The following is a 287014-nucleotide window of genomic DNA, read 5'->3' as shown; positions in this document are numbered from 1 at the left end:
GGCCATTTATGTACCCTGGCCCTTTGCTCTGCAACAATCACACCCCCTTATCCCACCACCTAGAGACTTAAGAAATGCCTAGGGGAAACTGAGGCACCCGTACAGTATTCAGAGGAAACATTAAGAACAGCCCCACTTCTTCACAGCCCACTAGCTCCATTACTGTCAGGGCAGCAGCCATGGCCCTGCAGGGGTTCCCCGCCCCCGCAAAACAAACAGGGCAGGGCAGTGTGCAAAATCTGAGAGTCATAGATTCCAAGGCCAGAAGGGACCATTATGGTCATCTAGTCTGACTGCCTGGATAACACAGACCAGGGAACTGCCCTGAAGTAATTGCTAGAGCAGATCTATGAGAAAAACATCCAGTCTGGATTTAAAATGGTCAGTGATGGAGAATCCACCAGTATCCTTGGTAACTTCTTCCAATGGTAAATTACTCTCACTTAAAAATTTACACCTTATCTCCATTCTGAATGTGTCTAGCTTCAACTTCAAGCCATTGGGTCGTGTTAGACCTTTGTCTGCTAGATTGACAAACCCATTATTAAATATTTGTTCCCCATGTTGGTACTTATAGACTGTGATCAAGCCACCCCTTAACCTTCTCTTTCTTAAATTAAATAGATTGAGCGTCCTCAGTCTCTCACTATGAGGCAGGTTTTCTAACCCTTTAGTCATTCTCGTGGCTCTTCTCTGCACCCTCTCCAGTTTATCAACGATCCTCCTTGAATTGTGGGCACCTGAATGGGGGACAGGATTCCAGCAGCGGTTGCACCAGGGCCAAATACAGAGGTAAAATCACCTCCATGCTCCTGCTTGAGATACCTCTGTTTGCTTGTCCCAGGATCGCAGGAGCCCTTTTGGCCCCAGCATCACACAGGGAGCTCACGTTCAGCTGATGATCCAGCACCACCCCTGGATCCTTGTCAAAGTCCCTGCTCCCAGGACAGAGCCCCCCCCACCCTGTCAGGATGGCCGACAGGCGTTGGTCCTGGATGGGTCCATGTACATTTAGCCGTATTAAAACGGTTGGCACCCAGCTTACCAGGCAGTCACAATCGCTCTGTAGCAGTGACCTGTCCCCGGTGTTAATTATCACGCCCTCCAATCATTGTGCCATGTCCAAACGTAACTAGTGGAATCTGTTTTCTCCCAGGTTTCTGATGTAAAATGTTAATGAGCATATGGCCAAGAAAAGACCCCTGTGGGGCCCACTGGAAACATGCCTGCTCCATGGCCAATCTCAGTTTAGTTACATTTTGAGACCAATGAGCTAGCCAGTTTTTACTGTGTTGTAGCTTTTGGGGCAGCCCCTCTGCGTGGGCAGTGCCCGCAGTGCCTGGGGGTGAACGGAGGGGGCAGGGACCAGTGTGGACGTCTCCACCGCATGGGGCGTTAATCCCTGCTGGCTGCTCGCTGCACCGCACACGCTGCTGGGTGGGGCAGAGCGGCGCGAGCTGCTGCCCCCGATGTACTGAGGTGGAAATAAGGAGTTAGTGAGTGAGCAGACATTCAGTAACTCATGGTTACTGAACTGCGACAGGAACAACGGAAAATAATAATACCAGAAAATGTGGAGACGCCTGAAATCGTTAGGCCAACGGTTCAAGCATGGAGCGAGCACACCGGGGGAGCGGGGCAGCGAGCGTTTCACGGCTAGCTGGACAGGACAATGCGAGCCCTGCCGGAGCTCCCCGCCGCCCCTCCCGTTCACTAGCCCCTAGTACTCCCGGGGCCCTCGCTGCCTGCGGGCAGCTGGTGGCTCCCGTGCTGCATGCATGCACTCCTGGGGCAAGGAGCCGGCTCCGGGGGCACTTGCCAGGCTCCAGCACCTCAGTCCTTTGCCCATGCTGGGCCGGGTCTGCACCATGGGCGCCATTCGCTCCAGAGCCCCCACTGGCCCCCCAGGGGCCGCGTCCGACAGCCTCTGGCACAGCAGCCCCGTCGCCGGTGCCTGCCCGGGCCCTGGGGCGCTGCCAAGCTCTCCTGGCCCCGTGTGGCCCCGGGCCTCGCACGCTGTCAGTGCTTTACCACGCTGCCTTTGCTGTGTGGCTGAAGCCTGATGGATAGCTGCTCCCGCCAGCTGGCACGCAGCGCAGGGCCATGTTCCCCTGGCATGGCACCCTGTGGCGCGTGATGGCTCCAGGCAGCCAGGAACCCTGCCTCACTGCCATTGACTGGGGTGTTGTGACCAGCCCTTCCGCCTCGGGGGCTCGGAGCTTCTCTTGTGTTAATCGGAAGCTTCAGGATTTTATCTGCGTGTGTTCAGGCTAAAGCCCTCCGCCCCCCGCGTGCTACCAACAGCCAGAGCCCCTTTCCCACTGCAAGTTTGCTACTGCCTGAAACCTCCCCACCCTGTGACCCAGAGTTAACCCCTTGGGCGCCCAGCCCTGGAACTGCCTCCCCGCTACACCCAGCTGAGCTCCTGGCAGCTGCAAGGAACGCGTGACTTGTGGGCGCGACGCGGGGCCAGCAGCCAGAGCAAGGGGAAGGGGTACTGAAGCAGGGCTCCCACCTCAGGAGGCAGGGCCAGGCGGAAAGCTGGACCTTGGGGATTAGATCCTGGAGCCTCCCAGCCTGGCAGATCAGAACACGGGCCTTCCCCGCACCAAGCTACACGTGGGTGCATCTGGGGCAGCATCAGGAAAGCTGCTGCCTGTCGGTCCCCTGGGCTGGCAGTAGGGCCCCCGAGGGGTCTGCTCTGGCCCTGCAGGTCGGCCGTCTCCCAGGCACTGACCCAGCAAACAGACAGGAGGGCCCTGGCCAGTGTAGCCTGCTGGTACCGGGGCTAGGGGCTCAAACGTGGTGCAGGCCCGGCCCAGCATGGGCGAAGGACTGAGGTGCTGGAGCCTGGCAAGTGCCCCTGGAGCCGGCTCCTTGCCCCAGAAGTGCATGCACTTCCAGAACAACAGAGACAGGGAGCTGGGGGGCGGCCAAGGGGGCACAGCCATGGAGAAGGAAGCAAATCAGAGCACCCCCCTCCACTGCCTGTGGGGGCATGAGCTCTCGCTCACGTCTGGGGAGCCGCTGTGCCCCCTCAGGGCTCACTTGCGCACTGGCGGACCCCCGGAGGGCAGGCCCGGGGGCCCTCAGCCTGGCGTCAGCACTCTCCGCGGGGAGAGGGAGCTGCAGGGGAAGGCGGCAGCCGTTGGGTTCCCCAGGGCCAAAGGCAGAGGTAGGTGTGAGGCGAGCAGTGGTGTGTCGGCAGGGGGCACTGCCCTCGCCCCGGGGCAGCTGTGGGCAGCAGAGCCAAGGAGCGCCAGCTGCAGACACCAAGGCTGTCCCGCTGAGGCCCACGGGTTCACTAGCCCCCCCAGATGCTGGAAGCCAGCGGATGGTGGCAGGTCCATACCTCCGCGGAGCTCAGGTCCCTGCCCCAGGCACGCGGCAAGCTGGGAACTGGGCGCCTGGCTCGAGCAGCCCTCCTGCACACGCCTCATGCTCCACCCAAACTCCCCAGGGCACATGGCCGTGGCTTCACACAGACCCCAGCGCCCAGCTGCCGGCCTCCATTCAGAGGAGGGCCCAGGTACCGGCAGCTGTCCTTGTTGACTGGCACTTGGTCCCTCCGATCTGGCAGCCCCGTCCCACTACGCTGTGGCAGATGGCGAGATCTGCTGATGCCGAGACATTCCTCGCCATCTGTAAGATTTAATTGACTTCCTGCAGAAGTTTGTTTTTCTTAAATTAAACCAGTTGTGAGGATAAAATTGTTAATTAAAAGGCCTTTTGATTAGATAGACAAATATTTACCAATTACGACTGACCCCAGCCATCCTTTTTTGTCTGCAAACTCAACAATCAGCAGTTATCCCGACAATTACATTTGCTCTGATGAGTTTTCCCTTCATAATCTTTCCCCTGTGAGCAGCTCTGCAGCTCTGGGCGAACCAAGCAGGAGTGGGAGCTTGGTGCTGCTGCGTGGATGGGCAATCAGGCAGCGAGGGGCACACAGCCTCCATGCATCAACACAGCCTGCACGCCGACCCAGCGCTCCCGCCTCAGGTAATGCACTCCAGGCCTTTCGCGCTCCAGGCACTGGGACAACGTTTCACTCACTCAGCATATTTGTGCCATCCTGAGTGTGCCTATGATGAACAGACGTGTGTGTTCAGCATGTGCCCGCCCAGCTGTGCTTGTGAATTGTGTCACTACCGTTCTTGCCAAGGGGATTCGGGGGATTCAGTCAATTTCAGCCCCAGCATCTCACGTTGGGAGGCCGCATTTGTGTCTGGTCTCAGGGCCCAGGATGAGTAAATCTGGCTCACGCTGTTTCCAGCGTGCAACAGAGCCATGGCACCAGGGTGACGTGCAGGCACCACTAACATGGTGGCAATGGCAGGCCCTGACGCCAACCTATTCAGTGTATGGGGTGGCTTTTCCAAGGGCGGGTGCTCAGCACATCCTGGCAGCCAGCCCCCTGCAAGGATTCCCAAGCTGGGCACTTGAAGGCACTAGCTACTGCTGAAGACTTTTGCCCAAAACTCCAACTTGGCCATCAGGATGTATCACCTCCAAGTTCAGGTTACAGGGCTCAAATTGGCTAGTGCAGGGGGATGGGAAGGAACAAATTCCCCACCTCCTCCATGTGCAGCATTGCTCAGTTGGCCACATGCAAATAAATACACTTAGTTTAATGATGCGGGATGCTTCAGTACTGGACAAGGCCTGAGGCAGGATGCTGATTAGGAGCCAAAGGGACTGAGGCTGAAGCCTCATTAAAGTTCCCAGCCACAGGGGTAAATTAAATCAAAACTCAGTGTGTCACCAGGGTCCTTGGCGCATTAGAAGGACGAGGCGACTTCTCATTCAAGGTGCACGGACAGTGTCAACCAGCTAGACAAGTCGGCCCTTCCTGTTAGCCAGTCCGCTGACAAATCCCTTGGCCCTTTGTCAGAGGGCAGCAAAGGCCTTTCCAGTCATTGCCAAACCCTTGCATGGAATCGGTGCCCAGATTGCAAGTGGAGGAGAGTGGCACAGAGAGGAGAAGGGACAGGCCCATGGCAGTACAGCCAGCAGCAGAACCCTGGAGGCCCGCGGCCCAGTCCTTGCTCACTTGGTTCTGGCTGGCTTTGCACGTGACTTTTCCCTTCTCCAGGAGCAGGCAGGCATGTGCAAGAGGATTATGCAGAGAGCTCCCGAACAGGCCCATTTCAACCACTCCTTCCCTACACACCCAAAGAAGCTGCGATCCTCCCCGCGCTGAGGAGCATGCCATTGGATCAGGCCATGTGGACGCAATGGACACGGTAGTGCCATAGTGTAGACACTTCCCATGGTGCCATGGGGGGGGTTTCTGTTGCCATGGGGACTCCACCTCCCCAAGAGGTGGTGGCTAGGTTGATGGAGGAATTCTTCTGGGGGTTGGGCTGGCACAGTGTCCGCACAAAGGGGTGGGAATTTTTCGCACCCAAGTGATGTAGTTAGGTCAATCCAAATTCTAAGTGTAAACCAGGCCCCAGCATTTGAGTCAGATCCTGATTCTTCCAGTAGCTGCTAACATGCTCTGGAGGGGTGTGGTGGCAGGTCAGCCCCTGGGGGCTCCTGTCAAACCACAAACAGCAGGAAATTCCCATTGACTAGAAATGAGAACCCAGTCCTCTTTGGGTAGCCAGCTGTTGACTTATGGTCCCCAGTATAACTAGTGCCCGCAGCTCTCCAAAGCCGGCTGGCTCCCTCTCCCCCAGGGTGGTTTGCATTTGAGTTTTTTTATTTATTTTTGTTGACAATTCTATCCTGTGCTGTCATGTCACATCTGCGGACGGATGTCAGGCGAGGAGACGCCGGGTCTATGGCAGCTTGCTGGGGCGGCTGCAGAAACGCACTCTCCAGGAGCAGCCTGTCGATTTTAATGTGGTAAGAAATTGATGGATGATTCTGAGTGAATGTTCAGTTTAAATTACCCATGTTCGGCTCCAGTCCGTGGCTAATTCATTAGACACACGTTTCTACACAAAAATAAAAAGCTTCTGCATTCATTGTGCACGGAACAGGCTGAAAGAAAAGAGCTGGAAAAGCTGCAAACTCGTCTGACAGCTCTGCTTACACAGACAGGCTCTGAATGGTTCTGACGCCAGCTGGGCTGGGCGGGCCGGTCCCCAGTGCATGGAGATGCAGGCTGGTCTCCATAGCCCTGCGGGGCCTGATCCCACACCAGCAGGTGACCTAGCGCAGCCGTTCCCGCTCTTATTGCAGGGGGCTCTGAGGAAAGCTGTGGCCATTACCTGAGCTCATGGGCCATTCTGGTGCCCATCAGAAAGCAGCCAGTGTCTGGCATCTGGGCCAAGGGGTGGCTGGGGAGAGCTGGCACTTACAACCCTCCAATGCACTGCAAATCTCTGTGGTGTCTGGACCCACTGGCCTGCCCGCTGTGTATGCCCTGTCAGTCCCCTGAGCGATGGGAGCTGAACGCAGCATGGAGCAGGAGCTGGGAGGGGTGTCGGGGAGGGGAGCAGCCACATGCTGCGGAGCGCGGTGGACGTGTGGGCGATGCGGCTCAGAAGGCTGCTGTGATTGTCTCGCCGACACACAGAGCCAGAGCAAGCAGGCCCACGGGTGCTGCTGTGGCATCCGCGCTGATGGGGCTTGCATGGGGCGGGGTGGGGTGGGCTGGTGGCCCTGTGCAGAGCTGGCAGCATGAGGATGTGGCCGGATGATGGAGTGGGGGCAAGGAGAGAGGGGCACGCGATGTGGGGAGGTCCGATCATGGGGTAAGGAGAGCGAAAGGCCAGGTGGCAGCGGTAAGGGGGCTGTTCAGGGCTCTGAGGGGAGCCAGGGCACAGGCCGGGGCCAGGTTGGCTTTCTGGGGCTGAAGAATCCTGTAGCACTGGCAGGCCGGGGTGTGGAGAGGAGCCAGAGGAAAGGGGGTCGTGGGCGAAGGGGACGGCGGTGCGGGAGCCGGGGCCAGGGGCCACAGGAGGGGCCGGGCGCGGGAGTCAGGATGGAGCCCTGTGACCAGTTAATGGCACAGCTGCGGAGCAGCCAGCCGGCCCGCCCGCCAGTCTCCTGGCTCGAACGCTGTTCGACGCCTACTAATAGAGCAGAAGAGATGGAGGCGATTCCAGTAACGCTGGCGCTAAACAAAGAATGCCACACTCGGGGCAAAATGGGGTTTGAAAAGTGATTCCAAGGAGCCAGACTCCCCGGTCTCGCCACACCCCACTCAGGAAGCAAGGAGCCATTTTGTTGACGACAAATCCTCAGGGAGGGCTGGGCCTGCCTTGCCAGCGCCTTTGCCAGCCTCGCTCCAAACGGCTTGCAGCGTGAGTTGAGCCCATGGCCGGATTGCCATGACAACTGCACTCTCTGCTCAGCGCGAGAGCTACGTCTTGACCAAAGAACTGGCGCTCGGAGAGGTACCAGGTGCCCTGAATATCACCCGCCGCTCTGTGTGCACACCGGGCAGGCGGCCAGCAGTGGGCAGGGCTGGGCATGGGGTCCAACAGCCGTGGGCCCAGTGCCCGCTGTCTGCTCCCCAGCGACGGAGCAGCGGGACATTCAGCACTCAGGCTTGGAGCCCTGGTCCCACTCCCAGTGCTAAAGGAGACGAAGCCACAGAAATATCCATCCGGAATGACACGGATCCCCAGCGAGCCGCGTTGCGGCTGGGGCCGCCCTGGGAATCACTCGAGGGGTGTCCACACTACCACGTACGTGGGTATAAGTGATGCTGTCACGGGTGTCGGGGGTGAAGAAGCCACCCCATGCAGACACCGACCTACGGGCCAGCGTGCGCAGCGCTATGTCTGTGGGGGAGCGTCTCCCACCAGCACAGCCGCCGCCCTGCGGAGATGGTTTTATTACGCTGATGGTGAACTCTCTCCTGTCGGCGGCTGAGAGCGTCTTCACCAGACGTGCTGCAGCTGCACTGCGTCTCGCGCTGACTATGGGAGCCAGCAAACTAGCCAAACCTCCCAGCGCCCTCTTCCCGCCTTGACGAACACCCAGGGCTGCCGTGGGCAGCTTGTGTACCAGCCGCAGCAGGGTCTTTCTTTCATGCCTGTGTAAGCGGCGTCTGAATGAGCTCTCCCCTGACATCTACTGATGAGCTGTGGAAGAGGATTTCAGGAGCTGATCTCCTTTGCTTGCCCAAATGGTCACTTTTGGCTGCTGTGGGATCCCCCCGTCTCCTTATTATTGGGGCAGGAGCAATAAAGGGTTGTTATCCTCGTTGTGTGAATTGAGGGCAGCAGACCTGTACCTGGCATAGCCTGATTGAGGGACTCACCCGCAACTAAATGGCACTCACTAGGCAGGGGACATGGGTTCCAAAGCCCAGTGAGTTGAAAGAGGGTGGGGACAGGAACTTGCACCTGGTGGCGTGGGCCCCCTTTAAGGTTTTTAGACACCATTTGACCCTTCTTCTCTCCATGGTGTAATAAAAGAATTAATTTAGACTTAATTGAGAGTCTTGTTACATGCTGCAGAGCTGAAATCACTGATACCTAAGTCCAAGTATTAGACCTGCTTTGGGATGGTGTCTCTATTGCAAGAAACTGCCCAGTGGGTACTAGCAGCGAGGCTCCCCCACGAACAGCTGAAACCACCGAGAGCTGTGTTAAGTGGTGGGCCCTGCACACATCTTGGTGGGCGGCTGGTGGAGAGGTGTGGCGAGTGGCCAGCAGGGTGGCTGGGGGAGAGGGTCAGAGCAGAGCCCCGCAGAGAGGTGTGGCAAGCGGCCGCTGGGGCGTTGAGTGCCTGAGCAGCGGAGCGAGTGAGGCGCCTCCTCACCCTTCCACCCAGAGCGGGAGGGGAACTCTGCAGATTCACCTCCGCACTCTGGGGCTGCACTGACCAAGCACAGCAACTGCGAGTGGGGTGCACAGAAGGGTCGGGCACATTAAAGGGACGTTTGGGTTGCTGGACTTCAGACCCTGAGGGGAAAAGGACACTGCCCAACATACTTGGGGGTGGGTCTTTTGCTCACGGTTTATGTTTATGAGCCCTGTTTGTGGTGTTTCCCCAAATTAATGCCGAGTTACTTCCCTCCTTTTATTAAAAGTATTTTGCTACACCCAGACTCTGTGCTTGCGAGAGGGGAAGTATTGCCTCTCAGAGGTGCCCCGGGGGTGGTGTGTAATTGTCCCAGGTCACTGGGTGGGGGCTTGAGCTGGTTCTGTGTCGCATTGGTGAAAAGGAAGCCCGAGATACTGAACCTGGTGTGAGAAAGTGGAACTGTTCTTAATATTTCCACTGAATAGTGTGGGGGTGCCTCAGTTTCCCCTATGCAGTTCTTAAGTCTCTAGGTGGTGGGGTAAGAGTGTATGATCATTGCAGAGCCCTAGAGGGCAGGGGTGTGCAGGGGTCTGGACACAGAGAATGGCCGACACCCTGTTACCCGGCCCTTGCTGCTGCTGGCTCCACCTGGCAGAAGGGTCACACCTCAATGGCAGGCTCAAGCTCCATGAAAGGTAGGAGGGAAGACCAGGCATTTCAGGACTGATCCTGACTACAAACAGCCTTTGCTTTGTCTCTTGGTTTAAGGGCTTCCCAAAGGCTGTTTCCTGTTGACAGCTTTGGGAATTTTGCACTCTCAGTGCCTTGGGGGGGGGGTTTGTTCCCCAACAGTCACCCACCCTGCTGTGGATTTTTATTCAACCCTCTTAGATGGTCTAATACTCTTAGAGATCCATCAGAAACCTTCCACTCCAGAGGGATATATATTATCTACATTTGATAAGACAACTTAATTTCTCTCCATGTCTGTTACTGGTGATAAAACCGGGAGACTTTTATGACCCGGAGTCCTCTGTAAGATTGTCAGGAACTTATTATACAAGGTATAACTGGATTTCTCTCCGCAGATGGCTCACAGCCATGAGCTGTAACGCAATTCTGCAGCACATTTGGTGGAATAAATGCAAAGAGCTTGTTCCAGTGAGTCAGATAAGAGAGAAGGGAACACGACTCTTGCAGGCTAATTTGGAATCTGATCTGCCTTTTCCTTGCTGTGAAGGACGAGTTGGGAAAGTGCATTTTCACATTTAGGAAGGGGGAGGGGACCAAGGCCTGTCAGTAGTCATGTGGGAAATCTTGCCGGATCCCCAGGAGGGACCATGCTGAGGAACTGGGCATGAGGGCAGGCTAGTGTGGCATTGCCATGGTTTGGCCCCGGCCTCTGAGGCTCTGTTCAACACCGGGCCTCCCTGCAGTTCCCACTTTCAGCTCCAGTGGAAGGCAGAGGAAGATTTGGAGAGCAGCGTGCACAGAGAGGAGAAAGAGACGCCCCTGAGGCTGTGGGACACACGTGAGACGTTAACAGCAAAACCAGCAGGCTGTGCTCCAGTTCTGCACACACCTTATACCTGGGGCCCGTGACACATTCCTCACGCTCTCCCAGTGCCTTTAGCCAAAGAGCAAAGGGCGTCAGACAAAGGGCCAATGGTTCGGGGCCAGCACCTGCCTTAGACCCGCCCAGCACATCTGGTGGGACAGCAGGAAATGCCTTTTCCTGGAGTTCGCAGGGGCCAGTTCCAAACCTCATCCCTCTCCTGTGGGGATGTCACTGGAAGCTGTGGGGCTTAGTGCCTGGCTGCTCTTTGTGGGGCCAGGGCCTAGCAGTGTATTCCCTGGGACCATACGGGGCGGGGGCAGGGGCACCATGGCGTCCCTCCTGGGGTGCTGTGCTCTGTGCCCAGCCAGTGCCGTCAGCGGGAGCTGGGTGTGCCGACTGAGCCCCAAGCTTTGGGAAGCCTGTGACGGACGCGGGAGTCACGAAGGGGGAAGGGCAGGAAGTGAGTGGAGCTGGGAGTGGGGTCACATGCGGACCCCATAATGAGAATTTGGACCCCCTCAGCCTACACATGGCCACTTGTGGGGCTGTGGGCTCCCAAGGGCCAGATCCTACTGTCTGCCCGTTGCAGCTCAAACACGAGGATCAGCACAGGACAGCCTGCTCGGAGTCCTTACACGTAGCATGGACCCGTCAGAGGCCAGTGACGCCAGCCCGTAGCCTGTGCGAAGCCTCCTCGTGCACCGCGGGCAGAGCAAGAGAACGCGCGGCTCCTTTGCCCTGCTCAGGGCTCGGGGCTGCGGCCAGACCTGCCCCGTGGGCACTGGCACCAGCTCAGCGCTGCGGCTCCCAGGTGTTCAACCGCAGCAGGGTTCCCCTGCTCAGCGCAGGCCTAGACGCCACGGGGCTTTGAATGCCGGCGGCCACTAGCACCCCCAGGAAGCCCAGCGTAGACCAGGGTAGGTGGGAGTGTCCGGGTGCCGAGTGCCGAGCCCGCTCCGTCCACCACAGCCCTCCTGCCTCACGTGGCCCGACGGGCCACACTGTCACAGGAGCTGGCAGCGCCGGCATCACCGGAGGAGTCTGTGCCAACACCAGGCATCTCCCGGAGGGCCCCAGGGCTGCTCGAAGGGAGACAGAGGGGGGGACCGTCCATATGGAGAGCCGAAACTGCAGCCAGGGGAGTTCCCTGACCGGACAGGAGCACGGGGAGAAACGCAGCTGCCAGAAGTGACTCACGTTCACGCATTCTGCTTTTCCCAGCTGAATCAGAGCGTGGCCGCGGGCCTTCCCGCACCGGAGATGAGGGATGGCAGGTCACTTTCTGAGCCCATTACGTGCCCTGCTCTCATCCTTTACAGTTATCACCGAGCCCGTCCACAGCTGTGCCCAGATAAAAGGTTGGTGATTTTTTATTTACTTATTTTTGATGTTAGCGTCCTGTGGGCGGCGAGCCACGCGGCACGCTCATTTATCTCCATTTGCTCCCACCCGCTGCCTGCCCCTAATTTCCAGCCAGAGCCACGGCGGTGAAACCTTATCTCGCCGGAGTTCGCGCACAACACTCGTGGCCTTGCCTTGTAGAAGTCCTGACAGGGCTATTTAGTGTCAGAGCAGCTGGCTTCGCAGCCTGGCAATGCAGCCAGCCAGCCTCACCTTCCCCGTCACAAAACCTCTCTTCTCTGCCGGGCATCGCTCCCGCACGGCTGCGCAGAGACCCACACTCAACACCCTTGACTGCACACGCTCCGGGCTGAGGGACTCTTCCCACTGCCATGCCCTGGCTCCCCGGCACTGCGGGGGTGGCCGGGCAGAGCGCGGGAAACACGAACTGTTTGCAAAGGAAACATTTAAAACCAGCCTCAGCCTGTACTGCCACATCTTCACCAGTCTCCCTGGGACTCTCTAAATACTGACCCCAGGGCCCAAACTTCACGACACACACGTGCCCCCCCGCAGAGCCACTCGCCCCCCCCCACGCTCCCTCCACGGAGTCATTCGCCCCCCCCCACAGAGCCACTCGCCCCCACCTCCACAGAGCCACTCGCCTCCCTCCAAGGAGTCATTCGCCCTCTCCACAGAGCCACTTGCCCCCACCTCCACAGAGCCACTCGCCCCCCTCCCACGCTCCCTCCACGGAGTCATTCGCCCCCCCCACAGAGCCACTCACCCCCCCCCACATTCCCTCCACAGAGTCATTCGCCCCCTCCACAGAGCCACTCGCCTCCCTCCCACGCTCCCTCCAAGGAGTCATTCGCCCCCCCCACAGAGCCACTCGCCCCCCCCACGCTCCCTCCACGGAGTCATTCGCCCCCCCCCACAGAGCCACTCACCCCCACCCCCCACATTCCCTCCACAGAGTCATTCGCCCCCTCCACAGAGCCACTCGCCCCCCTCCCACGCTCCCTCCAAGGAGTCATTCGCCCCCCCCAAAGAGCCACTCGCCCCCCCCAAAGCCACTCGCCCCCCCCCACGCTCCCTCCACGGAGTCATTCACCCTCCCCACAGAGCCACTTGCCCCCCTCCATGCCCCCTCCACAGAGCCACTTGCCCCCCTCCACGGCCCCCCCACAGAGCCACTCGCCCCCCCTCGGTCCCTCCCTCGCCCTTGCATTTGCTTGGTGCTTTGGCATTACCCCGTCAGTTGACGGCACCAGGCTGCTGAAAGCAGCCACCTCTCTCAGCGCGCTGAGGGTCTGCATGCCGAGCACTGCGGGATGGCGCGAAGCGGGGGGCGTGGCGCAGGGAGCTCTGTGTTGGAGGATACGGTGGGCAGGTCCCAGGGAAGGTTGGCACCGGAGGGACTGACAGTGCCGTGGCTTTGGGCTCCAAGGTCCACCTGCCCGCGTTGGGCACGCTGGACCAGTGACCCGGCCGGTCCGGCGCGCCGGACAGTTCCCGCGGCTCCCCGGTGTACCTGCAGTCCTGCAGATGGTGTCATCGTACACAGCCCCGTGTTCCTGGTCCAGCCAGGAGCCACCTGCGGGGCGGAAGAGAGTCTCCCTTTGCCTTCCTGAGCAGGAAGTAGGCAACTTCCCCCTGCTCTTTTCAATCCCGAGGGATGCTGGGTGTTCCCCTGGGCCCGCGGCATGGGCAGGGGGCCGGCACGTGTAGCATATGATCACTGGACAAGCGGCTGTTATGTTGTTATGGGCAGGCAGCAGGTGTCCTTCGGGAACAGGCTTAAAATTCTATAAAGAAAAAGATTAAAAAACAAGTGTCTTATCTAGAGCAGCCCCCAGTGCCAGCGAGGAAATTATGAGTCTTATTGTCCAAGGTTAAGGAGTGAGAGCAGAGGCATGAAAAGGCTGGAGATAAGATGGAATGTTTTCTATTCAAATGAATGGACTCCACGCTCTGTAATAAACGCTCAGTGTCAATCTGACAGATTAATTCTGTGCTGAGATCCATTTAGAGCGCGGGCGGGGTGGGGGAGCGGTGGCCAGCTGGAGTGGCGGCATATCTGCCTTGGCCACTTCACAATCAAAGTAAAGCAAGGGCAGAGATCTGAAATGACCCCCTGCCCCCACCCCAAGCCCCAGGAGCATTTGCATGACAGTAGGGCCTGGGGAGGACCCCAGCTGGGCCCCGGGAAGGTTTTGTGCATCTTTGCGACAGGAAGCCGTTTGTTCCTTGCGCAGTTAAACGCCAGCCACACAGTGCCCCATGTAGCAGGGGCCACCGGATCCCTCTCAGTCAGTCACAGCAAGAAACAAGCCCATTTCCAGCAAAGCAAACCTCTCGCTGCAGCTCGCCTCTCAGAGACTCCGTCTGCTGCAGAGACTCCTGCCCTCTGGCTGCATGGGCCGGCCTGCACCGTGCACAGCATTTCCTGCACTGCTGCACCAGCTCATCCCTACCTGGCCTTGCTGGGGCAGGGACCAGGGTCAGGCTCCCGAGTGACAAACAGCCCAGCCGTGGGCCTGTGCAGCCCTGGCATTACCCTGCACCTGCCACGCTGGGCAAGTGTGCATGCTGGGACACCGCCAAGCCCGGCCTCTCCCGCCTCCCAGCACAGAGCAGAGCAGGCACGTCCCTCCAGGGGCACTGAGGTCAGCCCAGGGGGTGCAGCCTAGATGACCTGACCAGCAGCAGCTGCCCCGCTCAAAGCCCAATCCGGACCCTGCTGGAGTCAGTGACAATGAACCCAGAGACTTCAATGGGGTCAGGATCGGGCCCTCAGCCACACCCCAGGCAAATAGCATGGCGCTACCAACAGGGATCGAAGCACCGCTGGCTCATGCACTGTGGCGCCTGCCTGAGGCCTTCGCACCGTGGCAGCGGGTGCAGTGGTAGCTGCTGGGCCCTGCCGTCTAACGGGGGCACTTGGCTTGGGACCCTGCCCCGGGTGGCCTTGCGACACAATGCCATCTCTCCCCAGCCCTCCCCGAGCCTCAGACCCTGCCCCTGGGAGGAGCTGGGTGAAGTGAGGAATGGAAGACGGGGCACAGAGAGGAAGATTGAGGGGCCGTCAGGTCCTGGACTGGCAGCCATGGACGCTGCAGCCGTGCAGCTGAGTGCGAGGTGAGGGGAGCCATTTGCACAGGCAGCTGGGTGACCAGAGCTGGAGATACTGAACCTTTATAAAGAGACAGAGACAAATGACGCTCCACTGAAAATCAGAGCGAGCATGGGGAGGGAAGGGGGCAGGCGGGAGGCACTTCCTGGGGAGCAGCGTGCGCACATGAAGGTCAAATGGGAGCCAGGTCATGCTGCAGCGAGCGAGGGAAGGACCAGGAGCGAGAGAGCGACCTCCGGCTGCTGCAGCGGTGCTGGGGTGTGTGTTAGAGAAATAGACACATGGAACCGGTGGAGTAGCAAGCAGGGGAAGAAAGCGGCAAACAGAAAAGAGGGAAGGGCAAAGAATTGGAGAAGCGAGCAGGTGTGAGGGAGACGGGCGCTGGCCCCAGCCAGAAGGAGACAGTGCAGGAAGCAGCAAAGGGTCCTGGGAAAACCCATCAGCAAATCGAGCACAGCAGGAAGGTACGAGCCCCTCCCTGGGACCTGCCTTTGCCACACACAGAATGTGCCCCTGCCCTGGAGACCCTGAGCCAGGAGCCAGGCTCCTGGAAGACACGCGGTGGTTAACACAGCACGTTGTCCCCTCGCGGTTCTCTCCGTCCCTCGCAGGCTCAGGAGATCCTGCCACCATCTCCCTGTGCCCACGAGAAGCCGCAGCCGCTGGCCTGGCTTATCCCCAATCCTGCACCCATCCTCTGTCCCTCATGTGGCCAGTCTCCCCTCCCCCCAGACAGCGGGGGGCTGGGACAAGGCCACGCGGTACTGGTGTCAGTGCAGAGTTCAACGTGGTGGACCATAAGACAGACAACGTTCATAGGCGACAGCGGGGCTCCCATCCCAGCACTGCAGGCCCCAGCTGTGTACCATGCCAGAGGCTGCCGGAGATCACATGCAGGAGACCACGCAGATGGTGTCCCAGGCTCTGCCCTCGCCCAACGCCATGCTCGGCCACTCAGCCTGTCTGGGCTTTGCCAGAGGAAGAGCCACATTGCTGTGCTGTGCCGCTCCCGGCAGTTGCCATGAAGGGACAGCTGGGAAGGTGGGGGAGGTGAGCCCTGTCCCTGGGAGCCCAGTGCGGGAGGCTAGTTCCCACGGGAGCAGAGCACTCCTCAGCGCAGGGGCCTGGCGCATGCTGGGCACGGATTCCCCGCAGGGCGCTTTCAGGGGTCGGTCAGCGCTGCCAGAGGTGAGTTAACAGCCAGCTCTCACTGGGCCTGCTTCGCCAGCTGAGCACGTTAGCAGTCGCGGCAGCCCAGGGCCTCGGCTCTGCACGGAGCCGTGCGTGCAGTCTGGTGCCCGGAGCTGGGTCACTAATGACGCTGCAGCTGGGGAGAAGCCCGGAGGGCCATGCCACGCCAGCAAGGGTTAACAGCCACCCCGAGCTGGTCTCAGAGAGCCCAAAGTACTCTGCCTTAGAAATGCAAACAACATCTCAACTGCTGAGATAAAACAAGAAAATGAGTCTAAAATGCTTTTTTAAAGGGAAGTCGCAAATATAATCCTCAAAGGGCTTTTCCTTTGGACTTTAAAAAAAAACCCTAATATCTTCATTTCCGTATCTTTTTTAAGCTAATTTGTGGAAAATTAAAATGGTGAGCCCACAAAGGCTGCATTTTAATTGAATCTTGTATCAGCCCTTGGTGAACGGTCTCTCCTGAATTCCTTGATTAGCTCCCTCCATTAAATCATTTTTGCATCATTTAGCCAAGATACCGTCTTCAGTCGGGCGTGGGACTTGGGGACCTGGATAACTCAGCTCTCCGCTGGAGCAGGACTCCAAATGGCTCGTGATGCTCCTGAAAACAGTTTCCTGGATGTCCAGGTTTGCTGCTCTCCTTCCAAACTGTGCGCCTGCTCCCACGGCCGACATCCCCAATGCCCGAGGACTGTCCCATGTCCCCCACCGGCACATGCTCACCAGTGACGCACACTCAGAGCTCTCTTCACGGGACACGGACCAGTGCCTGCCCAATACTCTCGGGAGGATGGGCAGACACACACCAGGCCCTATGGAGCAGTTATTAGCAGTCACAGGGTTACTAACATGGGCCTCATTTCCTCCCCTGCCCCAATGCCACAGGGATGGGCTGGCAGCTGCTGTGGAAGAGTGAACTGTTTTTGTGCCTCCATTGTAGCCCAGAGTCCAACAGAGTCCAGCAGCCCCTGGCTTTCCCTTGAGTCACACGACGGTTCCTTCACCCCACGCTTCAAACTGGACCCTGCTGTAACTGGGCCCCTCGTCCCTCTGTGGCTGCAGGAAAGTCGGGGTCTGTGAGAGAGGCAGAAAGGAGCACATGGGAGAGTGGTAAAGGGGGAGAGCAGGAGGGAAGGAGGGAGAAGAGAATCTAATGCAAGAGAGAGAGCAGCTGGTGCAATCCAATGCGAGAGGGGAGAGTGAGGCAGGGCTGGGTGGGCTGCTCAAGGGGGCACCGTGCACAGAGTTTGGGACCCGAGTCACATACATGATGGTGATGGATAAACATAAACGCCAAAGTGGGACAAATAACTTCCCTCTCGTACAAGAGGAAAACCCTGTAATTGCGTGTGTTAAAATTAAGTAAATATGTTTTGGTGAAGTGAAAAACTATTGACTAAAATGGAGTAGGTAAGGGCAGTAACAGAGTGTCAGAGAAAATAAACAGATTTTAAGCAGATTTTATTTATTTTTATTTATCTCTAATTAAAGACAGTGCACAAAGCATCCCACGGGTGTTTCTGATAGCTGTGTGAAAGCTCCGCAACTGATACCTCAAGGGGTGGGATTGGGAACAGCTTGCTGCATTAGCTCCTGATCGTTTTAAACTTACGTAGAAGTTAAAATATGGCTGGAATTGGTGGTGGTGTATATTTTTTCCTTCCTTTCTACAGGAATTATGTACAGTGCTCCTGTCAGCTAATTTCTAAGTTATTATCTGAAAAAACCCCTGGTAAGTAGCCCCTAGAATCATGGTTAAAATTACCCCTCCCCCAAAATCTGAAATGGTGAAGGGCACAAGAAAGACACAGGGGGTTCTGTGTGGGGGGGGGAACGACACGGGGGGAGGTGGGGGGGTTCTGTGTGGGGAGGGGGAATGGCACGGGGGGGAGGCACGGGGGGTGCTCTGTGGGGAGGGGGAACGGCACGGGGGGAGGCACGGGGGGTTCTGTGTGGGGAGGGGGAACGGCACGGGGGGAGGCACGGGGGGTTCTGTGTGGGGAGGGGGAACGGCACGGGGGGAGGCACGGGGGGGTTCTGTGTGGGGAGGGGGAACGGCACGGGGGGGAGGCACGGGGGGTGCTGCGTGGGGAGGGGGAACGGCACGGGGGAGAAGCACGGGGGGTGCTGTGTGTGGGGGGGAACGACACGGGGGGGAGGCACGGGGGGCTCTGTGTGGGGAGGGGGAACGGCACGGGGGGAGGCACGGGGGGCTCTGTGTGGGGAGGGGGAACGGCACGGGGGGGAGGCACAGGGGGGTTCTGTGTGGGGAGGGGGAATGGCACGGGGGGTGCTGCGTGGGGAGGGGGAACGGCACGGGGGGGAGGCACGGGGGGTGCTGCGTGGGGAGGGGGAACGGCACGGGGGGGAGGCACGGGGGGTGCAGTGTGGGGGGGAACGGCACGGGGGGGAGGCACGGGGGGAGGCACGGGGGGTGCTGTGTGGGGAGGGGGAACGGCACGGGGGGAGGCACGGGGGGGTGCTGTGTGGGGAGGGGGAGTGGCACGGGGGGAGGCACGGGGGGGTTCTGTGTGGGGAGGGGGAATGGCACGGGGGGGAGGCACGGGGGGTGCTGTGTGGGGAGGGGGAACGGCACGGGGGGAGGTGGGGGGGGTGCTGTGTGGGGAGAGGGAACGGCACGGGGGGAGGTGGGGGGGGTGCTGTGTGGGGAGGGGGAACGGCACGGGGGGAGGCACGGGGGGAGGCACGGGGGGGCTCTGTGTGGGGAGGGGGAACGGCACGGGGGGGAGGCACGGGGGGGCTTTGTGTGGGGAGGGGGAACGGCACGGGGGGGAGGCACGGGGGGGCTCTGTGTGGGGAGGGGGAACGGCACGGGGGGGAGGCACGGGGGGTGCTGTGTGGGGAGGGGGAATGGCACGTGGGGAGGCACGGGGGGCTCTGTGTGGGGAGGGGGAACGGCACGGGGGGGAGGCACGGGGGGGCTCTGTGTGGGAAGGGGGAACGGCACGGGGGGGAGGCACGGGGGGTGCTGTGTGTGGGGGGGAACGGCACGGGGGGGAGGCACGGGGGGGTGCTGTGTGGGGAGGGGGAACGGCACGGGGGGAGGCACGGGGGGGTGCTGTGTGGGGAGGGGGAACGGCATGGGGGGGAGGCACGGGGGGCTCTGTGTGGGGAGGGGGAACGGCACGGGGGGGAGGCACGGGGGGGTGCTGTGTGGGGAGGGGGAATGGCACGGGGGGGAGGCACGGGGGGCTCTGTGTGGGGAGGGGGAACGGCACGGGGGGGAGGCACGGGGGGTGCTGTGTGGGGAGGGGGAATGGCACGGGGGGGAGGCACGGGGGGTGCTGTGTGGGGAGGGGGAACGGCACGGGGGGGAGGCACGGGGGGGCTCTGTGTGGGGAGGGGGAACGGCACGGGGGGAAGGCACGGGGGGTGCTGTGTGTGGGGGGGAACGACACGGGGGGAAGGCACGGGGGGTGCTGTGTGGGGAGGGGGAACGGCACGGGGGGGAGGCACGGGGGGTTCTGTGTGGGGAGGGGGAACGGCGCGGGGGGGAGGCACGGGGGGAGGCACAGGGGGCACTGTGTGGGGAGGGGGAACGGCGCGGGGGGGAGGCACGGGGGGAGGCACGGGGGGTGCTGTGTGGGGAGGGGGAACGGCACGGGGGGGAGGCACGGGGGGAGGCACAGGGGGTGCTGTGTGGGGAGGGGGAACGGCACGGGGGGGAGGCACGGGGGGTGCTGTGTGGGGAGGGGGAACGGCACGGGGGGAGGCACGGGGGGGCTCTGTGTGGGGAGGGGGAACGGCACGGGGGGAGGCACGGGGGGTTCTGTGTGGGGAGGGGGAACGGCACGGGGGGGAGGCACGGGGGGGCTCTGTGTGGGGAGGGGGAACGGCGCGGGGGGGAGGCACGGGGGGAGGCACAGGGGGCTCTGTGTGGGGAGGGGGAACGGCGCGGGGGGGAGGCACGGGGGGAGGCACGGGGGGTGCTGTGTGGGGAGGGGGAACGGCACGGGGGGGAGGCACGGGGGGAGGCACAGGGGGTGCTGTGTGGGGAGGGGGAACGGCACGGGGGGGAGGCACGGGGGGTGCTGTGTGGGGAGGGGGAACGGCACGGGGGGGAGGCACGGGGGGTGCTGTGTGGGGAGGGGGAACGGCACGGGGGGGAGGCACGGGGGGTGCTGTGTGGGGAGGGGGAACGGCACGGGGGGGAGGCACGGGGGGGCTCTGTGTGGGGAGGGGGAACGGCACGGGGGGAAGGCACGGGGGGTGCTGTGTGGGGAGGGGGAACGGCACGGGGGGGAGGCACGGGGGGTTCTGTGTGGGGAGGGGGAACGGCACGGGGGGAGGCACGGGGGGGCTCTGTGTGGGGAGGGGGAACGGCACGGGGGGAGGCACGGGGGGGCTCTGTGTGGGGAGGGGGAACGACACGGGGGGGAGGCACGGGGGGGCTCTGTGTGGGGAGGGGGAACGACACGGGGGGGAGGCACGGGGGGAGGCACGGGGGGTGCTGTGTGGGGAGGGGGAACGGCACGGGGGGAGGCACGGGGGGTGCAGTGGGGGGGGAACGGCACGGGGGGGAGGCACGGGGGGAGGCACGGGGGGTGCTGTGTGGGGAGGGGGAACGGCACGGGGGGAGGCACGGGGGGGTGCTGTGTGGGGAGGGGGAGTGGCACGGGGGGAGGCACGGGGGGGCTCTGTGTGGGGAGGGGGAACGGCACGGGGGGAGGCACGGGGGGTTCTGTGTGGGGAGGGGGAACGGCACGGGGGGAGGCACGGGGGGGCTCTGTGTGGGGAGGGGGAACGGCACGGGGGGGAGGCACGGGGGGTTCTGTGTGGGGAGGGGGAACGGCACGGGGGGGAGGCACGGGGGGAGGCACAGGGGGCTCTGTGTGGGGAGGGGGAACGGCGCGGGGGGGAGGCACGGGGGGAGGCACAGGGGGTGCTGTGTGGGGAGGGGGAACGGCACGGGGGGGAGGCACGGGGGGGCTCTGTGTGGGGAGGGGGAACGGCGCGGGGGGGAGGCACGGGGGGAGGCACAGGGGGCTCTGTGTGGGGAGGGGGAACGGTGCGGGGGGGAGGCACGGGGGGAGGCACGGGGGGTGCTGTGTGGGGAGGGGGAACGGCACGGGGGGGAGGCACGGGGGGAGGCACAGGGGGTGCTGTGTGGGGAGGGGGAACGGCACGGGGGGAGGCATGGGGGGGCTCTGTGTGGGGAGGGGGAACGGCACGGGGGGGAGGCACGGGGGGAGGCACAGGGGGTGCTGTGTGGGGAGGGGGAACGGCACGGGGGGGAGGCACGGGGGGGCTCTGTGTGGGGAGGGGGAACGGCGCGGGGGGGAGGCACGGGGGGAGGCACAGGGGGCTCTGTGTGGGGAGGGGGAACGGCACGGGGGGGAGGCACGGGGGGTTCTGTGTGGGGAGGGGGAACGGCACGGGGGGGAGGCACGGGGGGGCTCTGTGTGGGGAGGGGGAACGGCGCGGGGGGGAGGCACGGGGGGAGGCACAGGGGGCTCTGTGTGGGGAGGGGGAACGGCGCGGGGGGGAGGCACGGGGGGAGGCACGGGGGGTGCTGTGTGGGGAGGGGGAACGGCACGGGGGGGAGGCACGGGGGGAGGCACAGGGGGCTCTGTGTGGGGAGGGGGAACGGCGCGGGGGGGAGGCACGGGGGGAGGCACAGGGGGTGCTGTGTGGGGAGGGGGAACGGCACGGGGGGAGGCATGGGGGGGCTCTGTGTGGGGAGGGGGAACGGCGCGGGGGGGAGGCACGGGGGGAGGCACAGGGGGCTCTGTGTGGGGAGGGGGAACGGCGCGGGGGGGAGGCACGGGGGGAGGCACAGGGGGTGCTGTGTGGGGAGGGGGAACGGCACGGGGGGAGGCATGGGGGGGCTCTGTGTGGGGAGGGGGAACGGCGCGGGGGGGAGGCACGGGGGGAGGCACAGGGGGCTCTGTGTGGGGAGGGGGAACGGCGCGGGGGGGAGGCACGGGGGGAGGCACAGGGGGTGCTGTGTGGGGAGGGGGAACGGCACGGGGGGGAGGCACGGGGGGTTCTGTGTGGGGAGGGGGAACGGCGCGGGGGGGAGGCACGGGGGGAGGCACAGGGGGCTCTGTGTGGGGAGGGGGAACGGCGCGGGGGGGAGGCACGGGGGGAGGCACGGGGGGTGCTGTGTGGGGAGGGGGAACGGCACGGGGGGGAGGCACGGGGGGAGGCACAGGGGGTGCTGTGTGGGGAGGGGGAACGGCACGGGGGGGAGGCACGGGGGGTGCTGTGTGGGGAGGGGGAACGGCACGGGGGGAGGCACGGGGGGAGGCACAGGGGGTGCTGTGTGGGGAGGGGGAACGGCACGGGGGGGAGGCACGGGGGGAGGCACAGGGGGTGCTGTGTGGGGAGGGGGAACGGCACGGGGGGGAGGCACGGGGGGGCTCTGTGTGGGGAGGGGGAACGGCGCGGGGGGGAGGCACGGGGGGAGGCACAGGGGGCTCTGTGTGGGGAGGGGGAACGGCGCGGGGGGGAGGCACGGGGGGAGGCACAGGGGGCTCTGTGTGGGGAGGGGGAACGGCACGGGGGGGGAGGTGCCAGGGGATTGTGTCTGGTGACAGGCACAGCATGGGGGCCCACCTGCAGGCTGAGCCCTCTCCCTGCCACATGGCACTCAGGTCACCTTGTCCTCCTGCCAACTTATGGCCCAGAGACACGTGTGCTGCTGCTGTCCCTCTCTCTCCTATGTCCACGCTTAATGGGATTGGCTGGCGTTTCATTTCTTTGCGTCAATTCTCCCAGCTCAGAGGGCAGACTCCAGCGTCCCCCCGTCCAGTGGAGGGGCCACGCTGGCCGCCCGCGTGGAGGCAGAGGGACAATGGGAGATTCGATGTGCCCAGAGGTCAGGGAAAGCCCAGCACCGTCAGGGGAAAGCATCTGCAGCCCTGGCCCCGCAGAGCGCCAGCCATGCATCGCCCCCCGGGGACAGCGAGCAATGACCACGGTGAGACAGGTGCTGGAGCCTGGCACCCATCCGCACCCAGCCTGGGCACCATCTCGCCTGGCAGCCCGCCGAAGCCTTTGCGACTGACGCACCAACGGTTCTGGGACGTTGTCACGGAGTCCCCGGGCGATGCTCTGGAGCTGCTCCCTGCGAAGCCAGGCAGGACTCTGGGGAAGTCTCCTCTCTGTGAGCAGCCTGTCTGCAGGACACACAGCTCACCCAGCTCCCACCTTCCTGGGTCTGACCTCGGAGCCTTCAGCCTCCTCTGCCCCTCCGTGCGCTTCCCACAGCGAGTCCGCCCAGGCGGGGTCCTGGGGAAGCCAGAGGGTCCTGCCCCCCAACTCCGCAGGCAGACGTGACTCTCAGCCAGCCAGTAAAACAGAAGGTTTATTAGACGACAGGAACATGGTCTAACACAGAGCTTGTAGGTGCCGAGAACAGGACCCCTCAGCTGGGTCCATTTTGGGGGGCAGGGAGCCAGACAACCACGTCTGCACTTCACTCCATGTCCCAGCCAGCCCCAAAATGAAACTCCCTCCAGCCCCTCCTCCTCTGGGCTTTGTTCCTTTCCCGGGCCAGGTGGTCACCAGATTCCTTTGTTCTCCAACCCTTTAGCTCTCACCTCACAGGGGGGAAGGGCCCAGGCCATCAGTGGCCAGGAAACAGGGTGTTGGCCATTCTCTGTGTCCAGACTCCTGCACACACCTGCCCTCTACGGCTCTGCAACAATCATATGCCCTTACCCCACGCCCTAGATACTTAAGAACTGCCTAGGGGAAACTGAGGCACCGCCACACTATTCAGAGGAAATATTAAGAACAGTCCCGCTTCGTCACATCTCTCCCCCCTTCGAGACCGAACTGAGCCAGGTCACTTTAGCCAGTGATCTGGGGAAGTTCGAAGCCACCAATGTTCCCATGGATGCCCCAGCATCTCTCCCATTCCTTGGTGGGAGTTACAACAGGCCCTTCCAGTTTCACGCCCTCCCTTAGGTCGGGGGTGGTTGATAGCACTGGTGGTTGATAGCACTCGCAGGCCGCATGTGGGAAGGTTTATGCGGCCCGTGCCCTTTTGCCACCCCAAAACCCCCAGCGGTCAAACTGGGATCGGGTCTTCTCCCAGCGCTCCAGTCTGGAGGGCTGCAATTCAGGCTCTCTTGGTTAAGAGCCCCCATCTTGACCTGAATCACATACTGTTCACTTACAGAACTAGCATGGAGACATCCCTTTCTCAACAACCTTGTCTCCCCAACAAGCTGGCCAAACACAGCCACTTGGTTATAGGACTGTTTAACTTTCTTAACAGCTTTCACTGCATCTGAGACCTTCTCAAAGCTATCCACACTGGATCCTTCAACAGGACAGTCAGTGGATCCATTCACAACAGAAAATTTCTGGCTGTTAGGAACTGAAATTTTCTTGATTAAATCACTTTCACAACCTTCAGTTGCAGTAAACTGCTTGCAAAGACTCCATGAGGATTCCTTTCTTGAGGGGTTTTCTAGGCAACAGTTCACCCTTCACAGAAATTCTGCCCTTACCCTCTTCATCTAGGGCTTGCTCTAGAGGAACACTTGTCCTGAGCAACAACAGACTCTTTCTGGGTCTCCCTCACATCCAGAGTCACCTCTAGCCCATCCGGCGGATTCCTACACAATCCCCTTTCAGGCAAACTTACAGACTTCCTAGATAAAAGGTTAGAAGCATTCTCCTTCCCTTTGCCACAAACAAGTTCAGGAATCTTTTCCTTCTTGCGACAGGTTTCCACACCCTCAGTAGGTAACACAATCACATTACCTTCCTGCTCTCCTTGTGCCCTGGCTAGGATCTCACCCTGATTAGACAGAGTTGCGACACCCTTTCCCAACAACACACTAGCAACTGGCAAAATACAAGCACCAGAATTGTCTGGGCTCTGGGATTTTACATAGACACTAACTGGATGCGACCTAGTTACAGGGCCATTCTCCCGAGCAGACACAAACTTAGGACCCTTCCCTTCCTGGGTTTTAGCTGAATCCAGAACCAACTCTGAGTCAACTACACGACCCTCAACCATCACAGGCTGAAAGGTCCCTTCTGTCTGCTCCACAGACAAATAAGAGCGGACACACTTTCTCCTTTCCCAGACACAGAGCTTGGGACCTCTTTCCCCTTGTCCCAGCACACAAGGCTGGTCACAGACAACTGCTTGGAGACCGGGGTAGCTCCCTCCACGGGCAAGTCAATACCCCTGACAGACACAGACACATTTCCTTCACTGTCCCAATTCTCCACCCAGCTAACAGGTAAGGTCCAGGGACACTCAGCTTCCACTCTCCTCGCCTTCCCGCCCTGCTGACTAGACACAGCCATCAGCTCACAAGGCTGCCTAGGCTCATCCAGACTTTCCTTACCTTGCACCTTGCCACTCCCAACAGATCCCCTGCCCTGCCTGTGTCTCCCCCCACTCAGCTGGGGTCTCACCTCCCTCTGTGCTCAGCGCTGCCCTTGCTTTTCCCAGTGGGGTAGGCAGCGAGCTCGCTGCTTTCCTCACTGCATCAGACCCAGCCTGAGCCCCCTCTCTGGTGTGCAAGGGGGCGGGGAGCATCTCTCTGTCCCACCCAGCCCCAGGGGTCTGGTTACAGGCAGGCAGGTAGCCTGAGCCTAGCAGCTCCTCCCCGCTGCCAGCCAGGTCATCTGCATTCTCACTGACCATTTCCCTCTCCGCCGATTGGTTCCCTGGATTCAAATTCAAACCCTTGGCAGTTACAGGAGCAGGGCCTGGATCCTGTCCCAAAGAGACAGTCACCCCACAACAGGGTCTGGCAGCTGGTGTCCTGGAGAACCCCAACGGCCAGCCAGCCCCACCCCTCCTGGGTCTGCACAGGGATCTGGGCCATAGGCAGGGCGAGGGGCTTCGTCCCTGGGACCCTCACCCAGCTCACAGAGCCCCTCAGCCTCTGAGGCTGCACCATCCAGGGCCTGACAACAGTTCTCTCTGTCCCAGGATCTCGCCACCCCAGGAATGTCTCCCCATTGACCATCACCTTCCGCTCCCACTGGAGGTCCCAGGGGCCTGATCCCAGGAAACTCCACACAGACATATAGGTTGGGGTCAGGAGTGGGAGCCTGTCCACCTCCCCATCCATCTGGCTGACAGAGTCTATGGCCTTGGGACCCAGGAAGGGAGCTAGACACCAGGGCTTTTCCGCAGGGTCCCCCTGGTTCAAATCTCCAGCCTGCTCAAAGGCAGTGAGGTGGGCATCCACATCCCACCCCTCCTTAACCAGGGGCAGCAATTTACTCTCGAGGTTCCCTGTGGAACTGGCCCCCCAGGGTCTATCCCCACACACGCCTGGGAGGTCCCCTAGGCCTCTCCGCTCCCCCACCGCCAGTTCATGCTGCTGCTGCTTCTGCAGCTCTTTCTCGGGCTCTCGCTGTCTCTCACAGTCCTCTTGCTCTCTCGGACTCAGCTCCAATCCCGTCCATCTCCGATCCCCCGACGGGGAACCCGATCGTGAAGACCCTCGTCTGGTCGGGGACAGGAGTCTTGGGGATGCCTGGCTCCCACTCCAGCTGCTCCCAGATCCTGCTATAGCCCCATTTGGGGTCAGGAATCTGTTCCTTAGAGTGGTCATCCTCCTCCAGCTGCACGATTAACTGTGCTTTGGTGAACTTTCCAATGTGTAACCCTCTCTTTCTGCACAGGGTTACAATGTCCTGCTTAAGGAGATGGTGACAGGCCATCACTCCGCTCTTCCCAAGTTGCTGTGGCCTCACAGGCCTGTGTGCTCTCAGCTCCCCACGGTCTCCAGGGAGAACCCCTAGTGTGCCAGCCCTTCTCGAGGTCACCCCCTCTTTGCTAGGGTTGAGCTGCAGACTCCTGCGACCCGGGACCCCTCGCTGCAATCACCTGGGGAACCCTGTTACTGCAAAAGTCCTTCTCTCTGGTCACACACTCCCAGGGGTTAACCGCCCCCTGAAACCGTCTCTCTCTGAATCTTCAGCGCGCCTGGTCCCCGTCAATCCCCCTTCATTTTACTGCTCCCCAGTCACTTACTGCAGGAAGCGCCGTCCCCGGGGTCCAGTACATCACACCGCTACCACCAGTTGTCACGGAGTCCCTGGGCGATGCTCTGGAACTGCTCCCCATGAAGCCAGTCAGGACTCTGGGGCAGTCGCCTTTCTGTGAGCAGCCTGTCTGCAGGACACACAGCTCACCCAGCTTCCACCTTCCTGGGCTCAGAGCATTCAGCATCCTCTGCCCCTCCGTGCGCTTCCCACAGCGAGTCCGCTCAGGCGGGGTCCTGGGGAAGCCAGAGGGTCCTGCACCCCAACTCCGCAGTCAGACGTGACTCTCAGCCAGCCAGTAAAACAGAAGGTTTATTAGATGACAGGAACATGGTCTAACACAGAGCTTATAGGTACAGAGAACAGGACCCCTCAGCCGGGTCCATTTTTGGGGGCAGTGAGCCAGACAACCACGTCTGCACTTCACTCCTCGTCCCCAGCCAGCCCTAAACTGAAACTCCCTCCAGCCCCTCCTCCTCTGGGCTTTGTCCCTTTCCCGGGCCAGGAGGTCACCAGATTCCTTTGTTCTCCAACCCTTTAGCTCTCACCTTGCAGGGGGGAAGGGCCCAGGCCATCAGTGGCCAGGAAACAGGGTGTTGGCCATTCTCTGTGTCCAGACCCCTGCACACACCTGCCCTCTAGGGCTCTGCAATGATCATTCACCCTCATCCCACCCCGTAGATACTTAAGAACTGCCTAGGGGAAACTGAGGCACCTCCACAATATTCAGAGGAAACATTAAGAACAGTCCCGCTTCGTCATAGACGTGCACTGCAGGAAGATGAACCAGTGAGAATTCCTGGCACTTCTCTTTGGGCCCGGATCCTTGGGGACTCACCTGCATGGCTGGGTCTGGCAGTGCTGGAGTCTCCAGGCTGCAGCTGCCAAATGGAAACAGCACAACGGAGCGCTCGGCAGCCAGGCTCCAGCCTGCTCTGTGGTTCAGCCAGTTTCCAGGCCCTGTCCCTCCGGGCCCGTATCCCGCTCCCCCTGCAGATACAGGGCCATCAGCACGACCCGTCACACAGTGCTGCACAGTGCTCGATTGGCTGGGGGCTGGGATCAGCACACAGGATGGTGGGAGCACCCCCAGGCAGGTGGCTGGTGCCAGGCATTTGCACGAGTTACTGGGGATTCAGATACTCGTTTTATGCTAGTTTTGTTTAGAAATAAAAAGGCTTCTTTTGAGAACTCAGAATTTGCCCAAGTTGTCCCAGGCCTTTGGCTTCCTGTGGTTTGAAGGATCCTGGTTTAGACACAACATTTGAAGCATCTGTGCACAGCAAGGGGACCTGCTGAGCCTGCCTGATGCTCCATCTCCCCCTATGGGCAGGCAACCCAGATCACAGCCACCAACTGACCCCTCGGAGCCACCTGGGCCCCTGGCCAGCCACAGGGCCACCACTCACAATAGGTTTTTCTTAAAGCCCAAGCTCCTGGAGTCAGGTGGTTATGGGATACTCCACTTCCATTTAAAAACAAACAAGAAAAAGTCCTCGTGAGTGCAGAGAAAAGCCAAAAAACACAACCCCAATATCATGTCAGGAGGCAAAGGAAGAATACAGTTAAAAATATGACAGGTTTCAGAGTAACAGCCGTGTTAGTCTGTATTCGCAAAAAGAAAAGGAGTACTTGTGGCACCTTAGAGACTAACCAATTTATTTGAGCATGAGCTTTCGTGAGCTACACCTCACTTCATCGGATGCATACCGTGGAAACTGCAGAAGACATTATATACACAGAGACTATGAAAACTCATTGTAAGGAGAGTGATCACTTTAGATAAGCTATTACCAGCAGGAGAGTGGGGTGGGAGGAGGTATTGTTTCATGGTCTCTGTGTATATAAGGTCTTCTGCAGTTTCCACAGTATGCATCCGATGACAGAACGAGGAGTAATGGTCTCAAGTTGCAGTGGGGGAGGTTTAGATTGGATATTAGGAAAAACTTTTTCACTAAGAGGGTGGTGAAACACTGGAATGCGTTACCTAGGGAGGTGGTAGAATCTCCTTCCTTAGAGGTTTTTAAGGTCAGGCTTGACAAAGCCCTGGCTGGGATGATTTAACCGGGAATTGGTCCTGCTTTGAGCAGGGGGTTGGACTAGATGACCTTCTGGGGTCCCTTCCAACCCTGATATTCTATGATTCTATGAAGTGAGCTGTAGCTCACGAAAGCTCATGCTCAAATAAATTGGTTAGTCTCTAAGGTGCCACAAGTACTCCTTTTCTTTTTAGTTAAAAATATAAATCTCATGACTTTGAAGCCACTGTCCTGGCCAGCACTGCGGGGCCCTGTCCTGCTGGAGGATGCTCCCAGTCACAGGCCTGGGGATTTGGTGGGAACCAGCATGGATGCACGCGTACCACAGTGGTGCCTGGACAAGCCCTCTGCAAAAGCCTCCAGACCGTTTCCAGCATGGCCTTTGATGGGGCCTGGCAAGGGGTCCAGCAAGATCAGCCACATTTCTGGCCTGGCACGCGCAACCTCAACCTTACGGGGTGGCCATGGCACCGCCCATGTCCCCAGAGCATCCGGAACATGGCTCACCCATGTGGGGGGTGCTGGCCTCTCTGCAAAGCAGGCTTGCCCCATGCCTCAGCTAAGTGAGCCCCCTCCTGGCTTCCCGGCCCGGTCCAGTCTCGTGGGCTTTGCCAGCGCCCCTGTCAGGCTCTCACGTCCTGCAGATTAAGACAGATTTATTTAAAGTCCTTTTCACCCCATTAGATTTCTCTGGATTAACCTTGATCTTAGTAATAGATGCTATAAATGTAAGTCCCGCTCAGGGGGATTTTAGCCATATGTTCTTGGAAGGCAGTGAGTAGATAAATTCTTAGAGACGGTCTTACTGAGTGATTAGAAAGATTTAACCTCTTCAGGGCTGAGCATCAAAGCTGTCATGTCTCAGGAACCTGCCTGTCCGGCTGCAGGACTCAACTCTGGGGCTGCCTCAGAGACCCGTGCCCAGCTCAGCAGCCGGGGTTAGCACGCCCAGTCTCCCCTCTTCGGTGTGGGGTCGGATGGTCACCAGGGAGCTGGAGCGTCCGGGCTGGCGCAGTCAGTAGTGCTAGGAGACCCAGGGGAGATGGGCCCATGCTGCTGATCAGAGCAATCCGTTAGCCCTTCCCAAGCCCTGTGCCTGGCGCTCAACAGGGCCCTGCCTGACCCAGGGCTGCTGACGCGCTGAAGAGCATGAGCAGCCCCAGCGTGTGTTTGCTGCAAGCGTACTAGGGTGCTCTACGCTCCCCACCCGAGCCCAGGGACTGCAGCTCTGCTCTCAGCCAGGGGACCTGGCCTGCAGTGGGGCTAGACCGGAAGCTTTTCCCACCCCTGGGAGCAGAGGCACTAGCCCAGGGGTGGGCAAACTTTTTGGCCCCAGGGCCACATCTGAGAATACAAATCGTACGGCGGGCCATGAATGCTCACAAAATTGGGGTTGGGGTGGGGGAGGGAGTGAGGGTTCTGGTTGCGGGTGGGGGCTCCGGGCTGGGGCCAGAAATGAGGAGTTCAGGGTGCGGGAGGGGGCTCCGAGCTGGGGAGTCGGGGTTCGGGCTCCGGCTGGGAGTGAGAGCTCTGGAGTGGGGCTGGGGATGAGGAGTTTGGGGTGTAGGAGGGTGCTCTGGGCTGGGAGCGAGGGGTTTGGAGGGCAGGAGGGGGATCAGGGCTGTGGCTAGGGGTTGGGATGTGGAGAGAGGCTCAGTGATGCAGACTCTGGGCGGCACTTACTTCAAGCTGCTCCCGGAAGCAGCGACATGTCCCTTCTCTGGCTCCTACGCGGAGGCGCGGCCAGGCAGCTCCACGTGCTGCCCCATCCTCAGTCACCGCCCCCGCAGCTCCCACTGGCTGTGGTTCCCGGCCAATGGGAGCTGTGGGGGAGGCATTTGCGGCAGGGGCAGTGTGCAGAGCAGAACCCCCTGGTTCTCCCTACACGTAGGAGCTGGAGTGGGGCCATGCCGATGCTTCCGGGAGCTGCATGGAGCGGCCCCCCGACCCTACTCCCCGGCTGGAGTGCCGGAACAGGGCACGCTCCAGATCTCGCTCCTCAGCGGGAGCTTGAGGGCCAGATTAAAATGGCTGGCAGGTTGGATCCAGGCCACGGGCTGTAGTGTGCCCACCTCCGCACGAACCCCACAAGGGTGTCCAGTGTGGGAATGGAGAGAGACGAGCTATGAAACAGGCTCTGCAAGGTCCTACTTACACACAGACCACAGCCCTGCTGATTACACAACCCGCTCCTGGGTCGATCAGCTCAAAGCCAATCACAGCTGTAACTCACAGGGCAGTGAGGACAGGACCCTGGTGTTCTCATCTAACCCTGCTGAGAAGAGGCAGCAAAGAGAGCCGAGTTCTGCTACTCTGCCACTTCCACCAGCCTCTCCGGAGGGAACGTGGTGGGTCCGAATTTTCCTACTGTAATTGCAGCTAAATCACCAGCAACCTCAACAGCGCAGTCCTGCTCAGTCTGCAGCTCACCGGCCGCCTTTGTCCCAGCTGCTGGTGCTGGGCTCCCTCAACTCACATGCGCTGATCCCCCCGAGTCTGAACAGGGCCCAGCCCTGCCCCTGGCTTGGGGTGCCCAGCATCACCATGGAGTGAGATCCGCTGTCTAGCATGGCAACCTGAGCGCAAGCAGGCCACTGGCCAGCCCTAGCCCCAGGGCTGAGCCCTGAACCCCGTCGTAGCCTGAACACACCACCCACGGTGTAACCTTGCTGGGCTCCTGCTTCCCAGGGCCATGTGCTCACGCAGCGCAGCACACCCACAACTCTGACACATCATGACACACCTCTCCCACACTAACAAACCCTGAGCACGTCCCTGGCTCAATCTCCATGTGTTGGGCGGGGGCCAGGGCCCGTGGGACTCCCTGCCCCGGCAGCCGTGAGACTTCTTTCCCAAAACATGGCGCCTCTGTCCCAGGTCAGCTCGTTCCCTTTGGCCTGGCCAGTCAATGCTGATCTCCTTCCCCTGCCCAAACAGCCTCTCCGGGGCCTCCCCATGTCCATCCTATTACAACCTTTTGCTGTGGCTATCTGTCTTTGTCCTGCTTGGGTAACTTCATTTCCACTCTCCCTGCTTCCCCCCCCCCCCCTTCCCACAGGAGGAGGAAGCAGCTTCTCTCAGCTCCAGCAAACACTTTGTCCCAGGGTGCTTCCGGCTGAATAGCCAGCGTTGGATTTTAACAATCCCGTTCCATTGTCCTGGCCTGGCAGAGACACTGCCCTGCCCCGCCCCTGGGCAGATACACGCAACTAACAACTTCCTAACATCAACCAGGGAGCATTGTGATCAGCTGGTGTGATGAAGCGGGACTGTTCTTAATGTTTCCTCTGAATAGTGTGGGGGTGCCTCAGTTTCCCCTACGCAGTTCTTAATTATCTAGGTGGTGAGATAAGGGTGTATGATCATTGCAGAGCCCTAGAGGGCAGGTGTGTGCAGGGGTCTGGACACAGAGAATGGCTGACACCCTGTTTCCTGGCAACTGATGGCCTGGCTCTTCCCTCCGCAAGGTGAGAGCTAAAGGGTTGGAGAACAAAGGAATCCGGTGACCTCCTGGCCCGGGAAAGGGACAAAGCCCAGAGGAGGAGAGGCTGGAGGAAGTTTCAGTTTGGGGCTGGCTGGGACATGGAGTGAAGTGCAGATGTGATTGTCTGGTTCACTGCCCCCCAAAATGGACCCAGCTGAGGGGTCCGGTTCTCTGCGCCTACAAGCTCTGTTTTAGACCATGTTCCTGTCGTCTAATAAACTTCTGTTTTACTGGCTGGCTGAGAGGCACATCCGACTGCGGAGTTGGGGGGCAGGACCCTCTGGCTTCCCCAGGACCCCGCCTGAGCGGACTCGCTGTGGGAAGCGCACGGAGGGGCAGAGGAGGCTGAATGCTCCGAGGTCAGACCCAGGAAGGTGGAAGCTGGGGGAGCTGTGTGTCCTGAAGACAGGCTGCTCACAGAAAGGAGACTTCCCTAGAGTCCTGCCTGGCTTCATGGGGAGCAGTCCCAGAGCATCGCCCAGGGACTCCGTGACAGCTGGTCTGACCTCCTGGCTCACACAGGCCAGGGCACTGCCCCACAATGATTCCCGGAGCAGAGCTTTTAGCAAAACTTCCAATAATGATTTACAAATTCCAGTGATGGCGAATCCATCCTGACCTTGGTACACTTCCGACGGGTAATTATTGCTCATCATTAAACCCATACACCTTATTTCCAGTCTGAATTTGCCTAGCTTCAACTTCCAGCCACTGGATGGTGTTAGCCCTTTCGCCGCTAGACTGAAGAGCCTGTTACAAAACATTTGCTAACCACGCAAGTTAGAACCCCAGATCACCCGTTACCAGGGAGCAGTTGTTGAGCCAGACGGAAACCAATGCTCCATGGCTCATCTCCGGCAGCTCCCAGCTCCCTTGGCCCTTTCACAGCAAGGAACTAGGTGAATGTTGCACTAGCCAAAGAGGCCCTGGCTGCTGGCAGGCGATGACCCCCTTGGGCAGGGAGCACTGACAGCTTCCACTCCTCTCTGGAGAAGTTGAGACCATGCCACTCGTGACACTGGACAGGGAGCAGAAACCCAGAAGAAGGGACCTGCCCTGCTAAAACCCTTTCTTCCAGCCCTGCAAGGCTGGAGCAGCCCACACCAAACCAAGGGTCCCATCGGGCCAAGCCTGTCCAAGGGGGAGCCTGCAGACAGGTCACCACCCCCACAGCAGGGGCACGCATGTCAAGGCACTCCCCTGTTGGGAAGGCAGGTTCACCTGGGGAGTGCTGCAGCCAGGGGCTCATTGAAAGGTCAGCTGGTGCTTGGCTGGGGCAGGTTGCTCTGGGAAATGTAGTTCCACAGGGAATGGGCAAGGCACTGGTCCCTGAGAGGGCCGGCTGAGTACTGGCAACCTCCCCACGTGGAGACTGGCTGGCTTGGCTGGGGCTCTGCGCTGCAGTTAATCACTGATTTGTTTCCTGTTTCTCTGGTGCTGACTTTCTGCCATCTGTCTTTGTAACAGAGCCCTGACTCTGCACCTGAGAGTGCGACTTTCACAGCAATTTCCTCACAAATCCCTCAGGATCGTAAGTGCCCCAAACTGGATGATTAGTATCAAGCATCTGAGCTCTGCCTAGTATGTCCTGGACTGACTCTTCAGCGCAGAGAGGCCGTCTGGCTCTGACTGCTGCCCTTGATTTATGGCCATGGTTTGCATGAGAGCTCTCTGCTTTGCCCACCGTCAGGAAGAGCAAAGTCTCTCCGATGGGGCTGGGCTGCTGTTATTCTTTCAGCATTTGATGGCTCCGAAAGAGTTAATGCTCTGAGTGATGAAGTCAAAGAAGGGAAACTCACGGAGCTATGGGGAGGGTAGAAAAGAAGGGGAATATCTAGGATAGCTGCAGCGTGCAAAGCCAGCATCCTCCCCCAAACACACATGCACACACAGAAGGGAGCATGTCAAAGCAGGAGTCGGCTCTTTTCCCCATCCCCTCCTGCTGCTTTAGGGACATGAGTAGAAGCTCAGGCCATTGCTAGGGACCAGGTGGCCCTTAGCCCTTGTCCGAGAATCCCCAGCAAGTTCCCCTCCACTCACAGCGAATGTCAGAGAGACAAGGTGGGCCATGGCATTTATTGGAGTAGCAAAGGCTGGGGAGAGAGACGAGCTGCCAGCTAGAGAAAAGTAAGCTAGAAATTTCCTCCCCCCGCAGCAGAACCTGGCCAAGTAACAGCCTCCCCTGCCTTCCCCCCAACCATATCCTGGGACCCACTCTGCGTGCAGCCAATGCAAGAGTCCAATGTGCAGAGCTCAGCTGTCAGGCCAGGCTGGGGAGCGATGGGGGAGTGAGAATCCATTCAGACTACGCTGAACAGTAATGAAAAGAGAAGGCGGCTCGCTGAAGTGATCCGTCCTGGGGAGTCACTGGGTCTGAATGCTCAGGCTCGTTTGTTAACACATGGACACCCGGGAAGCAAACGGGTTTTTTGTGGCCGGTCTGCTGCAGAGATGCTCACAGCTTTGAGTCCATGGTAAGGGCTGGGGCCCCTAGTTTTCCACTCTACTGCTCCTGTTCATCACTGGGTGCTTTTGTGGGGTGCAGGGCTGAGCACAGCATTGCTGCAGCAATGCTTTGACCAGGAACTCAGCTCTGGGAGTCAGCGACATCCAGCCTGTTACAGCTCCCCGCTTTCTCTCCCCAGCCCAGCCTCGTGCCAGGCCAGCATGACGGGGCTCCCGGCAGTTCTCCCATTGTTGATTTCGGGGGAATTCCGTGGCACAGTTCCGCACAGCCGCTAGCCTGTGGGTCTCAGGCCAACTCTGAGCTCAGCTGGGTGCTCTGAGCTTTTCTCCCTCGGCACCTGGTCCCCGCGTAGCTGAGGCAGCTCTGTGCCCACATTCCTAGGTTCATTGCAGCATCATTTTACTGCACTGCTGACCTTGCCATTGCTTTGTCCCTTGCTGATTCAGCCTGCTGCGGCCTTGGTTTATTAGCTGCTCCAGTGAGATTAGTATTTGCATTTCCAATTTTTAATCTGGGGCCTGGTGCTTCAGGCTCAGTGAACTTTGCACAGCTTGGCTTTGCATGGCGGGAGCTCCTGGTATCGTAGGTGCAGGAACTAGGGGTGCGGCTGCACCCCTTGGCTTGAAGTGGTTCTTTCATATCCAGAGTTTACAGTTTGGGTCAATGGCTCTCAGCACCCCCACTGTACAAACTATTCCAGAACCCGTGCCTGGTATGTCCTGTTGCAAAGGGCTCTCACTGAGCAGGAGGGGGGGGATGCCCAGAGCTCAGGAGCGCTGCCTGCTGGGAGGCTGTCCCGGGGGAAGGTGGGCTGGCACTGAGTGGCCAGTCCCTGCAGGGCTAAGGCATCTGTCCAGTCACCCACCCCAGGGCTTGCCAAACCACAGGGACGGCTTTGGCACTTCATGTTACCATGTGCGCTGCAGCAGCTCCTCCAGGCTGCGTCTGGCGTAAGAAGCAGCAGTCTCTGTATACCCACTGCCCAGACCTCAGGAGAGCTCAGGGGCAACACAGCAGAGTGCAGTTAAGGAGGACAAGGCAGTGCTTTTGGGCTACTTTATAGCTTCTCCTGTGCACCTGGGAGAAAACGCAATGGGTTGGTATCATACTAAACTCACCTTTCCTTGCTGCGCCCTCTGGTGCTAGGGCTGCTGGCAGGCTCAGCACACCCTGTATGCAGAAGGGGGTACTTGGAGCTGCAGTTGGCATGGTCCTGAGATGCACACAAGGAAGGAAAATGCAACGCCTCATAAAAAGACTCTTTACAAAGCATCCAGCAGCAGAGACTGAGCCAGCCACTCTGGGCCTGGTGTGCAGAGCCTGGCCATGCAGCCAGTCTGCCTCTGGCCCAACCCCAGGCACTGCACTGACTCTCAGGCTGTGCAGACCAGCTGGAGAAAGGCTGCTAACAAACTCTTGGGTTGCTTCTCCACGGGCCATGTGTGAGTCGTGTTGCTTGTGAGGCACAAGGTGTTCGCATTAAATTGCACTTTTTCCCCAGGAAGTGCGCAAATGACTCCCCTCTGACTCCACCCCCCTTTTGACCAAGCCACACCTCTATCCCATACTGGGTGTCCAGGATAGTGAGAGCTGCCTCAGTTCCCATGGCCTGGCAGCCGGACTGCGCAGCGCCAGGAGCCCTGGGGGAGGGGAGGGAAGCTGCGCGGCCACTCTGGAGATGCTAGTCCAGGAGGATTCAGTGCAAGGGATACAGGGTGCTGGGAGACTCTAGGCGATGGAGACCTCACTGCCCTGCTCACCTGGGTGCCAAGAGTCGATAAAGGGGAGAACAGACTCAGCAGCTGCAGGCAGGGATGGAGATCGTTGTGCCCATTGGGGAGCCTCCCTTCTCAGCAGCCCCACGGCGGCTGGTGGGGCTGTGGATGCCCGGCTGCAAGAACAGTTTGTGTCGCAGCGCTAGATAATCCAGGCAGTTCTATAAACAATGGCACCTCCTGCAAGGCTCCCCCTGCCCTCCCACCAGCAGACACGCAGAGAACGCTCAGCCAGGCCACAGCTCCGGTCTTGGCTGGGGGAACTGCCTTATTTTGCTGCTCTGTCCATTCTTTCTTCCCCCTTTGTCAGTGAACGCAGGTGCTGCTATGTGCCCCCAGTGCTGGACCATGCTGGTTCCTCCCAGGAGCCTGGGCTCCCGGTGCACACAGGATGGTGCAGAGCTCGGGGGGGGGGGGAGGGAGGGTGTCAGAAAAGGGCAACAAGAATGATCAAGGCTGGAAAATCTCTGCTATGGGGGGAGCTGGCAGAGATTGGGACTGGTACCTTCGAGAGGGATGGAACAGAGAGGGCAGGATACCAGACTATCCAGTCCTGGATGGGGCAGAGCAGTGAGAAAGGGGGCATCCATTCTCCCTGTCCCCCAGCATAGACACCAGGGAATGGACACTGACATTGTTTGATTCATCTGTGGAACTCACTGCCGCAGGACATCTCTGTGGCCAAGAACCTAGCTACCTTCAAAGCGGGACTGGACAGTTACATGGATAACAATATAAATCATTAGCATAATTAATCAGTGCTGAAGCCAATCTCTGACTATTAGGGGTTAGGGTGAGACCTTCATGGGGAGCAGATTCTCCCTTGTCGGCAGACTGTGGGGCGCTTGCATCGCGCTCTGACACTTCCGGTGTTGGGCCCTGTCGGAGACGGGAGCCCTGGAAAGCTAGACTCAGGGGCTGATCTCATCTGGTGCTCCCCACGTTCCTATGGCAAACACGGACGCGCACCCGGACAGACCTCTGTAAAGAGGCAAAACCAACTGAAATAGAGACAGTCTCCTCGCTCGGGTCTCCCACCAACCAGGTTGCTGCACCATGCGTGTGTCTCTGCTAAACGGCAGGCGCGGAAGCCAAACCTCGTGCTGTTAACGACGTCTGATGAAAATGCGTTTGGTTGGCAGTGCCCTGCAGTCAGTGGGCGCCTGGACCTGCCAGGCAGCAGCACGGGGACCCTGAGCCAATCACACCAACGTCAGGAAGATCATTTTGTCAGGCAGCAGTGGGAGCAGACGGCTGGGACCTGGCGTGAATAATACCAGGATGGCTGCTAGCAGATTCACCACTCTGGAAGTACAGACATCACTGTGTGGCTCAGAAGGGAGGAAGGGTCCCACTGCCTTTCAGCAGGGAAAGGCAGGGAACATGGAGCTCCCTGGAGCAGGCAAGGCTGGCAGGGTGTGCCAGTGGGGGGGGCGTGCTGTCCCAGCTGGGCTGCACCCATGTGGTGCTGGCGACAGGAGGAAAATGGCTGTGGAGCTCCCCCCACCTTGGTCTCCTGCATGACAATAACCCCGGCGAGGCCTGGCACGGTGTCCTGGACCATTTGCAAAACATCCTGCAAGAGCGGATGTGATTTCACTGGGGCTCTCGCTTGCTTTGCTGGGCTGGGTTCAGGCAGAGGAGGCAAGCCAGGCAGCTCAGTGCCACGGGAGCGGAGCTCTCTGGGACGCCCCCCGCAACCAGACCAGAGAGTCGCCAGCTGAACGAAGAGGACGTGGGCGGGAGGCGAGGGCAGCGCAATGCATGTTTCCACGGTTTCGCCAGTGAGCCTCGTTCGGGTCCTGACTGCCCACGCTGGGACCTGTGCAGCAAACCAGGCCTCGCTCTGTGTGCCTGTGACCCAACGGGATTCCTCGCGTGGTGCCAGCAGCTGGATCGGAGGCCGGGAAAGGCGGCCCCAGTCAGCGCTACGCCACACCCCTGTGGGGGAACCTGCACCAGCAGGGGGTGCTCTTGGCAGGCTGGGCTTCTGCAATGCACTGACAGGACAGTGGGGAACGTGGCGCAGAACCAGGAGCGTCAGGCATGGCAATGGCTCGTTGGTGGCAGGCTCCCATGGTGGCACCACCTCAGTTGATCCCATGTGATGTCTAAAGGTCTCTGCTGAGCTCCCCCTGCCCCATGTGAGACCGAGAGATCCTGCAGCGAAATGTACAGAGACTGTTGCCTGCTGCCATGAGCTGTCACCTCTGATTCTGCTGAATATTTAAAACCGCTCTGAATCCAAAGTGACAAATCCATCATTGACCATCTGCCACTCTTCCTGGTCGCCCGCAGCACTTCCTGGCATTTCCAGCTCGGTCCTGACATGAGCCAGGAGCTCCGCGAGGAAGGAATCAGCATCAGCAGCCTGACAGGGCGCCGCAGCTCGCGGCAGCCCCCAGCCCCCTTAGCATCGCTCTCCTAGAAGGGCCAGCCCCCGTCCACAGAGATCTAGGACGTGTCCGGCCCGGCTTGCCTGGCAATGACTCTCAGTCGCATCTCAGCGGGCTGGGAGGAGCTCTCAGGGCACGGGGTGCAATGCACGGAGACACTCCGCACTGGGTAGCGCAGGGAGAAGGGTGTTCCCAGGACAGCGCTCTCGCCGTGTCCCAGCACAGGTGGGGCTCAGGGCCAAGAGTGAGGCCAGTGGGACGGTCCCGCTGGCCTCCAGCGCAGTCCGAGGATGGGGAGTCAAGCCGGACTCTTTCCTGATAACCTGCCCCAGCCGCACGAAGGGGGCTGCGCCGCTGGAAGAGGGGCGCACGGGAAGGCCCAGCTCCGAGTGCTGAGGGTGAATGGGGAGCAGCGAGGAGAGGAAGGCCAGGTCTGGGCTATCTGCGCCCCTCGTGGATAAGAGACACCACGAGCAGCAACAGGGTCTGGCCCCCAAGGGAGGTGGGGGACGCCTGGGCAGCGCGTGGGGCCCCGGTGCGCCGCAGAGGTTCTCGTTTGTCTGACAGAAAAGTGCAGCCGAGTCGGTGCCGCTCCGATCACAGCTCAACTTCCACGGCGTCTCCAGCCGCCAGGCTGCCCTGAGCATGGGAGCCGCAGCCCCAGCTCTGCTGCCGCACCAGCCCTCTGGGACGTCGCTGTCACTTCGATTCCCTTGCTTCCCAAATGGACTGGAAGGAGTGAGGCCACTCACCCGGGAGGAGACGTCTGCCGCTCGCCCACTGGGCCCCAGCTTCTCTCCACCGTTAACTGGGTGGGACCGGGGCTCCTTCCCAGGGGATCCATCCCCATTCTCTGGGCCCATGGGCCAGCCGCACTCTGCAGACCCACAGACCCCTCTGCTCCCTGGCTGTTTAGGGTGAGAGAGCAGGGAGGCGGCAGCAGACGGGGTGAGAAGGATTCGCCTTGCGCCAGCAAGTCCTGAGAGTAGAATAAAAAAATACAGACCCAGCCCCTCCCGTCTGAAATCACTGTAAGGAGCGGGGCAGGAGCGCTGGCTGGTGGGTGGGTGGGTGGGGCTGCCAGCGACTCCAGCCCCAGCTTCTCCCAGCAGGGGGTGCTGTGGGGGTGGGGCAGGAGTGCTAGCAAGTGGGGTGGGGGGGGAGCGCCCGGCTGGTGGGGAGTCCTGGCCTGGCCCAGCAGGGGGTGCTGTGGGGGTGGGGCAGGAGTGCTGGCTGGCGGGGGGGGGGGAGCGCCCGGCTGGTGGGGAGTCCTGGCCTGTCCCAGCAGGGGGTGCTGTGGGGGTGGGGCAGGAGTGCTAGCGAGTGGGGGGGGGGGAGCGCCCGGCTGGTGGGGAGTCCTGGCCTGTCCCAGCAGGGGGTGCTGTGGGGTGGGGCAGGAGTGCTGGCTGGCGGGGGGGGGGGAGCGCCCGGCTGGTGGGGAGTCCTGGCCTGTCCCAGCAGGGGGTGCTGTGGGGGTGGGGCAGGAGTGCTAGCGAGTGGGGTGGGGGGGGAGCGCCCGGCTGGTGGGGAGTCCTGGCCTGTCCCAGCAGGGGGTGCTGTGGGGGTGGGGCAGGAGTGCTAGCGAGTGGGGTGGGGGGGGAGCGCCCGGCTGGTGGGGAGTCCTGGCCTGTCCCAGCAGGGGGTGCTGTGGGGGTGGGGCAGGAGTGCTAGCGAGTGGGGTGGGGGGGGAGCGCCCGGCTGGTGGGGAGTCCTGGCCTGTCCCAGCAGGGGGTGCTGTGGGGGTGGGGCAGGAGTGCTAGCGAGTGGGGTGGGGGGGGAGCGCCCGGCTGGTGGGGAGTCCTGGCCTGTCCCAGCAGGGGGTGCTGTGGGGGTGGGGCAGGAGTGCTAGCGAGTGGGGTGGGGGGGGAGCGCCCGGCTGGTGGGGAGTCCTGGCCTGTCCCAGCAGGGGGTGCTGTGGGGGTGGGGCAGGAGTGCTAGCAAGTGGGGTGGCGGGGGAGCGCCCGGCTGGTGGGGAGTCCTGGCCTGTCCCAGCAGGGGGTGCTGTGGGGTGGGGCAGGAGTGCTGGCTGGCGGGGGGGGGGGAGCGCCCAGCTGGTGGGGAGTCCTGGCCTGTCCCAGCAGGGGGTGCTGTGGGGGTGGGGCAGGAGTGCTAGCGAGTGGGGTGGGGGGGGAGCGCCCGGCTGGTGGGGAGTCCTGGCCTGTCCCAGCAGGGGGTGCTGTGGGGTGGGGCAGGAGTGCTAGCGAGTGGGGTGGGGGGGGAGCGCCCGGCTGGTGGGGAGTCCTGGCCTGTCCCAGCAGGGGGTGCTGTGGGGGTGGGGCAGGAGTGCTGGCTGGCGGGGGGGGGGAGCGCCCGGCTGGTGGGGAGTCCTGGCCTGTCCCAGCAGGGGGTGCTGTGGGGGTGGGGCAGGAGTGCTAGCGAGTGGGGTGGGGGGGGAGCGCCCGGCTGGTGGGGAGTCCTGGCCTGTCCCAGCAGGGGGTGCTGTGGGGTGGGGCAGGAGTGCTGGCTGGCGGGGGGGGGGGAGCGCCCGGCTGGTGGGGAGTCCTGGCCTGGCCCAGCAGGGGGGCTGTGGGGGTGGGGCAGGAGCGCTAGCGAGTGGGGTGGGGGGGAGCTCCCGGCTGGTGGGGAGTCCTGGCCTGGCCCAGCAGGGGGTGCTGTGGGGTGGGGCAGGAGCGCTGGCTGGCGGGGTTGGGGGGGAGCTCCCGGCTGGTGGGGAGTCCTGGCCTGGCCCAGCAGGGGTGCTGTGGGGTGGGGCAGGAGCGCAGCTGGTGCAGGGATTCCCGGCTGGTGGGGAGTCCTGGAGACTCAAAGAAGCCGGAGGCTGCTGGGAAATCTGCGCTGTGAGGAGCTGCAGAACCGCAGGTGGGGCGCTGAGCGGCTCCTGCACCGCCCCTGGCAGAGCTCTCCCGGGGAAAGGCCCAGCGTCCTGGTGATCAGGCCCAGGGCAAGGAACACCTGGGCTGCCCCACGTGCTCAGTTGCTGTGGGGTGCCTCTGCCTGCAGAGACCATCGCAGCCGTCCTCTTGCTCTCCGAGTCAGCAGCTCGCAGGTGCTACGTGGGAGCTGGCAGAATCCAGGCACCGCAGTCGCTCCTTGCTCTGTGTCCAGACTCGACTCTGGGGGCAGCGGGGCTCTGCCTGGAGATGGCAGGCGGATGGTGCTGCCAGGCTGGCAGAGGCTCTGTCCCTGTGCCCAGTGGGCTGGGGCTTCCCCTTTCGTGGTGGAGCAGGTCAGGAGGGGAGGGAACCTGGAGGGTCTGTTCTGGCAGCACGGTCCCTCTATCGGTTCACACCTGAAGTTCACACTTCACGAGTATCTGGCATGGATCTGCAATTTCCAGTCAGCCTGCCTCTTTAGCTAATTGTGCTGTAATTGCTGAGCTGAGTTCCCTCCTGTTCCACTGAGAATTAGCGTCCTTTCACATGGTTTTTTGGCCAGGAGAGAAATCCCTCATCGGGACTCGCAGCTCAGTCCCCCACCCCGTCTTGACTAACAAACTCCAGGCAGAGGCAGCATTCATGGCAGTCCCTTTGCTACAGACTCCCATAGACACCCTCTTGCCGCGATCCTCTGTGCTTTAAAGCCACTCGTCCCTCCGGAGGAAAGCCAGAGAGAACTGTTTCCTAGCCCCCATGTGTGTGAGGGGGCTGCTGGGGCAGGGAGACCCTGGGAAATACAGCAACCACCCACAAAAAGCCCTTCCAGGAGCAAAGAGGGGGCGGAGAGGGAGATCCGGGCCCAGAGGAGCCATGCCGGAGGATCTGCTAGCAGCATCCGAGCCCTACTGCGGGCACGTGCAGAGCTTGCCAGGCGCCGGGCATCAGCTTCGTCAGCAGAGCGACAGGCCCAGCCGCCCAAAGCCACCACGAAGGCTGGTGAGGTGACACCTCTCGGCCACATGCACCATTGACTGGGGGAGGCCACATTGCCAAAGCAGGTCGTCGTGCAGACAGACCCCATGTGTAGCGAGGTTGGCTGCACATATTCCCTGGCCAGCATGGGACCTGTTCAGCGGAGTCCAAAGGTGACAGGGCATATCAAACCCCGGCAGACGAACTGTCAGACGAGCGACGACCAAACCGTTCCAAATGACTTCAGCCGGCCACTCATCATGCCAAGCACTGGCCTCAGCCCATACGGCCAGACTGGAGACAGGAGCCTGCAACCAGAGCAGACACAGATGCAGCAAGCCCAGCCGGGAATGTGACAGGTCCCCTGCTGTGACTCGGGGAGGGACTCAGGTGCATTTACATCGGTTTCCATTTCACTAGAGAAAAATGTTCCCTGTCCCGGAATGAAGGGGTGAATGGATACTCAGGTTCTGCTGAGCTGGGCAGGCCCAGGCAGGCAAGGGCTGGGCTCAGGTGCTCCTCTCCGGGTGGCTCAGTTGCCTCCTTGCTCCTCCTTTGCTCATCTCCTGATTAAAGAGAAACTTGCACAAATGGAGCCCAGAGCAGGGCACTTGGCTCCTGGTGAGCCTGGGGCACAAGCCTCCCGCCGGGAACATGACGCTGATCTGGAAGAGGCGCTGGCGAGCAGAAAGCGAAATAAATGACAATTCTCATTTTAAATCAAAGGAGAAGATGCTAGAGAAGGGGACAGGGCTGGCTCCCAGACAACTTCCTGTCCCTCCAGCATGCTGACGCTGCAGGAGCAGCATGTCCTCAGCACGATTAAACACTGTCAGTCCAAGTCACTTTCCAGCTCCCGGGCCAGGCCTGAACTCCCACAGGACAGGATGTGAAGGGGCATTGGACACAAGGAGGAATCCAGCTTAAAGGGAACCCTACTCTTTAGAGAGGCTGATGCACGGGCTATGCCCAGAGAGAAGAGCCTGCACTCACCCCTCTCCCTGCCCTCCTGGGTCCGACTGGATAGCGATCCCAGGGGCAAGGGGCAAGCCCCGCCCCCAGCAGCACCATGGTGGTCCCAGTGCATCTATTCCATGCTGCCCTGCACTTCTGACGGGAGCAGGTCTCTGCCCCAGCTCTGAGCATCCCAATTGCCTGGAGAATCCCAGCTGGCAACATGCGTGCCTGTGGCCAGGGGAGGAAAGGGGTCGGGGCCAAACCAGGCTGATGCTAGCCACCTCTAGGCAAACCGACGCGGAGATAAATGGAACAGCATGAGTGGCTCCAAAGCGGGGAGCTGTGTGAGCAAAGGCCCATAGGTAGCCACCTGCCTGTGCACTTGCCAGCCCTGTGTGCACAAGCAGAGTCTGTGGGTGCAGTTCAGATGCCTAGTTCCTGGTTTCCTGTTTCTGACAATGTAGTCGAGCCACTGAAGCAGGGACAAGCGCCACTCCCGCACAGGTGCACACACACGGACGCACACACACGGACGCACACACACTCCCGCACAGAGACACACACACGGACGCACACACACTCCCGCACAGAGACACACACACGGATGCACACACACTCACGCACAGACACACACACACGGACGCACACACACTCCCGCACAGGTGCACACACACGGACGCACACTCACTCAGACAGATACAATGATGCACATACACACAGACACAGAGACACACCACACACACTGAGACACTCACACGTGAACATGGAGACACAGGCACTCTCCCACCCACCGCCTGGCGGGGGTGCCCAGGGCCCAGGCAGTGCTTGGACCAATGCAGAGAAGGGCAGGCAATCACAAACACAACTTCCTCAGAACTTAAGCCAAACAAATTCTAAAAGAGTGAGGCAGGGAAGGGTCCCCTCAGAACCTTTCTTCCTCCTCACTCCACTTCTGTGACTGGCAGGGGGCATGCAATCAGCACTAATCAGTTAGTTAAATAATTGCTGAGCCCCCCTGCAGGGAAATTATGGCTAAAGTGCACCCAGAGCTGCAGTGTAAGACAGACAGCAGGTGATTTAAACACACTGTTTCCAAGAATGAGGCAGGGGGTAGGACGTGGGGAGCGGCAGCTCACAGGAGACAGACAGATAGATGGATGGATGGGGTTAATGTCGAAAGAGAGAGAGAGAGAGATGGGGTTAATGTCGAAAGAGAGAGATAGATAGGGTTAATGTCAAAAGAGATGGATAGATAGATGGATAGACAGATAGAGGGGGTGCATGGGGATGGATAGATGGATAGATAGAGGGGGTGCATGGGGATAGATAGATGGATAGATAGAGAGATAGATAGAGGGGGTGCATGGGGATAGATAGATAGATAGAGGGGGTGCATGGGGATAGATACATGGATAGATAGATAGAGGGGGTGCATGGCAATAGATGGAGGGGAGGCATGGGGATAGATAGATAGCGGGGGTGCATGGCGATAGATGGATGGATAGATAGATAGCGGGGGTGCATGGCAATAGATGGATGGATAGATAGATAGAAGGGGTGCATGGTGATAGATAGACAGGTAGGGAAGTTTTAAACGGTCAAAATCAGAAGGATATGTTTTGACTCCGCTGAAATGAAATGTGTCAATTGACCCAAAATATTTCCCCAGCAATCAGGGAATTTCCCATGAAGCAGAGAAAGCAATCCCTGCCCACCTCCAGACTGGCATGTGTCGGCGTGTGGGTGGGGGTTGCACCCTCACTGCCATGTCTATCGGATTCTTCGGGAGAACGAGTCTGGGAGCGTCACCGCTCAGAGCTGCTGTGTGACACCTTTGGGGTCTAGTGCCACGTGCGGGAGGGCAGGCCAGCTGGAGCTTCTGTGGGGGGCTGGCTGTATCAGCAATTGATCTAGGGCATGGTGTGTAAGGAGTTCCTGGCTCCCGCAGCCCCACCCAGGCCTTCCCAGCAGGATGCTCTGGAAAGCAGCCTTGAAGCCCTGGAAAAATCATGGAGCAGGTCCTCAAAGAATCAATCCTGAAGCACTTGCATGAGAGGAAAGTGATCAGGAACAGCCAGCATGGATTCACCAAGGGAAGGTCATGCCTGACTAATCTAATCGCCTTTTATGATGAGATTACTGGTTCTGTGGATGAAGGGAAAGCAGTGGATGTATTGTTTCTTGACTTTAGCAAAGCTTTTGACACGGTCTCCCACAGTATTCTTGTCAGCAAGTTAAGGAAATATGGGCTGGATGAATGCACTATAAGGTGGGTAGAAAGCTGGCTAGATTGTCGGGCTCAACGGGTAGTGATCAATGGCTCCATGTCTAGTTGGCAGCCGGTATCAAGTGGAGTACCCCAAGGGTCGGTCCTGGGGCCGGTTTTGTTCAATATCTTCATAAATGATCTGGAGGATGGTGTGGATTGCACTCTCAGCAAATTTGCGGATGATACTAAACTGGGAGGAGTGGTAGATACGCTGGAGGGAAGGGATAGGATACAGATGGACCTAGACAAATTGGAGGATTGGGCCAAAAGAAATCTGATGAGGTTCAATAAGGATAAGTGCAGGGTCCTGCACTTAGGACGGAAGAACCCAATGCACAGCTACAGACTAGGGACCGAATGGCTAGGGAGCAGTTCTGCGGAAAAGGACCTAGGGGTGACAGTGGACGAGAAGCTGGATATGAGTCAGCAGTGTGCCCTTGTTGCCAAGAAGGCCAATGGCATTTTGGGATGTATAAGTAGGGGCATAGCGAGCAGATCGAGGGACGTGATCATTCCCCTCTATTCGACATTGGTGAGGCCTCATCTGGAGTACTGTGTCCAGTTTTGGGCCCCACACTTCAAGAAAGATGTGGATAAATTGGAGAGAGTCCAGCGAAGGGCAACAAAAATGATTAGGGGACTGGAACGCATGAGTTATGAGGAGAGGCTGAGGGAGCTGGGATTGTTTAGCCTGCAGAAGAGAAGAATGAGGAGGGATTTGATAGCTGCTTTCAACTACCTGAAAGGGGGTTCCAAAGAGGATGGCTCTAGACTGTTCTCAATGGTAGCAGATGACAGAACGAGGAGTAATGGTCTCAAGTTGCAGTGGGGGAGGTTTAGATTGGATATTAGGAAAAACTTTTTCACTAAGAGGGTGGTGAAACACTGGAATGCGTTACCTAGGGAGGTGGTAGAATCTCCTTCCTTAGAGGTTTTTAAGGTCAGGCTTGACAAAGCCCTAGCTGGGATGATTTAACTGGGAATTGGTCCTGCTTCGAGCAGGGGGTTGGACTAGATGACCTTCTGGGGTCCCTTCCAATCCTGATATTCTATGATTCTATGAAGGAGCACCCCAATTTTCAGAGACGTAGATGGGTGCTGGCTCATTCCTGCACACCCAAGTTCTCCCCAACAGACCGGAGTCCCGATAAATCCCATGTAATCACACTGACAGCTATCACACTGGAAATAAAATAGCTAACGTGACTCTAGGTACATGCATAAATACTTCAGCTTTGTGCTGTTCCCTATTGCGCTGCTCATCCGCAGCTGTAATGCACATTTAATAAGTACTTATTCATTGCACGGCTCACCGTAATACAGGAGTGCAGAGGTTTTGCTGAGTCAGCAGGAACACAGCTTGGGCTGTGATAGAAAGGGAGAGGAGGGAGTTAAAAGGTACTTAATTATCAGGCTTCGAACAGCCATACTTTTTTATCAAACAAATATGGTTTAAATGGCTGTGTCAGTGTTTGGGTTCTTTTGCTGGATGACAGTTAATCCGTAATAAGGCCATTTGCTTTCCTGCTCTGTGCACATGTGCATGTTTGTGAGCAAGTGGGTCTGTGTGTGTGTGAGTGCAGGTGTGAGGGCACTTCTGAGTGTGAATGCGTGACTGAGTGTGAGTGTGTGGACGTCTCTGTGAGTGCGAGTGTGTACCCGTGAGTGCACATGCATGTCTCTGTTTACAAGCGTGCATGCACCGTATGCTAGTCCCTCACCACTCTGCTGTGCTCAGCTGCTGTCTATCCTTTCCATTGCTTTACTACTCCTACCAATTTGCTGCTCGCGTCGTTTGCCCCGATCATCCGGGGATCAGTGCAATGCTGGGCTGGAGAGGCAGGGCTAGAAGAAGGCTGGACAGATGCTGCCAGTGCCCTGCCAATGCAGCACCCTGCCTCTGAGGCTGGGCAGAGTGACAAGAGCATGTCACACCAATGCTCCGTTCTGGCTGCCAGTCCATATGTCGCCCCTGCCCAGGGATGCTGGGCCTTATATTCCCCTCCCCAACTGGGCAAGGGGCTGAGTGGCTCTCACTCTGTGCTCACCTCCCGAGTGCCCAGCAGAGCCCCCATGGCTGCTAGAGCCCGTGAGGGTCACAGCTTTGGGATTTCCTCTTGCCAGTGTCAGGGCATGATGCAGGACCCCTCCTCCCAAAGAGGAAGGGGAACACCTGTGCTTAATTGCAGCTACTCATATTTGGACTGTGGTAGCACCCAGGACCCCAGCTATGGAGCAGGACCCGTCGCGCAGGGTGCTGTACACAAGCACATGTATAATGGTAACACGGGACCTCACCTGTGAAGCAGGACCTATCGCGCTGGGCGCTGTACACTAGCAGGTGTATAATGGTAACAAGGGACCCCAGCTGCGGAGCAGGACCCGTCGCGCTGGGCGCTGTACACTAGCGGGTGTATAACGGTAACAAGGGACCCCAGCTGCGGAGCAGGACCCGTCGCACCGGGCGCTGTACACTAGCGGGTGTATAATGGTAACAAGGGACCCCAGCTGCAGAGCAGGACCCGTCGCGCTGGGCGCTGTACACTAGCGGGTGTATAATGGTAACAAGGGACCCCAGCTGCGGAGCAGGACCCGTCATGCCGGGTGCTGTACATTAGCGGGTGTATAATGGTAACAAGGGACCCCAGCTGCGGGGCAGGACCCGTCGCGCTGGGCGCTGTACACTAGCGGGTGTATAATGGTAACAAGGGACCCCAGCTGCAGAGCAGGACCCGTCGCGCCGGGCGCTGTACATTAGCGGGTGTATAATGGTAACAAGGGACCCCAGCTGCGGAGCAGGACCCGTCGTGCCGTGTGCTGTGCAGACACAGAGTGCAAAGACGGCCCCTGCCCCAAACAGCTCACAATCCAAGAGACAGCAGGTGGGTACAACAGGCAGCGAGGAACATAAGGACACAGTGGGATAACCCTGGCTAGTGAGGGAGTCGCCCCAGCCCCCGATAGCTCCCGTGCAGTGCTGTGCAGGTGTCAGGGCCAATGGGCATTTTAGGGCAAGATCTGATGGACGAGGAGGTGGCTACGCAGAGGTTTGGGGAAGCTGCTCTCACAGTGAGGGCGGCGAGAGTTAAGGTCCTAGCTGGGTAGCAGGAGACCTGGGCTGGGTTCCTGGCTATGCCACATCTCCCCCGTGAACTTGAGTCAGGCACTGGATCTCTTTGGGCCTCATCTCCCCCCAGTAATCCAGGGAAAATGACCCACCCTCCTCTGCCCTGTCTGTTCGAACTGGCCACCCTGGTGCAGGGCCCTTCTCGTACTGTGCAGCGCCTGGCGGGACAGGGCTCTTCTCGGCTGCTGCCATGATACAAACGATAATGATGGATGGTGGCAGCTGTACCTGAGTGAGGGGAGGAGACTTTGCTTTCTCTAGCTGGAGATGGTGCTGAGACTACGGTGAGGGGCTCCTCTGCAATGCTGAGAAGAAGGAGAATACAAGGTGAGGCTTGAGAACAGCACTTTCCGTGGGGGGCCTAGGCCAATCCCGAGTGGGAAGGGCCCTTCAGTGCTGGCTGAGCAGACACAGGCTCATCTCAGGGGGTCACTGCCCTGGCTGCAGTTAACCTGGGGTTTGCACTATGCCAGGACCAATTTGAAAGCAAACAGAGTGAAAGAAAAGCTACCAGCAGGCTATGCCAGGGCCACAGAAAAACACACAGAGATGCTGGCAGCAGAGAAATCATCTCCCCATTAGCTCTAATTAGCATGTGGTTGAAAGACAACAAGAGTTTAAATTAGGAAGACATCACAATGGTCCCAACTGTGTTACTGCTGTGCTCATAGAACACCCTGACAGTTGCAATTTAATACACATCTAGGATCTGTCAAGGAGCGTGTGCGCTTGTGTGCGTGGTGCACGAGCATGTGGTGTGTGCACGTGCACGTTTGTGTGTGTGTGGTGCGTGTGCGAGCCTCATGGTGCCTACGTGTGTGTGGTACGTGTGCGGTGCGTGTGCGAATCGTGGGGAGCAGCAAGGAATCCGCACTGATTCCCTGACCTGGCCCAGGAGATCTGGGCTCTCTAGAAGCCGGGCACTGCCAGCCAGGGCAGGGTCTAGGGAGGCAGGCCTGGAGCAGTGCTGTTAGCGCTGAGCTTTCCTGACAGCCAGACACGTGCTAAAGACCCCTGAGCACTGGGGCAGTGGGGAAGCAGTTGCCTGTTGCCATGGGAGGAACGACAGGACTTGCACGTGGCTCTGGAGCGAGCCAGCCAGCACTGGCCAGGCTCACCTGCAGGTGTCACGGGTCCCCGCCAGGGCTGTGACGAGATGGGACTCGTGGGCTCCGAAATGACCAGGACTCTGCACTTGTCCTTGTTGAACCTCATCAGATTTCTTTTGGCCCAATCCTCCAATTTGTCTAGGTCCCTCTGTATCCTATCCCTACCCTCCAGCGTGTCTACCTCTCCTCCCAGTTTAGTGTCGTCTGCAAACTTGCTGAGGGTGCAGTCCACACCATCCTCCAGATCATTGATGAAGATATTGAACAAAACCGGCCCCAGGACCGACCCCTGGGGCACTCCGCTTGACACCGGCTGCCAGCTAGACATGGAGCCATTGATCACTAGTGGAGCATTTTAATGCTGCCCTACAGCCAGGCCAAACCCTTGACTCAGTTCCACTACAGACTGAGACTGTGTCATGAGTTGGTATAAAAGGGGAAGGCGAGGAGGAGCTCAGCTGGGCTGGGTGGGCACAGTGACCCATCCAGTCGGCTTCTAGCCCCAGGCCTTGGTAGCAGTCTCCTGCAAGAAGCCTCCAAGCACGACCCGTAGCCCCACAAAAGGCCAGATGCAGAAAAGGGAGAGAAAGGGGTAAAGCGAGCCCCCCTACCCCTGCAGCAGCCACAGCCCCCACCTCCCTGCAGGGACAGCAGTAACAAACACCAAACAGCCTCCCAGGGCATTGTGGGATCACTGCACACTGACAGCCCAGCGGGAACTGCTGCATGCAGCTCACGGGCTTAGCCAGGTGACAAGCGCTGACTGAGCTGACCACGTGCCGTCAGCATCGGCATGAAATACTAATTGTGCGAGAAGTGCCATGCTCCAGGGAGACCCCAGAGTGGCCATGGACTCACCAGGGGAGACTCCCCACGTCCCATCAGCCTCACTGGGCACATCGACACTGCTCATGGGATCAAGGCCCCAAGTCAGGGCAGCGGAGCACTGTCTGCACCATGACGTTCAGCATGCCAGCACAGCCACAGACGATGCGGCCGTTCCGTCTCACGGCTCCCTGGCACCGTCCCCAGGCCCCAGCCGTGTCTCCGCTGTGCAGTCCAGAGCCTGGGTCAGCTGGCGCAGGCTCGCAGAGCTCAGGCTGCAGGGCAGAGGCTCGGCCTGGAGCCTTGGCTCGGAGACCATCCCCCCTCATGGGGTCTGTCACAGCCCCGTCTCCAGCCCGAGTCAGCAAACCTGGACCAGCTGTGGCTCTTTTATTGCAGCGTACACATACCCTGAGGCGCAGGGAGAAGTAACTGGCCCTGGAGGGGCCATGGCCAGGCTGAAAATTGGACTCAGATCTCTGGCATTCCAACCAGAGGTTTAGCCAGTACAGCATCCCCTGCCCACGCCCCCCATTCCTGTGCTCCCCCCCCCAGTGCTGCAAGGGAACAGAGGGGCCGCAGGCCCTTTGTGGTCACGGATAAGGGTCTCAGGGAATGTGGTGGGGGCCCCTGCTCAGCCCACACTAACTGCCTGGAGACAGCCCTTGGTAAGAGGAGGATGCTGGTCCCTCTGCAGAGGAACCGACATCCCAGAGGGAGGCTGCAATAAACCTTCAGAGAGCGCTTGTGGAAGGGAGGGGGAGCTCTCACCATCCAGGGCTCTGGGAGCAGGAGAGCCAGGGCTATGGATTAAACAGCTTCACACCTGGTGATGCCAGAGCCACATGCAGGACACAAACCCCTGCTCCAGGGAGGGCTGCACTTGCTGGCTTACGAAGGAAACGTGTGGCAGGGGCTTGTTCTGAGGACATGTCTGAGTGTGTTCAGCTCTTAAGGATTTTATTTACTGTGCTCCCAAGGTCAATGTTGCAGCCCCTCTGCTGGCTGGTGCTGAGCTCTGGACAGGCGCGGGACGTGAGCTGGGAGCACGCACGGTGAGGGGGGCGCTGTGGGGCAGGCAGGGCCTGGTACTGGAGCCCACGCTGGCCAAGGACACAGACTGCCAGGGCAGGTGCAAGACTGTACACAATACCCCCATTGCTGCTGCCCCCTCCCAGACCAGCCTTTATCGTGCCAGGCTGTGCTCTCCACCCCGCTGGCCAGGACCACCCCCACCCGGCCCTCACCCCCTCGGGCACATGTGTAGGGACCAGGCCGAGTGCGCCATTATCCGGCTGGCTGCTCTCCCTGGTCAGGCTATGGGACAACCCTGGCATCATTCGGAGACGTGTACGGTATCCCCATGCTGGGGCTGATGGTCCTACCTGTCTCACTGAAGGGAGTGAGCCCAGCCCCCAGGAGCGGGAGGGAGAGACGCTGACCTAAGGGTTCAAGATAACGTGGCAGCCTGGGGCACAGCACTGGGCCCCCTCCCTTCTCTGTGCCTGAGCCTGAGCCTGGTTCGGGACGGGTCAGCCACCTTCGCCCACCTCCCTGGAGAAGGAGAGTGCTGAGCACACAGTCCTGCTGCTTTAATTATTTATAGGTACCATGGGCAGAACATGTTCGAATGACATTTGCACTGGAGCCTGGCAGCGCAGATCAGCACTGAGCCAAAAGGAACATGTCAGCGGCTTTATGGCTGGTTAAACCTACGTCAATCACAGCGGCGCACTCCCTTCCTCACCCCCACCCCTCGGCACCCTCTCCCTGCCCTGCAGAGAGCCCGCCCGCAGCACCAGAGTGACAGATTGATAGGCAAACCCACCGACATCCAGTCGTAAGTCATCAGGCTGTTTTATGGGTAAATCACAAGTAATAAGCTTTCCCACTAGAATTAGAATGACATCCCGGAAAATTATGTTCTGGTTTAACAGAGGATGACGGAAAAGCAATGGGCTCCCGCAGAGGGGAGTTGCTGTCCTCTCTGCCTGACAAGATCCTGCCACCTGCAGATTCAGCGCCGGAGCAGCAGCTCTGTGCCAGACTGAGGGCAGTGAGGAGGGACACAGCTACCCTGTCTGTCCATCCAGCCAGCAACACCTACCTTTCAACAGCCCCCGATGCCCAGGCTCCATCAGTGCTGTTAGCGACCTACCGTGTACAGAAGCTCCATGTTTATGATTCAGCCACAGGGCGATGCAGCCCAGGGTGCATGGAGTGCTGAGTGCACCTCTGTGAGACGGTGAGACTTGCTCTGCTGGGCAAAGGTACAGAGCAGACACCAGGTCAGGAGGTGCTGCACTGACCTGTGCCCTTGCCAGCTCAGCTGGGGTCCCCAGAGCAAACCAGGGAGCTTCCTGCTTTACTGCCTGCCCTAGTCTTGGGAGCCTCGAGCAGCGGGGTGCCGCGCTCACACACACAGACATTCATTCTGTGGGAGCGTGGCCTCGTTTAGGGGCCCTTTCTGCAAACCTTGGAGCCAAGGGGGTGATGCACATGGGTGAAATTCAAGCCCTGTGTGTCCGTGGGGTTTACATGGAGCACAGGCCTTGTCCTTGCTCCTACACAAGAGAGAATTTCACCCTACATAAGACCTACTCATGTGAGTGCAGTATGCAGAACTGGGCCCTAAACTCACAGGCCAGGCTCCCCACTTGGTGCTGTAAAGATGAGAGAGAGCTCTCATCTGAGCCCGTTAGGGTAACTTACCCTGGTGATGCTGGCACAGAGCGACGCCCCTGGTCGTTATCCTCCTGCCCAGCCTGGGGAGGCCAGTGCCTTATGCTTCAGTACCTTCCCAGGCTCCATAGAAGGACTTCTTCCCTACCCTGCCTGACAGCTTCTTATTCAGCCTGGGCAGCCTGCGGCAGGCGCTGGAGTGAGCCGGTTCTGAGCAGCCTGTGGATCAGAGCAAGGTTCATTGTTGCACCTGCAGGAAACACGTGTTATTCGGTCCATCTTATTCCTCTTTCGTAACCTTACAATTTTGTGATCCATCTTCCTCCCAGCTTCTGCTGACGAAGGCTCAGCAGAACATACCTTCCCCTCCCAGCTCCATCTGGAGGCGGCTCAGGCCTCCGAATGAACAGGCAGGAGATACACGATGTCAGTCCTAGCTTTGATAATTCCTGCCACTTTGAGTAGGAGAATCCAGCATACAGAGCCCATGACTCCTGAAATGTCTCCATCTCTCCTGCACATTTGACAGTGCTCGCTGCTCTGGGATTTAAAGCTAATTGATCCTAGTCTGTCTCTTAGCATCCCGGCTTCTAGAATGTCATTTTCTTCAGAAAATGCTCCTTTGCCGTGACTGAGAATTGTGACCACATATTGATTGGAGGCCAGGAAAAGCACTAGGGCCATGGGGACTAGATTAACTTTTTTTGGAAAATGGTTTCACAGTTATTTAGAGAGTCACTCAGTTAATTTCAGGTCATTTATCCCCATTCCTTTCCCTGTGCTCGAGCCAGGCTCCCCCTCCAGAGCATGGCCTGGGATGGATCTCTCTCTGTACTGCTCTTTCTCCTGGTGGGAGCTCTGCAGCTGATGGGAGTCCAGAAAAAGGGAATAAAGCCCTGTTTACGTGGAATAGCAGTGTCCCCGCCCTGGATCCCACCTGTTACGAGGTATAGCTGCCTGGCCTGGCTGGAAGCGTGTTGCACTCAAATGAGGAGGTTACAACACATTTCTCACCACTCAGAAGAAAGACTTGTGACTAACCTGAAGGGTAAGTGGCCCCCATTGCGTGCACACAGCTTTGACATGCCTTTTGGGGCACTAAGAGCTGCAAGCACAGGTGACAGAATTCACCCCCCAAACCTAGCTGGGACATGTCAATTCTAGCACATGGGCCTGCAGGTCTATTGATGGGAACGGGGCTGGAGGGGCGGCTGGGTGGATGTGGCAGCCCACATCACACCCACCTCCTTGGCCAATGATGCTTTGAGATCCAGTGCCACTATAGCCTTCATGTTGGCGTGAGCACCATGCTCACTGTCTTCACCACACAGGAGGGAGGCTGGGGGCATATTTACCAGGTGAGTCTCCCTGGGCCATGCACTGAGGATGACCTTGTTTCTCAGCACAATGGCACTGCACTTACACTGTGTAAATCCAGTATCAAAAGACTCCATGGCCAACTTCCCTCTAGAAATTCCTTCTTTGTGCTTTACAAGAGCATGCCCAGAACGTTTAGTGCTTTCCATCTCAGGTGGTGGTCACCATAGCCTGCCTGGCCAGTCGCCTCCCATCGTGCTGGGGTCCATGGGACAATGGACCAGGGCGGCACCACGATCTGGCTTGCCGCAGAACAATGATTTCTTTCTGAAATATTTCAAAGCATTTTTTTCTTTGGGGAGAAAGTGTAGAAGTCAAATAGCTCCTGAGGTGGAATATATTCCAAATGTCAACACAATCTGTGCTACAGTACGGCTAAATGTGATAATCTTAACGCCTGGCTTCTTACTGTCAGTGGCACTGAAGTCTGATGGATTGACAAACAGCCAGAACGACATGCAGTCCTAGATGATAAGGGCTCTCCAGGGAAATCATAGCTCTTTAAAGATGTTGGCAGCTACAAGCAACCACCTTTTATATTTAAAAGGATTACAAGCACTGATTGCACTTCCTGGGGTGAGATTGTTGGGGGTTTTCTGGTCACCTTTCTTCACCAAAGTGAAGCCTGTGTAGCTAACCGAGCCTTTCCAACAATTATTTTGAAATAATGATGGTGTGTCATGTTGGCTGCAATGAGTATTTTTAATGCCTAATTTGTGTGCAGTCTGAAGGGATTTCAAGTCAGAGGTGAGTGCCTCCTGACTAGAAATGAAGCTACAATTGGCTGATTCAATGGGGGATAAGTCAGGGTGGATCCTTCTGTTAGGGACGCGTGCTTCCTCTGGCGGAGGTGGGATTAGAACCTCGCCGGTTGCCATGGTTAAAGGGATGTGTTCTACTGAGAAGGGTTTGGTGTCTTCTCCCTGAAATGAACATCTGGATGAAGTGGAGCTCACCAGCATAGGTTTGCTACAGCAGTGAGACAGGGCAAAGGAAAAATACACATCTGTGTAAAGCCAAGTGCAGCTTGAGTAATTAACAATTCCTGTGCCATGAGCCATTAGTTCTGCTTAGTGATGAATGGAAAACGTCAGAAGACAGCAGCTGGATGTGCTAACCAGTATCTGGGAACAACTGGCGAGAACATGGAACATGTTTGCCACGTAGTATGGGCCAGCAGATGAGGCTGAGGGCGGGGAGTCAAGAGCCATGGACCGTCACCAGCTCTGTCCCAGACTTGCTGTCTGGCCTTGCGGGAGTTGCTTCCCCTCTCTTGGCCGCAGGTTGCAGTGCGAGGATGCTGAACTCACTCTCCTCTGTATGCGCCCAGTGATCTCTGCGGGAATGACCCTAGCACTGGATGCTACGTTTACCAGAGGCATGTCGTTACTTACCTGCAACAGATGCATAACCCTGATCATCTTGCACTCTAGTGGCTTTTCCAGTCTCCTGGAAGCTGTAACAGCTCTGCCAGCCCTAAACATTTCCCTCAAAGGCTCGTGGAGGGTCAATAAACTCTTGATTCTAGAAAGCAGCTTCCTGTCAGGAGCTGGGTGAGACTCTTTGGGACAACAGAGTGAGGAAGCTGGAGACACAATTACTTTCTCACTGCAAGAGTTGGGGGCTTTGCTGTGGGAGCCAGGTGCAGAATGGCTGCCTATGCCTCCTCAGTCTCTCTGTAGGGGTGGTGGGTCCCCGCAGGTTAGACAGGCAGCTGTTTGCATTCCTGTCTCTGCAATATCGTCTGCTTTTCAGCTCTGGTTCTTCCAAAAGTTCCTCAACAGCATCAATGAGCTAATTAGCTGCAGGGTGAACAGCAGAATGCTGTTCATTTAACTCCCGCAGAATGAACATAAGAACGGCCAGGCTGGGTCAGACCAAAGGTCCAGAGGGAGTGAACCTAACAGGTAATGATCAAGTGATCTCTCTCCTTCGATCCATCTCCACCCTCCGACAAACAGAGGCTAGGGACACCATTCCTTACCCATCCTGGCTAATAGCCATTAGCGGGCTTAACCTCCATGAACTTATCCAGTTCTCTTTTAAACCCTGTTATAATCCTAGCCTTCACAACCTCCTCAGGCAAGGAGTTCCACAGCTTGACTGTGCACTGAGTGAAGAAGAACTTCCTTTTATTTGTTTTAAACCTGCTACCCATTAATTTCATTTGGTGGCCCCTAGTTCCTATATTATGGGAAAAAGTAAATAACTTTTCCTTATTCACTTTCTCCACACCACTCATGAGTTTATAGACCTCTATCATATCCCCCCTGAGTTTCCTCTTTTCCAAGCTGAAAAGTCCTAGCCTCTTTAATCTCTCCTCATATGAGACCCATTCCAAACCCCTAATAGTTTTAGTTGCCCTTCTCTGAACCTTTTCTAATGCCAGTCTATCTTTTTTGAGATGAGGGGACCACATCTGTACGCAGTGTTCAAGATGTGGGTGCACCATGGATTTATATAAGGGCAATAAGATATTCTCTGTCTTATTCTCTATCCCTTTTTTAATGATTCCTAACAACCCGTTTGCTTTTTTGACTCCTGCTGCACACTGCGTGGAGGTCTTCAGAGAACTATCCACGATGACTCCAAGATCTTTCTCCTGAGTAGTTGTAGCTAAATTAGCCCTCATCATATTGTATGTACAGTTGGGGTTATTTTTTCCAATGTGCATTACTTTACATTTATCCACATTAAATTTCATTTGCTATTTTGTTGCCCAATCACTTAGTTTTGTGAGATCTTTTTTAAATTCTTCACAGTCTGCTTTGGTCTTAACTATCTTGAGCAGTTTAGTATCATCTGCAAACTTTGCCACCTCACTGTTTACCCCTATCTCCAGATCATTTATGAATAGGTTGAATAGGATTGGTCCTAGGACTGACCCTCGGGGAACATCACTAGTTACCCCTCTCCACTCCAAAAATTTACCATTTATTCCTACCCTTTGTTCCCTGTCTTTTAACCAGTTCTCAATCCATGAAAGGATCTCCCCTCTTATCCCATGGCAACTTAATTTACGTAAGAGCCTTTGGTGAAGGACCTTGTCAAAGGCTTTCTGGAAATCTTAAGTACACTACACCCACTGGATCCCCCTTGTCCACATGCTTGTTTATCCCCTGAAAGAACTCTAACAGGTTAGTAAGACATGATCTCCCTTTACAGAAACCGTGTTGACTTTTGCGCAACATTTTGCTGGGAGCTTGGCTTGCCTGTCTGTCTGACTGGCCTGTCGGTCTGTGAATTCCAACTGCAGCCACCATCACAGCCCCCAGGCAGCAGACCAAGAATGAGCAGAAGCATTGTTCAATGAGGACTGTTCTCTAGGCTGCTCTCCAGGATCTACCGCGTAGAGCCCTTTGGCATATTGGGGGTTAAACCCCCCAGGTGCAGAGAGGACACAAGAATGGCGGTGACGAGAAGACTAATGATAGCGACGCACTCCTTGCGCAGTAACATTTCAGCATAGCCTGTGCAGCAGACGAGGTGCGCTCAGCAGATGCAGGTCCACCCCATGGCCACTTTCCATTGCCATTCTGCTGCAGGACTGACTCCCTTTGCCACCAGGCTCGCAGCACGGCAGCGTGTGCAGGTGATGTCCTTGTGGAGCAGCGGCTGGAAGTGGGAAGAGGCTGACTTCCCAGCATTGCACAGCCCAGCCCAGAGCCTGTTTTCCCAGGCAGGAGGCCCATACCAGCCGGTAACAGGAAGCTGTGACTTCTAGTCCTGATGGCACTGCTATTAATGAGTATTCAGCAAGGCGCAGGATGGAGTTTAGTGGCAGTGCCCAGGAGCAAGGTTTCAAGGCCAAGTTAAAATTAATGATTTTGTTTCTCTCTGTGAATTCTGTGGGTATGGCGGTTCCTGGAGTGGTACCAGCTGTCTGGGACCTTCCCTGGAACTCAGCTTCAGAGGTTTCTGCTTCGGAATCCTAGCTCTGTATGGTGCAGACAAATGGACACGGATGCCTTCTACTGCCCGGAGTCAGACTAGTGTGCATAAAGAGAACGGCAGATAGGCCTCCTTGTTAGCCAGTCCCTGGTGGTCCCAAGGTCTGAAATGTGGAAGCTGCACTGAGGAAAAGTCATAAATAAAATCCATTTGGAATGTTATGTCTAAATGTTCTCTGCCTAGACTATCTCACCAGCCCAAGGCTGCAGCCTGCAGTCTCAGCGCTAGCAGCCTAGATGCTAAACTGAACATATGCAAGGCAATAAGATAAGAGCCTGGATGCTGCATGAAACAGCTATTCAGCAGCTGAAGGACGCATGGGGCCTGGACAGTAACTGAAGTGGTTATGGCTGAAAAACTGTAGGGAGCCCAGATATTAGCGGGGGACAGGACAGGTAGCGCCGGGAGACTCAGACGGCGGCGCACAAGCCGCACACGGCTCTTTGATGCGCCTCCCGCAGCTCTTTGCAGCACACCCTGTTAAAGCGCTGTGTGAGTTAATTATTAACCAGTCAGGAAGCTTTTACTGGGTTAACCGCCAATTACAGTTCAGCTAAGTTCTCTCTAAGCTGCGCGGCAGCTTATTAAACACTGCGCAGGCACTCAGGGCTCCGGCGGGGAGAAATGCCCCTTCCCCAGCCCCAGGGCCTCTCCCCCGGCTGCGGCAGGTCCGGGGCTGGGCTGGGTCAGGGCTGGGGGACAGGTGTCCCTCCCCCGACTGGCCCCGGGACAGGTGCCCCGACCCAGCCCGGCCCCAGACCTGCCGCGGTCAGGGGACAGGAGCCCTGGACCTGCTGTGGGAAGAGAGAGCTGAGGGGAGTCCTCTCTCCCCGCTGCAGCCCCAGGGCAGCCTGTACCCCAAACCCCTCATCCCTGGCCCCACGCCAGAGCCCGCACCTGCAGCTGGAGCCCTCACCCCCACTCCAACCCTCTGCCCCAGCCCTGAACCCCCTTCCACACTCCAAACCCCTCAGCCCCACCCCCACCACATGAATTTTGTTATGTGCACCAATACGGAAGTGATCGCATCACAAAATTAATTCCACACATGAGTGGGAAAAATTAGAGGGAACACTGCTGGTCAATCATTCTGCTGTGGGAATTTTATATATAAATAGTAAATGAAACAAGGAATTCACATGCCTGTGGCTCTGTTGATCCCCTGAGGTCTGAGTGTCACTGAGTTAAAGGACTCTTAGGCCTGGAAGCAGCTCCGCTGGAGGCTACAGGGAGAAAGGGGGTGTGGTTTTTCTGAGCAGCTGATTACCAGACCTATCATTTCCTTCCCCATTTGTAAGGCCCGGCTCACACTCTGGTTACCAGAGATGTATTTTTCTCCTGGGGTGTATAGACATCACACTCTTTTTTTCATTTTCCCTTAATGATCCCGGCAGATCGCATCCATCTTTTGTAAATAACTCTCCAGAGGAAGTTTGGACATCTTGCCTTCTGGAATTCAACATGGCACCAACATTATGCACAATGTGTGATTGTTACAGGTGATTCTGCGGCAGCATCTCTGCGTGGATGGCTGGGGCAGGGAGCTGGGTGGTGCTGCCGCAGTGCCCTGACTTTACTGGACATCTGGAACACAAAGACAATGAACGTTGCAGGGCTGGTGTCCCGATGAGTTAGCTGCAAACGCTACAGTTCTCCAGACCTGCAAACCTCCTCTGTGCTTCACCTACACGGAGCAGGCAGGGCTCGATTCACTGCCCAGAGGGTCACCGTGTCTCCTTAGCCCCTGCCTTGGTTGTGGTCAGTGACTGAGCGTCGGAGAAATCTGTACTTAGCTGTCTGGAGCCCACCGCATTAAACAAAGGGAAAAGGGACAGAGCCCCAACTGGGGCAAGTCGGCTGCAGCTCCACGGTAGCCAATGGGGCCGGATCCCCAGCTGGTGTCAATCAGCAGTAGATCTACTGCAGCAGCCAATGCAGCAGCACGTCTACCAATCTTTGACAAAACAGCTTTCAGATAAAGTCGGGATCAGTGGAGCTGCGAGGAGTCACCCCAGCCAAGAAGCGGGGCTGTCCCAGGCTTCCTTCAAGTCAGGTCAATAAACGAGTGTATCAGAGTTACAGGAATGGTGACAACAGCAGCTGGATTTTCAAACAGCCTTCAGATTATGAGCGTGCAGAGGTACTTGCATCTTCAGAGAGACCCACATGTGTGCACACACACACACACAATTCCCCACTCTACACACACCATGCCCTACTCTGTGCACACACACATGCGATGCCCTGCTCTGCACGCACACACAATTCCCTGCTCTACACACACACACACACACACACGATGCCCCACTCTGCAGTCACTCACGGGATTTGCAGAAACTCACATTTTTGGCTATTTTAGGGGGCAGCATGGGCCCAGTCTGACACTGGCCCTGGGTGTTCTCTGTGCACTGGAGACTGACTGGCCCTTCGTGGGGGTGCTGCCCTCTGACATCTATAAAACACTGCAGAGTTTGAGGAGAACTCACACTCCCAGTTTTCAGCAAAGCCAGCTGCCTCGCTAGCCCTGGAGGAGGGGCAGGTTTGGGCCCTCATGAACTGTCTATGAAAACAGTCAAATGAGAAGGAAATGAGGCTTCTCTTGAACCTGAGCTACTGAAGCTGCACGGACCCTCCCCCGCCGGGAGCCTCACTGCTGTTGAATTGTCCAAGCAAGGAGAAATAATAAAAAAGGGGAGAGGAAATCAATGTAGAAAACACTCTTCCAAGCCTGGCCTGTACTGTGGGAGGAGGGCTGGCGTGAGAGTCCAGGGTGCACCTCAGGTGTGGTGTTGGAATCACAGCTCCTCCTTTTGCTAGCAGGGGGTCTGGTTTCTTGTTGGGAATTTGATGTTCTGCTTATTCATCCACAGTGTCAAAAAGCAAAATCTGTGTCTTGGCCTGGGCCTATTTCTGTGCTGGCAGCTTCAGCTGGCTTCTGGGAGTCCTGCATCCAGGATGGGAAGCCTCTTACAGCTAAGCACATGGTTAAACACGGGAGACAGGATGGCATGTAGGAAACATCCATAGCTCTGCGCAAGACTTGTACACGTGCAGCTGGGAGCCTAATGTGCTCCAACGTTTGGTGCGACTGCGCCATTATCGGCGCTGCATGCCCAGTACAGCCTGATTGCTGCACACGCAATCACCATAGCAGCAAGCGCAAATTTGGGATGCGTCCACTGGGGCCATCCCGACCTCCTAAGGTGACCAAGGTGCATGTTCCTGTTCCTGGAACATCCTGGAATCCCTTCTCTGGTTATGTGTCGTACTATCTGCTGTCATTAAAGGTCCTTCAGGAAGTGGATGATCTTGGGAACAAGATGGTGGGGGATGACTGGAGGATAAAAGGGTCACATGAACGGGGTCCTACCAGATCCAATGAGAGATTGTTTCAGAGCAAGGACTCAGGGGATTGAGTCTGCCAGGCACCTGGTATGTTTGAGGCCAAACTGAATTCCTGAGAATGAACCTTGCAGATTGCACCTGGCTCCTGCCAGGCAAGGGGTAACTCCAGAAAAAATCAGGCCAGAATGGAAGGACTCAAACTACAAACCGTTCTGATGGCCCCCTCCCTTAAAGGGTTTCCTGGGGAAGGCAGATTAGCATTGTATATTGCTAATACTGTTGCAAGCATTTCAGGGTATTTTGGAAAATGTTAAAGGTGTAAGTGAGTATGGAATAAAGAATTTCTTTGCAGGTTGCGAGAGGCCAAGGGGGGAAGATGGAAAAAAGCAAAGAACGGGTTAACTTTAGACTTCTGGTAGGCCCGAAGATAAAAAGCTAACTTTAGGCTTAAGGTCATGGCACACATCTAACTCTCGGCTGCCTGCCAAGAAAGAGGGGGGCCCCGGAATCCACCAATTAGCCGTAAGAAAGGAAAATTTAACTAAACAAATCTGCAGAGCCAGCCCCTAACAAGCGAGGCAAGCGAGGCCAGCAAAAAAAAAAACCCCAAGGTCTAAGACTGCAAAGGTTGAAAACACCGATGAGATGGCAAGAGGGGGAGCCGAGCCTTGTGTTCCTGGAGACAGTTTTGAGAAAACTGAAGACACCATGGAAAGCTGGTTTGGACTGGCACAGAGGCACCAGGAGCAGAGGTTCCTGAATGAAGCACTCCCAGGGAGCCCAGGACTTAAAATCCTCCTGAGAGCTGAAGCAACTTCGAGATCACAGCGGATCCTTGGATGACCTGGGCCCAGGACAGAACTCCGTCCACCCTTCCCCATCTTCTGCTTACGTTACACCCAGGCCTGGCCAGCCTCGGGTAAAGCGTGTATGAGTATGAAACGGGTAGTGATCAATGGCTCCATGTCTAGTTGGCAGCCGGTGTCAAATGGAGTGCCCCAGGGGTCGGTCCTGGGGCCGGTTCAGTTCAATATCTTCATAGATGATCCGGAGGATGGTGTGGATTGCACTCTCAGCAAATTTGCGGATGATACTAAACTGGGAGTGGTTGATACGCTGGAGGGCAGGGATAGAATACAGAGGGACCTAGACAAATTGAAGGATTGGGCCAAAAGAAATCTGATGAGGTTCAATAAGGATAAGTGCAGGGTCCTGCACTTATGACAAAAGAACCCAATGCACAGCTACAGACTAGGGACCGAATGGCTAGGCAGCAGTTCTGCGGAAAAGGACCTAGGGGTGACAGTGGACGAGAAGCTGGATATGAGTCGACAGTGTGCCCTTGTTGCCAAGAAGGCCAATGGCATTTTGGGATGTATAAGTAAGGGCATAGCGAGCAGATCGAGGGACGTGATCGTTCCCCTCTATTCGACATTGGTGAGGCCTCATCTGGAGTACTGTGTCCAGTTTTGGGCCCCACACTACAAGAAGGATGTGGATAAATTGGAGAGAGTCCAGCGAAGGGCAACAAAAATGATTAGGGGTCTGGAACACATGACTTATGAGGAGAGGCTGAGGGAACTGGGATTGTTTAGTCTGCAGAAGAGAAGAATGAGGGGGGATTTGATAGCTGCTTTCAACTACCTGAGAGGTGGTTCCAGAGAGGATGGTTCTAGACTATTCTCAGTGGTAGAAGAGGACAGAACGAGGAGTAATGGTCTCAAGTTGCAGTGGGGGAGGTTTAGGTTGGATATTAGGAAAAACTTCTTCACTAGGAGGGTGGTGAAACACTGAAATGGGTTATCTAGGGAGGTGGTAGAATCTCCTTCCTTAGAAGTTTTTAAGGTCAGGCTTGACAAAGCCCTGGCTGGGATGATTTAATTGGGGATTGGTCCTGCTTTGAGCAGGGGGTTGGACTAGAACCTCCTGAGGTCCCTTCCAACCCTGATATTCTATGATTCTATGAAAGTGGGTTAGGGCTTGAGGCACTAATGCTTTCTTCCTTCCTCTGAGTGATGTGGGGAGCACCCATCACTCTCCGCTGTTATTTTATTATTTATAAATAAAGTTTTAAAACTCAGTTACGTGGTGTGTTCCGTCATCTCCTCCCTAAAGATCCTGCAGCCTCAGCCTGATCACCTGACACCTCATGCAGACTGATAACAAAAGTCTGTCACACTGGACTATGTTCAGGAGAAATGGGTCTCTCTCCAGTGCCCTGTGCCTGGGCTGTGGTGGGGCTCTGCTCTGGGCTGGAGTCTGGTCAGACCTACTTGCACTGGAGGGGAAGATACATCTCTCTTGTAGCATCAGAGCGAGCTGTAACCTCCCTGCGGGTCTGGGTATGCTGGCACTGGAGGAATTGGCCAGTCAGGGATGCTGGCCTGTGCTTCACTTCAGGGGGGTCTCAGAAAAAGTACCAAGTTCTCACTGGACTCATGTATCAGTCACTATGGAAGCCAGGGCATATTTCTCTCCTTGCAGCCCCTGACTGAGATCAGGGCCCCCTCATGCTGGGCACTGCACAGACCCTGACCGAGATCAGGGCCCATCATGCTGGGCACTGCAGACACACATGAGAGTGCTTGACACAGAGATTACTACCAAAACAGACAAAGGCAGGAGATTTACACCCCACAGTACAGACAGGTGCTATGGTCCAGTGAGAATCAATGACTGGCAAAGTCACACAGCAATTCATTGGCCAGGAACTGAACCCCACTCTCCTAAGTCTCAGCCCAGTGCCTTAACCACCAGGGCGTCCTGCATGATCTTCCCTCTTTGGATTCCAGTTTCATTAACAGACATGACACTTGTTTGTGCTTGTATTTCCTACTTGTTCCATCTTTGGTTCGGATCAGCTTGAAATGCTTAGCTGCAGCTGTACACAGACAGGGGCTTTTCCCCTACGGTGTCTTTAAAGGGGAGTCATTTTATGGGGAGATTTAATTTCTACCCATGTTATCTGGTGACCTATATAGATGCCACCACAGAATTTAATGCATTATTCTCTTCTCTCTCTGTGCTGTCCAGCTGCTGTGTGTTGATTCAGACTTTTTATGAAAATCTGACTGTTGCATCCCCTCACTGCAGGCAGGTGTTCCCTTTCAAGTAGTTTCCTGGACGTAGTGCGAAAAGGTCATGCTCACCTGCCACCAACTTGCTCCTCACTCCCTAATCTGTGGTGCTAATAAAAGCACTGCTGTTGGATTTATCCCAAACCAAAATGAAAAATCATCTCTTTGCACCATTTTAGTGTAAAAGCACCCGGACAGTTTTGCCCCAGCTAATAAATGAATACAGCAGCATTTCTATGACACCCTGGGGGGGTGTACGTGTGTGTGAGATGGGGTGAAAAACCCCACACTGGAGAACAAGGGGTTAGGAAACAGCTCTGGGCCCAGGTGGCCCCACACCTGCAAAGCCTGCAGAAGATGGAAGTAGGGCTTAAAGGGCCCTGGAAGGGAGCGGTTTGTTGCTCTGACCTGGGCGGGGGTGGGGCAGAGGGCTGCCCATGAGCTCATTGCCTGAGTTCGGACCACGAAGGCCTTAGAAAACCTACAAGGAGAGGCAGGCAACTGTGCAGATCAGAACCTTGATTTGAGAGTCTTTGATTTACTCTGTGGGGAAAAAGGAGACTTGGGTAGGAAGTGGTCCCGGGGAGCAGCGGCTTAGCACCCCATGGTGCAGAGCGTATCTGCTCACCATTGGGCTGGTGGAGAGGGTGGGGGCCTGGGCTTCCCTCCCCCCTCCAAGAAGATGTGATAACAACAGGAGGGCTTCACCTTCGTGGAGAACCCAGCGGGGGAAGACCCTGATTGGTCAAGGGCCCAGGCCCCAAAGTCCCCCTGCGAAAGGGAAGGACTAGAAAGCCGGGGCTGGGGAGTGCTGAAGAACAATACTATACTGTATTTCAGGGGTGGGCAAACTATGGCCTGTGGGCCACATCCGGCTTATAAGACCATTTAATGTGGCCCTCAGCTCCCGCCATGGAGTGGGGTTGGGGGTTTGCCCCGCTCCAGCTGGGGAGCAGGGTTGGGGGCTTGCCCTACTCTGGGTGGCTCCCAGGAAGCAGCCAGCATGACCTCCTCCCGGCTCCTACCTAGTACACAGACCTGTGGCCAGGCAGCTCTGTGCGCTGCCCTGACCGCAGGTGCTGCCCCCAGTCTCCATTGGCCACAGGTCCCGGACAATGGGAGCTGCAGGGGGGGCGCCTGCGGACGGGGCAGTGTGCAGAGCCGCCTGGTTGCACCTTGGAGCCGGAGGGGGGACTTGATTCCGGTAGCTGCTTGCGGTAAGCACCGCCTGAACCCTGCACCCCTGAGGCCCCCCCATGCCACAGCCCTGATTCCCCTCCCGCCCTCTGAATCCCTTGGTCCCAGCCCGGAGCACCCTCCTGCACCCCAAACCCCTCATCCCCAGCCCCACCCCAGAGCCCGCATCACCAGCCAGAGCCCTCACCCCCTTCCCCTTGTCTCAACAGCCTGTCCCATCCCTGATTCCCCTCCCGCCCACCGAACCCCTTGGTCCCAGCCCGGAGCACCCTCCTGCATCCCAAACCCCTCATCCGCAGCCCCACCCCAGACATTTTTAGGTTCTGATCTTACAGAGATCCTCTGCTTGGACCCGTCTGTCTCTGTCAAATCTCACTGGGACTCTGCACAGGTGGATCCCTTCGCAAGGTCAGCGGCCAAGGGTGGAATTTTCACACATTCAGCATTTTAGGGATGTCCCTCCTGCGCCAGTGCAGGGCACACTGTGTTGTCGTCATTTGTTCAAATTAAGACAGAAAACTCAACCGTTTTCTGAGGAACACGGTTATAAAAAACAATGTTTTTTCATGCCAAGTGCCAGCGTGAGGGGGCAGGAACGTGTGGCGGCAGACACAGTGAGGTGCTTCGTTTACACGCTCTCTCATTGCTCAGGCACAGGGGAAGGATTTTGCTCAAACCTTCCAAACTCACCTCTGGATCGAGCCTGAGAAGCTCATCCACTAAGCTCTGATGGTGAAAATGATACATGTGTCTCCACGGCTGCACAGATCCACCCTGCTCCAATTCCTCGGGTGTGATGTAGTAATAGTACCTAGAACTTCTGTAAAAAGAACAGGAGGACTTGTGGCACCTTAGAGACTAACCAATTTATTTGAGCATGAGCTTTCGTGAGCTACAGCTCACGACTGAAGGCATCCGATGAAGTGAGCTGTAGCTCACGAAAGCTCATGTTCAAACAAATTTGTTAGTCTCTAAGGTGCCACAAGTCCTCCTTTTCTGTTTGCGGATACAGACTAACACGGCTGCTACTCTGAAACCTAGAACTTCTGTGGCACTTTTCACCCCCCAAGTGGCTCATGCACATGGCCAGGCTAGCAAAGGAGGCCTAGGGCAGTCCACAGAACAGAGGGGAAACGGTCCACACGCTCCATTGCGGGCATAACTGGCAACTTCAAAACGCAGGTACCCTTGGGTGCACTCACAAAACGAACTGCAGGGGGAAATCAATTTGCACTCAATTGCTGGCTTGCGCCCACAGCCAGCTCAGAAGTACAAATATGCACATTTGTCTCTGAGGCTCAAAAAGTGAAGGAATAAATTACTCCAAGGACAGGCAGGCGGCCTGGTGGAAATGCACTTCATGAAGCAACAGACCATCCATTGTCTCCCGGTGTTACAGTGGCTCCCGTGGAGCAACATGCCTGGCAGATGTGTGCTATCGACTACTCACAACCGACGCTGACTACCCGCTGTCACTCCAGGGCAACAGGGCTTCTTCCTCCCAAAGAGCTGGAGTGAGACAGGCGCTTTTTGTTGTCATCACTCGACCTTTTTCTGGGAGAAGTTTTTTCTGAGGAGCATTTTAATAAAAAGCTGGAAATATCCAGTCAAGCAATGGCCTGTCGCTGGAAATCTGTACAGAGAGCAAACTGATTCTGCAGACTGCTCTCTGCTGGAGCATGGCCTGGGCTTGGTGTGTCCATAGCTTGCATGACAGGATTCTTCTCCTGCTTGCTGGGTGCCCTGCCCCCCTTGGTGAGCTGTTGAAGACCACATTAAAAATACCATGCAAGAAAAGGAAATGAAACAAGATAAACTAAATCAGACTCAGGCTAGACGACAAGGAAATAATTTATTTCCAGGTCCTAAAAAGACCTTGACAAAATAACAAGGATGAGAAAATCAACCTCCTGATTTTGTTTGGATAGAGGGAAAAAAGCAATGTGACGCCATCAAACATCCAAACAGTCTGCCAGCTCCTTCCTGTAGGGGGTGCTCATGGGCACAGTGTGGTGTGGGAGTGAAGCCAGCAATGTTGCCTAGGCACCTCTGCAGCCTGATCCCAGACAGAAGCTGAGCTGGGCTGTTCCAGACCATTGCATTTACAGATGGAATTAAAAATAAAAATGCAGAAGAGGTTGTGTGTGTTGGGGAAGGATTGGCTGGTCCAGGATGCACAATTGGAAGCCAGTTTGGTAATTCAGAGTACATACCCTGTTAGACTGCATCCTCTGCTAGACAATCCCTGGCAATTGCATGAGGCCCTTCCTAGAGCAAAGGCCAGTTCAGCAGGGGATTGGGTAGAGTGGTTCATTGTCTCAAAGGGAAAACACAAAAAAGTTCCTGAGGAAAGAGAGGCCTTTCTCCATCCTCTTACTCCTGGATTGGTGGCATTGTCTGGGAGTGACTGAGCATGCTCAAAGGCAGTGCTTTGGGGGCAGGAAGAACAGCTACCGAGTAAAGCCTTTCTGATTGCCTGGTAAACGAAACAGGCCATTTATCTGGCTGCTTCTCTAACATCAGTAGGGGAAAATCATAGTAAAGGTCTAACAAGACAACATGTGGCATCCACGACATGAGAGACTTGCACAGATACCAAGATAGGGGCTGCTCCCCCAGCCTTTGCAGCCATACTGAGACCCAGAGAGACGAGCAACTCTGCTTGTTCAAAGTTTAAATGCTGAATTCTGGCTGGCTTGGGAGAGTCTCCCAAAAACACCTGAGCTGGGGAGACAGATGCTCAAGAGCATGTGAGCCTTGAGTGGCTGCAGCAGGGGAGGGGGAACCTGTTGTCGCAGGAACAACAGGCAGAGAGTATTATTTTTCTAACATGTCCTTTTAGCCTGTCCCCAAACCACAGCATGGGGCTTCCTCTGCAGCTCAGGGCAATACAAACTGCAGGAAAACAGAACACAGTATAAAATGAACATGCACATACATTTATATCAAACACAGTCTCCAAGGAACTGGCAACTGGGATAGAAAACACTGACTGTGGCTAGGCTATGAGGACAAACCCAATGACTATGACAAACCTTGGGAGGCCTTATCAGTTATGTATCAATTACGACATTGATTTTTCCCACATCAGCCGATAAGAAGCTGCTGTAGCCAGAGCTGCACAAGAAGCTGCTTGTGTGCCCTGCTGAACAGGACTCCGAAACGTTAGCTGGGATTTACTCTGAGAATGTCACCGATCTGAAGACGTCCCTGGGATACTCAGCATGTCCCTCAAATGCCATTTCGTGGACCACGGCATTTGGACAGCCTGTGCTTTCCCACCTCATTGACCCCAGTTCTCACGGTCCAGCACTGCTCTTTGCCAGGCAGTTCCGAATTAACCGTACTATGTTTCCTGGTACTACACTGTGCTGGTACTCGGGGGACCGGTGGCTCACATTCTCTGGTGATTTTTCCTAAAGCCCCCTGCTCTCGCCCTGAAATATAAACAGAATCCTTCTGTCAGCCACTTCTGTGGAAACCTGAAGGGACTTTCACTCTAGGGCAAACTTGCCAAAAAAACAAAACAAAACAAAACAAAAAACAAATGCTGGGTTTAGGGGATTGCATGGCTTGGCTTTGCTGATGATGCGTGGTGTCTGGCACCTCCACAAGGCCTGATCCCAGAGCTGGGGTGGACTTGTCATCAAAGGCTGTGATCAGCTGACCGATATTCAGTGGCTGAGGTGAAATGAGTTGTTGGTGTTGTCAGGCCTGTGCCTGCTGGGGAGCGCATCCACCTCCCACACCCACAAATGCAGCTGGCACTACTTGCCACTCTTGTTGGTTGCAGAATGTGGCTCAAGAACTGAACAGGCCGAAGAGGCTCACTCCCTTCTCAGCCATCCAGGCTACCTCCTTTGGGGATGCTGCAGCAAGCTGGCTGAAGTGCTGTGCCTGTGAGAGTGTACACTGTAACCCATACGAACCCGAGACATCAGGCCCCGGGCTGGCTGAGAACTTCCCACAGAAAGCGCTGTCTTTAAGGATGCTCTGCATTCCCTCTACAACACAGGCTCAGAGAGTTTCCTCCTTCACAATTCAGCTTCACTGCCCACAGTCCAGCTACATAGTCATAATCCTGTATTAGTGACATCACAGTTTGTTACCATAGGGATCATTGGGATGCCAGAACCTCAGAACAATGACTTCATTGTTGATTAAGCAGGAGGGGTGGATGTTGGCATAAACATAAGTATCTGTGATACATGGCAAAAATGGACAGGAAAATTCTAATAAAAACCATGAGGTGAAACTCAAGCCCAGTTCGGAAGCAAAGTATGTTTGACCCTAGTGTAAAAATCCCTCTTTAAAGGACCTGACCTAGGAACTAGCACCCAGGACCTCCAAAACTCAGCAAATGTAAACTGCTCCACTGATTGTAAGCAGCTGGGATTCTGCACAGAAACACCAGCTCGCCACAACTAGAGGAACTGAAATACAAGGAAAGAAGAAAGAGACTCAGAAAAGTCAGTAAATATAAGGGGGAGAAAAACAGAACAAAAGTTAAAAGCTTGTTTCACTCGCCAAGGAAAGCTCTTAAAAAAATCAAAGCACATCAAATGCTCTGAATCAAGTGACAAAAACAATTTACAAAAAGAAAAGGAGTACTTGTGGCACCTTAGAGACTAACCAATTTATATGAGCATGAGCTTTCGTGAGCTACAGCTCACTTCATCGGATGCATACCGTGGAAACTGCAGCAGACTTTATATACACACAGAGAATATGAAACAATACCTCCTCCCACCCCACTGTCCTGCTGGTAATAGCTTATCTAAAGTGATCATCAGGTTGGGCCATTTCCAGCACAAATCCAGGTTTTCTCACCCTCCACCCCCCCCCACAAATTCACCTGCTGGTGATAGCCCATCCAAAGTGACAACTCTTTACACAATGTGCATGATAATCAAGTTGGGCCATTTCCTGCACAAATCCAGGTTCTCTCACCCCCTCACGGCTAACCTGGTGGCTGAACTTTGTGACTTTGTCCTTACCCATAACTATTTCACATTTGGGGACAATGTATACCTTCAGATCAGCGGCACTGCTATGGGTACCCGCATGGCCCCACAGTATGCCAACATTTTTATGGCTGATTTAGAACAACACTTCCTCAGCTCTCGTCCCCTAAAGCCCCTACTCTACTTGCGCTATATTGATGACATCTTCATCATCTGGACCCATGGAAAAGAAGCCCTTGAGGAATTCCACCATGATTTCAACAATTTCCATCCCACCACCAACCTCAGCCTGGTCCAGTCCACACAAGAGATCCACTTCCTGGACACTACAGTGCTAATAAACAATGGTCACATAAACACCACCCTATACCGGAAACCTACTGACCGCTATTCCTACCTGCATGCCTCCAGCTTTCACCCTGACCACACCACACGATCCATCGTCTACAGCCAAGCTCTGCGATACAACCGCATTTGCTCCAACCCCTCAGACAGAGACAAACACCTACAAGATCTCTGTCAAGCTTTCTTACAACTACAATACCCACCTGCGGAAGTAAAGAAACAGATTGATAGAGCCAGAAGAGTTCCCAGAAGTTACCTACTACAGGACAGGCCTAACAAAGAAAATAACAGAACGCCACTAGCCGTCACCTTCAGCCCCCAACTAAAACCCCTCCAACGCATTATTAAGGATCTACAACCTATCCTAAAGGATGACCCAACACTCTCACAAATCTTGGGAGACAGGCCAGTCCTTGCCTACAGACAGCCCCGCAACCTGAAGCAAATACTCACCAACAACCACATACCACACAACAGAACCACTAACCCAGGAACTTATCCTTGCAACAAAGCCCGTTGCCAATTGTGCCCACATATCTATTCAGGGGACACCATCACAGGGCCTAATAACATCAGCCACACTATCAGAGGCTTGTTCACCTGCACATCCACCAATGTGATATATGCCATCATGTGCCAGCAATGCCCCTCTGCCATTTACATTGGTCAAACTGGACAGTCTCTACGTAAAAGAATAAATGGACACAAATCAGATGTCAAGAATTATAACATTCATAAACCAGTCGGAGAACACTTCTATCTCTCTGGTCACGCAATCACAGACATGAAGGTCGCTATCTTAAAACAAAAAAACTTCAAATCCAGACTCCAGCGAGAAACTGCTGAATTGGAATTCATTTGCAAATTGGATACTATTAATTTAGGCTTAAATAGAGACTGGGAGTGGCTAAGTCATTATGCAAGGTAGCCTATTTCCCCTTGTTTTTTCCTACCCCCCCCCCCCCCGATGTTCTGGTTTAACTTGGATTTAAACTTGGAGAGTGGTCAGTTTGGATGAGCTATTACCAGCAGGAGAGTGAGTTTGTGTGTGTATGGGGGTGGGGGGTGTGTGAGAAAATCTGGATTTGTGCTGGAAATGGCCCACCTTGATTATCATGCACATTGTAGGGAGAGTGCTCACTTTGGATGAGCTATTACCAGCAGGATAGTGAGTTTGTGTGTGTGGTTTTTGGGAGGGGGGTGAGGGGGTGAGAGAACCTGGATTTGTGCAGGAAATGGCCCAACTTGATTATCATGCACATTGTGTAAAGAGTTGTCACTTTGGATGGGCTATCACCAGCAGGAGAGTGAATTTGTGTAGGGGGGTGGAGGGTGAGAAAACCTGGATTTGTGCTGGAAATGGCCCAACCTGATGATCACTTTAGATAAGCTATTACCAGCAGGACAGTGGGGTGGGAGGAGGTATTGTTTCATATTCTCTGTGTATATATAAAGTCTGCTGCAGTTTCCACGGTATGCATCCGATGAAGTGAGCTGTAGCTCACGAAAGCTCATGCTCAAATAAATTGGTTAGTCTCTAAGGTGCCACAAGTACTCCTTTTCTTTTTGCGAATACAGACTAACACGGCTGTTACTTTAAAAACAATTTAGACAACAAAAGGCTCCTCTTTCTTCCTTCCTCTCTTTAACTGGGCTCATTGAACAGATCGATTTAAATGATAATTTGTGGAGGAAAACCCTGTCCGAATTTTCTTGCATTAGATTTTCTCTTTCTTAAATTAACATGGAGTGCTTTAATGGACATTGGTATGGAAGTGATTAGGATGGTAACAACAGCTCCTTTGGGCACTTCAGCCTTGTTATGTGTGTGCTACAGAGCCTCTAATAAGAGGCGGCTAACAAAGAGCACATCATAAAGCCATCACTCGCCCTGTCCAAAATGGTCCTTGATGCCTCTCCTTCCATACCAGGGTGGGTAGTGGAGGGACTCTTATCTGGATGACATATTGTCCTTATTGTTTGACCTGAGCTTACTTCCGCAGCAGCCCCCGAAGACATGGGAAGCCTGGAGAATCCCCAAGTTCGGAAATCGTTCTCTCCGTCCCGTTGTGGGTTTTTGGTTAATTGTGGCTAGGATTCTTCGCTCTCCTCCTCACCTTTATGCCCGGCATAGAGAGCTGCCAGCTGCCGGAAGCGTGGCCCCCAGCTGCTCAGATAGGAGAAGTCCTGTTCTGAGCTGGTGGACCAGGTGTTGATGGAGCTCAAGGATGGGATGGGGGAGTCTGAGCCCTCAAAGGCGTAGGTTTGGAATGAGTCATATGGTGGGACAGACAGATCCTCGTCTGCCTGATCCACCTTCCTGCTGATGTAGCCTCTGAACATGGAGAAGTCCAGGTCTGGATTCTGGAACCATTGTGGGAGGGCATGGAGCTCGGAGGGCAGGTTACTAGGCATGCCCCCGTCTCCCGGCCCTCCCCCGCCGTCGCTGCCTTTGAGCTCACTGAAGTCATAGAGGCTGCGTAGGGCTGACATGTCGTAGGCCTCTGTGTCCTGTTCCCCACCCCCCTCATCATTGTACTTGATGACATTGTCCCTCATGTCCTCATCCTCCTCTGAGGTCAGGTGGCTCTTGTGGTGTCGCTTCAGAGTGAGGATTAGGAGAACCAGCACTGGAGAGGGAAAGAGCCGTCAGTGGGGCAGTACGCCAGGGAGACGAGCTAGGGGAAAGGGCAGAGAGTGAGCGTGAATGGCTCCCTCCCTAGCAGTGGAGAGGCTGCCTGCATTCAGGTCTGGTGTGCAGGGCAAGGGGCATGGCGCCCAAATGACCCATTCATGGCAGGAGAACGTGCCCCCAGGGAGGGAAGACCAGAGCTGCAGCCCTCTTGGCTGGTGTGAATTGGCATCACTGGCCAGTTTGCCAACTGAGGGCCAGGCCCATAGTGACGACATTCTGCTGTCGCTGTCCCTGGGTCCCCGGTGGGGGACAGTGCAGGCTGGAGCTAGTGCTGGTCTCTGCGGTGTGTCCCAGAGAACTGGGGCAGCTGCATTCTCCATGCTGCATAGCCACCAGGGCACTCACCCCCCCGGAGGGGAAAGTGCAACAGAGATGGAAGGATGGGTTCTGTGAGAGACAAGGAGAAAAGGGGGAGCAGGGCATGGCAGCAGCAGAATGGCTGGAGGGTGATGCTGGAGTGGATGGCACAGAGTGGGAGCAGCAAGATGCAGATGAGTCCTGGATTATCAGCTATTCATCCCTTCACCTTTAGCGCACTGATGTGCACTTTATTGTTTGTGGGCAATTCAGCAGAAATTTGTTTGCAATGCATTGGAAAATGAAAGCGAAGTAAAGTGCACCCTGTAGAAAGGGTTTTCCAAAGAGAGACTTCCCCAGCAATGCCCGGGGTCCTGCATGTTCCCTGACCATGCTCAGCCGGCAGCGACACCGCAGGGTGGGAAGTGGCTCTGTTGATCATCTCCGTTATTTTAAACATGAGCTCCTCACTTGACACATGCAAACAGGCCTGTGTGTGCAGGCCTCCCTCTGCCTGTGACCCAGTCTGTGCCTGCCCAGACCCAGGAGCCTGCCCAAACAAGGGAGGAGGCACTCTGGGTGGAGGGATCTTTCGGCCCGACGTAACCACTGCCAAACCCAGAACCAGTCTCAGCCAGACCCAGTATCACAGCAGCCGATGACACGCTCAGGCACGGAACCTAACGCTCAGGGAACAATTGATCCATCAGACCAACGGGAGAGGTGGGGGCTCCTATGTATCAGAGTCATGACAGGGACTCGGACAACAATTATATTTCTTGTTTATTTAGATCTTAATGCTGACCCACCCCCACAAGGCTGTCACTAGACAACGTCTTGCTGTGTCCAAGTCTCCTGTCACTGTTATCTTCCCTGGCTTCCTCTGTGTGCTTGGGACCCTGTTTGTCTTCAGTTAGACTATGAGCAACCCAGGGCAGGGCTCAGCTCTGGGCACCACTGCAACAGAAATACTGTCCCTCCTCCACATAAGGAGCTCTCTGAGATGCCAGCACAAGGGGTGTTAAAAACCAGCTAGCACAAGCCTCCAGCTTTTGCCTGTGTATCATGTGATGACGCAGGTGGCTGATCCATCTGCAGGTGGCTTGGGACACTTCCATAAACCAAGTCCTGGAGGGTCTCAGCAGAGGCCAGCCTGGGACTTGGCATGAAATGGGCTCCATGCACGGAGGCTTCTCTGGATGGAGGGGTTCCTGCCTGAACTTAGCTCTGTCGGGCTTCTCCCTGCGGAACGGGTGAATTTACTGCCTCTCCCGCTCTGCAGAAAACCATCAAGGAGTCAGGTGGCAAAGGTGAGAAGCTGCTGTTGGGCTGGTGCCAAATAGCTGCACTCGCTGACGTGCAGGAGAGAGGATGGGAGAAAGAGAAGAGAGAGATGTAGGGGCGGGATGAGAGGAAGCGCAAGGCTGAAGAGAAGCAGGCTGGGACACTCACCGATCAGGATGAGGATGCAAACCAGGAGTGCGATGAGAGCTCCAGGGCTCAGTGCTGCAGACATGACGTAGGCTGTGCTGTTACAGGACTGGATGGCCCCTGTGCTGTCGCAGCTACACACCCGGATGGTCAGAGTCCCCGTGCTGCTCAGGGCAGGAGGCCCACTGTCCACCACCAGAATGGGAAGGAAGTAAACGTCCTGCTCCTGGCGGTTAAAGCCCACTCTCTGCGTGTGCACTGCGGCCGTGTTGTCTGGAGAGAGCAAGAAACCCACGGGCAGGGTTACTGCCAGTGCCCACAGAGCTTCACCAAACTGCCCCGGCCCCTTACTGCCAGCATGAGACAAACATACCACCCCAACTGCCCTCCTCACCAGGCTGCTCCTCCCACGCTTCCTCTGGCTCTGCCACTGGAAAAAGCAGCATGCCCCGCATCCACCAGTGGGCCTGGTGTGCGTTCTCACACATGTATAACAGGTGCCTATGCACCCAGCTGGCATGAAAACTCCCCGCAGGGGCAGGCTTCTTCAGACTGCACTGAAAACATGGCCCAGGAGTCTGGTTTGCCTGAATTCCCACACAAGCCCAATGGCCTGTGGCAGTCTGGCACCATGAGCAGGGGCAGCCCCTAAACCAAGTGCATGGCACAAAAGTGAGACTAATGGGGACAGAGGGAGATGGGAGCCAGCAGCAGCACATGGGTATCAAACACTCGGATAAATAGCAAAAGGAAAGCAGAGGAAGCACAAACATTTTCAGAAAATCTTCTGATCGCTCCAGTGTCCCTGACGAGGTTCTCATGGAGCAAGCTACAAGGCCTCAGACACTGAGAGGGGATCAAAGACAGTCATAGGACCAGAGACGCAGCTCCTGGGCCAACTAGCTCAGCCCCTTCGCCAGGCAGGACTCAGGGAAGGATAGCTGCAGTTTGAAACAATGTTTTCCTTGTCTCCATGTGTCGACATGCACCTGGAGCCATGGGCCAGGGCTATTCAGAGATTCCAAGGCCAGAAGAGGCCATTGTGATCGTCTAGTCTGACCTTCCGCATAACACAGGCCAAAGAAACTTCCCCAGAACAATTTTAGAGCAGACCTAGGTCTTAGTCTGAGGTTCAGAAGTGCTTCGGGGCCCCCTCTGAACTTCCTAAGGGGCAGGAGGAACTCTCTGTAAGCTTCCAGCCTGTCATCTCTTCTGCCACCCCAGCCTCAAGGTGCTTTAACAATATTTAAAAAATACAATCCATACCGAGAAGAAGAGAGAGTGACAACCAACCCCCAGGCGAAGAGCAGCCAGATGCTGTAACACCAGCTGCATACTGGGCATGGACACTGGCCTGGAAACTGGGAGAGTGACTCTGGCCCATAAGCCAAGCTATCTGAAGCAATAGGACTGGGGGAAGGGGATGAGGGACCGCTTGGCTGCCTTTCCCCACTCCTGGACAGTCCTCACCATGGGAAAGCAGCAGAGAGGAAATACCGGAGGAGGACCAGCACTATCAATGGAAGAATGGTAAACAAATCTCAGAAGCGGCTGCTGAATCTACCTGCCCTCTTCACTAAAATGTAAAAGGCCCACTGACAGCAGGGTGGCCTGCTGCACGCGAACTCCCTCCCTATTCCAGCTGATGTATGCTGGCCTGGCCCCTTTCTGTATCAATCAGCTTTTTGATCGGCAAAGACACCTGGTCTAACTGTGGCTGCCATGCCACCTGCCATTATGGAAACTGGCATGTGGACTGGGAGCCGCGTGGGCTGAGACGTCGCTGATGGGGCAGCATGCTGTGCATGTCAGGGACCATGTGCTGGCCATGCAAAGACCAGGAAGTCAGGAGTCCATGGAGCTGTGGGCATGGGAAAGGCCTATAACCAGGATATCAGGACAGGCCTTAGAGAAGTTGTGAAAGAGCAAGAGGAGCACAATGGAAACAAACCAATGGGCAGAGAACATTATGGTGAGGGCAGAACCCACCAGCAGCCAAGGGCCGATTTCCATCCTGATCCAGCGGTGCAATGGGGCCAGAAACGAGAGAATCTGGCCCCGTGGGAACTGCCCCAGCGTAGCGGGAATTCTTGGGTTGCATAGAGCTGGTCTAGTGGCAGTGGGAGTAGTTGGGGAAAATGAGGCATGGCAGGGCTGCCTCAATGCACCAGCTATTCTTGGGATGCTGGAATAGCTCCTTGCTTAGATAGAGGCTGGAGAAGCCAAGGCTGCTCTAACTTACACCAGGGACTATCGGAGCCACAAAGGTGGAGCAAGGTCCTGTGCTGAGCAGTTCGGTCACACCCAAGAACTGGGGTCACGGAATTTACAGTTAGGCTCCTGATGTGTCACAGCCATCACTTAGTCACACACACTTTGTGCAAGGCCCCTGTTTTCCAGCCTCAGGTACATTATGTGGTTTTTATGGACTAAATACACCAATGCTGGAAGCAGTCAGTACAGCTTCCCTTCTGGCACTTCTTGGGATATTCTGCTCCTCTCTCGTCACTTCCCTGTTGAGGGCGGGTGACTTTTGTAGCCTTTTTCCACAACTCACACTCATACTGCTGGTTGTTGTGCAGCCTGGTCGCCCCCGTGGTCGTCTTCCATCCACAATAACTGCAAGAGCCAGCTCACCGATCGCGTCTCATAGCCTAGCCTCACATCCCCCAACTTGTCCTAACGGAAGCAACCTGCGCTAGGCCCCTGACAGCCTCATTTCATTTCCTGTCACAGTGTCCAACTACTCGACCATGTCAACATCTTAATTTTCATTGTGGAGACACACTGATTGCCTTTCCTGGGGGTGCCCAAGTCTCTGTTCAGTACATTACGATGGGCTGAATTACAGGTTTATACACTCTGCCTTTTAACTTTCTTGGTATCTTTTTGCCACAGAGAACTGGGGTCAGCTCCCACCACTCCGCTTTGGTTTTGTTCTGAGTATCATTCAGGAGGACACCATCAGCAGCAACCATTGACCCCAGTATTTAAATACTTTCATGCTTCTAGGCAATCGGCCTGTGCTGTCCTTTATGGTGAGTCCTCCTCCTGCAGTTAGCACGGCCTCAGTCTTACCAGCCTTCACTCTAAGCCCAGCCCACTCACAACTACATTGCCACTGTTCAAAGTTGGCTTGTAGGGTCTCACAATCTTCCGCACACATAGAATCATAGAATATCAGGGTTGGAAGGGACCCCAGAAGGTCATCTAGTCCAACCCCCTGCTCGAAGCAGGACCAATTCCCAGTTAAATCCCAGCACATCTCTGAGTCCTCAGAGAACAGCATGTTCCCAAGCAGCTAGCTCCCTTCCTTATCTTCTCATTGAACACGTCCATGACAGGCACAAACTAAAAGGGGTGTAACGCTGACCCCTGAGCTCCAGTATTTACTGGACATTCTCTGCTGTGGCCCCTGTTCGTTTGGACCAGGCCAGTCCCACCACTGTACATACCTGGGGTAAGACACAAGTAGCCTTCTGGCACACTGGCTCTTGCGAACTCCACCAGGCTAGTTTTGTTGGTACACAATCACATGCCTTTTCCAGGTTCACAAAGACCATACCCAGCTGCTGTCTCTTTTCTCTGAACTTCTCCATGAGTATTTGTAGCACAAATTTGAAATTAGATGTGCTCCTTCCCGACATGAATCCATATGGACTGTTCCAAATTTAAACCATTCCACAGAGTTGCTTTTCAAAAGCCTTCTACCACACCTTCATAGCATGTGACATTAGCTTAAGTGGGGGATAATAAGCACATTGTGTATATCTCCTTTATGTTTAAAAACAGCCAACACAAAGCTTTGATGCCATTCACCTGGCATTTTCCCTTTCTTCAGGGAGATTGCCCCCCTGTTATCAGTTTGCCACAGGTTTCTGTATTACCAGCGGATAACTGCACTGCAGACGTTGTCAGGGGAGCCAGAGGCTTTGGCACCTGGGTAGTCCAGCACTTGGGAAACAGGAAAAAATGCATCTCCTCGTCGCCTTAGGACACAGAACCTGCTTTAAAGAGCTTGCTCACACTCAGAATGCGAAACACAGGGCAACAGATTAGCGAGTTGCCCCATACAGCACATGCTATAATGCTGCCGATATTCTGAACTCAGGCAGGGCCAGCATTCAAAAGGATTCCTTTGAATAGACACCACACAAACAAAAAGAAGAGGAGGACTTGTGGCACCTTAGAGACTAACCAATTTATTTGAGCATGAGCTTTCGTGAGCTACAGCTCACTTCATCGGATGCATACTGTGGAAAATACAGAAGATGGTTTTTATACACACAAACCATGAAAAAAAATGGGTGTTTATCACTGCAAAAGGTTTTCTCTCCCCCCACCCCACTCTCCTGCTGGTAACAGCTTATCTAAAGTGATCACTCTCCTTACTTTAGATAAGCTATTACCAGCAGGACAGTGGGGTGGGAGGAGGTATTGTTTCATATTCTCTGTGTATATATAAAGTCTGCTGCAGTTTCCACGGCATGCATCCGATGAAGGGAGCTGTAGCTCACGAAAGCTTATGCTCAAATAAATTGGTTAGTCTCTAAGGTGCCACAAGTCCTCCTTTTCTTTTTGCGAATACAGACTAACACGGCTGTTACTCTGAAACCTCTCCTTACAATGTGTATGATAATCAAGGTGGGCTGGAGAAAACCTGGATTTGTGCTGGAAATGGCCCACCTTGATTATCATACACATTGTAAGGAGAGTGATCACTTTAGATAAGCTATTACCAGCAGGAGAGTGGGGTGGGGGGAGAGAAAACCTTTTGTAGTGATAAACACCCATTTTTTCATGGTTTGTGTGTATAAAAACCATCTTCTGTAATTTCCACAGTATGCATCCGATGAAGTGAGCTGTAGCTCACGAAAGCTCATGCTCAAATAAATTGGTTAGTCTCTAAGGTGCCACAAGTCCTCCTTTTCTTTTTGCGAATACAGACTAACACGGCTGTTACTCTGAAACCTGTCAAATAAATTGGTTAGTCTCTGAGGTGCCACTAGTACTCCTGTTCTTGTTGCGAATACAGACTAACACGGCTGTTATTCTGAAACCTGATCAGGTGAGGTGAGCTATTACCAGCAGGAGGGGGGGGGGGGGAATCCTTTTGTAGTGATAATCAAGGTGGGCCATTTCCAGCAGTTGACAAGAATGTCTGAGGAACAGGGGTGGGGGGAGAATAAACATGGGGAAATAGTTTTACTTTGTGTAAACCCCCCCCCACACACACACTGTTCCTCAGACGTTCTTGTCAACTGCTGGAAATGGCCCACCTCGATTATCACTACAGAAGGTCCCGTCCCCTCCCACCACTCTCCTGCTGGCCACAAGTCCTCCTGTTCTTTTTGCGGATACAGACTAACCGGCTGCTACGCTGAAACCTGATCAGGTAATAAGATCTTTAGCTCGCTGCTGCCTCAGCTCACTGTGGTGTAGTAGGGCAAAGGGGGCTATAAACAATATTAACAGCGTTGTAATAGCGGGGGGCTAGGACTCCATCTCTGCCCACGTTTGCTAGACACCAAGTTAGGTACTTGGACACTGTGAAGTAACAGGATGGAGAAGCACGCTGTTATATTAATTTTAACAGGACACTTGCCAGTCCATGGGAAACTCAGCAGTTCTGCCCATCTGGACCCAGGGGACATTATCAGGGGTTTGGGACATACCAGCAGGGAATATGCACAAGTCTACTAATAAGCCTGAGAACTTGGGGCAGAGAAATCTTGGCTCAATGGGTCTGACCCTGACACTGGACCCTGTCTGGGGCTTTGAGCTCACCGCCAGATCTGGGTGAGGGACTGGTGCCAGGCCACCTCTCACTCCAAGTTGTTTCATGGATAGGAGTTTTGTACTTTGGAGCTGTTCCAGTGTCTCAGACAGACACCTATTTAGCTCTTTGTAAATGTGTACTTAGCGCCAGTTCCTAGTGTTGTTTGGGAAGCATATCAGAGTGCTGGCAACTCCCATTTTATTCAGTCAGCTCCAGCTCACATTAGAGAAAGACCTGCTACCACACACCGATTTCAAAATGATTTGTATAAATACAGAATACTCACTAGAAATATGCGTGAGTCCCTCAGGGAAAGGCAGCTACTAACTTCAGCTCTGATATTGATGGAACGACACATGCAGCGTCCATCCAAACCCCCAGTGAAGGAAAGAGGAAGAATTTTGATTGTCCTGTCCACAAAGTCAAAACAAAAGCAGCCAACAACACTGAAATATCACACCGACTGTTGGCAGCTGCCTGACCGAGCTCCACTTTCAGAAAGGCACAGCTCATAGAAGGGTCGGAGAACTTCCACAGACATACGTAACTCAATGGCAGAGAGAGAGACAAAATTAAAAGAATACAAAACTCTTTATTTCAAACTGCCTAACAACGTTTTCTCTCCCTGAGCAGGGCTAAGCAAGCACCGGATCCAGAGCGGAGACCCACAGATCCTCATGGCTATAACAAAAGAAGAAAAGGCCTGGTAGTTCATTTAGCTCATCACCAAGCCAATGCCGGACTACTGGTTAGACAGTCTGAGAGCTTCAGCATTAGGCACTTTTCCCAGATATTCAGCCTACATTTCCCTTTGCTCAGTTTAATCCCATAACTAGCCCCACATCCCCTCCTTCTCTCCTTGCTTGATGTTTACATCCTTCAGTAATTTGTAGACTGTTCTCCTGGCCCCTCTCCTTAAGCTGTTGCATAGCCAAATAGTCAGATGTATCCTGCTGTCTTCGCAGGTCAGTCCTCTCCTCTGGCCCCATTGTCATCATATTTGTAATGGCTCTTCTCTGAACATCTCATATTTGCTAATTCCTTTGCAGAATTGAGATGCCTGGAGCAGAAGGCAGGTACTGTCCCACCAGTGTTGTGGTGCAGATAATCGTTGTGAACGTAGTCCCAAAGCCACCACAAGGGTCAGAATTATCTTCTTGGTCCACAGCTTTTCAACTTTGAGGTGACAGTGGGGTTATCTATATGGTGAAGTATTTGGGGCTCTTCCATGCTTGCACAGGTTTGCTGCCTCGCACGTGCTAGGCAGTACTCTTGCATGCATCATCCTCTGCTTGTGAAGCCCACAAACCATCTTTTTTTTCTGCTACCATCTTACATTTCAAGCACTTCCCTTCTGTGCTGCCCCCAGATTGCCACATTCTGCCCTCCTACTAATCACCTGGGCGATTTCTTCCCACATACGCCACATCACTTTTCCAGAGAGAGTCCCCTGTTATTTCCTGTCCATGTCTCAGCCACCTTGAGGACCAGACTAACAAAACAGGACCAAAACCTGCATGAACAAAGTGTCCAGAACCCAGCCCTTGGTACTGGTACAGAACAGGAAAGTTCGGGAACACAAGCTATTCACAGGGATGCCTATGTCATAACCAGGTATAGTGAAACAGTCCCGCCTCTCAGAGTCTTTCTGCAAACAGACTCTGCTGATGGCAGCGATAGCTCTTTTTACCTAAGTCAATCTAAAATAGGAGAAAAAAGAAAGCAGATGAGAGCAATCAAATCTCCGGGTTGGATTTTCATATCCTCGCTCCTCCTGCACTCGCCGAGCCAGAATAAGCATCTGTCCTCCCCTTCTCCAACAGCTGTTTCACAGCTTTAGCATCCCAGGACACGCAGACTCTTTACTGTATATAACTCCCAGTTCAGTGGGCAGCCATACTGCAGTTGTAGCTTCCCTCTTCCTTAAAGGTTTCTCTGAAAGGAATAAAATTCCCTTCTCTAACTTCTGTGGCAGGACTTGGGTCTGGTGGGAAAGAATTCTTGATTATTTGCATTTTACTTCTTCCTAACACAAAATTCTCTGAGCTTCAGGCATCATTACTGCTCTGGTCCCATTGCCTTTTTCTTTGCCTGGGTGGGGATGAAGTGCTCCCTTTCCCTCTCTGTCAGATCAGAGTGTCGTGCAGAGTGGGTAACAGAATCTCCACTGGACCTGGAGTATCTGTTACTTCTATCTTCAGGCACTCCTAGAATCCTGATTGTTAAGATTTCCAAGTCTTCCATCATTCCATCCATTATGTTGCTCTTAATTAGACCTTTAGAGAGTTGAGACATCTGCTTGTCTAGCCCCCAAGCTTTGGAGTCGGTAGGCTCCATGTATCACTCTGTATTATCTACCAGACTTTCTAGGCTGCTGAGATGAGATTCCCTCTACTCTCCCTTCCAGTGCAGTTAGTATTTCTTGGGGAATATGATTTTTGGCCATAATTGTCTCAAATGCTTCTCTAATCAATTTGCTCAGGCCAGGCAGAGCCAGCAGAGACAAGGCAGGAGTCCTAGGATGACGACAACATTTGGAAGGCCACAGACGGGGGAGAAAGTCAGCTTTTTCCATTCTATATCTGCCTTTAGGTGCCTCGATTGTTGTTCTGCTTTCTTCTGGACATGGCCATCCACTGGCTGTGATGGTGCGAGGAGTGTAGAACAATGCTGCACAGCTGGAAAGGTTCACTTCAAAACTTCATCTTTCAACATAGCGCTAGCAGATGATGCTATGGGTGAAGCAGGCTCACTCTGCCGTGTTAGAAGAACAGGGCCCATGTCGCTTTGTCAGGAGGGACTCAAAGTCTCGTGGGATAGGAGCTTGTATGGGGACTGGGTAACAACAACACAACGAAGAAGCATCTGTGAAACTGGCACAGAATGTGAGTAAGCGCTCAATGAGCTTCGCCCCGACTCACGGTTTTGCAGCTCAGCAGTAAAGATGCAAAAAGTGAGTAAGTGAACACTCAGGAAAAGCGACAGCAAAGCAGGGTGAGCCCTATGGACACAAACGAGGGAACCATTACCAAAGCCCCAGGCTCTCTCAGACAGGATGAGCTGTAAGTCAGCCAAAGCAAACGGTCCCCTACTGGCTCTCTCTTTACGCCCTTTCTTTTTCTGATCAAGAGGAGCATCAGCATTTCTGGAAGGCAACCAGGGCTCAGTCAAGGAAGCTGGGTTGATCTTCGCAACAGAGTGGGAGTGGCAGAGTGGTGCGTATGAAGCAGTGAGTGTGGAGAGGGCAGGGGAAGTGGAAATATTAATCAGGGTCCTTATTTAAAAGGCCCCTTGGTGGGTCGTTGTCTGGGGGTAGGGCCACACGCCTCGGGGAGGGGGAGAAGGGACATGTCCCATGGCAAGTCCTCACCCCTGGGTGGGGCAGGCTGTGTCTGTGGGGACATGGCTCTTCTCTCACTTTTTTATTCACATTCTCATAGATCAAGCTCATGGCTGGCTGGGCCTCTGTGAGATTCCAGACCAGCCCTAGCATCTGTGTCCCAAGCAAGGAGCCCCTCGGTGACTTCTTCAGTCTCCCTGGGCTGAAGCATGGATGGCATGCTATTAGTGCCCTCCAGCGGGGCCCAACAGCCTGGAGCCTCCAGGGAGGGTGGCAGAGGGGGGCTTTGCCCGCTGTTCCAGCTGGAGGTGGATTATCGGCCCAGATTCAGCGCTAGGGATTCAGTGAATGCTGGCTCTGGAGCATGGGATGGTGGGGCTGACTGAGCTCATTTACCATATGAAAGTGGGGCCTGATGGTAAAATGTTGGAACTTCTGCGCTTTCTGGCTTGTGTTTCTGGTGTTGCAGAACAAGGACAGCGGGTCCTGTCAGTGGCTGCCCTGCAATGATGAAGTCCAAGGGCCGGTTTCAGACTCCTTCTAGCACAGCATGGCTCAGAGTGGCCTCTTCTCTCCAGTCTGCTGTCATCCCACTGCACTTGCTCCATACGTTGGGAGGTGCAGGTGGTTACTGTGGGCAAGGTGGGGCTGCACACGCAGAGGTATCTCATCTCAGCAGGGAGAGGATTGTCCCTCTCTGTGAAGGGTTAGCGAGACGGCTCCAGGATCTCGCGTTCAGGGCTGGGCACCTCAGTTCCAGAATGATGCTGATTAATTGGAACATTCAGAGAAAGGCAACAAAAATACCAAGAGGGCTGGAGGGGCCGAATAAGGATGAAAGAGGAACATTGCTGAGCATGCCTCACAGAGCCGGTAATGAGAACCGGCAGCTCTGCTAAGAGAGTAAACGAGCCTGCTGGGGAGCAGCGTGGGGAACTGATCAGAGTGGGACAAAGGGGTGTAAACTAGGAGCAAAGGGCGACAGCAGCAAAGGAAAATGGAGCCCGAGGCGATGTGATGTCTACACTGCACGGCTGCCCCACAGCACGGACGACAGGGGGGGAGTCAATTACACAGCACAACAAAGCGCTGAGCTCTAACTGGGCCGTGTGGATGCTGCAGACACAAACTAAACAATACCTTCTTCATGTTAACGGCGCCCTTGTCCCAACAGCGTCACGCTGTGGCGTGCCCCGCAATTCACACCCCTGTAGGCGCACTGTGGCGCAGCACAGACGTAGCCAGACTCAGACTCCATTTTCCTTTGCTTTATGTCAGCCCTTTGCTCCTGGTTCACACCCTCTTGGCCCACTGGCTCCGTAGGCCACGCTGCGGCACAGTGCAGACAAGCTGTGTGTGTCAGAGAACCCCAAGAGCGAATGCCATCACTTGGGCCATTGAATGCAATGCTGGAGAGAGCCCTAGAGAATGGACTGCAGAGGGCAGCTCTGCTGGCCCCCGGGGGACAGGATGGCAGGGACAGACCCTGGCCTCTGAGGGATGGGCTGGGCCCTGACAAGGCTTTTGTCATTCTGACTCTATTGAGTCCTGCCTGGTCGGGCACTCTCCCATCCATGGCCACTGGCCGCAATGTCTCCTGCATGCCCTCTCTTTTCTGCTGGATGTTGTCTGGGGTCACTGATCATTAGCCATGCCCATTTGGGGACTATGGCCAAATCACGGTCCTGGCTAACTACAGAGAGCAACCTCCTGCCTGAACGCCCAAGGGTGAGCTGGCTCTGGGGATGGCAGGAGGCAGCCCAGGAGCCATCGTGCTGCCACAGGCAAGACGGCTTGGGGAGCCTGGAGACACCACGTCTTGCAGCACTCCGGCTCCCAAAAGCCTGCTGACAATTGTGGCATGTATGTAAAAGGACAGGCTGTGCCATGAGCTCATCTCCGCGGGAGGCATGGTGACCGACTCCCCTTAAGCACTCAAGGGAGTGCAGGAGTATGTCTGGTCCGCTCCGGGGGGCGGCAGGGGGGGAGGGGTGTCTAGGCTGGGGAAGGGACTCCCCACCCTCACAACACAGGGCAGGAGCTGGCTATGCTGCTTCCTCTCCTGGCTAGTGTGCAGTGGTTGTGAAATAAGCAAAGCTATTAGTTCAGCCCCACGCCCCTCTGCAAAGCCCCTGTAAATAGTCCCGTGGGGGTGAGGTCTGGATAGGAGGGCAGAGTCACCCCTCCAGAGCCCACCCATGCAGGGGGTGGGGCAAGGGAGATGCCTAAGTGGACCCGAAGGGCAGACTGTCCCATCTCCCTGGGCCTGCCCCAAGGACCGCTGCCCATGGAGCCTCCACAGGGTGCACTCTGGGTGGTCGGAACCCGTCTGCATGAACTCACAGCATCCTGCCCCTCTCTGCACAGTGGGTCCTCGGCTGTTCAGCTGCCATGCCTGCCTGCAGAAGAGGGGGCAGGATCTAGGCCATTAATTTTTAAAAGGAAATAATTTTCACTCTGGGCCCTTACGTTCTCCCTGGTATTTAGCCATCTTCTGCGGAGCGTAATTTTAACTGGGTTAGATGCTACGGCCCAGTGGCCTCCTTCCATCCTTCCCCTACCCTATGAGGTGTCGGCATATCCCAGCAGTTCTCAGCTCTAGCACATCTCTGTAGGATCCTGGAAGCATCTCTCAGCTATTAGAATAGAGGCATGCCGATCCCCACTTGCAGCTAGGGACAACACCTTTGCATTCTGCTGCCAGTGGGACAATTTGGCATTTGGTGTGTGCAAACAAATGTCACTTTCTAATAGCTGAAAATCTAATGCTCTGCTGACCACAGCCTCCTAATCCCATCCAGTCCCTCATCAAAATCCCACTGTCTCTGCCAGGAGCCTTTCTGCTCAGCCTGACAAACTCTTATACAGGGTCAAAGATGGAGAACATTTCCTGAGAGGATTTTGGTCCCTGTCATGCTGAGAGGATGAGTTACGCTCCTGATGTTGCTTTCTGCTGCCTAACAGGAAGTGAGAGAAGTAGGTGCAAAAAGATTTAACCAAGAGTTTAGTGAATCCATCTGTGATGACATCCATCAGTGTCACTCCTTGGCTGCAGGAGCAATATTTATAAATCACGTTTCAAAACGGGCTACAAATTTGTACAAAGAAACAGATGGGCTGGTGGGTAGCAGTTTGTCACCACTGATATTTATATAGAGAAGGAGACAGAGTGCAAGAGGGGCCGAGCCCGGGAGAGAGAGACGGCAAGAAGGGCGAGAGAGAAACTGAAGGAGGCTTTAGCAAGGGAATGAGCAGGCCTGGAAGGGAACCAAAGGAGAGAGTGCTGGGGAAATTAGATTGTGTGGGGGTGGGAGGGGGGGGAATTGGACAGGAGCAAAGGAGGGGAGACAGAGTGAAAGACTGCAGTAATAATACGCCCACCAGCTGATTCCTGTTCTTATTCTCTAATAAGCCGTTGTTCAGCGACGCGTATGCCGGGGTCTCCAGCAGCCCTTGGAACAAGCCCTGCAATTAAAGCTTGTTTCCAGCCAAGGCTTAGGTGTGCTGGGTGATGCTGGCTTTTACTCCTTGTTTAGTGAGATGCCACAAGGAAAGTTTTGGGGATCACTCAGCATGGAAGATTAATTTGCTCCTGCAGAGTGAGCCTCACCGTGCTCTCTGAGGAATCAGCAATCCCTTGCAGTATCAGAGCATAGAGTCTGGAGAAGGGGCCGTGTGCAAGCATGTCCAGGGCTGCCTGAATTCCCGGGTTCCTCTTGGTTTGAAGCCTGTTGGTGGAGAAGCCCAGAGCAGCATGAACATGGAGCACAAACGCCCACACACTGTCTGGGGTAAGAGGGTGGCTTTTGCCAAGCTCTGATCATCTGAAATGTTTATACCCATGAAAATGAGGTTGGAAAATCACTAATGCAGCACAGGGCCACGGCGGATGCTGAGAGCTACAGAGCAACCTCCCATCAGGGAATGCGCTTGGATAAGTGTAACCTGACTGGGTCAAACAGCCCTGGCTCCAGTGGGGGGAATCCTGCCTCTCAGACCCATCAGAACATTTGGAAGACATTAATGAAGTAAAAGACACAGGTGGATATAATTTACTTGGAGTTCAAAAAGTTTTTGATAAGGTCCCTCATAAGAGGCTATGAAGGAAAATAACATAAGGCATGGGGCAAAATCTTGTGGAGGATTAAAACCTGGTTAGATGATAAAAAAACAGAGACTCCATGAATAGCTGCCCCAAGAGTGGAGAGAGGTTAATTGAGGGTCACCTTGGATCAGTAATTGGACCAGTTGTTATTTAACATACAGTGACGAGACATTAGTTTCTCCACAGTTAAGAGTGAAGCTTTTAATTGCAACCGGGATTTTGATGCTCTGAACTAGGCCAAAACCAAACCAACCTGCCTGAAATGTCAGACAGGATTTTAGGAGGGGATAGAGTTCTTCTGGAAGGCAAATTGGATCAAGTTATGGGGAGATGAAGGCTGCAAAAATGGAGGTGGCTTCACTTTCTGAAAACTTCCTTTACCTTTTGTTTTGTCACCCTCCAACATGGTGCCTTTGGCTAGTAGGCGACCTTCAGGGGGTAAATGGAAGGTAAATGTTTAGTAGAAGGGTTTTAAGATGCCCCCAGACACTTGGGTTCCTAGCTGAGCCAGCAATGTGGCAGGTATCCCTCAGATCCACCTACAATTCGCAGTTGGACTCTCAGAAATGTCAGTCAACCAATAGGAAACTTGATCTCATACCAGGCAGCACCCTCCACCACTCCAGAGTGCATCTCCCCAGGCATATACAGGGATGTGATGCTCATAGTGTTTAATGCCAAATCAACAGTAAATAAGACCATGATGATCAACAAGATCCCAGATTTGCTGAGACCAGGTCCAACAACATTACAGCTCTGCTGGCCCTGGCCCATCCCATCCCCACGCTACTCAGTGCATGAGAACCAGAAATAAACACAGAATGGCAGAAGGCAGGACATGTATCCAGGGTTGTGAATTCAATCCTTGAGGGGGCCATTTAGGGATCTGGGGCAAAAATTGGGGACTGGTCCTGCTTTGAGCAGGGGGTGGGACTAGATGACCTCCTGAGGTCCCTTCCAACCCCGATATTCTAGGATTCTATGATCTGAGTCCTGAGAAAGGCAGTGGAGGGTTAGCCAAATGGCAAGATTGAATAGGTGGCAAGGAGCATGAGTGCCAGAGTTATTGGGCCTGCAGGAGAGAAGAGTTAGCAGGGACTGACAGAGAGATTCTGAATCATCAACTGACCAAGATCTCCGAAGAGACGCTCGCTGAGATGAAGTGACAGAGCAGCACAGTCAGACCCAATGGAAGAAAATGCTCCTCAGGGCATGGCTACGCTGGAAACTTCCAAGCGCGGCTGCAGGAACGCTCCCGCGGCAGCGCTTTGAAGTGCGAGTGTGGTCACGCACGAGCGCCGGGATAGAGCTCTCCCAGTGCTCCTGGTAATCCACCTCCACCAGGGGATTAGCCCCGAGCGCTGGGAGCGCGGCTCCCAGTGCTCGCAGCCTGTCTACACAAGTGCTTTGAAGTGCTCAGACTTGCCGCACTCAGGGGGGTGATTTTTCACCCCCCAACCCAGCAAGTTAGAGCGCTATAAAATGTAAGTGTAGACAAGCCCTTCGTGCATCGCAGGGGGAGTGGGTGGAACCCAAGCCACAGGAGGCCCCTTGAGTCAGTTACTCTGGCAGACTATTAACAGTGCTGGGAGGTTTGCAGGCTAAGACCAGGTTGACACGAGCTTTGCCAGTGTGTAGCTATTCTGATTCCCAGTGTGGACAGAGCTGCCCTTTTGCCCGTGTAGCAATTCCAGCCCCCCGAGCGAAATAAGCTACACTGGTAAAAGCACAGTTTGCTAGTATAACTGCAAGAGGCTTTGCCAGCACCACTCCGTCGATCAGGGATCACATCTCTTCACACCCCAGCCGACAGAGCTAAGCCAGCAGAAGTTTGTAGTGTAGACCTGGCTGTAGACTAAGGCTTTGTCTACACTACACAGCTGTGTTGCTAAAAGTCAGGAAGTGTAAACACTGTTTGTCGGCACTTTTGCCAACAAAATACTTCCACCCTGTACGAGCTGGGTTCACCTTGTCGGCAGGAGAGCCCTCCCGCCGACAACAGCCCTTTACACGGCCACTTGCTGAGGCAAGACTTTTGTCTTGGGGGGAGGGCGGGGGGGACTTTTTTTAAGCACCCGTGATCGACAAAAGTTTTCAGAGTAACAGCCGTGTTAGTCTGTATTCGCAAAAAGAAAAGGAGGACTTGTGGCACCTTAGAGACTAACCAATTTATTTGAGCATGAGCTTTCGTGAGCTACAGCTCACTTCATCGGATGCATGCCGTGGAAACTGCAGCAGACTTTATTTATACACAGAGAATATGAAACAATACCTCCTCCCGCCCCACTGTCCTGCTGGTAATAGCTTATCTAAAGTGATGGCCCACCTGATGATCACTTTAGATAAGCTATTACCAGCAGGACAGTGGGGCGGGAGGAGGTATTTTTTCATATTCTCTGTGTATAAATAAAGTCTGCTGTAGTTTCCACGGCATGCATCCGATGAAGTGAGCTGTAGCTCACGAAAGCTCATGCTCAAATAAATTGGTTAGTCTCTAAGGTGCCACAAGTCCTGCTTTTCTTTTTGACAAAAGTTTTGTTGTGCAATTGGCAGTGTAGACAAAGACTCAGTGTGAAAAGGCCTCCTGTTTCAGGGCACACCCTGACAAGCTGCAGGCAAAAGCAGGGTTTTTTCCTGCCAGCTCTGAACAATTGGCCAGGCATGTTGTGGTTGTTTCCACCTCCCCCTTGAAGCATTAACAATAGTAGCCAGTGCCAGAGGTGCTATAAAAGACTGGACAGACCGGCAGAGTAATGTGAGCTAGTAACTCCTTACGCTCCAAAAAGCAATAGACTGACAAGCCTTAGGCCGTATTTACACAAGCGAGCTTACAGCAGCACAGCTGTACCGCTGCAAGATCGCTTGTGTAGCCGCTCCATGCTGATGGGAGAGCGTCTCCCAATGACGCAGCACTGTCCTCACCAGTGCTTCTGTCGGTGTCACACGTGTGGTTTCTCCTAGGGCTGGCGATTAATCGCAGTTAACTCATGGGATTAACTCAAAAAAATGAATCACGATTAATCACAGTTTTAATCGCACTGTTAAACAGCACTATACCAATTGAAATTTATTTAATATTTTGGATATTTTTTCTACATTTTCATATATACTGTATTCTGCGTTGTAATTGAAATCAAAATATATATTATTTTTATTACAACTATTTGCACTGTAAAAATGATAAACAAAATAGTATTTTTCAATTCACCGCATACAAGTACTGTGGTGCCATCTCTTTGTCGTGAAAGTACAATTTACAAATGTAGATTTTTTTGTTACATAACTGCACTCAAAAACAAAACAATGTAAAACTTTAGAACCTGCAAGTCCACTCAGTCCTACTTCTTGTTCCACCAATTGCTAAGACAAACAAATTTGTTTACATTTACAGGAGATAATGCTGCCTGTTTTTTATTTACAATGTCACCAGAAAGTGAGAACAGATGTTCGCATGGCACTGTTGTAGCTGGCATTGAAAGGTATTTACATGCCAGATATGCTAAACATTCGTATGCCCCTTCATGCTACGGCCATCATTCCAGAGAACATGCTTCTATGCTGATGACGGTCGTTAAAAAAATAATGCGTTAATTAAATTAGTGACTGAACTCCTTGGGGGAGAACTGTATGTCCCCTGCTCTGTTTTACCCGCATTCTGCCATATAGTTCATGTTATAGCAGTCTCAGATGCTGAGCCACCACATATTGTTCTTTTTAAGAATACTTTCACAGCAGATTTGACAAAACCCAAAGAAGGTATCAATGTGAGATTTCTAAAGATAGCTACAGCACTCAACCTAAGGTTTAAGAATCTGAAGTGCCTTCCAAAATCTGAGAGGGAAGAGGTGTGGAGCATGCTTTCAGAAGTCTTAAGAGAGCAATACTCCAATGCGGAAACTACCGAACCCACACCACCAAAAAAGAAAATCAACCTTCTGCTGGTGGCATCTGACTCAGAAAATGAAAATGAACACGCGTCAGTCTGGACTGCTTTGGATTGTTATCGAGCAGAACCTGTCATCAGCATGGACGCATGTCCCCTGGAATGGTGGTTGAAGCATGAAGGGACATATGAATCTTTAATGCATCTGGCACATAAATACCTTGCAATGCCGGCTACAAAAGGGCCATGCAAATACCTGTTCTTACTTTCAGGTGACATTGTAAACAAGAACCAGGCAGCATTATCTCCTGCAAATGTAAACAAATTTGTTTGTCTGAGCAATTGGCTGAACAAGAAATAGGACTGAGTGGACTTGCAGGCTCTAAAATTCTACATTGTTTTATTTTTGAATGCAGGTTTTTTTTTTTTTTTTTTACATAATTCTACATTTGTAAGGTCAACTTTCATGATAAAAAGCTTGCACTGCAGTACATGTATTACGTGAACTGAAAAATACTATTTCCTTTGTTTTTTTACAGTGCAAATACTTGTAATAAAAAATAAATACAAAGTGAGCACTGTACACTTTGTATTCTGTGTTGTAACTGAAATCAATATATTTGAAAATGTAGAAAACATCCAAAATATTTAAATAAATGGTATTCTATTATTGTTTTACAATGTGATTAATCACTATTAATTTTTTTAATCGCTTGACATCCCTAGTTTTTTCACATCCCTGAGTGACATAAGTTATACCGACAAAAGTGTTAGTGTGGATACAGCCTAGACCCGGTGTGTGAGTGAAGCCCCCAGCCTCCCAGTGCATCTTTTCCAGGGGCATGGCCTACTATTCTGCTCAGCGTGTCTCTGCTCTAGGTGGGGACTGCTTCACTGCTTGTGCGGGAAATCACACATACATAATGGGAAGGTTGTGCCCCTCTGCAGGACAGAAAGGAAAACAGGCCCCCCCAACGTCAGAGCCACAGAGCACCTAACAGGAGCTGAGACTCTGCTAGCTAGGAAGGAGCGAGGTGAAGCCTGCAGCAGCCAGACACAGAGGCTCGTGAAAGCTCCGGCTATTTGCCAGCCAAGAATTCTGGGACAGGCTCCTAAGAAGGGCCTGTGTGGCTCAGGCAGCTGCTCGAGAAGGGCTGGATCCGTATCTGTCGGAGATGAACGGTCTGGGGGGTGGAACAGTCCGGGGGGCCTGCTGCATCACATAGCACTTCCCATGGTGACCAGCCTTTCCTGCTCCCCGTTCTTGGCACAGGCCCCAGGCCATGCAGCTGCCAACTGGAGAGGAAGGGAGAATAGGGCAGAAGGGAATTGACGAGGGGGAAGGAGGATGACTCACCCTGGATATCCAGCAGAGAAAAGTGGTGGTTGTTGGTGGCTTCTGGGGCCAGCGTGAAGTAGAAGCGATGGCCACTCTGAGGCTCGTCACGGTCCACGACACTTATTGTCTGAATTAGCTACAAGAAGAAACCAGAGGTCAGAGCTGCTTCCCTGGGGCGGATGTAGAGGTCTCAGCCTGGGGGCTCCTCGCAGCACTGGGAATGGGCAGCGTCTCCCCCAAGAGAGATGGAAAACCTTTGCCAGTGCCATCAGATTCAGCTACTTCCACAACGCCTCCTCCACGCACCTGCAGCTGGGCAGGAAGGGAATGGCATTGCTCCCCCCGGGCACACAGCACCCTTCTCTTCCTGAAGGGTCAGCTCTCCTGGAAGGAGAGGCAGTTGCAGCTCCACATGCAGTGGCTACCAGAGTAGTTCTGAGAAGAAAGTTGCCCCCCCCAGTCATACTCCAGCAGTGTGAACAGTCAGAGAACAGTGCCGCCTCCTTAACCCTGAGGCAGGCCTCACCATGGGCCTCACAGCAGGAGGAAGATTGTAGAACCCTTCCCAGATACACAGACACCCAGTCAGGATGTGCCACGCCCAGTGCAGACATTTCACACACAAATACTGCGCGTGGCACAATGCTGACGGGGAGCCGGGCGTTCTGATTACCTGGCCGGGCTTGGCATCTTCACATACCGCAGCCTCGTACGGCGTCGCCAGCTCGGGTGGGTTGTCGTTCACGTCCAGGATTCGGATACGCAGAGATGCTCTAGACACCTGAGAATGATTGTCTGAAACAGAACAAACACAGGACGACATCGGTGAGCGTCCTCAGCCAGCAGCATCTCATCCCATCTCTTTGTTGTCTGTCAGCAGCCCCTGTGGTCAGTGCAGGTGCATCCCCAGATGTGGAGAGACACGCCCTAAGTATTTATTCCATTTCTAACACAACCATCAACACACCTTCCAGCTGCCTGGCACACAGATTAGCTCAAGTGTGATGCAAACATTTCCCCCATAACTCAGCAGCCTCTGTACAGTGTCCCTCAGCAGCACCAGCCGCATTTCCACGTGTGAAACTCGGCTGCTGGGGGCTGCAGCACTGCAGCCAACAAGGTCCTCTCTCAGCAAGCACTAGCTTTTATGGTACACGTGAATTCCAGTGGCAAGAACCTGCCACTGATCCCATGGTGAAGATCTCCCCCGGCCAGCTTCCACCAGCTTCACTCTGGAGACTGACAGATATGGGCAGAGGGGATCTGTGAGGCTAGACCATCAGGGGCTGAAGGCATCACCTCAGTGAAACGTCAATAAAGCTGAAATGAAAGTACAGTTGGAACGGGAGACAGAGAGTTACTAATCAATACAAAAACAAACGCCGTTCTACGTGTCACATTCAGTCCCTTCCCTTCCTGCGGCTCCCCACTCCCTGGCCCGTGCCTGGACATTCTCTAGAATGCCAGGTCCTTGGCCCCAGGGCTCCTGTGTTCATTGCCGGTGAAGCATCCAGTTCACTTTGAGCTCTACAGGAAGGATGGGTTTGTAGATAATCGCTGGCCCCTGGAATCTTCCCTGGGTGTGACCTGGCAGCCAGTGCAGAGCATGGGGCACAGGTAATGTGTCTGCAGGAGTGTGCCCTGCTCAAAAGGATGGGGGAGGGGGGTGGAAGAGGGGAAAGTGCACTTCCAGATGGTGTCCAGGGACTAAACCTAGCTCTCAGAGATAACCTCTGTCTCAGATCATGACCTCCATGACAGTTACGTCCCACTGGAACCAGAAAGCTGTTAATTGTTAAGGCGAGGCTTGTGAGTGCAGAAGGTATGTCCTTTATGGGAGCCAGACTTGGACTATGGAACTCGCTGCCACAAGAGATAAAAGTCTCACCAGGTCCGGAACTAAATGCAAAACTAAGCTTTGAGAGTCGGTTTTCCTGCAATAAGCTCTTCCCATAGATACACACACACACACATTATTAAAATCAATGCTGGTCAATCTAAACTAGTCAAGCTGTGCTCCCAACAGACTGGCAAGTGGGAGACAGAGAGAGGTTGCCAACATTAATTCTATTTTTAAATCTTTGGGAGGCCCCAGATGCAATGATGATGGGAGCTATGTACGTCCTGGATAGAGAGATTCTAAGGCAGCCCAAGGGCCAGCACGCTGCTGTCATCTAGCACTGGGATTTGAGGCACTGATGCCTTGGGCAAAGTCTGAGAGAAGAGAATGGAAACTCCTGGCAGAGGCATTTCTCCCCACTACATTCTGTGAATCCTGGATCAGGCTGGGCAGAGCCTGGGGTGGCGAACCCCTTTGGCAATAGCTGAGCAGATGAACTCACTCACAGATTTCACCAGTTCTTCAGGCAGTTCTCCCCCTGCCAAAAAGCATCACACCTCTGCCTTATCTGGCTGGTATTTAAGCCAACTGGCTTTCATCCAGGGCCCTCTTTCAGGCTGGCGGTGGGGAAGGAGAGGGGGTGGAGAATTGGAGGAAACAGCATTGCCCAGCTCTAGGGAAAGGGACCCCCAGTGTGCAGCGGACACCGCAGCCCATAGCGGCTCACAGCTGTTCCAAGTGGTTGCAAATAAATGCTGAACCAGAGGGGCAGAAAAGGCCTTTCTACTCCCCACTCACTCAGCACTGGGGTCTCCAGGGCATGCCAGGTTGTGTGTGTGGGGGGGGGCGGGGGGGAGCAGCAGTGCTCAATCTCTCTCTCCCAGAGGCATCACTCTTCCTCTCAAGGAAAGAAGGGGAGTGTTATGTAAAAATTCTTCCAGAGCAACTAAACATTGGGGCAATTCCCATCTTACAAAGAGAAACCCAGATGCACAAGTGGGAAGATCTGTCAGTTCAGCTTCAGTCGACCCTGGTCAGCGTCAGTCATTGCAAGAGCCGGTGTTCCAGCCCCTGAGGCTGTAATGCCCATGTCAGAACAGGGGTGCGTGGACAGGGAAAAGGGCTCAGCTTTATTTCAGGCTGGCGATAAGTCTCCAGGGGTTCTTTGGTTCTGCCCCCTCAGGGACCTGCCCAGTGTTTGACCCTGGTGTGTTGAATACTGCGCGCAGATGTGGTCGCCCCATCTCAAAAAAGATATATTGGAATTGGAAAGGTTCAGAAAAGGGCAACAAAAATGATTACGGGTATGGAACAGCTTCTGTAAGAGGAGAGATTAATAAGACTGGGACTTTTCACCTTGGAAAAGAGACGACTAAGGGGGGATATGATTGAGGTCTATACAATCATGACTAGCGCAGAGAAAGTAAATAAGGAAGTGTTATTTACTCCTTCTCATAACACAAGAACCAGGGGTCACCAAATGAAATTAACAGGCAGCAGGTTTAAAACAAACAAAAGGAAGTTTTTTTCACACAATACACAGTCAGTCTGTGGAACTGTTTGCCAGAGGATGTTATGAAGGTCAAGACCATGACAGGGTTCAGAAAAGAACTAGAGTTCATGGAGGACAGGTCCATCAATGGCTATCAGCAAGGATGTGCAGGGATGGTGTCCCTAGCCTCTGTCTGCCGGAGGCTGGGAATGGGCGACAGGGGATGGGTTACTTGATGATTACTAGTTCTGTTCATTCCCTCTGAAGCACCTAGCATCATCCACTATCAGAAGACAGGACACTCGGCTAGATGGACCTTTGGTCTGACCCAGTATGGCCGTTCTTAGGTTGCTGCTCTGAGCCCCTCCCCAGCCAGGGTTGGCTGAGCTTGTGCAGCCATGCAGCACTCCTCGAATGCCACGTTGAACTCTTTCCAGCCGTGCCGCTGTGCCTCCGGAGCACAAGTGCCAACCCCAGGGCACTGCTAGGAAGCAGGGCACAGACTCCAAAACTGGCTGTGAGTTCTGCACATAGATTTCCCCAACCAATTACCAAGCGTACACTGCTCAGGGACTGTAACAGCCTAAACATGGAGTCACGGGCAGGCCCCTGGGGTTCTCCAGTCTTATCCCTTAGGCAGCATACTTTTGTGATAGCTGGTTGCTTGCACCATGCATCACAGCAATATGCAGGTTGCTTTTAGCCCCAAAGGGCCAGTCACTTACCCCAGGTCAACTGCACACCACAAGCTCATAGCCAATCCTCTAATAAACTAGACACAGATTTATTATATAGCAAAAGGAAATAGGAGTTATTTCCAAGGGTAAAGCAGGTCAACACACACACACAAATGAGTTACAACCTCATGTTTCCAAAGATAATAGAAGCTTCTATAATTAGCAGGCTCTAGATGTCCTTTAGGGCTAACCCAGGCTGAGCACTAGGGATCTCTTGCTAATGCCTTAGAAACCTTGTCTGCAGAGTCCAAGAAGCAATGAGATCCAGTTCCTCCCTGTCAGGGGTTTTTATTCCCTTCCCCCCTCTGTTCTGAGCTGCAAACTCAGCTGATGGGAGGAATTCACATGTAAGACTCGTCTTCATGAGATGGGGGGCAGGGTGAGAGTAAACAGCAAACTCTCGAGTCCTCTCTAACGTTCCACTTCAGTCCATCTGGTGTTGCTGGGCCTTCCCTTTTGGACATGACATCTGTTGGAGACCAGCATTTCACACTGGTTCATGTCCCCTCCTGCCTGGAGAGTTACAGTTACAACGGCTCACAATGCAAATGCTCCAGTGAGATTAACGCAGGTAGCAACGCCCCAGCGTTCAATACAGTCTAAACACTGAACTCATTCTTATACTTCCAACCCCTATTTTAACATTACTAGCACCCAGGTGAGCTGGACTGACTCCACCCATGTATTTGTCAGGGTTCAGTTGAAACATGGGGACCTTGGCATGAGCTGGCACCTGGTCTGCCAGCATCATAAGCCGATCTCATCTGGGTGTCCACCTGCTTCTGCTGAGACTATATAAATATTCTAATAGAACTGCGTTATCCATGGGTTTGTAAGCCTGAGCCAACCCTCTCAGGGCAGTGGCAGAACTGGCTTGGCTCCCTGGGAGCCCAAACAGCAGCTCTGTGTCTTGCTGCACCACGCAGCTCCTGCACTTACCTCTGCCTGATAAGCTGCGTGAGCTTTATGCACATGGGATGTGCTAGTTTGTAGGTAGCTTGGAGCTCTGATTTGCTCCTGCTTGTTTCTGTCTCATGGCACGCACCTTAAAGGTACATTAATCCCTCTTTATCATATTATAAACCACTCCGGAGGGCCTAATGCCTTCCAAAGCGCCTCACATGCTTCCAGAAATGAAAAACCCTAATTCTCTGGCTCCTTTGTTCCCCCAGAAGTTATAACTCTGGAGAGGCCCAGCAAGGGAGGGAGCACTACTTGTTATAGCAGGAGCCTGCTGCCTGTTTGTTGATAAAGTTAAGTCTGGTCTGTGAGTCAGACGGAGTTGTACCCGGGGGAGAGAAGTATGAGCACAGCTCCATAATTAGCCGAGAACCCAAACCCCCTCCCCAGAGCCCACCTTCGCCCCCCTCTCTGCTCTCCTGTTATCGCTTCCGCTCACCCAGACCTGCTGCTTTGGTGATTAGATGGGTGTTCTGGGGGAAAGGAGGCAGAAGTCGTGACTAAAAGCCTGGAACAACATGTTATTTTTAAGAGCATGTTAGTGCAGCAAAATAAACTGCAACTGCTTTTAGGAAGAAAGGAAGCTAAAGGCAGCAGGGCAGGGAGGAAGCTGGGAGGTGGAAAATCTGAGGGGGTGGTAAAGAGGTGTGTCCGGTTCCAGCTGAAGGGGTAAATGAGCGAGCGGGGTTTGATTCCAGCAAGTGATATGGTAAGAGCGTTTTATCTCCTTCCCCAGCAGCCTGGCTCCTCTTGCAGAAAGATGGATAACCTTTCCCTGCAGTTTGATTCTAAAGTGAGCTGGCATTGCCCTGAAGGTGATATACAGAGAAGGAGATGAGAAAAGGCAGAAAGAAAGGATGAGAGGAGGAGGAAGAGAAAGACTCAGATCTCTCCTCGTCTCCCTCCTAACCTTACCCTGACTCCCATCACCCATTCAGAGCGCAAACAATTAGTGGGCAATAGAGCATTCATTATCATGACTATTCTTAATGACTCTTATGTATTTCTACAGGGTTAGCGATACCATGTGCTTGGCACTGCACAGACATGTTTAAGAAAAAGACAGCTGTGTGCCCCAAGGAGCCAGATCCTAACCCAGGATATTTAAATCTTTCCAAACCAGTCAGAAGACAGCCTGTTTCCTACCGTGCCATCCTTATGGAACTAGCTTGCGGCCCTTTAGCTGAGGTTGCAATCAGCATATGCTGATATTTAGAGTCAGAGAGAACAGCACAAACCCCTCCTATCCTCACAGCATCAAAGTCAAGGAGTCTGAAGAAATATACTGTATGTGGATAGTGGAGATATCCATGTGCTAAGATACATTTATTGAGCACCTGTGACGGTCTCACCTGCGCTTTGCTGGCCGACTCGTCTCCCCCAGAGCTATCAATAACATTCCACGCCTGTGAGCAGCTTCCAAGACATGCCATTAAAAAATAAAATCACCTGCCACACAAAGGTCTCCTCCCCGCCCGCACCACACCCCACCTCCCGAAAAAATCACCCTAAATCACTGATGCTTGAGGCCCATATTTATTCCAGGGTCTGATACCTCAAGAAACACTGGGGCTAGAAATGAGAGCATCATCTTTGGAGACCCTTCCATAGGACACATGGTATTTTTCTTTTCTTTTTGGCCCTGCTGCATCGCTACGTGCTGGACCTTTGAATAGAACATTGTTGTGTATTTTTTAAAAAGCTGTTTAAGGGGTTACTAAAATGTATTCTTTACAAAACTCTCTTCTCCCTCTGAGGCACTGGGTTTTACAGGGGGAAGAATACAAAAAGCTGCCTCAAAAGATTTTTTAAAAACTCTTCTGAGATGTGTTTTCTGTAACTTATGGGGTATAAGTAGAATCAACAATGGTCTGGGGTAGGTGGGATCAAGATGCATTGCAGTGCATGTGTAATGAACTGCAAGATTTACTCCTCCTAAGTACCCCAAACCTCACATGCCAGTGCCCAAAAGAGCTTTGTAGCACCCCTGACTCCCATATAGTGTCTCTATACGTGTGAAATGACACACACACAGAGACATGTGCAGACATGCCTACGAAGGCATAGCCACGTGCTAATGTGTATACAGCTGCATGCATGCACAGACCCATGGGCAGAAAAAAACACATTTTCATAATATTAGCCAGACTGTCAACCTGAGCAAGAGACGGCAGAGAAGTATGACATCATCAGACAGAGCCTGCCAGGACTGAGGGGGCGGAACATGCCAAGGAAGAGTGTGATCAGTTTAAAGAGAGCATCATCTTTCACTGCAACTCTACTCTGTATTCCAGCTCAGCTGACTGACATGCAAATTAGTTTAATTATTTCTTCTTCTCAAATAAATTATATTTTGCAGTGGCTGCAATATGTTGTGTCAGGCAAAATTACATTCAATATTTTTAAACTAATTGATGTCAGCCTTGAGAAAACCTGACTGACAAGCAGCAAGGAAACTAGGCTGCTACCTAACCAGTTTCCGAAATTAAAATTAAACATGCCAGTTTTCTGCATTTCCTCCAGGATTCTGAATGCCATTAATCTGAAAAGACTGAGGAAGGAGACTGAAAAACACACAGAGCAAGAGCGAGATGATGGAAACACAGCAGTGCAGTGAAGGAGCTGTGGACCTGTGATTGGCAGTTGCCTTCGCCAACCTGAGCAGAAGTATTTGCAGATCCATTTGAGCCCATCACAGTTCCAGCAGAAGTGCTCTGCAACAATATTTGCCTTCAGCAGAAGTGCACTGAAAGGAAAAACTAATCTCTAATTTCTTCCCTGCCCCAGATAAATCTTTAGAAGCCCAGGATAGGCAGGATATTACTTTGCTCTGTGCACTTTTAACATGGGTTGCAGTCTTCCATGGCCCCATTGAGATCCAATGCTCCTGCAATGGAAAAGTCCTGGCTGGAACATACATTAAACAGGGACTGTCTGTCACACTGACTGAGGCACATGGAACCCAGTTCTAAGGCGTGGGCCCAATTCCTCCAGCACAACGGTGCTGAATTCTGAGGCACATTCTGACATTTCTTCTCAGCTTCAAATAAATTCCAAAATAAAGAGTTTTTTCAATGATGAAAATAACCCAATCAGAGCAGTTTTCCTGGTGTTATTTATTTAGATACTAAATTCTAATTATTCCATGCTGTCCCTGGTTTTCAGTGTGCAGCAGATTCTTATACTGACGGTGAGTAACTCTGCAGGCTGTTGTTGACGGAAGCTGGAAGTTTTGGTAACAGAGGCTTTTGGCAGTGATGAGAAGATGCATCTCCTCTTTTCTTATCTGCTGGCAGGAGAGGAAGTGATATGAGGTTTTTTGTTGATGTGGCTTCAACTCTTAGTTCTACAGCCCAGAGATCCTGGACAGCAACGAGCTGCCCCACAGGACCCACCACACCCAGCAGCAGTGGATAAACATGCTAGTTGGACTTTTCTAATTAAAATGATCCCCATTAACAAAATTTTTTACACCAAAACTGCCACGATTAGGCTTCAGATTCAACCCGCCAATGAACTGAATTATTTAATATTCGCACTGCTAAGGGAACTTGAGGAACCGCTCTGCTTGGCACTGGTCAGACCTCAGCTGGAGTACTGCGTCCAGTTTTGGTCACCGCTGTTTTCAAAGGCTGTAGACAAACTGGAAAGGATCCAGAGGCGAGCGACAAAGATGATCAATGGGATGGAATGCCAGTCACAGGAGCAAAGGCTGAAGGACCTGGGTATGTTTAGTTTGGAAAAGAGGAGAGCAAGGGCGGGGGGGGGCGTGGGGGAACAGGATAGTGGTCTTCAACAGACAGAAGACCAACAAATTCTGAAGTGTGTTTCCGAGGGAATGCCACTACATGACCAATGGTCACTTGGTTGCCAAAGAGCTTCAGTGGCGTGAGAGGACATGGACTCAGTGTACAGCCAGGCCACCTTAAGGATCGAGCCAGAGCTTCATGCAGGCAGCGCCAAGTCTGCAAGGAGGCTACGTCCCTGTGGGATTTGCCATTATCCAGATGATGAATGGTGTTTTAGAATCCTTTGCAAAGTCTGTACATGTCACTATCGCATGCCCCATACGAGGAATTCTGTGTACCAGAAGGTTCACAGCTTTGGTGGAATTCTGGGGAACGTGCAAGAGCTGTTGGGGAGGCTTGGGGCAGACAGCATTAGTTTCAGGGCAGAGGCAACTGGTTGCAGGGTCCCGACCACCAAAAGGGGTGTCAGTACCTGGAGATGTGCTGAGAGGCCCAGAGCTTGGAACAGTGTCTAAACTCTGCCTTGCCCCAGCAAAGTAGGAGCTTGTGGGACTTAGCAGTCGGATCCCTCTGAGCAGTCTAGTGAGTGTCCAATGGGGGAAGCTCAGCTCGATCTGTGATAACTTCCACCTGAAGACTTAGGCATTGGTTGTTACAGTCAGGTCATGCTCTGAACGTTTCTCTGCAACCGTTTGTCCTTGTTCTTTTACAGGAAGTTCCGCTCCTGCGGCACATCTCTGGAGACGCAGATTCTGCAGCCAAATCTGTCACCCCTGAATCTCAGGAAACACTGGGCCTATCATCATGCTGAGTAGACTGGATGATCGAATATGTCTTTTCTGCAACAATGCTGAAATGGTGACATCACTATCATTTCCATAGCAACTGATTTTGAAATAAACCCAGGATTATTGTGTCACCGCAGAAGCCAGATACACAAGGGAGCAACTCTTGTTCCACCCATATCTCAGTGGATTAGAAAGAGCAAAATGACATACAGTAGAATATTGGGCTTGAATATTTGGCCTGCCAGTGTGTGCACAAGAGGGGTGCTAGAACAAGTGAGTGCATACCCATTTTTCACAAGTGCAGACATGAGTGCAACTGCCTGACCGTGCAGGCAAATGGCTGCTTGCACATTCACATTTGCAGGTACAAGCAAATGCATCTGTACTAAACATGGGCACCTAAAATCAGAACCTGGAGCTGAAAACACGGCTCCTGAGTGAGTGGAAGCAGCATGTAAGACCAAGTAATGTATAAACGGCTCTTACCTCCCCTGAGTCCTGCCCTAGCTCAGCGGCATGAGAGTAATTAAATTGCATCCAAACACAATGCTCTGATTAAAGCCAGTCTCCAGCAGAAAGATTTATCATCTCAATTACCAGCAGTGGACACAGCAGTCAAGTCCTCCTCATTTTACATGAGCAAAGAGGAAAGCAGGAAGAGAATCACAAATATTAGCCTAAGGAAGGTAAACAGCTTGTGTGTGAAATGAAGATTTATCTCAGCAAACACTCAGCCAGATTTGCTGAACAATCCCCAGGTTTGCTGGTTGGCTGCGCAGTTACCAGGGCCCAAATATTCTGCCCGTTGCCAATTGGCACAGACAGGCCACCCTGGAACAGGGGCTTTTTGCTTGTTTCTGGAAGAGGGAATCTGACCCTGTTGTCTTCACCTCAAATAGCCCATATTAACAGCCACACTTGGAGAGTTATGGGTGTGGCCTTAGGCCCTGTCCCTGCTATTCCTCTGATGTGAATGTACCGTTGGTGAAGAACTGTAACTGAGGTGTGGCCCCAGCCACACAGAGTGCTCAGGGAATCCCACAGGTGAACATGTATGGTGGTTCATTTATAGTGCCTCAAAGTCCCAGTCAGGATCAGGACCCCATATCAATGCATGGAGAGTTCCTGCCTCAAGTTACTCGCACTCTAAACAGACAAGCCAGACAAGGGGTCAGGGTTAGGGAGCTGGCCGGGGGGGGGGGGGGGGAGAAGAGGGCCTAGCATGACTAGTGACTAGCATGGGGAGCTATGGACCTGACTCAGGGCAGGAGGAGGAGCTGTATGGATTTGTCTCCTCTTTTTGGAAGTCTTGTGATGTGTTTAGTACAAGGCAATTGCCTGTGAAAAATGGGGAAATACTCTGCCACCTGTTTGTACTGAGCCCCAGCACTGGGCAGCCATGGCCCCCTCCCCTCAGCGCCAAGCCCCAGCGCCGGGCGGCCACGGCCCCCTCCCCGCAGCGCCAAGCCCCAGCACTGCTCTGGGTTCAGCCTGACATCTGTTATAAGGCCGCATGCTGAAATCCCTTCTGTCACTTTGAAGGCCTTACCTTTACAACTGCCCTTTCCACCAGAGAATTCAGACATAAATTGTACTTTAAATTCAATATCGGCCATTAATATTTCATGATTACAAACCGTTAAGGGTAATGTCACTGGCAGGAACGTCTGGACAGTTAAAATGGATGAGTCAGAACTTACTGACGGGGAGAAGTCAGAATACTAAAGAATCTCCCCAGCTTTTGAAGTAATCCAGTCTGACAGGCCTCCCTGCTGGAGGGGAACTGCAGCATTTACTGACTTGTTCTGAAATCCTAGCTGCTGTGTATAAATATTTTCCTTCTGATTCTTGTCACCTCATGTTTGCTGTAAAAGCTGAGTTGTTCTGCACCACCAGCATCCTCTGTGCTGGCCACCGCTACCACAGCTTCATTTCCATGCCCTCAGGAGGCGCGTGCCCCTGCTTTGGTAACAATCTGTACAAGCTGAATGCATTAAAGGTGTCTAGACACACAGGGGTGCAGGGCCGGGAAGACCAGCCTGGGCCTAGCCAGTGCTCACCACAAGGCCACAGCGGTGCAGCTTTCCCAGGAACATACAGCTCACAACAGCCAGTGGAAATAAAACCTCACTGTAACTAGAGCCAAACCCCTAGGTTCAGATGTCCCAGGACCATGAGGCTGTTCCAATCTGGGTCCAGTCTTTGTAGCTCTGGACCCCTCTCATTGCAATGGCTGAAGCAGAGGTGGGGGTGGAAACAACCCAAGTGATACATGTTCCAGGCTGCACACTGCGTCCCCCTGTGTCCAGGCATCTCAGCACCGGAGCCAGAAAGGCAGGGCAAGGACAGGATTAGCGCTAAGTGAAGTCCTGGCCCTGCGTCAGACCCATCAATGCGTCACCATGCGGCTTGGCGAGCGTGTGCATATCTTCCTGGACAAAAAACAACCCACAAAGACATCCCCAAGCTGTCCCCTAAGCAAGACCTAGGCAAACTCCCCTGCACAGAGGCAGATCTAGGTAGGTGCCCTTACCTGTACACACTGAGTGCAGAGAGGAAAAATCCTTTACCAAGACCTCTCTCTCATTTCAAAGGCACCCAGCGGATTGGACTGGAGCCTGGTGCTAACTGTGATGCTGGAAAGTGGGGCATGACTGGGTCTGTGCCTGGCCTGGCGATGCTGGTGCCTGTTACCATTCTGAGACATTAGACAAGTGAGCGGAAAGGTTTGAAGACTGTGTTCGTGTTCTCTGTATTCCCCACTGTTCTGCTTCTTCTTGAAGCCTCTATCGTTCTCGATGTTTGTGTGGAAGGGAACAAGAATGTGGAGGGAACCCAAGCCCTCTCACTGGAGTCAAAAGGGTCAGATCCATTGTCTTACAGGGAACAACCTGCTTAGCTCCACACAATGAGACAAGGGCCTGAACATGCATTACAGAGAGTGGCAGGGCGCTGAGGATAATCTTGCCACCTTCCTACCCAGCAGCAGAACACCTGTCGTTTATCAAAGCTCTTTTTGCTATTATTTATATTCTTTTCATTCCCCATGAGGAGTTTGTTCAAAGCCTTTACAAGCCAGGACCAAGAGTTTGTTCTTTTCTGTCTTTAACTGAAGTAAAAAAGATGAACAGAACTTCTGCTGGGAAATTATTTTGCCTGAGTCCGGGCTTTGGCTGCTCAGCAATGCGCCAGGCAGTCGTTCCATGTCACTGTGTTTTGGCAGAAGTGCCACTATGAGAAAAATCCTCACAGAGAAACGAACATGAAACCTGCACGTCTGCGAATGCGTTTCCTCCTCGCTCTCCCCAGCCGGATGAGAGAGGGCTCCTCAGCAACTGCAAATGAAGGCTGGAAGGGCATCACTGCCCTACAGAAAGGAAAGGCTATCACATGAGGATTTGTTAGTCTCTAAGGTGCCACAAGGACTCCTCGTTCTTTTTGCTGATACAGACTAACACGGCTACCACTCTGAAACCTGTCACATGAGGACTGTATGTCAAGGTTCCAAAAGAAGCTTATTGAAAGAGAGGACAATGGAGTATGGCGAACAGGCAGGCTCCATCTCCTGTCACAGGCCCTTCCTGTTAGCCTCCCAGGTCACCGCTACCGTCTGGCCATCAGCTCAGAATTCCCAGGCAGACGGAGTTCTCAGGCACAAGCTCCCTTTTCCACAGTAGCCTTTAGGGAATGCAGTAGCTCCCTATCTCACAGCTACTTGGTTCTGCAAACCTCTGCCCTTTAGGTGTCTCTGTTTCTTTTCCTTCTTCCGTTCAATCTTTCAATCCCCGCCCTGCATCTGGCTCTCGCAATTCATCTGTATTCACACATAAGGCAGGTGCTCCCTTTCTACCTGCCGTAGTGCTGAATATTTATTTCACCAAAAAAACGCCTTTCACTTAGAAGAACAGCATGTGCTGGCCCTCTTGGGTAGAAGCAGGAGAGGAACGTCAAGGGGAACATTCAGAAATCCACTCTGTCAGCTATTGGCTCTTCCCTATTTTGTCTGCAGCCCTCCCAGCCCCGGTGAGGGAGCTCAAAGATTCACCAGAAGCAGAAGCTAACGTGACTGCTTGGGCTTTTGTTTTCTCGTTGTCTTCTTGAAGTTTAGAAGAGCAGTTTTATAACATCATTTTCATCCTTCTGGGAAACTGCACAGAATGGAAAGGGCAGAACCAGGCAAACAGTAGGAAAGGGAATTAGCAGAGTGCAGGAAACATGGGCAGAAACAAGTGAAAAACCATTAGTAACAACCCCCCACAGGCCCCTTTAGAAAGATAAAAGCAAATTTAGTGGCGTCTTCAAACTTCCAAGTCCTTGAAGTTTGTCCATCATCCACCCATCCGTCTACCCACGTACTCAGATGTCCCACATTATTTGGCACTTCCCAAGTACTTACAAAACAGAAATTACAACGAGAACTTCTCTTGCTTCCTTCCCAGCCCACAGGAGAGAGAGCCCGATCAGTTAATGGGTTTCTTTATACATGTGAGTAAGGGATACGGTGGTCTGTGTGTGCAGAAATTATTGAGGGAAAAACAGTCACGTAGCTGAGTTTTGCATTTAGTGAAGCTTTTCTGCTGCTCTGGAGCTGGAGGCAAGCGTTCTCCCTGTGAGCAAGGCCAGCCCAGCCTCGGGAAGGGCAATTCTCTGAGCTCATTGAAGCTGCCTTAGCCTCCTTGCTGCTTACTCCCTGTGTTTAATGAAGTCTTTGGAATCACCAAGGCTCTCACCCAGTGGCATTAGGCAGAGAAATAACCTTGATGAAGCACAGACAGCACGGCTGCTGCATCACCACAGCTGAGAGCAGGTGCCGACGACAGCACAGAGAGCTGGGCCGAGACAGCCTGCACAACTGTCTGGAGAAAAGGAAGAAGAGCGCAAGTGATGGGCCTTTCTGTCCATCTGTTGTATTTCATCTGTCAATCTGTCCGTCACTGTCATAGCCCTTTCTAGACACAATGCCCCAAATCTATTTGTTTTTATAAAATCACTGTTTGATGTAACACAGGACAAGCTGCTTCTGCTACTGGCCCAACGCCGGTGCAAGGCGTGTGTGTGTGAATGGGAAGTAGGAGGCGTCCTTCAGAAAATACTCGCAGTGCAGGTGCCGGGGCCGGAGGGAATTTTAAGTTACTGCAGAGTCCCCACAATATAATTTCCTGCCCCGTGGGGGACTGCGAGCGCTGCACATGTCTGAGGAGAGAGGCAGAGGCGCCAGGACCCAGGCAGCAAATCCAGAAACAGGTTGGCATCAGAACTGAGGAGGAAACACACTATCTAAACATGGGCTCTTGGGAGCCCCAGAGGTGTCTCATCAGGGGTGAAAGCAGCAAATGAGCAGCGTAGGGATGGCTGGTGGAGCTGCTGGGTAGATAACATGGGTTTCGATTAGTGTTCATCAAAGGTACCATCCGACCACAGCTCCCCTTCTCAACACATGAGACAGGAGGAGTATTTTTAGATTGTCTGGGGAGATGTTAGATTCCCCTTCCTGCATCTTCTCTTACATCACCACTATTTAATGCCTGCTTCCTTGAGGCTGGTCACTTCTGCGCCAGTGAGTGAGACCCACCCCTCTCCAGAACCTTCCTCCTCACCTGCTTCCATTGCCAGGACCGTGATGTTGTGCCACCCTGCCGTCTCCCGATCCAGGACTTTGCCTGTCACAACGGCACCTGTGTTTGCATCAATGTCAAAGATCCTCTCCAGGTCAGTGTTGCGATCGATGGCGTATCTGAGCACAAAGCAGGAGAGAGCCATGAGTGACTGGGGAGGGGCTAGCAAGGCCTGTACTGACTCCCAGACAGGTTGGGTTAGGCCCTATTACAATCACTTCCAATGTGACACTAACCTGTTCTCTGTCTGGCCCCTATCTCCAGGGACATAGGTGGCCCCATCACTATCTGACTGGAGGCCTTAGAGTTAAGGTCTATAGAGGGTATACTGGGGAAGCTTGTACCAAGAGTGCAAACTCCTTCCTTGGGAGAAGCAGGGACTATGGACAAGGGGAAACGTCTGTTCTGATTGTAATGCATCAGCTCAGCACATTCATAGAATCATAGAAATGCAGGACTGGGAAGGACCTCAATAGGTCACCAAGTCCAGTCCCCTGGCTATGGAGAAAGGACTAAATATTACCTAGACCACCCCTGACGAGTCTGTCTAACCTGCTCTTAAACACCTCCAGTGACGGAGATTCCACAACCTCCCTGGGCAATTTGTTCCAGCACTTAACCACCCTGACAGTTAGGAAGTTTTTCCTAATGTCCAACCTAAACAGCCCCTGCTGCAATATAAGCCCATTGCTTCTTGTCCTGCCCTCAGTGGATAAGGAGAACAATTTATCACCCTCCTGTTTATAACAATCTTCGAGGTACTTGAAGACTGTTATCATGACCCCCCTCAGTCGTCTCTTCTCCAGACTAAACAAACCCAATTTTTTCAATCTTCCCTCATAGGTCATGTTTTCTAGACCTTTAATCATTTTTGTTGCTCTCCTCTGGACTTTCTCCAATTTGCCCACATCTTTCCTGAAGTCTGGTGCCCAGAACTGGACACAATACTCCAGCTGAGGCTTTATCAGTGCTGAGTAGAACAGAAGAATTACTTCTCGTGTCTCGCTTACAACACTCCTGCTAATACAGCTCAGAATGATGTTCACTTTTTTTGCAACAGTGTTACAAATTTTTATATTTGTAATTCATATTTAGTTTGTGATCCACTATAACCCCCAGATCCTTTTCTGCAGTACTACTTCCTAGGTAGTCCTTTCCCATTCTATATTTGTGCAATTGATTGTTCCTTCCCAAATGGAGTACTTTGCTTTTGTCCTTATTGAATTTCATCCTATTTATTTCAGACCATTTCTCCAGGTTGTCAAGATCATTTTGAATTCTAATCCTGCCCTCCAACGTGCTCGTGACCCCTCCCAGCTTGGTGTCACCCACAAACTTTATAAGTGTACTCTCTATGCCATTAGTCAAATCACTAATAAAGATACTGACTAGAACCGGACCCAGGACAGATCCGTGTGGGACACCACTCGATATGCCCTTCCAGTTTGATTGTGAACCATTGATAACTACCCTCTGAGTATGTTTTTCCAACCAGTTGTGCACCCACCTTATAGTAGCTCCATCTAGGCCAGGGGTCTCAAGCAGCCAGTGGAGTTATTTCCTGTGGCCTGCCATAGGCGCCGACTCCACCGGCAGCCAAGCTCCCCTTACCCCCTGCCCCCCCTCCACCTACCTCCCAGCGCTTCCTGCCACCAAACAGCTGTTTGGCTGCGCGTAGGACTTTCCAGGAGGAAGGGGAGAGGAGCGGGGATGCAGCGTGCTTGGGGGGGGAGGGAGTTGGGGCAGGGACTTTGGGAAAGGGTTTGGAATGGGGATGGGGAAGGGGTGGGAAGAGGCAGGGCAGGGGCGGGGCCTCATCGACTAGACGAGCAGTCTGAGGTATGAAGTTCAGCATGTATGATTCTTTGCTGTGAGTAGCTGGGAAGAATGTTTGTTAAAAGTGGCAAAGTATTTTGTATGAATATTTACTTTAAAAAGTTCCTGCCATTACAGCTATGTTGATAGATTGTTAGTGTAGATCATCATCAGTGTTACTGACCACATAAGGAATAGTTACAAGTGTTTATATTTTATTAAAACCCCTCTTCACATTACAGTTTTTAAAAAGTTAATATGTTGACTTTTAATATCATACTATATTACTCTTCATATTTTTCATTTTTGACTACACTTTTGTATCGTTGTATGAAAAGGTTTCAGTGATGCGGCCTTCGGGCCAATGTACTAGTCCTCATGTGGCCCTCGTGGTGATTTGAGTTTGAGATCCCTGATCTAGGCTGTATTTCCCTAGTTGGTTTCTGAAAAGGCCGTGAGACACTAACAAAAGCCTTACTAAAATCAAGATATATGACATCTACTGCTGCCCTCCTCCCCCATCCACAAGGCTTGTTACCCTATCAAAGAAAGATATTAGGTTAGTTTGACATGATTTGTTCTTGACAAATCCATGTGGACTGTTACTTATCACCTTATTTTCTTCTAGGTGCTTTCAAACATTGATTATTATCTTTCTTGGTACTGAAGTTAAGCTGTCTGGTCTATAATCCCCTGGCTTGTCCTTATTCCCTTTTTTATAGCTAGGTACTATAACTGCCCTTTTCCAGTCCTCTGGTATCTCTCCCCTCCCTCCTCCACGAGTTCGCAAAGATAATCGCTAATGGCTCAGAGATCTATTCAGATTCAAGGCAATAAAGGAGCCATGAGTAACTCCCAGACCAGCACAATGGCACAGGAATGGGGCATCCCCCGGTTAGCAGTTCTCACCACTCGGGAACCTCTCTTTGGCTGCACCCGTCTACGTCAGGGTTACTGGATGTCCGGAGCATGGTGCAGTAGCAGAGCTGTGTGGGGATGGGAGCCAAGGACAGCAACAGTGTAAATATAAGTGCAGTCATAAAAATTAAAGGTGGCAAGGTCCAATTTGATCCCAGACCATGCATCCCTGAGGTCTACAAGCAAAGACCACAACCACCATGAATGGTGCTAATGCAAACACCTAAGCAGACAGACAAACAGCAGATTGTCCTTTGACATTCCCTGTATTTTCCTACTTTGTGCTATCTAGTTTTAAATAACTCAAATGAAAACTCCTCTGGTTTCCTGCAGGTGTCTATCCCACCATTTCACAGGCTGCTGGCTGTCAGGAAGGGTTTTTACTTTTCCATCTAACTTTCCCTTTTATTTCCGTCTTCTTCTGTTTCTGAGAGTCCCATCCCCGGACAGCGCCCCAATCGATCTTGCTCTGGTTCTGTAGGTAGGTGGATCGACCCCTGTGTTTCAACTGCACAGCCAGCTCCTGAACAAAGCCTTCCAGCACCCTGAGCGCTCAGTTGTCCCTGTGAATCTTTTACAGGGACCTTCACAGAGCACAAGCTAGGGGAGCAGTAGGATGGGGTAGGGTTGGGATCCCGCCTCTTCCAAATTCCTCCCTTTCCCTGCAAGCGGCCAAAGGGGCTGGGGAAGGAAGAGGCTGCTGAGGCAATAGCACTGTCCGATCAGAGGCAGGACCTGCTGAGCAGCTCCGTGTAAGCGAGAGGAAAGAGCAGCCGAGCAGCGCGGCTGCATCCAGGACCCGGCGGGGCGGGCGCCAGGGCCATGAAGCAGCCCAGTGCCATGTGCCTGATGGTTACAAAAAGCAAGAGAGACGGTATCACAGACACAGCTGCTCCAAAGGCCAAAAGGGACCCACAAACCGTCTCCTCACCAAGCAAGCCCCAGAGAGCCACTCCCCAAAACTCTCCCAGTTGGGAGCTTCCCGCACAGGCCACTTCCACAGGGCAGGAGCCAGCACAGAGCCATGGTCAAACCACACAGTGTAGAGGACAGCACCCACAAGCAGGGCTCCCCTGCCAGGCAGAGTCCCGCTGCAACTATTCAGCGTGTTGGGGGGGGCACCTCCTGCCAGCCTAGCCCCTGGGCTAGGTGCCCCCTGCCCAGAGCCTCAGCACAATAAAAAATAGGACCATTCGAACAGGAATCCTTCTAATTTCCCTACCACCTTCCATCCGAGCAGCCTCGTGTGCTTTAACAAACGGGGAGTTTACCTCACAACCCCCCTCTACGCCCCCCAGGCAATAGAGAAACAGCAGGTATGGTTATCCCCATTCTTACAGGGGTTACATGTCCTGCCCCAGGTCACAAAGTCAGTCTGTGGTTGAGCAGGGGGAGAATCCAGCCCTCCACTTTAACCACATCATGATGACTGGGATCTATGCCCCCAGTGCTCCAGCACAGTACAATATTTCCAGTAACCATACACTCACAACCAAGCATGTTAGCATTAAATCACAGCACAATTGGACTGCAAGCTCTTCGCAGGCAGGGGCTGGTTCTGCTGTGCCCAGCACGGCACAGCCCCATCTGATTGAGCTCTCAGAGCACAGACACAACACAAATAATAAACTACAACACCACCACCATGATAAGAATTAGAAGTCCAGGAGGCCAGCGAATCATCGGCAATACAATATAATTGTATTGTCTACAGCATCTTTCATACGCAAGGCATCCCAAAGCCTTTTACAGAATTAAATAATCCAAGACAACAAAAAGTAAAATGGGATAAATTACCAAAAGGAGGGTGGTGAATAAATTAAAGCGTTCAGGCCAATGACAGAGGGAGAGATAAACTGAGGGGCAGAGGCAAGGGAGCTGAGAGAGGAACCGAGCGGGAGAGCTGATGAAGTAGGAAGGCACAGGAAGGCCACGACAGATGGCAGAGGCTGCATGCAGAAGGCTCCCAGTGACCGTGTGTGGATGAAGTGTGGGGAGAGGATTCCTAGACCATGAGCTCTTTAGGGCAGGGATCGTTTTCCTATTTGTTTGTGCCCCGCCCAACACAATCGGGCCCTGATGCAGCCGGGGGCCTCCAGGCAGCAATATCAATATTAGTAACGACACAGAGACAAGACCCAAGATCTCCACCAGAGAGTGTTCAGACAAGGAGGGTGGCTCCCAATGTGATCTCAAGGCCACAGATTCCGCCACTCACATCCCAGCCTTGTTTAGCCACAGCTTAGCCATGGGACTGACTTCCTCCCGGCTCATCAATGAACTTGCAGGTGACACTGCTGCATACCTGTCAGGCTAAGGTGCTTACAGAGCAGCCTCCCACACAAGGTTTTAGCTGCGTGGTTCTCATTAAAACCAACACCCGCCCTTGGCTAAACCACTATCCTGGTGCACAAATACCATAGGAAACAGCAAAATACAGGGAGGCAGACACAGACAGACAGACACTAGCTTGAAAATTAAAGGACAAAACTGTCCAAAATCATCACCATATAGATGCACATGCAAATATATGTTCTGCCCACGCAGTTACCTCCCCCACCCCTTTGCCCCAGCAGAACGTAGTATGTGTTAGGAGACTGTGACCCAAAGCTGGCATGTAAAATTAAAAAGGTTGCAGAGGAGGTTTTAAACTAAGGGCTGGGGGAAAGGCAACACATGCAGAGGAGCACACGGTTCGGACAAAGATGTTCCTTAGGGGAGCGTCTATTAATGGGGAGTCTCCATATCCTAGTAAAAAGGAGAAGATAGAAGTTGATAAAGTACAGGTAGGAACTGAAGAGAAACAGTCAAATGAAAAAGAGTCCCATTCAGTTACCTCACATGAAGGCAGACAACTAAATACTGACAAATTTGCTAAGTGCTTGTATACAAATGCTAGAAGTCTAGGTAATAACATGGGTGAATTTGAGTCTCTGGTATTCAATGAAGGTCTAACAGGCATCACAGAAACTTGGTGGAACGATGATAATCAATGGGACACAGGAATATCAGGGTACAAAATATACAGGAATGACAAGCAGGTCATGCTGGTGCGGGAGTGGCACTAGATGCAAAAGAAAGCATAGTGCCAAATACAGTAAAAATCTAAATTACTCAAACTGTGCCATAGACTCTCTAAGAATAGAAATTCCCTGCTTGACTAATAAAAGTAGAGAGGGATATACTACCGCTCACCTGACCTTGATGGTGATGATGACTGTGAAATGCTCAGGGAGATTAGAGAGCCTATAAAACTAGAAAACTCGGTAATAATGGGAGATTTCAACTATCCCCATATAGACTGGGTACATGTCACCTCATGATAGGATCCAGAAATAAACTTTCTAGACACAATTAATGACTGGTTCTTGGAGTGGAGCACAGGATCAGGTCCAAGGAGTGAACATACCTGAACTACTGAATAATACCATAATGCAATTAAATTTAACATCTGTGGCCGGGGGGCGGGGGAGAAACCAAAGAAACCCACCACAGTAGCATTCAACTTTAAGAAGGGGAACCACACAAAAATGAGGAAGCTAGTTAAACAGAAATTAAAAGGAGTAGTCACGAAAGTGAAATCCCTGCAAGCTGCATTGAAACTTAAAAAAAAACCCCATACTAGAGGCTCAAACTAAATGTATACCCCAAATTAAAAAAAAATAATACCAAGACCACAAAAATGCCACCATGGCTAAACAACAGCGTAAAAGAAGCGGTTAGAGGCAAAAAGGCATACTTTAAAAACTGGATGTCAAATCCTACTGAAAAAAATAGAAAGGAGCATAAACGTTGGCAAATCAAGTGTACAAATGTAATTAGGCAGGGCAAAAAAGAATCTGAAGAACAACTAGCAAAAGACATAAAAACTAACAGAAAAAACAAAAAGAAAAAAAAAAGAAAAAGTTAAGTACATTTGAAGCAGGAATAGTCCAAACAATGGGTGGGGCCACTGGATGATCAAGGTGCTAAAGGATCACTCTAAAGTCATTGCAGAGAATCTAAATGAATTATTTGCATTGGTCTTCACTGCAGAGGATGTGAGGAGATTCCCACACCTGAGCCATTCTTTTTAGGTGACAAATCTGAGGAACTGTCCCAGCTTGAGGTGTCAATAGAGGAGGTTTTGGAACAAAATGATAAATTAAACAGTAATAAGTTACCAGATGGTATTCACCAAAGAGATCTGAAGGAACTCAAATATAAAATTGAAGAATTACTAAGTGTGCTATGTTTCAGAGCAGCAGCCGTGTTAGTCTGTATCCGCAAAAAGAACAGGAGGACTTGTGGCACCTTAGAGACTAACAAATTTATTTGAGCATAAGCTTTCGTGAGCTACAGCTCACTTCATCGGATGCATGCAATGGAAGACACAGTAGGGGGATTTTATATACACAGAGAACATGAAACAATGGGTGTTACCATACACACTGTAACAAGAGTGATCAGGTAAGGTGAGCTATTACCAGCAGGAGAGAAAAAAACCCGTTTGTAGTGATAATCAAGGTGGGCCATTTCCAGCAGTTGGCAAGAACGTGTGAGGAACAGTAGCGGGGGGGGGGGGGGGGGATAAACATGGAGCAATAGTTTTACTTTGTGTAATGACACATCCACTCCCAGTCTTTATTCAAGCCTAATTTAATGGTGTCCAGTTTTCAAATTAATTCCAATTTAGCAGTCTCTCGATGGAGTCTGTTTTTGAAGAAACTCCCTGAAAAAGCAGAAGAACAATCCGCACAGACACACCCTGAAAACCCTGACCTGGGATACTCTATCTGCTACCCAAGATCCATAAACCTGGAAATCCTGGGCGCCCCATCATCTCAGGCATTGGCACCTTGACAGCAAGACTGTCTGGCTATGTAGACTCCCTCCTCAGGCCCTACGCTACCAGCACTCCCAGCTACCTTCGAGACACCACTGACTTCCTGAGGAAACTACAATCCATCGGTGATCTTCCTGATAACACCATCCTGGCCACTATGGATGTAGAAGCCCTCTACACCAACATTCCACACAAAGATGGACTACAAGCCGTCAAGAACACTATCCCCGATAATGTCACGGCAAACCTGGTGGCTGAACTTTGTGACTTTGTCCTCACCCACAACTATTTCACATTTGGGGACAATGTATACCTTCAAATCAGCAGCACTGCTATGGGTACCCGCATGGTCCCACAGTATGCCAACATTTTTATGGCTGACTTAATGCTTCCTCAGCGCTCGTCCCCTAATGCCCCTACTCTACTTGCGCTATATTGATGACATCTTCATCATCTGGACTCATGGAAAAGAAGCCCTTAAGGAATTCCACCATGATTTCAACAATTTCCATCCCAACATCAACCTCAGCTTGGACCAGTCCACACAAGAGATCCACTTCCTGGACACAATAGTGCTAATAAGCGATGGTCACATAAACACTATCCTATACCGGAAATCTACTGACCGCTATGTTTACCCACATGCCTCCAGCTTTCACCTTGACCACACCACACGATCCATTGTCTACAGCCAAGCTCTGCGATACAACCGCATTTGCTCCAACCCCTCAGACAGAGACAAACACCTACAAGATCTCTGTCAAGCATTCTTACAACTACAATACCCACCTGCTGAAGTGAAGAAACACATTGACAGAGCCAGAAGAGTACCCAGAAGTCACCTACTACAGGACAGGCCTAACAAAGAAAATAACAGAACGCCACTAGCTGTCACCTTCAGCCCCCAACTAAAACCCCTCCAGCGCATCATCAAGAATCTACAACCTATCCTGAAGGACGACCCATCACTCCCACAGATCTTGGGAGACAGGCCAGTCCTTGCTTACAGACAGCCCCCCAATCTGAAGCAAATACTCCCCAACAACCACATACCACACAACAGAACCACTAACCCAGGAACCTATCCTTGCAACAAAGCCCGTTGCCAACTGTGTCCACATATCTATTCAGGGGACACCATCATAAGGCCTAATCACATCAGCCACACTATCAGAGGCTTGTTCACCTGCGCATCTACGAATGTGATATATGCCATCATGTGCCAGCAATGCCCCTCTGCCGTGTATTTTGGTCAAACTGGACAGTCTCTACGTAAAAGAATAAATGGACACCAATCAGACTTCAAGAATTATAACATTCAAAAACCAGTTGGAGAACACTTCAATCTCTTTGGTTACTCGATTACAGACCTAAAAGTGGCAATTCTTCAACAAAAAAACTTCAAAAACAGACTCCAACGAGAGACTGCTGAATTGGAATTAATTTGCGAACTGGACACCATTAAATTAGGCTTGAATAAAGACTGGGAGTGGATGTGTCATTACACAAAGTAAAACTATTTCCCCTTGTTTATTTTTCCCCCTTACTGTTCCTCACACGTTCTTGCCTACTGCTGGAAATGGCCCACCTTGACTATCACTACAAAAGGTTTTTTTCTCTCCTGCTGGTAATAGCTCACCTTACCTGATCACTCTTGTTACAGTGTATATGGTAACACCCATCGTTTCATGTTCTCTGTGTATATAAAATCTCCCCACTGTATTTTCCACTGTATGCATCCGATGAAGTGAGCTGTAGCTCACGAAAGCTTATGCTCAGCTAAATTTGTTAGTCTCTAAGGTGCCACAAGTCCTTTTCTTTTTAAGTGTGGTATGTAACCTATCATCTAAATTAGCCTTTGTATCGGATGACTGGTGGATAGCTAATGTGATGCCAATTTTTAAAAACGGCTCCAGAGGCAATCCTGGGAATTACAGGCCAGTAAGCCTAACTTCAGTACCAGACAAACTGGTTGACTCTATAGTAAAGAACAGAATTATCAGACACATAGATGAACACAGTACGTTGGGGAAGAGACAACGAGGTTTTTGTAATGGGAAATCATGCTTCGACAATTTATTATAATTCTTTGAAGGTGTCAACAAGCATGTGGACAAGGGTGATCCAGTGGATATAGTGTATTTGGACTTTCAGAAAGCCTTTGACAAAGTCCCTCACCAAAGGCTCTGAAGCAAACTAAGCAGTCATGGGATAAGGGGGTAGGTCCTCTCATGGATCAGTAACTAGTTAAAAGACAAGAAGCAAAGGATAAGAATAAATGGTCAGTTTTCAGAATGGAGAAAAGTAAATAGTGGGGTCCCCCAGGGGTCTGTACTGTTCAACATGTTCATAAATGATCTGGGAAAAGGGGTAAACAGTGAGGTGGCAAAATTTGCAGATGTACAAAATTACCCCGAATAGTTAAGTCCAAAGCAGACTGTCAAGAATTACAAAGGGATCTCACTAACGTGGGTGACTGGGCAACAAAATAGCAGATGAAATTCAATGGTGGTAAGTGCAAAGTGAGGAACATTGGAAAACATTATCCCAACTATACATACAAAATGATGGGGTCTAAATTAGCTGTTACCACATAAGAAAGAGTCATTGTGGATAGTTTTCACATCCACTCAACGTGCAGCAGCAGTCAAAAAACCTAACAGAACGTTAGGAACACTGGGACAGGGATAGACAATCAGACAGTAAATATCCTAATACCACTATATAAATCTATGGTAGGCCGACACCTTGAATACTGAGTGCTGTTCTGGTCGCCCCATCTCAAAAAAGCTTTAGAAATGGAAAAAGTACAGAAAAGGGCAACGAAAACTATAAGGGGTATGGAACAGCTTCTGTATGAGGAGAGATTAATAAGACTGGGACTGTTCAACTTGGAAAAGAGACGACTAAGGGGGTATATGATACAGGTCTGTACAATCATGATGGTGTGGAGAAGGTGAATAAGGAAGTGTTATTTACCCTTTCACATAACACAGGAACCAGGGGTCACGCAATGAAACAAATAGGCAGCAGGTTTAAAACAAACAAAAGGAAGTATTTCTTCACACAGCACACAGTCAACCTGTGGAACTCATTGCCAGGGGATTTTGTGGAGGCAAAAGTATAATGGGGTTAAAAAAAAAAAACTAGATAAATTCCTGGAGGATAGGTTCATGAATGGCTATTAGCCAAGATGGTCAAGGATGCAACCCCATGGTCTGGGATTCCCTGAGCCTCTGACTGCCAGAAGCTGGGACTGGATGACAGGGGATGGATCATGCAAGAATCATAGAATATCAGAGATGGAAGGGACCTCTGGAGGTCATCTGGTCCAACCCCCTGCCCAGAGCAGGACCAATCCCCAACTAAGTCATCCCAGCCAGGGCTTTGTCAAGCCTGACCTTAAAAACTTCTAAGGAAGGGGATTCTACCACCTCCCTAGGTAACGCATTCCAGTGTTTCACCACCCTCCTAGTGAAAAAGTTTTTCCTAATATCCAACCTAAATCTCCCCCACTGCAACTTGAGACCATTACTCCTTGTCCTGTCCTCTTCTACCACTGAGAACAGTCTAGAACCATCCTCTTTGGATCCACCTTTCAGGTAGTTAAAAGCAGCTATCAAATCCCCCCTCATTCTTCTCTTCCGTAGACTAAACAATCCCAGTTCCCTCAGCCTCTCCTCATAAGTCATGTGTTCCAGACCCCTAATCATTTTTGTTGCCCTTCGCTGGACTCTTTCCAATTTTTCCACATCCTTCTTGTAGTGTGGGGCCCAAAACTGGACACAGTACTCCAGATGAGGCCTCACCAATGTCGAATAGAGGGGAACGATCACGTCCCTCGATCTGCTGGCAATACCCCTACTTATACAGCCCAAAATGCCATTGGCCTTCTTGGCAACAAGGGCACACTGTTGACTCATATTCAGCTTCTCGTCCACTGTCACCCCTACGTCTTTCTCTGCAGAACTGCTGCCTAGCCATTCGGTCCCTAGTCTGTAGCGGTGCATGGGATTCTTCCGTCCTAAGTGCAGGACTCTGCACTTGTCCTTGTTCATCAGTTTTCTTTTGGCTCAATCCTCCAATTTGTCTAGGTCCCTCTGTATCCTATCCCTGCCCTCCAGAGTATCTACCTCTCCTCCCAGTTTAGTGTCATCTGCAAACTTGCTGAGGGTGCAATCCACACCATCCTCCAGATCATTAATGAAGATATTGAACAAAACCGGCCCCAGGACCGACCCTTGGGGCACTCCGCTAGATACCGGCTGCCAACTAGATATGGAGCCATTGATCACTACCTGTTGAGCCCGACAATCTAGCCAACTTTCTACCTACCTTGTAGTGCATCCATCCAGCCCATACTTCTTTAACTTGCTGACAAGAATACTGTGGGAGACCGTGTCAAAGAACTGCCTGTTCTATTCACTCCCTCTGAAGTATCTGATACTGGCCACTGTCAGAAGACAGGATACTGGGCTAGTTAGATCATTGGTCTGGCCCAGTATGGCCATTCTTATGTTCATAGACAGATGCTGATAATCTCCAAGAGCCATCACAGCAAGTGAGCAGGACCCCGGCATGTCCTCATGTGTGATATACCCCCATTTTCTGCCTTAGTTCCCAATGGAAGCACAGAGCATGCCAAGGGCATTACCTTTCCTTTGATCCTCAGATTTCTTCAGAGAGGCCTCTAACACCAGCCTGGCCTGGATCGCAGTCTCCAGTACTCATCTGCTGCTCTGTGCTTATCAGTTGCCAAAAATGCAATTGCAAGGAAATGGGAAAACCTCTGGGTGTCCAAATCAGCAAAAATCTCTCAGATGGAGACTAAACTGCTGGAAGAAATAATAGAAACTGGTGCAACAAAATCTCAGATACTTCTGATGGGTTAATCAAGATATTTACATAAGCGTTCCCATTATTCTTCCACGTCCCCTGACCTTGAGCACCTCTCTCTCTTCTTCTCCATTGCATATGTAGTTAGAGATGGAGATGGTACTTCATTCTCTTCTCCATGTCTGCCTATTTCTGTGGTAGACATGAGATGCACGCATCTGTTTTGTTTGTCCTCTTGTCTTTGCTGCATAAATAAAGAAACTTATTCAATAAAAATAATTGGGGAGAAAGATACAATCACCAAGGAGAGAGAGACCCTTGGGTTTAGAAGCATCTGACATCCACTGATTCTGTGCGAAGCCAGGGCCAGGGTGCAGGTGTGAGTATAACTCTGTGCTGGAGCCTCTCTTCTCACACTTGTAACTGCTTTGCTTGTGAGCGTATTTTAAATCATGTTTACTTTGTCTTTTAAGGATTGATTGTCCTTATCGAGCTCTGCAATAATTCCAGACCCTTTACCGTTTTGCTCTTCTCCCACAGTGAGGAGGAGCTGGATTTCTGAGAAGCCTGCGTGTCCAGCTCTCTACAGTATAGTAGGGTTGAGTTTATTTTCCTGGGTCCCAGCCTTGGATCTCTCCAGTCCTGGTAATTCTACAAAACACCCTCAGCAACTTGTTCTACTGCCTTAAATACCCTGGGAGCTCTCGGATACCCTGATTGTCGCTGCAGAGTTCTGGGATGAGTCACTTAATGTCTGTACAGCACATTGAAGACAAAAAGCCCCATTATTGCTATTTAACCTAAATTCTCCTCCCCTCTTGCAGCTTGAACCCACTCCATCTCATCCTGTCCTTGTTCGTTAGATAGAGCTACTGATCTCTCTCGTCTTCATACCATTCCTTTCTCTAGTTGGAGACAATGAGTCTCCCCTCAGAGCACCCCCACTGAACTCCCAACGCCACTTTCTGCAGTACCTGAGTTTTCCTTCGGGCTCTTCTTCCAAATAGCAGCAAGTCCTGATCCTGCTTCACTTGTGGGAACTGGCCACTCACAGCCTGAAGTGAGCTGGCTGGAGATGTAGCAAAAGGGAGGCCAGGCAAGGTGCTGGGCGGACTGCTCATGGCTAGAGAAAAGAAGGCTTCACTCTGCAGTCAGTGCTGAATCCAGCGCATCTGCGTGGTGCTAAGTGGCCTCCGCTGCTGGAGGGTGAGATGTGAAGTTGAGGCCGGGGCTGTTAATGATCCCGCAGCATGTTTTCAATAGATGGCGGGATGTTAACCCAGCACGGGGGGCAATTTTCAATTGAAGTACATGCTAGGGATGGGTGAACTGAACAGCAGGGACTTGGTGTAAACAAGAGAGGCATGCACTGGAAAGGTACTGTGGTCAGGTAAACTACACACAAATACACCTCGCTGGCTGCACAAGAGCTATAACATAGACACACGTAGCTCCTTACTTGCCCATGCACACATCGCTAACCTGGCGTCCGTGCTCCTCCCACAGTGAGGTGCCAGAGTGTTTAGGGGCAACTCGCCCCACTGGGACATGCCGTGGGGACTGTGGTTCTGCCGTGATCATGCTGAATCGAGGTCAGATAGCGACAGGATGTGAGGTTCTCTCTTCGCTCCCCAGGGCCACGTCCATTCAGACAGCTGCCTGCCCCATGCTGTTCCTACATGTCCAGAACCGAGATCAGCAGGAAGAAACAGTTCGGGCCCACCCAGCTCAGCCCAGGAGGGCTAATGCCCAGAAATGGCCAATCATGCTGAATCGATGCAGTATTTTTGGGTCATGTGGATCTTTGTCAACTGGGCACTGAGCTCTCGCCACCAGACTCACCTGCCATTACAAGCAGAACATGAGCCCTGCCTTCCAGTGTCTGTGATGTGATGTCATGTGATGCTGCAGCCCAACCCCACCGAGCTGATTGGGCCCACGTTCTCCAGATTTCCTGGACTATGGGATGTTCCTTGCTCCTCTGCCTGAAGCCTGCACAGTGATTGATATCCGGGACTTTATGCTGTCGCAGTCCCTGGTTCTGATTGGAATGCAGCCCTTGTCATCCATTTTCCTCTCTTCCTGCTGGCATCGCCTGTTGTTTGGATGTTACAAGTGGCTGTTTCATTTAGGCAGCTTTCTTGGTGCTCATCTTTCTGCATTTCTCAAGCAGGTTGTTTCATTCCTCCCGTGACCACGATGAGGAGCACATTTGCTGCCATGTCCGTTGGCTTTTGTTAATGGTGGTTTTGTTAATGGGAAGCTTTTCGAACCCTATGAAAAGCTTTTTGTGATGTTTGTTTTTTTCTCTTCTCTCTTTTGTGCTGTGGCAGATTGTAGTTCTTGCTGTGTTGTTGAAGTATATAAAATGCCCGTGTCCAACACATGTCTCTGGATTTGGTGAATGCCAAACAAGAATATCTCTGAGAACCTTAAATCCCAAGCAACATCTTCCCAGTGCTGATAAAGCCTGGAACGCAGGCAATCAGAACTCAGGCTCTCGCTGCAGAGAGAGAAACAAAAGGCTCCCATACAAACAAGCTCACGTACACAGGCAGTCTATCAATGTATTACGTAACACAATGGCGCGGCTGAGAAAAATCACACTGTGCAGAAGAAATACAGCAGGAGCCGAAAAGCCAACTGGAAACAGAAAATTCCCATCTAAAAATGTCCCAGCCCCTGCCTTTGTCAGACAGTGAATAAGAGCTGGAATGAAATTAAAAGCTCTTTCCCTTTAGATAAAGATTCCCTGCCATGTCCTGACGGGGTTTATGCTGCTTTTTCACCCTCCTCTCTGGACACACACAGGTTGCGGCTGTTTTTCACTGAGTGATGCAAGCCAAGCTGCCTGGGCTCCCATCTCTTATTGACATGAGAGGGGATGGCTGAGCCCAGGACTTGGTGTGCTGTGGTGACCCACCCAGATGGCTGTGGAATCTAAAGATCCTCTTGGGCATCAGAATCCTGACATTGTTTCAGGGCTTCGTGGAAGAGTGACCGCCCTCGTGGGAGTGGCACTGAACTAGCAGCTTGGAACCACAGACTTACCATGGTACCGATACAGAGATCCAATCTCAGCCTGCTACGGAGAGTGCTATGGGACCGCTCTCCTGCTGCAGCCAGCTCTCTAGGGATGGGGGTTGTTTAGCACTAGCCCTCTGGGAAGCAGAACCTGTCTAAATCCCAGGTCAGTGCAGGGTGAGTGCTCAGTCACCGGGATCACCTGAAGGTGCCTTGCCTGGAGCCATCGGCTGGGGGTGAGGCAGGTATTCCATGGAGGATGGGGACCTGTTGGGTTGCTAATTCTTTCTGTAGAGGTAGGGCCTCGGCAGAGTCCAGAGTCACCCTGGCAGAGCTGGAAGGGAAGGATTAATTAACTCTCCAAGGGAATGACAAAACTCCTCTCTCCATGCAGCTCTGGCACAGCCTCCACCAGCAAACTCTGTTTGCCTGGGAAAGCCCAGACTGCAGCTCCTTCCCTCCACCCTCTCTGTCCCCTGGCCTCTGCATGGGCAAGGAGTTCCAGTACTTGGGCCAGGCTGCTGGCTTTTGAGGAGGTAGCGTTTGGATGGATGTCAGCAGGTGTTGGGGTCTGAAGTCATCCTAAAGCCTGACTTCAAATGTAGCATGAAAAAGCAGAGTTTGCTGGGCTCCATCCTGTACAAACCATCTGAGGGAAGCTCTTGGGCTTGGGGAATGGGTTTGTTCCAGGGTGAAATGGGCACGTCCAGGGGCATGACTGACCTTCTTTGGGATGGCTCATGGAAAGGAGGGCAGCGTGTACCCAGGCTGCCTCCATGTTGTGTCTGACTTGGACAATGTTCCATGTACCAGATGGCGTCTCCCAGGAGGCTGGAGGAAACCTCACAGCCCAGGCACAAAGGCTGCTGCATGCACGTTGGGTTTATGGAACTGTGCTAGATATCCGTGCGTGCCGCTGCTCATTCCCATTGTCATCGGAGGCATGAGCTGCCACGAGAAAGCGCTTCAGGAGTTATTCAGCCAGCCTGATGGAGCTGGAAAATGATAGGGCTCCACTCTGGGACTCTCTCCCTTCTTGTGCCTTTAATGCATGAGGTTCTTTGTGAGAGTGACACACGGACAGAGGGTCACATGCATTTTGGCAGAGGACAGGAAGCCACGGAGATGGCCAGCCCTGTTAGAGGCTATGAACTGGCCAACCGGGGGAAAAAAGGGCCTTCCCCTGTCTCTCCCAGGAGCATGGAGTAGAGCTGGAGTCCTGTCAGCTTTTCACAGGTAGGCGTATGTACAGGGTCTCACATCAGCTGCCCTGCGCTGCCCCAAAAGGGGGGAATAGAATCCACACATCTGTGTAACCAAACCTGCCACGTTCATGAGCCAAACCCACAACCCACCCAGAGAACATCATGGCATTCCCTGGCAGAGCAGCTCTTCACACAAGCAATGGGTGGGAGCAGCGCAGTCTAGGGGCACGTTCAGCGGGTGGAGGGGACCACCTGGGACTGAGGGCACTCGTGCCAGACCTGCTCTGGCTCTTTCTTTACTGGTCCTCAAAGCTCAGCACTGGGAGCTTGGTACTAGTGGGAACTGGAAATGCTGATGAGGCCAATCTCAGCTCAGTTGTCTCCGGGGCTCCTTGGGATTCCTCACCTGAAGGGCAGAGTGCTTGTTCCTCGCCATTGCAAGGTGAGACTGCAGCTCCTCTGACACGTACATGGCACCAGGCAAGTCCAGCACACAAAGCGGAGTCAGGGGCTGGGGAGCCACCATGGAAACACAGCTACAGAAGGGACTGCCTCTTTCCTCCTCCTTTCTAGTAGCAAAGGATCAGACAGGTAAAGGGGATCCACCCAACTGCAGTGCCAGCAGAGAGGACTCAGCACAGACTTCAATGGGCCTGGGATCGAACCCTGGAGTGCTGTCAGGACAAGTTGCTCTCCTCTGTGCCCCAGATGAAGAAGAGATGCTGTGAGTCTAGCTGGGAGTTAATGCGAGGTGACTTCCTGCTGAGGAGCATGTCACCTCCCTGTGGGGCCCCGGGAGGGTTCCTGTGTTAATGTCTGTGCAGCACTTGGAAGCTGTGAAGAACTAAGTAAGTGCTGAGGATTGTTATGTTACCCGGGCGGCCAGAGGATGGGAGAGCAACAGAGGTCTGACAAAAAGTCTCTTCTTCCTCACCTTGGTGCTGTGAGGGAGATTTGGTGTCGGCAGGGAAGGGAGTGGTGAGGGGGCCTCTCATTCACACCTGATTACATGGAGTTGCTGCAAGGCAGAGCTCGGGGCAGGGGGAGGGGTGTGGTGGAATGGGAAGCGGGAGCTCGCCCTCACGTTACGGGAAGGGGACGTGCCATCTCTTATGCTGCTAGGCACTGAAAAACCACAGCCAGTGGACAGTCAGGTATGTAGGCGGGCAGAGTGCCCCAAGGGAGCGCGACAGGACTCGGAGGAGCTGTCTGCCTAGGGGTTGCTGGAGGGAGGATTCATAACTGAATGCATCAGCCATGACAGGAGAAAACACATTCCGATTCGTGGGGCTGAGGCCAGGGGGTCTGGGTACCTCGGAGTGCCACTGGCCAGGCTCTCGAGGCTGGACATGTGAGATGTGGCTCTGTCTGGAGCGCACGGTGCTGCTGCAACAACAGAGACACGCTCCTGCTTCTCTCTGCTCCAAGCGCCCCTTCCCAAACATCACCATCTCTCTCAACAGTCAGAAAGGCTCCTTCCTCTGTATGCACGGGTTCTTTCTGCAAGTAATGCATCACCCCTCCCCCGCCCCCAGGGAAGCGGCACAAGAAGCAAGCGAGAAAGAGCAATTCTATCCCCAAGGCCCCTTTCCTACCACTGAAGACGGGAAAATAAAACCTACAGCCCGCAGCAGTGCTAGCAAAGTCCCAGGAAGGCAGCGGCTGTGCACACGCAGTATGTGAAGAGGGAACGCGCACAGTATGCATGTCAACACTGCAATCAGAGCTGCGACTGCAGCTCGTTCAGCACACCCATGCTAACGTCAGTCTAGCTAGTGTGGCTACACAGCAGTGGAGACATGCATGACCCCTGGTACGGGCCAGCAATGTAAATATGTCCCCAGTGTTCTGGCCTGGCTTGTTCAGCCCACCCGGGGGTCCACACTGCCCCACCTTCACTGCTCTTTTTAGCCATGCCAGTTCAATTAAAGCGAGCATGGGTGTGCCTACATGAGCTGCAGTCATACCTCTGACCGCAGCATAGACACACCCCGTGCCTACAGCGTACCTGAGCTGCGGCTGAGCGCGCCCGGCCCAGCGTGTACGTGTCTGAGGCACAGTACGTACTTCATGCACACACAGGGTCCATGCAGAGCTTGTTTGTGTGTGAATGTGCAGCTGTGTGCCTGTACTCTGGGGTCTGGGTCATGTACCCTCTATAACAATAACTGTTCCCAATAACTCACCCCAGCAGGGCTCTCTCACCAGGTGCCTTCCTAGCACAACACCCTGTGCTGACTGACGGGAACGGGGCGGGCAGAGAGGGGGTTGTGGCTGTACACGTTAAGTCAGCTTAACTTCTGTACCCAGAAAGATAATGGAGCAAATAATTAAGCGATCAATTTACAAAGATCTAGAAGATAACAAGGTGATAGGTAACAGTCAGCCTGGATTTGTCAAAAACAAATATAGTGTCAAACCAACCTGATAGCTTTCTTTGACAGGGTAACAAGCCTTGTGGATGGGGGGAAGGGGTAGATGTGGCATATCTTGACTTTAGTAAAGCTTTTGATACTGTCTCGCATGACCTTCTCATAAACAAACTAGGGAAATCAAATGCAACCTAGATGGAGCTACTATAAGGTGAGTGCAAAACTGGTTGGAAAACTGTTCCCAGAGAGTAATCATCAGTGATTCATAGTCATGCTGGAAGGGCATAATGAGTGGGATCCCGCAGGGATCAGTTCTGGGTCCTGTTCTGTTCAATATTTTCATCAATGATTTAGATAATAGCATACAGAGTACACTTATAAAGTTTGTGGACGATAAGTGGGAGGGGTTGCAAGTGCTCTGGAGGATAGGATTATAATTCAAAATGATCTGGACAAACTGGAGAAATGGTCTGAAGTAAATAGGAAGAAGTTCAATACAGCAAATGCAAAGTACTCCATTTAGGAAGGAACAATCTGTTGCACACATACAAAATGGGAAATGACTGCCTAGGAAGGAGTACTGCGGAAAGGGATCTGGGGATCGTAGTGGATCACAAGCTAAATATGAGTCAACAGTGTAACACTGTTGCAAAAAAAGCGAATATCATTCTGGGATGTATTAGCAGGAGTGTTGTAAGCAAGACACAAGAAGTAATTCTTCTGCTCTACTCTGCGCTGATTAGGCCTCAACTGGAGTATTGTGTCCAGTTCTGGGCGCCACATTTCAGGATGTGGACAAATTGGAGACAGTCCAGAAAAAAGCAACAAAAAATGATTAAAGGTCTAGAAAACATGACCTATGAGGGAAGATTGAAAAAATTGGGTTTGTTTAGTCTGGAAAAGAGAGGACTGAGAGGGGACATGATAACAGTTTTCAAGTATGTAAAAGGTTGTTACAAGGAGGAGGAAGAAAAATTGTTTTTCTTAACCTCTGAGGATAGGACAAGAAGCAATGGGCTTAAATTGCAGAAAGGGAGGTTTAGGTTGGACATTAGGAAAAACTTCTTAACTGTCAGGGTGGTTAAATACTGGAATAAATTGCCTAGGGAGGTTGTGGAATCTCTATCATTGGCGACTTTTAAGGGGAGGCTAGACAAACATGTCAGGAATGGTCTAGATAATTAGCCCTGTCACAAGTGCAGGGACTGGACTTGATGGCCTCTCAAGGTCCCTTCCAGTTCTATGATTCTATGTTTAAAGTTTCCCATAGCGATTCCTACATGGTTCTATGTTAATTCGAAGGTCCCGTGCGAGACTTTGGGATGCTCCCTCCCCACCAAACAGCCAGGCGCTGTGCATTCCCCAGTGCCTTGCTGTGGCCCTGAGCAGGCCTGTTAGAACATTATCTCTGTGTGTCATTTGCCGATTATATTCACAGGCTGTCATCAGCTGTTTCCCCTTCCATAGTGTGTGCTCCTCTCTGGAGTCCCTGCTCCTACCCTCTGCCCTGTTCTCTGTCATCAGGAACAGCTCCAGGATAAAGCTCTTGAATCCAAGGCCACAATGCGCTGGCTCCAGGCTACTCCTGGGTCAGCTACACAGGTCTCCTTTCCAGCACACAGCAATGCTCCATTTCCAGTGAGCAGCTGTGTACAGAGACCTGCAGCACAAATTCCCGGCACCATAAAAACCAGCCTTCCAAGGGAATTTTTCACAAGTCCAGGATGTTTTCTGTACATCAGCTTTTCATTGCCACCGCTCACCACTCAGGCCACCTGGCAGAGCCATAAGGCTGCTTTTGTGCTGAAGATAATGAGAGTTTAATTCTCAATTTCCTTAGCCACAAATGAATGGAAGTGGGAAACGTTCTGTGCAGATCAGCTGCTGCCCAAAGTGTGCCCTGCCCAAACATCAACTCCATGGGTCTCTGATCCCTCCCATGACCCCGACCCCAACCCCTGCCCCTGGCTCCAATGGCATGCCCCACAGCACATGCCATACTGTACATCTGTCAGTCTTCTTCACTACCTATCTGTCATCTCTGGTCACTCACCAGCCTGTTCCCTGAGGCTGCCCTACTGTCAGTCACACGTATGTATGAACATTGCCCATTCCCCTTTTCGGGTACTCCTTTGCCAATGACGAATCTGTCATTCACACGGCTTGTGCCCTCACCTGTCTGCTACTCGCACACTGGTTCTGTCACTCACCTGCCAGATGCCTGCCCTATGTCTCCCATTCGCCTGCCTGTCCTCTCTCACCCGGTGCTGTCACTCTCTGCTGCATGCCCCTCTCCAGTCACTCACCCACCCACCCAAATCCCTTCTCAGGCACCCGCTGGGCCCTGTGTCACTCGCAGGCCCATCACCTGGCAGAAGAGAACGTGAAGCTAGGAAGGTTGATTTTACCGGACAGGGTTGTTTGCAGCATCGGGGTCCAGAGCGGTGACCACTCCTACCACAGAGCCAACATACGCATCCTCCTGGACTTCCATCAGGTCAGAGGGGGGCTGGAACTCCGGGGGCTCATCCACATCCAGCACAGAGACCCGCACAATGGTTTGGTCTCGGAACGTGCCCAGATCTACAAACCTTGGGTCCACAAACTTGTTCAGGGCCTCCACCACCACCGTGTGAACCGTCTTGGCCTCGTAGTCAAGGGGCTGAGACAACAGGACAGGGTTAGCGATTCACCATCTGACAGTTCCTTCCCAATTCTGGTGCATTCACTACTGCTGCTTTGGGTTAAACCCCACCAGGGCTCTTGGGAGAGGCCAGGACTGGAGAAGCCCAGAGCCTGAGCTCCTGCCATGCCCCCTGCAACGTCTCCTGCTGGGCAGGGTACTCGTAGCTGGGAGTGCTCCTGCCCCACTCCCTACAGGGCTGCTGCTAGGAACAACGTTTCCTGCCCTCCCCCACTCCACATTCAGATAAGACATGATGCAGGAACTCAGAATGCACTGAGAAGGCAGTGCGCACCGTGGGGGCGAGTGAGTGATTTTCAATGGTGTAGTGATCATTAATCACCCTGTGATTATTTCTACAGCAGAGGTGACTGGAATGCAATGGTCTTGGTGAGCACTCATTCTTTCCTGCCCGCACCAAGTGTTTTTGCCACAAAAAGCAGACTGGCTCCGCGTGTGGTTGGTCAGGCTCAGGCATTCCGTGGGAATATTGCTCTCTAATAGGTGCTATCAATAACGGGGATTAGTGTTAGCCCCCTACGCTGCACACCTCGCTTCTGCGCATGGCAGCATTCACCCCTTCATTATGGATTTGTCTGAAAGTCTCTCTCTGTAAATTCTGCACTCACAACTGTCTGTGTCCCTTAGCATCTGTGGCCAGCGACTTCATCAGCTGGCACCCTGCCTGCCTTGCCTTTCTTTGGCCCTTTCTTTCCAGTCTTTGCTTCTCTCTTTCTCTCTCCTGACACTTCTCCAGCTCCCTGCTAGCTGCGGGGGTGGGTCTGAGGCTTCCAACTTCTCTAAGATGCTATTAAACCAGCTCTCGGAGGAGTGATTCCCCAGCCTCTGAAATACAGCAGCAGCAGCAGGTATCATCAAAAGGGAAGGGCTCTGTCCTGCTCTGAGAGTCCTGCTCTGCCCTCCCCCACCTACCGCCTCTGCCTCCACCTCACACCTCCTCCTGGTGCGTTCCTCTGGGTTTACCTTCTGCACGGTGATGATCGCCTCCTGGGTGTTGCTGTCTGTGGTGACTTTAAACATCTGCACCCCGTCCTCATCTTTGATCTGGTACGTCATGTCTGTGTTCTCCCCCACATCCGAATCCTCCGCCTTCACTCTCCCAATCGCAGAGCCCACAAGGGCAGTCTCCACAACGCTGAACTGGTACATCTCTGCCAAGGGAAAGGAGAGGTGCATCACAGTGCAGCCTTCGCTGACCCTGATCCCCAGGTTCCCTTCAGGTAGTGCACAGACACGCCCTGGGGGCACCTCCACTAGGTTAGTGCACCAGCCTACAGGCAGAATGCCAGCAACCCTATTGGGTACACCTGGCTGGTCCCTGGTCCGGTGCAACTCAGCTCCCGCATGCACAGATAGCAGAGTTTTGTCCTGTCCTGTCTAGTCTGCAATGTCCCATTTATCCTTGGCAGCCATGCCAGAGTCTGGGCTTCATTGGGGGCACACGTGGGACCCGGCTGGAACCACAGAGGATGCCCCATTTCCTATACTCCTGTGCAAGGCGTGTTGGCTTTTCCTGCGAGAGGAAAACAAATAAGCCCACTCTGGGTGAAAGCAGCTGGTGAAAGGCATTAGGGAGCATCCCAGTCACTATAAGTCTGGTAACCTTACCAACCTGTCTCAGAACCAGCTGCACGGATGTCGGCCAGTCCAGGGCCAGTGCCGAGGTCTCTGTGGGCACAGCATTCTCACAGCCCCATTTCCCCCTGCTAGCGTCCGGAATACAAACGTGCTCATCGGGCAGAGCTCCCTCCAGCTGCAGCTTGGAACCCTTCGTAGCTCTGCCCCAGGCTGCCAGCCAAGTGCTACAGAGCTCTGCAGCTGGTGTGCGAGGCAGAGCCCAGTCCGGCAGCTCTTCAGTGACAGGATTTCTGTCCCTGTGGTGGGACTCAAATGCAGGTCACAGAGCTTTGGCAATGGCTTGGGATCTAGAGACCAGCTCACAGTCACACCCCACATGCTCATGGTGTGCAAGCAGGGTCTAGTGACTGCCAGGTAGCAAGGAAGGGCCTGGGGCTCATTCAAACCAGCGCCTGAGGTCTGGATTGGCCCTGAAAGATGGCGGGAAGAGACCGGCTGACCTGCCAATGGAGTTTGGGGGTTACTCTCCCTCCTCCAGCGCCTACAGGCCCAGGGAGGGAGACAGAGACAGACAGCTAAGCCTACTCCTTGCAGCTAAAGTCCTGCAGCCCCACTGACTCCCCCGGGGTTTGCTGGCTGTCACTGGGACACCCCTCCTGCTTCAGTTAATGGGCTGGGATCTGCAGAGCGCTTGGAGTAATAAACCCACTACACAACGACCACAGGCAGGAGCAGGAGCAGCCAAGACTCCTGCACGTATCACCGGTCAGATCCCCCTCTGCCACCAGCACTGCCCTGTGGAATAAGGGAAACCTGCACAGACCTGACCATGCACTGGCCCGCAGCACCGCGACCTGCCTTCTTGTACACCCAGAGCCACCAGTGTCAAAGACTGTCTCTGCACTGCCAGCCTGTCCAAGGTGGGCAAGTTGAGGGCCAATGGGGAGAGATGACACTGACTCCCGAAGAATTCTAATAAACAAATGGGTCTGCATTGAAATTCAGCATTGATTGGGTCCCCCACTCCACATGTCACTTGCCCTCTTAGACTGCAAGCTCTCAGGACAGGTTCCAGATCTCTGGGTCTGTTTAAACACCTAGCACAACGGGGCTATGTCCCTGACTGGGTGTCTGGCTGCTACCCCAATGCAAAGTCAGCAACAACAATCCTGCACAGCAGTGGCTGGCTCAGCACCAGACTGCCTGCAAGACCCCCGGGACAGGGAACAGCGACTCTTACTCTGTGGGAATCGTGGAGGGTTGTCGTTGACGTCTGTGATCACAATTGTGACCGTGGTGGATCCAGAGAGGCCACCCAGCTGCCCTGCCATGTCCGTGGCTTGGATCACCACTTCATACCGGTCCTGAGTTTCTCTGTCCAGATTTGCCACTGCCGTCCGGATCACACCTGGAAAAGACCAAAGGGGAAGCAGTGAGTGTGAATGCAAGGGTGGCCCATCAGCCCACGGAGCACCCTTCTCACTTCCACCCTCCCCTGGGAGCAGGTCATGGAATCCTGTAGGCCAGGCTCAAGGCCAGAGCATGGTCACAAGGCACAAGCCCTTCACCTTCTCTTGCCAGCAGGACTCAGCTGAGGGAGGAGCATTAGCAGTGCAACGACTTAGGCTGGGCCCAGAAAAGCAGGGGGGACATGGGCATTGCCCTGCAGAAAACCTGACAACTCCGCAAGCAAACAGCCCCAACCACCCGGGGCAGCGGTGGGAGGGCCGGGACGGAGCCAGGTCATTTAGTAGGAAACAAGAGGTTTCATGTGCCTGCATCAGGATCTACGGGCAAACTTGGGCGGGGGCTTAGCCACACCAGCTGGGTTTGTCATTGCTTGTTTCACCAGGAGAAGCTAAGTACCAGCTGTCTTGTTATAACGCACAAAAATAAAGATGTTTAATATGAAACAGCGAAAGGCCCCAAGAACAGGCTCAGAACCCAGCTAAACAAACACCCCCAAAACATTCACAGAAAGGGGTGTGTGAATGGTACTGCCCGACCAAGCACAGATCTGTCCCGGGCCCAGGACAGCATTACCACAATCCACCTGTTGTCTCTCATACTTGGAGTGTAAGCTGTATGGGGCAGAGCCCAGATTTGTGTTCCGGGCTTGTCCAGTGCCTCGCGCCATGGGGCTCCTAGACACTACCACAGAGTCATAGAATCGTAGAATATCGGGGTTGGAAGCTATCAAATCCCCCCTCATTCTTCTCTTCCGTAGACTAAACAATCCCAGTTCCCTCAGCCTCTCCTCATAACTCATGTGTTCCAGTCCCCTAATCATTTCGGTTGCCCTTTGCTGGACTCTTTCCAATTTTTCCACATCCTTCTTGTAGCGTGGGGCCCAAAACTGGACACAGTACTCCAGATGAGGCCTCACCAATGTCTAATAGAGGGGAATGATCACATCTCTCGATCTGCTGGCAATGCCCCTATGTAGACATCCCAAAATGCCATTGGCCTTCTTGGCAACAAGGGCACACCGTTGACTCATATCCAGCTTCTTGTCCACTGTAACCCCTAGGCCCTTTTCTGCAGAACTGCTGCCGAGCCATTTGGTCCCTAGTCTGTAGCAGTGCATGGGATTCTTCTGTCCTAAGTGCAGGACTCTGCACTTGTCCTTGTTGAACTTCATCAGATCTTTTGGCCCAATCCTCTAATTTGTCTAGGTCCCTCTGTATCCTATCCCTACCCTCCAGCGTATCTACCATTCCTCCCAGTTTAGTGTCATCTGCAAACTTGCTGAGGGTGCAATCCACACCATCCTCCAGATCATTAATGAAGATATTGAACAAAACCGGTCCCAGGACCGACCCTTGGAGCACTCCCCTTGATACTGGCTGCCAACTAGACCTGGAGCCATTGATCACTACCCGTTGAGCCTGACGATCTAGCCAGCTTTCTATCCACTATATACTCCATTCATCCAGCTCATACGTCTTTAACTTGCTGGCAAGAATACTGTGGGAGACCATGTCAAAAGCTTTGCTAAAATCAAAGAATAACACGTCCACTGCTTTCCCCTCATCCACAGAGCCAGTTATCTCGTCATAGAAGGCAATTAGATTAGTCAGGCATGACTTGCCCTTAGTGAATCCATGCTGGCTGTTCCTGATCACTTTCGTCTCCTCTAAGTGCTTCAGAATTGATTCCTTGAGGACCTGCTCTATGATTTTTCCAGGGACTGAGGTGAGGCTGACTGGCCTGTAGTTCCCAGGATCCTCTTTCTTCCCTTTTTTAAAGATGGGCACTACATTAGCCTTTTTCCAGTCATCCGGGACTTCCCCCGATCACCGTTAGTTTTCAAAGATAATGGCCAATGGCTCTGCAATCTGCAAAACGCCTTTAGCACTCTCGGATGCAGCGTATCCAGCCCCATGGACTTGTGCTCGTCCAGCTTTCCTAAATAGTCCCGAACCACTTCTTTCTCCACAGAGGGCCGGTCACCTCCTCCCCATGCTGTGCTGCCCAGTGCAGTAGTCTGGGAGCTGACCTTGTTCGTGAAGACAGAGGCAAAAAAGCACTGAGTACATTAGCTTTTTCCACATCCTCTGTCACTCGGTAGCCTTCCTCATTCAATAAGGGGCCCACACTTTCCTTGACTTTCTTCTTGTTGCTAACATACCTGAAGAAACCCTTCTTGTTACTATTAACATCTCTTGATAGCTGCAACTCCAAGCATGATTTGGCCTTCCTGATTTCACTCCTGCATGCCTGAGCAATGTTTTTATACTCTTCCCTGGTCATTTGTCCAAGCTTCCACTTCTTGTAAGCTTCTTTTTTGTGTTTAAGATCAGCAAGGATTTCACTGTTAAGCCAAGCTGATCACCTGCCATATTTACCATTCTTTCTACACATCGGGATGGTTTGTCCCTGTAACCTCAATAAGGATTCTTTAAAATATAGCCAGCTCTCCTGGACTCCTTTCCCCCTCATGTTATTCTCCCAGGGGATCCTGCCCATCAGTTCCCTGAGGTAGTCAAAGTCTGCTTTTCTGAAGTCCAGGGTCCGTATTCTCTTTTCTTCCCTGTGTCAGGATCCTGAACTCGACCATCTCATGGTCACTGCCTCCCAGGTTCCCATCCACTTTTGCTTCCCCTACTAATTCTTCCCGGTTTGTGAGCAGCAGGTCAAGAAGAGCTCTGCCCCTAGTTGGTTGCTCCAGCACTTGCACCAGGAAATTGTCCCCTACATTTTCCAAAAACGTCCTGGCTTGTCTGTGCTCCGCTGTATTGCTCTCCCAGCAGATATCAGGGTGATTGAAGTCTCTCATGAGAACCAGGGCCTGCAATCTAGTAACTTCCGTGAGTTGCCGGAAGAAAGCCTTGTCCACCTCATCCCCCTGGTCCGGTGGTCTATAGCAGACTCGCACCACGACATCACCCTTGTTGCTCACACTTCTAAACTTAATCCAGAGACTCTCAGGTTTTTCTGCAGTTTCGTACCAGAGCTCTGAGCAGTCATACTGCTCTCTTACATACAGTGCAACTCCCCCACCTTTTCTGCCCTGCCTGTTCTTCCTGAACAGTTTATATCCATCCATGACAGTACTTCAGTCATGTGAGTTATCCCACCAAGTCTCTGTTATTCCAATCACATCATAATTCCTTGACTGTGCCAGGACTTCCAGTTCTCCCTGCTTGTTTCCCAGGCTTCTTGCATTTGTGTATAGTCACAAATACCTAGTGCTGCCAGGGATGTGGCAAGCCCAGAGTAGTCGCCAAGGGCACTCTGAGACCATCAGGAGTAACTCCCATGAAGTCAATGCCAGCCTGAACCTGGTTTGAGGGAGGGGAGAATCAAGCCTAGAGCCCTGTGTCTGCACGACAGACCTATCTATGTTGGTGTAACTACATTGCTCGGGGTGTGAAAAATCCACAGCCCTGAGCAATGCAGTTATACCGACCTAGCCCCCCACCAGTGTAAACAGTGCTGTGTCGGCAGGAGGGCTTCTCCTGGTAGGAGGTGCAGGAATGTCCTCACTATAGTGGCGCAGCAGTGTTTTAAGTGTAGACTTGCCCTTACTCAGGAGCCTGCAGTGAGAGACCTGCAGGGGACCAGGCTATTTAGCCCTGTCTGTTCCCTGTCTGGCCCTGACCTGCTCACACGGTCCACTCCTGAACAGGCACTGGGCTCCAGCCCCTCACATGCCCTTGTTCACCTCTCCCCAGAGGCCAGACTTGAGAGGTGGGGAGCCCATGGGAGCAAAGAAGCAGAGTCCTGGGGAGCCAGAAATGTTCCAGGACAATACTCAGAACCTCAAGTTGAAGGAAGCCAGGAGGAGCCACTGAACAGCGAGGAACAGACATTTCTCTCTCTCTCTCTCTGATGACATTTGCAGGCACTAAAGGAGCTGGCGATGCTTTCTGAAACTAGCAATTATTCCAGTGATTATCATCATTAGGATTTATTACGAAGACATCACCATTGTCTCCGATCCCTGCAGCTCCCTCACTCTCGTGGACAGGCACAATTTCACCCATCCCACCTCCCCCTGGACTCTGTCATTTCGGTTCTGTAATTACCCCGGACTCTCCAAGCAGCACTTTCGCTGCCTTCGGTCCGATGAATCAAAGGGAGGATCCATTTCGCCTACCTTACCTCAAGCAGGTTCCCACGCACTCCCATCAATCCAGCACCTGCTTTCCTGTGCACTAAAAAGTGACTCATGGACCGCTCTGTATGCTCCTTCCCTTCCCTGGGGTCCATGCCTCCTGGCAGCTGCACGGGGTGGGGTGGAGGACAGGGCGCTGAGGTCAGTTCCAGAAAGACCTTTCTACAGAGGACTGGGAATAGCTCCAGGTGAACTGGATGTGGCGCCCTCTGCATTGCAGATAAATTCAGATTTCTGCCACCGCTACACCCAAGGGGCTCAGTCTCTCCCCATGACTCCCTGGACAGCTCCCCGTGTCAGCCCCATGGCTGCAGACTCCCTTTCTTGCTTTGTGTCTGTTTGGATAGAATTGTTTCCCTGTGAGAGACGCTGCCAATGCAGTCTGTATTGGCTGCTGCCATTCCCACTGCCAGAGGGCGTGGATGCAGGAGGGTGGAGACCTTTAGCTGATGCTCTTCCCCACATCTTGTCACGCCCCCTCAGGGAGGTTTGGGGTTTGCATTTTTAAAGAGCACTGGAAGAAACAAGGCCCTAGTGGGAGGGACCCCTCTCGGTGAGCCCTTGGCCCCATGGGACTAAGCTACATAGCAGGCTGATCCCTGGGAGCTGTGGGGCGAGCAGGCTGGTTGGCAGCATTTACAGTCAGACCCAGTCATCCGGCTCTGAATATTAAACTGTTATTTCTGGGGAAGCACCATTGCATTCACATTTCAGCAATTCTGTTAATTAAAGGGGTATGAAGTGTTTTATAATGAAAACGATTCTTGTCAGCACAATAGCGCTGAATTGCGATGAGACAGAAAAGCTCCTGCATTCAGCATAGTTGTAATGGTTTAACTGAGCCACTTAATGAAACATGCCACGATGCCCCCTTGCAGCGCGGTACCCGGTCCAGCCGCACCCTCCAAGGTCCCCACACAGCACAGTACTTGGCTCAGCCGCACCCCACGACAGCCCCTTCAGCGCGGTACCCGTCCCAGCCACACCCCCCGACGCTCCCACACAGCACGGTACCCGACCCAGCCACACCCCCCGACGCCCCCTTGCAGCGCAGTACCTGGCCCAACTGTGCCCCCCAATGCCCCACACAGCTCAGTACCCGACCCAGCCGCACCCCCGATGCCCCCACACAGCATGGTACCCAACCCAGCCACACCCCCCAATGTCCCCTTGTAGTGCGGTACCTGGCCCAGTCGTGCCCCCCAATGCCCCCACACAGCTCAGTACCTGACCCAGCCGCATCCCACGGCGCCCCCTTGCAGCACAGTACCCGGCCCAGCCACACCCCACAACAACTCCATACCGCATGGGATGGGAGCATCACATCAGTACCCTGCCACACCCCATGATGCCCCCACACAGCACATTACCCAGCCCAGCCGCACCCCCGACACCCCTAAACAGTGCGGTACCTGGCCCAGCCACACACCCCAATGCCCCCACACAGCGCAATACCCGGTCCAGCTGCACCCCACGATATCCCCATGGGACCAACTACATCCTAGTAGAAAGTAAACCCCAAAAGGCCCAGGGCTGTGCTGGCCAGGGATATGACTTGTCAGTGCATCCCAGCTCTCCAGGCTGGTGCAGGACCATTCTGTGGCTTTGGTGGGCCTGTGCAGACCCCATCCTGTGGAATGCTAGTGCTGCTACTTCTGGCCCAATTCACCCATTTCCATGAACCTCCAGAATGTTTCTTTCTAAGATCTGCTTTAGCTCAGTCAGAAGCTACGGGCTGGCTGCAGGAATCCCTGGGCGAGGGTCTGTGGCCTGTGTGGTTCCAGAAGTCAGACGGGATGATCAGAATGGTCTTTCTAGCCTTAAATTCTATGAATCTCTGAGAAGTTTCAGGTCTGGGTTTGATTTTTTTGGGGTCATGGTCCCACTTAGCTGTGGCTTGAGACAAACCCACCTGCTACTCACCAGCTCCCCCATGGCCACATGGGGGAGTGAGACTTTATTCCAGCCCGTAAAGTGCTCTGAGAGCCTCAGCTGAATGGTGCTGGGGAAGTACAGAGGGTCATTAACACACACATGTCTCACAACTGGGAAAGGACCGGTCCCTCTCAGAGAGAGTGGGAAGCTCCTACTTCTGATTCCATTCTGCTGAGGCTTGGTAGAAGGACCTAACATGGTCCCCCTCCCCCAGCCCCATCCTGAGGAACCCACCTTCCTGGGGACTAGACACAGCACAGCCAAGGATATAAAGGAAAGGATAAAACCAGCAGCCAGGGTTCAGCTGCATGGGGCTGGCCCCAGCAGCTTCCTCCCCAGGCCCACAGATCTGCTGCTTTCCCAAACAAGGAGAACAGCAAGACAATCTGTCCTGCCCAAAGACTTCCAGCCACGCCACTCTCTGACAAGAACCCCCTTACATCCAGCTGTGTCTTTTCAGTTTTTGTCAGTGTCTATTATAGCTGTATAATGCAGCCATGTAACGACATACCCTCCAGTGCCTGCTGTGCATGGCTTTCCAGCAGGAGCCAGATTAATCACAGAGAATAATTACAACGCTACGGGACACTTACATAGTCACACAAACGCCATCAAACTGGCTCAATGGCAGACACTCTTTGGGCGATAAAACCAAAGCAGGACAAGTTCTCAGCTGGGTAAATGCCTCCCAGAAATCCAAACACCCTGCAGGTTACTCGCTCTCGATGCTTCCAGCTCAGGGGGCTACGAGTCCACATCCTGGGGCTCCTACCCCAAGGAAACAAGACAGACCACCCCACACCCACCACAATGCCCTGCCAGAGAGGAGAGCGTGGGCAGGACCCACCCCAGTGACTCGGCCAGGGTTTTAGCAAGCTGGTCCAGGGGGCTGCCAAACTCACCTGAACAGACTTTGATGGGCAGGTCCCTTCCAGGTGCACATACCTGCCTGTGCAGGACATGGAAATGCCACGTTATTTGCCAGCTTTCATTATGTCCCCTTCTGGGAAGGCATGAGGCGCCGTCAGATTTCTGTGTCCCAAGCCTGATGCATTGTGTGGGAGCATCAGAGCCATCCATCCTCAGCCCTTCAGCACTCATCACTGCTTCCCGAGCCTCCCAGTCCATCAGCACCTCCCCGCTGCTGCCCCATGCCTGGTGGGCACTGGGTGAGCATGGTGCCTGCCTGCTCCCCACATGCAGGCTGCGCCTCAGTGGAGACAGGCTGGGGTTACTGAGCAAGCGGCATGGTTCTCTCCCGGTGATGCCACTCGGCAGCGGGGCTGACCCGTCGTGTTGCAAAGCTGAGGTGCCATTTTTACACACTCAGAGCCAGTGTGCGGGGCTGCCGTGGCTGGGGCGGGAACTCCCAGTGACACAGCATTGCCCTGGAACCCAGCCTCACCACAGGCAGGAGCCTGAGAGAAGAGAGGTGAGGCAGCCTGCTGCTCGCCTGATTCTGGCCTCTCCCAGCTCTGACAGCGACATGGCTGGCCCTGGGATCTCCTTTGATCACAGTGACAGTGTCCTACTCCGCCCCCAGCTGAGGCCGACGGACTGGCTCGCAGCAACATCCCATGCTCAGGAATAACGCTTGGAAAATGCAACCGCCTTGACAGGGTGGCTTTTCTCTTCACGTGGGGTTCCAACACCCTAGCAGGGCACCCCCGCGGGGCTACTCCCCCCTCAGCCCTGACAGGTTTCCCCAGAATCCACTCCCAGCAGGTCACTCCCTCTCCCTCACACTCCTCACTGACACAAGCCCTGCGCTCCCCTGACACACCTGCATTCTGAACTCTGCCTTCCAGCGACTCATTCTGCCCTCTGCATGGGGGGGGTCACACTCACCCGCCCCAGCTCAAGAACGGCCAGGCCAGGGCCCGGCTGCACTTTTTTGTGCCCTCGGCCAAGGCCTGCTCCAAGGGAGGTCACTGAGACTTTGCCAAGGGGGCCTTTCCTGTCCTGCTCTTCCTACGCCCTTTGAGCGCAGGAGCCAAGATGCAAAGACCACCACTGAGGAGGGGCAGGTTGCCCTGGTGCATCCAGTGGCCTCTGCTGTGGGTCCTTTATCTGTTTCAATGAGCAACCAGGATGAAGGGCCTGTGCTCCCAGGCTGTGGGCACACGGCCGCAATTCAAACTTCAGGCACATAATGGTGAAGCCACACTCATCCGCCAACTCCAAGCCAGGAAACAAGGAAATAATCAGCCAGAGGTTATATCAAATCCAAGCCTTGCTCCAACTCCCCCTCCTAGCCCAGCCCACCACTCCCCCCTAGCCAAAGCCTGGGGAAGGAGGTGGGCCCTGAAACTCCACGGGTCTGGGCTATCTAGGGCTCAGGGGGAGTAAATCCAGCAGAACTGAAGCAGCCCTACAGTAACACAGCAGCGAGGGCAGCCCAGGGCTCGGGAGCAGCCCTACAATGAGACAGCAGCGAGGGCAGCCCAGGGCTCGGGAGCAGCCCTACAATGAGACAGCAGCGAGGGCAGCCCAGGGCTCGGGAGCAGCCCTACAATGACACAGCAGCGAGGGCAGCCCAGGGCTCGGGAGCAGCCCTACAATGACACAGCAGCGAGGGCAGCCCAGGGCTCGGGAGCAGCCCTACAATGACACAGCAGCGAGGGCAGCCCAGGGCTCGGGAGCAGCCCTACAGTAACACAGCAGCGAGGGCAGCCCAGGGCTCGGGAGCAGCCCTACAATGAGACAGCAGCGAGGGCAGCCCAGGGCTCGGGAGCAGCCCTACAATGAGACAGCAGCGAGGGCAGCCCAGGGCTCGGGAGCAGCCCTACAGTAACACAGCAGCGAGGGCAGCCCAGGGCTCGGGAGCAGCCCTACAATGACACAGCAGCGAGGGCAGCCCAGGGCTCGGGAGCAGCCCTACAGTAACACAGCAGCGAGGGCAGCCCAGGGCTCGGGAGCAGCCCTACAATGACACAGCAGCGAGGGCAGCCCAGGGCTCGGGAGCAGCCCTACAGTAACACAGCAGCGAGGGCAGCCCAGGGCTCGGGAGCAGCCCTACAGTAACACAGCAGCGAGGGCAGCCCAGGGCTCGGGAGCAGCCCTACAATGACACAGCAGCGAGGGCAGCCCAGGGCTCGGGAGCAGCCCTACAGTAACACAGCAGCGAGGGCAGCCCAGGGCTCGGGAGCAGCCCTACAGTAACACAGCAGCGAGGGCAGCCCAGGGCTCGGGAGCAGCCCTACAGTAACACAGCAGCGAGGGCAGCCCAGGGCTCGGGAGCAGCCCTACAATGACACAGCAGCGAGGGCAGCCCAGGGCTCGGGAGCAGCCCTACAATGACACAGCAGCGAGGGCAGCCCAGGGCTCGGGAGCAGCCCTACAATGACACAGCAGCGAGGGCAGCCCAGGGCTCGGGAGCAGCCCTACAATGACACAGCAGCGAGGGCAGCCCAGGGCTCGGGAGCAGCCCTACAGTAACACAGCAGCGAGGGCAGCCCAGGGCTCGGGAGCAGCCCTACAGTAACACAGCAGCGAGGGCAGCCCAGGGCTCGGGAGCAGCCCTACAATGACACAGCAGCGAGGGCAGCCCAGGGCTCGGGAGCAGCCCTACAGTAACACAGCAGCGAGGGCAGCCCAGGGCTCGGGAGCAGCCCTACAGTAACACAGCAGCGAGGGCAGCCCAGGGCTTGGGAGCAGCCCTACAATGACACAGCAGCGAGGGCAGCCCAGGGCTCGGGAGCAGCCCTACAATGAGACAGCAGCGAGGGCAGCCCAGGGCTCGGGAGCAGCCCTACAATGAGACAGCAGCGAGGGCAGCCCAGGGCTCGGGAGCAGCCCTACAATGAGACAGCAGCGAGGGCAGCCCAGGGCTCGGGAGCAGCCCTACAATGAGACAGCAGCGAGGGCAGCCCAGGGCTCGGGAGCAGCCCTACAATGAGACAGCAGCGAGGGCAGCCCAGGGCTCGGGAGCAGCCCTACAATGACACAGCAGCGAGGGCAGCCCAGGGCTCGGGAGCAGCCCTACAGTAACACAGCAGCGAGGGCAGCCCAGGGCTTGGGAGCAGCCCTACAGTAACACAGCAGCGAGGGCAGCCCAGGGCTCAGGAGCAGCCCTACAGTAACACAGCAGCGAGGGCAGCCCAGGGCTTGGGAGCAGCCCTACAGTAACACAGCAGCGAGGGCAGCCCAGGGCTCGGGAGCAGCCCTACAGTAACACAGCAGCGAGGGCAGCCCAGGGCTCGGGAGCAGCCCTACAGTAACACAGCAGCGAGGGCAGCCCAGGGCTCGGGAGCAGCCCTACAGTAACACAGCAGCGAGGGCAGCCCAGGGCTCGGGAGCAGCCCTACAATGACACAGCAGCGAGGGCAGCCCAGGGCTCGGGAGCAGCCCTACAATGACACAGCAGCGAGGGCAGCCCAGGGCTCGGGAGCAGCCCTACAATGACACAGCAGCGAGGGCAGCCCAGGGCTCGGGAGCAGCCCTACAATGACACAGCAGCGAGGGCAGCCCAGGGCTTGGGAGCAGCCCTACAGTAACACAGCAGCGAGGGCAGCCCAGGGCTCGGGAGCAGCCCTACAGTAACACAGCAGCGAGGGCAGCCCAGGGCTCGGGAGCAGCCCTACAATGACACAGCAGCGAGGGCAGCCCAGGGCTCGGGAGCAGCCCTACAATGACACAGCAGCGAGGGCAGCCCAGGGCTCGGGAACAGCCCTACAGTAACACAGCAGCGAGGGCAGCCCAGGGCTCGGGAGCAGCCCTACAGTAACACAGCAGCGAGGGCAGCCCAGGGCTCGGGAGCAGCCCTACAGTAACACAGCAGCGAGGGCAGCCCAGGGCTCGGGAGCAGCCCTACAGTAACACAGCAGCGAGGGCAGCCCAGGGCTCGGGAGCAGCCCTACAATGACACAGCAGCGAGGGCAGCCCAGGGCTCGGGAGCAGCCCTACAGTAACACAGCAGCGAGGGCAGCCCAGGGCTCAGGAGCAGCCCTACAATGACACAGCCGTGTGCACAGCTGATGGAGGAAATACACTTCAGGGTCAGACTTTCAAGGGTTAATAGCAACAAGACAAAACACGTCTTCAAATGATGGAAAATACCTGGAGAGCAGAATCTTTATCTAGGGAAGGAAAATGATGCAATTGCTGAGAGAGACTCGGTAGTTTCATTTCCTGTCCATGTTGCTGGATATTCCCCCACCCCCAAAGAGATAAAAATCACTGTAACGTATCCAGAGGGCAGGTGAGAAACAGTGACAAGGAGCAGAGAGGAGGCAGGAGCAGGGGACAAAATAGCGTGTGGGAGATATGTGGGGCCGGTGGCCAGCAGGGCACAGGGACGTGTGCACACACAGACATGCCAGTCTCTCTACACAGGGCCCAGGATCACCTACATTTCACTAGTTCATCAGGCTTGGACCCATCCCCCAACCCTTGGCTCAGGAGACCTGTGGGGTAGGGGGGCGAACGGGACAGGCTCAGGGAACCTGGGCAAGGTGCCACTAAGGACTTGTTCAAACTACCACTTCTACCTGTGCAACTTATATCGCTCAGGGGTGTGAATAAGCCACCCCCAAACGACATAAGTTACACCGACCTGAGCACGCAGCGGGGGCCGTGGGGATGCAGGATGGCACTCAGAGCAGTGGGAGCTGCCGGGACACAGGATGGCTGCTGCTGCCGATGAAGGGATAAGGCGATTCAGAAGGGAGAGCTATGCATGGTGTGGATTTACTGCAGCCAGGAAATGGCCACTCTTCCTGCCAGCTGCTTAGGAGCCTGTGCCCCAAGAGGCCATCTAGCAGCCAAGCTGTAACAGACAGGCCCAGAGGACTTAGTCCCGGGGGAGGGCAGTGGACTAGGGTGGGGTGGGAAAGGGAGGGGCAGCCTATGACAGCACAAAATGAAGCTAAATCCCAAATCTCTCTTGACATCAAATACTAATTTCCACTTTACACGAGTAAATAGGCCCTCACTCTCCGCACACCAAACACACAATTTGTCCCAAACCAACTGACCTTCCTTAAAGGCCCAGTGTGTCTTAAAGGAGAGAGAATCACAGAAACACAAAACAGAGGAATCTCCTTGGAAGCAGCTCACGCCTGGGGACATGGGATCGTCCCAGTTCAAAGCTGCCCGTCCCTGCCCAGGGCTCAGGCGGATAATCCCGAGACAGCAGGGGCTGTTTGGGGCTGATAGAGAGAGTCCCCACGTAGGTCAATGCAACCCCGTGAGTGCAGCCAAACACGCACCTGACACATTTATGCGCACACTCAGATGCGCTGCCAGCACAGGGTCCCAAGAGGAATTCAAAAGGAGCTCTGTTTAGCGGTCTCCCCATCCCAAGGGGCACAAATCCTGTGACTGGTTTGCATCCGTATGGTTCAGAGACAGACAAAACAAGTGTCAGTGTAAACTGCTCCTTGTCGGCAGGAGTAGGGGGTGGAAGTATTTTGTCCGCAAAAGTGCCGAAAAACAGCATTTACACTGCCTGACTTCTTGCGACGGCTGTGTCCCTAAAAGCTGTGTAGTGTAGACAAAGACAAAGTCTGCGGAAGAGAAGAATGAGGAGGGATTTGATGGCTGCTTTCAACTAGCTGAAAGGGGGTTCTAAAGAGGGTGGATCTAGACTGTTCTCAGTGGTAGCAGATGAGAGAACGAGGAGTAATGGTCACAAGTTGCAGCGGGGGAGGTCTAGGTTGGATATTAGGAAAAACTATTTCACTAGGAGGATGGTGAAGCACTGGAATCGGTTATCTAGGGCAGTGGATTTCAAACTTTTTTTCTGGCGACTCAAGTGTGACAAAGTGGGACTGTTCTTAATGTTTCCTCTGAATAGTGTGGAGGTGCCTAAGTTTCCCCTATGCAGTTCTTAAGTCTCTAGGTGGTGGGGTAAGCGTGTATGATCCTTGCAGAGCCCTAGAGGGTAGGTGTGTGCAGGGGTCTAGACACAGAGAATGGCCGACACCCTGTTTCCTGGGAACTGATGGCCTGGGCCCTTCCCCCCTGCAAGATGAGAGCTAAAGGGTTGAAGATCAAAGGAATCAGGTGACCTCCTGGCCCAGGAAAGGGACAAAGCCCAGAGGAGTGGGGGCTGGAGGGAGTTTCAGTTTGGGGCTGGCTGGGACTTGGAGTGAAGGGCAGACGGGTAGTCTGGCTCGCTGCCCCCCTAAAATGGACCCAGCTGAGGGGTCCTGTTCTCTGCACCTGCAAGCTCTGTGTTAGACCGTGTTCCTGTCGTCTAATAAACCTCTGTTTTACTGGCTGGCTGAGAGTCACGTCTGACTGCGGAGTTTGGGGGCAGGACCCTCTGGCTTCCCCAGGAGCCCCGCCTGGGCGGACTCGCTGTGGGAAGCGCACGGAGGGGCAGAGGATGCTGAATGCTCCGAGGTCAGACCCAGGAAGGTGGAAGCTGTGTGAGCTGTGTGTCCTGAAGACAGGCTGCTCACAGAAAGGTGACTGCCCCAGAGTCCTGACTGGCTTCATGGGGAGCAGTTCCAGACCATCGCCCAGGGACTCCATGACATCAAGTTAAAGAAAATTGTTGAGGCCCACGACCCAGTGGAGCTGGGGATGAGGGTTTTGGGGTGTGGGAGGGGCTCAGGGCTGGGGCAGAGAGTTGGGGTGCGGAGGTGAGGGCTGCGGGGTGGGGCCAGGAATGAGGGGTTCAGCATGTAGGAGGGGGCTCTGGGCTGGGACAGGGAGTTGGGGTGTGGAAGGGGTCAGGGCTCTGGGCTGGGGGTGCAGGCTCTGGAGTGGGGCCGGGGATGAGGGGTTTGGGGTGCAGGAAGGGGCTCCGGGTTTGGGGGTGGGCTTAGGGTTGGAGCAGGGGATTGGGGCGCAGTCTTAACTCAGGCAGCTCCCAGTCAGCAGCGCAGTGGGAGCGCTAAGGCAGGCTTCCTGCCTGTCCTGGCACTGCGTATCGTGCTGCGCCCTGGAAGCAGCCAGCAGCAGGTCCAGCTCTTAGGCAGAGGCGCTCAAGAGGTTCCATGTGGTTCTCACCTGCAGACACACACACCCAGCACCCATTGGCCAGAAACTGGCCAATGGGAGTGCAGAGTCAGTGGTTGGGGTGGGGGCAACGCGCGGAGCCCCATGGAGCTAGGTGCTGCCTAGGAGCCAGGTGCTGCCTAGGAGCCGGACCCGCTGCTGGACGCTTCCGGGGAGCAGCACAGTATCAGAACAGGTAGGAACTAGCCTGCCTTAGCCAGGCAGCACTGTCGGCGGGACTTTTAACAGCCTGGTCGGTGGTGCTGACCAGAGCCACCACGACCCAGTGCCTTATATTCCGCGACCCAGTACTGGATCATGACCCGCAGTTTGAAACCAACTGACTAGGGAGGTGGTGAAATCTCCATCCTTAGAGGTTTTTAAGGCCTGGCTGGACAAAGCCTTGGCTGGGATGATTTAGTTGGGGTTGGTCCTGCTTTGAGCAGGGGGTTGGACTAGATGACCTCCTGAGGTCTCTTTGAACCCTAATCGTCTATGATTCTATGATTAGAGAGACAAGGTGGGTGAGGTCCTATCTTGCTGGCTTTTATCTTTCCCCCACTTCACGAGGTACACCACATGTTGTAATCGGCATGTGTAGACCTATGGGTCTTGAAAGGTGGATTGTGGGGAGTGTTGATCATTGCAGAGCCAGCTAGATCAACAGATGCAAAACCTACACACATCTCCACGGCTACAATGATCAACCCCCCACAACACACCTTGGGGACCCATGGGTCCCACACATGCTGATCACAACATCTGATATTCCTCATCCAGTGCACTGAACGCCCCTACGACCACCATGCCAGTGAAACCAGCCACTGCGCACTCGAATTAACTCTCACAGGAAAATGACAAGACAGAAACACCCTATCACCTGTGGGGGAACACTTCTTGCAAAGGGATCACTATCTGACCTCTCAGTCCCTGTCCTCAAAGGATACCTGCATGACGCAGGGAGCCTGGGAGCTTAAATTCATAACTTAGCTAGCCACTAAAAATCCCGGACTGAACATTGACACTGGATTTATGGCTATTACAACAATATATAACCCACTAACACCACCACCCCCTTCCTTTCCCCTCTGACTGGAAGGGTTTTAACAGGCAACTTCACTCTGAATGGTCCCTGGAAATGTGTGTTAACTACTTATGCTAAACAATCTGTTTCCCCCTTGTGTTTAGCTGTGATGCTGGAGTCCCTGTCCCAGACCTGCAGAAGAGTTCCATGCAGCATTACTGGGTGTCTCTCTCACCAACAAAAGTTGTCCAATCAAAGATATTACCTCCCCACCCTTGTCCCCCAGCAGCAGGAAAACACTCGTTGGGGTGTCTGTACTGCTGTCAGGTGGGGGCAGGGTGCATGAAGCTGGGATAGGGAAAGACCAATCTGCACTGGCCTCTGTGTCCAGATTTCAGAGTAGCAGCCGTGTTAGTCTGTATCCGCAAAAAGAAAAGGAGGACTTGTGGCACCTTAGAGACTAACAAATTTAATCTCTAAGGTGCCTCAAGTACTCCTTTTCTTTTTGTGTCCAGCTAGACAGAGCCCGGGTTCATCCCTGGAACCAGCCCTTTCATTCCTCAGCCTGTTCCTCTCACTCTATGGCCAGCCTGCAGCTCCCCATCCCCTCTCCGTTTGCAGGGAAATGTTCCCTCCTGGCACTAAGAATGACAAGAACCCAGAGCCTGGGCCTCAGCGACAGAAGGTGCTAAAACCTCACTGCCAATGGCTGAAATTACTGTTTACAAACAGCTACAACAGAATAAAAGGCTCCCTGAGCACCTGCTAGGGAAGCGATTCTAGGCAGGGCTAGTGCTGTACAGACGTGCTGTTAAACAGTGTTTCCTTGTGCTGCTCCTGCTCCATTGTGCCTTGCTATTACTAGGTCCCCTGGCTATTCACCACCCAGCACAGCACAACATCCCGGGTCACTGAGCTGGCAGAGACGTGCAGTGGCCGTGACGAGGAGAAAAGACACCCCTGACGCTGCACCAGAAAGCCACTCTCAGAACCCAGATGGAATGGCCAATGGGCCTGGCTCTTTATACGCTAATTGCTCAGACTCATGTTCATGTCTTATCACCCAAAGCCTCCTAGAAAGCTTCACTCGCTCTACAGAGTCACCACTTCAGCCACTACCAAAATGGGATGTTTTCAAAGCTGTCAGTGGAAATGGCACCTGCAAGTTTTGTGCATGCAGAACACCAGCTCTGTGCCTTTTTAACTGGCCTTACAGTCCTTGCCCATGCAGGGTGGAGACCTGGTCCAAGCACACAAAACTTGCAGGCTTAGTTTCAACGTGTGGATGAAATTTGGCTCCTACAAGACACAAGTGGTGGGTTGTTCTTGTAAAACTGAGTGGCGTTCTAAACATCAATTACGCTCTGTCTACCTCCAGCTAACAGCACAGAAACCAGGGCCTGCTCTCAGGTGTGGCACAGAGCTCCCTCCCTTACTCACCATTCCACAAGCCCTGCATTCCAGTGGAAACCAGGGGGACATTCTGGGAACTCAGCAGGAACCAGGTGTATACCATGCTCCACAATGCCCTTGCCCTCAGCGTTGGCTGTTGCCGCTTGTTCCCAGAACAGACTTCAGAAGGCAGCAGGTCGCTAATATCCTTGCACACTGGTGATGCAGCATTCAGCTTGGTTAGCAAGTAATGCCCAGGAAGTGGTATTATTCGTAGTGTCAGGACACAGTGTGCTGGGGACAACCACGCACACAGGGCACATCTACACTGCAGCTGGGAGGTATAATTTCCAGGTCAGATAGACGGACACCTGCTAACAATGGGAGGGTGGCTGCCGTGGCTCCAGCTGGCGGCCCAAGCGCAATCCCGTTGGAGACCCCAGCCACTGTGGCCACACTGCTCTTTCCCACTCAGAGCTAGGGCTTGTGCATCCACCCGGGCTGGGAATTACCATACTTCTCCCAGCTTCAGTGCAGCCATACCCACAACAAGACCCATTCTCTGCCCCGCGGTGCTCTCAGTCTGATCAGCTGCTGAATGCTTCAGCTGGAAATGGGCAGGAACACCAAGCACACCCAGAAACCACCATGCACTTTTTACATCCCGTACCTGAATGGGCAGGCCAAACCCGCCCACGTGCACACTGGCTCGGATATCTCCAAATACCCTCACGAGACATTCTCACACGGGGGGAGAGGAAGAGCCACTTGTGACGAGCAACAAGGAAGAGACAGGGAATCTGAACAACATGTGTGAGCGTGTTCGTTTGTGGGGTGTGCCAGCGTGTTGGCTCCAGTGGGTGCATGAGAGCAACAAACAGCAGAGAAGCAGGTCAAAGCAAAAAGGGGTTCTTCGCTATCGTGTACTGTAGGAACGATAACAAGCCACAGTGTATGAAGTGAGCTGTAGCTCACGAAAGCTCATGCTCAAATAAATGGGTTAGTCTCTAAGGTGCCACAAGTCCTCCTGTTCTTTTTGCGAATACAGACTAACACGGCTGTTACTCTGAAACTTTTTAGTGTATGAACTGCAGCTGCCCAGGGCACTAGCCTTCTATTATCATTTGCTGGATTCCCGGCACTTGATTACAGGGTTTGTACCTTAAAATCTGCTATTGCCAATGAAGCCTCGCCCCTCCTCCATGACCATTAACACTAATGGGACTTCCACCATCAGGAGGAGATGCCAATACACACCCCATTAGCTCCTGGGGACAACGCACTTTATACCAGCTTGTCACAGCACCCCCTGCTAGGGGTTTATTACAGGTGCGTTTTATAACAGGCTTTATTCTAAGTTAAGAAATGGAGCAGCTTCCACTGTTCACTCGTTAAATATTAATAGAACATTTGTAAACTGATCCTTAATTTAAAGTGTTACCTTTAATCAAAGCCAGGGTGACAGCAACGCAGCCGTTGGTAAAGCCCCTCTGGTAGGATTTAAACCTCGCACACTGAGATTTTTTGGCACCTAAGGGTGCATTACTGCCCGGGATACAGTGCACAGACGCTGCTCCTGCCGCCAGCGAGTACAAGCCAGAAAGACAACCGCAGTCTGCCCTGAACAACGTGGACCTGTTACAGGGTGGCACGTGGCTCTCTCCAGCTCAGTGGTTCACTCGGCCTCACTTGCTCTGATAGCGAGGAGGTGAGCGGGTACAAATGCTTGTCTTGATAGGCAGCCTCTACCCTTCATCCTGGCTCCAATATTCCAAGCTCGTGTCAGAACTGCTGACAGCGGCCTGATGACTGGCATGACGGTCTCTTCCTCCCCGCCTAGCAGATGGGCACTCACCTGTTTTACTGTCCACTGTGAAGTGCTGCTCCCCTTCCAGTACACTGTACACCACCCTGGCACTGCTGCCGTACGTGGGGTCATCGGCATCTGATGCCATCACCTTCATCACGGACGTGCCTGCACAACAGGACAGGGCAGAAACAACAACAAAAACAAGCCTGAACCAGCTGGGCCTCAGACCTTCAAGCCTGCGTTCCCCTGGGGCTGACCGGGCACGGGTTGGTAACAGAGCACAGAGGCTGATACAGCCAAGGACTAGGAGCAGAGAACCTATGCTGGGATGATAACCCCCACCCCCAGTAGGACAGGTTACAAGGGAGATGGCTGGCTATGCCTTTCTCTAGGAGCCTTTGGCAGATTGTGCCCCGTTCTGGTGTCCACGACTAAAGGCTGCTGATAAACTGGAGAGGGTGCAGAGAAGAGCCATGAGAATGATAAAGGATTAGAAAACCTGTCTCATAGTGAGAGACTCAAGGAGCTCAATCTGTTTTGCTGATCAAAGAGAAGGTTACTGGATGACTTGATTACAGCCTATAAGGACCTAACTGGGGAACAAAAATTTGATAAGAGGCGGGAGGGTCTCCCTCTAGCAGACAAAGGCCTAACATGATCCAGAGGCTGGAAGTTGACTCTAGACAAATTTGAACTGGAAATGAGGCATAAATACTTAAAATGAAGGTAATTAACCATTGGAACAACTTCTCAAAAGTCCTGGTGGATTCTCCCATCACTGACTATTTTTAAATCCAGACTGGATGTGTTTCTAAGAAATCTGCTCTAGTTCACACAGGAATTAACTCAGGACCGCTCCGCGGCCCGTTATCCCAGGGCCCCTGTGCCAGGACAGTGTTCCTATTTGGCCAATTAGGAGGGTGGGGCAGCACCTGGGGGCTATAAAGGACCAGGGCAAAGCAGAGACAGGGAGAGAGCTGCCAGACTGGGAGTCAGGAACTGGCAGAGACTGTCAGGGACCTGGGGGAGACCGAACTGAAGGAGGAGAACAGCAAGAAGGGTTTGCTGACTGCTGTCCGTAAACCAGACACCCAGGGTGGAGAAGGAGCATCAGAGAGAGATGCCTGCTGGCTCTAAGCCAGAGTCAAAGCCAAGGGCCAGAAAGGGCCAAAGGCAGGGGAGCAGCAGAGCTGACCTGCTGACGTCTCCAGGGTGAGAGAGTTGGACCTAGAACAACCCTGAGGGGGGCGGGGGAGTGAGGGATGCTCCCCTGGTTCAGATGAGCTGCCAGCAGAGTGGGGATTCCACTAGGGAGAGCAGGATGCCACTCTTGCTCGCAGGGCTGGGGTGGCTGTCCTGGCAGAAGGACAGGAGAGCCGTGGCCTACAGAGAGACACCAGGGCTGCATGTTGCATGTGCTGTTTGGACGGTGCCAAGGGAATTCTGGGCTATAGTTGAGACTTTTGTTATGATTTATATGCACGGGTGACCCCTTAGTGGCTATATTTATACTTGGAAGGTACTTCTGACTATTTCTGGGGACTTCAAAGGAGGGAACCTGAGGCAGGCAGGGGCTGTGTCTGCAGGAGGTCCCCTCTGGCCTTGCAATCTCTGATCCTAGGCAATGCTCTCCTCTGCCTGTGTAAGGCTGAGAGGGGCTGGGCTGTGGGAGGGCTCTGAGACTGGTAATGGGATGCAGTACCTTTCACCACTAGGCCCCTGGGCTAAGCCCAGCAGAAGGTGGGAGCTGCTGGATGCTCTTCCCAGATGGGGTGACTGTTCTGTGTGGGTCTCCCCCTGGTTTCTAGGGGAACAGGCATCACCATCCCAACTGCCCCCTTCTTGGCAATACTGCCAGGATCGAAGGGGTCATGGAGGCTGGGCCCCTCCCTCAGCCTAAGGGGGTCCCCCAGAGCAAAGGTGAGGAGAACATGGCTGCTGCCTGGGCTGTGTCCTGGGGCTAAGTAGGGGCTTCAGACCCTAGGGCTGCTGCTCCAGCATCTTCCACAGCAGGCAGCATGCTTTAGCACAGAGACATGCGGGGGGGACAGAACTGCCATCCCGCCGGCTCCCCGCCTCTCTCCGATCCAGACACGTCAGTGGCGTCCTCATGCACCACACGTAGCAGGGCCGGAGAAGTGTAAATTGGATAAAAGTCCATCAAATGGTTGCAATTACGTTATTGATTTCCAGCGCTGTCTCATTAACCAGGGTGCTTCACTCTGACTGTCCCTGTGATGGCTCTAATTTGACATCATGTTCAATTTGACAAAAGCAGGACCCCAGGACGTGAGAACCGGGTGCCAGGGAGGGAAGGGTGGGAGGGCGATGGAGGCGAGCACAGAGAGGGAGGGAAGGAGATGTTCCTCCTGCCTGAAGAAACCCTTGGGGGAAGGCAATACTTGATACAGCATCCTGCTATGGCTGCACGAGGCCACCCAGCATATCTACAGCAGAGAACGCGGGGATCAACATACACCCACACAGAAACCAAGGCGCTTCCACGCTGGACCAGACCAGTGCTACAGTGCTAACCCCCTACTCCCACAGGCGGACTGGAGCCCAGACCAGGATGGGGAAAAAATATGAACTGATCACAGACATTGTGACGGGTTCAGTCACAGGGATCCCCTTGGGACTGTCACCTGATGTGCTGAAATTACCTCTGAGACCCTTTTCCCTGCCAGCTTGGGACTCCAGAACTCTGCCTTGTTGAGCCAGACACGCCAGCCTGCTGCAACACAGACTCAGGGTCTAGGCTACGTCCCCAAAGCTGCAGACTTTATCAAAACACTGCTCAGCACTTCTCCAGCACCCTGACACCCAGTTTCCAACGGGATCCAAACCCCAAATAAATCCGTTTTACTCTGTATAAAGCTTATACAGGGTAAATTAGTAAATTGTTCACCCTCTATAACATTGATATAGAGATATGCACAGTTGTTTGCTCTCCCAGGTATTAATCACTTACTCTGGATTTACTAATAAACAAAAGTGATTTTATTAAGTATAAAAAGTAGGATTTAAGTGGTTCCAAGTAATAACAGACAGAACAAAGTAAGTGACCAAGCCAAATAAAGCAAAAACACGCAAGTCTAAGCCTAATACATTAAGGGACTGATTACAGGTAAATCTCACTCTCAGAGATGTTCCAATAAGCTTCTTTCACAGACTAGGAAAATCCTCCTTTCCTAGTCTGGTCCCAATCCTTTCCCCTGGTACAATCCTTGTTAGTTCCAGCAGACATCTCCGGTGGAAAGCAGGGATTTTCTCATGACTGGCTGCCTCCTTTGTCCTGCTCCACCCCTTTTATAGCTTTGGCACAAGGCAGGAATCTTTTGTCTCCCTGGGTCCCCACTGCTCCTTCTAAATGGAAAAGTACCAGATTTAAGATGGATTCCAGCATCAGGTGACATGGTCACATGTCACTGTAAGACCCCTAGCCTCCATTCCCCGTGGGCTGGCCCACACGTACACAGGAAGGCTTTCAAGTAACTAAGGCCATTTACAACTAATTGTTTCTGGAGCACCCTTAATGGCCTCTGTGACAGCATAATCAGACAGCATAATCATAACCAGCAAACTACAGTCTTTCCATAGACACCCCACTTGACCTCCTCTGTACAAGACCTGGTGCAACCATAGGACCCCAGCTGCAACAATGATCTATATGGTCACAGTTCACGTCAATAACGTCACAGCCTCCACTTAATATGTTTACATCAGTGATACAAGTTTATATCTTATTCTCCTAACTCCAGATATAGAAATAATACATGCAAACAAATAGGATGAACTCACTTAGTAGATCACAAGCTTTCTAATCACACCATACAAGGGGTATTCAGCATAAAGCATATTCCAGTTATGTCATATTCACAAGCATATTTCCATAAAGCATATGGAATGCAATGTCACAGGCATAAGGTACCTAATGAACCTGGGGGACTCTCTGCCACTGTTGGGGCTAAAGGCTATGCCGGGCTCACAGAGGACTGACCATTCATATGGATAATGAGGACATCTAGTTGAGAAGGGTTAAAGAAAAGAGAGGAATCTAACCTCTCCTGCTCCAAGGCCTCAGGGCAAGGTAGAGACACCCCACACCTTCCATTACAGCCTGCTCCACGGACTCCAACTGACTTCCCTGGGCACTGGGTTGGGGTTTTCTTCCCCACAAGGCAGTTTCACTTCCTGTGATGGATCTGGAGCTGGCTGATGTCAGGGACAGGAGACTGGATTAAATGGGCCATGGTTCTGATCTGGCAATCCTTACATTCCCATGATGTCACATGCTTTGCTATGTTAACAATAACCACAAAACGTTGGCTCTAGCTACACCTATGTGAGGAATATACGTACCCAGATCTCCTGGCTATTCAGTATGCAATCGCTGCTTGTCCAGGCAGTGTAGAGAACCAGATTCCAAATACTGTTACCTGGCAAAATACCCAAATCCCTATAAATACTTCATCCAACACCCTGGAGCAACATCAGTTCTGGCTAAGAAAAAGCCTGAATGGGTGAAACACATCAGTCAGGTACACCCTGGTTGTAACAGAGCAAAGTGAATGGAAAGCCACCCAGGTGCGAGGTAACTCATTGGCAGAAATGCCCACCCAACTGGTGACATTGCCAAAATCCAAGCCCCTGGGGGCAGAGCCCAGAGGCCATTCCAGCCTTGATCCTGCCAGGAGTCATAAGCCCATGGAGTTAGCAGGGCAGCTTTCACTCCTATTTACATGGATCTGCCCCTTCCTGCTGTCCCTGGAGGAAATGAGCAGTTATGTAGCCACTTTGATCGGTCTCAGGCCTCCTCCTCAGAGCCATAGCAATGCCACTAACCCAGGAATTCCCATCATCAGCTCTCAGAGATGGGCTGGTTTGAGCCAGCTTATTTATGCTTTGCTGTGTGCAGTAGTTACTGTGTATCCCTGCCAGGCATGTCCAGGCTACCCCGAGGTGATACTAGTTCACTGCCTAGCTTAATGAATGAGTGTTCAGAAACACTGCAATAACATTTCCATGACAGGCTCTCTCTGTGCCTCCCATTCACCCTCCCTCTCCGTCTGGCTCTCCCCTGCCCATCACCCAAACGCTCTGCGTAATATTCGCTCCCTCCTCCTCTTTCCACCCACCCCTGCAGTGAGCCTCCCGCGCCACACTCCTGCACCTTCCCACGATAAAACCTGACCCTGCCAACGACATGCATAAAAACACCAGAACAGCAATTGTGTGGGATGGAGAGAAATTCAGATCATAACTGGGAAATGTCCCGTTTAATGAGGGTCCATTACAGGCCCTGCGGAGTACAGCACACAGCATCAAGCCCTCCAGCTGCCCCACCATGCTGCATTCAGGAGACATGCTGGAGTCTGCGGCAAAGACGCGATGATCCCCAAGAGTGCCACTGGCCCACACATGGCGGTGCTGCCCCACGGGAAGACACCACCCATGGCAGCAGCATCCCGTCACTCACCCACAGGAGCACATTGCCCAGGCAGTGCCACCCGGACACGGACCAGCAACGACGCTGCTCACACGCGGCACCATGCTGATCCTCTGAAAGAACAGAGCTGGCTGGGCGCACGCAGCTTGGTCTGGCCAAGGAGACCGCTTTACAAGCTGGAGGGAGGTTAGAAAAGCCACAACTCCCTGGCAGCAGGGCTTGGAGCAGAGCAGAGTCATTTGCTCCCGTTATCCCTGCTCATGACATCACAGGGCCGGACGGTCATGACAGAGCAGGCCAGTGTCTAATAAACCCCCTGCGTGCGCACGTAGCTCTCCTCCCATTAATGGCTATGAGCCAGGATGGGGAAGGAACGGTGTCTCTAGCCTCTGTTTGTCAGCGGGTGGGGAAGGATGGCAGGACAGAGATCACTTGATCATTACCTGTTAGGTTCACTCCCTCTGGGGCACCTGCCATTGGCCAGTCGGCAGAGAGGATACCGGGCTGGATGGACCTTTGGTCTGACCCAGCGTGGCCGTTCTTACGTTCTCCCATGGCCCCGGCTATATGTCCAGCTAAGTAGCACTTGCAACCAGGCTGCAGTACAGAGGCCAGGGGCCACTGGGCAGCAGAAGCAGCCGTTAAACGCTTCTGTCCCTGCTTCTTGGAACCCAGAGACACTTTTCATCCAGGACGAAACCCTGCTGCATGTGCCCTGTGAGTGAGAGCTGCACATGCCCCAGACCCAGGCCTTCTGCACGATGACTCTCATGAGTCTGTCCATCTGCCTGTCTACCCAGACGTTTATGTGAGTGCCTTGCCCAACAGGTCAGCCCCAGCATGTGATGTAACAGTGACCTCTGCCCCTGAAGATAGGCTGCTTTGCACGTCCTTGGTTTTAAGTCTCAGTAAACCAACAGGTCTGGTCTTTGGCCCTGGTGACCCAGGTTTGTGGCCATGCCTAGCTCTCCTGGGAGCCTGATCTGAAGACTCATGCTCTACCAGTCACCCACTGCTGCTGAGAATTCAACTGCTGCGAACACTCACAGCTGCCTCTTGGTCAGAGGAGAGACACTCCTGCAGCTACTAGTCTGGGCCCGGCCCATTGAGAGCTTGGAGATCAAGACCAGGACCTGCAACGGATGCAATGGCGAAGCTGTGCTGTGCTGAGAGCCTCATGGCGATGCGCCCCTGACAGCCCCATGCTGCCAGCATACACAGAGCAGGAGCAGCTCACAGAACCAGCTGTCAGTGCGCACAATACCACTGCTGGGAGCAGCTGTCCTGAGGAGGACAAACCTGCTGCTCATCTCTGCAATGCGCAGGGTGTTTCACAGAGTCCTAAATGGCCCCCACACCACCAGCCAGGTAGAGAGCACGAAACCCATGTCACAGATGGGGAAACTGAGACACAACCATGTAATGCTGCTGCTCAAGATCACACCCACCAAGTCAGGAACAGAGCCCAGGAGTCCCGACTCCGACCCCTCTGCTCTAACCACTGCACCCACTCCCCTCCCACAGCCAGGACTAGGGCCCAGGAGTCCTGACTCCGACCCCTCTGCTCTAACCACTACATCCACTGCCCTCTAACCACTATACCCACTGTCCTCTTCTAAGCATTAGCGCTCAATTCCAAAGCAGAGCAGCACCTGCTGTAAGTACATCTTGTCCTCCTACTTTTAGTTCATTTCTGGCATCTGCCTTTGCCATAAAAATACAATAAATAAAAACTAAACATCCATCATGTGCTGCATAACCCACATCCCATCTCCAGGAACCCTGAACTCATAGCCAGAGTGATCATTAGACACGTAAAATGAGATAAAGACCCAAGTTCCTCCCCTGGCCAGCTCACACTGGGGAATCAGAGGATACCAACAACTATACATAAAAATTAATGAGTCAGACAGGATGTGTGTCTCTTGCTCTCCTGGCTGCAAAGGTGCAAATCTGCCACTGCAGGCTGGAGAGACTGTGTGCTTCCCCTTCAGAGCCTGGGCTGGGGGCCCAGGCCCATTCTAGAATAGCATTCTCCTACTAGATCTTTTCACCCTGGTTCTGTTCTGGAACAACAGGCCCCGCAATGGCACCAGAGGAAAAAACACCCTCCCCACACAACGCCTTCACAAAGCAAGCGCTTGCCCAGGTGGCCATGCTCCCTGGAGGCTGGCTGGGGAAGGGTGCCCAGCAGCGTGCTGGCTGCCAGGTGCTCCCAGAAGGTGCTGTTGGGGTCACTGTCCCCAGCCCCGAGAGCAATCTCTGGAGAGCTGTGTGGGGAGATAATGCAGCCCTTAATTCTGAAGCCATGAAATGCTGCAGCACGTTAATCTCTGCTCTGGCCTGCAGGAAGCCAGGATTAGCAACTTGGGGAGGGTCTCCTCTTAGGCACCCAGCTGGCAGAGGAATTGTGTCCAGCTCTGGCTTGAGGAAATCAGTGCAGATTAACGAAGCGTCTCTAGCAAACGGATTCTCAGGGCTGTTCCAGCCGAGCCCCGCGAGCGAAGGGTCAGCTACCAAGACCCTTCTCCAGGGAGCCACACGCAACCACGTCCCATCTAGACCACGTCCCACTCTGGAGCGGACGCCACCGACTATGCCACTTGCTCTGGTAGCTACAGCGAACGTCAACAGACAACGGAAAGCAAACAGGCCCCGCTCAGAACCCACAAGGACCTGGCAGGGACCTGCACACACCGGTCCAGATGCCAGCCGAGGGTGAATGCTTCAGACCCATGCAGAATGCAGAGCGCCCCACGCACACGGCCCCGAGCCCTTCCCTCCCAGCCCCGCCCTGACTATGACGAGCTCAAAGGGATGCACTCACCATAGCCCAGCTCCTGGCACAGGCTCACTCCCATCACCACAGGAGCGTTGCTCCTTGCTCCTGCCACGACAGAGTGGGAAGGAAGGCCCCGGGCAGATGAGAACAGGCTCCAGCACAAGGAATCCCTGCAGGACTCTGCCCCAGCCATGCAAGAGGCCAGGGAGTCCCCCTCCCCATCCCCCTTTCCCACTGTAGTAGCTGCTGTGTCCCACTCAGAAGTGACATGTAGGGGTGACATGGGGGTGCAAGTGCCTCTGCAGATTGGCCTTCTCTCCGTGCGCCCCCCTCCACCACCACCCTGGCAGTCAGTCAGGGAACAGGATGGAGCTGCTTCTACCTGAGAGAACCTGGCTGGGAGGCAGCAGCGACCCGCTCCCTGACCAGGCTCGGCTGCCAGGGACAGGGGCAGAGCATGATGGGCCCAGGCAGGGAGCAGCCCGCTGACCCCCAGCTGCTGGGGACAGAGACCCAGCAAGCTGGAAACATGCTGGGGTGGGTGGGGAGAGAGGTGGCTCCATCAGGAGGGTCCTGCCCTTGGATGGCCTGTTTGGGCACCAACCACTGAACATGGAGCCACACAGCACACAATGTCCTTCTCCCAGCTTGGACCATTCAAGCTCTCTAAACTCTTGGCCACTGTGGGCAACCTGAACCTAGCCCCTGAGTACCACTGGCACAGATCTAACAGAGCTTGCTCACACCACCCAGCACTCAGGGAGCCATCACCCGACACATCCTGCCTTGCAAACCAGCACCTAGCCTCCCATCTTCCATTTCTCAGCACACTAGCCACAAAGCTAGCAGAGCCGCCTCAGACACAGCTACCCCCTGCCATCGGCAGACAGTGCTGCTCGTGCTGATGGACGGCAGCTGATCCCACAGGCCCTGGCATTCTTTCGACCCATTAAAGACCTGGCAGGGGCCAGAGCAACCACATTCAGCTGGTTTAGTTCTTCCTGCCAGGCTGATCCCAGGGGGGCAGCACGGGCCAGTGCTCGCAGATCTCCACACTATGGAGTCCCTTCAGAGTCAGCCCCCAGCTCCTCATCCTCGTCCTTTTATTGCCACCCACACCATGTCTCAGCTGGCCCGATACCTGGCATAGAACAGCCCCCACAAGGAGCACCTGCCTAGGCAAGACGACAGCTGAGCTGGTAGAAGGGGGAGCACACCTGCATGACGGCTGTGAGGTCAGTTTCAGCCCCTTGCTGATTCTGGATGCCCAAGTAGCTAAAGCTGATATAAATGCTCCCTAGCCCGGCTTAGGGCATGCCCAGCATGAAAACATGGACTTCAGAACACTACCAGCTGATCAAGAATGGCAGCGCACCTCAGCAACACAGTCCCCCCCAAGCAATGAGCGCCTGTCCCTGCCCATCTCAGCAGTGCAGCCCCCCCACCCCCCATGCCCTGCCCACCCCAGAACACAGCCACCCCCATGCCCCGAGCACCTGGCGCCTGCTCCCTGCCCATCTCAGCAATGCAGACCCCCCGGCCCAGTGCCCGGCACCCATGCCCTGCCCATCTCAGCAATGCAGACCCCCCGGCCCAGTGCCCGGCACCCACGCCCTGCCCATCTCAGCAATACAGCCCCCCCGCCCCGAGTGCCCAGCACCCACACCCTGCCCATCTCAGCAATGCAGCCCCCCCGCCCCGAGTGTCCAGCACCCACTCCCTGCCCATCTCAGCAATGCAGCCCCCCCGCCCCGAGTGCCCAGCACCCACTCCCTGCCCATCTCAGCAATGCAGACCCCTCTCCCGCTCCCCACTCCGAAGGACCAGCACCCGCTACCTTGCTGCAGAATTTCGTCTCGCAGCCTCAGAGACAACATGATCATCACAGCTCTGTGCGGAAAAGGCCCACGCTACCTGAGTGGCCTCCCTTTTCTACCTACCTACCTCCCATACCAACCTCAGGAACCATCCGCCCCAAGTGGGAAACTCCTGGGACCGACCTACAGCAGGGTCTCAACTGCTGGCCCAGCCTGCTGTGTCGGGAGATGAAATCTACATCCTGATTCAGGGAGCAGAAGGGAGCCTGAGCCAGGAGCAGGGCTGGCACTGGCCTGACAGAGCTGTGAGGTGCTCAGGTGCATAGAAGGAAGAGACACACAGAGAGCATCTCCTGAATCACAGCAGGGATTTCTCACAAACAGTCCTGGCACCTTATATAGAAGGAAGAAAGGAAGAAAGAAAGCCCTGTAACGCTGGTGACAAAGTGCCCCTTCCCTGGCAGGGACCTCTTGGCTAGTCTCAAGGCCCGCTGCTGAACTCCATGGTCCCAGGAGCAACAGGCAGGACAGACACTCCATGGCTGCCCTGAATCTTTCCCCCACACTGCATCCATCCACAAGCTACAATTCTGGCCCCGAAGAGCGGACGAGGCCTCTGGCTCTCCACTCTGGTCACACAGGCATGTACCAGGGCAGAGAGGAAGGCACAGACGGGGTGTGGCCCCTTTAACTGCTTGCAGAGCTGCACTTTGTTTTTTCATGTGAAATTCTTTGGTCAGCCCCAGAACAGCTGTGAGCTACTCGCACTCTCTAAGACAGAAAGAGAGACTGTGCCAATGGCAGAATTTACTGGGCAGAGCTGTCCGCAGACGTGGCAGTCGCAGGGCCCAGGCCTGGACACAGCAGTAGCAGCAGCCACCAAGACTTTTTAAATGATAAAATTTTCAACGTTCCCTCTGCTTGCTCCAACAGGTGAAGCACCTGGTGCCTCCCAGGAGCAAGTGGGCTGCATGTCAGGGAAGGAAACAAACCCCAGTGCTGAAAGATTATGGGAGCAGAAACAAGCCTCCTGCATCCCCAAGAATGGCCTGTTTTGGTAGAATGCTGAGCCCGGCCCAGAGGGAATTTCACTGCAGACTCAGAGTTCTTGCTCCTGCGGCCACACACAGGCAAGAACTAACCCAGCTGCAGATGGATCTTGCAAAAATGTGACTAATGAAATGCTACAAAACAGAGCAGCATACGGAGGGCTCTTAGACAAAGAATTCTACAGGACAGATCCATGGGGGTGGGGACAGCCTCCAGACAGGCATGGTTAAAAACATGCCAGCAAGTTTAAAAAGTATGGATTTGATGAATGGACTATAAGGTGGATAGAAAGCTGGCTAGATTGTCGGGCTCAACAGGTAGTGATCAACGGCTCAATGTCTAGTTGGCAGCCGGTATCAAGTTGAGTGCCCCAGGGGTCGGTCCTGGGGCCGGTTTTGTTCAACATCTTTATTAATGATCTGGATGATGGGATTAATTATGCCCTCAGCAAGATCGCAGATGACACTAAACTGGGGGGAGAGGTAGATATGCTGGAGAGTAAGGACAGGGTCCAGAGTGACCTAGACAAATTGGAGGATTGGGCCAAAAGAAATCTGATGAGGTTCAACAAGGACAAGTGCAGAGTCCTGCACTTAGGAAGGAAGAATCCCATTCACTGCTACAGACCAGGGATTGAATGGCTAGGCAGCAGTTCTGCAGAAAAGGACCTTGGATTACAGTGGACGAGAAGCTGGATATGAGTCAGCAGTGTGCCCTTGTTGCCAAGAAGGCCAACGGCATATTGGGCTGTGTTAATGGGAGTATTGCCAGCAGATCGACGGACATGATTATTCCCCTCTATTCGGCACTGGTGAGGCCACACCTGGAGTATTGCGTCCCGTTTTGGTCTCCCCACTACAGAAGGGATGTGGACAAATTGGAGAGAGTCCAGTGGAGAAAACCATTAGGGGACTGGGGCACATGACTTACAAGGAGAGGCTGAGGGAACTGGGGTTATTTAGTCTGCAGAAGAGAAGAGTGAGGGGGGATTTGATAGTAGCCTTCAACTACCTGAAGGGGTTCCAAAGAGGATGGAGCTCGGCTGTTCTTCTTAGAGTGCCTGCTCATATCGATTCCAATTAGGTGTGCGCGCTGCGTGCACGATCGTCAGAGAATTTTTACTCTAGCAACACCCCTGGTTCATGGCGCTGGATATATACCCCAGTCGACCGAGCGCCCCCTCAGTTCCTTCTTGCTGCCCGTGACGGTCATTGGAACCATAGAGCATGGCATAGCTGTCCTCCACTCTCCCTAGCTTTTCACTTCCCATTGTTAGATAGTTGTCATAGTTAGTATAGTTGCAGTAGTTGTTACAGAGATAGTGATAAGTTTAGACTTAATTTAATGGGTTGGAAGGGGTCCTTCCCCTCTTCCCTGCCTGCCGCTTGGGCTCATGCCCAAGGCTCCGGATTTCAAACCTAGCTCAGCCTGCCAACGGGAGACCCCCAAGACTCCTGTCTGAAGTGCCTTGGGGAGTCTCACCATGCTGACAAGTGTAGGATCTGTACGGCGTTCAGACCTCGGACCAAAAAAGAGCGGGACTTTAGACTCAAGCAGCTCCTTATGGACGCGGCCCTTAGCCCGGGCCCTCCATCGGCGCGCCAAGTCCCGGCACCGGGCGCTTCGGTGCGCAGCGCCCCGGCGGCAGCATCAGGTACTGCACCGCGGTTGGACTCTGAGAGAGGCCCGCGGCACCGGACCTCTCCGGCAGCACAGCCGGTACAAGTGACCCAGCGCCGTTCTCTGCCTCCGGGCTAGAAGAGACCGCGCAAGCCGGAGACGACTGTCCCACCTCAGCAGTCGCCGGCACCTCCTATACCAGCCTCAGAGTCGCGTCCAGCGCCGGAGCGACCAATATCGGCGCCGGAGCGACCGATATCGGCGCCGTTGACTCTGGCACCGAGAGAGGAGCCACTGAGTCCGGTGCGCACAGGCTCCCCGACCCGGACCGTGGTTGAGCGCCGGCTTCCGTCAAAGCCGGAGACGTTCACAGCGGTGCAAGACCTCATCGTCCTCATAGGGCCGGCATCATCACAGACTGCAGCACCACATCCAACTTGTATGGTACCGTCTAGGGGCAAGCCAACCCTAAAACATCCGCCATCTCTGCACGTGCAAACACGGCACCGCTCCTGGTCCCGGATCCGGTCCCGATCCCAACGCCATTCGCAGTCCTGATGCCGCTCCCTCTCGTGGCGCCGGGCCTACTGGCACCATCAGTCATACTCACGGCACCAATCCGGCTCTCGGCACAGCTCTGGACCAAGATACCGTTCAGGCTCCCGACACTGATCAGAGAGCCGATCTCCTTCCCGGAGCTGATCCTGTCACGAAGTCCCCGGGCGATGCTCTGGAACTGCTCCCTACAAAGCCAGGCAGGACTCTGGGGAAGTCTCCTTTCTGTGAGCAGCCTGTCTGCAGGACACACAGCTCACATAACTTCCACCTTCCTGGGTCTGACCTCAGAGCATTCAGCCTCCTCTGCCCCTCCGTGCGCTTCCCACAGCGAGTCCGCCCAGGCGGGCTCCTGGGGAAGCCAGAGGGTCCTGCCCCCCAACTCTGCAGTCAGACGTGACTCTCAGCCAGCCAGTAAAATAGAAGGTTTATTAGACGACAGGAACATGGTCTAACACAGAGCTTGTAGGTGCAGAGAACTGGACCCCTCAGCTGGGTCCATTTTGGGGGGCAGTGAGCCAGACAAACACCTCTGCACTTCACTCCACGTCTCCAGCCAGCCCCAAACTGAAACTCCCTCCAGCCCCTCCTCCTCTGGGCTTTGTCCCTTTCCCAGGCCAGGAGGTCACCGGATTCCTTTGTTCTCCAACCCTTTAGCTCTCACCTTGCAGGGGGGAAGGGCCCAGGCCATCAGTTGCCAGGAAACAGGGTGTCGGCCATTCTCTGTGTCCAGACTCCTGCACACACCTGCCCTCTAGGGCTCTGCAATGATCATACACCCTTACCACACCACCTAGATACTTAAGAACTGCAGAGGGGAAACTGAGGCACCCCCACAATATTCAGAGGAAACATTAAGAACAGTCCCGCTTTGTCACATCCGTCCCCCCTTCGACACCAAACTGAGCAGGATCACTTTATCCGTTGACCTGGGGAAGTTCGAAGCCACCAACGTTCCCATGGATGCCCCAGCATCTCTCCCATTCCTTGGTAGGAGTTACACCAGGCCCTTCCAGTTTCACGCCCTCCCTTAGGTCGGGGGTGGTCGATAGCACTCGCAGGCCGCATGTGGGAAGGTTTATGTGGCCCGTGCCCTTTGGCCACCCCCAAAACCCCAGGGGGTCAAACTGGGATTGGGTCTTCTCCCCAACAAGCTGGCCAAACACAGCCACTTGGTTATAGGAGTGTTTAACTTTCTTAATAGCTTTCACTGCATCCGAGACCTTCTCTAAGCTATCCACACTGGATCCTTCAACAGGAAAGTCAGTGAATCCATTCACAACAGAAAATTTCTGGCTGTTAGGAACTGAAACTTTCTTGATTAAATCACTTTCACAACCTTCAGTTGCAGTAAACTGCTTGCAAAGACTCCATGAGGATTCCTTTCCCGAGGGGCTTTTCTATGCAACAATTCAACCCTCACAGAAATTCTGCTCTTACCCTCTTTACCGAGGGCTTGCTCTAGAGGAACACTTTCCTGAGCAACAACAGACTCTTTCTGGGTCTCCCTTACATCCAGAATTACCTCTGGCCCATCCGGCGCATTCCTACACAATCCCCTTTCAGGCAAACTTACAGACTTCCTAGATAAAAGGTCAGAAGCATTCTCCTTCCCTTTGCCACAAACAAGTTCAGGAATCTTTTCCTTCTTGCTACAGGTTTCCACACCCTCCGTAGGTAACACAATCACATTACCTTCCTGCTCTCCTTGTGCCCTGGCTAGGATCTCACCCTGATTAGACAGAGTTGCGACACCCTTTCCCAGCCACACACTAGCAACAGGCAAAATACAAGCACCAGAATTGTCTGGGCTCTGGGATTTTACATAGACACTAACTGGATGAGACCTAGTTACAGGGCCATTCTCCCGAGCAGACACAAACTTAGGACCCTTCTCTTCCTGGGCTTTAGCTGAATCCAGAACCAACTCTGAGTCAACTACACTACCCTCAACCATCACAGGCTGAAAGGCCCCTTCTGTCTGCTCCACAAAGAAGAGCCGGACACACTTTCTCCTTTCCCAGACACTCAGCTTGGGATCTCTTTCCCCTGGTCCCAGCACACAAGGCTGGTCACAGACAACTGCTTGGAGATCAGGGTAGCTCCCTCCATAGGCAAGTCAATACCCCTGACAGACACAAGCACATTTCCTTCACTGTTACAATTCTCCACACAGCTAACAGGTAAGGTCCAGGGACACTCAGGTTGCACTCTCCTCACCTTCCCGCCCTGTTGACTAGACACAGCCATCAGCGCACAAGGCTGCCTTGGCTCATCCAAAAACTTTCCTTACCTTGCACCTTGCCACTCCCAACAGATCCCCTGCCCTGCCTGTGTCTCCCCCCACTCAGCTGGGGTCTCAGCTCCCACTGTGCTCAGAGCTGCCCTTGCTGTCCCATTGGGGGTAGGCAGCGAGCTCGCTGCTTTCCTCACTTCATCAGAGCCAGCCTGAGCCCCCTCTCCGGTGTGCAAGGGGGCGGGGAGCCCCAGGAGTCTGGCCACAGGCAGGCAGGTAGCCTGAGCCTAGCAGCTCCTCCCCCTGTCAGCCAGGTCATCTGCATTTTCACTGACCATTTCCCTCTCCGCCGATTGGTTCCCTGGATTCAAATTCAAACCCTTGGCCGTTACAGGAGCAGGGCCTGGATCCTGTCCCAAAGAGACACAGTCACCCCACAACAGGATCTCACAGCTGGTGTCCTGGAGCACCCCAACGGCCAGCCAGCCCCACCCCTCCTGGGTCTGCACAGGGATCTGGCCATAGGCAGGGCGAGGGGCTTCGTCCCTGGGACCCTCACCCAGCTCACACAGCCCCTCAGCATCTGAGGCTGCACCTCACAGTCCTCTTGCTCTCTCGGACTCAGCTCCAATCCCGTCCGTCTCCGATCGCCCGATGGGGAACCCGATTGAAGACTCTCGTCTGGTCGGGGACAGGAGTCTTGGCGATGCCTGGCTACCACTCCAGCTGCTCCCAGATCTTGCTATAGCCCCATTTGGGGTCAGGAATCTGTTCCTTAGAGCGGTCATCCTCCTCCAGCTGCACGATTAACTGTGCTTTTGTGAACTTTCCAATGCGCAACCCTCTCTTTGTGCACAGGGTTACAGTGTCCTTCTTAAGGAGACGGTGACAGGCCATCACTGCGCTGTTCCCAAGTTGTTGTGGACTCATAGGCCTGTGTGCTCTCAGCTCCCCATGGTTTCCAGGGAGAACCCCCAGTGTGCCAGCCCTTCTCCAGGTCACCACCTCTTTGCCAGGGTCGAGCTGCAGACTCCTCCGCCCCTTGGACTGCTCGCTGCAATCCTCTGGGGGACCCTGTTACTGCAAAAGTCCTTCTCTCTCCCAGGGCCAAGCCGCAGGCTCCTCCGCCCCTGAGACTGCTCACCACAGTCCCCAGGGAAACCCCAAGACAGTCCTTCTTGCTGGTCACACACTCCCAGGGGTTAACCGCCCCCCGAAACCATCTCTCTCTGAATCTTCAGCACGCCTGGTCCCCGTCAATCCCCCTACACTTTACTGCTTCCCAGTCACTTATTGCAGGAAGTGCCATCCACGGGGTGCAGTACATCCCACTGCTGCCACCAGTTGTCACGGAGTCCCCGGGCGATGCTCTGGAACTGCTCCCTATGAAACCAGGCAGGACTCTGGGGAAGTCTACTTTCTGTGAGCAGCCTGTCTTCAGGACACACAGCTCACACAGCTTCCACCTTCCTGGGTCTGACCTCGGAGCATTCAGCATCCTCTGCCCCTCCGTGCGCTTCCCACAGCAAGTCCGCTCAGGTGGGGCTCCTGGGGAAGCCAGAGGGTCCTGCACCCCAACTCCGCAGGCAGACGGGACTCTCAGCCAGCCAGTAAAACAGAGGTTTATTAGATGACAGGAACATGGTCTAACACAGAACTTATAGGTGCAGAGAACAGGACCCCTCAGCTGGGTCCATTTTGGGGGGCAGTGAGCCAGACAACCATGTCTGCAGTTCGCTCCACGTCTCCAGCCAGCCCCAAACTGAAACTCCCTCCAGCCCCCCCTCTTCTGGGCTTTGTCCCTTTTCCGGGCCAGGAGGTCACCGGATTCCTTTGTTCTCCAACCCTTTAGCTCTCACCTTGCAGGGGGGAAGGGCCCAGGCCATCAGTTGCCAGGAAACAGGGTGTTGGCCATTCTCTGTGTCCAGACCCCTGCACACACCTGCCCTCTAGGGCTCTCCAATGATCATACACCCTTACCCCACCACCTAGATACTTAAGAACTGCATAGGGGAAACTGAGGCACCTCCACACTATTCAGAGGAAATATTAAGAACAGTCCTGCTTCGTCACAGATCCCGACACTGCTCCTGCAGGCGGTCGTCGTCACGGTCCAGATCTGGATCCAGGTACCGGCCCGGTCATCGGCACCAATCTCAATCCCAGTACCGCTCCCCAGCGACCTGGTACCAATCCGCACCGCGCCCTGGAGAGTCGACGCAAGCATGCTGAGGAGGTAGTGGAGTTGGAGGACCCAGTGCTGGACATCCTTTCAGCGGAGGCCCCGTCCTGAGTAGCTTTGCCCATTAACCACACCATCCAGACCAATGCCAAGACAATCTGGGAAACCCCTGCCTCCATCCCATCGACGGCCAGAGGAGTGGAGAGGAAATACTTTGTCCCCTCCAAGGAGTTCGAGTACCTTTACACTCACCCTCAGCCGTGTTCACTAGTGGTTGCCTCAGTGACCAAAAGGGAGCGGCACGGTCAACAGGCTCTGGCGCCCAAATCGAAAGACACCAGGCGTCTCGATTTGTTTGGGTGCAAGATTTACTCCTCAGGGGGGCTACAGCTAAGGGTCGTGAACCAACAGGTGCTCCTGAGCCATTATGACTATAACTCGTGGAGCTCCATGTTGAAATTTAAGGAGTTAGTTCCTCAGGAGTCCAGGGATGAGTTTGGGGTCTTAGTGGAAAAGGGCAAAAAAGTGGCTAGTACCTCCTTGCAGGCCTCCTTAGACGTGGCAGACTCTGCGGCTAGGACCCTTGCATCGGGCACAGCCATGCGACACATCCCGTGGCTGCAGGTATCTGGCCTGCCACCAGAGCTACAACAAACCCTGCAGGACCTTCCATTTGATGGACAGGGCCTGTTTTCGGACAAAACAGACTCTAGACTACAGAGCCTGAAAGATTCCAAGGCTATCATGTGCTCCCTGGGAATGCACACACCAGTTACCCAGCACAGACCCTTTAAGCCGCAGCCTCAATGGTCCCACCCCCCATCCTCAACGGAGGCAGGACTTTTATAGAAGGCACGGGCGAGGAGGTAGGAAGAGATCTGCCGGCCACCAACCCGGTCAGAATCGGGGCCCTCCCAAACCACCGGCGGGGCCTAAGCAAAACTTTTGAAGGTGCACCCGAGGACGGCGTGCCAGTCACCATCCAGGATCCTTCCCCTCCATTTCAAAATCATCTCTCCCATTTCCACCGTGCGTGGTCCCGTATAACTTCAGACCATTGGGTTCTTCGCACGGTGGAAAAGGGATATTCTCTTCAGTTTTGTTTCTCTCCTCCCTCCCAATCCCTCTTCAGGGACCCTTCTCATGAGCAACTCCTTACACAGGAGGTGCAAATGCTCCTGACCATGTTTCCGTATCTCGACAACTGGCTTATTCGGGGCCACAAGTACAATCACACGTTCGACTCACCATAGACATGTTCTGCCAGCTGGGCCTCCTGCTCAACACCAAAAAGTCGACTCTGGAACCAACCCAGAGAATAGAGTTTATCGGGGCAATTGGTATTCCAGACTTGCCTGAGCTCTCCTACCGGACACCCGCTTTCAGTCGCTGGTGAACATTGTCTGCAGCCTTCAAAACTTCCCAACTTCAACAGTAAAGACATACCTGAGCCTTCTGGGGCACATGGCTTTGTGCACGTACGTAACCAGGCATGCCAGACTTCGGCTTCGCCCGCTTCAGGCCTGGCTGTCAACAGTATATCAGCCAGGTTGAGACAGCCTGAGCATGATGGTCACTGTCCCAGAAGCGGTTTTAACCTCCCTCTGCTGGTGGTTGGACCTCAGGTCGGTGTGCAAAGGGGTAACATTTCACGCCCACAACCCTCCTTGTCACAGACGCGCCATCTCTGGGATGGGGCGCCCACCTCAGGGACCGCCGAATGCAGGGTCTATGGACCGCATCCGAGCTATCTCTTCACATCAATGTGAGAGTGCTGATGGCAGTGTGGCTGGAGTGTCAGGATTTTCGTGGGCACCTACATGGCTGTTGTGTGCCGGTCCTCACAGACAACACCACGGCCATGTTCTACATTAACAAGCAAGGGGGAGCCCGGTCGTCCCCCCTCTGTCAGGAAGCCATTCGCCTGTGGAAGTTCTGCATAGCCCACTCAATCCATTTCGTGGCGTCGTTTCTCCCGGGGGTTCAGAACACGGTGGCAGATCGCCTCAGCAGGTCCTTCCAGTCTCATGAGTGGTCGATTCGCCCAGATGTCATCCACTCCATCTTCCTGAGGTGGGGGTTTCCCCAGATCGACCTGTTGGCCTCGAGCAACAATCAGAAGTGGCAAGTGTTCTGTTCTCTCCAGGGACGTTCCCCGGGTTCCCTACCAGACGCCTTCCTACTTCCGTGGAAAGACCAGCTGTTCTACGCCTTCCCTCCGTTCCCGCTAGTCCACAGGGTCCTGCTCAAGTTATGCAGGGACAGAGCACGTCTGATTCTGGTCGCCCCGGCATGGCCCAGGCAGCACTGGTATACCACGCTCCTGGAGTTATCGGTAGACGCTCCGATCACACTCCCGCTGTGGCCGAACCTGATCTCACAAGACCATGGCTGCCTCTGTCACCCCGACCTGCAATCTCTCCACCTCACGGCGTGGATGCTGCATGGCTAACTCAGTCGGAGCTGCTCTGCTCACCCTTGGTGCAGCAGATACTGTTAGGTAGCAGAAAACCCTCCACCTGAGCCACGTACCTGGCCAAATGGAAATAGTTTTCCTGCTGGTGTGCTCCGAACGGCATGCCCCCCCTGCAGACTTTGGTGCCTTTCATCCTGGATTACTTCCTGTCCTTAAAACAACAAGGTTTGGCTGTATCGTCTATCAGGGTGCACCTGGCAGCCATTTCGGCTTTCCACCCAGGGGAACATGATCAGTCGGTTTTCTCCAACCCTATCGTCGGCAGATTCCTTAAGAGACTGGACCGTGTATACCCGCAGGTGCGACAACCGGTTCCCACGTGGGACCTTAACTTGGTCATCTCCAGGCTTATGGGGGCCCCGTTCAAGCCGATGGCCACCTGCTTGCTCCTGTAGCTCTCCTGGAAGACAGCCTGGAAGACAGCCTTCCTTGTGGCTATCACCTCTGTGAGATGTGTATCCGAGCTCAGAGCCCTCATGTCGGAACCACCATATACGGTGTTCCATAGAGACAAGGTACAGCTGCGACCTCACCCTGCCTTCCTTCCTAAGGTAGCGTCAGCCTTTCACATCAACCAGGACCTCTTCCTTCTGATCTTCTACCCGAAACCACACGCTATTCGATGGGAGCAACAGCTGCACTCCCTCGATGTTCATAGGACTCTCGCCTTCTATATTGAGCGCACAAAGCAGTTTAGAAAAAAGACCCAGCTCTTCGTTGCTGTGGCCGACTGGATGAAAGGCCTCCCGGTCTCCTCACAGCGCATCTCTTCCTGGACCATGGCCTGTATCTGTGCTTGCTACGACTTGGCCAGTGTCCAGACCACGCACCTCACCACCCACTCCACAAGGGCTCAAGCCTCATCGGCCGCTTTCCTGGCCCAGGTTCCAACACAGGAGATCTGTAGAGCTGCCACTTGGTCATCGGTACGTACCTTTGCCGCTCACTACGCGATAATTCAGCAGTCCAGGGGCAATGCTGCATTTGGTTCAGCGGTTCTGCACTCCGCAGTATCTCACTCCCACCCCACCGCCTGGGTAAGGCTTGGGAGTCATCTAATTGGAATCAATATGAGCAAGCACTCGAAGAAGAAAAGACGCTTACTCACCTTTGTAACTGCTGTTCTTCAAGACATGTTGCTCACGTCCATTCCAAACCCGCCCTCCTTCCCCTCTGTCGGAGTAGCCGGCAAGAAGGACCTGAGGGGGCGCTGGGTCAGCTGGGGCATATATCTGGTGCCACGCCAGGGGGCTCCACAGCCCACCCACGGGGTGTTGCTAGGGTAAAAATTCTCCAACGATCGTTCACGCGGTGCGCACACATCTAATTGGAATGGAGATGAACAACACATCTCAAAGAACAACAGTTACAAAAGTGAGTAACCGTCTTTTCTCAGTGGCAGCAGATGACAGAAGCAATGGTCGCAAGTGCTAGGGAGGGGGTGGAATCTCCATCCTTAGAGGTTTTTAAGGCCCGGCTTGACAAACCCCTGCCTGGGATGACTTAGTTGGGGTTGGTCCTGCTTTGAGCAGGGGGTTGGACTAGAACCTCCTGAGGTCCCTTCCAACCCTGACATTCTATGACTCTATGGTGTCCAGGGGCACACAGATAAGCATAGTGCCCTGGGGGTATGGTCTGCAGACAGGTACGGTGCCCCAGGACACTGGAGCACATGGATGAGCACAGCACCCTGGGGCACTGGGCATGCAGACAGGCACAGAAGAGGGGAAAGTTTGCCCCAAGGCAGCAGGGAGCCCCATCAACATGCCCCAGCCCCAGGAGCAGAGAGCACTCAGGACACTCACTCTCTGAAAAGGATTCCAGAGTTTGTAATGTGTCCCCAGCCCAGAGATCCCAGCGCTGAACTAGGGTCTGTGTTCGCTCCTGGTCACTCCCAGTCCAAGAGCTTCCAGACAAGCTCCGATGTTCTGAGCACTTTCTATTAAAAATTCAGAGCCACCTGTTAGATGGCCTGTAAACACTGATTGCACCCTGAACAAATCCCTTTTCTCTGCTTCCAGTGGGGAGATTAAACAATTTCTCTTGGCAATAATCACTTTTGCAGCCAGCTGACTTTGGGCTAAAGGCAGGGCCTGATCCCAAGCTTTGTCTGCACAGCCAAATCGTCTCTAATCTGGCCTGATGAGACTTGCTGCTACCCAGGGAAATGGGGGAGGGAAGCGAAACGGGGGAGGGAAACATGGTCCCTGAGTCACAGGCTGCCTATTTCACCAGGGTCTCTTTGCCAAGGGCTGATCCTGCAAGGTGCTGCGCACATGTGCACAGCCCGTGACGATGCCAGGATCAGGCCCTTGGACTCTGACTCTGTGGGATTTGTCTTTGGCCTGGTGGCAGCAGGCAGCTGTTAATCAGCCCTAGGGGAGCTTGGAAAGGGAGCCCAAAACTCAGCTGATTTTATCATTTGCTAATATCAGGGAATTCCCGTGGTTCCCAGACACCTGGCTGGTTCCCCACAGGGTCTGTCCTGCCTTCTCAGCACACCCCACGCCTCTTCACCAGGGATTTGCCTCCAGCCAAAGTGCAGAGCTGCCCCTGCAGTAAGGCCTTGCTCCCAGGCTGGGGCTAGAGGTGCTGAGGGGTTTGAGCCCGTGCAGAGCGGCCCTTCCATCCCCTGTTCTCAAGAGCATCTCAGCAGAGTTTCTCTGTAAGAGGCATAGCATGGTAGTGTGGCTGCTGCAGGTTTGTCCCCAGGGCACTGGAGACTGGTCAGGAATGGGATCCATTTGCACTGACCCCTGGTGTGCAGGTCTCAGCCCCCTGTCCCTGAGATGGCAGGGAAAGCAGCAGAAGTAACAACGCTCCGCACCACGCCATCTGCCTTACCCTCCTCTGCCCATGATGTGATGACTGCAGCTGCTGCTCGCCCCAACGGGGCGCAGGCACTCAGGCCCGCCAGCCAGCAGTGTTCCCTCTCATTTTTTCCATCCATGTGCGGAATGAATTTTGTTATGTGCACCATACGGAGGTAATGTGCGAATGTGCACCACCAGTAGAAACAAAAAACCTAGATATAATATACATTTTTAAAAAGTTACCAGAGGGATAATTACTCCAGCCAGGACAAATTAGGCATTTTAGAACTCACTACTCAAATAATTAAATTTAAGTGAGAGAAATCAAAATTTTGAAATGCATAGACCAGTCAAAAAACTAAAACAACACACTTTGAAAGAAGTATCAAGTAACAACAACAATAATACAAGTATGTGTTGGGAGGTGAGTGTGAAAGACTGAGTGAGTGAGTGAGACAGAGAGCGACACGCGCTGCCCCCTTAAGTAGATCGGCACTCAGCAGTCTGAAGCCTGTGTGTTCAGATACAACTACAGCTGCCAGCAAGCTCCCTCCATCCTGAGCCCTGTCTTGTGTCCTCCCCACTGCTCTAAGGGGATGGGGTGCGGGGCAGGGGACACCGACATCAGTGTGCGCGCGCACACACACGCACACAGACACACACGCACAGCAAGCAGGAGGTCCTGGGAGCAGCTGGCCAGGGGCTCCAAGGCAGAGGGCAGGAGCAGTGTGGGGAGGGACACCTGAAGTGCACGGCACTTGATGGCCTGCTGGGTGGCTGCCCGGCCTCGCAGCTTAGAGGGAACTAATGCTCCAAGCAGAGACAGCAAGTGCCCCTGTTCAGAGCTGCCAGAGCTCAGCACACCCTTAGCAGCAGCAGCCTCAGCACTCACCCAGCTACGCAGCATCTTCCCTGAGAAGACCCTGTATCCCCCGCCTCTGGGTGCTTGCAGGACCCTGAGCACAATGCCACCCGGAGCCCAGTGGGTAAGTTCTGTGCTCCATCCCCTCTAACCCAGCTCCCTGCAGAAGTCCCTGGCTGCCCCACACAGCTGAATTCTAACCTCCCAGGCAGTGTGGTGTGGTGTGGTGGGAACCCAGAGGGCCTTGGCCTGGTGGGTGAATCCTCGCAGCTCCCCATGTCTCAGGCACCCCAGTGAAACGGCTGGATGACAAGCTGGTGGCTTGCAAAGAGTCAGCTCCCTCTGGAAAGCCTCCGCTGTCCGGTGCCTGTGGCCAGTCCAGGGGGTGCTGGGCACGACTGTAAGGTAATTTCCACCTGCGATGGCAGCTCAGTGTTCCAACACCCTGTGCCCAGCACTGGCCAAGACACTTCCCATATGCCTGGAAGGAGCCCTGGGTCCAGAGTGCGTACAGCCTGGCTCCGACGGCTGAGCTCCAGCGAGCTTCTGATTCGGGGGGGACACTCCCGCTCCCCTGCCCTTTATGTCTCTCAACCCCTACTGCCGCCAGACTCTCCTTCCCCCACCCCAGGGTCCGTCTGGCACATTCTCTTGGGCAGCAGACCATGCTGGCCCCTTTCCCAGCCTCTCAGCCCCAAGTTGCAGTGGGGGAGGTTTAGATTGGATATTAGGAAAAACTTTTTCACTAAGAGGGTGGTGAAACACTGGAATGCGTTACCTAGGGAGGTGGTAGAATCTCCTTCCTTAGAGGTTTTTAAGGTCAGGCTTGACAAAGCCCTGGCTGGGATGATTTAACTGGGAATTGGTCCTGCTTTGAGCTGGGGGTTGGACTAGATGACCTTCTGGGGTCCCTTCCAACCCTGATATTCTATGATTCTATGATTCATACTCCTGCTGCCTGAGCCTGGGCCGGGAGCAAAGCTGGCTTTGTGTAACTGCCCTCAGCTCCTCAGAAATAGTTTGCTTAAATCTCCAATGTTTGCAATTCCCTTAGATGCTGGGAAATCAGATGTCTTTCCCTCCCAATCAGTTCTCTTCCTTTACGCAAATACTGTCCCTTGATCTGCTCCTAGGGTTGCAGGAGCCCATCTGACCATGTTCGCTTAACTGCTTTCTGTGCACCAGGAACACGCCCCATCCCTAGGAGAGTGCTGGGCTGGGGCTGCAGCTTGGGACCTGGCAGGGAGTGTGAGGATTTCTTGGATGGTCGACCCTGGCTTGGCTGGCAGCAGGACCCGGTAAGAGCACAGTTAGGCCAGGTCACGTTTGGAAAGGAGCTGTCGATCCCACACTTTTCTGCTGGCTGAGGGAGCAAAGTCTAGGAAATCTTGCCAAATGACAGCCCTGGTCGCCAGCCTGGAGGGCCCCTTCATAACAGTTGGGTCCTGGACCTTTCCAGAGCAGTCTCGGACAGATGGCTGGGCCCCAGCTGCTGTGGGGGGCTGGGTAAACCCCTGTCACCGGGGCTTGAGTAGAGACTGTCAAACTCATTCCGTGCAGTGCCTGGGCTGAGCTGCCCCCCCACCCATATAAACACCACCCCAGGGAAGTGCCTAGGCTGAGCTGCCCCCCACGCAGTGCCCAGGGCAGAGCTGCACCCCACACTGCATATACTCGGCAGTGCAGTGCCCGGTTTGAGCTGCCCCCCCCCCCACACACACACTATACACCACACCCCTGTGCAGTGCCCAGGCAGAGCTGCACCCCACACTGCACATACTCGGCAGTGCAGTGCCCGGTTTGAGCTGCCCCCCGCCCCCCCCCCACACACACTATACACCACACCCCTGTGCAGTGCCCAGTCTGAGCTGCCCCCCGCCCCCCCCCACACACACACTATACACCACACCCCTGTGCAGTGCCCAGGCAGAGCTGCACCCCACACTGCACATACTCGGCAGTGCAGTGCCCGGTTTGAGCTGCCCCCCGCCCCCCCCCACACACACTATACACCACACCCCTGTGCAGTGCCCAGTCTGAGCTGCCCCCCGCCCCCCACACACACACACTATACACCACACCCCTGTGCAGTGCCCAGTCTGAGCTGCCCCCCGCCCCCCCCACACACACACTATACACAACACCCCTGTGCAGTGCCCAGGCAGAGCTGCCCCCCACACTCCAGTTACCCCCCCCACACACACACACACACTCCAGTTACCTGGCCCCCATGCACTGGGCAGAGCTGCTCTCCCATAAACACCTGCCCCCTCTCCCCCACCCCCAAGCGCAGTGTCCTGGCGGAGCTGCTTCCCAGTGTCACTGGCTTGGCAGAAGCAGGACCCACCACTGTTGCCGGCGGTGTAGCACACGGGACAGTTGTCTCTCCAGCACCTGAGCCCTGTGTACAGCTCTGCGAAGGAAGCCAGGGTGCTGGATGGCCTGGGGCCTCGGGGCATTGTCAGCAGACTCTGTGGGTGTCTGGATGGACTCTCCAGATCTCTGCCCAGCTGCTTCGGGGGACTTTGTGCAGCTGCGCTGGCTGCCTCTGCTGCACAAGGAGCTCTCCCCTCTCCTGGTAGCTGGGATCAGCTGGGCCATAAGGCCAACACTGGTGCAGCAGAGCTCCGTTCTGCTCTCCAGCGCAGGGTGGCTGCAGGCAAGGAGGAAGCATCTGCCGGTGGCTGCAGGCAAGGAGGAAGCATCTGCCCTGATATTTCAGAGTTTTGGCCTTGGGCCCCAAAGCAGTTTCCCCACAGTCTTTGCTTCCCTTTGGGGCTGGCCAGGCTGCTAGAGGCCGCCCGCTCACACTCGCTAATTTGGGGCTGCCTTGGGTCAGCAGGACAGAGGCTGTCGGTCAGCGCGGGCTGTCAGGTCCCCCGCTCCGGAGTGACACAGCAGAGGCACGTCCAACGCTGCTCCAAACACTTCTCTTTACTTTTCACTTCTGAGGATTTTAATTTGCAGGAATCGCCTCCTTTCATGTACTGAAACCAAGTTTCTTTCTCCCTCTGATCTCCAATTTTGCACAGACACTGTCTCCTTTGATATGTCTTGTTCACATCAGCCTGTGATCAGGCAGCTCCGTAATTGTTAGTGATTTTCAAAGCACGGGGCTCCTGGTCTAACACCCAGAGTCGAGAATTCTGCCCTTTTTAAACAATGCTCAGGCAAACTACGTTAATTTCATGGCTTCCCCCTTTTCGGAAGGGGGGTGCGTCTCCCCCTCGCTGCCTGCATCCTGCCTTCCATTTGTACAGGAGTCCTGGTCCGTGGCTGATGGCGTTCTTGGCCAGAGGAGGAAAGGGTTCCTGACAGAGGCTGAAACTGCATGTCAGGAGGAATTCAGTCAGCAGCAGCCCCTCTGGTGTAATGATTTCTGTACGTCCTGGAGGCCATCACAGGGCTCTGAATGAGCAGAGCATCCAGGAAACACAGCAAGAGACAGACCTTCTGGCTTCCTGCCAGGCCCCAAGGAGAGCCCTTCCCTTGCTGCACTTAACTCCTTGGGTGCTCATAGGAACCAAGCCTGGGCCCCTTTCCAGGGCGCTGCCTGTCACACCCCCAGATGGGAAAACCAGCTATTTGTCCTCCTGCTGGAGCCTGACCTGTGCCACATGATCCCCGAGCTGCCGTCCTCCTTGGGGGCTCTTCCCGCTCTCCTGCCTTCTCCTCCTCCTCAGTTCTGCTCACTTCTGGTCCTCTTGCTCTCTCCTTCCTTTGCACCTGTCACTCTCCACCTTTCATCCCCTGCGGCTGTCAAGCGGGACCTGCCTTAACATTTGACGTCAGGCAGGCTTGTGCAGACTCTGTCTTTCGCCTTGAGGCAGCCTTTGGAGAGCAACGATTTGCAGTGACACTGCCTGGACTGCCTCCCCTCTTGCAGCCTGCCAACCCCAGGCCCACTGCCCACCTCAGTCAACACACGCCCCTGGCCCGACACAGACAGGGAGCAGCAAGACACCCAGAAATAGGGAAAACGGTGAATGGATTCTGCGGCTCAGCCAGAAAGCGCTGCCAGCGTGAAGTAGGGACAAAGGGCAGAGGCCCCGCTGCTGCCCCACTGCATGTCCCCGCCCCCACCTTACCTTCAACACTCAGTGAAGCACAATAACCCCCTGCCAGTGTAACCCTGTCCTGCCCTTCCCCCGTGTGGCTAGCCCGCTCGGTGAAACTCCCCCGCATAGACCCTGCTCTGGTGCACAGCATTCCAGACCCGACAACCTCCTACCACAGGAGCAAGGGCGGTGTGGTGTGTGAGGTAGACCTCACTCAGGAAACGAGAGGGATGAGTTTACACGTCTGAGCCAAGCAGCTGAAGTTTTCTCCCATTACGGAACAATTGTACTCAGTTCAACACCACTGCCGGCCTCTGCTCAGTGGGCGCTTGTGACCAGAGCTGCAGGGCAGGGTTCATAGAATCATAGAATATTGGGGTTGGGAGGGACCTCAGGAGGTCGTCTAGTCCAACCCCCTGCTCAAAGCAGGACCCATCCCCAATTAAATCATCCCAGCCAGGGCTTTGTCAAGCCTGACCCTAAAAACTTCTAAGGAAGGAGATTCCACCCCCCCGCTAGGCAACGCAATCCAGTGCGTCACCCCCCTCCTAGGGAAGAAGTTTTCCCTAAGGAGTTGAGGAGTATTGGCAGAGCTGTGGGGCAGGTAGGAATGGAACAGGACGGGGGCTTGGATCAGGACTGACATGCGGCAGCAGAGCTCGGGGAGGGGAGCCAGGGAAGCACAGATATAGCAGGAGGGGCTCCAGGACCTGCACAGCTGGGGGATGGGACTTGGCGCTGAAAAGGCAGGGGGGCTGCAGATCAGGACTGTGTGGGGAGCCCAGAATGGAAAAGCAGGAGGATCATGGGTTGGGACAGAGGGACATGAACAGACCAACACAGGAGAAATTTGCACTAGTGAACATACTAGTGCACAATGAACAGGCCCTGAGCAACAGAGTGGTTCAGGGGGACAAAGGCTATGGGCCCATTTCTGTGTTCCACAGGCATCCGTGGGAGTTCTGCCCGAGTGAGGTGTGCAGGATGGGGCCCTACAGAGGAAATAACCAATGATTCTGCCCTCTCCTGGCTTTGTTCTAAGTCCCCAGGGTACATGGCCTCCCAGGTGGGGAGGCCACGCACACACAATGCCAAACGCAGGCTCTACCCCCATACGCCAGCGTGAGGTGGAGCCTCCTGCTCACCAGATACCTGCACCAGGGCACCCAGACCTGCCAGGCCAGCAGCACCAGGGAGCAGCTGGCCATACAGCTGCCAGACAGGACCAAAGAGAGCAAGCGAACAATCTGCAAGGTGCTGGGCAGAGGTGAGGAAGAGATGCCCTAGTCTCCACCAGCAGCACCTTCCAGGGGCTGGGCCATGGCGGGGGGTCATTACATTCTCTTCTTGGAGCCCGGGAACAGCCAGGTTCGTGGAAGCTAAACACAGCAGGGGCTGAGCCTGCAACGGAAGGTGGGCACCCAACCTGGTACCAGCAGCCCCTGCCCAGTGAGCCTGTAGATACAGCGGGCAGTAATGATCCCACAGGCCTCCAGGCTGTAAGACAATAGCTTTAGCTAAACTAATCATGTCACAAGGCACAAGACTTAGCATACGTAGGTAACCAAGAGTAACCCTAGAACATAGGGTATCGCAAGGTAACGTGCTGCAAGGACTATGCTGCTGACAGGTACCCACAAGGGGCAGGTTTATCCCAGCCTGAGGTAGCTTTAGTTAGAGACATCGGCAGATGTCCAACAATGTGAGTGTCGTGGTACCTCATGGGTATATATGCTAATGAACTTGAGGTAAGGGGATTAATAACTTATGGGAGAAGAACACCCCAGCATCAGTACAGTGAGGAACTACAAATACGGGGAAGGGGCTGAGCCCCTCCTGAATATGTATTAGGCCTGGCCGCGTCACAAAGACATATTGTAACAGATGTATCCCACCCACGCGCCTGGGATGCCAGGATGATGACCACTGGGGATGGTGCTGATAGTGAGGAGAGCTAACATGTTAGCTTGTTCTGCAAGGGGCGGCTCAGCTCGTTTTGTGCTCTCTCTGCCTTTCTGGCTGGGCTGGGGAGCTTGTAACTTTGCTAACGATGTTAATAAAAGTGTGAGTGTTGTGACCATGTACGTCCGGGTTCCCAATTAAATAGGAATTCTGATAATACTGCGCCTGATCTTGGGACGAGAACCAATCAAACCTCTGAATGTTAACTGGGAATTTTTAAGTAATCAATATAATTAATAGACCAGGCAACAGCAGCCAGGCACTGACAGATGGGGGAGGTGGAATCCCAGGGGTGGGGAGAGCTGGGAACGTACGTGCCGCAAACACAGCCAGAGGCAAGGAGACAAGAAATATGGCAAGAAATATCAGTCTCAGTATGATCCTAAGCAGCAGCAGACCCTACCTCCAGCAAGGCCTGGGGCCTCCTCCCCAGTGCCTGAGAGCAGCAGAGACCGGCATGTATGGAGGATAGCTGGGGCAGAACTGGGCAAACCTCAGATGGGGGCAGGGGGTTGGCACCCAGCTCAGCCCACTCCCATTGCACAGGCTCATGGGCGAGCCCACGTGCTTCTCCAGCTGGCCATCAGCGCTGAGGATTTACTCAATTGTTTCCCTAAACTGCTTTATTTATTTTCCCCCTTGGCTCCAGTTGCTGGAATCCCTGGATTTATGACAAGTGATTTTGTGCTGGACAAGACTCTAATTTGACAGCTCAGGGTAATGGAAGGGAGCAGGGGCTGCCAGCTCCTCACCCCCATCCCCTTGTACTCAGTGCGGGTGCAGGGCACCTACCTATGGGGGACAGCTCGGCCACGCTGCCTATGTAGGGCCCCTCCAGGAAACGGGGCTCGCTGTCGTTTATGTCCTGCACCTTGATGATGAACTCGGACTCAGGCTCCAGCAGCTGATTGGTCTGGCGGTCCCGGGCCTGTGCCCGCAGTGTGTAGAACGTCTTCTGCTCCCGGTCCAGGCGCTCGGTGGCATGGATGTCGCCTGTGACCTCATCAATGAGGAAGATGGTTCCTGCGCCCTCCCCGGAGATGGTGTACTTGATGGACCCGTCCCCCTCATCTGAGTCCGAGTGGATCTGCAGAGGAAGGACAGAGGGTGAGGGCTGGTGCTGAGAGAGGGCAACTGAGCCAGCTGGAGCAACAGCTGCCACTCCTGCTGCGAGAGCCAAGACATTGAGGAGACCCCTGGCAAGAGAGGGCCCATGGAGTGGGAGGGGCTAAAGCAGGGGTCTGGGGTGGGGAGGGCAGGCAGAGCAGGGGCCTGGTGCTGCATGGTTTTCACTGCCAAGAGTTAGTCCAGATCGGCCTGTCCCTCTTGCAAGGGAAGAGCAAGCGATGCGCTCGTCCTGGGCTGGGACCTGGAAGACCTGGGTTCAATTCCTGGCTCTGCCACTGCTTTGCTGTGTGACCTTAGGCCTGTCACCAGATCTCTGCCCCACTCCCTTCTAACATGAAGCTGAGAATAATTCTGTGCAGCTCAGACCACCCCCATCACACGGGCCAGAGCAGCCCTCAAAGACAGAGTGATTGACAGTACAGGAGACACAACGTGAACAAAGCCAATGCGTGTGAGGCTTCAACATCCACAAGGCCAGCATCGAGTTACTGCATGCAGCACTGTGAAACCCGCTCTGTGATGTGTGTAAACACCAGCTCACTGCCCTTCCAAACCCGAGCCAGCTGCCCCACTACTCTGGTGTGCATGCTCTGGCCCTCGATACCAGTGGCTGCCAGCCCTTCCACATGGTGACAGCTTCATGCCCACCCAGCATCCTGGCAGGGATATGAGCCCTGAATTCAGCACCAGAAACAGCCCCTCAGGAAAGCAGCTTTTGTAGCCAACAATTTCCTCTTCGTTTTCTAATTAAGATGCTATTTAGAATGAGGGAGCGAAAGGGTAAACAGCAGCTCCCTTTGCCCTGCAGCCACCTGGAATCCAGGCCAGGCGTCCGGAGATAATTTTATTGGTGGCATTAAACTGAGTTATGAGGTTTTTACAATCCAGCCACTTATGAGAAATCTATTAACAGTAACTGGACAGGCAGAATGCATCTCTGAGGAGAGCAGCCCGGGCATTAATTGGGGCAATCCATAATGGACAGGCCCCCAGAAAGGTTTCATCAGACGCATTCATTTACTCCCCACAATTTCTGCTGAGAATCAGCAAAGTTGCCAAAAAAAGAGCTGTCCATTAATCGGCTAATGAAATATGAAAATGTTTATGGGCCATTCAATCTTCCAAACTGCAGTTCTATAATCCACCTTAAAGACATTCAGTTCCACCAGCAAGAATTTATACCAGGACCTGCCTCTTTTTATGATGCCTTCATTATATTTATCTTGTTAGATACAGTTTATATATTTATTTCGTGAGTAAGATGCCCACACATTGGACAATTCAATGTTCTTTCCATGCTAGTCATATATTATTGTCTATGTCAAATATACACTCCCACCCTGCATTGCCAGGAAATATACTAACCTGCCCAGCATCACCCAGAAAATATACCCACCTGCCCAGCATTGCCTGGGAAATACACCTGACCAAACAACATCATGCAGGAAATACAGCCACCTGCCTGGTATCACCTAGGAATTACCCCTGCGTGACTGGCAATACCTGGAAAATACACCCCTGCCAAGCCATCCTAGGAAACACCGACTCACCTGGCCCCACTTGAGAAACACACCCAGACACCCCTTTGCAGCTGGCTACCCTAACAGCAGGGTTCTGGCCCCACATCCCTTCTCAGGCCCCTAATGGCTCCACACCAGGTTTGCTTGACTCAGTAACACCCATTCTTGGGGCTGGTTCATTACAAAACTCTCGTGCAAACAGTCCCAAACGGAAATCCCCAGACAGCCCACTGATCACTCCAGTGCACATTGTCCTTACAATCCCATGACAGCCAGTCCATCGACATAGCACATACCACACTCCAGCACCTTCCACCCCACCCGGGGTCTTCGTCGGTCCTCTTCTGTCCTGCCACGACAGCCACCCCAAAGCCCCTCCAGCTGAAGCGCAACCCCGCTCTTCCTAACAGGAGCCCCCACAGCCTCTCCACAGGGAGGGCATACTCACTTTCCCTCACTTCATAGAATCTTACAATATCAGGGATGGAAGGGACCTCAGGAGGTCATTGAGTCCAACCCCCTGCTCAAACCAGGACCAATGCCCAACTAACTCATCCCAGACAGGGCTTTCTCAAGCCTGACCTTAAAAACCTCTAAGGAAGAAGATTCCACGACCTCCCTAGGTAACCCATTCCAGTACTTCACCACCCTCCTAGTGAAAAAGTTTTTCCTAATATCCAACCTAAACCTCTCCCCCACTGCAACTTGAGACCACTACTCCTTGTTCTGTCATCTGCTGCCACTGAAAACAGTCCAGATCCATCCTCTTTGGAACTCCCCTTCAGGTAGTTGAAAGCAGCTATCAAATCTCCCCTCATTCTTCTCTTCCGCAGACTAAACAATCCCAGTTCCCTCAGCCTCTCCTCATAACTCATGTATTCCAGTCCCCTGATCATTTTTGTTGCCCTCCGCTGAACTTTTTCCAATTTTTCCACATCCTTCTTGTAGTGTGGGGCCCAAAACTGGACACAGTACTCCAGATGAGGCCTCACCAATGTCTAATAGAGGGGAATGATCACGTCCCTCGATCTGCTGACAATGCCCCTACTTATACAGCCCAAAATGCCATTAGCCTTCTTGGCAACAAGGGCACACTGGTGACTCATATCCAGCTTCTCGTCCACTGTAACCCCTAGGTCCTTTTCTGCAGAACTGCTGCCGAGCCATTCAGTCCCTAGTCTGTAGCGGTGCATGGGATTCTTCCATCCGAAGTGCAGGACTCTGCATTTGTCCTTGTTGAACCTCATCAGATTTCTTTTGCTCCAATCCTCTAATTTGTCTAGGTCCCTCTGTATCCTATCCCTACCCTCCAGCATATCTACCTCTCCTCCCAGTTTAGTGTCATCTGCAAACTTGCTGAGGGTGCAATCCACACCATCCTCCAGATCATTAATGAAGATATTGAACAAACCCAGCCCCAGGACCAACCCTTGGGGCACTCCACTTGATACTGGCTGCCAACTAGACATGGAGCCATTGATCACTACCCATTGAGCCTGACGATCTAGCCAGCTTTCTATCCACCTTATAGTCCATTCATCTAGCCCATACTTCTTTAAACTTAAACTTTTTCCTTTGAGGTTTTTAAGGTCAGGCTTGACAAATCCCTGGCTGGGATTATTTAGTTGGGGATTGGTCCTGCTTTGAGCAGGGGGTTGAACTCGATGACCTCCTGAGGTCCCTTCCAACCCTGATATTCTATGATTCTACAAACTTGCTGGCAAGAATACTGTGGGAGACCATATCAAAAGCTTTGCTAAGGTCAAGGAATAACACGTCCACTGCTTTCCCGTCATCCACAGAGCCAGTTATCTCATCATAGAAGGCAATTAGATTAGTCAGGCACGACTTGCCCTTGGTGAATCCATGCTGGCTGTTCCTGATCACTTTCTTCTCCTCTAAGTGCTTCAGAATTGATTCCTTGAGGACCTGCTCCATGATTTTTCCAGGGACTGAGGTGAGGCTGACTGGCCTGTAGTTCCCAGGATCCTCCTCCTTCCCTTTTTAAAAGATGGGCACTACATTAGTCTTTTTGCAGTCATCTAGGACCTCCCCCGATCGCCATGAGTTTTCAAAGATAATGGCCAATGGCTCTGCAATCACATCCGCCAACTCCTTTAGCACTCTCGGATGCAGCGCATCCGGCCCCATGGACTTGTGCTCGTCCAGCTTTCCTAAATAGTCCCGAACCACTTCTTTCTCCACAGAGGGCTGGTCAACTCCTCCCCATGAGGTGCCCAGTGCAGCAGTCTGGGAGCTGACCTTGCTCGTGAAGACAGAGGCAAAAAAGCATTGAGTACATTAGCTTTTTCCACATCCTCTGTCACTTCCCCAGTTCTGCTATATTCTCACCTCACCCCAGCCAGAGGTGGGCCCTCCCACTGTTCTCTTGGACCTCAGCCCTCTTTGGCCCTCTGGCTCCAGCTCTCCTTCATAGAGACCTCGGAGGGTTAGCCCATCCACTGTTCCTGTCTACAGCCCTCTCCAGCCCCAGACTCCCCAGCTTGGATGTCAGTAGGCAACTCCCTCTGCTGACCTTCAGCCCCCTCCAGCCCTAGCACTCCAGTGTGGGAAGGTTAGCCAGCAAACCCCTCTGCTGCTCTTCAGCTTTCTCCACAGAACATCAGCGTCCGTCCGTCCCTCCTCCCTCTGACTCTCCCTGATCCTTTCTAGCCCCAGGTGCTTCACACCCTCTCAACTGGCCAAGCGGGAGTGCCTGCTCTGACACAGGGCACAGGACCTGCTTCATTTAAAGAGGCCAGCCACCCTGGACATACCCTTCCTGTTGCCTGGGCAATATCCCAGCCCTGCAGAGATTGCAGCCGTAAGGTTGTCATCCAGCTGGTTTGCACAGGAATGACCCTGCCTGCTCTGCATCACATCCTTCTGCCCCATGTCAACTCTTGCCAGAGACTGAAACACCACGGCAGAGACTGTATCCGTTCCATAAAGTGCAGAGGCCACATACACAAATGCATTTCTCTGCTCATAACAACAGCGACAAGACTCATGATTAATTATCAGCCAGGAGATAAACCTGCCCGTCCAGCCCCTTTGCCCAGCAAACAGTCCAAACTCGCAGCATATCCCTCCTCCACATTTGCTTAACACTGACTCCATGCTCAGAGCAGATGCCAGCAGCCCTGTAACCTGGAAAACCAGGAAGGAAAACGGAACCCTCACTCTGGGGGCTGGAAAGACAGATTTACAAGGGAAGATTAATGAGCTAAATCTGCATCACTTGGCTAAACAACAACTAACGGGGGAGTAGGATAACCGTCTGCAGATGTCTGAGGGGATACAGCAAGGAGGGTTGGAGAAGGAGCAGGGGGTGCTTTGGGTGTGAAAGTGAGTCTGCATTTACACCCCTAACCTGGTGTACAATCACCAATATTGCATGCACCAGCACAGGGTTTGGGCACACACATGGCCAGTTGGACCTCAGAGCAGTTCTGAAACCTGGGCCACAATATGGATATGCAGGTTTTTAAAGCACAAAAATGCAACAGTCTGATTTCTCGGGCTCTCTCTCTGAGAGTCAGTGAACTTGGCACACAGCACTAACCTGAGCTCTGACACCTGCAGCAGCTGCCCCCGGATCATTTGCCCCATGGGGCATGTCTACACTGCAAATAAACACTTGCGCCTGGCCCATGTCAGCTGACTCAGGCCCGGGGCTCTTGCAGTGTAGATGTTTGGTCCTAAGCTGGAGCCAGGGCTCTGGGACCGATTAAACAGCCCTGCGGCCCGAACCCCGCAAGCTCATGTTAGCTGACGGGCCAGGCGCGGGTGTTTAATTGCAGTGTTGACGTACCCATGCTGCATTTGGCTCCTTACCGTCCATTTAAATGTTGGGATGGATTTTGGTGATCCGTCCTGTTCACAGGGGTGAGAGGTGAATGGCGTCAGCGTGGAGGCAGGTTTGGGTTAGCATCTTCTGCACAGCTCTACCAGTGCAGCCTAGCCCTACCGCTGGCTCCTACGGCATTCCCAGAGCCCCTCACATCCCGCAAATCCCTCCAGATTGAGCTGCAGCACCCCCAGCTGTTGCAGGGCGGTCCCCCACCCACCCAGAGTTCTGCCAAGGCACCACAGTCCCGGTCTTTACCCCCATCCCCACCCCAGTCTGCCAATACATCCGGTTCTGAAGTGAAACACACTATTGCTCGTTCCTGGCCTGCCTCCCCCTGCCACCACAGACCCACCAGCACAGAAACTAAATACGGTGACAAGCTGCAGGGTGGCTCTGGTGAGTGGTGTCACAGAGACAAACGCCTTGCCCTGTGCTGTGGCCACTGCACACCTGCCCCAAACGTCCCCAAGGCCTCTCCAGGAGTACATGACCAATGGGCAAAGCCAGCCTCTCCCAAGCCAATCTGGAGAACAAACCTTGTACTGGTTTTGCTTTGTAGATGGCTCAAGAGAGGCTGCGGCAGTGCAGACAGCCAGAGGGTGCAGAGTTTGACAGTGCCAAGAGCCAAAGGAGCAGAGACAGCAGCCATCCCACAGCGCAGATAGCCACAGGGACAGCCACCATTTCCCTCCTATGGCCAGTCCTCCAGAGACCCCACTAGCCTGGATCCCATCTCAGCTGTGCCAGGCTAAATCAGGAGTCAATGGAGTTACTCCAGACTTACACCGGGGTGAGATCAGAATATGCATCTGCATCATTAACCCCTGAAACCTGCCCCTTCCTCGGACAACAGGCCTCTCCGTGCTTCGTCCCAACTTCTTGGCACACCAGGAGCAGGTGAATCCAGGGCAAACATAATCCCAGCATCTCCAGAGCACAGCTGGGAGGCTCTCTCTCACCATCCCATAATTTAAAATAAAGCAGCAGCTCCGGAGCAGGGTGCAATGACCCCTTCCCTCCTGGGCATGCTCTTCACCCAGGATGGGGGAAGGACGCCCCACATTCAGCCACGGAGTCACTCCTTATTCCTGGTGATGAGGTGTGTCTGGGCAATGCTGGGAAAAGGGCCTCTTAGAAAAGATGAAAATCTTTCAACTGTTCAGTTTGTTAAAAAGGGAAATTATTTCCCTGCTCTAAAGGGCTAACACTGGGATTTTACAAGGCCATTAATTACTGCCTGCTAATTAAATCAAAATTAAATGTGAATAGAGGTGCATTTTCCTTATTAAAATGATTAAAAAGCAAGCACAGATACATAAATAAAAACTACTTTGGGATTGAAAAATAAAGAAAATCAAATAAAAACTGGCCATAATGAAGGCATGCTCTGTGTTTGCTCCAGCTCATAAAGCCTTAGTTCATCAATTTTCTTTAAATATTAGCAACTTAATTAAATCTGCTTTTTTCCCTTTAATCCCCTTTTATCTAAAATAGATCTGTCCACATGCAGAAGTTTGTAACTAGCGCTGACCCCATAATTCTCCTTAAAAAACCCAAAGAAATCCACATCAAACTGACAGCAGCCTCGGGGGAAATTACAGTTCCGAAAAAGGATTAGCAAGAGAATCCATCTTGTACAGAAATGTTATTGGCCCTCAGACGAGCACATGTAGGGGTGTGGGAGGCTAGCCAAGCCTTTCCCAGCTGGTGGCACTGCTGGGAAGTGTGTAGGTGCCTCCTAGAGAGAGCTACCAGCAGTTCCCATACCTGCCTGTCCCCGCCACACGTTCTCCAGGGAGAAGTGCAGGAACACTGACCATGGGAGGCTCACAGCTGCTCCATAACGGAGCCGCGCTATGGAGCAGTTAAAACACCAGCAGCAGGAAGAGACTGTAACTGGTTTCATTCTCCCCAGCCTCTCCTGGCAGGGGCACTGTCGGGAGCAGGGCAGGAGTGCAGGCTGCGGGAGCAGCTCCTGGCTACTCCAGCCCCAGCCTGGACAGCAGCTGTAGGGGAGAGCAGGCCTTTGAGAGGGATATTTACAGGGAACTGTTCTCTGTGTGGCCTGGCTGTTCACTCAGGGCTGGCAGGTGATGTGGAAAGGGGATGTAAAATGGGCCAGTTTTAGGTTCCTGAGTTCATTTTGGAAATGAGGCTGTTGCTAGGCTACCTCTGGAATTCGACAAGGCCTGATGCTTCAAGTCGCTCCCCAGGGGAGCTGTCAATTAACTGTAACCGTATCCAGCATCTTCATGGAGGAGCAAGGCTTCCTGAGCGTCTGCAAAAACGGGCACAGAGGATTGTTTAAAATTCAACTGGAGCCTCACCCATGATCCTGTCCACGTGGCATCCCCCCAGACTCACAGCCCTGAAGCATACGTGCCCCAAGCACAGCCAAGCCATTAGAACCGACTCACAGCACACACCTCTGCCCCAACTGACACAGGGGATCACCCCCAACGCAGTCCACACTGCGCCTGCATCAGGGCATGCTGGGCAATGGAGATGCTTGCTCACTGTGCTGGAACGGGAAGGAGAAGGTGCCCTGGGATGGCCTAATCACAGAGCCCTGAGGAAAGCACCAGCCAAATACGTCACATGGGCAGGGCTGGGGGGCCATCCACACTGCACAAACACTGAGTGCCAACCTGGGTGCTGGAGGACAAGCACATGCCAGCCCCAGCTGCTGGCAGGGGCAACATGCAGTTAGCTACCATAGTTACTGTCTCTCTGGGCTTTCACACCACACCCCTCACCAGAGGTTCGGAGCATCTCCATGGTACCAGGTCTAACAGCAGTATTCATCAGCTAGCAGAGAGGGAAACGCTAAGGGAAAGAGAAGATATAAATGGCATGAACTGAGTCGCCTCTGAAGTTAGCACACTGTCACTCCCCTGGTCAACAGCCACTGTGCCAGGCCCTGCACTCAGCTCTCACGGGGACACAGGACTGGCTCTGTGGAGCCTACGCACCCACACCAGCTTATCCCACCACCCCCGGTTGTCCCGCCTCCCACCCCACCATCAGTCTCAAACCCAACGGCAGGGTTTGGCACCGGCTGAGTCTCCCAGGGTGCTGCCCAGAGCCCAGTGCAACGCAGCCTGATCTGGACTGGGCACAAGCGTAATATCAATACTGCCATGAGGAAGGCCAACTCCACTCCCCTGGGTGCCCCAGTAATTCCCACAACCCCGGACTCCTGCCCAGGCACTAGCCCATCCCCCATGTACCACCCAGGACTGGGACGTAGGAGCCAGACCCCAGTCCTTGGCCTAAAGCAAAGCGACTCTGCGTCTGTAATATTAGCCTTTGCCTGAAGAACAACCCCCCCCCCCCGCATCCCGCCTGGCACATTCATATGCAAATAGAGGCATATTAAGTGCATTCCATGCAAATCTTTTATGCAAATTGGAATCACATTATGTAAATACAGCAACACCTTTACTCTGGGGTAACTAATTGGGCAGAGGAACAGGGAGGGAGGAATTTGCACATGGAGGCCTGAAGGGGCTGTTTTCTGAGCCAGCCCCAGTCTGCATGGACCAGGAACCAGAAAACAGCCAGCACAGTCCTCAGGGGAGATCTGGCGGGTAAGTTTGAGCTCATTCCTCCCAGGACTGGAAGCAAGCCAATGGTGAGAGTCTGAAACCCAACACAACCACCCCTGCAAGAGGACGACTTGGGGAACGCAGTGCCATGGAGCTATCCTGTGGGGGAGGGGATGAAGTGCCATGGAGCTACCCCTGGAGAGGAATGCAGTGGTGGGGGAAGGGGAGGGGTGCAAGGCCCATGTGCCTGTTGCTGGGAAGGAAGAGGGAACCCCTGGCTGAAGTGATGATGATGCTCCCTTCAGGGCAGAGCCGTTGCCGCTCCCACCTTGGCGTTCCCAGGGAGGAGGGTTCTGGATGGGATGGTAACTGGCCCTCTGGCTGCCCCCCATGCACACACCCAGCAGGAGCAGCTCTGCCCAGGTGTGAATCCCAGGGCCCAGTCTGGCCCTGCTGTGCAAAATCCCTGTGTCCACAGAGCCCATCCGCCACCCCACCCCCAGCTCCCTAGCCCTGCTCATCCAGCTTCGCAGCAAGGGTCACGTCTCCACCAGAGTCCAGCACCATCACTGGACAGTCACTGCACTGTGTGTGTCGGGGCGCTCCCCAGGGCACTGCCCACTGCCTCCCCTTCCCCTCCCACCGAGGGGACCGCCATCCCGCTTCCCATCGCCCACCCCCCCTTCCCATAGCCCCCCACAGCACCGCCAGCCCCCCCGACTTCCCATCACCCCCCCACAGCACCATCACTGGACAGTCACTGCACTGTGTGTTTCGGGGCGCTCCCCAGGGCAGTGCCCACCGCCTCCCCTTCCCCTCCCACCGAGGGGACCGCCATCCCGCTTCCCATCGCCCACCCCCCCTTCCCATCGCCCCCCACAGCACCGCCAGCCCCCCCGACTTCCCATCACCCCCCACAGCACCATCACTGGACAGTCACTGCACTGTGTGTGTCGGGGCACTCCCCGGGGCACTGCCCACCACCTCCCCTTCCCCTCCCACCGGGGGCACCGCCATCCCGCTTCCCATCGCCCACCCCCCCTTCCCATAGCCCCCCACAGCACCGCCAGCCCCCCCCAACTTCCCACCGGGGCACTGCCACCCCAACTTCCCATCACCCCCCCCAGACACCAGCAGCTCCCCCAACTTCCCAACACCCCACCAGGGCACTGACAGCCCCCCTTCCCATCACCCCCAAGGACACCGCCAGCCCCCACCACTTCCCATCACCCCACTGGAGGCACTGCCAGCCCCCACCACTTCCCATGGCCGCCCCTCCAGACACCGCCAGCCCCCCTTCCCATGGCCGCTCCCCACAGACACCGCCAGCCCCCCCACACTTCCCATCACCCCCTGGGACACCGCCAGCCCCCCTTCTCCATGTACCCCCAGGGCATTGCCCACAACTTCCCTTCATCCCCTCCCATTGAGGGCATCGTCAGCCCCCGACACCGCCAGCCCCCCTTCCCATCGCGCCCCTGGGACACCTCCAGCCTGCCCTTCCCCCAGTGCCCCCGGGTGCTGCCAGTTTGCCTCCTCCCCTCCCCCTGTGCCCACACAGCACTGGAGGTGGCAGCTGTCCATCTAGGGGGTATTCCCTGCTCTGGATTTTCTCTGAACCTACTGGCCCTGCTGAAGCCCCATCAAACAATGACTGTGTCTAAAACTGCCCGGCCCTGAGGGCTCCTAATCCACTCGAGCAGCCTTCCCACCCCACTCAGGGATGCTCCTTGCCTTCAGTGCAGCCCCCCCCGCAGCAGGGCCTTTCCTCCCGTGCGGCAGGGGCACCCGCTGTGCCTGGCCATGCTCCTGGCCTAGCTCCAGCCCCCTCCCCTCCCGGCAACAGGCCTGGGCCCTGCAGAGACATACCAAGGTCACTTTACCTTTCCCACGTACAGCGGCTCCGTGCCCGTGTACTCCTCAACCACAAAGAACTGGTTCCACACCCAGCCGCGCTTCACACGTCCGCCTGCCAGCAGCATACTGTCCCCTGACTGCTCCAGGCCCGGCCTCCCAGCCTCCATGTGAATGGCCAGGGCCCCCAGCTGCTCCAGGGTGCAGAGTAGCAGAAATATGGTCCACGAGAAGCCTGGCAGAGCCATCACTACTGCGCACCGGGAGGCTGCATGGAGAGTGGCTTTCAGAGAGGACGCTGACATCCTTTGGGGAGCAGGAAGGGGCCTGACACCACCACTGTGGGGCTCACCAGCCCGGATGGGGCAGCTTCCCCATCCCCGCCGAGACCTCACTCCAGGCAGTCAGGCTCCTCAGGGTGCCTGTGGGCTAGGAGTTACGTCTGCCAAGGCCCCAGGCATGCTGCTGACAGCAACAAGCAACCAGCATCCTCGGCTCCTGGCATTGGGCTGAGCAAGGAGAGAACAGTCAAGCTTTCTGCCTTGAAGAGGCTACAGCCTGGGCCCGCTCAGAGACTCTGTGTGGCCAGACAACTAGTGCTTTCCCATCAGCGCTCGCATGCCACATTCGCCAGCGACCCAGGGCTGCGCTGCTCCGTGGCTGGGCTGGTGGCTGCAGTTCCTTGGGAGCCAGGGGTCAAAAGACCATTTATCCCCCCCTCTGCTCTCCCCATATGCCACCCTGGGGACACTTCAGCAAGCAGAGAGGGGGGTTCTGCTGCCTGTGGCAGGGCTCTCCCTGTGGGGGCAGAGAAGGCTGCACTTGCAGTTTGCAGGACAGCAGAGCGAGCACCTTTGCATTAAGTTTCATGAGAGATCTTAACAGGAGTGGCCTGTTGTGGCCAAGACGGGCGCTCGCCCACTCCGGAAACAGGCCCTGTGCTATCAGGCTACAGATCCACGTGTGGCAGGCCCTGGCACAGGGCTGCTCAGGCTGAGGGCATTTGTATTCTCCATCTTTGCGGCTGTTGCACTCCAGTTTCCAGAGGAGAACCCTTCACCAAGCTGCTGCCAGCCACTTCCATCCTCTGCCAGTTCACTCGGGTGAGCACAGGGCAACTGCCAGCGTCTCTGGGAACCTGAAAGAGGCCAAGATGTTAGTGACGACCCCTGGGCTGAGCACTGCACTACCCGCTCTGAGTGCCTCCCCTCGCCTGGCTACCCCTCATGCTCCCTTCATCTCCTGTGCTTGCTGCCCGGCTCTTTTTCTCCCCGGCTTTCTCTCCTTCTTTGTGGTGCTGCTGTCCCCTCCCTTGATGCCACGTGTGGGAGCCTGGCATTGCAGGAGCTGCGAGAGCCAGGGACATCGGGAGGAGGAGGAGGAGGAGGAGGGTAGCAGAGAAGTGGAGCTTTCATCTCTATGGAAATTCCTGTATTTAGCAAGGATCCGGAGAACAGCGACGGCTCAAACCAGCGCGCCTCCCCCTCACACTGCTTCTGGGATCCAAGTGAGAGTAAGTACAGTTACTCGGGGTGATCAGATGGCGCCGGGAGGGCCTCACAGGCTAAGGCTCCCAACAGTGGCTGTTGGTGTGGGGCTGAGGGACACAGGTTTTGCGTGACACCCTGTGTGTGCAGCTGAGCACTCTAATGAGCGCGTGCTTTGGACAACACCACCAGCCTGAACCAGGACTGGAGCTCAGGGGAGACTGGCTCCCCAATTCTGGCCTCCACCCATTAGCCTGTCCAGCCCCTCTACCAGCCTCACCCTTTGATATTCTCAGACTGGGAAGGAGCTGCCAGCCCCGAATTTGGGTCTATGGGAGCCAGAGTGACCTTCATTGAGCTCCAGGTCAACATCAGTTGAGAAGATGAGTCCAGAGAATACTCAATACCAACTTCCTAGACAGCTCTGGCCTTGTCCCAGACACAGACAAACAAGCCTGGGCAAGAGATTTGTGACCTGCCACCAGGATGGAAACATGCTCTGTGCAACAGGGACCATTTCAGATGGTTTGCAATAAGCCTCGCCTTGCTCTTGGGAGGATGGACAGGCACCTCTCTGTCCCCCTTGCAGCTGGAGCTTCCCACAGAGGCCAGCCAGAGCCACGCACTCTGCTCCTCAAACATTCCGCTGAAATGGACTTGCCAAGTTCATCTCCCGCTATCTGTTACTGGAGACGACAGAGTGGAGGGGCAGGGCAAGGGGCATCCTGAACCGTGTCCCTTACAAATCAGACTAGGATCTGCCCGGAGCACAGGAGTCACACAGCAGCCTGGAGAAGGGCTCCTCAAAGCCCAGCCGCTGACAGATGCTACAAACCCAAGTTCGGCGGCAGCTGACAAGTCCCTCGCATGCACTCGGCTCCCTGCCCTCCTAGGACAGGCACACGGGCCCGACGGGCTTGATGCACACAGCACGCCAGCTCGCTGCAGCATTGCTTCGGTATTTCCCTGCCCCCCCACACCCACAGCATGCAGGGCTTTCACGTGGCGAAGACAATGAGCATCACTCAGTTCCTGATTCCTACACAGCACACAGGTGTCATGCACACGCCAGCACACACACACCAGCCAGCTCGTGTGCACACGCGCACACATGCCTGCTACAGCATATACACGTATGCCCTGTATAACATGCACAGGGGCCAGTCCACTCGCACACACTGAACTGTGGGCACCTGATGCTCTGAGGAACACAGGGTCTCTGGTGCACCTTGAGGAGTCAGGAATTATTGTTCAGCCTCATTAATGCTTCCTTCCCAAATGCATCGCCCAGAGGTCCTGCTGCCTGGGCCCGCTCTTCAGCGGACAGGGCTGTAGCAAGGCCTCTTGTCACTGAAATATTGCCCCTCTCACTGCACGTGCTACCGGATACTCACTAGTAAATGCAAAGAGCGATGACCCATGCACTAGGCCCAACAGAGCATGAGTAAAGGGCATCCCCCAGCCATCCTGGCGCACTCATTTCTAGTGTGAGGCAGAGGGTCTTGGAGTCACTTTTGCCAATTAGGCAGCTTGCCCTGTGATCAAACCATATGAAAGACATTTTAAAGCAGGAAACTGTTTCTAGGAGGCAGGGAGGGATGAGTGGGCAGAACTGCCGGAGGGTGCAGAGCTGACAATGTCGGCCACCAGTCCACAATCACTTGGGCTGAATCCTCCACCCCTTGGCATCAGAAGCATTGCTGTGCAAAGTCAGTGGGATGCATCTAGCCCAGGGGTGGGCAAATTTTTGGCCTGAGGCCGCATCCACTTTCGGAAATTGTATGGAGGGCTGGTTAGGGGAGGCTGTGCCTCCCCAAACAGCCAGGCGTGGCCCAGCCCCCGCCCCCTATCTGAGCCCCCCTGCTTCTTACCCCGACAGCCCCTCTGGGACCCTTGCCCCATCCACCCACCCACCCCTTCTCCCTGTCCCCTGACCATCCCCGGAACCCCCACCCACCCCTTCTCCCTGTCCCCTGACCGCCTCCGGAACCCCCACCCCTGACTGCCCCCTGCCACCCCATCCACCCCCTCCTCTCCTGACTGCCCCATCCACCTCCCCTGCTCCCTGACCACCCCCAGAGCCCCTGCCCCCATTCAACCCCCCTGTTCCCTGCCCTCTGACTGCCCGCACCCCTATCCACACCCCCGGCCACTGACCACCCCCCAAACTCCCTTGCCCCCATCCAACCCCCCTCCCCTGCTCCCTGCCCCCTTACCGCGCTGCCTGGAGCGCGGGTGGCTGGCAGCGCAGCTGCACCAGGACAGGCCGCCGGGCCGCCCAGCTGGAGCCAGCCACGCCGCGCAGGGCAGAGGGCACCGGGTCGGGCCGCGCAGGGCAGAGGGCACCGGGTCGGGCCGCCGGGCTGCGCTGCCCCAGGAGCTCACAGCCCTGCTGCCCAGAACATTGTCCCGGCCGTGTACTGAGAAGAGGCTGCGAGGGAGGGGGTACAGCAGGGGAGGGGCCGGGGGCGAGCCTCCCGGGCCAGGAGCTCAGGGGTAGGGCAGAACGGTCCCGCGGGCTGGATGTGGCCCACAGTTTGCCCACCTCTGATCTAGCCCCATCTCCAGATGGCCAGAGCCAGCTGCTCCCGGGGAGCAAAATGCCCTGTAACAAACAATAATGGCACGCACAAAACCACAAGTAATGCACAGGCGTGTACATAAACATGCTGTACAAAGCATCAGTGACAATGGCCAGTGTAACACAGTCACGCCTGACCGGAAAGTCTCTGGCTATTGTGGAGCTTTCATCTCCAGGTCAGACCACTCTAGTCCGGCTCTGCTGGACAATGACCGGGCCTGACAAATCTCACTAGGTCTAGGGTTTTACAGACTCTGCAAACCTGCCTGAGCGCCTGACAACAAATTCCTCCCAGCAGCGATCCAGCTAAAGCAGGTTTTCTAGCTAGAGGTCGGCCTCAGCTCTGCCCTGGGGAGAGAAGAGCCCCCAGGCCAAGGGTGGGGCCTTGTGACAAAGTGGGACTGTGCTTAATGTTTCCTCTGAATACTGTAGGGGTGTCTCAGTTTGCCCTAGGCATTTCTTAAGTATCCCACCACCTAGATAAGGGTGTATGATCCTTGCAGAGCCCGAGAGGGCAGGTGTGTGCAGGGGTCTGGACACAGAGAATGGCCGACACCCTGTTTCTGGCAACTGATGGCCTGGCCCTTCCCCACTGCAAGGTGAGAACTAAAGGGTTGGAGAACAAAGGACTCAGGCGACCTCCTGGCCCGGGAAAGGGACAAAGCCCAAAGGGACAAAGCCCAAAGGAGGAGGGGCTGGAGGGAGCTTCAGTTTAGGGCTGGCTGGGACATGGAGTGAAGTGCAGACGTGGTTGTCTGGCTCACGGCCCCCCAAAATGGACCCAGCTGAGGGGTCCTGTTCTCTGCACCTACAAGCTCTGTGTTAGACCATGTTCCTGTCGTCTAATAAACCTCTGTTTTACTGGCTGGCTGAGAGTCACATCTGACTGTGGAGTTGGGGTGCAGGATCCTCTGGCTTCCCCAGGAGCCCCGTCTGAGCAGACTCGCTGTGGGAAGCGCACGGAGGGGCAGAGGATGCTGAATGCTCCGAGGTCAGACCCAGGAAGGTGGAAGCTGTGTGTCCTGCAGACAGGCTGCTCACAGAAAGGAGACTTCCCCAGAGCCCTGCTTGGCTTTATGGGGAGCAGTTCCAGAGCATCGCCCAGGGACTCCGTGACAACTGGTGGTCATGGTGGGATGTACTGCACCCCGTGGACGGCACTTCCTGCAGTAAGTGACTGGGGAGCAGTAAAATGAAGGGGGACTGACAGGGACCAGGTGTGCTAAAGATTCAGAGAGAGTGCTTCAGGGGACGGTTAACCCCTAGGAGTGTGTGATAAGAGAGAAGGACTTTTGCAGTAACAGGGTCCCCCGGGGGATTACAGCAAGCGGTCCCGGGGCGGAAGAGTCTGCAGCTTGACCCTGACAAAGAGGGGGTGACCTCGAGAAGGGCTGGTACACTAGGGGTTCTCCCTGGAAACCGTGGGGAGCTAAGAGCACACAGGCCTTTGAGTCCACAGCAACTTGGAAACAGCAGAGTGATGGCCTGTCACCGTCTCCTTAAGAAGGACATTGTAACCCTGTGCAGAAAGGAAGGGTTGAGCACTGGAAAGTTCACCAAAGCAGAGTTAATCGTGCAGCTGGAGGAGGATGACCGCTCTAAGGAGCAGATTCCTGACCCAAATGGGGCTATAGCAGGATCTGGGAGCAGCCGGAGTGGGAGCCAGGCATCCCCAAGACTCCTGTCCCCGACCAGACGGGGGTCTTCACGATCGGGTTCCCCATTGGGGGATCGGAGATGGACGGGATTGGAGCTGAGTCCAAGAGAGCAAGAGGACTGTGAGAGACAGCGAGAGCCCGAGAAAGAGCTGCAGAAGCAGCAGCAGCATGAACTGGCGGTGGGGGAGCGGAGAGGCCTAGGGGACCTACCCGGGGTGAGTGGGGATAGATCCCGGGGTGCCAGTTCCGCAGGGAACCTCGAGACTACATTGCTGCCCCTGGTTAAGGAGGGGGGGGATGTGGATGCCACCTCACTGCCTTTGAGCAGGCTGGAGATTTGAACCAGGGGGACCCTGCGGAAAAGCCCCGGTGTCTAGCTCCCTTCCTGGGTCCCAAGGCCATAGACTCCGTCAGCCAGATGGATGGGGAGGTGGACAGGCTCCCACTCCTGACCCCAACCTATATGTCTGTGTGGAGTTTCCTGGGATCAGGCCCCTGGGACCTCCAGTGGGAGCGGAAGGTGATGGTCAATGGGGAGACATTCCTGGGAGGGCGAGATCCTGGGACAGAGAGAACTGTTGTCAGGCCCTGGGTGGTGCAGCCTCAGATGTTGAGGGGCTGTGTGAACTGGGTGAGGGTCCCAGGGACGAAGCCCCTCGCCCTGCCTATGGCCCAGATCCCTGTGCAGACCCAGGAGGGGTCGGGCTGGCTGGTCGTTGGGGTTCTCCAGGACACCAGCTGTGAGACCCTGTTGTGGGGTGACTGTGTCTCTTTGGGACAGGATCCAGACCCTGCTCCGGTAACTGCCAAGGGTTTGAATCTGAATCCAGGGAACCAATCGGTGGGGAGGGGCCTCACGCTGGCTCTGATGCAGTGAGGAAAGCAGCGAGCAAGGGCAGCGCTGAGCACAGTGGGAGCTGAGACCCCAGCTGAGTGGCGGGAGACACAGGCAGGGCAGGGGATCTATTGGGAGTGGCAAGGTGCTTGGTAAGGAAAGTTTGGATGAGCCGAGGCAGCCTTGTGAGCTTATTGCTTTGTCTAGTCAGCAGGGCGGGAAGGAGAGGAGAGTCGAAGATGAGTGTCCCTGGACCCTACCTATTACCTGGGTGGAGAATTGGGACAGTGAAGGAAATCTGCCTGTGTCTGTCAGGGGTATTGACTTGCTTATGGAGGGAGCCACCCTGATCTCCAAGCAGTTGTCTGTGACCAGCCTTGTGTGCTGGGACAAGGAGAAAGAGATCCCAAGCTGTGTGTCTGGTAAAGGAGAAAGTGCGTCCAGCTCTTCTTTGTCTGTGGAGCAGACAGAAGGGGCCTTTCAGCCTGTGATGGTTGAGGATAGTGCAGTTGTCTCAGAGCTGGTTCTGGATTCAGCTAAAGCCCAGGAACGGAAGGGCCCTAAGTTTGGGTCTGCTCGGGAGAATGGCCCTGTAACTAGGTCTCATCCAGTTAGTGTCTATGTAAAATCCCCGAGACCAGACAATTCTGGTGCTTGTATTTTGCCTGGAACTTGTGTGTGGCAAAGGGAAGGAGAATGCTTCTGACCTTTCATCTAGGAAGTCTGTAAGTTTGCCTGAAAGGGGATTGTGTAGGAATCCGCCTGATGGGCCAGAGGTAATTCTGGATGTAAGGGAGACCCAGAAAGAGTCTGTTGTTGTTCAGGAAAGTGTTCCTCTAGAGCAAGCCCTAGGTAAAGAGGGTAAGAGCAGAATTTCTGTGAGGGGTAAATTGTTGCATAGAAAAGGGCTCTCTGTGCGTTGAAGGAGGCTCTAATCCAGGGACTGGTAAATCTGGTAAACCCAGACTTTGCCAAGGCCTTTATAGTGTTCACCGACGCCTCAGACACAGGGCTCGGTGAGAGGCTGATGCCAAGCGGCGGATGACAGAGACACCTGGTCAGAGGGGGGCCAAGATCAGGATGGGGGCTCTTAACCAAGAGAGCCTGAATTGCAGCCTTCCAGACTGCAGCGCTGGGAGAAGACCCAATCCCAGTTTGACCCCCTGGGGTTTTGGGGTGGCAAAAGGGCACGGGCCACATAAACCTTCCCACATGCGGCATGCAAGTGCCATCAAGCACACCCGACCTAAGGGAGGGCGTGAAACTGGTAGGGCGTAAAACTGGAAGGGCCTGGTGTAACTCCCACCAAGGAATGGGAGAGATGCTGGGGCATCCATGGGAACATTGGTGGCTTCCAACTTCCCCAGGTCACCGGATAAAGTGACCTCACTCAGTTCGGTCTCCAATGGGGGAGAGATGTGACGAAGTGGGAATGTTCTTAATGTTTCCTCTGAATACTGTAGGGGTGCCTCAGCTTCCCCTATGCAGTTCTTAAGTATCTAGGTGGTGGGGTAAGGGTGTATGATCATTGCAGAGCCCTAGAGGGCAGGTGTGCGCAGGGGTCTGGACACAGAGAATGGCTGACACCCTGTTTCATGGCAACTGATGGCCTGGGCCCTTCCCCCCTGCAAGGTGAGAGCTAAAGGATTGGAAAACAAAGGAATCCGGTGACCTCCTGGCCCGGGAAAGGGACAAAGCCCAGAGGAGGAGGGGCTGGAGGGAGTTTCCGTTTGGGGCTGGCTGGGACATGGAGTGAAGGGCAGACGTGGTTGTCTGGCTCACTGCCCCCAAAATGGACCCAGCTGAGGGGTCCCGTTCTCTATATATACAAGCTCTGTTTTAGACCATGTTCCTTTCGTCTAATAAACCTTCTGTGTTCCCAGCTGGCTGAGAGTCCCGTCTGACTGTGGAATTGGGGTGCAGGACCCTCTGGCTTCCCCAGGACCCCACCTGGGCGGACTCGCCGTGGGAAGCGCACGGAGGGGCAGAGGATGCTGAATGCTCCGAGGTCAGACCCAAGAAGGTGGAAGCTGTGTGAGCTTCTTGCCCTGAAGACAGTCTGTTCACAGGAAGGAGACTTCACCAGAGTCCTGCCTGGCTTCGTAGGGAGCAGTTCCAGAGCATTGCCCGGGAACTCCGTGACAGGCCTTTCCATGGGAATAACAACCCATCCCTGCTCTGTTTTCTCCTCAGCCCAACGTGAACCCAAGGATGTTCCAGCCCCACTGAAAAAGTTAAAACCCACCATGCTGAAGCGGACTGGCGCTTCGGGAAGTTGGTCCCATAGCACTGGCCAGAAATGGCTCCCATCCCGTGGCTGCTCTGGGTGGGCGTGAAATCAGCTGGTGGATCTCAGGCCAGCTGCTAGCAAACATGCACTCACCCCTTGTGCCCCAGAGCCTGTCCTGCTCCTTGGCTCTCAGCCCCAAGGTGGGGCGAAGCTCACACTATTTCCGCCCGTGCTGAGGCTGCCTGGGGACAAGCAAAGGGCATCCACCTCTTGAGCTGTCAGTGCTAAGTTGTTGTTATTACACAACACTTCTGCGCTGCAGTGAGACCTGTAGCTATAACAGAGATGGGCTGCACTCAGGAAACGCAACTGGTAGAATCAGAACTTAACAAAGGGACCATTCTGGTCCTGTGTCCAGGCCTGTGCCAATACCAAGTACACTGTGGAAGCAACCACCAGAGCCCTGCCCATTCTCACCCTTTGCCCATCACCAGAGCCTTGCCCACTCAGCCACGCTCAGATTCACCAGAAGTCTCCACAGGGAACATACACACAGCCCCCCGGGTCTGGGAAATGCCTAGAGGTGGCAGAGAAAGGGCATTAGCCCAAGCTGAAATAGCCAATTTCACCTGACAGGCACATTTGTGTGTTCCTACAGGACATATTTGTGTCCAAGAAACAAGGGATGGCCCTTGCAGCAGGAGCACACACGGCATCCACAGCAGGTTCAGACTGGTGCATGGCAAGGGGCGGAGCACCAAAGAGTGGAGGAAAAGTCTCCCATGGTGGGAGACGGGAAAGGAGGAAACACACACACCCTCAACTCACTGCTAATTTAAAACCAAATATTGGCCTACCTAGAGCACAGATCTGCAGCCCCTCCTCATGCTCCTACGTCAGTAGACTCGGGTCCCAACATGCAGCCTGGGCCAGGTGATGCTTACACACTGAAGACAGACAGAGGGATGGTTTTCCTCTTTTATTCTGTTTATGTTTTAACTTAAAAACAAGGCAATTCAATCGAACAAACTGTTACTACAGCGTATGGGTGAGACAAACCCTCAGGAAGGGCCTGAGCTGGACCAGCGTCACTCCCCTGGAGTCTGTGGAGTTCTTCTGATTTACGTCTTCTGAGGATCTGGCCCATAGTTCCCATGGCAGCTAACTCAACACCACTGCACCTCAAGACCCTGTACAACTGCTAACACCAGACTTAGTATGGAGTCCCGAGTACCCAGGGGCTGGGTCACCGCTGCTGTGGGAACCATACCCTTGTGTTTATGCTCTCAGCCATCACAGTGCTTTCTACACTCAATAGCTCCCCATTTTACCGCTGTATTTGAATGAATGTGATTTATCAGGGGTTCTCTCACAAGGTCAAAGTTCAGCTGCATTCTGTCACCCTTGGCATGGGCTGTTGCGGCTAGAGACAGAGGGACAGGAGTTTACACGTCCTCACCTGGCCAGCGCTATACATTTGGCAGCAAGATCCCAAAGCGCCAGGGCTTGCTCAGCCTCCATTTGCTCAGCCCCACTGGACACTGCCAGTCTGATCCACTTGCAGCCCTTGACCTTGTGGCTACAGAAACACAGAGAGCTGGAGCAATGTGGGAGCTGAAGCTAAACTGCAGAGTGAGGCCATCCCAAGTCCTCAGACTCCATCCCATTGCTCTCACCCTCACAGTCACACATTTGGATTGTGCTACACAGAGCCGTCGTTAGGCATCAGCAGACTGAACAATTGTTTAGGGCCCCAAGCAGCTCAAGGGGTCCCTATTTGCTTTTTATTAGGTGTTGTGGGAGGAATATTCCTGCTTAGGGCCCCCAGTGAGTAGCACTGCGTCCAGTGCTATATAAGGGCTGGGGTCAATGGTCTGTTATCTGCATACGTCCACCACACCTTATCCCTTGCCTCGCAGGCTCCCCCAGCCTCCTCCAGGGGCAGCTACTTTCTCTTCCTCTCCCCTTCCTGTAGCCTCTTGGTGCTGCATCCGAAGTGGCTGTGCCAGGACACAAAGTCCTCTGCTGCGGGCAGGGCCCAGGAGCCCAGCACACAAGGGGCAGAGGCTGGCCACAGCACTGATTTCCCAGTGATATTGGCGACCTTTCAGAACAGACTTGGGGCACCACTCCTCTCTGCCACACACGAGCTATGGGCCGTAAATAACTGATGGGAGCTGCTGCTGCCAGAACCAGCACACAGTGCAGTGTCCTGATATGACGGCCTACGGGGGCTCACAGGCAGACGTTGTCACAGAGTGTGGGGGAGTCCGGGCCCTGCACCCCTCTTCCTGGGATTCACTGAGACTCTCAGCCAGCCAGTAAAACAGGAGGTTTATTGGACAACAGGAACACAGTCCAAAACAGAGCTTGTGGGTACACCCAGGACCCCTCAGTCAAGTCCTTCTGGGGGAGCAGGGAGCTTAGACCCCAGCCCTGGGGTTCCCTGCGTTCCTCCACCCAGCCCCAAACTGAAACTAACCCCCCCCAGCCGGCTCTCTCCTGCAGCCTTTGTCCAGTTTTCTGGGCAGAGGTGTTACCTCCCCCTCCTGGCTCAGGTTACAGGCTCTCAGGTCTCCCATTGAAACTCCCCTGCCACATTCCCAGGTCAACACTCCCCCCTCCCTGCTGCGTCACAGACACACAAGGTGGCTGGCTCTAGCTCATGCTCACACACCCCCTGCACCCCCAGATCAGAATCCAAGTGAAACGCCACCTTTGCTGATGTTCCTCAGTCCCAGCTTCCCAATTATCAGCGCGACTTGTACCCTCCCCGAGAGGGCTTGCTCAGCTTGTCGGTATGTATTTGGCAGAGCCATACTGTACATCATGTTGACAGTGGAAATTACATCCTGAGCTTATGTTTTACACTCTGCCCTGTCAGAACTCACTGCAGCCCAGTGATCAGGACAAATTGAATAGCATCCCGCCCGTGTCAATATTTATTTCATTTTACAAATGCAGCCGATGCAGGGGAAGGGGGGGGGGGCAAGACCAGCACACAAAAAGGAACAGCCTAACCGCTAATACATCATGCAGTCTGACAAAGCCCTACATAACACAGACTTGCGCTCAGGTGCTGCAAAATGGACAGCTATGACTGCAGTCCTCCAGAGACCTGTGCAGGGGCCCCCGCCAAGAGAGAACAGAAAGGGGAAGGCTTTGCCTCCAGGCTGCTAGGAAACTGTAAATAGATTCCTGTAGGAATCCACACTCCAAATTCTCTCATGATATACACACACACACACACCACTGATGCATGCACACATCTACACACACGCAAATGTCTACACAGACTCACAACTGCATTCAGACATTCCACACAGACCATACACAAAACCTACATGCACAAACTTGCAGCACTACCTGCATATATACACTTGGGGATGAGTTCTGCAGTTGGGGGTCTCGTCACACCAAACATCCATCTTCCAGCTCTCAGAAGCATCACCTGGGGCCTCACGAGCTCCATCTTCCCTGACAAGCAGGATACGAATGGTCTCTACACACCCACACCCCTTCCTGACAGCTGGAAATCAATTACTAGTGCCCCATTAGGCTGCCAATGGATTACTCAGCCTGCCCTGTTCAGAATCACACTCCTCTCCACCAGGACCATCTGGCAAGTGGAGCACCCTGCAGAGGCGAGCTTGCACTGGAGAAGGCTTAGGGGAACTGCATGGCAGGTGTCTGAGCTCCAGGGTCTCTTCCTAGCCCTTGCCTATTGGGTGTCCTGCATTTTCATCCTGCAGGTCCCAAGTAGCCACGGAACTCCCTGCCAGCCTCAACACTGAGCATGGAAGGCATACAGTAGGGAGAGAAGAGAAGACAGCAGCCTGGGAGCAAAACAAGCATCCGGAGTGGGAAGAGGGACAGAGTGGGGAGAGGGGTCAGGAAGACAGAGAGATGGAGGCAGGGAATAGAAAAACCCACCCAGCCAGACGCAGCACTTCCCGCTGGTGACAGGCAGTTAGGGCTGCCTACGTCATCCAGGGCCAGATGGAGCCACCCGCAAATGTGCAAGTATGAATTGCAGAGGAAGAGGGTAGGCCCTGTGGTGGTGTGACGAAGTGGGACTGTTCTTAATGTTTCCTCTGAGTGGTGTGGGGGTGCCTCGGTTTCCCCTGGGCAGTTCTTGGGTATCTGGGGGGTGGAGTAGGGGTGTATGATCATTGCAGAGCCCTAGAGGGCATGTGTGTGCAGGAGTCTGGACACAGAGAATGGCCAACACCCTGTTTCCTGGCAACTGATGGCCTGGGCCCTTCCCCCCTGCAAGGTGAGAGCTGAAGGGTTGGAGAACAAAGGAATCAGGTGACCACCTGGCCCAGGAAAGGAACAAAGCCCAGAGGAGGAGGGGCTGGAGGGAGTTTTCAGTTTGGGGCTGGCTGGGACATGGAGTGAAGTGCAGACGTGGTTGTCTGGCTCACTGCCCCCCAAAATGGACCCAGCTGAGGGGTCCCGTTCTCTGCACCTGCAAGCTCTGTGTTAGACCATGTTCCTGTCGTCTAATAAACCTTCTGTTTTACTGGCTGGCTGAGAGTCACGTCTGACTGCGAAGTTGGGGTGCAGGACCCTCTGGCTTCCCCAGGAGCCCCGCCTGAGCGGACTCACTGGGGGGAAGCGCACGGAGGGGCAGAGGATGCTGAATGCTCCGAGGTCAGACCCAGGAAGGGGGAAGCTGTGTGAGCTGTGTGTCCTGAAGACAGGCTGCTCACAGAAAGGCGACTGCCCCAGAGTCCTGACTGGCTTCATGGGGAGCAGTTCCAGAGCATCGCCCAGGGACTCCGTGACAGGTGGGTCCCTGAGGGGAGGACCTGAGTGGATAGGGCCAGTCTGTGGGGGGCCCAGAAAAGGCGGGTAGGGCAGGCCAGTCCCCAAAAGGGGTGACCAGGTGCCCTGCTAGGCTCCCCTGCCACTAGGCTCTGGGCCTGCCCAGGAAACCGCCAGCAAGAGCTTAGCTCAGAGCCTCACCCCTCTGGCAGCCTCAGGGCAGGTCCATTGCCAGGCAACCAGCACTGCCTGGTGCCCAGGTTGGTGTCCCAGCTGCCAGACTGGGCTCTGCTCCAGACCTCTCCCTCCCTAGGTCCGTGGGAGAGGTGGAGTGCCTTGCTCAGGAGCAGGAGGGAATAGCTACCTCCATGGGACACCCAAGGCTGGGGAGTCAGGGCAGAGTGTCAGCAGGGTCCCACTTGCCTCCGCTTTGATGTGGACAATGGAGAGTGACAGAGCACAAGGAGCAGCAGGACGTGGATTTCATGGCTGGGCAGGGGCATGAGCCCACCCGAGATCTGCAGCTCGCCACACGAGAAGAGTCAAAGCCAGGGGACCCCGCAGTTCAGAGAAGGGGGGGCTCAGAGAGGGTGAGCAGGGGCTGTTAAAATGTTCCCAAATTCCCCATCATCACCCCAGCTGAGACAGTTCCCCATGGCCTACCGCTGCCATTCACCACTGACACATAAGAGAAGATCCAGGCTGGGTAGGCTACTCCTGGCCTAGCCCTGGCCGGGTCCCAGAAAGCTGATATTAAAGCAAATGCCTGTTTATTTCAAGAGACGCCTCAGCCCCTCTCATGGGGCCCGCACCTGCAGAGACACTGAGCTCTTCCCCCAAGGGATAGCGGTCTCATTCTGCCCTGTGGTTTCATTCCGTACTCAAGCCAGCCAGGTGCTCCCGCTGCTCAGCCCACAGTCCCAGGGCACCAGCTGCCTGCCCCAGGCAGTAGGGATTTCGCACCAGGCTCCCACTTTGTTCTAATGCCCCGCATCTCCCATCATTCCCAGGCAGGGGGCTCCTTCTGCAGCTGGACGCAGAGGCAGCTGACACCCGGGGTCCTAGTCTCAGAGTACCCAGCGAGCTGAGCAGCTGTCAGGATGTGTGCCAAAACGGCACAGTCCACCCAAGGAAGAATTCTGCAGCTGTCTGCAGCGCCTGTGCATAACAGGATCTGCCCCCACAGGGTGAAGCTCACACCCAGGGCTCGTGGAAGCTGCAGTCTGCTCCCCTCCATGCAGCTAACACTGAACACCACCAAACCAGGGGTCCAGGCCGGACCTGCGGGGGGGCACATTGGGCTTATCTGGGGCAGGGGTGGATCACGACCCTGGGAGGCCCAAAGGAAGGCGTGTCAGGATTTAGGGAGAGCCCAGCGCCATGCTGCACTGCCCCTGCCGAGCCCCCCGCCCCTCCACATGGAAAGCCGGTGGTGAGTTTGTGGCCTGAGCCACACGTCACACTAGATAGGCACAATGGTCCCTCCTGTCCCGAATCTCGTCATAGCCCACACTGAGCACTCTCTGAGGCAGTGGCTGCCTCTCCCTTAGTGTCTGTGCAGCACCCACCTCCCTACTTGGGGCCTCTGGGTACTACCAACAAATAACCCACCCCGCCCTGCCCAGCCTGGAGCCAGGGCCTGCCCAGCCTTGCCGGCTGTGTCAGTGCCGAAGCAACGGGGAAACTGCCGAAGCAGTGCTCCCAACCACAGCGGAAACCCAGCTTCTCCTGAACTGCGTTCCTGACGCGTGCATTAGTGCAGGATCAGAGCTCGATATCCCACTTCATACCTCAGTGAGACCACCTGCCTAGCATCTCATCTCAGCGAGTCAGCACAGCACAGAGATCCTAGCCTCAGAGATCCCACTGAGATGGGCCAAAAAGCTTGTGATTATTTCACCAACAAATTCATCTTTCTTATTGTCAACAGTGCAGTAAATTACAGTGGCATGTAACTGTCTCCGCTTCTTAAACAGGATTCAATTCCATTTAACTCTCCCCTTCCTGGGGAAAGGAGTAGACTAGCTAGAATTTGTTTCCCGGTGTCTGTCGTAAACAGACTGTGTAACCGTGGCAAGGTTCTCAGGAAACTTTATTATGGCACATCACCTCCAAGCACCTCCATTGGCTGGGAACCCAGAGTCTTAATTGCTCCAGAATTCAATTTATCTCCTGCCTATTGCAAGACAAGCAGGAGCGACTCATGTGTCACTGCCTGCAATTCTGAGGCGGGGGTGGGCTGGGAGGGAGAAGAGAACTTGTTGAATGCAAGATACTATCAGCACCAGGCTAGGGCCACACACAGTGCAAGAAAACTGCATGCAAGCTTCCTACACACAGCTCCGACAAGACCCCTCAACTCCGATCTGCTGCGTCCCCGCTAGGCCACTTCTCAGCAACAGCTGCTGCCTGGGCAAACCTGTTGGGTCCTTTTGTGCTAAGGAGAAATGGCCACTAGGGACTGGGAGGAGGCATGCAACTCATTCCTGTGTGTCCCCTGGGACTGCAGCCTGAAGAGGCAAAAGACCAATAGTGAGCGCACTGGCTAAGCACACTCACTCTTTGGCCCCCAGAAGAGCTGCTGCTCCAGAATGCCTGTGGTGAGCACGACACTCTCCCTGTCGCAGCCTGGAAGAATGGCTGTCCCCAGCAAGGAGCATGCACACATGCTGCACCCTATCATTTCTTTAAGGGCCGTGAGAACACCAGGCCCCTGTTGGCCCTAAGTGAGCCAAGGCCCTCCTCTGAAATCAATGGAGTTGCACTTTGTCATACCAGGGCTGCGTTTGACCCAAAGACTCCAGAGCTGCAAGTGCTCAACCCACAGCAAATCACACCCGTGATGTGCTATTTAGGGTTCAGCTCCAACTCCCAGATCACAGACCTCTCTGGGGAAACTAGGCTGGACAAAGCACTAGAAAGTATATGGTACAATACATTGTGCAGTTGTGGCCTAGCTGTGCCTGATGACAACCCCCCACCCTCGATCTCTCCTTGCTGTGCCAGGTGAGCGCTGGCCACTCAAGCCAGCACTGCAGCCCAGGTAAGACCCTCTCTCATGAGATGCATTCGTTCAGCAACCACTCTCTGATTCACAGCATCTTTTGTAGAACCTGGACGTAGTCTAGCAATCAAGCAATAAGAAAGGCTGAAGATATTGATCTGGATAAGAGATAGTGCAGCAGAGTATACAAATGCTGGGGATAAATGGCCAAGAGATGTGGAGCTGCATCCTTTTTTAAAGGCATATTTAATTGATTTTTAATTTTATTTACCCAATGAAAGCCCTTTTATATCCAGACGGGCATCCTCCTGAACACTGCTCCCACCTGCAATAATGTTAACGTATCACGGCAAAGCACCAGGCGCCACTGGCTTCCAACAAGAGCACCACCTCTCAGGAACAGGCTGAGACAGTACAAGGCAAAGGCAGGAGGTTCCTTGTGGTCTAGAGAATGCCCAGCCCTGATCCATAGCACACGACACAGGCAGAGGGTGATGATAAAAGGAAGTTCCCTTGCTAATCTCCCCCAAGCTCTTGCTTTAATAACACGGGGACAGAAAGCCCATTACACTTATTAGAAGTTTAATCTTTCTTGTCCTTGAAGTAAATCTGCGAGTTTCCTCTTTCTGGTTTCTTGGAATTACTCTCCCAGCAGGGGACTTCCGCCTCTGCCAGTCTTCCTAGCTGGACTGGAAAGCAGGGTTCAGGTAAAGCTGCTTTTCCAAAAGAACCTTCCAACAACTTGCGCTCAGGCCAGTGTGACTAGGAATCTATTTTCCTTCTTCGTTTCAGGCTGCCTTAATTTGAAGGTTTAATTATTGTCACCTTTGATGTTTTCGGGAGAAATTCCAATAAAAAGGGCGTAGCGATTGCAGAGATGAGAGCTCTTCAGCCCTTTCCAGCAATTCTTCTTCAGTGCCACCTTCTGCTTTCCAGCCATGTTGGGAGGAAGTGCTATTTGTTAAAACCTTCACACAATCACCGGTTAGGAAAAGTATGTTCAAAGTTTAGAGATTTTCTCCTCCAAATCTTCTCTGGTCCAAGTTTCAAAGAAATTTTAATTGCAAAGAAAATCTTAAAGTCTCCCTTAGGGGAGAGGATTTTACAGCCATAACGGTCTCGCTCTGCAGTAATTCTTTTCCAAATATGGAATTTTCATGCTTTGCCTACGTGGATACAATGCTTTAATTGGCCTTTAAAAATGTAAGTTCTGATGGGAGGTGAAATAATGTGACTTCCTGCAGATCTGGATATTTTCATGGTGCCACCAAACCCAGAACTTGGAGAAACTTCCTCCTAATCCCACAGAGCCCGTGGATGACACAAAGACCTTGCAGCACCTGGTGCTACAGGAAGTCAGAAGAACGCCGTGGTTAGCAGCCTCACTGTGAATGGTTCCTAAACAGATAAGCCAAGTCCTAGTCCCAGCTGAGTGAATGGGAGCTCTGCCACTGACTTCTCAGGTACCAGGATTTGGCCCATAGACATGATAGATAGCAAGGACCCATCCCCCTGGGTAGGCAATGGCATATCCTCCATTACCCAGGGTTTGTGCAGCCTAGTTTTAGGTCCTCAGTGCCGGGGCTCCCAGTCCTGCTCTGGAACAACTCTGCCACCATCCAAGAGGTCAAACAGCCAGGACAGCTGTTCTGCTATGCAACCTCCATTCTGCCTCTCTCAGTCTCATCACGTTCGGATGGCTCCTCTTCCCCTCGCTGCTCACTCAGCGCAGTACAGATTTAGCTCTGCTCATCTCCTCCTGGTCTTTAATCATTGTTGTTGCTCTTCCCGGAACGCCTCTTGTCCAGACAGTAATGAGCACGACATCCCACACACGTCATCCCAAGGGAGCAGCACAGAGGGACTCCGGCTCCTGTTTTCCAGCGCTGGTGCCTATGTCTCTCATGCACCCATGTCCATGGTTGTGCTGAGCCAGTTGCTCCAGCTCCAGTTCATCTCTACCAGCGCAAGCTCTCCCAAAAAGGTGCTGGCAGGCACTGGAGTTTCCACCATTGTCTCGTCGAACCCAGCTCAAAGCAAAGCAGACAGCATGGAGCCTTAAACATCCGCAGCACCAGTGCCTTGCCTGCACTAGAGCTCACACCGTCAGAGCCCGACCGTGCTAGTGCGATGGTGCGAAGCCCGGACAAGGCCAAAGAACCTAGTTTACGTCCCAGCTGGTGCCTCAGTGGGTCCCTTGGGAAGTGACTTCAGGCCCTGGCGGCCAGCACTCATTGGCTGCAACGTCGATAGCATCTCTTTGTGAGGGCCTGTGGAATCAGCAGGCAGGGCTGGATGGGCAGAGTGCCAAGCAGGGGCAGGAGCGTCCCTGAGTTCTAGTGGTGAGCTGGGGAGTAACAGATCAGTCTGTTATACATCCATACCTGACAAATTGGTTGGAACAATAATTAAAACCAGAACAAAAGACCTGGCAGATTGTGAGCGGATAGGGTCTCACCAGCACAGATTGCTCGAATCTGTTAAGAGTTCTTTGAACATGTCAGTGAAGTAGTGGATCAAGGAGAACCAAGTGACAATGTTTTTACTTGCAAAAGACCTTTTACAATGTCCCACACAAGAGGCTACTGACGCTAAGTTGTCATAGGGGAGAGGCAAAGTATTGGCATAGACCAATCCATCTAGAAGACAGAGAGCAAACAGCAGGGAGAAATGGCCACTTTTCACCATGTCACAAGGTTAAAGCAGAGCTGCAAGGTGCTGTGCTAAGACCTGTGTTGTTTAACATATTTATAAGTGATCTGGAAAGAAGGTGAGCAGGGAAGGGCCAAATTCCACAGATGACACAAACTTAACGCAGTCAGGACTAGAGAGACCTGTGAAGAACTTAGAGACACCAAACATAGCCAAAGGAATGGACAACACGGTGGCAAATGGAATTCTGTGTCAATAAATACAAAGTAATGAACATTGGAGGGGACAGGGAGCCGGGTGCCACTGCAGACAGCAATGGAGACCTCTGCTCAATGCGCAGCTGCAGGCAAAAGGGTGTACCAGGAACGAGGTGCAGAATAATGCAGAGAACGGTTTGGATCCTGCAGGCAGCACTGGGCCCCGCATCGCACACAAAGTGGCGCAGACTTCAGGGAGGTCAGAGAAGGGTGACAAGAAAAAACAAGGGTGGGAAATATCTGCTATGGGGAGAGCTGGCAGAGATTGGGATTGGTACCTTCCAGACAGGACAGATGAAAAAGGGCAGGATAGAAGTCCATGCAATCCTGCATGGGGCAGAGCAGTGATAAAGGGCGCATTTGTTTTCCCTGTCCCAGAGCACAGGCACCAAGGAACGGTCAGAGAAACTGACAGGTGGGAAATTCAAAACTGAAAAAATATTTCCTTTATCACACATCATGCAATTAGCCTGGGGAACTCACTGCCACTGTATGCTGCTGAAGCTGAGAATTTAGCTAGATTTCAAAAGGGATTCGATGTTAAATGGATTACAATACCCAGAGTTTGCATAATTAACAGCACCACAAATTCTGGCAAGGATATTAAACCTCATGCTTCATGGCTTACACCCATCTAACTATTAGAAACCAGGGCGAGACCCTATATGGGAGCAGATTACCCCACATCTGCTACTGTGGGGTTCTTACACCTTCTTCTGCAGCACTTGATGATGCCACTGACAGAGACTGGACATTAGGCTAGACGGACTTGGGATCTGAGTCACTCTGTCCATGCCTACCTACGTTGACCTTGCTGCCCTGATTCAGCCCAAAGAGGTTTCAGGTGTTTATCTACACAGCAATGGGCAGCTCACAGCAACAGTCACATGCATGGGTCAGGGCTTCCTGTTCCTCCCTGTCCTCCCCCTTGTCCATCCCACTGCTCCAGCTTCTGCGCAGAGGCTGCAGGAATTAAACAAGAACTTGCACGATCACAGAGTTCTGATTTAAAAGGTGAAAACTGGCCAGCAAGGCCCTGTCACGGAGTCCCTGGGCGATGCTCTGGAACTGCTCCCCATGAAGCCAGGCAGGACTCTGGGGCAGTCTCCTCTCTGGGAGCAGCCTGTCTTCAGGACACACAGCTCACACAGCTTCCACCTTCCTGGGTCTGACCTCGGAGCGTTCAGCATCGTCTGCCCCTCCGTGTGCTTCCCACAGCGAGTCCGCTCAGGCGGGCTCCTGGGGAAGCCAGAGGGTCCTGCACCCCAACTCCGCAGTCAGACGTGACTCTCAGCCAGCCAGGAAAACAGAGGTTTATTAGATGACAGGAACATGGTCTAAAACAGAGCTTGCAGGTGCAGAGAACAGGACCCCTCAGCTGGGTCCATTTTGGGGGGCAGTGAGCCAGACAACCCCGTCTGCCCTTCACTCCATGTCCCGGCCAGCCCCCAAACTGAAACTCCCTCCAGCCCCTCCTCCTCTGGGCTTTGTCCCTTTCCCCGGGCCAGGAGGTCACCGGATTCCTTTGTTCTCCAACCCTTTAGCTCTCACCTTGCAGGGGGGAAGGGCCCAGGCCATCAGTTGCCAGGAAACAGGGTGTCGGCCATTCTCTGTGTCCAGACCCCTGCACACACCTGCCCTCTAGGGCTCTGCAATGATCATTCACCCTCATCCCACGCCCTAGATACTTAAGAACTGCCTAGGGGAAACTGAGGCACCTCCACAATATTCAGAGGAAACATTAAGAACAGTCCCGCTTCGTCACAGGCCCCACCTGCTCTGACCCCTCTGGGGGATCAAAGGCAGCCCAGCAGCTAAGAGCGAGAGACTCCATTTGCATCCCTGCCTGTGCAGGGGCCTCACTCACAGCAAGTTCTCTCTGCTCAAGGTTCCCGGGCTTTAAAGATTTCTCTGTTACGGATGAAGGTGGCTTCAGGTTCCCAAAAGGAGCCAATGAGATCCCAGGGAGTGATCAGTGCTGCCCCATAACCTCAGCCGTGCAGAACACAATGCCATCCACAACCTCAGAAACAACTCTGACATCATAATCAAAAAGGCTGACAAAGGAGGTGCTGTTGTCATCATGAATAGGTCGGAATATGAACAAGAGGCTGCTCGGCAGCTCTCCAACACGAGTTTCTACAAGCCATTACCCTATGATCCCACTGAGAGTTACCAAAAGCAACTACAGCATTTGCTCAAGAAACTTCCTGAAAAAGCACAAGATCAAATCCGCACAGACACACCCCTGGAACCCCGACCTGGGATATTCTATCTACTACCCAAGATCCATAAACCTGGAAATCCTGGGCGCCCCATCATCTCAGGCATTGGCACCCTGACAGCAGGATTGTCTGGCTATGTAGACTCCCTCCTCAGGCCCTACGCTACCAGCACTCCCAGCTACCTTCGAGACACCACTGACTTCCTGAGGAAACTACAATCCATCGGTGATCTTCCTGATAACACCATCCTGGCCACTATGGATGTAGAAGCCCTCTACACCAACATTCCACACAAAGATGGACTACAAGCCGTCAGGAACACTATCCCCGATAATGTCACGGCTAACCTGGTGGCTGAACTTTGTGACTTTGTGCTTACCCATAACTGTTTCACATTTGGGGACAATGTATACCGTCAAATCAGCAGCACTGCTATGGGTACCCGCATGGCCCCACAGTATGCCAACATTTTTATGGCTGATTTAGAACAACGCTTCCTCAGCTCTCGTCCCCTAATGCCCCTACTCTACTTGCGCTATATTGATGACATCTTCATCATCTGGACCCATGGAAAAGAAGCCCTTGAGGAATTCCACCATGATTTCGACAATTTCCATCCCACCATCAACCTCAGCCTGGACCAGTCCACACAAGAGATCCACTTCCTGGACACTATGGTGCTAATAAGCGATGGTCACATAAACACCACCCTATACCGGAAACCTACTGACCGCTATTCCTACCTACATGCCTCCAGCTTTCACCCTGACCACACCACACAATCCATCGTCTACAGCCAAGCTCTGCGATACAACCGCATTTGCTCCAACTCCTCAGACAGAGACAAACACCTACAAGATCTCTGTCAAGCTTTCTTACAACTACAATACCCACCTGCTGAAGTAAAGAAACAGATTGATAGAGCCAGAAGAGTTCCCAGAAGTTACCTACTACAGGACAGGCCTAACAAAGAAAATAACAGAACGCCACTAGCCGTCACCTTCAGCCCCCAACTAAAACCCCTCCAACGCATTATTAAGGATCTACAACCTATCCTAAAGGATGACCCAACACTCTCACAAATCTTGGGAGACAGGCCAGTCCTTGCCTACAGACAGCCCCGCAACCTGAAGCAAATACTCCCCAACAACCACATACCACACAACAGAACCACTAACCCAGGAACTTATCCTTGCAACAAAGCCCGTTGCCAATTGTGCCCACATATCTATTCAGGGGACACCATCACAGGGCCTAATAACATCAGCCACACTATCAGAGGCTCGTTCACCTGCACATCCACCAATGTGATATATGCCATCATGTGCCAGCAATGCCCCTCTGCCATGTACATTGGTCAAACTGGACAGTCTCTACGTAAAAGAATAAATGGACACAAATCAGATGTCAAGAATTATAACATTCATAAACCAGTCGGAGAACACTTCAATCTCTCTGGTCACGCAATCACAGACATGAAGGTCGCTATCTTAAAACAAAAAAACTTCAAATCCAGACTCCAGCGAGAAACTGCTGAATTGGAATTCATTTGCAAATTGGATACTATTAATTTAGGCTTAAATAGAGACTGGGAGTGGCTAAGTCATTATGCAAGGTAGCCTATTTCCTCTTGTTTTTTCCTACCCCCCCCCCCCCCGATGTTCTGGTTTAACTTGGATTTAAACTTAGAGAGTGGTCAGTTTGGATGAGCTATTACCAGCAGGAGAGTGAGTTTGTGTGTGTATGGGGGTGGGGGGGATGTGAGAAAACCTGGATTTGTGCTGGAAATGGCCCACCTTAATTATGCACATTGTAGGGAGAATGGTCACTTTGGATGAGCTATTACCAGCAGGATAGTGAGTTTGTGTGTGTGGTTTTTGGGAGGGGGGTGAGGGGGTGAGAGAACCTGGATTTGTGCAGGAAATGGCCCAACTTTATTATCATGCACATTGTGTAAAAGAGTTGTCACTTTGGATGGGAAAAAGAAAAGGAGTACTTGTGGCACCTTAGAGACTAACCAATTTATTTGAGCATGAGCTTTCGTGAGCTACAGCTCACTTCATCGGATGCATGCCATGGAAACTGCAGCAGACTTTATTTATACACAGAGAATATGAAAAAATACCTCCTCCCACCCCACTGTCCTGCTGGTAATAGCTTATCTAAAGTGATCATCAGGTGGGCCATTTCCAGCACAAATCCAGGTTTTCTCACCCTCCACCCCCCCACACAAATTCACTCTCCTGCTCGTGATAGCCCATCCAAAGTGACAACTCTTTACACAATGTGCATGATAATCAAGTTGGGCCATTTCCTGCACAAATCCAGGTTCTCTCACCCCCTCACTTTGGATGGGCTATCACCAGCAGGAGAGTGAATTTGTGTGGGGGGGTGGAGGGTGAGAAAACCTGGATTGCAGCTGGAAATGGCCCACCTGATGATCACTTTAGATAAGCTATTACCAGCAGGACAGTGGGTGGGAGGAGGTATTTTTTCATATTCTCTGTGTATAAATAAAGTCTGCTGCAGTTTCCACGGCATGCATCCGATGAAGTGAGCTGTAGCTCATGAAAGCTCATGCTCAAATAAATTGGTTAGTCTCTAAGGTGCCACAAGTACTCCTTTTCTTTTTGCGAATACAGACTAACAGGGCTGTTACTCTGAAACCTGATCTCTGTGACTTGCTTCCCCAATCCCATAATTCAATAGGGCTGCTCCATTCTCCCAGCCAGTGGCACACAGAATGCAAAGGAGGACAAGCTCCTGGAGTGCTAAAGAAGAGCTAGGCGTGACGCAGCCTATCCCACCCCTTCCTGCCATCTAGCACACTGCTGTCAGGCCTGGAAAATGGCAAGTGAAGGTCAGAGAAGGGCAGAAGAGCTAGAGGGCCATGCCTTGCCAGGGCATCGGAGGAGAAAGGCGCTGCTTTCTCGGGGCTTCCAGGGAGCGCATGCCCCTGCTACAGCCCTGGGCCTGCAGAGAGCACGTGGGGCAGAAGGCACCTGCATGCCGGGACAGGGTCGGGCGTCCATTCCTCAACGCCCCGATGCCGGGACAGGGTCGGGCGTCCATTCCTCAACGCCCCGATGCCGGGACAGGGTCGGGCGTCCATTCCTCAACGCCCCGATGCCGGGACAGGGTCGGGCGTCCATTCCTCAACGCCCCGATGCCGGGACAGGGTCGGGCGTCCATTCCTCAACGCCCCGATGCCGGGACAGGGTCGGGCGTCCATTCCTCAACGCCCCGATGCCGGGACAGGGTCGGGCGTCCATTCCTCAACGCCCAGCACTCCCTCCCCGCTCCCCGGAGGTATGGGGATGGCTCGCACAGAAACCAAGGGAGAAATCTGGCCTTTCAGCAGCAGCAGACCTTCTAGCTGTCACCGCCATGGACTGCGTGTTCGGCACCACACTCTCGCATTCAGCATCACTCGCGAGGAGCCGGCTCTCTTTGGGCCACTGCGGTTCCTGCCCTTCAGCCACTCGGCCTTCCCCTTGCGGGCGTCACTCCCAGCCCCTTCCCAGCCCAGTACTAAGAGGAGGAGCAATTACATGGGGTGCCACCACTGGACGCTGCCATTAACTTCACAAGGAGGCTGAGAGGTGGGGAGGGGCCGGGGAGCTGACACCGTGGCAGACTAAGGGCTTGTCTGCGCGGGCGCTTTACAGCGCGGCGACTTTCTCGCTCGGGGCTCCGAGCACGGCAAGTTTCATCGCTGTAAAGCGCCCGCGCAGACAGTGCCCTGGCGCGGGGGCTGCGCCCAGGGGAGGTGGGTTCTGGGGAGGGCTCCCTCCCCGCGCTGAGTCGCGACCGCACAAGCCACAGCAGTGCGTTAGCGTTGCCCGTGTCGGCTAACCCTAAGGCGTCGGCGCCCCCGGGATCGGGCTGGGCTGCTACCTGGCTGTCACTAGGCTGGCCAACAGCCTCCTGGCCCAGTCCCAGCAGCCTCCTCCCTCTGCTGTTGCCAGTTCCCTCCCATGCACAGCACCCCTGGGTGACTCAGCCCCAGGCCCGACAGCAGTGGTATCAGAGCCGCTCCTGCCTCCAGGCTGCAGAATTCCTCCGGTGACTATCCCCCCACTGGAGGGACGGGACGCCCAGAGCCAAGAGATGGGGGCACAGACACTGATGGAGGCATTGGAACAGATGCAAACTTCTGTGGGAACACGGAGGGACCCACTGCAATCAGGAAGGAGACCCCGGGGCTCAGCAGCTAAAGCTTTATTCAGGGGCTGAAGGACAGACCTTCCTTCAGAGCCAACCGATTCCACCAGCCCAAGGCACACAGAGCTCAGGATCACGAGCTGCGCTCCTCCCAGCCCATATGCCCGCCCCTCGCTAAAGGGGTGGCCAGGGGATCCCACAACAGGGCAAGGAAGTGGACGAGAGCCTGCACCCTGAGCTGTCTTAAGCATGATCCGGCAGTGGAACTGGGGCAGCCCCACCTCCTGCTACCCACAATCCTTTGCTGCCTGGGGATGCTTTCCTTCTCAACCTTTCCCCCCTCCACACAAAGCCATTTCCCAGACGGTCTGGGTGCAATGGCAGAAATAAGTAAGCAGAAAGAAAACATGCCAGCTCTGGGCTGACTGGAATCAGGGCAAGCAGAATAAAGACCGACGGCCAGGATAAATAAATATCCTCACAGGAGTTAAAGGACAGATTAAAATAAAAACATGAAATGGAATTCTTACCCCTTGACAAATGCAGAGGGAATTGGGTTCTTTTAATCAAATGTTTGGCAGATGTATGAATTATTTATAATTCAATATTGTGTGGTTAAATGGAAAATTGAAGATGTTCACAGCTTTCTTGTCCTCAGCTCCCCACCTCCCATGAAAATTCCCCCAAATTCCTATGGAGAACAACAGGTGGGTATTACAAAGCTGGCTGGGTTCAAAGCAAGTTCCCTCAATCTACTGCTCAGGTTTCAAGGTCAGACTCACTCAATCCTCTGTTTTAAATAAATATTACAGCAGGCACATAGCACTCCTGAAGAGGTCTTTCTGCTGCTGACTCTTCTTCCCCATACATTTCAGTGCTCTCGGAAAATTTGCTCCTGGAAATCTCTCTCAATCCCTATGACAGGAGATAAGTGACCTCTCTTTCTACTGCGTAGGATACCAGAGAGCCCTCTATGGTGATGCTCTGTCATGGGGAGCAAATGAGATTCGGAGTGGGCATTGGGTTACCCATGTTAAAGCAAAATACACACCACGGAAAACTCAGTCAAACTACATTGGCTAAGGGAAGACCGGAGGCAAGAACCAGAGGATGGACCTAGACACTGTAAGTTGCAAAATGTGGTTGAGGCCCCCCTGGGCAATGCCCCAGGCCCAGCCTGGCACCAGGGCCTAGAAGCCCAACCACATGGGATTCACCCTTGCAGCTTTGAGGACACACCTTTTCAATTTAACACAATATACAAGCCCAACAAGCTTGCTCTGTGTGGTCCTGAGCCAGGAGAAGGCACTGATTTTCTGACGTCCTGTTACTGAAAGGGAAAGAAAAAGGAGCAGAGCCAGGCAGAGGCAAGTGACTTCCTCAACGCAGCTCAATTAGCAATCTGCAATAGCAAACAGCCATCAGAATGGTGGAAGAATGGAGGTAATTAGTCCCTTTAATGCCGATTTCAGTCTAATCTTTCACACTTAAGAAAATTGTTCCAATGATTTTCTTATTTTCAGGGGAACTCATTAAATAAGAATTAGAAACGAGATAGGATAACAGATAGGAAAATTAGTTCTGCAATGATATTATGCCAGAACATACCATCCCTGGGCTTATCAAATCCCTCACCACAACCTGCCCCCGTGGAACATCAGCACCGGAGCCGGTCACCCTGAGGATCTGAACAGCAGGTCCCAGGGCTCAGTATCAAGCCAATCCATCAGGTGTGAACGTCACCTAAGAGAGCCCGACCTTAACAGAGGGGCTGCTGGGCCTGCTCCCTCACTACTGCCAGCGGCTCTATGAACAACCGCCTCAGGGATGGGACCCTTGGAGTACAGACTACGTGAACTTGGATGCACTTTGCTGAACTCTGTAACAGTTTCACACCTAGAACGGGAACGAAATGTGGATTCTCTGAGAGATGCTAAAACTAACAGGATGCTCCCTGGCAGCAGCTCCAGCCATGCTCTGTTTCCAACTCTGCAGTAAGAAAAGGAGTACTTGTGGCACCTTAGAGACTAACCAATTTATTTGAGCATAAGCTTTCGTGAGCTACAGCTCACTTCCTCAGATGCATATCGTGGAAACTGCAGCAGGCTTTATATATACACAGAGAATATGAAACAATACCTCCTCCCACCCCACTGTCCTGCTGGTAATAGCTTATCTAAAGTGATCATCAGGTGGGCCATTTCCAGCACAAATCCAGGTTTTCTCACCCTCCACCCCCCGACACAAATTCACCTGCTGGTGATACGTGGAAGAGCTGTTCTCCTGGCAACGACGAAAACTCCTCATGACACTAAGCAACAAGGAGGCTGCTCCATGCTTTATCTGGGCTGCTCAATCCTCACACATACCACTGGACTGACCCAGTAGATCACAAACTTCACCAGTCCCCTCCTTGGCTTCACGGTGCCAAAGCTGTAAGCAGAGTTGGGCCAACATTGCATAAGCATTTTCATGAACATGAATTTCACCCCACTCAGCAAGGGGCTGGCAACACTGCAACAGCAAACAAAAGGAAGTATTTCTTCACACAACGCACAGTCAACCTGTGGAACTCTTTGCTGGAGGATGTTGTGAAGGCCAAGATTATAACAGGGTTCAATAAAGAACTAGATAAACTCATGGAGGATAGGTCCATCAATGGCTATTAGCCAGGATGGGCCGGGATGGTGTCCCTAGCCTCTGTTTGCCAGAAGTTGGGAATGGGCAACAGGGGATGGATCACTTGATGATTACCTGTTAGGTTCATTCCCTCTGGGGCACCTGGCATTGGCCATTGTCGGAAGACAGGATACTGGGCTAGATGGACCTTTGGTCTGACCCAGTACGGCTGTTATGATATTCTTAAGCTTGGCAGAACTGTTCAAGGTAGATGAATTCCAGCCTTCTCCTCATTAAACCAGATCCTGAGTTCTGCTCATCCAGTCAGGTAACAGACCAGATACCATGTGACCTGGGGTCCAATCAGTTACCAAACTAGTTACCAAATATGGAACTCTTGTACTGCTCACAAATGAGCTACAGACCAAGAAATTATTCAGCCAATAATTACCTAAAAAAAATATAACCTGTTTGCAGGCAACATGCAGGAGGAGCCAATACGCCTGGAATGCATACAGCCTTTAATTCTAATTATGCATTTATTATTGACAAGACTCACTGGCCTTGTTCTCACAATTATTGTTATTACTAGGTGTGGGTGGCACACACAAGATGCTGCCCCTGCCCACAGAGCCTGCCCCTGCCTTGACGAGCTTACACTTGAAAACTGGCAACTCTAGATACACCTCTCACTGACCAGCAGTCGTATCACAGGGCTTCTCACTTCACTGCAGTAAATGGAGAGGCAGCAGTAATCGCTGGGGACTGGTCAGCACCTTCCACCCCACTGCACACGTACTCGAACAGCTGGAGCTCAGAATCTGCACCCAAACATGAATCTTCCCCACAGGGGCCCGCTCAGAACGGTGCAGAAAAAGCACTGCCATGGGCCTCACCCCTCAGCAGTCCCCGGGGACGGGCCGTCTGCCCTGCTGCCACGGGCCTCACCCCTCAGCAGTCCCCGGGGACGGGCCGTCTGCCCTGCTGCCACGGGCCTCACCCCTCAGCAGTCCCCGGGGACGGGCCGTCTGCCCTGCTGCCACGGGCCTCACCCCTCAGCAGTCCCCGGGGACGGGCCGTCTGCCCTGCTGCCACGGGCCTCACCCCTCAGCAGTCCCCGGGGACGGGCCGTCTGCCCTGCTGCCACGGGCCTCACCCCTCAGCAGTCCCCGGGGACGGGCCGTCTGCCCTGCTGCCACGGGCCTCACCCCTCAGCAGTCCCCGGGGACGGGCCGTCTGGCCTGCTGCCACGGGCCTCACCCCTCAGCAGTCCCCGGGGACGGGCCGTCTGGCCTGCTGCCACGGGCCTCACCCCTCAGCAGTCCCCGGGGACGGGCCGTCTGGCCTGCTGCCACGGGCCTCACCCCTCAGCAGTCCCCGGGGACGGGCCGTCTGGCCTGCTGCCACGGGCCTCACCCCTCAGCAGTCCCCGGGGACGGGCCGTCTGGCCTGCTGCCACGGGCCTCACCCCTCAGCAGTCCCCGGGGACGGGCCGTCTGGCCTGCTGCCACGGGCCTCACCCCTCAGCAGTCCCCGGGGACGGGCCGTCTGGCCTGCTGCCACGGGCCTCACCCCTCAGCAGTCCCCGGGGACGGGCCGTCTGGCCTGCTGCCACGGGCCTCACCCCTCAGCAGTCCCCGGGGACGGGCCGTCTGGCCTGCTGCCACGGGCCTCACCCCTCAGCAGTCCCCGGGGACGGGCCGTCTGGCCTGCTGCCACGGGCCTCACCCCTCAGCAGTCCCCGGGGACGGGCCGTCTGCCCTGCTGCCACGGGCCTCACCCCTCAGCAGTCCCCGGGGACGGGCCGTCTGCCCTGCTGCCACGGGCCTCACCCCTCAGCAGTCCCCGGGGACGGGCCGTCTGCCCTGCTGCCACGGGCCTCACCCCTCAGCAGTCCCCGGGGACGGGCCGTCTGCCCTGCTGCCACGGGCCTCACCCCTCAGCAGTCCCCGGGGACGGGCCGTCTGCCCTGCTGCCACGGGCCTCACCCCTCAGCAGTCCCCGGGGACGGGCCGTCTGCCCTGCTGCCACGGGCCTCACCCCTCAGCAGTCCCCGGGGACGGGCCGTCTGCCCTGCTGCCACGGGCCTCTCCCCTCAGCAGCCCCGGGGACGGGCCGTCTGGCCTGCTGCCACGGGCCTCTCCCCTCAGCAGCCCCGGGGACGGGCCGTCTGGCCTGCTGCCACGGGCCTCTCCCCTCAGCAGCCCCCGGGGACGGGCCGTCTGGCCTGCTGCCACGGGCCTCTCCCCTCAGCAGTCCCCGGGGACGGGCCGTCTGCCCTGGTGCCACGGGCCTCTCCCCTCAGCAGTCCCGGGGACGGGCCGTCTGCCCTGGTGCCACGGGCCTCTCCCCTCAGCAGTCCCCGGGGACGGGCCGTCTGCCCTGGTGCCACGGGCCTCTCCCCTCAGCAGTCCCCGGGGACGGGCCGTCTGCCCTGGTGCCACGGGCCTCTCCCCTCAGCAGTCCCCGGGGACGGGCCGTCTGCCCTGCTGCCACGGGCCTCACCCCTCAGCAGTCCCCGGGGACGGGCCGTCTGCCCTGGTGCCACGGGCCTCACCCCTCAGCAGTCCCCGGGGACGGGCCGTCTGCCCTGGTGCCACGGGCCTCACCCCTCAGCAGTCCCCGGGGACGGGCCGTCTGCCCTGGTGCCACGGGCCTCACCCCTCAGCAGTCCCCGGGGACGGGCCGTCTGCCCTGGTGCCACGGGCCTCACCCCTCAGCAGTCCCCGGGGACGGGCCGTCTGCCCTGGTGCCACGGGCCTCACCCCTCAGCAGTCCCCGGGGACGGGCCGTCTGGCCTGCTGCCACAGGCCTCACCCCTCAGCAGCCCCAGGGACGGGCCGTCTGGCCTGCTGCCACGGGCCTCTCCCCTCAGCAGCCCCGGGGACGGGCCGTCTGGCCTGCTGCCACGGGCCTCTCCCCTCAGCAGCCCCGGGGACGGGCCGTCTGGCCTGCTGCCACGGGCCTCTCCCCTCAGCAGCCCCGGGGACGGGCCGTCTGGCCTGCTGCCACGGGCCTCTCCCCTCAGCAGCCCCGGGGACGGGCCGTCTGGCCTGCTGCCACGGGCCTCTCCCCTCAGCAGCCCCGGGGACGGGCCGTCTGGCCTGCTGCCACGGGCCTCTCCCCTCAGCCCTGCCACTGGGGTGGGAGAAGCTCCACTGGATTTTCCAAATCCTGTGAGATTAAGACCAACCCCAGTGGCATAGGGTTGGCTGCTGAACTATCTACCCTCTCAGTCTTCGCAGAGCAGGGAGTTCCCTCTGTCCGTGTTGAGCTCCATTAGTGAAGAGAGAACCATGATGGCAAGTGAATTCTTCTCTCAGCCAGAACAGAGAGCTCACCTGTCCCTCCGTCTAGCCATTCAGGCAGTTCCTGCCCTCAGCACCCCAGCGCTAGGTTGATGGAGCACAGACCAAACTCTCACCTCCATTGGCGGGGGACGGTAATCTCCCCCAGTCCACTGGCAGAGAAAGCACACAACAGTGCACAAACCAGGCAGAGGAAGATCTGAATGAAGCTAAAGGGATTCTGGCCCCCCGCCCCACAAACAGGGGCTGGCCCCTGGGGCAGCAAGGGGAAGGCCAGGTCCACAAGGACGCGCAAAGGCTCTGCATGTCAGTGTAACAGCTACACACGTTCAAACCTGCAGACCAGAGAAATACCACGCTAATGTGAAAAGAGAAGCTGTTAGCGTCCAACCCGGAAAAAATCACATTTTTATCTCCTTTCATGGAAAATAAATTCGTGGGCTTGAAAAGAAAAGGAAAAAAGGAAGTAAAGGCCCTAATAAATGCTCGAGGAGCAGGGCGCACATGCTGGCTCCCAAATAATCTAGGCAATAGTTTATTTCTCTCTCCAGTATCATTTTCCCAGCGTGATCTCTAGTGTCGCAGTACGATGGTTTCACCCCATTAGCCTTGCTTAAAACAGTGATCCCAGGACTGAGAGTCTTATTGCCCACATAAATCAGGAGGCTTTGAATCCGGAGCACCTTTAAATAAACAGCTGATGGAAGTAAAGTTCCGGGATCATTATTAATAGCTTTTCATTTCTGTGTCCGCTGTGCTGTGACATTCTTTCCCAGCAGAAAGCCTCCGCTTCCAACCCCCAGTACATCTGATCCCACGAGTCCTCCAGTCAGAATGAATGACTGTACCTTTGTGTTAATTGCATAGCCCGTTCCACAAACTGAATACTAATATTAACTAGCAAGAGGAGAAGAGTTCGCAGAGCGAGAGCCAGGGGACAGTTTGAAGTGACTCGCACCGTTTCCATTCCTGCCCTCTCCTGCACCTGCCACGGAGTGTGCAGCCAGCATGAAGGGAAGCAGCATTTATCCATCTGCCTGCTTCTAAGGAAGGGGAGATTCCCACTGTTCCAGAGTAAGCAGGTGCTTCAGTGCACCCAGCTCCCCCCACGTGGCTCTCAGTGCAGCCTGCCCCAGGGAGAGCGCTGCCACGTTGCTCTTTCCTCCATCTCACCTGCCCCTGCCCAGAAGATTCATGGGAGAGAAACTGAGGTTCTCTTTAATTCACACCCACCCTGGCTGTGCCTGAAAGGATGCTCAGCCTGGGAGAGCCAGCAGCTCCAGAACGGCCCTGCGGTGTTTGCCTGGCACTGTTCAGTCACTTTACCTGACCGGATCCAATTAATTTTTACCAGAGAGCCTCAGCCAGGGAAGGAATCGATCCCCTCAGCGGTAATTAGCAGGCTCCCCGGGAGTCACAGGCAGGCACACTGTAACCCAAAGGAGCTGAGAGCTATTAGGAACCACCATCCAAGGGCCTGCAGGCAGCAGTTACAAGCTCCACAGGAAAGAGGCCAAGCAGCTGCCCTCCTACTCCTTCCAAGATGGCCAAGGTCCCCACAGAGCCTGGGCACATGCCAGCACCACATGGAGGCGGCACTGAAGTGGAGAAGCTTCACTGTCAAACAGGCACAACCCGCCCCTTCTCCTCCTCCCCATCGCACCTCAGAATCAGAGTCCTGGAGCCAAATGCGGAGAGGTGCCATGTTGTCAGAATGTCCCCTTCCTGCCACATCCCCATGGACTGTGGCTCAGAGCAGAAACCGCTGCTGTCCTTGGAGTGTGTGTCTGAGCCCCCGCCCCAGCCTGGATGGAGCACAAGGGGGTCTGCATTTGGCTGGCAGCTCCATGACCCCAAATAGATGCAGCGACGCTCAGCTACCCAGGACTGACAGGCCGAGATCAGTGGCCCTCGGTGCCAGTAACTAACAGATCATCTAGGGCAGACCTCCCCGACAGAACTGACTGTACCCTCTGCTACAAACTCAAGGCAAAGAGTCTTCTCAGGACAGGTACTTATTGCAGCTCTGCAGGGACACTGACCACTCGAGAGGGGACCCGAGGCAGCACACTCCAACCCCCAAGCCCACCAGCACCATTGTGATGTCACGTTACAACATTGTGAGATCACATCAGCCCAAAGAGGAGAGCCAGGCAGTTTCAAGTACAGTTGCCAAAGTGACGCATGAGCCCCCTCACAAGAGCTCTGGTCTGTGCAGGACTCGAGAGGTCTGCGGGGAGCAGGCAGCAACTCTGAGTTTATGGCTTCGCTGCTTGTTCTCTACCAGGCCCAGCTCGCAACAAGACGCTCTGTAACGAAGCACTGATGGGGTGTAACAGGCCGACACGGGGGTAGGAAGAGCCAACACGTCATCATCAGAGTAACCTTCCCCATGCAGCATGGAGACTGCGATTCTGGCCCAGCTGCCTCCAGGCAAGCCCCACGTAGATCAACACAGATGGAGCACAAAATTCGGGGAGGACTTTAGGAGAGAAGAAAGGATTAAACTTTTTAATTTCTCTGCTGATTTCCTCAAGCTCTACCCCAGCTGCAGGGTCAGAATCCCGGGCCGCTCAATGAACTAGCAGTGCACAGTGGCATCCGTGTGACTAGCTGACCCAGCACCAGGGGTCTGTGTGCATTATCCTGCAGTCCAGCACACAGTGTCAGAGCACCACTGACCAGGGCCTCCCTACCAAAGGGTGCAGCTTCTCCCTCCACTCCCTCCCCAGCTCTGTTTGCAGACTGGTTACTGTTCAGTGGCCACCTAAGACTTTCTAGCTGAGAAAGTACAGTTGAGCTCTACGCATGCAAGCTCAGACCCAACCTTGTACAGCAGGAAATGCTGCTTTCCTCCCTTCCAGGTGCTCAACAGTCCAGCAAAACACCAGCTCTTAGCTGAGATCAAAGGTGCAACACTGCAGGTGAAAGGAGAATGTTTCTGAAGGTTCAGAGCTGGTGAACAAAGCATTAGAACAGATCCCCTACGCTACGGGGACATCCCTGCAAGGGAAGATGTGATTGTAGCATAGATAGGCCTGTTTGTGCTAGCTGTAATCTGGCTAGCACAGGTGAGATAGCAGTGTAGACGTGGCTAGTAGATTTCTGCACAGGCTAGCAACCCAAGTGCGTACCAAGGGTACGTCGTCTACACAGCAATAAAGACCTGGGGTAGAGAGTCTCAGTGCCTGGGTCAACTGACTCAGGCTCATGGGACTTTGCACTGCAGGGCTAAAAACGGTGAGACCGTTTGGGCTCTGAAACCTGACGAGGGGGGCAGGGTCTCCGCCCCTAGACTCCAGCCCAAGCTTGACATCTGCCCTGCAGCATAAGCCCCACAAGCCCACGTCAGCTGACCAAAGCTCTGAGCTTTGCTGTGGTAGGGTGTTTGCTGTGTAGACGTGGCAGGCTTGTGCTCAGGTGGCTAGCCTGTGACACGACATCCACACTACTCGGTACTTGGGTGACCTAGATGTAAACTAGCACAGACAGGCCTATCTCTGCTACACACACGCTTTTGTTGCGAAGAAAAGGAGCATCCTACGTGGCTTTAGCTTAACACTTGCTACCAGGCCACCAGTATGATGAGAAAGGGAGACTGGGAGCTCTGGGAACAGCCACTGCGCCCTGCGCACGTGGCAGGAAACCAGTTCATGAGTCCTTAACCACGCACAAATATTTGGAGCTTTGGTGCGGACTCTGCCACAGAGGATGCCAGGATAGCCATAGGACACAGAGCTAGGCCTAGTGCAGCTCCTGCTGGACAGTGGGTAACAAATCCCTCCGCTGCGCTGTCCAGATGCCAGCGAAGCATGTGGCTCTGCTCCCTCCAATCCACAAGCTTTGAAGGGCCTTTGCTGGCGCAGCTGCACAGAGCTGAAACTTCAGGGTTTTGTCTGCAATTCTAACCTTATCAAACAGCTAGAGAGGGACACCGGGAGGGAAAAGCCAGTGGAGCAGCCCAGGGATCAAAGGCAAGAATGAGCAAGACAGACTGTGATGTAGTGAGAGGGAGAGCAGGGAAGCAAACAAAATGTGAGAGAGAGAACAAAGCCAGGGAGAGTCATGCATGTATGTTGATGAGTGGGACTGTGTACCATAGAATCATAGAACTGGAAGGGACCTCGAGAGTTCATCTAGTCCAGTCCCCTGCACTCAAGGCAGGCCTAGATCACCCCTAACAGGTGTCTGTCCAATCTGGTCTTAAAAAATCCCCAATGATGGAAATTCCACCACCTCCCTAGGCAATTTATTCCAGTGCTTAACCACTCTGACAGTTAGGAAGTTTTTCCTAATGTCCAACCTAAACAGCCCCTGCTGCAATTTAAGTCCATTGTTTCTTGTCCTGTCCTCAGAGGTTAAGAACAGTTTTTCTCCCTCTCCTTGTAACAACCTTTTATGTACTTGAAAACTGTTCTCATGTCCCCTCTCAGTCTTCTCTTCTCCAGACTAAACAAACCCAGTTTTTTCAATCTTCCCTCATAGATCATGTTTTCTAGATCTTTAATCATTTTTGTTGCTCTCCTTTGGACTTTCAGGAAACACGTGGACAAATTGGAGAAATGTGGCGCCCAGAACTGGACACAATACTCCAGTTGAGGCCTAATTATAGAATCATAAAATATTAGGGTTGGAAGAGACCTCAGGGGGCTATCTAGTCCAATCCCCTGCTCAAAGCAGGACCAACACCAATGAAATCATCCCAGCCAGGGCTTTGTCAAGCCAGGCCTTAAAAATCTCTAAGGATGGAGATTCCACCACCTCCCTAGGTAACCCATTCCAGTGCTTTACCACCCTCCTAGTGAAATAGTTTTTCCGAATATCCAACCTAGACCTCTCCACTGCAACTTGAGACCATTACTTCTTGTTCTGTCATCTGCCATCACTTAGAACAGCCGAGCTCCATCCTCTTTGGAACCCCCCTTCAAGTAATTGAAGGCTGCTATCAAATCCCCCCTCATTCTTCTCTTCTGCAGACTAAATAACCCCAGTTCCCTCAGCCTCTCCTCGTAAGTCATGTGCCCCAGCCCCCTAATCATTTTCGTTGCCCTCCTCTGGACTCTCTCCAATTTGTCCACACCCTTTCTGTAGTGGGGGGACCAAAATTGAACGCAATACTCCAGGTGTGGCCTCACCAGTGCCGAATAGAGGGGAATAATCACGTCCCTCGATCTGCTGGCAATACTCCCACTAATACAGCCCAATATGCCGTTGGCCTTCTTGGCAACAAGGGCACACTGCTGACTCATATCCAGCTTCTCGTCCACTGTAATCCAAGGTCCTTTTCTGCAGAACTGCTGCTTAGCCAGTCAGTCCCTAGCCTGAAGTGGTGCACGGGATTCTTCCTTCCTAAGTGCAGAACTCTGCACTTGTCCTTGTTGAACCTCATCAGATTTCTTTTGGCCCAATCCTCCAATTTGTCTAGGTCACTCTGGACCCTATCCCTACCCTCCACCATATCTACCTCTCCCCCCAGTTTAGTGTCATCTGCGAACTTGCTGAGGGCGCAATTAACCCCATCATCCAGATTATTAATAAAGATGTTGAACAAAACTGGCCCCAGGACCAACCCCTGGGGCACTCCGCTTGATACCAGCTGCCAACTAGACATTGAGCCATTGATCACTACCCGTTGAGCCCAACAATCTAGCCAGCTTTCTATCCACCTTACAGTCCATTCATCCAGCCCATACTTTTTTTAACTTGCTGGCAAGAATACTGTGGGAGACTGTACCAAAAGCTTTGCTAAAGTCAAGATATATCACATCCACTGCTTTCCTCATATCCACAGAGCCAGTTATCTCATCATAGAAGATCAATCAGGTTAGTCAGGCATGACTTGCCCTTGGTGAATCCATGCTGACTGTTCCTGATCACCTTCCTCTCCTCCAAGTGCTTCAAAATAGATTCCTTGAGGACCTGCTCCATGATTTTGCTGAGGACTGAAGTGAGGATGACTGGTCTGTATTTCCCCGGGTTCTCTTTTTTCCCTTTTCTAAATATGGGCACTATATTTGCCTTTTTCCAATCATCCGGGACCTTCCCCGATTGCCACGAATTTTCAAAGATAATGGCCAATGGCTCTGCAATCACATCAGCCAACTAATCAGTGCAGAGTAGAGCGGAAGAATTACTTCTCATGTCTTGCTTACAATACTCCCGTTAATACATCCCAGAATGATGTTTTCTTTTTTTGCAACAGTGTTACGCTATTGACTCATATTTAGCTTATGGTCCACTATGATCCCCAGATCCCTTTCCGCAGTACTCCTTCCTAGGCAGTCATTTCCCATTTTGTATGTGTGCAACTGATTGTTCCTTCTTAAGTGGAGTAATTTCCATTTGTCCTTATTGAATTTCATCTTATTTACTTCAGACCATTTCTCCAGTTTGTCTGGATCATTTTGAATTTTAATCCTATTCTCCAAAGCACTTACAACCCCTCCCAGCTTGGTATCATCCACAAACTTTATAAGTGCACTCTCTATGCCATTATCTAAATCATTGATAAAGATATTAAACAGAACCGGATGCAGAACTGATCCCTGCGGGACCCCACTCGTTATGCCCTTCCAGCATGACTGTGAACCACTGATAACTACTCTCTAGGAACGATTTTTCAACCAGTTCTGCACCCACCTGATAGTAGCTCCATCTAGGCTGCATTTCCCTAGATTGTTTATGAGAAGGTCATACGAGACAGTACCAAAAGCCTTACTAAAGTCAAGATAGACCACATCTACTGCTTCCCCCTTATCTACAAGGCTTTCATGTGTGTGTGCGCATGTGTACATGTGTGTGAAGAGAGAGCGTGCGAGTGTTGTGACTGGCATATGCACAGCCTCCCCGGTTGTGACACAGCCCTGCCACAGCCAGACCCGCTTGCAGCCCTACATTGCTTAACACAGGAGGCTGCTGGGGACGGAGGGTGGTACCAATATCCTCAGTATCCGTTAACACTCCTAGGTTTTATCTACACCAGGACTTTCTGGCAAAGCTCTCCCCACCATTACTAGCTCCAGCACAGGGCTGAAGGGAGGATGGCCAGGCAGGGCTCCAGCTGCGTAACCCAGCTCTCCGAGCACTGTCAGAGACCTGGTGGCAGAAAGGTCGGACGCTGCATCTGTGTTAGCGATGCTTCTGCCAAAATCACCAGGTAGAGCCAGCATTGACACACCAGGCCGGGAGCCCAGCACCAGCGGGACCAGGGTGGGTGGGGGACAGCTCCACACAGAGTCTCCAGCTGAACCAGAGACTTGTGCACTATACCCTAACCACTCAGGAAGATTTAAAACCTAACCACACGCACCTGCGAATAGTCACATTCGCACTGAACCAGCCATCCCAAAACCTCCATCCTTCTGAACCACTTTTGGCCCCAACGAACGGCATTCCTGCACAGCCCCACGTCATTTACCTACACGAACTCAAGGCTGCCCATGCTGTCGAACTGGTGCGGTCCGTGTGCACGCTCGCATACGTCTGCACATGGGATTCTCAGCTCCAGGCAACACCCATCCTAGCGCTCATCCAGCTAGCACGACAAACAGAACGCAGCCACGGCACCGCAAGCATCGGGAGGGGCTAGCTCCCCTGAGGGGATGCCCATCAGAGACCCCAGGTACACGCTCGGGGCGGTTAGCCCCTCCTGCCTCCTGCGCTGTCGTGGCTACAGTCTATTTGAAGCACGCTGGCTGGATGAGCACTGGTACTCCCAGCTGCGAGCGTACACTTCCCACACACGCTCCCAGCGTCCCACTTGCCCATGCACACAGGCTCGCCTAGCTTTGTTCTCTCTCGCATACTTCCTTTGCTTCCCTGCTCTCCCTGTCCCTACATCACTGTCTCCTTTGCACACCCTTCCCCGGGCTGCTTTGGTGATACCCTTAGAACTCACACACAAAACGCCAAGACCTCTGCTCTGTGCAAATGCACCAGCCCCAGCCCTTCAAAGCCCTGTGCACCGGAGGGAGCAGCCCCGTGCACACTCTGCCGGAGACATAGGACTGTCCCCAGAGGCTTGTTTCAGGCCCCCGCCAGTCCCCAACACCATCAAGAGGCTCAGTCCTCTCCTCCGGATTGCTCAGCATCGCCGACAGCGCTAGAGTTGCCTCATTCTCCAGCGAGCAGCCCCTGGACGCGGAGCAGCTGGCTTCAGCTGGGCCTGGGCAAGCCCGGGACAGGCTGCAGCGGGTGTTCTCCTGGATGGCATCTCCAGCTGGTCAGCACCTTGGGCTCCTGCAGGAGAGCTGGGGTGCTGCTGCCAACCGCAACTGGCCAAAAGGTCACGTGCCTCCTCCCGAGCCACGTCTGTGACCCCACACGTGACTACCCAAGTCAGGCTACCGAGCGGCAAAGCCATCCGCCCCAAAAATGCTGCAGCAGGTACAAAACACAGCAGTGCATCTGCTCAGCGCCACAGGTCACTGCGAGCGCAGAGCCACCGTGCTCCACTCCCAGCACTGACTGCCCACTAGGGAGGATTCTAGTTCAAGGTCTGTGTCTTGATTTTCACAGATCTCTGTGGGCTCAGCCCTAACTCACCGAGTGACCACCTCTCCCTCTCCAGCCATGACCCCTCCATGCCAGCTGTGTTCCATCAGAGCAATGAGACTGTCACCAGGCAGGGGAGGCTTAAATGCAAAGCTCAGCTCTGAGCCACAGCTTTCCTCAGTAGGGTCTGTGCGGACAGACAGCCCCCCCACACGCACACAAATCCTAGAAATTAAACAAACCATTTCCCCCATAGGCTGGGAGAGAGAGAGAGAGAGAGAGACTGTCATTATTATTTCTATTTATAAACACTTGGGAGGTGCCAGATAGCACAGTGATGGGGCCAGACAAGAACAAGAAGAGAGAACTGCAGTACAGCCTCGGAGCATGCACGTGGCCAATGCATGAACTTCCTTGGAGCGTGGGGATAGGCCCTGAGCCCCCACCCCACCTCCACAGGCCCGGGCTTTGCTCAGAGTGCCTGGATGCTGCTGAGGTCTGCATCATATGGTCCCAGCCTTCCCATCACTTTCATTTAGCAGCGAGCATGGCTCTCCACAGCGAGGGCAGCACCTGTCCAAACCCAAACTCAGCTCTCCGAGGCCTGTCCGGGAAACCCAGAGGAGATTTTCTGGATCGCAAGGCAGCCCAGGGACTGGAACAGCCATGCCATGCAGTGTGTCCATGGAGCTCTGCGTTTGGCTGCAGACTGGATGCATGGGCCAGCAGAGAATAAAAGATCCAATTATATGGGTAAGCAGCCACAGCCAATTCCAAATAAATGCAGGGATTTGTCTGGTGATCCTGGGTCAGATCCTCAGCTAGGGTCAATGGGTGCAGCTCCCCCAGAGACACCAGACTGACGCTAATACCCATTGTGTCTATGTGTAGCCCGGACCCCACCTCACTAACCCATCTGGAAAGACTCTGGCAATGAGACTGGCTGCTCTCCCGGACACAGGCACTGCCTGCCCCAGGGCAGTCTGGGAGCACTCTGTGCTGACATGCTCTGCACCGTCCTCTTGTGTTGATAGCGTGTCACAGAGTGTGGGGGAGTCCAGGCTCTGCACCCCTCTTCCTGGGATTCACTGAGACTCTCAGTCAGCCAGTAAAACAGAAGGTTTATTGGACAAACAGCAACACAGTCCAAAACAGAGCTTGTGGATACAACCAGGACCCCTCAGTCAAGTCCTTCTGGGGGAGCAGGGAGCTTAGACCCCAGCCCTGGGGTTCCCTGCGTTCCTCCACCCAGCCCAAAACTGAAACCAAAACCCTGCCAGCAGGCTCCCTCCTGCAGCCTTTGTCCAGTTTCCTGGGCAGAGGTGTTACCTCTCCCTCCCCCTCCCAGCTCAGGTTACAGGCTCTCAGGTCTCCCATTGAAACTTCCCTGCCACATTCCCAGGTCAACACTCCCCCATCCCTGCTGCGTCACATCTCTCCCCCCCCTTTGAGACTGAACTGAGCGGGGTCACTCTGACCAGTGACCTGTGGAAGTTCGGGGCCCCCTCTCCGGGACAGAGCATCCACTGTCAGGTTGGCACTTTCCTTCACGTGGACCACGTCCATGTCGTAATCCTGCAGGAGCAGGCTCCACCTCAGGAGTTTGGCGTTGGCTCCTTTCATCTGGTGCAGCCAGGTCAGGGGAGAGTGGTCGGTGTACACAGTGAAGTGTCGCCCGAAGAGACAGGGCTCTAGTTTCTTGAGGGCCCACACCATGGCCAGGCACTCCTTCTCGATGGCCGCATAGTGTTGCTCCCAGGGTAGCAACTTCTTGCTCAGGTACACGATGGGGTGTCTCTCCCCCTTTTCATCCTCCTGCATTAACACCGCCCCCAGTCCCGTGTCGGAGGCGTCGGTGAACACCACAAAGGGCTTGTCAAAGTCTGGGTTTGCCAGAACTGGGCCACTGACCAGAGCCTCCTTCAGCGCCCGGAAAGCCTCCTGGCACTGCTCGGTCCAGACCACCTTGTCTGGCTTCCCCTTCTTGCATAGCTCAGTGATGGGGGTGGCTATGGCGCTAAAGTGGGACACAAATCTTCGGTAGTATCCTGCCATCCCAATAAAGGCTTGGACGTGCTTTTTGGTGTGGGGAGCGGGCCAGTCTCTGATCACCTCCACCTTGGCTGGTTCCGGCTTTAGGTGGCCGCTCCCCACCCGATAGCCCAGGTAAGATACTTCAGTCATCCCCACCTTGCCCTTCTCCGCTTTTACAGTCAGCCCAGCCCAGCCCCCTGGAGTCGGTCCAGCACTTGTCTAACCTGGGACACGTGGTCCTCCCAGGTCTGGCTAAAGACACAGATGTCATCAATATATGCCACTGCAAAACTCTCCATCCCCCTCAGGAGCTGGTCCACCAGGCGCTGGAAGGTGGCCGGCGCTCCCTTGAGGTCAAAAGGCAGGGTCAGGAACTCAGAGCCCCAGAGGGGTGATAAAGGCCGATTTCAGCCAGGCATCTGCGTCCAGTGGCACTTGCCAGTAGCCCTTTGTAAGGTCCATGGCGGTAAGGTACCGAGCTCCTCCCAGCTTGTCTAGGAGCTCGTCTGGCCTGGGCATGGGGTAGGCATCAGATACAGCGATGGCACTGAGCTTCCGATAGTCCACACAGAACCGGACCGACCCATCCTTTTTGGGGACCAGCACCACCAGCGAGGCCCAAGGGCTGGCCGATGGTTGGATCACCCCCAAAGCCAGCATGTCCTGGACCTCTCTCTCCAGGTCCTGAGCAGTTTTCCCTGTGACTCGGAAGTGGGAGCATCTTATCAGCGGGTGCGACCCTGTCTGCACCCGGTGGACAGTCAGATTAGTGCGTCCAGGCTGGTTGGAAAACAGTTGTCCGTACGGATGCAGCACCCCCCTGACCTCAGCTTGCTGGGCAGGGGTTAGCTGATCCGAGAGGGGGGAACCAGCTCTGGTCCCAGGGAATAGATCTACGAAAGGGTCATCTCCCTGCTCCTCCCACTGTCCACACACGGCCAATACCACATTCCCCCTGGCATAATATGGCTTCATCATATTCACATGGTACACCCGGCGGAGGTGCGCCCGGTTAGACAGCTCCACCACATAGTTTACCTCATTGAGCTGCTTGACGACCTGGAAAGGCCTCCCAGGCGGCCTGTAGTTTGTTCTTTCTCACGGGGATGAGAACCATCACCTGATCCCCGGCACGCGCCCGCGCCGTGCGGTCATACCAGACCTTCTGCTTCTTCTGGGCTCTGGCCAGATTCTCCCTGGCCAGGCCCATGAGTTCCGCCAGTCTCTCTCGGAAGATCAGGACATACTCCACCACTGACTCTCCATCGGGAGTGGCCTTCCCCTCCCACTCGTCTCTCATCAGGTCCAGGGGGCCCCTCACCCTCCTGCCATATAACAGTTCGAAAGGCGAAAATCCGGTAGACTCCTGGGGCACCTCCCTGTACGCGAACAGCAGGTGAGGTAAGTACTTGTCCCAATCCTGCAGGTGCTGGTTCATAAAGGTTTTCAGCATCATCTTTAGCGTCCCATTGAACCTCTCCACCAGCCCATTGGACTGGGGGTGATAAGCTGAGGCCCACTTGTGCCGGACCCCACATTTCTCCCACAAGCACCGGAGCAGGACCGACATGAAGTTGGACCCTTGGTCTGTCAAGACTTCCTTGGGGAACCCCACTCGGCTGAAAATGGTCAGGAGCGCATCGGCCACGGTGTCTGCTTCAATGGAAGCTAAGGGCACTGCCTCGGGGTAGCGGGTGGCAAAATCTACCACCACAAGAATGTATTTCTTCCCCGACCGGGTCGTCTTGCTCAGAGGCCCCATGATGTCCATGGCCACCTTCTGGAAAGGCTCCTCTATGATGGGCAAAGGTCTCAAAGCCGCTTTCCCCTTGTCCCAGGCCTTCCCCACCCTCTGACAGGGGTCACAGGATCGGCAATACTGCCGGACCGTGGTAAACACCCCGGGCCAGTAAAAGTTCTGTAGCAATCTCTGCCGGGTGCGCCGGATTCCCTGGTGCCCTGCGAGGGGGATGTCATGGGCCAGGTATAGTAGCTTGCGGCGATACTTCTGGGGGACCACCAGCTGCCTCCTGATCCCACAGGACTCCACTTCCCCTGGGGGAGCCCATTCTCAGTACAGGAACCCCTTCTCCCACAGGAACCTCTCCTGGCAGCCTCTCCTCATGGTCCGTCCCACCCTGAGGTCAGCCAGGTCCCTGAGCTTCCGCAAGGAGGGATCTTTCCTCAACTCGGCCTGGAACTCAGCGGCTGGGGAAGGGATGGGGACCGGTTCCCTCTCACTGGCCGGGTCTGAGGCCATAGCATCTCTGAGCCATGCCCCTCGGCGTTCCCTCCCCACCAGGGTAGGGTCCTGTGCCTCCGGTGTGGTACCCTCCCCGAGGTCAGGGTGCAGTGCCCCTCACCGGCTCTGGGTCACAACCAGGGCAATCTGGGGGTTGCTTGGCCAGTCCTCTAGGTCTCCCCCCATCAAAACCTCAGTAGGCAAATGGTGGTGCACCCCCACATCCTTTGGGCCCTCCTTAGCCCCCCATTTCAGCTGTACCCTTGCCACGGGCACCCTAAATGGGGTCCCGCCCACCCCCATCAGGGTCAGGTAGGTGTTGGGCACCACCCAATCTGGGGCCACCACCTCGGGCCGGGCCAGCGTCATCTCCGCGCCCGTATCCTAGTATCCATTGACCTTCCTCCCATCCACCTCCAGGGGAACAAGGCACTCTCTCTGTAGGGACAGGGATCGGGTCACCCAAGCGATCCCTCTCCTCCAACTGGGCAATCAGCTGTTCCTTGGTGGACCTCCCAATGCGCAGCCCCCTCTGCCTGCACAGTTCCACCAGGTCACTCTTAAGGCGTTTAGCGTACATCTCCCTGCTGGCCACTCGCAGGCCGGGCAGCTTTCCACAGTTTCCAGGAAGAACCGCTCGTGTGCCAGTCCTTCTTGAGGTCACCACCTCTTTGCCAGGGTCGAGCTGCAGACTCCTCCGCCCCTGGGACCGCTCACTGCAATCCCCCGGGGGACCCTGTTACTGCAAAAGTCCTTGTCGCTGGTCAGACACTCCCAGGGGTTAACCGCCCCCTGAAACCGTCTCTCTCTGAATCTTCAGCACGCCTGGTCCCCGTCAATCCCCCTTCGTTTTACTGTTCCCCAGTCACTTACTGCAGGAAGTGCTGTTCATGGGGTGCAGTACATCCCACCGCTGCCACCAGTTGTCACAGAGTGTGGGGGAGTCCAGGCCCTGCACCCCTCTTCCTGGGATTCACTGAGACTCTCAGCCAGCCAGTAAAACAGAAGGTTTATTGGACAACAGGAACACAGTCCAAAAGTGGATGGGAATCCCATCCAAAAGTGGATGGGAATCTGGGAGGCAGTGACCATGAGTTGGTTGAGTTCAGGATCCTGACGCAGGGAAGAAAGGTAAGCAGCAGGATATGGACCCTGGACTTCAGGAAAGCAGACTTCGACTCCCTCAGGGAACGGATGGCCAGGATCCCCTGGGGGACTAACTTGAAGGGGAAAGGAGTCCAGGAGAGCTGGCTGTATTTCAAGGAATCCCTGTTGAGGTTACAGGGACAAACCATCCCGATGAGTCGAAAGAATAGTAAATATGGCAGGCGACCAGCTTGGCTTAATGGTGAAATCCTAGCGGATCTTAAACATAAAAAAGAAGCTTACAAGAAGTGGAAGGTTGGACATATGACCAGGGAAGAGTATAAAAATATTGCTCGGGCATGTAGGAATGTTATCAGGAGGGCCAAATCGCACCTGGAGCTGCAGCTAGCCAGAGATGTCAAGAGTAACAAGAAGGGTTTCTTCAGGTATGTTGGCAACAAGAAGAAAGCCAAGGAATGTGTGGGCCCCTTACTGAATGAGGGAGGCAACCTAGTGACAGAGGATGTGGAAAAAGCTAATGTACTCAATGCTTTTTTTGCCTCTGTTTTCACTAACAAGGTCAGCTCCCAGACTGCTGCGCTGGGCATCACAAAATGCGGAAGAGATGGCCAGCCCTCTGTGGAGATAGAGGCGGTTAGGGACTATTTAGAAAAGCTGGACGTGCACAAGTCCATGGGGCCGGACGAGTTGCATCCGAGAGTGCTGAAGGAATTGGCGGCTGTGATTGCAGAGCCACTGGCCATTATCTTTGAAAACTCGTGGCGAACCGGGGAAGTCCCGGATGACTGGAAAAAGGCTAATGTAGTGCCAATCTTTAAAAAAGGGAAGAAGGAAGATCCTGGGAACTACAGGCCAGTCAGCCTCACCTCAGTCCCTGGAAAAATCATGGAGCAGGTCCTCAAAGAATCAATCCTGAAGCACTTGCATGAGAGGAAAGTGATCAGGAACAGCCAGCATGGATTCACCAAGGGAAGGTCATGCCTGACTAATCTAATCGCCTTTTATGATGAGATTACTGGTTCTGTGGATGAAGGGAAAGCAGTGGATGTATTGTTTCTTGACTTTAGCAAAGCTTTTGACACGGTCTCCCATAGTATTCTTGTCAGCAAGTTAAGGAAGTATGGGCTGGATGAATGCACTATAAGGTGGGTAGAAAGCTGGCTAGATTGTCGGGCTCAACGGGTAGTGATCAATGGCTCCATGTCTAGTTGGCAGCCGGTGTCAAGTGGAGTGCCCCAAGGGTCGGTCCTGGGGCCGGTTTTATTCAATATCTTCATAAATGATCTGGAGGATGGTGTGGATTGCACTCTCAGCAAATTTGCGGATGATACTAAACTGGGAGGAGTGGTAGATACGCTGGAGGGGAGGGATAGGATACAGAAGGACCTAGACCAATTGGAAGATTGGGCCAAAAGGAATCTGATGAGGTTCAATAAGGATAAGTGCAGGGTCCTGCACTTAGGACGGAAGAACCCAATGCACAGCTACAGACTAGGGACCGAATGGCTAGGCAGCAGTTCTGCGGAAAAGGACCTAGGGGTGACAGTGGACGAGAAGCTGGATATGAGTCAGCAGTGTGCCCTTGTTGCCAAGAAGGCCAATGGCATTTTGGGATGTATAAGTAGGGGCATAGCGAGCAGATCGAGGGACGTGATCGTTCCCCTCTATTCGACATTGGTGAGGCCTCATCTGGAGTACTGTGTCCAGTTTTGGGCCCCACACTTCAAGAAGGATGTGGATAAATTGGAGAGAGTCCAGCGAAGGGCAACAAAAATGATTAGGGGACTGGAACACATGAGTTATGAGGAGATGCTGAGGGAGCTGGGATTGTTTAGCCTGCAGAAGAGAAGAATGAGGGGGGATTTGATAGCTGCTTTCAACTACCTGAAAGGGGGTTCCAAAGAGGATGGCTCTAGACTGTTCTCAATGGTAGCAGATGACAGAACGAGGAGTAATGGTCTCAAGTTGCAGTGGGGGAGGTTTAGATTGGATATTAGGAAAAACTTTTTCACTAAGAGGGTGGTGAAACACTGGAATGCGTTACCTAGGGAGGTGGTAGAATCTCCTTCCTTAGAGGTATTTAAGGTCAGGCTTGACAAAGCCCTGGCTGGGATGATTTAACTGGGAATTGGTCCTGCTTTGAGCAGGGGGTTGGACTAGATGACCTTCTGGGGTCCCTTCCAACCCTGATATTCTATGATTCTATGAAACAGAGCTTGTGGATACAATCAGGATTCCTCAGTCAAGTCCTTCTGGGGGAGCAGGGAGTTTAGACCCCAGCCCTGGGGTTCCCTGTGTTCCTCCATCCAGCCCCAAACTGAAAACTAAACCCCCCAGCAGGCTCCCTGCTGCAGCCTCTGTCCACATTCCTGGGCAGAGGTGTTACCTCCCCCTCTCCCTCCTGGCTCAGGTGACAGGCTCTCAGGTCTCCCATCCCCAGGGCACATTCCCAGGTCAACACTCCCCCCTTCCTGCTGCGTCACACCGAGCCTACCACACAAAAACACTAACTGCAGCCAGGGCCGCAAACACTGTCTCACAATGCAGAGTCAGGGCTGGAAGTCACCTAGAAGCCCATGCTCCCAGGACCAGCAGTAGGCAGGTTCCAGGAGTCCTGGAAAGTGCGGGTGCAGCAATGGCTGTCGGGCACTGTGCTGGCAGAACTGTGAGGGGTGCCCGGATGCCAGAGCAGGGCAGGAGGTGCAAGACAAGGACTGCAGGGAGAATGCTGACCATGTCCACAAGGATATTTACTGGAAAGAGACAGCAGTAGGCTGTGGATAATTCCCATCCCCTCTTGCTCAGCATTCTGAGAAGCAGAGTCTTTGGATCTTGGGATGTGAGCTGATGTCTCCTGTCTTGCAATGGCCCCAATGTCGTCAGCTCTAACGAAAGCACACTGGCACATGGACCCAAACCCTGTTCGCCAGTTCTGAATTGTCTCTGCCGGACACCAGCCTCTCTCCAAACGAGCCTGTCAGTGGCTTATTAGGACAGAGTTCTTAAGTGCTCCTCTGTCACTGCTCTGTAGTTTGAGCCCGTTCAGAGAGCTTGCACTCAGCTTTCTGTGCCTCAGAAATGCCGAGCAATGCCAAGGGCTGGACATCGCAGCATGGTCTGCCAGCACAGCGGCTAGCTCTCTAGTCAGAGCTGCAGTGCCAGACGCCACAACTTTGGCTCCAAACTATGTAATCCATCCTGCCTCAACTAATCCTTCTTCTGGGCCTGGGCAAAGCAAAAGCCTGCTCCATATGCTCCCCAGAGAGGCGCTCACATCCCATGCACACCACACCACACCCACGGGGAGCGCTCACACCCCATGCACACCCACAGGCAGCACTCACACCCCATGCACATCTGCACCACGCCCACAAGTAGTGCTCACACCCTATGCATACCCATGAAGAGCACTCACACCCCATGCACACCACTCCCCATGCACGGCCACGGGGAGTGCTCGCACCCCATGCACATTACACACATCCACAGCCCCAGGAAGCCAGGATGCACCAGAGCCAGCCTGAAGGACCAGCCCAAGTCCAGGCTGTGGTGATAGCAGGGAAGGGGCACTGGGGAGAGGTGCACACACAGCTTAGTGGGACTGGCACAACCTTCACCTGGCCTGTTTGAGGACCAGAGTTCAAGTCTCACCTCTGACTGTCCCTTGCAAATTAATACATTAATTGGCATGTCAGCCTGTGTATGAAATGAGGAAAAGCAGCTCCCTCTGCTGGTGCATGAGATGCAAGGAAAGGGCCCATGGCCTCCTTGAAAAGTCCAAAACTCACAGCTCCTCAGCAAGAGATTGGGGTGAAGAAATGCAAGAACCTGCCCTGTCAGCTGCAGGTGTGGGGTGCCCCCTGGGGCCAAATGGCAAGGCCTGGAGCAAGGAGTCGCTCTGTGCCCATGTGCCTGATGGGTACTCAGTTTCCTAAAGCACACTTGGCCAAGCAGCAGACGGCTGCTGCTGCTGTGCAGGGCAACATGGGGCAGATCTGGGAGCACGAACACAGCACAGAAGGGCCTTTTATTATGAATGTCCTGGCTGCAGAAGGGGAGACACAGCAGAGGAGCAGGGAGATCATGCCCTGGCTCTTCCATCAGCAACGCTGGAAGAGAAATTTTGCCCAGAAAGGCACCATGACCCAACAGAAGCGTCAGAGTCACAGAAAGGATTTTATAAACACTTCCCAAACCTGGAGCAGAGAGGTCATTCCCAACATTCTATGGCATCTGTTTAACTACGATGGAACCCAACCTGTTATTTCCCTATGAAATCCAACAGGACATTTTGACAAGGGAGAAGGCCCCCACAAGGGGTTAAAGGGACATGCTCAACATAACCCCCCAGTGCTTCCCTGCTACTGCTACAACCAACCCCCAGACTCTGACAACAGGAGAGGAAAGAGAAACCTCTCCCCCACTACTCACTTTTGTGCACATGGCAGGCGTGGCTGGAGCCAGCATCACTGGGGCCCTGCACGCCAGACGAAGTGTCTCCCTGTTTGTCTGGAAGTCTCACACAGCAACAAGGCAGAGAAAGCATTTCTAGATGACTGGAAAACCAGGAAAACTGGCAGGGGGTCCAGGAGCATGGGGGCCTGGGAGGAAGCTCAGCAGGGCCAGTTGGAGGAATAGGATCTGACGCTATTTTTAACTCATGTTCTGAAACTGGCTCCCTTCCAAGTGCTGCTGGTTTAGGTGTGACAGGCGCACTGGCCTGGGGGAGGTGAGCATGGGAAGCAGGAGAGTTGGGCTGCAAGACGTCCCCCGGGGGAGGGACACACTCACAGTTGGGGTGCAATCGCCAGTGACAGGGATCACTGAAAACCAGTGGTGGGGATTTGGGACTCCAGGAAGCAGCTGCCACAGGAATGGGGGCAGATAATCCCCAATGCCATCTCTCAGATGGCTGAAAACACTTGCTGGGGAATGCATGCTGCACAAGAGGAAGGGAAATAGGGGTGAAGGACAAGAGAGCCCCCCCAAGCCCAGCTGCTCTGGAGCTTACCCACAAGCAGGGGCATTCGCTTCCACGCTCAGGCCCCCTCAGAATATCAAGGAGCCTCCCTCCGAGTCTGTCATGGGGAAGAGGCATGACAAGCCAAGGGCCCGGTCCACAGGGGTGGCAGTCTCCCCAGGGGTAAAGCAAGGGAAGGGAGAGACCCTCGAGTCAGCATGCTCTTCTGGGCCGGTGATAGACTCAACCCTTGGGCCTGCCTGTCACTATTCACTCAGACCTCCCAAGGGCCAGACAAACGGACTCAAACCACCAGAGAGAAGCCAGCTGCCTCCTGCATCCTTGAACGAGTCTGGAGCCAGGGGCTGCAGGTGGCAGGGGACATGGGGGCCTCTCTCTTCACAGGCTTCAGTTGCTTCTGCCTCCCCTGCTCCCACTGCACTCCTGGGATCATTCTCCTCTCCACAAGTCTGAGGCCTCCCTTCCAGGCTCCTGTCTCCCAGGGCCACCCCTGGCCCGCTGCCCGCGCCCCCAGCTGTGGAACCCAGTTTCTGCAGGCTGTGGCTCACTTGCCCAGGCCATGCTTATCACAGCCCAGTAGAGGAGGGAGGGGAAGAGGGACCAGTGGGCTGGAACAAGCTGCTTGCCTCTGCAGGGGGGCTGACGCTGCTCAAGCACACAGTGAGAGCCCAGGCTGCATGCTCACCCAGAGCAGGGCTCTGGTGGTTTCTGGCTGATAGAGGTTTATCCCTAGAAGAGAACTACCAGGCCACTCTCAGTGCCAAGGGTGCACAGGACCCGCGCTGGGCTCCCTGCTTATCACCCTGGGGTCGTATTGTAAGCCGAGCCTCGGGGAAGCTCCACGGTGGTTCATTTTCTCCTCCAGCTGCTGCTGCTGCCATGCTGGGGTACGTGTGTCTGTCTGCATAGGTCTGTCTGTGCACCTCAGTCCACCTGGATCTGCATGCGTGTCTCTGCCCACGTCTACACGCTCCTCTGCTAAAGTCGGTTTGGTTATTTGGACACTGCTGTTACTGGCTGAGCCGTTTCTATGGTGACACCCTTCACTTCATGTGATTGGCTGGTTTTCGAAGTGCTGAAGGCATGTGGTCATCAGCAACTTCAGGTGAGTTGAGGCCCCCAGGTTCCCAGTCACCTACCGTCATTAACTTTGCCAGCTGCAGTTAATTAGGGTGAGATTAACGAAGAGCTCCCAGCACTGACAGTGGAGCTGGCAATGGAGCGAGGCAAAACTAACCAGAGAAGAGAGCTGGGGGTAGGGGCACAAAATCCCTTTCCTTAAACTCTGTGGATGTGTCTGGGGCTGGAGGGGAAACGACAACAGAACGACAGTGAGGGGGCCGTGCAGAAAGAGACCAAGCACGTGCAACAGCGATCACCTGGCTCTGCAGCGACGAACAACCTCGCACACAGCTCGAGTGGCCAGTAACCCACAGCAATGGCCTCTGGGCCTGGTGATCCCTTGTGCAGCACAGAACCTGCCCCAGGCTCGTCCCTGCCAATTATCTCTGTTCTCATGTGTCACGGAGTCCCCGGGCAATGCTCTGGAACTGCTCCCCATAAAGCCAGGCAAGACTCTGGGGCAGTCACCTTCCTGTGAGCAGCCTGTCTGCAGGACACACAGCTTCCACCTTCCTGGGTCTGACCTCGGAGCATTCAGCCTCCTCTGCCCGTCTGTGCGCTTCCCCCAGCGAATCTGCCCAGGTGGGGTCCTGGGGAAGCCAGAGGGTCCTGCCCCACAACTCCGCAGTCAGACGGGACTCTCAGCCAGCCAGTAAAACAGAGGTTTATTAGACGACAGGAACATGGTCTAACACAGAGCTTGTAGGTGCAGAGAACAGGACCCCTCAGCTGGGTCCATTTTGGAGGGCAGTGAGCCAGACAACCCCATCTGCACTTCACTCCATGTCCCCAGCCAGACCCAAACTGAAACCCTCTCCAGCCTCTCCTCCTCTGGGCTTTGTCCCTTTCCGGGCCAGGAGGTCACCTGATTCCTTTGTTCTCCAACCCTTTAGCTCTCACCTTGCAGGGGGGAAGGGCCCAGGCCATCAGGTGCCAGGAAACAGGGTGTCGGCCATTCTCTGTGTCCAGACCCCTGCACACACCTGCCCTCTCAGGCGCTGCAATTATCATACACCCTTATCCCACTACCTAGATACTTAAGAACTGCACAGGGGAAACTGAGGCACCCCCACACTATTCAGAGGAAACATTAAGAACAGTCCCGCTTCGTCACATAATGATCAAGTCCCAAGTACTTGTGCTCCGGGGCCCCAGAGACACCCTTCCAGCTATGCAAGCAGGAGGCTCTCAGCTCTGCCCAGCAGGTGCACAGCCGGCAGGCACTCCCCCAGGCTCCATCCCATCGCCCACACACACTCTGCTTCCCCAGCAGCAACACTGCTCAGCAGAGACTGAGCCCAGCTACTGGAATGGGATCCTCACCTGGACCCCTGGCCAACCTCCGGGGCCAGACACTGGAGTACACTCTCCCACTGAGCGCCAAACCTGTCTGTCCACACCTGTTAGACTTTAGAGATACTTTTGGGCAAAGTGCCTAACTAACGGCTTCGCTGGAGAGGAGCTAAAGTGGAGTCTACCCAGAGACTGGGTTCCTATTGGCTAGAAATTCCTGGGAAGGGGACAAACTGACATGATGTTGCAATTAATGTTGTAGCCTGCACCTGAGCACCGGCTCCATTTGCAACAGCCCTCCCTCTGGCTGCAAGGCCAGGCCTGCAGGATAAGAGCACTTCATCCAGCACTTCCGCCTTCAGCCTTTGCTTCATGTACGTGGCCCAGGCCAGCTGTAGGCGAGGCTGTGCAACTGGGACATAGCAGCACCACCCTGCTACGAGCTGATGACAGGGACAGGAATTCCAAGACCACGTGTAACACGTTTTCCTGACAGCGACTCCTGCAGGGTCTGCGGGGCAGTGCTCACCTGTCACCGCCAGGTCTGACCGGCTAAACTCTGGCAATCGGCATGATATGAATCAAGTACAGGGAATCTGGATCCAGGCAGCTTAGGGTGCAGGTGGCTTCCCTTGTGTGTTTGTCTTTCTCATGGATGCTTCTATAGCCCCTGTCACTGCAGGATCTGAGCACCTTGCTGTCTTCAATGTACGTATCCCCACAACCCTATGCGGCCAGGTATCCCCATTGTACAGTCGGGGCTGGGGCACAGAGGCTAAGGGATGGGCCCAAGGTCTCATAGGCCGTCTGTGGCAGAGAAGGGAGACCTGGGTTCAATTCCCAGGTCCTAGGTTAGTGCCCTGACCACTAGTTCATCCCCATCATTGTGACACCCCAAGGGGCGGGGGAACGATGCTGGCTCACAGTTACGCAGGGGGCGAGACACAGGGAGGAGTGGCGCTGGCTCACAGATACCCAGGGGTGGGGGGTCAGAGGCGAGGGGACAGCGCTGGTTCACAGATACGGGGGGGGGAGGGGTCAGAGGCAAGGGGACAGCACTGGCTCACAGATACACTGGGGACTTGTGGGAGGGGGGCCAAGCTAGCTCACAGATACAAGGGGGCTTGTGGGAGGGGGGCCGCGCTGGCTGATAGATGCAACAATCATACACTGTAAAAATTGACAGTTGAAACTAAAATTCAGCCTGCGTGTAAGTGCTCTCACTTGGGTGAAAGTCACCCCAAGTCTCGTCCCTGCATGCAGGGAATCCCCCCTCACTCAGGTGCTTCTCCCGCTCTAGGTGATGCCCCTGCCTGGAGTTGCTCCCAGCGATGCGAGCTCCGCAGTAACAGCACCTCCCCCATGCCGTGCAGCCAGCTCCTGAATGCTGCTCCCCGTAATGGTAGAGTCTCGCAAGGGCCCATGTGAGACCTACCCTGGGGCTCTCCAGTACCTTTGAGGAGCACCTATGGCTTCAGCAGAGGAGGTGGGAGACCCCTCGCCTCCTTCTATGGGGTCCCAGCCAGGCTCGGGAAAGGTCAAACCTCCCATAGGCAAATTCCCCACCTTTGCTGCCCACCGTGAAATTCCCCGACCAGAGGGAGAACACTGGGCACTTCGCTCCCCTGACATGGAACAGGTGGAAAAACAAAGCTCAGGAGAACCTGGAGGCAGCAGAGAGCCCCCCATGTGGCTGTCCAACCCACAGGCTTGGGGCGTATTAACCAGGATAAATTCCAGCACCGCACAGGGCCACTCCGCAACCAGCCTGCTCCCTGCACCTCAGCACAGCACGGGGCAGAGACTGACAGAAAGAAACAGACAAGGAAGGAGACACAAAGACAGCCCAGGGAGAATCTGGAACAGTCCCTGTAATCCAGACCCCTGCAAAGGAGAAGATAAAACAACTGGAACGTGATGTCCCTGCACATTTCCCTGGCTCTTTTTACAGGCTTTGCAAATAATAAAAAGTCATGATTAAATGTAATAAAGAATCTAAATCCTGGAGCAAGGGATCCCTGTGGTGACTGCCGATGGGATCAGTGTCTTTGGCTTTACATGCCCCAGCCCAGCCCTCAGCACAGAACGCCAGCAAACAAATCCAAAGCCTCAGAAGATGTAAAATCCCTGAAGGGGTGAGCAGGCAGTAGGCACCCGCACTGCATTAATGTTAACAAGCACCTAGCACCCCGCAAACCAACCTCCCTGCACCCGAGCCGAGACTGGCTGATGGACGCTCCTTGCAGCTGAACCAAGCAGGCAAAACACAGACTATCTGTGCTGAGGCAGAGCCAGGGCTGATACAGTCACTAACCCCAAACAAAGTCCAACTGCACAAGAAAACGAAGGGAAACAAAGCCTTCCTGGGGACAGCTGCCTTGGGTGAAAAATCAAATGCTGCAGGAAGATCCAGAAAGCAAAGGAAGTCACCGACCCCCATCTCCCTCCCACCTCCAGTTTCCTGAGGAGATACCTGGGGCACAGCCTGTGCTGGTCCGTCAGTCATCCTCGGGAAAGGAAGCAGACCAAGTGCTCCTGTCTCCCCTCCTGGCTGGAGAGGCACAGTCACAATGCCTGGCTGAGCTGCCACCGCCAGCTCAGAGCACAGCACAGGACAATGCCATCTAAACCTGGGAAGCAAAGAACATTCCAAGTCTAGGACCAAGGACATAAGGCTGGTCCACCAACCACCCTTCCCCCAGAAGCCACACAACAAACCGATCCCAGAGACGGAGCAGAGATCCAGGGAACAGCAAGCCAGTCACACACACTATATAGATTGTACACCCAATGCAAGGAATCCTATAGGTACATGTACGGTGCCACAAGTACTCCTTTTCTTCCTTGAAACATTATTCCTTATAAACCGACATAATTAAACTATAGGTCAGCACACGCACAGACATTTATTTGGTGACATTTTTACATAGATACATAAAATACACTTGCATATATATATACACACACACACACGATGAGAACTACCCAGGTATAAAACTTACTTATGCTCGCACACTCCGTACGATATGTACATGTACAAATATGTAAAGGCCAATACAGGAGAAAAGCAAGTATGGCCACAACACTCCATCCTTAGACCAGTGTCTCTACACATTTCAAACACGGGCTTTCAGAATGCAGAAAGTATTATTTGAAAAGGCGAGAGTATTTGTAAGGAGAGTGATCACTTTAGATAAGCTATTACCAGCAGGAGAGTGGAGTGGGGGGAGAGAAAACCTTTTGAAGTGATAAACACCCATTTTTTCATGGTCTGTGTGTATAAAAACATCCTCACTGCATTTTCCACTTTTATGCATCCGATGAAGGGAGCTGTAGCTCACGAAAGCTTATGCTCAAATAAATTGGTTAGTCTCTGAGGTGCCACAAGTCCTCCTGTTCTTTTTGAAAATTCTGTAATTATAATTTAAAGGGACAATGGCAAGTCAAATTTGACCTAAAACTTGGGTTTTCTTCAGAGAGGCTTGAAAAACACTTAATACCTCCATGCAAATAAAAATAAAGAGTCAATGGACATGAAATGGTTTTTCAAACAAACAAAGATTTCCTCTGGCTCCTTTGCAACCCAAATCCTGCTGCTTTGGACTAGTGCCTAAGATGATGAAAGTGAAATATACTAGAAACTGATTTTAAATAAAAGTAAAACAAAACTAGTCTGTTTTCATTGTCCAAGTGCAAATAAATCCCCAAATAACAAAACAGCATACATGGTAAATAGTCAATTAAACCCTGATCCTGAAAATCCTTATTCGGCTGAGTGACGATTTGCAGGATTGGGACTGTAGATGTTTTAAATACTCAGTTTTAATAGCCTCAGGTGTTGTTTGAAACAGAGGTAGGGAATTTTATTTTTATACATTCTCTTTCACCTGACAAAGGCCCTTTGACATAGTTTCTGTGACATTTGCTAATTTCACGTAAAAGGAAGTTTTAAAATTGGCCTGATTTCACTGGTGACTCCGCAGTCTGGAGTTTAAAATCCACGTCTCCCACTGCACAGTATCAGGCACCAAAAGCAAAGGGCAAGTGTTTGATTTGTATTGCAGGGGCAAAGCTGGTATTTACTGTATATCAAACTGTGATTTTTTTTCTTAAACCCAACAATTCCTGCAAGGAACCCAGTCTGGATCACTCTGTTCTCAATCTCACTGAGCCCAACGGAGTGGCACAGCTTGTAAATCGGGGCAGAATTTGGTCTACCTTGTTCAGCTTTCAGTGGACTCTCTGCTTCATGCTATAGTCATCAACTCGAGACCCTGTCAGCATTTCCAGGGGTTTGTCACAGAGACAGAAAAACACCATTGCAGCTGGAACACAGCCAGCAAAATCTCAGCCCAGAAAGAAACATGCAAGACTCTCTCGTTCCCTGCTTTTACTGTATAAAACTCTAAAATCAGCCAGTCTGGAGGAACAGCTTATTGGGGGACTTTGAAAATGTATGCAAAATGGCCAAAATCTGTAACTCTGAGAAGGGCCTGCTGCACTTGCTCTCTAGATAAAGGAGGTAGGGGAGCATCTGCAGGTTTTATGAGAGAAAACTCAGCACAACCTGATGCTGCATCTAAGCTGAGCTTCCTGGAAAACAGAGTCCACAATCTATTAAACTAGAGTCTGCAGGTTTCAAACACTCTGTAAATATCAGGCTCTCATGAGCGACTGAAACGGGTCCTGGGGAAATAGTTTGCATTTGAAATTTCCCCAGGAGAACAGAAATGACAGTTCAGGCTGTACCTGCAAGGCACGCAGAGAGCCGAGTGTTGCTGCTCTCATTCCCCAGGCCATCCAAGTACCCTCAGAGCACGAGGGAGCAGCTCACTTCACCCCGAACAGTCTCATACTCTGTCCTGACTCTCACACTGCACTGCCTTGTGGTTCATTGGTTTGAACATCACACGAGCGCTTAGCCCATGCTTGCTGCTATTCACATAACTGGTTCTGTAACCGGCGTTAATTTAAAAACACATTAAAAAGGAGAAAAAAATTAACTTTAAGGAACATTCAGAAGGACACAAGCGAACAAGAGGCAGCGTTGGGCTGCCACCCCGTCCCCTTGTGGCATCTGGGGGTACTGCCTGGGTCTCCCACGGTTAGGGCTCCGGGCGGAGGCATGCTACATGGGAGGCACTCAGCGCTGTACAGTATTGGGCCCCAAACGAGTGGCAGGAGCTGGACACAAAGGACAAGCAAAACCTTTCCCAGGTGTTTGCTGGTTACAGCACATGCTCCCAGACTGTCTGGGCAGAGATGCCTACTGGGCATTTGGGAGCCACATTTTAAAGGAGGAGAGCGCCTGTTTTAATACAGTTATTTTTAGTTTATGAGAGAACGCGGCTCCACTGAGGGCGAGCGCGCGCGAGCGAGCCCTGGCTCTGCCGAAAGGCAGCAGGGGAGACCCCGGTGCATACAGCAGCCTGCGGTTAGCAGGGGCTCCTTGAGAAAGGGCAAATGTACCAATCTCCTGGAGGCTGCTGGCAGGGGCTGGCCTGATCCTGGTCATGTGAATAAATAGGTCATTTAACTCTCCACGTTTAGACAAGAGCGAAGAACAAACATGACTAAAGGAATCTCGAATGGTTTCTTTTAAGGGTAACATTGGCGTGGGGTGAGCTGCAGCGAGGGGTGCTCCAGGAATCCCTGGGACTGACAGAGACACTTGTGACGATCTCCGTCGTCATGTACATATTGTACATGGCAAGTACCTGGAGAGGGGCCCCTGCCCAGTCACAGGACAGAGAACGGCTGATCTGCTTTACAGTCACTCCAGCTTCCCGAAGTCACTGCCACAGCCCCGGCTCCAGCTGGACCCGCAGGAGGCCTCGTTCCCTGAGTCCAGGGCTGCAACGGAGCCTGGACAGCCTAGGAAGGTGGCAAGGGTCACTGGGCTTTCCAGTACCACCCAGCTCGGATCCCAGGGTGTGCAGAGTGACAGCCCTTTGCCAAGCCGCGCCGGGGCACAGACCCTAACCCACCATGACCCTGCCAAGCCCAGGCTGGGGCGTCAGGGCCCTGCCGCCTGCTGTAACCGTGGCATCAGCCCAGTGACTCGAGCGGGAGGATGTAAAGCAGATGAGTTTGTGCCCAGTTCTTTGCCCAGTGAGGCCCCTCTGATCACTGCAGCTGGGGGAAAGAGCCCAGCCCCACAGCCCCTCGAGCAGGGCTCAGGGGAGTCACCAAAGGGCTTTAAACCACATTCAGCCCAAGATTCACGGCAACGGCCCCAGGCCCCCAAACCTCACGGCTCGGCCCCGCCCAAGGAGCCCCCAGGACCCGAGCCCTGGTCCGCAGCCCCGGCTCTGCCCGGAGCGGGGGGGACCCAGCCTGGAGCGGCAGGAAAGTTTGCAGCGAGGGGCGAGCCGCGGAAGTTGGGCTTCTCCTCGCCCCTCTGCTCAGGGGGGCCTGGAAGGGGGCGACCCGCCGCCCCGGACCCCGCCGCCTGCCCGGGCTGCAGCCGCAGGAGCCGGCGGCAGCGCTCGCTCCGGCTCCGGCTCCGTCCCCGTCCCCGGCCCCGTCCCCGGCTCTCACCTCGGGCGGCGGCTCCTGCCGGCGGCTCCGGCGCGGGCTGGGGGAAGGGGCATGGTCCGCAGCCGGCAGGGGACCGGCCGGAGCCGCTCGCGGCCAGCGCAGCCCGGCTCCCGGAGCCGAGCCGGCAGAGCGAGCGGCGCGGCTGGAGTGTGACTGGGGCGCCGGGGCGGGGAGAGCCGCCTCCCGCCCCGCCCCGCCCGGCTCGGCTCGGCCCGGCCCGGCCCGGCCCCTGCTGGAGACGCGCAGCGCGGCCGGGGCGCTCGCGGGGCTCCAGCCGGGGCCGGCCGGCGGCGCAGGGAACGGGGGGCTTTGTGCCACGCCCCACACCCGCATCCGGGGATCCCCCCACGGCCCCCCATGCACCCCCATCCTCCACCCCCACACGGCCCCCATGCACCCCCATCCTCCCTCCCCACACGGCCCCCATGCACCCCCATCCTCCACCCCCACACGGCCCCCCATGCACCCCCATCCTCCATCCCTCACACCCATCCGGGGATCCCACACACACGGCCCCCATGCACCCCCATCCTCCCTCCCCACACGGCCCCCATCCTCCCTCCCCACACCCCATCCAGGGATCCCCCCACGGCCCCCATGCACCCCCATCCTCCACCCCCACACGGCCCCCCATGCACCCCCATCCTCCATCCCTCACACCCATCCGGGGATCCCACACACACGGCCCCCATGCACCTCCATCCCCACACAGCCCCCCATGCACCCCCATCCTCCATCCCTCACACCCATCCGGGGATCACACACACACGGCCCCCATGCACCCTCATCCTCCATCCCCACACGGCCCCCATGCACCCCCATCCTCCCTCCCTCACACCCATCCGGGGATCACACACACACGGCCCCCATGCACCCTCATCCTCCATCCCCACACGGCCCCCATGCACCCCCATCCTCCCTCCCCACACCCCATCCGGGGATCCATCCCCCACACAGCCCCCCCACACCCCATCCTGGAGATCCATCCCCCACATGGCCCCCCTTTGCACCCGCATCCGCCCTCCCCCACACCCCATCCTGGTGTTCCCCTCCCCCACACTGCCTCCCTCAGCACCCCCATCCAGTGCCAGCCTGTCGCGTTCTGCCCCACTGTCCCATCGCTCAGAAGGCTCCATACAGGCCAAGGGCAATCGGGCAGCCCTACAGCCAGTACTAGACAGTGGCAGCCCTCCACGGGCAGCCCCAGTGCTGAGACGGCTGTAGTCCCAGCCAAGCTGCGCGTGGGGGTGAACTAACTCCTCACAAGGCGCGCCAACGCCGAGCGGGAGTCAAAGTAACAATTGCAAAACTCAGGGACTTCTCTGGGCGCTGCTTCCCTCCGCCCCCGCCCAGCCCAGCAGAAGTCACGCCGCCGAGTTTCTACCAGGCTGCACAGAGCCAGGGCACTGACAAACAGGAATCATTCGTTTTTACGCTGAAAAGCTGCCACCCCTGAGGCGAGCATGGTGCCGTTGAACCGCAGACAGTTACACGACCCAACAGTTTACAAGAAAAACCTGGGTCCGGCTGAAACTGCCTATGAACTGTAGGGAGCTCAGTGTAATCACCCGTCAGGATCTGGCCAGGACACAGCCGGCAGGGGATCTTGACTGATCTCAAATGGTCGGGAGCTGAGGGTCCTCCAGGATCACAGCCCTCCTGGCCCGGTGCTGGGTCCAGCAGGGCACCAATGGAGTCCGTGCCTCTTGCAGCAGCAGGGTCAGTGCTGCTAACTACAGGGGGTCTGAGCATCTCAGAGCCAAAGGGAGAGGGGCGGGGATGATTTGGGAGCCATAACCTTTGCGGGAGTTCAGGAAGCCAGAGAGAGGCTTCCTGGCATGCAGGGCACAGGCCGTGAGCAAGGCTCAGGAAGGGCGTGCCACAACAGAACAGTCTGGAGCTCTGTGCTGCCTCTGGGGTCTGCCAGCAGGGACCTGCCTCCCTGAGGGGGGCTGTGAAGTTTGTGTCCCAACAAACACTAACTCCCAAGCCAGAGTGCCCAGGCCACAGCCCGAGGGATGTCCACCCCCTCCCATGGTGCCTGGAATCAGCCTGTCCTCACCCCTGCCTGCTGTACAGACAGCTGGGCCCACTGGTCTCATCGAAGTGCCTGACAAATGCTGAGGTCTGCACAACACGTGTCATGCATGGAGGGAGCTCTCATAATACCCCCTCACCACCCGTCAGGGGGTAGGAAGCCTCCTCTCGGGGCCAGGGGCACCCTCCATCTGGACAGTGGGCACAGGGGAGGGGCAGCGCAAGCCCATGTCCAGTGGCCAGCAGGCTAGGTGAGAGGTGGAAGCCCATGGGCATTTGCCTGCAGGTGTTCTGCCCCATTTCTGCAGTGCTTGGACCTCCAGCCCCACCTTTGCTCACTCTCTGCAGCAGGGTGATGTTTATTTCTATTCCACAGACCCATCCCCACCGAGTATGGGGTGACAAGTGCTGCTGTTGGGGCGGCTGGACTCCTCTCTCTTTGACTCTCTACAGGAACTTGGCACAGCTAGCCAGGGCCCTGTCCCAGGTCTTCTCTACACAGCCAAGGGCTGGTCGGCCTGAGGCCAGGCTCATCTGACCCCAGACACCGAGCAGGGGTTTTATTACAGCCCCTTCCAGGATGGCTGGAATTTCCAACACTCAGGAGAGATGTACAGACAATGGCCTGAGATCAGAGATGAACAGCTCAGACTGGAGAGCAGGCCAGGACCACCCGGAGCGCCATGGGAGAAAGGCACAAGAAGGGAAAGGGATAGGAAGAGCAGAACCCAGCCCCAGGACTCTGCTTTCCAGGGTGAACTGGCCTTCCACATGCTACTCCCTCGGTGGGGTTCCTCCAGGCTCCCTCTGTCTTTGAATTCCTCTCTCCCTCTTCCATCTGCAGCCTGTCCACATTCCCTTCCCTTGCTGGCATTTCCCTTCCACTTTCATGCCACCTCTTTAATTCTCAGAATGGCTGAAACCCTCCTCAGTCTGCCTCGGAATCTGCTGCCTTCCCCTTTAGCTCTAAGGGGATTTCATCCCCATCTGGCTTCTCTCTCACTGTTTATCCCCCTCATTGATCCATACTACCCTTCGAATAGCTGCCTTTGTATTTTCTCACTCTTCCCAGTCTGCAGTGCTCTCCCTTCATTCTAGCCCTCCTTCCCCACTCCCTGGGCTCCACGCCCGTCTCTTTATTCTCTCCATCTCGGTCTCTTTTCTCTCTTTCTACCATTCACCTGTTGTCTTTCTGTCTCGGTTTTGTTGTGATTTGTCTTCTCTGCTCTGCCTCTTTCACGTGTCTATTCTCCCTTCTCTCTTTTTACTCCTTCTCTCTGTCTCTTCCCAATCCCCATGTTCTCCCTCTCTCTGGGTGCCTTTGTCTGTAGCAGTTGAAAGTTAAAAGCTTTCCCAACATGATCTTGAGCAGCTTTCCCTGGCGTTTCATCTCCACAGCACATTTGAAAAACTGCTCAGACTGAAGGGCCGTGACATGAACAACTAAAGAAATATCAGAAAAGAAACAGGGCCTCCCGACACGGGATGGAAATTTGCCATTTTCTCTGAGAAAATCTCCCTGCTTCACAAACACTGAGATTATCTCCCTCCACTGCTCTTGTTAACACAACAAGATAAAAACACTTTACTGGGATTTCCTCCTCTGGTTCTCAGACCTCCAACCTCAAGGAGGCTGCTGCTGGGAAAAGAGATTGGAGCCGTTGGGAGCGCCCCAGCCATCCCTGCTGCCCTGGTCCCCGCTGGGAGCACCCCAGCCATCCCTGCTGCCCTGGTCCCCGCTGGGAAAGTCCGGAGTAGCTAGGAGCTCCCCGGAGGCAGTACTCCTGCCCCATTCCTGCTGAGCTTTCTGCCAGGAGAGGCCGTTCCTGGAGTAGCAGGGAGTTTCCCCTGTGGCTAGAGCCTCTGCTCTCATCCCCACATTACCTCCTGCTGGCCAGAAGACGCTGAGCCCTCCCCTGACAGCCAGTGCCTCCTGGTCTTCTGCAGTTTCCACAGTATGCATCTGATGAAGTGAGCTGTAGCTCACGAAAGCTTATGCTCAAATAAATTGGTTAGTCTCTAAGGTGCCACAAGTACTCCTTTTCTTTTTGCGAATACAGACTAACACGGCTGTTACTCTGAAACCTGCCTCCTGGTGGGTTTGTCTTTCCTAGGCTGTCTGCCAACGGCCAGAAGTTGCTCTCTGCTCCATTAGGGCTGGAGTCGCTCCAGAGAGGGACTTCAGGAGAATGCACAGCAGAGAGCTGTGCTGCTTTCAGGCCACTCCTTGCTGGGCTCTCTCGCTGCAGCCTTTGCTTTACAGGGTTTCTTTCACCTGTGAGCGGGGAGAGGGAGGCACTGAGCTTAGCTGAGGTTAGTGGGAGCAAGAGTGTGGGGGGGCTCTGAGCTGCCTGACACTGCCAAGCTCTGTAATAGGGAGCAGGTGTTTTTGTGGGAATGCCTCGCTGAGAAGCCCGTGCCGCCTGCTCTCTCTACGCTCTGAACCCTGCTGCCGCACCCCCGCTGGAGCAATGGATCCAGCTGCAGAAGAGTGGGACGAGCTCTTGACTCCCCACTCTGGTGACAGAGCCAGCGCCCATTAATTGAACCCTCCATCCACTGTCCATGGCTGGCTGGCTGGCTATCCATCTCCCCGTCCAGCCAGCCAGCCAGCCAGCCCTCCCTCCACTGTCATGCATACTCAGCCGACCCTTGTATCCACGTGCAGCCTTTCTGAGGGAGCAGCAGGGCCAGCAGCCAAGTGCTCAGAACACGGCTGGGGCAATACGGCAAAGCCGTTCACCACATCAGGGGCAGGCCAGTCTCCACGCACGAGGCCGAAGGGTCCCCGAGATGCAGGCCAGGCTCAGCGCCAGGCAGAGGGGGAGCTCCAAGGGGCACCCTCCTGGGCTCCCGCCTCCCCTTGCTCTGGGCTCGGTGCGGGTGGGCGGCCAACACCCACCACTCCCAGGGCCCAGGATCCACCCTGGGCAGCCGGGCCCTGCAGCACCCAGCTGGGGAGTGGCAGCCTCTGCTGGTGGCAGCCGGAACTGCAGGACGCCGCCGTCTGCTCCGTCAGGGAGCAGCAGCGTCTCACCAGAGACCGATTTCGATCCTGTACAACCGCAGCTTTCAAGACAAGATCACGAGAGTTGGCAGCTCTCCAAACCTGCCCCAAGCCAAGCCAGCTTTCCTCAGCGTAGCCTGGCCGGATGGGCCCAGGCCTGGCCTGCCCCTTTAGCCTACCGTGACCACCCCCGTTCCCCCTCGTCCCCCGCGGACGGGTACACTGCCCACCCCGCCCCCTTGCCTCCCCACCCCTGGGGCCAGGCACACAGACCCCTGAGTGGGTGAGGTGGGGCCAAACTCAGTACTGCCAACTCCAGATGTTCAAAACACACGAGTCAGGCTCACCAAAATCATGAGATTGGCGTTAAAATAATGAGATTGTATGAAAACAATAGATGTGGGGTTCTTTTTATTTGCCTTCTGCTTTTTGAGCCTGTATGTGCACTGGGAATCATAGTCTGAATTAACCTCCCCAACCACGAGGGCTAGAAACTTACTTTTTCGTAAAGAATGAAGGCTGAAATCATCACAGATCCACTTGACTCTAGGAGCTGGGGCTTTAAGAACACAGTAATTATCATGAGACTCATGACAAAATCGTGAGAGTTTGCCACACTGCAAACACCCCACCCTGCTGCCCCACAGCCACTCCCCACATGGTGGCACCTTGCACTGCTGCTGGGGCATCGGGCTGGACGCTCCCTGTCATGCTTGGGGCCATACTGAACTGTCCTCAGAGGTTGGGAGCCAGCAACTGGTTCTGAGGCAGCCCCAGCATCCAGGTCCCTGCCCCCGTCCCATGTAGCTGGGCGAGGCTGGCAGTTCTCCCCAGTCTTTATTCTCCCCGAGTACTGTGTCATTTGCAGACTCCATCGTGTCAGCCCAGTGATTAGATTCTGATGCCTTTATGAATAATTTGTTGCGCAATTATAAAGCAAATATTTAATTGAACTTTATGTAAAATGTGCTGGTGCATTTGTGTGCCAAGCCTCCTGCTTTGGGACAGGGCTTGCAGGACTCCACGGTAGGCCCCAAGAACCACAGAGGAGTCTGAAACCACACCACCAAATAGCTCCCTCTCTGCCCCCCAGGAGCCCGCAGCCTGCACACAGTGAGACAGCAGGGGCCCTGAGCCTCTCTGCTGGCAAGCTCCTGGGCTGGGAGACATGGGGGGGAACGACCCTGCACGGGCCCCAGTGGATAAACAAGATGTGACCTCCTACAGTCACTTCCCACAGTGAGCCTGGCCCCAGCCAGCTCTATGCGACTGCATCTTTATCAGAACAAAATGTGGGGATCTGGCTGGCATAGGTCAGAGCATTTTACTGGTTCCAGGTCAGCTGTGTGACTGTGGTTACTATGCAAACACCACGGGACGTCTCCATAAAGCTCCTAGGTGTTGTCCCTGCAGAAGGCCCCTCCATGGTTGGCCCTTTGCGGATAGTCTTTCCAGAGAGGACTGACTGGGCCATGGAGCCTGAATTGCCTTCTCCTGCCAGGGCAGGGCAGGAGCACACTGACCGGGAAACTTATACTTCCGCTGCCAGTGCGGGAAGAGGGGCCTAGCCTCCAGACCTGCCAGTCCAACACATTTCACCCAGCTCTAAATTCATGCTGAGAAAGGACTGCAGGCAGCAGGATGCCTGGCCCAGGCAGAGGGGAAAGGGCCATTCCAGGATAACATACTGGGGTCGACGGCCTATCTGAAAACACTCCGTGCACCATTAGTGCTGCCTGACATCATCCAGGAGGCCGGGGCGGGAAGGGCCCAGGTGGAAGAGTCTGGAAACAGCTTGGATTGTCCATGGCATCATCTGTGTAGGAAAAAGCCCATATCAGCAAAACCAAAGGAACGGGATGAAATCCTCATTTACTATGGTCTGTAAAAGGTTGGAGTTATTTCCAGCAGTGGAGAATTTGAAACGGAAAGAGGAAAATGAGCAAGTTGAAAAGATCAGAGGTTCCTTTTCAAACCAGTATCTAGTGCAGGTAATTGGTAACTGACCTAGGGGGCTGTTGAAATTGACCTAATCCCACAGTTTCCATTGCACTGAGTAGTTCCAGAGGCAGAGGAAGGAGAAGCAGTGGTGTGTCACAGCTCTGGCATGATAAGGTGGGCTGCGGGGGTTGACAGCAGGGTCTGCAGGCAGCCAGCCAAGGAAATTCTGTAAATTGGAGACACTGAGTGCAGCAGGGGGCATTAGTGAGGCCGAGGAAAGAGGGAGCTTTGTGCAGGGCTGGCCCTGCCCTATGAGGTGGCGTTCACATGAGTAAACGATCTGTGCCTAGGATGTACAGCCCTGCACAGCTATCTCTGGCCTGTCTGTTCCCCCTCATAGAATACAGTTCTCCCTGACTAACAGGTTCCAAACTTCCCATTGGTTTCAAAGGGAACAGAATGCAGCCCTGGGTGATCTCGAACAAGGAGCCTTGTAAGCTGTGCCAGGCAGGCACCCGGCCTGTACTTGTCTCTTGCACAGCATTGAGCACCCTGAGCCTGTTTGCACTGATAAGGGAGGTTTCGGAGCCTCTGAGGCATCTGGAGCCGCTGCTGAGGATGTGAGGATGGGGAGCCATTGCAGATCCAGCTGACGGGGAAGCTCTGCCTGGATCAGCCCAGCAGGTCAGGCACCATCCTGCTCACATGTGCTGGGAGCCAGAGTCCCAGCTCAGTGGGGAGGGCTGGGGGAAGTGCAGCCGCCTGTCTGGAGTGGGTTTCACCGTACAAGCAGCAGCGTGTGCATGGTTATCCATTTCTCCGGACATGCCACAGTTAAGAGCCACTCCTCATGGGGTATCCGGAGAGAGCCCAAAGTTGCCCCCCTCTCCTGGGACATCTCCTGTGCGCACTTCCTTGCCCCTGCTCTCACTTGGTATCTGCTCTCTGTCAGTCCCTCTCGCTCTGCTTTTTCAGGTCTATTCCCAGCTGCTCTCCTGCTGCATCACGCACCCCCATCGATTCCCATTCACAGGCTTGCTCGCTGCCGCGCACTCCAGGAGCAGTCCCATTAGCAGTCCGCCCATGCAGTCCCCTCTGGACACTCCCCCTGCTTCCCAGCCCTTGATGGTTTTTTCACTCACAGGCATTAAGGTATCTTTCAAGTGGCACCTTTCCACTTAGCCTGCATTCCAGGCGGCTCTTTCATAAACAAGTGCTTGGCAGGCTCTGTACTGTTTGCTCGGCTTCATGCTTTCGTCTCCTATGTGAGCTGTGCCTGGCTTGAAAGCTGCCACTCAGCCTAAAGAACACAAGGCAAAGGTGGCGTTAGAGACTTGAAATCAGTGTAGGCGACGCCCAGACTGGTTTTCAGAGAGTCCAATGGAGTGCACTTAGATCAGCCCAGAGGAGCGTGGATGATGCACTATGGAGAGGCCTGGACTAAAGGACACAGGGTGTCTTGCGCTGTAGTGTGTCTACACAAAGACCTTGATGCAGGCTCAGCGCACTGCATGTCCTTCTAACATACCCGTTAGTTCAGGCAAATCACAGGCTGCATGCAGGAATCTCAGGGCTGGAACTCAGGCCCAGGTTTACACAGGAGGACAGACAGACTGGATGATCAGAATGGTCCCTGCTGATCTAACCCTCGTTAGATGCATTGTGTAAACACAAGATATCACAGCCCAGTGCAGAGCAAGGGAATGGGCATGATCCCCTTTCATGTGGGGTGTGAGCTGTAGTCCAAGGATGACCCAACGCAGATGGAGGGTGAGTGCTGACTGAAGGGCTTTGTCAACGGAGCTCATCGATCTCCAACACGGCCTGCCCTTGGAAATGCCAAACACCCCAAACTGTGGGCCTGGGAGTCCCTGGATCATCTCAGCCTTGTCAGGGGATCTGTGCTGAGCCATGGGCTTGGGGATCCCTAGCTTGGCCCAGCCCTGTCAGATCTACTCTGTGAGCCCTGGGCCTGGGGGTCCCTGGCTCATCTCAGCCTTGTCAGGGGATCTGCGCTGAGCCATGGGCTTGGGTGTCCCTAGCCCACCCCACCCTGCACCCTGCCCACACAGTACCACACCCCATCCTATGCTGCAACCTACTCCTATCCCAGGAGTTCCTGTCCCCCAGGCACTCCTGCACTCTCTATCCCCCAGGAAGCGCCTGCCTCCAGCAGACCACCAGCCCTACTCCCAGCTTCCCACTCCAACTCCCCACCAACATCCTTGAGCACCTTCCCCAGCCAGAGCTGCCAAGTTTGGCTCAGCTCCAAGTCATACCCCTCCACTGCTAGGGGCAGACAGCATGGATTACAAGTTTAAGCTTATGATCCTGCAAATTATTTGCAAATATGCAAATTAGCTAAAACATTTGCAAAAAAAATGTCAGACATGGCCCAAAACAAAACTCGTCCTCTCTGTCCCCGCCTCTGGGAATCTGGCAGCACACAGCTCCATGGCTGAGGCCAGGACGCTACTGGGGGTGAGCGGGAATTAGAACCACAAAACCACATTCTTCAAAACTCTCAGGGACCAACCCCAATCCCCACTCTCATCATCTGCTCCTAGAGATCTTGTGCAAACTCCCCTCATGGTGCCCATCTTATCACCCCCCTTCTCTCTGAGTCGCTCACAGACAGACAACAGCATGAATTGTTTGTCATATACTGCACCGCTCCAGAGAAGAGCTCACTCGCACTCTGCCATCTCACGCATCTTTGCCACCTGCTTCCCTGTTGGTCCGATAGCAACTTTAGAAACCCCTCAGATGTTTCCATTAGGCCATTTAATCTCTAATGTAGGTCCTCAGCTAAACAGATTTCACTCCCTCATATGCTCTTTTTTATCCCTCTTCTATCAAATGTTGACAAAAACGCCACAAATTCATGTGCATCAGAGTCCATATCTGCAGGCTCCAGGCTGTGGGTCCCTTGCTGGATGAGCTTGGATCTAGTTGTGCTTGATTGCACCTCTCTGGCACCACCTGCTGGGGATGCAGCCATGGAGCCACTCTAAACTGCCGGCTTTAAGGGATGGAGATTATTATCCAAATCAAGTTTTTCAGATTTAATCTTCTGATTTCCTTCTGAATTAGAAGCCTTACTTTGCTCTTCCTTGGCAGCCCCTTAGACTGGATTCCTCTTCAATAAGCAGCTGAGCTGGGGACTTCCAGTCTCCCACTGGAGCAGTGCAGGAGACTAGAATGCTTTTGTAGGTACTGGAGCAGATCCCCAACTGGTATAAACGGCTAGCTCCATTGAAGTCTCTCCCCCACTGGACTCCATGGAGCTCTGCTGATTTCTAGCTCGATCTAGCTCAATATCCTTCCTGTCCACTGACTTTTCCATCTGATTCTTAATCGTCTGGGCCAATGCCCCCGCAAGGCCATTTGTTTGAAGATCATTAGGATTCAAAGTCGTGTGCTCAAAATCCCAGTTACTTGCTAACTCTCTACATTCTGAGTGGTCAAATTGTGGCCCATTATCTCTCAGTGTGTATGGAATCCCATGCTTTGCAAAAAGAGATTTCAGGTTCTGTTCAACTGTTTTACTGTTGGTGTCTTCCAATTTCAGGATACAGAGAATAATAAGTATCAAAGATCCTATCAAATTTCCTTGCCAGGTAAACAAGTCAGAATCTTCTACAGCCCCCACTTGAGGTCGGGTCTTACTCCTGTGAGAGCTGTAGCATGGTCAGCGCATAGTTCTCTGTGCCGAGATACAGTGTTTCCTAAAGTAGAAATCAACAAATTTATTAGTTAGTCTCTAAGGTGCCACAAGCACTCCTTTTCTTTTTGCGAATACGGACTAACACGGCTGCTACTCTGAAACCTGACATGAATGGGTGACCTAGGAATAACCCTATGCCAGTAAAGTCACAAGATTACTGTAAAAGATGTGCCAATAGGTGATATTAAAGAAAACTAGATTGCAATAAACTACCATGTATTGTCCAAGACCACAAGACACCTGATTGTAATATGGAATGTCCTGTCCTGACTAAAAGAAAAGGAGTACTTGTGGCACCTTAGAGACTAACAAATTTATTTGAGCATAAGCTTTTGTGAGCTACAGCTCACCTGTAGCTCATGAAAACTTATGCTCAAATAAATTTGTTAGTCTCTAAGATGCCACAAGTACTCCTTTTCTTATTGTAACTTCTGTTCACTGTTTGCCATTCCTTACACTTGTCCATAGAATCATAGAATATCAGGGTTGGAAGAGACCTCAGGAGGTCATCTAGTCCAACCCCCTGCTCAAAAGCAGGACCAATCCCCAACTAAATCTTGTAACTCAAACTCCATTTTAACTTGTCCCAAACTCCATTTTAAAATCCTGATTCCATTTTGTAAATCCTGCTGCAACCTTCATTTTGCAAAACCCTGATGTAATCTGATTAGTGTAGTTTAGATGTGTGCATGAGGTATGTATGGATAATGGAATCAACCTCCAGCCTCAGCCTGTCCTGATGAAATAAAGTGTAAACACCAACGGCTGAAGATGCAGATAACAGCCCTGACAAAGTAAGAGGAGTCCACCCTCAAAAGAAAAGAACAAAAGTACAACTGAAGAAACATCAAAGTCAGGTCCTAGGCTGAAAGTCATGTCCGCAATTGACGGGTGATCAATCACACGGAACCCAGAGGCAGCCTGACACAGCAAGACCTATAGACTCTGGATTCAGACTAAAGCCTACGAAAAGGATGGGTGAGATGGAAGACTTTGGAGGGTCACTTTCTGCTTCCAACATGGAAGGGCATCGGTGCATGCCCAACAGAGACCCAGCTCTTCCTTGTGCCCGGCCTTCCTGGCCAGTGAGCCGCCACAAGCTACGAACCCAAGCCATGAACTCAAGCTACATTCAGGACTGGTAACTATACAGCAGCTGAAGAACGTTTGATGTGTGTGTGTGTGTATACATAGGTATTAGATATTAGTTATTGGTCATAAATCAAATTGTGTTATAATAAACGTGACATCTTGTCTTGTCCCCTGAAATGATCCTGTGTAGTTTTGTCTGCATAACACTTTCCCTTCACCCACGGTGCCTTTCCCTGGGAAAGCTCTTCAAGTTCTCGCCTGTCCTGATACCACATGACCATGCTCATTGGGTGCTCCGATAACCTAACAGGGACTGAGATGCACAGCCACGAGTTCCACAAACAGCAGGAGCAGGCAGGAGGGTCCAGCCCATTGCGTCTCCCTCAGCGGCTCTCCGGGACAATCACTCAGTTCTCCAGTGCAATTACCATGTTGGCATGAGGCTCAGATCGGAGGCAACAAGCCATTCACTGAGATTCCCCCAAGCTTGCAAAGCCAGCAGCAGGCCTCCTCCTGCCTCACACAACAGCCAGCCCAGGCCTGCTACAAGTACTGATGGCACTGGCTGGCTGTTCCCTTGTAGTCAGGGGCGCCGGAACAGTTTGTACTGTGGGGGTGCTGAGAGCCATTGAACCAAACTGTAAACTCTGTGTGTGATGGAAACAGCTTCCAGCCAGGGGGTGTGGCAGCCCCCAGTTCCAGTACCTATGCCTGGAATCAGTGTTCCAGCTCAGTCCAGCTGAACAGATGCCATCTGCATGGGCAGGAACCCACAAGGGAGGCAGCTGCCCCAGTTCCACCAGATCTCCTGAGAAGCCCCTTTTCCCAGCAGCAGTGCTAGGCACTATGGGATTGCTTCAGGAGCCCCAGCATGCACAGGGCTGGAAGGACTGCTGGCAGAAATTATGCTGCTGGGGTGAGACGGCCCAGGCCTTTCCAGGCAGCCAAATCCCCAGCCACCATTTCCTTACCTAGTGCGGACACAGAGAGGGGAGTGGTATTTCAGGGATCCTCTCCCTAATCAACAGGGTAGCACCAGGGAGCCCCAAGCCAGCCCTGCTGCCCCCAAAACTTTGCTCTCTCCTCAGTTCCTGGCTCTGTTAGAGGCACTGGCAGAAGTCCACCCCCAGCTATGCCATGGGGTGCCCACTATCTGCCAGGACTGACTGGTTCAGCCACACATGGAGCTGCCCACGAGGCTACCTGATAACAGGTCTTTTGTCCTGGCTGAGCCGGTCCCTACAAGTGCAGTGCAGGGAGTTGTGACTCAGGATTTGTCTACACTTAAAATGGTCCAGAAGCATGGCTGCACCGCTGTAGCGTTTCAGTGTAGGCACTAACTACGCCGACAGGAGGGGCTCTCCCATCGGCATAGGGAATCTGCCTCCCAAGAGGTGGTAGCTTGGCTGATGGCGAATTCTTCCATTGCCCTAGCACTGTTTACATGGGCACTTCTGGAAGCTTAACTATGCCGCATGGGGGTGCGTTTTAATCGCCCTGAGCGATGTAGTTACGCTGACCTAATTCTCTAGTGTAGACCAGGCCTCACCTGGTAGGATTTGCAGCAGCACAGTACATTCCCCAATGTGGCTCACAGCACTGCGGAGTCTCTCTCTTCAGCCAGGCCGTCTCTCCCCTGCCCAGAGCTCTCTCTCTCTCACCCCCGACCCTAAGAGTCTGTCAGGAATTCCTGTCTGAAAATCCCCCTTCAGAACCTTTGATAATAGGTCACTTCTGGACCATTTGTCTCCTCCTTTTGGCTTCAAAACTGCTTGAGCTCATCGTCCTGGTTCCATTCTTACCTCGGCTTTGGATCAGGGCACTCAGCCTGGTAGGGTAGTATTATCTCAATTAGCCTCCATTTTGTATACACAGGGCATTGTTCTCTTGCACAACTGCTTCTGGAGTGTTCTTTTCACAAGGCTTATGGTTGTCACTCTCCAGCTGGGAGTGCTCCAGGAGCTGTGTTAGGCCGGCTGCCTTCCTCTCTAGACCTTCAACCACACGCCAAGTCTGAACCAGACGCATGCTGGCAATACACGCAGAGATCTCACCTGTGCGTCTCTACTTCCACAGATTCTTAGTCTTCTCATTTCTCACTGTCCGAGCAGTGTCTCCAGCTGGGGACATGCTGATCTGTTACCATTAAACAGGGATAAGAGCTAAATCCATTTTCTTGTCCCATTAGACTCCTTTGTCTTCAGAGTCTCTGTATTTGGAGTGAACTCTCCCTGCTTCTCTCCAGTCCCTGTGCCATGGGATCCAGCCTTATCATTCCCTCTGAGCTGTAGTTCCACCTTCCCCTCTGTATTGATGCTATTCCATAGTCAAGTCTTGTTGATGTCATCACCTAAGCATCTTAGAATCTGCCTGCTTGATGACTGGTGCACTCAAATCTCCATCTCTGTCCTGTGCCTTTCCAAGTCTGACTCTCATAATAGGCTCTTTGGTGGCCTGCCAGCACCTGCCCTCTCCTCTGGTTCAAAATCATGCCGTTCCTTTGAGCTTTCATTATGCCAGTTTTTTCCTTGTGACTCCATTACTTCAAGGCCTTCATTGGCTTCCTGTTTTTTTTTATGCCTCCAATTTCTGGTTCGGACCTTAGCATTTCAAGTCCTTCTCTCCGCATGCCTTCTCGCCTGCAGCACGTACAGCCATCTGCAATCTCAGTTCCATTGCTGCTTTTTCTTTGCTACCTGTAGTTTTACCATTTCCCACTTCTATGTACTGAGCCCTTTTGCCCCATGCTGGGAAAGGCTGTGCCTCATTTTTCGCTCGTTGCTTCCACTCAAGGCTTCCGACTAATTATTTACTTATTCCTAATTTGTTCCTTCAGGTCGTATTTTTGTAGAGCACACTAGTGCTTAGAAAAAAGTGCTTTAAATATGCAAGAGAGAAATATTTGACTGAGTGCAATCGAGGGAGACCTCCAACAGAGGCAGAGCCAGGCCTGGAGCTAGCTGAGCAGAGCTCTGATGGAAACAAGCTGTTTGTTCCCAGCTAGAAATGGATCCCCTTTCAGAAAGGCAATAAGTTGATGGACAGCCGAATTTTCAGAGTTGGTTGCCAGGTGCCCAGGTCCTGCATGTGAGCTCCAGTTGGCATTTTGGCATCTAATATAGTTCTCTGGGCCCCAAAATGCCCCTTTGAGTGTTGGGATCTTCCATACCCCTCTTCACCCCCCACCCTACCCCATGTCTGTTCTCCTTTTATTACATCATTATCTTTGGTCCAACTGCAGAGACCTCTTCCTTCTGTGTGCCCCAGCCCAGCCTGTGGCATTCGAGAGAGCTCCCCAGTGGGGCTCAGCGGAAGTTATGTCTTATGCAATAGTGGCCTATGGGGTGGAGGGATGATAGCTATATAGACTCCCCTACACAGTCTGTAAGCCTTACCCTCTGAGCTCCAGGCTCAGGTGTCTCGGAATAAGGCTAAGGTGTCTTCAGAGCTCAGCTTCCGAGGTTTAACTTAAATCTGCCTTTGGCTTCACAGCAGCAGCCTGCCCCAGAGCCCCAGGCTGGGGAGGGAAAGCACGTTACACAGGCCACTTCCTTCCCTTAAACTTCAAACACACCATCAGCCCTAAATTATTCACCTGTAATCCCTGGAGCTGGCAGCAGCTCAGAGAGGCTCCCGCATAGGTGCTGAGAAGGCGATGAGGAAAAAGAACACATTTAAAAACATCTGAGAATTGTAACATGTAAAAATATATTCAGGGCTGAGTTGGGTGGGGGGAGCAGAAAGGGGGAGAGAGTTGACACTGTGGGAGAGGAGAGGTTCAGAGAGAGAGAGAGGACAGAGAGTGGGAGCTAGGGAGCTCAAAGATGCAGGGTTCAGAGGTGGAGTCAGGCTTTAAACACACCCTGCTGCTCAGTGCCAGAGTTTTGATGGCCCAGCCACGCTGGCTCCGTTCTCCCCCTCAGGTCCTATTGTGATAACTGGGCCTAACTGTGAGCATAACTGTGAAACGTGAGTGAACATTTGTAAACTGACACAATAACCTGTAACAACCACCATGGATGGGGATGGTTGCAGAAGGGAGACAGAAAGACTGGATTAGTCCATGTCTGCGCTACCACTTACAGCCGTACAACTTACCTCGTCCAGAGGTCTGAGTACCCCGCCCCCACCCTCCTGAGCAACTTAAGTTATACCGAGCTAAGCGCAACATCAATGGGGAGCTTCTCCCGCTGACAGAGCTACCGCTGCCCTGGGAGAGCTCTCTCCCCTCGGCTTAGAGCGGCTCCATGAGAGAGTTTATAGCGGCGCAGCTGCATCGGGACAGCCATGAGCAGTCTCGTGCAGCCAGAGCCCAGGCCAAACGAACAGGTCTCCTGACAGAACTCCCTGACTGGGTTAGGCTCCTGTCTGGCAAACACAACAGTGTGAAACCGAAAATCAATGAACCAAAATTGGTGTGTTAGAAACTAGGCCTAATTTATGGCTAAAATAATGACGGAAGGGGCTCTTCCACCCAGCCCTTCCTTTGGTTCTTAGAGAGACTTCGGGGAGAAAAATTGGCTACTGGAGCAAGCTGCACCATCATGGCTGCCACCTCCACTGTCTCCTGGGCCTCCATTGTCCTGACTGTGAGAGACGGAGCCACGTGACATCACCACCTGCACCGCATCGGCTAAATCCTGAACACCACCTGGATGTGAGACTTTATCACAAGCACCAGCCCCCGTTTGTGTTCTTTCCCTTCCCCACCTTATTTCTTCTCTTTCCTTTTTCCTCCTGTCTAACAGTCTGGCTCAGCCAGTCAAGACGACCTGTATCTTTTGCAACACTGCTGTGAGGCTGTGGCCAGAAAGAGGCAGCAAAAGCAGTACCCTGAACAGCCCAATGCTGGGACAATTTGCCAGGACAATTTGCCTGGCTGAGAAGACTGTGTGCTGTGCCCGTGTTTCTCCAGCGGTGAGGGCACAAGTAGGAATCAACACCAAGGACAGAAGCTGCATTTTCTAACTTGGCTGTTGTTTTGTCTTCCCCTTTGTCTTCTTAGGAAATGGGCTCAGACTTTAACAACAACAACAGCTCCCAACCCATCTCAGCTGACTTCTCTGTCCCGCCTCAGGACAGTTAGTGCCAGTTTTAATCCCAGCTAAGAGACTGTCAAATAAAGGGGATTTTCCCGCCAAAAGCTCTCTCCAGCTAAAGGGGCAGGGAACAGGGGATGCTGTGAAAATGAAAGCCTTATTCAATACTTGACATTTCAGATGCTTTAACTGTGTTTCTTTCTTTTCTGTATCACTAAGGAAAGGCGTTTAGTGGAGCATTTGCCATGTACTAAGCAGGGTGAGGTCTCTATATACCTTGTTTAACGCTGGACAGTTTCAGGGTCATGGTAACCCCTTTGACTCTCTTGCCCTTTATTCCATCCAAATTTCTACAACAGTCCTACGGTCACCAGGTCCCCTTCCCCCAATGCAGACAGAGATGGAGAAGGACAGGGCCTCGCAGAAAGGAGAACTGGGCAAACATCAGGCTCTGGGCTGTGCAGAGCAAACAGGGCCAAGGGGACATCCCAGAGCCAGGCAAACTTGAATTTCCCTTCTCCTCTCCACTAATCAGTCAGAAACCCCAGGGCTGCAAGGTCCCTTCTTCCAGGCCTGATTAAAGTTACAATCACTAGCAGCATCTTAGAGCTATGGAGTGAACACGCCCCCTGGCCTCAGTCGGGAGTGCTCCCACGGCAGGCCCAGGCCGGGGAAGAGGAGCGGACTGAATATGGGGGAGTGTCCCTGTCCCCAGCTAGGGGACTTCTCCCTGTGCGGGGGTGGGGGAGTGCTGGCAGCACAGGGGAGAGGTGGGCATGTCTCCCAGGCAGAGGGTTCTGTGGTGTGAGAGCCATCCTGGCACTCATGCCATGCTCTGAGAAGCTCCCAGACTCTTGCTTACCAAACTGTAATGGAATAACAAAAGCTAAATAAAAATGGACAGCGGCTCTTGGTGGGGTGCAGGCTGCAGAGAGAGCTGAAAATGAAAAACATTTAGAATTTCTTGCTTCACTTGCCTGGCTGACTCTGCAGCGTGAGTTGCAGCCAATCTCCATGCGCTCCTGGAGACGGGCGCTCCATCACTCTGGAAATGAATTCCCTGGCTTGGAGAGTATCGATCAGGAAGCAGTGCTCTCAGTCGGGAGCTGCTGAAGAAATGCCATGGATCTGCTCAGCAGGGAGTCCACGCCCCTTCTCACCTCCACGACACCAAGCCAGCAAGCACAGAGCTGGTCTCACTCACTGCTGTCCTGCAGAATGCACTGAGGCCCTGCCCTGCCCACACCCATTGGCCCCAGTCTAATCACTCAGCTCACAGAGCGGGGGAGAGTGAGCCTGCCTGGGTCTGCACAGCACCCTGCACAGTGGGGTCCCAATCCTGCAGGCTCATTATGACTTAATTAGCTAGTTGTCTTGGAGTGGGTTGGGGTGAGAGAGCGGGCTCCCTGAGCACTGACTTCCCCCTGGGCTGGGAGAAGGACCCGGCTGGGCCACGGCCATAGTTCGAGGGGAGCTGCAGAGTGTGTCTTGGTGACACCAGAGAGGAAAGTTTCTGAATCACAGCTCAAGTCCCAGCCAAATGAATAAAGTTTTCCTGTCACTGCTGCTGACAGCACAATGCAAAGGGCAGTAGCAGAGGGGCTACCTGGGGAGGCAGGCCTGGCCACAGATGCCCACCCTCCCTGACCACTTGGCCAGCAGCCTTTCCTGCCCGAGTCAAGAGGAAAGACACCAAACCGGCCTGCTAGCCAGCAGAGAGCACCGACCAACACTGGTGCACACAGTGGCCAGGAGCCTGCAGTGCAATCTCCAGCACAGGGGGAGCAGAAAGGAGCCCGGCAGATGATTTGAGGGCTGGAGGAAATGTCTGACAGAGTGACTGTCAGGGTTCCCTCACCACTCTGAACTCTACGGTACAGATGTGGGGACCTGCATGAAAGACCCCCTACGCTTATTTCTACCAGTTTAGGTTAAAACTTCCCCAAGGCACAAATTCTTTCCCCTTGGAGGGTACACTGTCACCACCAAGTGATTTAACAAAGAATCAGGGAAAGGACCACTTGGAGTTCCTGTTACCCCCAAATATCCCCCCAAGCCCTTACACCCCCTTTCCTGGGGAGGCTTGAGAATAATCTCTTAACTAATTGGTTACAAAGTGATCACAGACCCAAACCCTTGGGTCTTAGGGCAATAGAGAAGGTTCTATTTAAAAAATAAAAATCACTTCTGTAAAATCAGGATGGAAATAACTTTACAGGGTAACAAAAGATTCAAAAGCACAGCCAAACTTCCTCTAGGCTTAGTTTAAAAGTTACAAAAAACAGGAATAAACCTCCCTCCAGCAAAGGAAAAATTCACAAGCTAAAACAAAAGATAATCTAACCATGCTCAGACACATCTGAGGTTACTAGGAAAGGTTTGTCAAAGTCTGGGGCCCTTAGCACAGGATCAGACATGAGTGTTGCTTTAAGCTGGTTAAAGGCCTTCTTACACTCTTCAGTTCACTGAACTGCATTTGACTGTTTCTTTTTGGTTAGGTCTGTCAGTGGGGCGGCGATTTGGCTGTATTGTGGTACAAATCGCCTGTAATATCCATCCAAGCCTAAGAAGGATTGGAACTGTTTCTTTGACTTTGGGATAGGCCTCTTTTGGATAGCATCCACCTTGGCCTGTAGCGGGTTGATAGTTCCTTTACCCACATGGTGTCCAAGGTAAGTCACTCTGTTTAGGCCTATTTAACGCTTTGTAGCCTTAACAGTTGGTCCTGCCTCCCTTATGCGCTCAAAGACTTTTTGCAGATGCTCCAGGTGTTCTGCCCATGAATCAGAAAAGATGGCTACATCATCAAGGTAGGAGACTGCAGATTCTCCCAATCCTGCTAGGAGACCATCTACAAGTTTTTGGAAAGTGGCAGGGGCATTTTGCAGCCCGATAGGGATCACATTAAATTCATACGGCCCTACATGGGTGATGAAGGCTGACCTTTCCTTGGCGGATTCATCCAGTGGTACCTGCCAGTACCCCTTGGTTAAGTCAATGCTTTTTTTGCCTCTGTCTTCACAAACAAGGTCAGCTCCCAGACTGCTGCGTTGGGCATCACAACATGGGGAATAGATGGCCAGCCCTCTGTGGAGAAAGAGGTGGTTAGGGACTATTTAGAAAAGCTGGATGTGCACAAGTCCATGGGGCCGGATGAGTTGCATCCGAGAGTGCTAAAGGAATTGGCGGCTGTGATTGCAGAGCCATTGGCCATTATCTTTGAAAACTCATGGCGAACGGGGGAAGTCCCGGATGACTGGAAAAAGGCTAATGTAGTGCCAATCTTTAAAAAAGGGAAGAAGGAAGATCCTGGGAACTACAGGCCAGTCAGCCTCACTTCAGTCCCCGGAAAAATCATGGAGCAGGTCCTCAAGGAATCAATCCTGAAGCACTTACATGAGAGGAAAGTGATCAGGAACAGTCAGCATGGATTCACCAAGGGAAGGTCATGCCTGACTAATCTAATCACCTTCTATGATGAGATTACTGGTTCTGTGGATGAAGGGAAAGCAGTGGATGTATTGTATCTTGACTTTAGCAAAGCTTTTGACACGGTCTTCCACAGTATTCTTGTCAGCAAGTTAAAGAAGTATGGGCTGGATGAATGCACTATAAGGTGGGTAGAAAGTTGGCTAGATTGTCGGGCTCAATGGGTAGTGATCAATGGCTCCATGTCTAGTTGGCAGCCGGTGTCAAGTGGAGTGCCCCAGGGGTCGGTCCTGGGGCCGGTTTTGTTCAATATCTTCATAAATGATCTGGAGGATGGTGTGGATTGCACTCTCAGCAAATTTGCGGATGATACTAAACTGGGAGGAGTTGTAGATACGCTGGAGGGAAGGGATAGAATACAGAGGGACCTAGACAAATTGGAAGATTGGGCCAAAAGAAATCTGATGAGGTTCAATAAGGATAAGTGCAGGGTCCTGCACTTAGGACAGAAGAACCCAATGCACAGCTACAGACTAGGGACCGAATGGCTAGGCAGCAGTTCTGCGGAAAAGGACCTAGGGGTGACAGTGGACGAGAAGCTGGATATGAGTCAGCAGTGTGCCCTTGTTGCCAAGAAGGCCAATGGCATTTTGGGATGTATAAATAGGGGCATAGCGAGCAGATCGAGGGACGTCATCGTCCCCCTCTATTCGACATTGGTGAGGCCTCATCTGGAGTACTGTGTCCAGTTTTGGGCCCCACACTACAAGAATCATAGAATATCAGGGTTGGAAGGGACCTCAGGAGGTCATCTAGTCCAACCCCCTGCTCAAAGCAGGACCAATCCCCAATTTTTGCCCCAGATCCCTAAATGGCCCCCTCAAGGATTGAACTCACAACCCTGGGTTTAGCAGGCCAATGCTCAAACCACTGAGCTATCCCTCCCCCCAGGAAGGATGTGGATAAATTGGAAAGAGTCCAGCGAAGGGCAACAAAAATGATTAGGGGTCTGGAACACATGACTTATGAGGAGAGGCTGAGGGAACTGGGATTGTTTAGTCTGCAGAAGTGAAGAATGAGGGGGGATTTGATAGCTGCTTTCAACTACCTGAGAGGTGGTTCCAGAGAGGATGGTTCTAGACTATTCTCAGTGGTGGAAGAGGACAGGACAAGGAGTAATGGTCTCAAGTTGCAGTGGGGGAGGTTTAGGTTGGATATTAGGAAAAACTTTTTCACTAGGAGGGCGGTGAAACACTGGAATGCGTTGCCTAGGGAGGTGGTGGAATCTCCTTCCTTAGAAGTTTTTAAGGTCAGGCTTGACAAAGCCCTGGCTGGGATGATTTAATTGGGGATGGGTCCTGCTTTTGAGCAGGGGGTTGGACTAGATGACCTACTGAGGTCCCTTCCAACCCTGATATTCTATGATTCTAAGTCCAAGGTAGAGATGAACTGGGCCTGTCCCAGTTTCTCCAATAGCTCATCTGTGTGTGGCTTTGGGTAGTTGTCTGGGCGAGTTACAGCATTTCGCTTACGGTAGTCCACGCAAAAACGTATCTCCCCATCTGGTTTGGGAACTAGAACCACTGGAGATGCCCATGCACTGTTAGAGGGCGGATTACACCCATCTGTAGCATGTCCTGGATCTCCCGTTCTATAGCAGTTTTGGCTTGAGGAGACACCCGGTAAGGTTGAGCTCTAATTGGGTAAGCATTACCTGTGTCAATGGAGTGGTATGCCCATTTGGTCCGTCCTGGGGTGGCTGAGAACATTGGCGCGAAGCTACGCGCACAGCTCCTTGATCTGCTGGTGCTGCATACGCCCAAGGGTCATGGAGAGGTTCACCTCTTCCACGCCACCAGCACTTTTCCCTTCGTAGTAGACACCTTCAGGCCACTCAGTGGCACCTCCTCCCTGGGCTATAAACTGACAAACGCTTAATTCTCTGGAATAAAAGGGCTTTAGAGAATTAACATGGGACACCTTAGGCTTTAGGTTTGAGGTGGGGGATGCTATGAGACAGTTAACAGCTTCCAGGTGCTCTTGGACCGTAAATGGCCCTTCCCACGATGCTTCCATTTTATGGGCCTGGAGTGCCTTCAAGACCATGACCTAGTCCTCTACTTTAAAGGAACGTTCTCTGGCATGTTTATCATATCAGGCCTTTTGCTCTTCCTGAGCATCTTTTAGGTTTTCTCTAGCAAGGGCTAAAGAGATTCGGAGGGTGTTTTATAGGTGGTTTACAAAATCCAGAATGTTAGTTCCTGGAGAAGGCGTAAACCCCTCCCATTGCTGCTTCACCATCTGTAATGGCCCCTTAACCTCGCAGCCATACACAAGTTCAAATTGTGAAAACCCTAAACTGGGATGTGGTACAGCCCTGCAGGCAAAGAGCAACTGCTGCAACACTAGGTCCCAATCGTTGGAGTGCTCATTTACGAATTTACGTATCATGGCCCCCAAGTTCCATTAAACTTCTCCACCAGGCCATTTGTTTGATGGTGGTAAGAGGTGGCAACCAAGTGGTTCACCCCATGAGCTTCCCACAGGCTTTTCATGGTCCCTGCCAGGAAATTAGTTCCCAAATCCGTAAGGATGTCGGAGGGCCAGCCTACCCTGGCAAAAACGTCTGCTAGTGCCTGGCACATACTTTTAGCCTGGGTGTTGCTTAGAGCTACTGCTTCCGGCCATCACATGGCAAAATCTATGAAAGTCAGTATGTACTGCTTTCCTCTGGGTGTCTTTTTCGGGAAAGGACCCAGAATATCCACAGCTACTCGCTGAAATGGGACCTCAATTATAGGGAGTGGCTGGAGAGGGGCTTTGACCTGGTCTTGGGGTTTTCCCACTCTTTGTTACACCTCACAAGACCGGAGATATGTAGAAACGTCCTTTCCCATTCTCTCCCAGTGGAAGGATCTCCCCAAATGGTCTTTGGTCCTGTTTACCCCAGCATGGCCACTAGGATGATCGTGGGCTAAGCTCAGGAGTTTTACCTGGTACTTAGTTGGAACTACCAACTGTCTCTGAGGATGCCAGTCTTCCTGGTGCCCACCAGAAAGAGTTTCCTTGTATAAAAGTCCTCTTTCTACAACAAACCTGGATTGATTAGAAGAGCTGAGAGGCTGTCGGTTGCTCCATGCCACCGTCCAAGCTCCCTGGAGGCTTCCATCTGCTTCCTGTTTGGCCTGGAACTGTTCTCTTGATGCTGCAGACCTCAGTTCCTCACTGGATTGTGGACCTGGGCTTGGTCCCTCTGGAAGTGATGCAGGGGATGGGGCTGTTTCCGTCGACTGTGACCCGCTCTCCGCGGGTGCACTGTGGGGTATTTCAGGCTCTGGCTGAGCCTCTTGTGTAGGGTCATCTGCTGCTGCTGCCAGGGCGGGCTCGGTGGTGCCCTCTGGTGTAGGAGCTGTAGACGGGGTTGCAAGCGCTGGACTCAGGGCTGGCAATGGCTCTGGTGCTGGTTGCTTCACCAGTTTCTGTTCTGGGACTGGCTTTGGCGGGGTCTCTGGGACTGGATCCACTACAGCCGTTGCAGTCGTTGGCAGGGGGTCCGGTTCCACCACCTCAGTCTGGGTCTCTGGTAACACAGACTGGGCCCTTGTTGAAGGCTCAGGAACAGAGCTAGGTGTGACATCTCGCTTAGCCTGGCTGCAGGTGACCATTCCCACCCTCTTGGCTAGCTTCACATCTTCAGCCAAGTCTTCCCCCAGCGGCATGGGAATGGGATAATCATCATAGACTGCAAAAGTCCACGTTCCTGACCAGCCCTTGTACTGGACAGGCAACTTGGCTGTAGGCAAGTCAAAAGAGTTTGACTTGAAGGGTTGAATCGTCACTTGGACCTCTGGGTCGATTAAATTGGGGTCCACTAAGGAAGCATGGATAGCCGACACTTGTGCTCCGGTGTCCCTCCATGCTGTGACCTTCTTCCCACCCACACTCACAGTTTCCCTCCACTCTGAGGGTATCTGGGAGGCATCTGGGCCTGAGGGCCTCTGGTGTGATTCCGGTGCAAGGATCTGCAGTCTGTTGGGGTTCTTGGGGCAGTTGGCCTTTATATGCCCCACCTCATTACATTTAAAACATCGCCCAGCTGACTGGTCACTGGGGAGAGGTTGGTTGCTGGAGACTGGTGTGGTGGGGCGATAAGGTGTGTGGGGTTTTCCTTGGGATGTAGGTGGGGCCTTGGGTGGCCCTCGGTGATAGGGTTTTGTTTCGGGTTGCCCCTTCTGATATTCGCTCCAACTGCGACCAGTTTTTTTCTTTTCTGCCACCTCCACCCATTTGGCCCCGCCTCGATTACAGTTTTGGGCTTCCCATCTAGGACGTACTGTTCTATTTCCTCAGGAACACCCTCTGGGAACTGCTCCATTTGCATTAGGAAGGGCAACTCTTCCGGAGATTTAACACTTGCTCCTGATATCCAGGCATCCCAATGTTTCACAATGTGGTAGGCGTGTCGGGAAAATGCCACGTCCAGTTTCCACTTTAGGGCTCTGAACTGCCGACGGGCCTGCTCGGGGGTTAGCCCCATTCTGATTCTGGCCTCTTTTAAAAAAAGTTCATAGCTGTTCATGTGTTCCCTAGGCATTTCAGCTGCCACCTCTGCTGAGGGTCCACTGTGCTGCAGCCTCAGCTCCACCATGGACTGGTCTGTGGAGATGCTGTACCCAAGGCAGGCCCTTTCGAAGTTTTCTAAGGCGGCCTCTGTATCATCGCCTGCCTTGTAGGTGGGGAATTTTCTGGGATGGGAAGCGGTACCTGGAGAAGGATTGCTAGGGTTGTCTGGTATATTCTGCTTAGCCCTTTCCATCTCTAAGCATTTTGTCTCTAACTCCAGTTAATGCTTCCTCTCTCTTTCCCTCTCCTCCTGAGCATGCTTCTGGGCCTCCCACTGGGCCTCAATAGCTCTCTCACCGGCAGCTTTTTCTGCCTCCATCCATCTATCATGTTCTTTTTGTCTCTCATCAGCTTCGAATCTGGCTAATTCTAATTTCTTTTGGACATCACGGTCAGTCATCCTAGCCTTTCTGTGTTTAATTAGCCTAACCCAAGAGCTAGAAAGAAAAAAGAAAACCACTTGTGAATTCCCTTGCAAGAAGTTAACTACCCTGCCCTCAGGCAGAGAAAAAAAACTCCAGCTGCTCACAGCTTAAAAAAAAAATCCTTAAAAAAAACAAAACACCTCCCTACTTTCCAAGCAGCCAAAAGGAAAAAAAAAATTGTCCTTTTAAAAATCCTACTGTGCTTTTGGTTCAAAATGATCCCACCGCACTGCCACCATGTCAGAGTTCCCTCCCCACTCTGAACTCTGGGGTACAGACGTGGGGGCCCGCATGAAAGACCCCCTACGCTTATTTCTACCAGCTTAAGTTAAAACTTCCCCAAGGCACAAATTCTTTCCCCTTGGAGGGTACACTGCCACCACCAAGTGATTTAACAAAGAGTCAGGGAAAGGACCACTTGGAGTTCCTGTTCCCCCAAAATATCCCCCCAAGCCCTTACCTGGGGAGGCTTGAGAACAATATCCTAACTAATTAGTTACAAAGCGATCACAGACCCAAACCCCTGGGTCTTAGGACAATAGAGAAATCAGTCAGGTTCTTAAAAGAAGGATTTTATTTAAAAAAAAATCACCTCTGTAAAATCAGGATGGAAAATAACTTTACAGGGTAACAAAAGATTCAAAAGCACAGCCAAATTTCCTCTAGGCTTAGTTTAAAAGTTACAAAAAACAGGAATAAACCTCCCTCCAGCAAAGGAAAAATTCACAAGCTAAGACAAAAGATAATCTAACATGCCTTGCTTGGCTTTACTTACTATTTTTGTAATATTAGAAACTGGTTCAAGATTGGTTTATAGGAGAAGTAGTTTTCTGACCTGATGCTTCCCTGCTTACCAAGAGAACACACTCAAAACAAAGCCTCCTCCCCCCTGCCCCCCAAATTTGAAAGTATCTTCTTTCCCCATTGGTCCTTTTGGTCAGGTGCCAACCAGGTTATCTGAGCTTCTTAACCCCTTACACGTAAGGAGAAATTCTAGACTACCCTTAGCTGTATGATTATGACATGACAGAGCTGGCGCTGTGAGCTTCACCCCACTCAGATTGCAAGATGACTGGATTACACCATGTAACTAACTTTGAGGGGAGAACTCCCGGGTACCAGAGCTCTGTAATCCAGCAGAGATATGCAGACCATGAGCCAACGGCTGGATGCTGAAACCAGACACATTCAAATGGGAAATAAGGTGCAAATCGTGAACAGTGCAGTGATTAACCATGGAACAAACTCCCACCAGACATGCTGGAGACTCCACCTCTAGGGCTACATGGCTGGGGCCTTTCTGGAGACACTTTGGTCAAGCATAAGTTACTGGGCACAATTCAAGGGGACCACGGTGAACTGTAATGGCCTGTGCGATGCAGGAGGTCAGACCAGCTGCTCTCTTCTGGCCTTCAACTCTATGAATCTCTGGGCCTCACCCCTCCCCACCATGTGTGTGCACACCCCTCTATACAGCCCATCCCCACCACACATACACCCCAGGTCCATACACCCCATCCCCTACACATACCCCTCTATAAAGCCCATCCTCACCACACATACACCCCAGGTCCATACAACCGATCCCCTGCACATACCCCTCTATAAAGCCCATCCTCACCACACATACACCCCAGGTCCATACAACCGATCCCCTGCACATACCCCTCTATAAAGCCCATCCTCACCACACATACACCCCATGCCCATACACCCCATCCGCTACACAAACCCCTCTATAAAGCCCATCCTCACCACACATACACCCCATGCCCATACACCCCATCCGCTACACATACCCCTCTATAAAGCCCATCCTCACCACACATACACCCCAGGTCCATACACCCCATCCCGTACACATACCCCTCTATAAAGCCCATCCTCACCACACGTACAGCCCAGGTCCATACACCCCATCCCCTGCACATACCCTTTATACAGCCCAATCGCATCATACACACCCAAACACACACCCAATACACCCCATTCCCTACATTCACCCCTCTATGCAGCCCATCCTCACCACACATACACCCCATGCCCATACACCCCATCCGCTACACATACCCCTCTATAAAGCCCATCCTCACCACACATACACCCCAGGTCCATACACCCCATCCCATGCACATACCCCTCTATAAAGCCCATCCTCACCACACATACACCCCAGGTCCATACAACCGATCCCCTGCACATACCCCTCTATAAAGCCCATCCTCGCCACACATACACCCCATGCCCATACACCCCATCCCCTACACATACCCCTCTATACAGCCCATCCTCACCACACATACACCCCAGGTCCATACACCCCATCCCGTACACATACCCCTCTATAAAGCCCATCCTCACCACACATACAGCCCAGGTCCATACACCCCATCCCCTGCACATACCCTTTATACAGCCCAATCGCATCATACACACCCAAACACACACCCAATACACCCCATTCCCTACATTCACCCCTCTATGCAGCCCATCCTCACCACACATACACCCCAGGTCCATACAACCGATCCCCTGCACATACCCTTTATACAGCCCAATCCCATCATACACACCCAAACACACACCCAATACACCCCATTCCCTACATTCACCCCTCTATACAGCCCATCCCCACCAGACACCCCCAATTCATATACCCCCACTCAAACACCCCATTCCCTATATCCACCCCTCTACACAGCCCATCCCCACCAGACACCACCCCGCCTACCCATACACCGCATCCCCTACACACACTCTCTATACAGCCCATCCCAACCCATAGAATCATAGAGTATCAGGGTTGGAAGGGCCCTCAGGAGGTCATCGACTCCAACCCCCTGCTCAAACCAGGACCAATCCCCAACTAAATCATCCCAGCGAGGGCTTTGTCAAGCCTGACCTTAAAAACTTCTAAGGAAGGAGATTCTACTACCTCCCTAGGTAACGCATTCCAGTGTTTCACCACCCTCTTAGTGAAAAAGTTTTTCCTAATATCCAACCTAAACCTCCCCCACTGCAACTTGAGACCATTACTCCTCGTTCTGTCATCTGCTACCACTGAGAACAGTCTAGATCCATCCTCTTTGGAACCCCCTTTCAGGTAGTTGAAAGCAGCTATCAAATCCCCCCTCATTCTTCTCTTCCGCAGACTAAACAATCCCAGTTCCCTCAGCCTCTCCTCATAAGTCATGAGTTCCAGTCTCCTAATCATTTTTGTTGCCCTCCGCTGGACTGTTTCCAATTTTTCCACATCCTTCTTGTAGTGTGGGGCCCAAAACTGGACACAGTACTCCAGATGAGGCCTCACCAATGTCGAATAGAGGGGAACGATCACGTCCCTCGATCTGCTGGCAATGCCCCTACTTATACAGCCCAAAATGCCATTGGCCTTCTTGGCAACAAGGGCACACTGCTGACTCATATCCAGCTTTTCGTCCACTGTCACCCCTAGGTCCTTTTCTGCAGAACTGCTGCCGAGCCATTCGGTCCCTAGTCTGTAGTGGTGCATGGGATTCTTCCGTCCTAAGTGCAGGACTCTGCACTTGTCCTTGTTGAACCTCATCAGATTTCTTTTGGCCCAATCTTCCAATTTGTCTAGGTCCCTCTGTATCCCATGCCTACCCTCCAGCATATCTACCTCTCCTCCCAGTTTAGTGTAATCTGCAAACTTGCTGAGGGTGCAATCCACACCATCCTCCAGAGCATTAATGAAGATATTGAACAAAACCAGCCCCAGGACCAACCCTTGGGACACTCCGCTTGATACAGGCTGCCAACTAGACATGGAGCCATTGATCACTACCCACTGAGTCTGACAATCTAGCCAGCTTTCTATCCACCTTATAGTCCATTCATCCAGCCCATACTTCTTTAACTTGCTAGTAAGAATACTGTGGAAGACTGTGTCAAAAGCTTTGCTAAAGTCAAGGAACAACAAGTCCACTGCTTTCCCCTCATCCACAGAGCCAGTTATCTCGTCACAGAAGGCAATTAGATTAGTCAGGCATGACTTGCCCTTGGTGAATCCATGCTGACTGTTCCTGATCACTTTCCTCTCCTCTAAGTGCTTCAGAATTGATTCCTTGAGGACCTGCTCCATGATTTTTCCAGGGACTGAGGTGAGGCTGACTGGCCTGTAGTTCCCAGGATCCTTCTTCTTCCCTTTTTTAAAGTTGGGCACTACATTAGCCTTTTTCCAGTTGTCCAGGACTTCCCCCGATCACCATGAGTTTTCAAAGATAATTGCCAATGGCTCTGCAATCACATCTGCCAACTCCTTTAGCACTCTCGGGTGCTGCGCATCCGGCCCCATGGACTTGTGCTCGTCCAGCTTTCCTAAATAGTCCCAAACCACTTCTTTCTCCACAGAGGGCTGGTCACCTCCTCCCCATGCTGTGCTGCCCAGTGCAGTAGTCTGGGAGCTGACCTTGTTCGTGAAGACAGAGGCAAAAAAAAGCATTGAGTACATTAGCTTTTTCCACAGCCTCTGTCACTTGGTAGCCTTCCTCATTCAATAAGGGGCCCACACTTTCCTTGACTTTCTTCTTGTTGCTGACATACCTGAAGAAACCCTTCTTGTTACTCTTAACATCTCTTGCTAGCTGCAACACCAGGTGTGATTTGGCCTTCCTGATTTCACTCCTGTATGCCCGAGCAATATTTTTATCCTCTTCCCTGGTCATTTGTCCAATCTTCCACTTCTTGTAAGCTTCTTTTTTGTGTTTAAGATCAGAAAGAATTTCACTGTTAAGCCAAGTTGGTCGCCTGCCATATTTACTATTCTTTCCACACATTGGGATGGTTTGTCCCTGTAACCTCAATAAGGATTCTTTAAAATACAGCCAGCTCTCCTGGACTCCTTTCCCCCTCAGATTAGCCTCCCAGGGGATCCTGCCCATCAGTTCCCTGAGGGAGTCACAGTCTCCTTTTCTGAAGTCCAGGGTCCGTATTCTGCTGCTCTCCTTTCTTCCCTGTGTCAGGATCCTGAACTCGACCATCTCATGGTCACTGCCTCCCAGGTTCCCATCCACTTTTGCTTCCCCTACTAATTCTTCCTGGTTTGTGAGCAGCAGGTTAAGAAGAGCTCTGCCCCTAGTTGGTTCCTCCAGCACTTGCACCAGGAAATTGTCCTCTACACTTTCCAAAAACTTCCTGGATTGTCTGTGCGTACACCCTCTCACCCATACACCGCATCCCCTACACACACCCCTTTATATAGCCTATCCCCATCAGACACCCCCAAACACATACTCAATCCCCTACATTCATCCCTCTGTATAACCCATCCCCTCCAGACACTCCCCCACCCATACATCCCATCACCTACACACATCCCTCTATACAGCCCATCCCCACCACCCATACACCCCACGCCCATACAACCCATCACCCACACATACCCCTCTTTTTACAGCCTATCCCCACCAGACACCCCCACCCATCCCCCCAGCCCTTACACACACACCCTCTGTACAGCCCCTCCCCACCAGACACCTCCCCACCCATATAACCCATCACCTACACACACCCCTCTATACAGCCCAGACACCCCCCACACCCATACACCCCTTCCCTGACACACACACACACACACAGAATGGATACAGGCCAGACCGTGACATTAGCTAGCCCTGGGGCAGCAGTAACATACTCCTCAGTGCTGCAGGAGAGCGTAGCTTATTCCTGCAGACGGGCAGCCAGCAGGGAGGCCTGCTGGGGTCTGATAAACCCTGAGCCTTGGCTCCTCTCTTCTGGCAGCACTAGTGTGTGGCACACTGGGCATCAGGCCCCAGAGCTTTGGCAATATGCCAGCTGGTGACCCTGCTGCCAGGGTAGAGTCTTTGGCCTGTCTCCCTTCTCTCACAGCCAGTCCCTGCAGCCAAATCCCTCCCATGGGGAGACGGCAGCACCACTAGAAAGATGCCTGCTTCTCTGCACCCAACGCAGGGAAGCTAATGCGGGACCTTGTGCCTTGGCCCAGGCCAGGCAAATGCTCCGGCAACCACAGACTAGGAGCGGAGCTCACCCAAGCCCATTGCAGCCACAGCCTGGCTGCTGCAGTGCAAGACACCCCCCTCCACACACACGGACAATCAGCGATTCTGCTCCTGTGCCTCCAAGGCCAAGTGAGCTACAAAGCCACCAGCACCGGCGAGGGGACGGGGCACACGCCACACAGGGCTGGCTCCGCACCAGCCAGGGCAATGCACCTGCTACCGCGGCGGTCCGGCTGCTACCTTGCAGTGGCAGCGGGCTGCAGGTTCCTTTGAAGTCGCAGGCCCAGGTCTCCTGCCCAGTAGCGAGAGCAGAAGAGGAGTGAGAGGCCCAGTATGCAGGGGGTCTGGGCTGTGCTCAATCTCATCATTAAGTTACATGCTAAATTGATTTTTTTAAATTCCCTTTTCTCTGGAGATGGCAAGAGCTTTGCACCAGGTTAGCCACCCCACCCCCCACCTCCCTGCCCAGCGATCAATGCCCCATCATTACACGCAGCCAGCATTAAGTTTGCACCCCCAGCAGGCCACACCGTGCTCTGAAATATCATGTTTCACTCCAGGCAGGTTTGACTACGAGAAGAAGTTCTGTCATTTATGTACTTCTGACCTTGAGAAGGCAGCAGGGAGTGGGACTGGGCTGTGGGAAGAGGAAGAGGGTCTGTCTCTCCTACCAGGGAGCTGGAGAGTCCCAGGTGAGAGGAACAGGCATGATGCATCTCTTGCTGACTATTGCTCCAGCTCCGCACTGGGGTTTAGGGGACATCTCATTTCTGTCCTCGCAGGACTCAGCAAAATGACCTCACTCTTCTCACAAGCCACGAACTGGATGAGTTTTAAGAAATCTCTGTGGAGTCAAGTGGGTTTGTCTCCAGCAACAGTTCAGCCCTGAGGCCTTGGAGACACTGCGCTTAGTGAACACATCCTAACTCTTGGGCAGCATTGCTAGGCGCTGTTAAACAGCTGCCAGGTCCCACCGCATGGGGGCTGCATTTCAGAATTCTCTCTCCCATCGCACTGCAGGGTTGTTGTGCGGCTTGTCGAAGAAACCCAGACAGGCTCTGCGGGTCCCTGCACCACCCTTTGAAGGCCTGGTTGGGTTTTCAATACCAGGGTCATGGGCTCCCCCTGGGCATTGC

General features: G+C 54.1%; 1 protein-coding gene across 4 annotated transcripts; it reads right to left on the bottom strand.

The window, feature by feature from the left end:
• Positions 1 to 73658: 73658 nt before the first annotated feature.
• CDH22 (cadherin 22) lies at positions 73659 to 254692 on the bottom strand. Of its 4 annotated transcripts, XM_084645984.1 has the most exons (12): positions 254560 to 254692; positions 194987 to 196095; positions 183847 to 184141; positions 153238 to 153357; positions 134705 to 134872; positions 132850 to 133037; positions 131591 to 131844; positions 110170 to 110306; positions 95680 to 95801; positions 95025 to 95142; positions 76582 to 76833; positions 73659 to 74767 (listed from the first exon to the last, which is right to left on the bottom strand). In XM_084645984.1, exons 2-12 carry the CDS (start codon positions 195260 to 195262, stop codon positions 74229 to 74231), a joined length of 2469 nt encoding a protein of 822 aa, XP_084502110.1. In that variant the 5' UTR covers positions 195263 to 196095; positions 254560 to 254692; the 3' UTR covers positions 73659 to 74228. The 4 variants fall into 4 exon arrangements, with proteins under 4 accessions (XP_084502110.1, XP_084502111.1, XP_084502113.1 ...); XM_084645985.1 differs by lacking the exon at positions 153238 to 153357; XM_084645987.1 differs by lacking the exon at positions 194987 to 196095.
• Positions 254693 to 287014: the final 32322 nt, after the last annotated feature.

The sequence above is a fragment of the Lepidochelys olivacea genome (genome assembly GCF_965140295.1).
Source record: "Lepidochelys olivacea isolate rLepOli2 genome assembly, chromosome: 13".
In the NCBI taxonomy this organism is placed as follows: domain Eukaryota; kingdom Metazoa; phylum Chordata; order Testudines; family Cheloniidae; genus Lepidochelys; species Lepidochelys olivacea.
This window is presented reverse-complemented; position numbering and strand designations above follow the sequence as displayed.

Bases quoted from the DNA above. Each gene is read 5' to 3' on its own strand.
- CDH22 (XM_084645984.1), bottom strand. From the start codon at position 195,262: ATGTCAGCGTCCTCTCTGAAAGCCACTCTCCATGCAGCCTCCCGGTGC. The intron at 95,143-95,679 runs GTAATCAGAACG...TTCTTCTTGTAG, and splicing joins AAGATGCCAAGCCCGGCCAG to CTAATTCAGACAATAAGTGT. The intron at 76,834-95,024 runs GTGAGTCATCCT...TGCTCTCTCCAG, and splicing joins TTCTCTGCTGGATATCCAGG to ACAACACGGCCGCAGTGCAC.